Below are 253,129 nucleotides of genomic sequence, written 5' to 3' on the forward strand. Positions count from 1 at the left end.
GAAAAAAAAATTCATATAAAAATCTAGAGAGGAATAAAACTACTCTCGCTAGTAGGAAGAATTATTTATCTTTTATAAAAGAATTTAGAACGATCAGTTCTTCGATTTAACCTACTCTAATCTATCAACTTCGATGTGTTTGAAGAAGCATGATATCGTTATCAATGAGTTCATTCTTTGTCGTATTGGAATCTAATCCATGGCGTGTTCTTATCTATTGCTATCTCAAATTTAAGTATCACACAAATAAAATTTGTAAGAAAGAAACGATTATAATAGAAAGATTGTTAAAACGAACGTTGCTAGTTAGACATACGACGACGGTAATATTTTCTTAAGAAAAATTCAACTTCCGTAGTTAAAGTCACAGATGGTAGGGGAACGGAACGATTATGGGGTTTTGAAAACATCGAAACAAGGCCAGACTCGTATTCGCGGGAACGGGAAGAGAACGTCAGTCCTACGGGATTTGACGAAGGATGCTAAGGGATACGAAGGGCTAGGATAGTAGCAGTACCGCCTATCCAGAAGGTCGACCAGGTCCTGGATCTAGAAAATACGGGCCGTCGATCTTCCGGCGCCGTGGCAAAGCCCACGAGCTTAACATCGTAAGCTGCTCTCACCAACGAACACCTAACTCCCACTGGCCAGTTCGCTAGTGGTTGGTTGGTTGGTTGGTTGCTTGCTTCCCTCGTCTTCTCGTTCTAACGTCCGACAAGGATTTCGCCAAAATCTCTGGACCACAGCTGCGTTTCTCATATTCTCATCTGTCTTTGTATTCCTACGTGTATACCAGATAGAAATATATTTTTTCACGTATACGTCTACTCTTATATTATACGGAAACCCAACGATCCGCTCCAATAAGCGTGCTCGTGCGTTTGAAAAGTAAAGAGAGAAGAAGGGAACAAAAAAGAGGAAGAAGCAGAGAGACAGAGAGAGGGGAAGAGAAAAGAGCGAATATGAAAGGACGCGTTCGCTGGACAAACAGGGACCACGTTTCTGCGTGAGTACTCATTCGCTGCGTGAATATGTATACCGGGTGAGTCCCCCCAGGTGATAACGAATCTACCCGAATCGTTTGTCGGTTCGATAATACCAACAGACTTTACTTTTATTTTACAGTTTTACGATTTTATGTATACGATCGGACAAAGATATCGATTCAATTTGAAACTACGATTCGTTGTTACGACGATAACGATTAGAAAACTATCATATCTTGTATCTATAGAGACCATAAATAAGTTCACCGGGTATAATAACTCGTGGAAAATATTCTTCGTGCCTTAACGCATACGACTCTTAGCCAAAGGAAAAAAGAGAGACTCATTTTTGAAAGCTCTCGTATTTCCATAGCCTGGAACTTTTTCCACGCGCAATATTTGCTCCTCTTATTCGTAATTTAATGCTTATTCATTGATGCGTGTCGTAGAATTTTTTTTTTCTTTTATTTTTTTTTTCTTTCAATTGACCAATTTCCATCGCGAATACAAATATCTACCCGTCTCATATTCGTTTCTATATTCGCTCCTGTTTTCAAAATCGTGACGTTACGCGCTATTCCCCTAACATTTTCCTCTCCATATTTCATATTTTATTTTAATTTTTTTCTTTTTTTTTGTTCTTTATTTTTTGAATCTCAACTTTTTCATTATGCCTCACACAAAAGGTGAATAAGAGTTCTCGTCGAACTTAAAATTACACTTTGTTATCGGGCTATTTATCGTAGGCCGGTTATGAGTCACGCAAGAAACAGAAAGATTAAAAGTGAAGAATAAGAATAAGAGGAGAAAAGAAAAAAAAGAAGAGGAGAGAAGAAAGAGAGGGAAAGAGAGATGTTTCGTAGAGCCGTTTATTTTCGAAAAATGTTTTCTCAAGTATGCATGGCGCTTTCCACGATAAGATATTTCAATATTGACACCCTGACAGTATTTGCCGGGCGGCACCGTGAGATTAGACGAGGAGGAGAGAGAGCAGTCTGTACATATTTGTACGAATTTCACTTTAGGCGATTCCACTTTCCGATAATCGTCTATGAGCGACAAAGAGACGCACGAACAAGTTGCGTCAACTTCGGTAAACACGATCCCCGACGAGAATCTTCTCGTTCTCACTCTTTCTTTCACGTTTTCTTTTTCTTTATGTCGACGTTAGTGCGAGACTAACTAGAGAAATTATCTACGATGATTATTGTCGAGGGGAGGTCAACGTTCGATGGAATTTCGGTCATTGTTTCTTTTCTTTTTTTCTTCTAATCTAATCAGGAAACAAGAAAAACGTCGTTGAGATTAAAAAAAAAAAATATTCGTCAAATATCCAATTAGTTTACGTTCAGACAAAAATCATTAACCAACATTTATGCTTATTCCATTTTCTTTCTCATTCTCTCGTAGCTAATGCAATCTACGTTTCCACGTTTACTTTTTTCGACGATGCAAGCTAGGCAATGTTTTCTGTTGACGCGTGCACGTTCCAAAGTTCAAATGGTTGGAGTCGGTGACGATCCGTGGGTTAACTTGACCTCTAAACAGAGGACTAGGAAAAGGTAAGATTATACAATTGGAAATTTTTCGATAGGTTGCAGTAATCCTATGAATTCTCGTGATCTTGTTGACTATTAGACTATCCAGACAACCGTTTGATTAACATTTCAGTATAGTATATACATATATATATATATATACGTAGTATATACCTGGAATCGAATCATTTTCGTGTTAGAGAAGAGAAGAGTAGAAAAGGAAAGAAAACGAGGAGAGATTAAACGATAGAGAATAAGAGAGATAGAGAGAATGAGAATGAACAAAGAGGAATGTTGTAGTAAGTAAGAAGACCTCTTCGTGAGAGGTCGTCTCTCGAAGAACGAAAGATGCAACGATCTCGGTAGCGTACCGTGGAAGACGATGCAATATGTATGCCCGCATTATCTATCCTAGACTACGGGAGTCTCCAAAGACGACCATCTCTCTCTCTCTTTCTCTCTGACTCTACCTTGTCACGGGTCAAAGGTCGTAACCCCTCAGAGAGTTAAACTTTGATTATAGTTTCAGATTTCTACGGGGAAAATCGTCAAGTGGAATAAAACATAGTTCGCGAAACTTCGTTACTTCGTTGAACCTTGGCAATATCCAGATAGTTATCGTCAAGTTTATCATGGAAATATACCGGAGAAGAAGCAGACGGAAAATTGCTTGAGTGAAGATAAAATGTTGTTGTCGCGGAGGCGTCAACATGAACAAAGAACGGAAGTCGCTCGTGCGTTTCTTCCTGATCGTACGGTACGTACGGTTAACGTACGTTAGAGAACGTCGTACGCGCACACAAATCGTTCCTATATTCGCGCCTGCGTTGATGTCACTATCACGTGCCGTGCTTTCTGACGCGCGCGAAACACGAAACGGAAATCCTTGTGCGACTGCACAAACATCCCATGCTTATTTATTATGATAAACGAAGAAGATCTGTCGTTTGCTTCGATTCTTTTTCTTTCCTTTTTTCTAAACGTTTAAAAAGTTAACAAACGATATAATATCACATAGTTAAAATAATTTTTATAATTATAAATAATTATGAATGTACGTAAGGATTTATCTATTCTATTGTAAAACGAATATTGCATTACATGGTTATTAATTATGAAAATTCGTAAAGTAAGAACAATGACACGTTTCATGAAAGTTAGTATCCACAGTCTGCTCAAATATTCGATTACATAAAATTGTTTGTAGACCGTTCTTGAGATTCGTTCGATATATACCGTTAAATATTAAATTCGTAGTGACGTAAGATGAGTGAGGAAGAGACGGGTGGTAGAAAAGCGGTAAGTTCTGGAACCCCGACCGCTACGGCTTGTTCCAAATTAGTTGCAGACATTTCATTTATAATGCTGCCACTATTATGCCAGCCGGCAGCTACAATGGCATTGTCGAGGGCACGCCTGCTAGTAGCACGCGCGTACCTTGTGCTCGCATACCGAGGAAGAACAATCGGAAATGCCGACGTGTCCCAACCCGAGAAGAGAAGAGAAGAGAAGAGAAGAGAAGAGAAGAGCGAGTGAGTCAAATAGAATGGGCTTTTGGGAAGGAAGAAGAGAACAAGAAGGAGAAGGTGGAGCACGAGGAGGAGGAGGAGGAGGGTAACATTGGACGCACGAAAGGGCTCCTATGTATTACAACTTGCACGAATATTGGCAATGAAAATTTCCTGCCTCGTGGTCTCCTTTAATCGTCACACCCTGTACAATTATTGCTGATCCGTTGGACGCTTCATGAGTAGCGATTTTACGAGAATGAATCATGCTTTATATTATTCTGGGAAAAGACCGAGCTAGGTTTCATTCTCGACCACCACGACCACCATTATTAACTTTCAAACCGTGTCGAATGAACCCTCCCCCCTAGAATTTTTCTACCATTAGGTTATCCAAGCTTTTTCTACAAATTTATCATTCGGTTTCTTTTTATTACAATACTCGTATATAAGAAAGTAAGATACTAACTTAAGATGGGAATTTGTGGCAAGCTTGTGTGGTGGGCCATATCTAATTTAAGATGATTCAATCCTATTATTGTATATTTGCGATACGTCGCACATAGTACACAACAAGGAACTTCTTTCAATTGGTCTCAACCGGTCGACAATTAAAATGCTCGAGATACCGAAAAACTCGAATAACTCGGCACACGTTCAATCACTCTCTCATTCCTTCTCACTTTCTTTCTTTCTTTCTTTCTCTCGCAAAGGCGTTGATAAATTTCGTCCGGTCCATGACAGATTTCCGCAAAAAAATGCGCGAGCACGTGTTCGTGTTAGTTCGTGCCGCATCATCGTCCCTAACCGTGCAAACTCTCAGTTTTCTTTGCCCTTTTATTTGGGGGAAGAAGGGGAGGGGGCTTTTTGCTTTTTATTTTATTCCCCCCTCCTGATAGAAGGACCCAGACCAACCAACCCGGATAATAATCAAACGCGGAGAACGAAAAAAGCATTCTTCTTCTTCTTCTTCTTCTTTTTCTTTTTCTATTTCTTCTATTTTTTCCTTTCCTTTACTACCTTTTCTTTTTTGTTTTTTTGTTAACCTCTCTTACGAGCAGAAAACGCTTTGGAAAAAAGCGAGAGCGTGTGCGAGTGGGGTAACGTTCATCCGCGAGTTTACGCGATTCGACTGTGAACGAAATTGTTTTTCCACCCTCTCTAGTCTCGCCGCGAAGAAGGCGAAAAGCGTAGGGAGAAAGATTGAGAGAGAAAAAGAAGAAAAAAAAAGTAAGTTACAGAGCAAAAGAGAGAGAGAGGAGAGAAGAGGAAAGAGAGAGAGTAGCAGTAAGAACGACGTTTATTTTCCGCGTTCGTCGTGATGCAGTGCTTACCGCGGATTCGTACTCGTGGATTTAGAATCTCGCTGGAAAAAAGCAGCCACGCATAGTTGGGGAGGAAAGGAGTTGAAGACAAGAAGAGAAAAAAAGTCGGATAGAAAGAAAGAGAGAGAGAGAGAAAGAGAGAAAGGGAATAAATATAGTAGAAAGGAAGAAAAGTGGAAGGGAAAAGGTAGCAGAGCGACAGAAGTGGACTCGCGAAGAAATGGTGGTTGTTGTGGGGGGCTGGGGGGTTGGGAAGGAAGGAAGGAAGGAAGGAAGGAAAAAGATTTTACGGGGGGTTGGAACGAGGTAAAAGGACTCGGCGTTTCGCTGAGAGTTACGAGGTTCAGGTGTGCGAGTGTACATTATTACAAGAAAAGAATAAAAAATATAGAAAAGACTTCTTCATCGTTTTTCCGAACTTCTTTTCTTTTTGTCTCTCTCTCTCTCTCTCTCTTTTTCCCTTTCCACTTGTTTTTCATCCCTATTGATTTCCTTCTTACATTAAGTTGTTTATATTTCTCGCACTTTCCTTTTCCCAATATCGTTGATTCTCCAATAGACTATTTGTTTGATCTATTTAAATAAAATATAATTCAATTCGATACCATTAAAGTATTTCAAAGTATCAATTATAAAAAGACAGGCTTATCGGTATTTATTAAATTATTCTGTAAAAGGATTAAATATGATGACTATGGTACTCGCGACGATAGATCCCGTTCCTTTGATTATTATCAATGGGCTTACACGGTCGATGAGTACTTGAAAAGAGTGAAAAAGAGACAGGAAGAGAGTTAAGGGGTTACGCCGGCAGGTCGAAGTACAGAGAAAGGCTGGCAGGCAGCGTGTTTAAAAAATAGCTGATCACAAAGAATTTTAAGTCTCGTCGCGTGTTGCATCCTCGAGTATTACCGGGGACAAACGAAAGATGTGGGATGCTGAACAATATCGCTAATGAGGAAAAATACGGTGTCTGCGGTAGGCCGAGAGAGTCTTTTTCAATGGATCCTGTAGATCCCGAAAAAGAGAGAGAGAGAGAGAGATACTCATCATACAAGCTCGTCGCGACGAATTCCTCAGAAAGATGGGGGGGGGGGGAGATTCGTACTTTCATGCGGAAAACGATACACGAAAAATCTCGTTAAGAGGAATCGCACCACCACGACGAGGAAGAAAAAGAAAAAGAGATGGTTGTAAGGCACTGGTCGTGGTTAAGAGGGAGAGAGAGAGAGAAGAAGGGGAAATTTCGCGTTCTGATCTGCTTTTAAAATACCGTGGTTGTCTGAAGAAGAAAGAAAAAGGATACCCGGGTTATATTTTGTTGGGCTTACGGGATCTCGTCTGGTTATATGGGGAAAAGAGAAAAAAGTATGCATCTACTTTTGCTAGGAGTACTACTCTGTTTTCTCTCTCTTTCTTTCTTACTTCGAACAGTTCAGCCGTTTTCTTTCAAAATGGTTCCCACAGCAGTCAGACCGATCGTTCAATGGTGAAGTGAAGAAAAATCTGATTTCAATGATCGACAAATTCTATCTACTTTGTATGATCTTCTTTTTATACTAGAGACGATTTTCTTCTAAAAGAATTATATGTATATATAAATGTTTCCATTTCGTATCTCTCAAGAGGAAGATAGAAATTTGTATTGTTCGATGAATAGTAGATAAATTTTCTATCAATGATATGATACAAGCCAGTTTTTCTTCGTCGATTTTCGAGACTCCACATAGAAGAGGAAGCAGAAACAGAAGAAGAAGAAGAAGAAGAAGAAGAAGATGAAGATGAAGATGAAGAGGAGGAGAAGGAGGAAAGAGAATAAGGTAGAGTGGTAATAAGGGCCAGTCGCACCCTAAGTGACCGGAATGGCGCAATAATTCGTGGCTCTCGTGACGTTAAGAGGTCTGCCCTTTGCGCCCATAGGCCTTACCACCGAGGTGGTGGTACCTTAAGCGTACGGCCTCCCATACGGTTTTGCGGGCGTTCTCCTAAATATAGACCCCCTCACAACCTGACGTCCAATTATAGCGCTTTGATGCCTCGCGAGTGCTCCCATCGCGGTCTCCTTCGTCTCTTTATCCTTACGCGAGAGAGACCCTTTCGGACGATAATTTTATCGTCCGTGCCGGCCACTTTCTTCCCCTCTACCCTTCACCCTTCGCACTCCTTTCGCTCTCCCTTTCTCAATTTTAACCTACGACCATGTCCCGTCACGTTTTCTTTCCTTTCAAGACCATCGGGTGAGAATCTTTCGATAGAAAACCCGTTTAACTAGTTCAAATGTTAACATTTGAGTGTTTTAACTTTTGTAAGAAAAATTATCTAATAATTGTATGTCAAGAATTTTGGATCGTGTTGGAAATACAAATCTTCTTCTTTTTTTGAAAATATCTAATCAACTTGATCGATCCTATCACGATAAAACGAAATGGTCGATGATAGTTCCCTTTAGGCTACTACTACCTAGCTATCTGGATTACGTTGGTCCGACGAGATCGTTTTCTTCGATCTTCGACGAAAGAGAACAAAAGTAAAAAAAGAAAAAGAAAAAAACAGCTTTACTCTCGTCTACCTGGCGCTAAGCGACGACAGAATGTCCCTTGAGTTTCTCTAGCATGCGTATCTCCTTCTCGAGATCGCGGAAGAATGGTGTGGAACGACAACGTGACACCTGCTACCTGTTATGTTACCTCGTCGAACCTTATGTTCAGTTCACACTGATATTCAACAACGAAATTTTTCTCTGTAACAATACCAAACAGATATTTTCAAACAAAATTGTCAAAAATCATTGTTCGACATTATCATTCTACGTACATTTAAGTTAATTTTAATTAATATAACGTAGAGAGAAATAAAATGAATTAATTTTGTTTTTCTCGATCCTAATATTTTTGTAATAAGTTAAAAAACTAATACCAAGATAAAAAGAATATGTATGAAAAAAGAGATAACGGCGATGAGATGGCGAATAATTTAGCAACCGCCTGCCGTATCATGTTCGCGAACTGTTAACTAACTTCTTAATTAGTGCATCCACGAATAACTTATAAACTATTCTCAAACAATTTTCGGTAATGTGGATAAGGCATAAGCTTCGTACGTTAAACAGGCTCGCGTTCATGATGCCTGAGAGTATTCGCGTCACGCCTACGTTCTTACTACCTGCTACTTTCTCTCTTATAGAGGAAAAAGTGGGGTGGGGTGGGGGTGGGGGGAGGGGCAGAGGGGGTAGAAGACTTCCGACGATCAGATAAAGTATCCGATGGATATTCGCCTTTACCAAAGAGACGTTGGGATATCTATGAAAGAATATCGTTGTCGGCCTGTCAAAGCTCACGGTACGTTCTAAGTCGATGGGATATTAATTTTATATAACCACGAGAAAACCATTACTTTTTTGATATGATTAAATTCCAATGAAACAGAACAAAAAAACCGATACCTTATTCTTTCCGTGTTTTTTTTTTCGTTTTCTTTTTTTATTCTTAGTAAAATATTGAAATTATCTAAAACTATTAGCATGACATTTAGTCCAATCAGATACAACGGGATCATGAATAAACATGGAGTAGAGGCGTTTTTTTACTACGAACCACAAAGATACGAAGAAATAAAACAGCATCGTGTCTCCAGCGAATTCCATTTCGTTCTACGTATCATAGATATCTAAAAGAACATGACATATTCAGATGGAGTCTATATTCCACGTCTTACGTTACACGAGAAATGTAACCGAACACAGTAAAACCTCAATAAACATTCGAGCAAAAGAGGGAATAAAAATGGTAATATTCAATGTAAAAAAATACAGTTCTTAGGGATATTATGGCTCTAAACTCTTCTCTCTTTATTAGGTACGCATATTGAGAAATAAAGACAAAAAAAAAAAAGAAGGATATTTATTTTTTCTTTTTTTCCCATCTATAGAAATATAAAATGAAGAAGATACAATCCAAAGGCAGGATCAAATTTAAAATAGGTAGATGTAGACAAAAGAGGAGTGGGTGGTGGTAGGGAGTTAGAGTCGGCCTCTAACGCACCTGAGCCCCCCTTTCTTTCGAGCATACTAATTCCCGCAGACGGGACTCTCTTTAAACCCAAGTATACCTTAGCGAAATAGCAGAAGCGCTTACAGTGGGACGGAAATACAAGAACTGTTAGAGGTGGATGTAAAAAGGTGAAAAAGGCGGAAAGTCCTTTTTTCTTTTTTCCATCTCTTTCTTTCTCTCTCATTCTCTCTCTTTCTCTTTCTCTTTTTCCTTTTCTATCTTCCCCCTTTTTCTCTTCCTTACAATCTTCCTCTTTTTCATTCTTCCGGATATCGAGAAAATTCCAGCCGTGATAAGCGATTATGATGGAGTGTTCCTCGGCTGATGCTTGAATCCCAAGGTCATATTGCTGAAGAAATCAAAGTTAGAGATTTTTTCATGGCTTGAAGGAAAAAGTATTGTCATAAATGTACGATTATAATAATTATTTTGTAATTAATTGATTATAAGAATGTGAAATTAATCAAATGAAAAAAAGGTAACAGGTACTGTTGAAATAATTGAAATAATTGATAAATTAAATATTGAATAAATGTTGTTCATTTTTCGATTATATTGATCCTTTGGAAAAGTGAAAATTAGATAGAATTAAGTAGAAGAAATATATTCATACGATAATCGGTGAGAGTTTAGCATGAATATCCTGAGGTGGCTGGAACGATCGAAGTTAACCAACAGTTCCCCCCACGTTTATTTTTCTGCCCTTATAATCTTCGATTTTATAAAATTTTCTAGAAACTCTAGGAGAGGTGGGGTACACGCTGGAGTCAGGATTAATCACTTATTACGGTCTTCGGTGGCAAGACGTTGTTTTTTTTCCGAAAGCCCCAAGAGAACTTATCGTAGACTTTTAACAAGATTTCATCTTGTTAAACTTGTTCAAACTTCTACGACATCGCCAAAATGGACTTCCTCATTCTTTATTTTCTTTTTTTTTATTTACAAGAATCACTTTTTAAACGAACATCAGCATACTCTCGTAAAATATGAAAAGTCGAATAGACAAAAATGATTCAGAAGATTTAAGCAACAATTACTTTTATCGTTTAAAGCACTAAACGTTTTCCATGATCCAGCGAGTAGGAACAAACAAGTAAAAAAAGAAGAAGAAGAAAAAAAGAAGAGGAATTGTTTCGTTCCTTCTTTACCGAAATAAGCACCTATTTAAATCGTGCTTCTTAAAAAATGAGAAAGGAACTGTCTCTTTCCCTGAAGACAAAGACTTCGCCAAATTCATAATCTTAAAAGAGACTTCTTAAATACACGGCTCGTTAACCCGGAAGCTTATGATTCACGATCGGCTTTGCTATCTGTGTATTCATTTTAGTCGAAAAAGAAAAGAAAGAAAGAAATACCGCAGGGGTTCGATTCGTCGACGAGGGAAGATAGAAAAATTGTTGAAGGTGGTTGGTTAGCCCCCTTTAAAGTATTCTTTCCGACTAGAATAATTAAAGGTTTCCACGAGATCGATATTAAAAGTTCGAACGAACGAAGGAGAGAAAAGAAAAGAAAAAGAAAAAGAAAAAGAACATAAAGAAATATTCTTTGGCTGATAATACCGGGTATACGAAATATAATTAAGGGGACGACTTTTCAATTTAACTCCGATATTTTAAGGGATATAATTAAGGTTCAACCTACCTCTCAACAAGGAGCCCACTAATTACGCAATGGAGGGGAGAGATTCCCTTTGGGAGAGGCACGCTTTCCTTTATTGATGTATACATAGGTGTGGATGGTTGCAGTACCGGTATAGTATCGGTGGTTATGTGGGAGGGCATTTTGCGTCATTGCTAACGCGTACGCGAAACTGCGTTTATCCTCTAGCCCCCCTCTTGCCTACAAGCACTTGCCAATACATGGATATGCATGTAGGTACATAATGCATGTAGTGGCGGCATTCGTATAACCGTGTGCATAGTACGACGTGGAACACACTATGGACACGTCCTGCGGCACGCCGTAGTACACGTCTATTATCCTGGACGCCCCATGGGACCATTTCATTCTCCACCTCTAACACCCCGTATAACCTCATCCCCCATTCCCTGCGTCTCTAACTCTTACTTTCCACGGCTATTTTCATATTATTTTTTCCCCATTTCCCTTTATTTTCCCTACTCGTTTGTTCTACTACTTATTACGTTTTCTTTTTTAATGGTACTTTCTATTTTCCTATTACGATTATCATCTTATAAGAATATATCAACTGATTAAATATTATACGATTTTAATATCGTCCAAAAATATTTATAATAACGATATTACACTATGACGTATGCATCATTATCGCGTTAACTTTTTATATTGTATGTTATATATCGGTGATATAGTAGTCATGTATTGTGAACGCGGCTTGAGGCGACAAAGTCACGACGCGTCTGGGCCTCTCCTTCGCACAATGTCGTAATCAAAGCCACCACTGTCTTCCCTCGAGTCGACACAATAGAAGCGTCGTCGTCGTCGCCGTCGAAGGGGGACGGATCGAGCTTCGTCGTTGTTGGCACTCAAACCTAAAACGACACTAATCTTCAAGCTCAAGCAGCGAAACGACTTGGACGGATCGATGATGCGTGTCTTTGCTGTTTTCTAAAACTACATTGGGAAATAGTTGGAGATACAAAAATATCAACATTATTTCAAATAAATAATTCATTAATCATTCATAATTATTTCAAATAGATAATTAATTTCTATAAGAAATATAAGAAATAAACATTATTTGTTTAACAATTTGTTAAATCCTTTTATGTTACAACAAAGATAGGATACTGAAGTCATTGTCAAAGGTTTGACGGTAAAAATTGAAATAAATTATTGACCGTTGCGAGAGTAACGTTAGGTGCTAGGTGAATCGACCTTTTGGAAGATCAAAGAAACGTTTGTAGGATCGATCGAGCTAAACGTACTATTCGATTTATCCTATAGCGATTTTATCGTCATAGACGACACCCCCAACCTGGGGATCTTAAAGACCTTCTCTTCTTCTTCTTCCCTTTGCTTCCTTTCTCAGCTGCTTGAGAATCTTGCATTATCGAGGATCGTCATGGAAGAGAAACTCCTTCGAAGAGTCAAAGCGACAATTATCCCCGGGAAAGCAGCAAAACCAAGATTAGATCCTTCTTCCTTGGCTATCTCTCGAAATAGGGTGGATGGGTGCTAGAAGAGATTTCCTAAAGTGAACGAGACGAGGATGGTGCAAATTTCTCGAGCCGCCAAATACGTCTGGTGATTTCATTGGCGAACAAAACGAAGGGGTTGGCCGGATAGTATAAATCTCTTTGAGAATCTAACTGAGACGGCTGATCGACGATCGAAATGTTCTCGTATAAACTCACTCACCCCCCACCACCACCACCAACCTACCAACCACAGCTATTATCATTCGCAAAAGTTTACGCCGAAGTTTTGCGTTGGAAGAAAGAAAGAGGCGTGTCCCACAGCGGTTTTCCAGCCGGTTTATGAAATTCAACTGACTGGAGTCTTGGAAGAAATAAATTGTGGAATAATGCCTAGACTCTTGGGATCGGCTAAGAAAACCAGCCATAAATTCGAATGTTTGAACTTTGCCAGGATGAATATTTAATAACGGGATATACTGTTCTTTCGATATAACATCTGAAGTCAATAACGTCATATCGATGCTGCTACCAGCCAGCCAACGTGGAAAAATAAACAATTCAAGATACATCACTCTTGTTTCTCAGCAATAAACCTGATACGTCAAAGATTTGTCCTCTCTTTATCGTATCACTTATCGTAATGTTTTTCCAACACTGTGTGACATTTTTAAGAACTATCATACGAAGGTAAAATATAAAAAATAAAGAAACAGAAAATGAAAGCAATAAAATATCATCCTCCAAGGAGAAACGTCACGATATAATTTCATGCGATAGGATGGGGTTGGGGGAGTTGGAGAGGTTAGGATACGAACGACGCGAGAAACCTCGAGAGACGATCGTGCCCGATCGAGAGGGAAGCTTACAGAGTGAGAGGAGGGAATTGGTTCGAAGTGAAGATAGGGTGATGCCGTTGGGGGAACAGAGAGAGGTCACAAAGGAGCTCAGAGTAGAGCGATTAGCACGGCCCATTGCCCGATGGCAGTGGCACACAACGACAACGACGACTACGACGACGACGACCCTGTTCAACTTGGACCATTTCCAAGTGTCCACGGCCATCCTTTATACCTTGGCTCGAATCGTCCTACGGTACTCGCTGACACGAAATTAGGATGAAAGTATTTCTCTTCGATGTATACCACCAGTTCGTAACCGTAGCAATTGCATTATTCCAAATGTTGGATCAGGAAAACTTCCTAGTACGAGGCATGTACGTGCCGTGCTTGGCACGAAAGGTGTTTTTTCCTTTTCCTATCTTTATTCCTTGCCAAAGAATATGTCCTTTTAAGTATTATAGTTACTTCCAGGAATGTTATTCAATTCTTTGATAACATTGTCCCTTTTGTACTGGTATGGAGAAATGACAATATAAATAGACATAATCGATTGCGATGAATTTATGTTTGACACGTTAACGTTATTTAATTGATTATTGCACGTGTAACCAACTGCGATATACATTTTTTTCTTCACTCAATTATTCTTAGAAAATATATAATAGTTTCTTTAAGGAATGTCACGAAATTTTCTCCGACTCCGAGTTCTTTTACAAACGGGAGAAAAGAAAACGCGAAGGTAAAGTGAGTAGTCGATAATCGTGAAAGAGGAAAAGAAAAACCGTAAAGGCGAACTTTTATTTTTGATCGGGATGGTAGGAGAAAAAAGGGTCCGTTCGTGGATAGAATTTCTCATCGAGGGTGCAGCAAGTCTTCCGTTGCTACCACTTTCTAAAGGGAGCCCAGTTGAAAACAAGATGCATTTAGCACGAACCAACGAAGGAGAAAGAGATCTAGAAAGAATAGTAGAAAGTTTCAAGTAGTATAGAACAATTTAGAAATAATACGGTAAAAGAGAGAGAGAGAGAGAGTAATAACGACATTATCGTTCAATGAAAGATATTCTATATAATACGTAAAAAAAAGAAAAAACAATTTTCCTATTTTATTTTAATATAAACGTATTATTAAACGTCAATTAGTTAATAATATCAAATTTCATTTAATGAAAACACCGTCCTTTTTACAGCGACAAATGTTCGAGCTATTCAACGGTTGAACATAACCGCATCGTGTTTCATGCATCAGCAATGCATAGTTGATTGCATGATGCACAGTCCGTACTAATTGGGGTCATAAAACGCGTAAAAATTAACGATCCTTGATTCATCATCAAGTACAATCATTTTAAAAGAAACGAATACGTTTGGGGGAATTGTCCATTAGAACAAAAAAAAAAAAAAGAACAAAAATTCCATCCTTCCTTTCCTCAATCATCGTCCGTAGGGGGGAAGAAAATGAGTTTGTACGGAATGACTTTAGGATATTTTTCGTTGTCGGTCTCTCACCACCCTACTCGTTTTTTTAAAATGCACGTGGCACTTTTCGCGGCTCGCGGGGGGCTCTTGAAAAAAGAACCTCTCAGGTTGCTGCTCCTTCGATCCTTACCACCTTCTTCTCGGCACGCCAAAGGAATTAATATCGGTTGCTATTGGCCCGCGAGGCTCTTGCCCTCAGTGCACTCGACGTAACGCGCTCGATTACCTCGTATTCGACGGTGATTTATGACGGGAATGTGATATCGCCGTTTCTCCTGCTCACCGGTAATCGATTTGCGAGATTTTTGAACCTACTCTCTCTCTCTCTCTCTTTCTCTTTCTCTCGTTCCCCTTCTGTAGATCGAACTACGTCGCTACAACGCGTGTTATAAATCGCGCTCGAGCCATGAGATTTCTGGTCGAGTCGTTCGGGCTTTGCGGTCTTCTCCCTCCCCCCTATTCCCGTCGTGTTTTTTGTTCTTTTTTATTTCTGTTCTTTTTTTTTCTGGTGTTTTTTTTATTTCAAACCTTTCGGCAAAACTCGTTCGCATTTATTCCTCGTTGTAAGGGATTATTTCGTGGGATGACTCGACGAGTCGGTTTTAATCGAGAAATATGGTTTATCCCCCTCCCCCACTATTTGTTTATCAATAATATTATATACGAGGAAAACGAGAACGGGTAATATAATAATCGGAAAACAATTCTATCATTTTGTAGCTTAATGTGTGCTGATATTAATATCGATTGAATAGACTTAATTCGTGAAATTGAATTAACAATTTAGATTATAAAAAGATAAATGTAAATGTTTAGAAAATATTAATAAATAAGTAAGTTGGGTATGCAAGTATTAAAGCTAAAAAAGAATAGGATAAGCGTGAAGATAAGCACGCAATGGATATTTCAGTGCTGCGTGTTATCTGTCCGATATAATCCTACCTAATAACGAGCTCACATATTCAACAGAATGGTCAGTAACCATAAATGAATGTAATTACGTCTGGTAAAATACCAACGGGACTACGTCTCCTGCATGATTTATAATCCCTCCGCAAAACTCCCCGTTCCCTTTAAAAAATACCCTTTTTTTACGATCGCGCATGGCAATATATTTTTGCATTATACCTAGCGGTCTATCAGGACAATGGAATACCCGTGAGCATATGAATTTGGAAGTATATGTATTCAGTATTGCCCAGACAAGAGAACTTTTCGTTCGGCGAGCGAAAAATTCTCCAATGATGGAACTTCGTTATATTCCTAGCGTCATAACGAAGCCTTTTGTCAGCACTTTTAATGGTTCGAACTCATCCCTACTCCACCAAACTCTCTCTCTCGTTCTTTTTGCTTTCCTTTCTTTTTTTTTATTTTTTCTTCTTTCTTTCGTATCTTCTAAACCCCACCGAAACCCAACCCCATTCCTTTCTCGCGACAAGAGATGCCCATTAATAATCGTAGCCACTTCTGTGATTTGCAGTACCTACACAAATGCGCATCGCGTCGTCGAGCACATTTCCGTAATTGGTGAAGTGGTTGGCGGGTCAGTGGAACTTGGAAATTAATTAAGATCTGAGAGAGAATGGGAGAAAGATGAGGGAAAAGGAGAAATAGAATGAGAGGGAGAGAGAGAGAGAGAGAGGGATAGAGAAAGAGTCAGAGGATGAGCGATACAATCTGCTAATGGCACAAGGACAAGTTCGATCGACGTGAATTCGAATTCGTAGTCGTAGTCAGAGTCGTGGTCGTCGTTGATGATGACGACGGGACCCCCTTGAATGTTCTTGCATGTTACGACATATTTACAGCTGGCTGAATCGAGTCTTTCGATGAACCACGTTGCCTCCTCTTCTCTGACTTACTCCCTACTCGCTATCTCGTTTTCCATTTCAAAAGGAATGGAAGAGGAATCGGTAGGGTCTCGGATGATCGCTGTTGTACGAATGGCCAAAATGTTCTACTACTCGACAACCCCTTGCGAAACCCATAGAAGTACCTACTTTCATCGACGTCTTTTTAGAGTACAGATAGATTTACCATGACGACACTGTGTTCACGAAACAAAAAAGAGAACTATAATCTTTTTTGGAAGAGAATTTTGTATGATTTAATGATTAATCAGGTTTCGTGTTCGTTCGGTACTGATTAGTAACTTTTACTCTTGTTATCTCTTTGTTTTTTTTTTCTTGATTGGTATAAACTATTCCACGGAAGTCTAATTTGATGAACATAGAAACGAGTATGTCCCATTTTATCGGTAGATATTGTAAAATAATGAGTTCTACTTTCACGTGTCTCATTAGAATTTTCCTAAAAAGAAAATATATATTCATGTGTGTGTGTGTGTGTGCGTGTGCATTAAAACTTTTTAATGATAAACGAACAAATATCGAAAAGAAGAAGCACTTGAAAGTCTACGTTACGAGAACGAACTGTGTTTGAAGAGAGAGAGAAAGAGAGTGAGTCGAGTAGTAACGAGTTCTCGCTCGTCTAATACGAATTTGCGTTATGGAGGACACTGATTTGAGAGACGTACACGCGAAAGCAATTTAAAATTTCGCTCGTCGTAAAACTAACGTTGATGAGGAAAACATCCAAGTTGGATTTTCCAACCAGAAATTGGATTACTTTCATCAGCTGAAACAGCAATTAAGATTACTTCGCAGAATGGTCATGTTTAATCTAACGCAATTCTCTGCGAATGACAAAGTAACTTATGAAAATGATTACAATAATTTTGTTACATTTATTTTTTTGTTTTTCCCTAGTAGAAACAACTCAAAGACCTAACGCGAATAGAAACATTATTACATCTTACAATAATAATCCTAAAACCAAAATTAAATAAGATCGTTAAATAAAATGCAATTAAGATTGAATAAGCAGATGGATAAAAGATAGAAACGACTTCTGTATAGATGTCTCAATCATTCCCACCCGTTATAGATACATTAACCCGACTTTATTTTTACAACCCCTAAAAGAAGGATCCATGTTCGGGAGAAGCAAAAAAAAAGGGTTGGAAGAGATATCGTCTTGTCATAATTCTTTTGGACAGGGTGGTTCTTTGACGGAGGAATTGCGACAAAGTGTCAAGAACTGGAAATGATGGATTGACTTTTGATCGGTATCAAAAACAAGGAGACGTGAAAAACTTTCTTATTTTACTGATAAAATATAACCCCCGACGTCGCTAACAAAACGTAGGATTTCTTATCATGATCATCATCAACCTATCTCTCTCACTCTTTCTCCCCCCCTCTAGGTCCTTCTCTATCTAACAACCCTTATCGCGAACATAGAGACTCTGTTCGCATTATTACGGTATCAAGGACGAAATGTAATTTCCGGTGTTTGGTAGGAGGGCAGTCCTGAACAGGGCGTTGTTGGCAGGGAGGTCCTATTCGCGGGTCAGCATTGGCGGATGTGCGGTCGTCCTCGTCCTCCGCGATGTTCACCGCGTCCAACGTGCATTGCGCCTCGAGGGACGATGAAGCACGACCGAGAGATACCTATTAATCACTCCTTGTTTATTAAGCCGCGTACACACCTGCTTCCGTAATTTCCTGAATCCGCCGTCCGGTAGAGAAGCTAACGTTCTCAGAGCTGTTCTATGGACCCCCTTCTGAACGGATGGTCCAGGTGTTATGGAGATAAACTTGAGAGTTATGCGCTTGGATTAAGCCTACAATGGGTAAATTTTTCATTTCTCCCTTAACTGAGATAGTAACAGTTACGGAAATATCCACGTTTGTCGATTTATTGATCAGGTAGAATAACGTTTTAATGTATGCCTTTTAAATTTAGAGACAGGATAAGCCGATCAATCTTATAATGAATATTTAATGAATACTCTCACAATGTTCATTTGGATAATCAAAAATTTATTATCTAGAGATATAGTTTCTATTTATTGAGCCTATCATCCCTTTTTATAAAAATATATTTCAAATAGATATAACGTAACTTAGTCAATCTTATAATGTACAAGTTTTCACTTTTATCAGTTATATTAGCAAAGGATAAGTACTAAAAACAGTTAATTCGATTGTACACCACATGACGTGGTCCATTGATCTAACGCAAGGATGACTTCATAAAAGCCGTGTCATTCCCAGGCTTCTCCTTTCACTTTCCTTCATTATAATCCCTTACCCTTTTCGTTGCGTTTTAGGCCATTAAAACTATTCAGACGTGGCAATAATTAATTATCCCAAATTATATGTAACCCTTTTACCCTTCTCTCCCTTCTAGACTAATTTTAACTTAAATGCTCGGAACTAAAGGTTTTTTATTTTCTAGAAAGGAAGACGTTCTCCTTTGGTGTATCTTTTGACATTGCTCGAACGGAAACTCTTTTTCCACAAAAGAAACCAAGCGATCCGAAGATAATCCAAAGACGAGCTATCTTCGTGTCGCCTTTGATACGTGGACAATGCTCGCGGAAGATCGCGATTGCGGAAGAAAAACCAAGAGATCCGTTTGCTTTGCTTCGATTTTATCAGAATCGGATGGTTTACTCACGTGGAAGTAAACTCTGGTCAGGATCAATCTTACGTCTAGACTTTTTTATCATCCCGGAACCGTTTCGTTGATCTCTACCAGAAACAATAACCTTATCTTCTTTTTCATGAAAGAACGATCTTCATCGAATGCAATCAACATTAACTTTAAGAAATCTTTCGAGAAAAGAGAAATATAAAATTAAAAAAGTGAAATAATATATATGTTTAATAATTATTTACGAAATTTTTCAATTGCATTTCTTTTAGATTAACAATCAAATAATTAAACAAACATGACCCATCGCAAAAAAAGAAATAGAAATTTAAAAAGAAGACCATAATAGGTTATGTCATTTGATGGAAGAAAAAATCTTCAAAAAAATTTAGTTGAACTCGTCTGTAAGAGATCTCATTTATTTGCACTTGTCTTTGTTGTTAGCAAAGCTAGGTATATACCCGGTGACAGTTCAGGTCCAAAATCTTTCGAAGGACTCAAGAAAAATCTCTTTCTCTTCGAGTCCCCTATTCAGTCCCTTTTTACGATTAGGTGGACATGAGGTGCTCAAACATACACATATACAAATAAGGGTGTCCAAAGAGAGAGAAAGAGATTTATAAAAAAAGAAAAAACAGGTCGTATTGAATTCGATTCTGTACGTTTGTCTCTGAATGGCATATTGTTCCTTGAGCTTTGTACGTTTGCGATCGCGATTCTCGATTTGGTTCACCGAATTTTCGAGTAGATCTCACCGGGTGCACACGTTGCGATCTGGTTCTTCGAGTGCACCGCTTTTGTGTCAACGTACGCCTTACCTTTTCTTCTCACTTTTCTTTGCTCTCTCTTAGGAGTACGTTCGCATTGTTTAGACTTCACGGGATCATCCGGCTGTGGATGATTCGCCGAAGGGCCTATTTCAAATGCATGTCGAGTGATTTATTAGAATGGTACGCATTTCATTTTCAACGGTCGTGAGAATCGTTCTTTTTAATGTTCCACCTTATCTGCAATTCTTGGCTCAACAGAACACATTGCGTAAGGTACATCAACGTGTAGAGAAAAGAAACAACATCTAAATATAGAAGTGATCGGTAGCATTAGAAGTATAAACTTAATCTATGCTAGCAGTTAATATACATTTAACATCATTTGATTACATCTGTAACTGTTCACACCTAAACATTACCATATCCCTGTCGACAGATAACAATTCTATGGTCTAGTTCTCCCAATGTGACTACACTAGTGCACGTACACCTTAGACGATCCAACATCAGCAAAAGGGACTTGCTCTGTTAGAAAAACATGCTGACGTTAGTCCTGACGCTCTCAGTTCTTACGATTATTTCGAATCGCAGGCTGGCAGTTACATGCACCGTGCTTCAATTGCAATGCATCTCCTGTCGGTGGAGCATACGATAGTGCGGAGTTAGGTGCCTTCGGAGAGAAGCACTAGGGGGTGGAGACAAGAAGAGAAACAGGGAGAAAGAGAAAGAGAGAGAGAGAGAGAGACGAAGAGGGACTGGAGAGTAGTGAACAGAAGGGCGGGGAAGGAGGGGAAGGGGAGGAATCGTACGTGATAGTGTATGGAGCCTGGATCGGTGAACAGATGCGCAGCACGATCGCGAAGCCCGATGTATTGCGTTTGCTAATCCCCGACATGGCTGACAGTATAATACACCGCTTTGCAAACAGCAGCAGCAACATCGGTGCTCCCGGCGCTGGTGCTGCTGATGTTGCTTCCCTCTCGCTGCACTCTCTCTCTCTCTCTCTCTCGCCCTCTTCTTCTCGTTTACTCCCAAGCCTACCACCTATACCGCTAGGTAAGTATGCAAGCTTGTACGCGAACTTGCCCGACACGCATGTACGTGGCTCTGTACGGGTCGCGTCGTGCCATCGGGGAAACCAACGAGACGATGTTTAACCTCCCATCGACGACCTCCAACGAGAGTTCCTTTTCTCTTACTCTCCATACCCCTTTCTCTTCATTCCTCTTCCTCTCCATCTCACTCTTTGTTCTTTCGAGTCGATATCGTGCTACGATCTCGAGACCGATTGTCTACCAGCACTATGTTCAATGTAAAAGGTTTCCGCTGGTTAGATTTTTGTTTTCTCATTTTTATCTTTTCTTTTAGCTTCTTTTTTCCCCTTTCCGTCCCCCGCCCCTCTCTTCCCAACCCACCTCGTCAATTCGGAGCCTCGTATCTGCCAATGATTATCTGTTTTTTTTCCCCCAGAGTCGAGGTTTCTTGAGTTAACTGACAAATAATGCAGGTGCATCGCAATCCCCGCGGTGGGACCTATTTGTTCAACGTTTGAAAATACTCCGTAGAAAATCGAGAGAAGCTTTTTATTGTTTCGTGTTTTCAACAACGCGAACATTTTTTCCAATATTATTATTATTCCTAAAATCAGGATAGAAATAAATAACACGTAATCGAACAAACAATAATAATTGCTACGACTTGCATTATTTTATTTGATTATTAAATCGGCATTTATAGTTGGTAAGGAAATATTATATATTAAATAACCGGCAATATTTAAAACAAAGTGGAGCTTTGAAAATGTTAGGAACATAAGGGGCGGCAAACAATTAACACCGCTATTGCGAAGGCATAACAGCCTGGTAGGAGTTTATTTAACAGGAATTCTATCGTAAATAATGGGGAAGTTCGTGACACTTTTCCCTTCTCTACTAGGTATATATAAGCTGCACGCTTGCGCACATTCGTATACATAGGTACATCTACAAAGAAAAACAAGCACGCATACACTTAAAGTTCGTGACAGGCGGTGCGAAAGTTGCAAACTTCCCAAGCGAATATCGCCGATTAACTCCTTCCGCGCTTGTAGCACTCGCTACCACGCTAGCTTTCAATGGAATCATAACGCAGAGGCACACTCAAGGGCCCCCCCCCAGGAGCAAATGACGAGACCCTCGCCCTTTCTCGATATCTTACAAAATAACATTTTTATCCTACCATTTTCAAATACCTTAAGCTTCCATGAATGTTCCTTTAACTGCCATACTTTTTAATTTTAACAATCTAATTTACATTTTCGCAATCTTGATCGCCGACTTATTTTCCGCAAGATGGCGCGCTTTCCCTTTCTTTTTTTTTTCCTATTCTCTTTCTTTTTCTCTCTGTTTTCAACTCGATCCAGCTCCGATATTTCAAGAGGCAGGAACCTTCGTTTTGCTGTGCACGACGCGACCGTTTTATAAGGCTCGAAAAGAATCGAGAGAGCAAAAAAAGGGGTAAGAAGGTAAAAGAACTCGGGCTCGATCACGTTCGCGAAGTCGTCGACGCGTTGTCGACAGGAAAAAGAGTACTTTTAATGGAAAGACGAATGTTCTAGTAAGTAATAAGGCTGTGTCATCGACCCCACGTAATTCTACATAGACGTTCATCCAATCGCTTGCTATACAGCTTGCTAATATCGATCGATTAAAACCCCGTTTGAAAATTTCAACCCCGACGTTGATAAGTGTTTAGCAACAATTTCCTATCGAATCCATTTTTTTTTTTTTTACTTTTTAATGTAAACTCGACACGAAGAATCTTGGCTTTATTTTGTTTTTTTCTGTGTTTCACCTGATGATTACAAGTAAAAGGGCCAGGATTTTGTTCACACTACGTTAATATCTCGACTTTCGTTGATGTACGTGTTCGAGTTTCAGTAACATATCGCGACATGTGTCATCCGCGCTTTTTCGCAATACGTCAGTGACAAAGTATCGCGGCCATGTGCGATTCACGGTTTGTACGAGCTAAAATGCGACGGCAAAAAGGGGTTTATCGTTTAAGTCCCTTCCATATGCACCGCTGGTATTGATCCTTTTGTATGGCGTAACGTAAAAGATGGATGGACAGATGGACAGTTAGATAAATATATTTCAATTGTATCGGTAATAATTTTTACCGAGGAAATATGCTTCCAAAATGAAACTAGATACGAAGATTACTTTTTCTATTTCTTTTTTGTTTGATCAGTGCATAGGCGTTTTGCAACATTTTCCCTATAGACAATGATCCCGCAATTCAGAATGTATTTTTCCTATAATAAAATTCGACGTTTACCGTCTATGGAATTATCGATGTCTAATAATAAAAAAGAAAAAAAAAAAAGAAATAAATTAAAACAGTAAAGGACGAACGAAAATCGGAGATACGTCGAGACTTGCCAGTGACGCCTTCATTTTAGATGTCTTGTTAAATCGCCAGACGTTTTGGCATTTTTTCCTCCTGTTACCCCAATGGTCAGTAGCACCCCTTTCCTCCGTACCACTAATAAAAGCGTCGACGGGATTTTCATATTGGTCTGACGACGCCTAAATAAACTTCTGAACGGTGTGGTGTCGCTGAACGGTATACGTGAGCGGACTTTTTTTTTCCTCCGTCCTTCTGTACACACGCACGCGCTTTCACAGGACGGTTGTTGGGAGATAAAATGACGTGCGTTTGCATCGTCATTCGTGATAATGGCGACAGCGTGTGTAAATGTTGATGGCCAAGGGGTTAGAAAAGATCGTGGCTCATTTTTCATCGAGCATTACCAACGTTATTCATTTTTTTTCGAAATATGTTACAATTTTAACTATTTTCCCGTGATCTATAAAGTTTCTTTCAAACTTATTAATCGACACGTATTAAATCTTTTTAGATATTTAGCGTTGACACGTAGATCAGGTATACTTGATTTCTTGGTTCTTACAGTTTACCCTAATCCTATAAGTTTCTATACCTGCAGAACAATCAATACCCTGTAGCAGGTCACGTAGCGCTTTGCAACGACCTCCTTTTTAAAAATTTACCTTGGTCATTCCCGAGTGAACTGGAGAACTCTTGGCAAAAATCACGCAAAAGCCAAGAGAACTTGCTCGAGATCAACCGCGGAAGCTTTTATTTCGGCTAGCTGAATAAAGTTCTGCTTTTGTGGAGCAAACCAAGGGTTTCTTCTATTGTTAATTCTTTTCTTAAGAAGAAAGAAGACGAGATTGAAGGATATTTCGAATTTTATTCTACCTTTTTTCAACGATTATGTTATATTCCCTATGTTTATTGCCAGATGTTTTACTTCTCCCCCTTTTATTCGTATAAATGTTCTAACAAGGCAATAAACAATTTTCAAAATAAATTATATACATGTAATTTGTAATTGTGTAAATATCTTCAACAATTTTTGTTTATATCTTAAACCAATAATAAAAATCGTATGTTTTGATCGTTAAAAAGAACATTCGGAATACAATTGTATGTGACGTTAGTTTCAAATTACCAGTTACATGGGATCCTAAATCGAATCAACGAATCGAATATTCGTTCTTGTCTTCGTCAAACTGGTATCGAGAGAACCCTGTCCAGTCTCTGAACAAGACCGAAAGGTTTCTCTAGTCCCTTCGAGTATTCACGTTTCCAGTATCTATGTTTGCAGTTTAAAGTGCATGCTGGTTGTGGCGAGGTAATAGGGTTTCGAAGACGGGTCAGAGGGACGATTGAAAGGGGTAGAGACAAGCGAGGAGCAACCCCTTGCATGGAGATAAGTAGGATACAATATTGATTGCGTCTGACTCTAGTGTTGTGCTTGACTATTTAAAAGTGAAGAAGTAAGTACTTGGACTTGTGAGTAGGACAAAGAGAAATAGAGGATGGATAAAACAAAAAGAAAAATAAGGAAGGAGAAGAAAGAAAGAACAGAAGAACTCGCCACAAGGTGTAGGAGGTAGGAAAAAGAAAATAAGAGGGTAAAGAAAGGAAAGGAATAAAAAATAGAAGGTAGGCCTTAGCAGTGGGGAGATAGGTCGGCTGGAACGAGCCAGGTTGAAGGTGGAAGGAACGTTGGAGAAAAGAGGCAAAGCTAGCCGCGAGAATTACCGGATCGATATTAACTTGCAATAGTTCCCGTTTCAACTGCAGGGCGCTCGCGTTTGCGCCCTTCGTAGAATACCCTCGGTTTCTGTGTACCTGCACCTCCACCTGGCGACGACCTGATCCCACGACCCGTGACCTCTGATCCCTTAGCCGACCTCGCTCGTCGCTTGCCCGTTACCTACCAGATTTACCTGTGAGCATTCAGCCTACTCTTCTGAATCTTCGCGAACATTCAGAATAAACGTTCCACGATAGAGATTGTTGTAACGTTAAAACACAATGATTAATCTTAAATTTTGGGCCAACCCATTTGCAAATCCTGATTCATATCCTAAACTTATCAAATGATATGTTTAACTCAGATTAAAGGGAAGCAGTAATGCCGAGGTAAGCTATAGAACTACCGAGGGTAAAATGCTTGCAATTGCCACTTTATTACGATCTTGCATTAAAACGAGCTTTTACTTTTCGTAATTTCCCGAGTAAAACGTCGCATAGTTATATTTTCTGGAATAAGAGCACCCATCGAATCGATATTATAGCTGGTGGAGGAATAACAAGCGGTGCGTTTATGTGTAATATTATCGTTTTACAACGCTACCCTCTTTACCTTGTGACAGCGATATAATAGGCTCTCCGATTGCCTCTATCGCGTACGGTTATACCACTTTCAGGCTATCCACCCACGTTTCCTTTGGCGGGAAATACTTCATCGTTTCGAACTCAGCTACCACCAATGCGTTTCAACCTGCTATCGATTCTCGACTAGTTAATACGTGAAAAGAATTCTGACCTTCTATTCGAATCAATGTATTTCTATACACAATTATTTCCACCATATGAAAGATTAAAAAAAAAACAAATTTTTAAAAATTTATATCACCAAATATTCACTTCTCAAAACGAATATTAATAGTACGGCTATGATCAAATGGTTTATTTGATATAATGGTAAAAAAAAAAAAAGAAAAAGAAAAAAGTTGTATAAAAGTGAGTTCAAGGAACGAGAAGAGTAGGAAAGCCAGTTGGTATACATTTTTCGCACGATGCTGCTGCGGTTCGTAAAAATTTCCTTTGACGCTGTGTAAACTCTGTCGCGGGATACACTAACACACCAAAAGAGATCACGAGGAACGAAAGAGGACAGCTTTGCTGTTTCTATGAAAACGAGCGAGGAAAAGAAGCACTCTTCTCCATCTTCCTAAACAGCAAACTTTACGAAATTCTTGGATCGCTAAAGACGAAGACATGAGCGACGGTGTGCTGTTGGTTGACCGCAGCAAAAGGAAGAAGAGAAAGATAGAAATATAGAAGAAGAAGAAGAAGAAGAAGAAAAAGAAGTGGAAGAAACAGAGAGAGAGAGAGAAAAAGAAGATACAATACGAGTTTAGTCTGAGACGACGTACGAACACCATGTGTCCTCCGTCAGAAAACACGGAGCAGAAGCTTGCTGACACGTTGTCAGCGCAATGTGTCCACGTTTGAGTACCCTATAGAAGAGAAAGAGAGAAGGAAAAGAGGGAGATAAAAGATGTTGGGTTGGTACAGTGTAAACACAGGAAGCGATGACGAGGTAGAAGCAAATGCAGTCCTTCAGGAAGCACTGACCTCCTTCTCTTTTCATCTTTCTCTTTCTATCTTTTTCTTTTTCAAGATCAGGTTTTATAATCGTTCGTTGACACACTGCGTCGTAAAACCTTTCTGAAGTTGTTGAATGTCACACGATTCCCCTCCTAGTACTTTCGATGTTATGAATTTCTTAGTAATTTTTTAAGTCGGTAGGAGAAGTTTAAAAAAATTTGAAGAGACACAGGCGGGTTGATGAAAAAGAAAAGCGTCGACAGATGCACGTCGGTAGTCGCTAATTGTAGGATACGAGCTGACGATGATGATGGGTGCCGAAAGATGAAGCGTGGTGGAGAGAAGCGTGAGAGTAAGTAAAGCCTGTTATTCAATACCTTGTTTTGGATCGTAATAGCATTTACGAGCGTGACAAGTTGGTCTTGCTCTAAGGAGAACTTGACTGACTTGTAATAATGTTCGGTTTGTGTCTTCGATAATTATCTACAATCAAAAATGAACGCGTCGTCTGGTTCGTTATGCACATTAAATATAATAGTTAATAATTAACTATAATTATAAGTGATCAAATAGAATGTAATCTACTACTATTACACGGTGGTAATTTGACGAATTGTAATTATCTCCGTAAAGATTTTTCCTTCAAAATAATTTTTAACGCCTTATATGATCACTCATTCATTAATCTTTAAATATCCAACCCAAGTCCATAAAAGTATTTTAATAAACATTTGTAATTAGTCTCAGTACGAGATAGGTACACCTTATCTAGGAGTAAAGAAAAAGTAAAAAAGTATGGAACATTCGTTACCCACTACTATACGGACCTTTGATTCACGAGCGTCGTACGTGCAGGCGAACCATTAGAAAGACCCAGAGAGATTTATGACGCGCGACAAAAGCTGTCCGCACCGGTATCCGCGGTAGACGATAATGGGCCACCGTGTGGTGTCCCACTCGAAGGATCTACCCCAGTTACCATGAGTCGGTAGTTGCCCACGGCAACTCAAAATTCTCGTTCCGAGGATGCCCAACTAATTACTGTAATTTTCCTCTCTCGTTCGAAGTGACGTAAACGTTTCATGTAAAGCACAGCAACATGGTTTTGACTCAAAAGCTGTCCCCGATGTATTGTATGCTTCACTCTCTCGTGGACCTTGCAGACTAGAATCGCGAGAGTATTTTGTCTTGTCGTCGTAAAGGCGAGTGAATCCCCGAAGCGAGTTTCTCCTTCCCCTTGGTGTTCTAAATCAGCGGTGTAGCTTTACAAACACAGTCGGCATCCACCAAATGGTCCCAAGTATACGACGTAAACAACGTGTCACGACTGTTTCAAAATGAATTATTTAAGACATGCAAGAGAGAGAGAGAGAGAGAGAGAGAGATGGAAACTAGATCAATTACGTCTCTTCTAATTAGACTAATTAGAGTCCAAAACATATTGATTAAGATATTTATTATAAACTAAAGAATTTATGATTATTTTTCTTCATACACGAAAGAATAATAAATGAAATTTAAGCGGTCCCTATTGATAAAAATAATAATTTCTTCAAATGCTAAATGACTGGATAATTCATGATCATGATAATTTATCTTGTGCATTATCTTGTCCATCCAAATTAATATATCCGACGTATATAAGTGCTAATCGAATAAAATTGGTCCCAAAGTGACATCAGTGTCCCCTGAAAAGGATTAACCAGGGTGGAAACCCTCAGTTCGTTGCAGTCACGAGGGAGAAATATGTCGGGAAGGTTTTGAATGCTACTGCTACGGTTTGTGGATTACACTGTGCATCTGTCAATTTCTAGTACATGTCATGTGAAATCTAAAAGTGTATATTTGTATTAACAGCCAATAATAACAAGCGTTCAATTAATTTCTGACGTACCCTATAGAATAAAAAACGAATAACATTTCGAATACAATTTTATTAAAAAGAAATATAATCAAATTTCTGCTGTCCAAGGGTAAGAAAAAAGAACAGAAGGATAGCTTTGAACTATAATCATTTATCAAATACGAATCAATTGCTTTCATCTTCTTTGTCTTGTCTTTGTTTCAAAGCTGGACTATACGAAATCGATTGAAAAATTTCTAAAAGACACTTAAACGACAACAAGATAACGCGTTTCGACGTGCTACCAGGAAGCTTCTATTCTCTCTTTCTCTTCAGCCAGGTGGAAAGATCAGTTCGTTTTGCGCCATTGGCCATTGTATGGGAGCTGACAGTCAGGCCGCGGCGTGTTGCAGTGATTAATGCTAACTGCGAGTCATCCCTCCTACGGACTATTGCCATCCACCCCCTCGTTCACCGGTAACAGATGTACCCCCTATTAATCAATCCTATACCTCCGTTCTCTTCTACGGCACCCTACCAGTATCGTTGAACCGGCTAGTCTCTCATATCCTCGCCTAACCCTTTCTCTTCTCCTCTTGCATCGTAAACGATGTGGTCTACGCGTTTCTACTAGCCTATTCAATTTCTACACCTTCTAAAATATTTTATGACTTTTTTCTTCGAACTGGGTCAATCGATATTTAATTCCATCGAGTGTGTTGTTTACGATACGCGTGAAATTAATTTGAAAATAAAAACTATGAGAAACAATTCCAATTCGATATATAGTATATCAAATTTTGGTCTATCCTTTATCAAATATATTGCTCATAAATATGAATGAAGGTAGGAGATTAACACGGATTAGGAAAAAGGGAATAAAGAAAGTAAGAGATACCTGCTAAGTTCTACTCTTGACCGCACTTGAACCAACCCCGATGAGTGAACGGCGCGTGACCCTTCGTGACGGCTCATTACGTCTTTTCCGTTATTTGATTAATCACCTGCATTTATTATCGTTGAAGAGTAGAAACGTGAGACGAATCGATGAATCCAAAAGAATGTCTATCTAACTGTTAAAGACTACAACATTAATATTGATATTCTAATTGATATTATCAACGATAATGACTATAATGATAAAATTTGCAATGACGATTGTCTAACAACTTATATTTCTTAAGTGCATAAAATTGCTCGGCAATGGTTTTCCTTGGGACCACTTTTCAATTTTATTGCTTACAATCGTGTCATTTCTTGAGGACCTTTTTATTAATTAATATAATGGAAATGCTCTCTTAAAGAAGATACTTTTGAAGGAACGAGAAGGGCATGGGGTAAAAAGAAAAAAGAAAGAACGGGACAAAAAGTATATGAAAGAGAAAGAGAAAGAGAAAGAGAGAGAGGTTTGAAATAAATTTCGCAACGTAGCTCAGGCACATTTCGTGTCTCGTCTGTTGGTAGTTGGAGACTCGAGCTTACGACTCTGCCTATTTCAGCTCACAGTAATATCTCGTCTCATCCAAGACTACACGGAATTATGCATCATGGGACGCGAATGAATATTTGGAACGTTTCTCCTTTTACCGTCTCCTCGGACGCAACAGGATAAACAGAATTCCAGGAGGATAGATAAATAGACGTTAGAAGATAAACGCATTTCATCCAGACTCGGCTGACAACGTCGGTTCTTTTGAAAAATATAGGTAGTACATTTTCCATGAGAAATATTTTAGTTATAAAGTATGACTTTAACATTAAAAGTTTTTTATTAAAATTTATATCAAACTATGCATATATGAAAATACTGTGTACTACTGCTATTAGCGGTTATGATTATTACATGATACCGTCATCGTTGACAATAGTCAACAACAAGTTTAAAATAGGAATACAACCGGACAAAAGCATTAACATGGTCGATATTAACTTGAAGAAAAAGACGTGTCTTCTACTCGCTATTCGGTAGAATGTATCGTCAACGAGCCAGCGAAACTATTTCGTAACTGGAAAAGTTTATTCGAGATAATCCCGTCACCGTTCTTGCGGGTAGATAATTAATTGGAAATTAGCCGGAAGTAGCACGAATTTAATCCGATATATAAGCCAGTCAGTGAAACCTTGAGGGGTGGTGATAGGTGGGGGAAATAAGAGGAGGACCTCACACCACCGACTGGTAATGCCAACGAAGGAGGAACGAAATGGTAGAGAAAGAGGGAGAGAAGGAAGGACCGAAAAGTTTTGAAATTCCGGGCGTGAGAGAGTAGTGGAGGAATTGATTACGCAGCGGCGGTCTCGCGATAAATGGTAGTTAGCGGGGCACCCTGCTTGGGGTAGATAGTGCCTACCCAACCGCGTACCGTCCTTCCCAGAAATTCTTTACAACTGTTTGCTGCTGCTAGAGTTGCGCCTTGTGCATCCTCCTGTCGAGATAGAACACGCAGGGTGTTCTCCCGTAACTGTTAACCGTTGCTCTTGCTGCTACGAAAACATTTTTTTTTTTTACCGATTTAATGAAATATTGGATGGACACTTTTCCCACCTTCTAATTATCCTTCAACTATTATCGTTAGGTTTTTTTATAGACCGAAATGTATATTAAACACGTCTCTCACTTTCTCTCTCTCTCTCTTAATCTCTTGTACACTTTGATGTCTAAAAACGAAAATATATGTAAGAGCAAAATAAAGAGAAAATTTCATTTTGTTTCAATTTTGTCGTGATGTCATTACGATCGTTTGTTAAGATGATTTTGATGTAAATCTAACAATAAGTTTATTTAACTCTAACGCATCAAAGAAACAAAGGGACATCCTAGACGTGGAAAAACAACGACTTCAAAGCCGATCCCTCTAGTTAATATTTCCTTCTCACGAAAATGTTTCTTCCTCGAAATGAAGGTAACCATCAAAGCAGGATAACAGTCAACGAGGTGGCTCGTCACGAAACAACGTCTGTCTCTACCTTTAATCGTTGAATCAAAATCGATGGAGAGTAGACTGCGAAAGGAAAAGAAAGAAAGAAAAAAAGAAAAAAAAAAAGAAAAATCAGTATAGTATAGGTAAATGGTATAACCGTAGAAAGGAAGTCGAGGTAAGGCGACCGTGATACGTTTGCGTGGGGCGCGCCGGTAATGGCCCTAATCCCAACGTAATTACTCCCGTAATTGCACAAATTCAATTTGTATGAAGCCCCCGCTTCCGGGTAACCCATATATTTCCCCGTCGCGACAACCAACCTACCTACCTGTTCGCGTCTACCGTGGATTTCCAAATCATAGGTTCGCCTGACTAGGAGGCTTAATGGAAAAGAGGAAAAGAGAAGGATGCTCGGCACCAGATGGATGCTGCCAGACGAGGATAGCTGAAGAATGAGTGGGAGAGAGAACAGGTGATATATAGGGCGAGAGAATGGTAGAGAAGGGTGTAGAAAGAGAAATGGAGAACGGGTCTGCCACAGTAAAACAGAAAGAGGAAGAGCAAGAGAGAAAGGAGAAAGGGTAGGAGGGGTATTAATGGCCACGAAGAATGCGGTTTCAATTATTGTCGACAGGAGCTGGGCTAGCCGTTTCCATTTTACCATGCTCGTTCGAACGAGAATTATTTCTGTAGTTCATTGCCGATCAGTTCGATCGTATAGCAACTTCGTTCATTTCAATCCTCTCTCTCTCTTTCTCTCCTCTCTTACCTCAAAATTACGTTATACCCGTTAAACTTTGCACCGATTTTGATGGATCGCTAATTCATCGCTTTGATTAAACTGTTTGACCTGAAAGAGTTTGAGCTCTTAAATAATTCCACGAGGACATTAGGAAAGGATCGTTCAAACGAAGTAAGGATTATAACAACGACCGGCAACGTAAAGCTGCTAGTAGCTGGAAGCAAAAACAATTTAAAAAAAATCTAACGTCCAGGAAGGAAACTTGCTGTGGCACGTCCACGCCATTGTCCGACTTTGGCCAGATTCCAGAAAAGTCGTCTCGAAAGCTAGCAAGCAAAAGCAGTCGTATCCGGTTCTTAGTTAGACGCTTTCTCCACTCGAAACAAAATAATTGGCGAGTACAAAAAAAAGTCGATAAATGGTAGCTCACACTTTTTGTATTTACGTGTGTGTGTGTGCATGTACGTGTTCGACTGTATATTCGTGGATAGCGGTAGATTTATTAGAAGGTCGATTCGAGAACGATCCATCAGTTGGGTAATCGAGCATGGAACGTCTCGGATGCTTTTGTCGTGTTCCAACGACGTTTCGTCTTCTACGAATGACATATCACTGTTTTTTTTTCCTTATTCTCGCTTAAACTCTGCATTCAATAAGTAGCATTTAAAAAGGCTGTTAAGATAATATTTAAAATGTTCACGTGAAAAACTATGTCGTATTTATGCTATCGGTTAATTTCAAATTACATCCTACAAAATGAAACTATCAATTTTGTTATTATCGAACTTGTTTTCTAAAGAATACCTAAAAAGTATTTCTAATATTTTTATCTTGGATTTTTAATTAATTATTAACAATTTAATATTCGTTTTTTAATATTAAAGTTATTCAAATAAATTCATTTGCTTTTCGTATCGTATTTTTGCCACTAACGATGCCGTAATATTTCATTGTATTATTGAAATAAAAAAAAAAATAAAATAGCAATGTCCTAATTAAAAAAAAAAAAATCTATTCGTGTATTTAAATTCGAAGGATAGTGACATCGTCACACTCAAATTTCATTGAACGCGTACGAGTTAGAAGAGACAGGAGGCACGCGCATCTGCAGGAGATCGGTGAGGCGTATTCGTTCGGTCGGATGATGGATGGCCCTTCGTAACTTGCTGGCTTCCCTATATAATGCACAATATTAATCCGGTAATTAATGAGGACGATTAGCTCGCCACGGATCGAGCTATATGGACGAGGAAAAGTAAAGTTAAGCTTGGCCCATCTGCGTTGCGATTTTGGGACTAAGGATGGGATTGAGTATGATGATCCAATCTTACCAACTGTATGCATTATTATCATTATTTATATATTTCATTACTAAACTTTAAAAGTTATTTCAAAGTAATGAAAATATAAAACGATAGAATAGTTCCGATCAACGAAATAAAATTGCATCTCCCGTAATTCAACTAAACGAAGCAAGAAAACTATTCGTTGTTACTTTAACAGAGACTAGCATGACGTCCGCAAAAACTTCTATTTCATTATTGCAGTTACGACAAATGACTGACAAATGGGTACAACGTTTCAAATGGATTTACCGAGAAAACATATATGCGAAGCTCAGTAACGCAATCTACATTTAGTCAGTCGACAATCTACCTTCCCTTAGGATTCATCCCATTCAAGCATATCTATTGAACAGGCAAAGCGTATGTTCGACAGACCTAAGCTCAAAGCGACGCTTACAAGCGTTCGAATATCGAGCGAGGGCTATTACTCGCTTGGATTCGATCGAAAACGGCAATATCAATTCGTTAAGTAGCACCCATAAAGCACGCGAAGGGTGCCATTCTTCACAGGCAAACTGTAAGGGATGGTACGTACTATAGTGGTGCTAGTTGTGCCCGTGGCCGTTTTCGATCGAAATTCGAAATATTCTACCAGCCCTTCGATCGTCTCCTCGTTGCTCGACGCAATCACGTAATCGACCTTTGGCCCATTCCAATCCATTAACCTAAGAGAGAAAGAGAAGATACTGATACAAGAAAAGGAAACGTTACAGTTTCAAATGTTCAACCTGGATCGATCCTTTGATTTTTCATCATTCTCCTGTTACTATTGAAACTAGGTCATGCAAATGATTACATTGAGAATAAATCATATTATATTCGGTTTCCATTTCAATTTACATACATCGATACGATAATTAACAAAATAATAATAAGAATAGTATATAAATAAAATAAATTCTATATAAATATATATTTACCATACATTTTCTCATTGGAATAATTGTATGTAAGAAACTTTCTTTCTTCTTTTTTTTTTTTTTTTTTTTTCTTTTTTTTTTTTTCTTTTAAATTTGACGTTAGAGTAAATGTCGATTTAATATAAATGATCGAAGAAGATTGCAAAAAGGTTCAATCTTTATAAGGGGCGGGGGTATTGTTTTTTGGTTTGTTGGGGGTTTGGGGTGGACAGGTGTTGTGGGGTGTTTGTGGGTTTGGGTGTGGTTTAGTGATGGTGTGTGGTCTTCAAGTTGTTTTTGGGTGTTTTGGGTGGGGGTGTTGTGGTTCGTGGGTTGACTTTGTTTTGGTGGTGTGGGGTGTTTGGTTGTGGTTTTTTGTGTGACGACGAACCAAATGAGGTGAGGAGGCTCATGGAAAAAACTATTTCTCATGGCCATCGACTACGACTCCCATTTACACTCTCTCATTCTCCATCTCCATCCCTTTCTCTTTCTCTTCCCCCTTTTGCTACGTTACATAACCCCTCGACGTAGTGCATAATCGATTCGATATTAATAAACCACGATTAGCATGTGTGAAAAATCGTTCGTTCACCGATCAACCGTATGATTAATGATCGAAAATTTCTCCCTCTGAATCGTTAATCGTACACAACTGAGGCTCGTATTCCCGCGATACGATATATTCCAGCGTTTGATCAAATCAACCAACGAATACGATCTAACTTGGTAGTCAACGTTAATTGTGTACCTAAGTCATGTGTATCATAGAAATATTGATCTTTCTCCATTGAAAAAAAGCAAAGTACATTTAGTTACATTTCGTTTAAATATTTTCATACGTTACACGATATCTCTTAATCTTCCTATTAACTTCAGTACACTTGTTATAAAACCATTAACAAATCACAACATTTCAAGCTTTCACAATATTCATATATACGATTGCAATCAAACTTTTGCATAATCCCCATGGATGATAATCAGCTGATCGAAGAAAGGGATAGGAGGATCGAGAGACCGATTCAAAATGATTCATCCAAGGTAATCAATTATTAGGATAGATCGGAGGGTCCAAGGGAAATATCCTTAATCCTGGATTCGTGCGTCGATGCAATATTAATAACCGGTGATTAGTCTGTCCACCTAAATATACGTGGCTCCTATTATTCGTCACGTAGAGGGGTGTAAATGATTTCCTCTGTCCATTTATCCATTCTCCTCTTCCACCATCGTTTCCTCTATAACCGTTTCTACTGCCCTCCTTCAACATTTTCCCGAAGATGTTCGGAATTTTGTCAGATATATGAGAATGAATATCTCGATAATAAAAAGGGATTCAGTTCTTTTATTTCTTCCCGAGTAAGAAGAAAAGAATTCAAGCTGGGTACTCAAACTCTTCATCAAAAATGAACCAGAGTGATCTTCGATTGGTTTTTCATCTTCGATAAAGCTTTTCGTACGTTTCATTCGTTTTAAAGTAGAGAGATGGAAAAAGAAAAGAAAAGAAAAGAAAAAAGAAAAAGGGACAAAAAGAAAGTGAAAAGAAGGAAAAAGAAAGAGAGAGCGAGAGAGAGAGAGAGAACTCGATCTTCAGCTCGTAAATAAAAATGCACGAAAAAGTTGGAATTTTTGCGAACGCCCCGGTCAGAGACTCATCCATCGTTTTCCGCTCGCCGACCAATGCCGTTTGCAGTAAATTGCGCTCCATGTTGCAGCGTCATGCCAGACGGTCTTATAGAGCGACCGTCCCCCACCTCTTTACTTGTCCAATCGATCCCGCGGAAATTGATCGTCCAAGCGGAGGCATATCGTGTACGCGGCCTCGATATAGCAATCGATGAAATTGCAAGAAAGTGCAAATCAAAGAAGACTTTTTCACAGTTGTTTGGGAAATAAAACAAAAAACAAGAAAAAGTTTATAGCTTCTACTGTAAGTAAAAGAAAATATATAACCATCGATTGGACGGGTAATTAGACGAGTTTTTTATTGGGCAATTAATTAGCAAAGACAAATAATATCGTCTAAATATTGAAACGTCAAATATTTAAGAAGAAGAAGAAAAAATATCACAAATCTGAATTATTATTATTAACGACTAATATAATAATTTCCACGGAAATAAAGATATAAAACTTTTGTTTATATTGTCATATTGTATCGCGTGAAACTAAGGGAGACCCCCAAAAAATGAAAACGGAATCGATCACGTTGAGAGTGTAACCCCAAAAAAGTTTAAACTTCGAGGTCGCTTTTGGAGCCACTAATTTCAAACATATACACGCATACACACGTTAATACGTACACATCGGCGACGTTCGATAGACGTATCGCACAGAGTTATTTCATTTTCGAACGAGTCGTGTGTAAAATATCAAATAAAACACGCGGGATGTTTATTTAAGTGGCCATTCGTAGCGCGCAGGGGTTGGTTGGTCGATTGGTGGAGTACTGTTGATGAGAGGAGGAGGTTATAGTCGAGGGTAGTAGGAGAAACGTTAATATCGTGCCGTGGCATGGTTTGCCTGAGCCAGTGCGCGTTCACAAAGTGAGAGAGTGTTGACACTAGCCTCTCGTTCCACAACCGAACAACCCTCATGCTCTTCCGCTATGCTGGCCCGGCTGTCCGAATCGCTAACCCCACTCCTACTGTCCTTCACCCTTCTTTTCACTCTTTTCCTTTATCCCAAACCATCCACTCGGTCCAGTCTGCCATCACGAGAACTCAGTCAGCTTGCTTGCCTGCCTGCCTGCCTGCTGTCTTTATATCTCTCTTTTTCTCACTCTCTCTCTTTCTTTTTTTCTCTTCTACCTCGCGAACGCGACTGTCAACTTTTCTCTCGAGTCAGCTACCGGTACTTATCGTTTTTCTTCTTGACTTTGAAGTACTCATGCGAAACAACCGTAGTCGCGAACTTGGACCAGTTGAATGTGGAATTAAAAACTACTTCTACTTATTTATTTAATTTTCATTTTATCTCAAACATTTTTTTCTGTTTTTTTCTCTATTTTCTTTTTCATTTCTATCCACGACATATTTGATTGCGATAAAATCTTTTTTTCTTATTAATATTAATAATAATTCTCCCCAATGTTTTCGGAACAATGTGTTCCTATACTACATAATAGTATCAGTATCCATTATCATCGATCCAATTACCAACCGAATACATTACCTTCGTGACATCCACAAGATGATACATGGTGATCGATAAGTTCACAAACGCTATCTCCTTGACCTTGTTCAACATCCTATGGAAATAGACATATGTACTCCCACGCGTACACGTATACGATGTCAAAGAACGGTTTCGTTCTCAATACATGAACAGAAGCAATGTGAGAGAGAGAGAGAGAGAAGGGAGGAAAGGTTCGGCCGACACGGTCAAAGAAGACGAAATTAAATTAATATAATTCTCTTATACACAGGCACAGCCGCCGTCCGTGCATTTGAGTTTCGCCACCGGCAGAGGCAACAAATTATAATGCCATAATTGAAAATGTTCTGTAGTGCTTGAGAGTAAAAGAGAGAGAGAGAGAGGAGAACCACCACCCGTGGTGGTGGTGGTGGTGGCCGCCTGGCGTGGCACGAAAATTTCAATTTCCAGCTCCTCGTAAATCTGAGGTGAAGTAATTATTGTATTCCGCCGACGCTTTCTTAGACCATTCGCAGAAGGAAAGCATTTTGTGCGTCAGCTCGTAATTTCTCTCTCTCTCTCTTTCTTCTCCATACATATACACTTACTTTCTCACTTTCTCACTCTCACTCCTTTCTCGTCTCGTAACATAAAGTAAAATCGCATACCAGCTGGAAATCCAGAGCAAGAATGATGGAGAACGATGGATTTGAGAAAATACGTTTCTTACTTAACTCCCAAGATTGTGCTGTACTTGAACTCAAAATTTGATATACATTAACTGTATCATTTTTGTTCTATGTTCTTTTTACTGATTGAAAAATTTAATAAGATGATCAATCATTATTAAAATATCTATATCGTAATTTGATACACGTATGTGTACATATTACGTTAAGAAGAAATTTTATACTGACAAACGATCAAAACAAAAACATCTCTATGGACACGTTTACGAAAGACTTTTTGATGATTATCGATTTAGATTTATTTTTATACAGGTCGACGAGTAAACATCTCTGTAAACTCTTCGTTCAAACTCGTAATTCATACTTTTAATTATTTTACATTTATTTCTATTTATTTTTTTATATATACTCAATTCTGTAATATAATTAATTAATATTTGAACGATATCAAATTTGTTTAAACATTACTTAACTATCGATAAACTTGAAAAATGAAATGGATCAAATCTGATATTTAGTTTGGTGCAGTTCAAAATTGTTGCAAGTTAGTCATGTAAACAACAAACACTTGGATAACTTTAATACCTAGCTAGCAAGTTTTGTTGGGTTTTAGCCAACAATGTTTGCTGTAATCGATATGTGAAATATTATACAAACATATATTTAAAAAAATTAAGTTTCCTGAAGCAACAATCTTGACGTAGTTAAACACAGAGAGAATTGATTTTATTTTCAATGCATAATATATATTTTATAATATACATTCCACTCTCGGAATGAAATCAAAGTAATAGGTTACTTTTATATCTTTTTAAGATATAGGACTACTTGTAATTTTGAAGAACCCTAAGGACATTATGAACCTGAAATAACACTAGAATGACGTGTGTCAGGATTTTCTTAAAATAGATTTGTTTTTAGCCTAAAGGATTACAGAATTCAGAACATCAGTTCTGTAACCTAATAGAGTGACAATTTCTCTTTTTCTATTATCGTACAATATGTACGATGTATGTGTGTATTCGTGTATGTTCAAGCGTATGTGACACCTATTTTCCTAGAATAAACACAATGGGATAACGAATGACTGATCTAAAAGGAGATTCGTATCCATGAGAAAAGGATATCCTCTTAACGAGGAATTAATGATGCCGCAGATGCATTTATGGTTTTCAAGTTCGTTTCTCAGCTTTTAATTATCGCATATAATTACATGAATAAACTTTCTATATTATCATGTTTTAATATATACGTATACATACGTTATTTTATATCATTTATAAACGAAAGAGAAGAGGAAAAAGCAGGAGAAACAGGTAAACGTCGCTTAAGTGGCCACATCGGAGAGCTCTGCGTCAATTTGCTGAATTCATCCGTCTGTGCATTTAAAATATATTAATTTGTTCTTTTTTTTTATGCTCTACCTCCTTCCCTAAAAAGCACGACCCTTCCATATCCCTGTCTTCTTCGGACCTTCGTTAAGCGCTTCGACGGTTTTAACGGTTTTTCATCCTATCTCGTAGTCATTTAATTTCATAATACGTTTTCACGACAACGTTGAATAGCATTGAAATCTTACGGATCGACAATAATGATAAAAAAAAAGAAAAAAGGAAAAGCTCTTTTATGGCTAACGAATTGATGGACACCCGATATTTATTTCAAATCGATATACATTATCACCTGACGTTTGTAATAACGATTATTCGATTTTCTATCTATCTTTCTTTCTTTTTTTTTTGTCCTTTGGTCGGGAGTAACTTAAAAGCTTTGACGACGAATCGAACGATACAAGTTGTATATAAGGCACGGCATTACGGCAATGAATTTCCACCAACTCCCCAGCCGCTCTTTTTGAGAAGGCTCCTCATAGCAACTCTCGAGAAAGTTTGCCACGGCAACCCGTGCCGCCGATTAAGCAAATTAAATTTCTCCGAGGTAAGGGAACGAAGAAATCGCAGAGTTTTCGAACGTTCCACCACCGTCGTTACTTTCAACCCCCACGATTCCTACACACCTACCCTCCCCTATCCCTTCCATATCCTATTACTCGACGTCGTTACGCAGCACGAGCACTTAATACCGGCGTATTATGCGAACTCTCGTATTGTAGCATTGAGAATCGAGCTGTATCGTCCGAACTTTCCCAGACGAACTTTTCAAAAGACCCTACGACAAATTTACTTCTTTATTCCTAATAAAACATATTTTTTTTTTCCAAATCATTTCGTCAATCTCTCCCCTTATAAAGATAGTTTTTATTTTATATTGAAGAAATGAAAAAAAAAATATAATTCCAATCGATTAAATTTCTACTATAGCATAATTGGGTTTATTACAATTTCAGATTTTACAACGCTTACTACTTCCGCGTACGATTTACTATAATATAGCGTGTCTATCTACAGTAGCGCGTGCTTGAACATTTCTTTTATATATATATATATATACGAACGCCGATACTTAATTACGATAATCCGACTTATTTCGATCGACAGAGACAGAAGAAAAAGTGGATGGTGTAATGTTACAGAAGGGTTCGACGTACTTCGATGCGCTCGTTCGCGCTTGCGGACTCCAACGAAATTGATTTATCGATCGTACAACCACCACACCGTGCCTCTGCTCGGTTATATAGCGAAAACATTCCTATTTCGAACGCGAAAGGCAATGTAGGTCGATGCATTCTCCCGATTACGGGTTAGATCTAAATGGCTTGCATCAAGGATAACCTATGAATTAAGTATTTTCATCTTTATTTGTTTGTTTGCTCGTTCGTTCGTTCGTTCGTTCGTTCGTTTATCAGTTCCTTTCGATTTAATCGAATTTCCTAAAAAGGGGTTCATCTTTCATTAGCAAATGAAAATATTCGATGGTCATAAATTCGAACGATCGATTCAACCTCGTGTTGTTGGTTCAACAACAAAAGTTCGCGACTTTTCTCAATCTGTAAAATGAATATACATTGTACACAAACGGTCGTTGCTTTGTCGTCAAAGGTAACGGAGGTACACAAAGAACCGGTAAAAAGAGAGAAAAGAGAGAGATTAGATTCTTGCTGGTCCAGACGACTTCACGGATAGAGAGAAGAGGCACGTGCGAGTATGGAAAGGTGCGACGACAAATTCAATTTCGCGAAATTAGCCGGCGGTACATGCAAATTGGCACGAAATGAACTCCGTTATATTGTATTAGGCGTCCACCTGGAATTTCGAAGGGAAAACAGAATAACGTTTCGCAGTGTGGAGAGAACGGAGTGAGAATGTGTGAATAAACGAGATGAAAAGAGAGATAGAGAGAACGAGAGAGAGAAATAGAAAGAAACAGAATAGTTAAGTATGAAAGAAGATCCTGAAACAAAAGAACCTTTCTCGTGTGTATGTGTATGTGTATGTGTATGTGTATGTGTATGTGTTACTATACCTATCCTTTCTTCTATCCTTTTTATTTTTCATTTCTTCTCACCCCCACTCTCTCACTTTTCTACATTCGCAAACCTTTTTTTTATTATTTTTATTCTTCATTCCTTCTTGTCCTTCTTTTACGATTTATCCTATCTCGTTGTCTTCGACACTTTTATACAGAGTATATGTGTCGAGAGTTAGCTACGAACGAACGGATTGGATTCACCATCCAGAAGCGATTGTTCTTCGTTAGACATTTAAATTTCATGGGAATACTTCCCATCGGCCGTTCATTGCCAACTGAAACTCTCTGTCTAGTTTCTATACTTTTCTCTTTCTCTCTCTCTCTCTCTCTTGTTTTACGCTTTTATCCCCCTTCCTTTTCTTTTCGATCCTGAACTCTCTCGTTTGAATTTGTTCCAATCGCGGGAATAGAGAAAGTGGCTATCTTTTTCTAAAGAATTACGACCAATCTTCGATTCGAACTAGAGGTATCTCATAAATCGTGCGTGAGTTTCGTGTTAGACTACCTGAACTGTTCGCTCGTGTGAGGTTTATTAAACAAAAATTCTAAAACGAGAAAAAAAGAGAAAAACCTGTTAATATAAGATAAACAAAGTTCCCAACTATCCAGCGTATTTTTCCTTTCAATTGTCCCCTACCGATTGCTTAATTCTTTGTAAAATATCTATCGATTTATCATTGGCTCGTTTTCTATGTACAATGGAGCTCTAAAAATAGTATCTATAAAGTAGCTACTTGTAATGTACCGAGATAGGACATACTGATAACATAGTATTAAAAGCTTCAATTAATTAGCAACCGTATACGAGAAACACGAATGGAGTAATGTATTGGTATATTTAGAACTTGTAATTACACGCTACACAGAGCTAATACAAGTTGGTAGATATTTTGCGTGCATTTGCTAATAGCTATCATTATTTTATTTGAAAACAGTATTAATCGACTAAATGATACGCAGATATTTGTATAATTTTATGGTTACCGCCAGAATCTCTAACAAAAAAAAAAAAGAAACAAAAAAATAGATAAAATAATCTAGTAAAGAAATAACATGCTACAACTGACGATAAAACATACATGAAAAAAATCCTAATAATTATTTATATTGTACCATTTAATTATTTCAAATATTATACAATTAAGTTATCTACGAAGAAGACTCGTCATAATATCATAATACCATTATCTCAACATTTATTGCTACTTTTAATCCGTAATACCTACATTCGACTAATCACTTAATCAAGGAAAATTAATCGTGAATTTGCAGGTTTCGATGCCTGATTAGTAATACATACCCCGAGGAATAACCATCGTATCGGTGAACCTGGCAATGCTATGCGGTCGTACGAGAAAGTTTCGCATAAACGCACATGAACATTCGAATAGGTATGTTGTACACATCGGAATTACTCGAACGCTCGAACATTCATTAACACGAAACGAGCTTTTGAATCAACTCGAACACGTAGAATCTTGGCACGATAAACGTTTATGAACATTGCTCGCTCCCGATTCTTTCTCTCTTTCTCTTATTTTTGTACCCTCGTTGTCTCTCTCTCTTTCTCATGTAAAAAGAAGCGATAATCTGAAATTCCAGATTGGTCGGGGTCGATCTCATCGCATTAGTCTTGCTGCTAATTAAAACAGGTAATACCAAATCCGGTTGGTTTACGAGCTGCGTATTACGCGATATCTTGAGAAGCGCCGCTAACTCATTCAACGTGACTCGAAACGCGAGCTCTCTCTCTCTCTCTTTCTCTCTCTTTCTCTCTCTCTCTTTCTCTCTCTTTCTATATCTCTCTTTCTCTTTCTCTTTCTGTGACAGCGTACGTTAATTAGCGACCACCGTTGCGCGTTTATTTCGAGCGTGCTAATGAGTATTTGAGTAATGTCTCCTGTTTCATCCCTCCAACTGGCACACCCTCTCTCGGTACGCGCAATTCTTTTCCCTGATGCAAATTAACATAATTGTTAATAGAGGACGGCGAGCGAGTTGAATACGGACGTGAAAGTACTGCCTGGACCAGAGGAAGAAAAAGAACAAGGAAAGATGAGAAGGAAGAAAAAGTGACTTTTATTATTTTTTACGAACGTCCGAATAGGAAATCACGGTTCCTCTACAATGCGAAATAATTACGCCTTTTTTTTTTGGAGGAGGAAGGAGGCGTTTGTTTTTTTTTCCTTTTTCTCTTTTCTTTTTTTTCCTTTTTTTGAATAATTTATTATTACGAGAGTCTACGTTAATAATGAAAGGAAGAGAATAATAGGTTGAGTAATTTCGAGGAGAAGAAATTTGACGATAGAAGTGTTCGAAGAGAGAGAAAGGGGGGGGGTGGAAAAAGTTATAGAGCAAGCAAAGTGGATCCCTTTCATCGAAAAGTTGAAACATTTTTATTTAACTTAAAAAAGGCGTTTAAAGTAGTGAGTCTTGCTTGGGTTGGTATAAGTTATGCCAAATAATTTTCTAACTCGATGGTAGTGGTGTCGGTGGTAATGTTTGTAGTAGATGGTAGCATCAAAAATTCTCGAATAAGTAGAAACTTTCGTTCTCGGCGACGTTTCTTAGAGTCGAAAGGGATTTCTTCGGTAAAGTCTACCGGTTAGGATGCTTCCCGGTGATTTGTCGAGAAAGTATTTGAGAAAAAGGGCCACGTGAAAAGGCGGACGCAGTTTCCCGGAAGATTAATTCGCCAGAGGCCAAGGAATAAGCCGAAAGTAGGCCGTTCTAACTTTCCATCGAGAAACTCTAGGTTCTTTGCTCCTCTCTTTCTCTCATATTCTCTCTTCCATTCAAATTTTCTTTCTTCTTATTGTTTATAGAACAATCCCTTTTTTTTTTCATTATGTATATTCTTTAGGGGCCTACGGGTACTCGAAATTAAGGGACCAGGGCTGGGTCGAAAAGTTTTTTGATTTCGGGTCGGAATTCCGAAAATTCTTCGAAACAAAAAAATATTAAGATTAAACTGCAAAATCACAATTTATGAAAAAATAATGTTCAGAAATCACGTTAACGATCACCAAAATTTCTGCTAAGAATAAGGTCGAGCGTGACAGGATAGGAAAAGAGACGTTCGTCGTCATTGCCAGAACTGGTTTCTCGGGTAGAGATCCTCTTCTCCCAATTTCCTCCAAGACGTAGCTTCGTTTCTTCCCAATTACTGAGAAGCAACGCGACTTTATAGAGACTGGGATCTATTATCGTGCCGGCGGATAAATAACGAGCCGCTATTCCAGGATCGAATGAGTTTGCACTGCGCCAGTCTTTCTACTCCTCTTTCTCCTTTCCTATTCTTTTCTTTTCTTTTCCTATTACCCCTTGTCTTTCTTTCTTTCTTTCTTTTTTTTTCTTTCCTATTTCTATTTCCTTTTCTTTTACCTCATCTGCCATCGATAAATGAAACGAAAAAGTCTTTGGTTCGTTTTCGAACGAACGAAGGAATGAACGAACCAACCAACGAACCAACCAACCAACCAACGAACGAATGAACGAACGAACGAACGAAGAGGAAGAAACTTGGCGATGGGCATAGCTCAACGTTGTATCGGCTCATGGTATCTCTCTGCAAACGTTTCGTCCTACTCGTTCGTCGTCGTTTTCCCTTCTTCGTCGTCTCTTTCACTCTGATCCCGCGTTAACGAGGTACACCGAGCTTACTCTGGTTCTCCAAGACTACAGACTCGTGCATTTCACCAATCTCAAATTGGTAACCGTATATTTGTTAGGAAGAAAATTACGATATAAACGTAGGATGCCAACCTACGCTGCAGTTCATAATAATTCCATTTCTAATGATGCTAAATCCAACGATGATTATTTCAATATTTTTCAAAAGTATAAGTGGATTTTAAAAAAAAATGTTCGAATCAATTTAATCATTGCTGTAATTTAAAGTCTTTACTGAGATTTCATAACTGAAAAGATTTATTTTTTAATGCGAAACAAAAATTATGAGCACATTTCGCATTAACTATTAAGGATCGGACGACACTAAAATACGTAAATGAGATTTTCATATAATTATCCTAGACATAAATAGCTGTAACATAAAATTTGAAACATCTGAATAATCACATTTAAATGCGATCGAGGAATTGAATAAATTTCTCTAAATTTGTCTTAAAAAATATGATTTATTTTTAAAATGGTACATGTTTCTTATTCTAACGCAATGAGATTAAAATGAATTCAGCGAAATTCATTTTTTGGTCCCATGCAAAATTTGACTCGAAACGTCAATCTGTTAACTCTTTTTGATGATTCGATTGAAACATCGTTTCTGTTTGTTTGAAGACTTTAGATTCACTTCGAAGAAGCGAACAAGAATACAAACGGAACAGAACAGAGTTAAAACAGTAAAGGAAGGTGAAGGTGGTTAACGAGGTGCGTCGGAGCAAGACTTTGGTTGATTGTCCGAGCAAAGCATTTCGTAGCTTATCTTTTCGCGTGAAACATTCTTTTCGCGTTTATTTCTCTCGGTGTTCTCTTCGAAGCTCGTCCTTTTCGCCTCGTTATACAAACTACAATTGACACGTTCGAATGTAGTTTGCTACGAGCTTCCTTCGGAAACTGTTTATCACTTTAAACGAGCAGGACCATACTTTTTCCTAAAAAAACATACATGTGTTCGGACATCGATATATCGATGTTTCCGAAGCTTCATATCGAAGCTTATTAAACGATCGTACTTTGACGATCGCTTTGAATGGATTCAGTAAAGAAAATGCAACGTTTATATTAATAATAAAAATAATAATTTATTAACATAGATTTTATGGTTTTACGGTTGAAACTATGCTGGAATTGGATACATGAACAAAATTTTGCATCTAACGAGAATTCTCGTTACGTTTTTACAATATTCGTGTATATTCATGAGTCACCCTACGTGTCATCCTCCGAACTGCATAACTCCATCTACATGCAATTTTACGCATAGCGTAAATGTCATTTCATTGGACAATGACAATTGAAAAATCGATGAATATAAAAGTAACGTTGTTAGTTAATGTTATTTTTAATTACGAACTCATGAGTCTCACGGAGCGCGTCCAACGGTGTTTTTGCTTTTGGTTTTTTTTTTGTCTTTCGGTAGAAGGGACGATAGTATTGAGGTGAAAGGGAGCGTTTCGATAGGAGAGGTGAGATAAGTCGAGCTCAAATTTATGGCGCTTAGGTAGGTGTAGGTACGAGCCACGCATACGATGCGTCATGGCGTGCTGCATGCCATGCTTGCTTTCGTTGTAGGGCCCTGATGACAGTGCAGATTGTGCGACAGTCAACCAGTACAATTCACCTCTTGCGTTTCCCTTTTACATTTATGTAGCATTCAAAGTCTTTACCAAATTATTATAAGTTAAGTAATCGATATTTACAAAAAAATCAATTATACAAATATTCAATAACAATGAAATATGATGAAGACTATCTGAGCTTAAATAATACTTAAAAGTAATATCTTAAAAATACATTAAATTTAGATACCACTTATGATAAATGTTCATCAATGATTCAAAGATATCCTAATTGCTTTCGACACAGTTATGAAAAATCTAAACCCATTAATTCAAACGTCTAAAAATCATTTCGCTAGCTATTTAAAAAAGACGATCGAAATGTGTCTAACCCGTCCCATTTGAGGTGGGACGAAGATAGAAACGAAAATCATCGCTAGCCTATCTCGTTACACTCGGTGAATACATAAATATAAATTACTTAATTTCATAACTTGTCTTAAGTTTGGCGCCTACCGTCAACGCGAAGAAAGACGTGATCTTGAATTCATTATCTCATCGCGACGCGCCTTGTTGCCGATCTTAACGGTAAACGAAGCTGATACATTTACGCGAGTACGCAACAGCCATAACGGCGTACGCGTGCACACAGATAAACACAAATATACGTGTACTTAAATACAGTTAAATTTACGCTCTATTAAGTGTGCGTTCATTGTCTGGAATATTATGCACCGAAGAAAGTGCTTCCTGGGGTGAAAGTATTATAGATACCTGGTATAATCGAGAAAATTGAAAATAGAGAGAGAGAGAGAGAGAGAGAAAAGAAAGAGTAAAGTTGATATTTCCTTAACGTTGACAATCCCTTTTCATGAGTTACTAGACGGTATAAGGGAAACGGGGAGAAAGAAGATTGCACAAGATGCGAAAAAAATAAAAGATGCCTTGGGATGTTTCAACCTCCCTTCAAATAGGAAACGCGTAGCACGTTTTTAGGAGGACGATGCCGCTGCTACTTGTTTTCGTTCATTTCTTTCCTCAAGGAAAAAGGCGTGGAAAGTAGCGCGAAAGAAAATCCGTCATGCGTCGAATTTTCAAAATGTAAGATTACACGAACGTCATGACTTCGTTGGAAATAAACGATAGGAGAATTTTAAACATTTCATTTCGCGAATATGAAAATGATAGGAGAAAAAAGGGATCGTTCGTAAGGAAATTGAATGATTAACCCCAAAGATTTGTAAGATAATATAAATCTTCAAATATCAGGCGTCTGATTAATTTTATTATGCGAATCCCAACACACGCGAGTAATAATTACCTATTTTTTCTTTTTTGCAACAAATTATTATTTTTAATTAAATATTATACTTTCAATAATTATCTCTCTCTCTCTCTCTCTCTCTCTCTCTCTCTATTGTTGATCCCAGTTTCTGGCATTGTCACACGCGTCGTTCTTGTACGATATTTTTGCAACGATCATAATAAAGTAGACACGATTGTAGGGCGAGGCGAGATTTATTTATGGAATGTTGTTACTCTTTAGGAGAGAGGAAATAAGGCAATTCTCATCTGGTTGCTTATCATGAGCCACGTGAAGGAACTCGATACGAATGAAATATATCGTCGGATACGCGAGTACTCGAGATGCGTAGAAACGCACGTACTGCGAGGCATCTTGATGGAAACTTCAGATACGGCACGTTAAACGTTCTTATCTACATATTTTATAGCACCTCGAGCATCGATAATGACCTCGCTTCGAAGAGTGTTTTTTATCGATAGAAGAAATCGTCGAAGGGCTGAAAGTAAGGGCAGGAAGGGAGGATGTCAAACGAAACAAACCCAATTTCACTATATCACGGTCTACAACCCGGCGACCTTTTTTTTTCTTCTTAAACCATGATTTACATACGTCAATTAATTAACAAAGTTTCGTTAAAACACCGCAGAACGGTACACCGGTGTTTAATATATTCGACTCCGATCTCTTCGATTTATCGATCGAGATTAAACTCATTTTCTCGCGCTAGTCGATTCGAGCCAGCGAATGTTTTCCAATCGTACGTTTCTAATCGTATTTCATACGATTTTTTACATTTAAAAAATAAATCTTTTCAGTTAGATCTCGTATTTATATACTTTATAAATTGTTTTTCTATTTCTTTTTTTTTTTTCTATTAAATGTACAGCAGATTGATTTTAATTTACCTTAATGTTTCCATTCAGATGTCTTACCTTATATAAGATACCCGTAGCTATCACATAACATTCTTGGTCATCATAGATAACATCGAATAGTCGATCGGTTCGGAATGTTATAGAAATCATGCCGGTCTTCGAGTCTCCCGATCGATGTTACAGATATGGCTAGGTTTAATCGATGGAAAGAGACTCTCCATGAAAGAATATACAGAAAAGGGTGCAAAGAGAGAGGTATTCAAGGATAGAAGAAGGAACGTACTTCAAGAGGAAAATCTATCGTCCTCGTGGAAGGTGCGATGCTCGTTCAAGCGAAGCTATCTTGAACGCAATCGTAAAAGAAGACTGCACTTTTTCTCTCTCTTTCTTTCTCTATCTATTTCTTTTACTCGTTCATATAAAAAAAAAAAAAAAAGTCTTTGATATTATTTGATCAAAGTCGATATTTGCCTAAATTGTCTCAGTCGGCGTTCTCGTGGCTCGCTAAGGAAAATTGGAAAAATGTCTACTCGCCGATGAAAAAAAGAAATGACCGTCGACCGATAGAAGAAACTTTTTATCGATCTTTTCAGAACAAAGTAGAGAAAGAGAGTTAGAGAATGTTAAAAAGAACAATAAAAAAAAAAGTAGTAATTGGATAAAAAAGTATCGAGTGAATCATCTTGCGTCTCTGCATTTTCTAACGCGAGCGTTACGTGACCTGCGAATATCTAAGCTACTTTTCCTGGACGAATTTTCAATACGTAGAAACTCTTAGAATGAAAAGTCAGTGCGAGCCTTAGCATTGTTTTTTCGCTGGGATATTCTTTTTCCTGGGATATACGCGAAGGTTGGCTTAATTTTTCTCGGTCCAGCGAATACATAAATTCAACTTTTCCCCATTACCGATGTATATTTATATATTATTCATATGAGTATCAATAATTTATTTAAATAGTTACAACGAGTTACTCGTGCCAATTAGGACCTTTCATCCTCGGCATGATTGAGCACCGGAAGTATTTTCAATTTTTGTACTCACAGTTTAAGAAGTTCTACGATGGCTCCAAAACACTCCTACCTCGCAGCAAGTATTGTAGAATGCAAGTATCGAAGATCCACCAAAAATCTATCGAAGATCCATCGAAGATCCATCGAAGAATTCATTCCACATCTTTGATTGATCCACCCTCGTATCTGTAACATAAAATATAACAAAACGATAAGTTATCTACAATATAATCATATATAAAATAATAAATGTAAATATATATATATATAAATGAATATTTACAATGCATTCCAATGACATGAAGCTCAACTGCACCATGATGATGCATCTCGCGTGAATCTAATAACGCGGTATAAACGAAAATAAGAAACTATAGACGAGTTTCTTATCGCGAAACCGAAATTTTATTATACGACGAACAACACTGATTCTAATTCGCGTATGATTTTAATTTATTATGCGCCCGATCACTGATTCTAAAACTGTTTCCAAAGACTGCTTTGCACTCAGTCAATGAAAGTGCAAAAATCTTCATTGATGCACTGATTCTAATACGCGAACAGTCTGTGCAACTGTTTAAAGATAAAAATACAACTTTGATCGAACAAAATCTAATACAATTACTGCTTTGCTCGCAGTTAATTAAATATATAAATTTCCAAAATTGTTCGCGAAACGCGATCGAATTGAAATCAACGAACGAACGTGCTTCTAATCCGTGACTTTAATTATATTTCAACGAAACAACACTCCCGTATATTGCTTAGCGCACGATTGCAATCTGAAACAGAAATAAAAAAACAATACTATTAATATCATTACTATTATTAAAAATCATTAAAATTTTTATGGAATTATTTAATATAAAAATATACTTACTTCGAATCTTCATTGATGAATGCACGATGGGTCTCCTACCCTTAGGATGACGATGAAAATGCACAAATACTTGCAACACTATTCACAAACACTATTCAGAAACACTATTCACAAACACTTCCAACTCCCATGATGATCTGAAACAGAAATAAAAAAGAGATTATATACATCACTGTTATACAAAAATTACTATAATTATTGAGAAAATGTTTAATATAAAAAATTACTTACGTTTATTCTTCAGTGATGAATGCAGGATGGGTCTCCTACCCTTAGGATGACGATGAATAAAACATTTAAAACAAAAAAAAAGAAACTTGCGTGTTTCTTTACCCGAAAAAACGAAAACGTTACGGCGAACAACGCTGACTCTAATTTATGATTTTTAAATATTTTTTTATCAATGCAACATAGGAATACTTCATTCCCTACGTGCACGAATGCAATGGTGTTCTGAAACAGAAAAAGAAAAAGAACAATTAATGTCATCGTTATAATAAAAATCCATTGAAGTTATCATAGAAATGTTTGATAGAAAAATATACTTATCTTTAATCTTTAATGATGATTGCAGGATGGATATTCTAATCCTAGAGTGACGAAGAATAAAAAAAAAAACACTGTCTTTAAAAAATAAGATCTGGAAAGCTGCAACATACTGAAGATTATAAAACAATATTTCCTGTAAATCATTAATGAAGTTAAAATACACATACATTAAAAGATATTATGTTATAGAGATTCAATGTTAAATATACAAAAAAGATGTAACAATCTATGAGAATTGAAGTTATTAAAAGTAAAAGTTAACAATTATTTGTGTAATGTATTAAAATATGTAACTATTGTTTTTATAATGCTTGCTTTGTATTTTAATGTGCAAACTCAATCAATATCAATTGTTAAAAGACTAGCAGCTTGTATAAAATTACATATAAAGTATGCAATGTTAATAAAAATTGTAAATAAAAGTCTTTAAAATTGTCTAAGCAAGATAATAACTGTATCAATAAACTCAATGAAGAATAATCTAACAAGTATATCAATTTTTACAGTATCCAATACAGTAATGAACTTTCTAAAAAGATTAAATTAATAATGATGAGGTTAGAAATAAAATTATTAGATAATTTATATATATATATACTACCTTATATAAGACAATGTTAATGCGTGGAAGAACGAGGAAAGACTGAGCTCTGTTTATCCTTGAAAGAGTCAAACGTTTCAATGTATTGTTTCTAACTCGCCCGGACCATTGTCTAGAAGTAAACATACATATATAAACACACACTTTTATTATCTTTGTTTTTCTTTTTTCTCTCTTTCTCTCTCTCTTTTCTTCTATTATGTTTAAATACGTTATAATACAAAGGAGTATATACATATACCTGTGTACGCTCGTTAGAAAAAGTTATACTTTGCATGATTGAAAGATTAAGAATTAATATAACATACATAATAAAAATTCATACTAATAGAATAGAAAAGAGTAATAAAGAAAGATTGTAAGTACAATTAAAAGTATTTTAATTAAATAAAATAAAATATTTATCAAACTTTCTATTTGATTTAATATAAATACATAAGCTTTAAATTGATACTTACATAAAAAAGTAACCTCACATATTTTTAAACGCTTATCAAAATATGATATAACTTAATTATAATATAATAAACAATATATTGTCACACATAAAATATTTCACAGAAAAACGTATATTGTAACAAGAATATCTGTCAAGAAAAACACCTCAACGTTACACAGTTAAATTACTTAAAATGATATAGAAATTACTAACGTATACATACGTCAACGTTGTTTTATGTAGTGCCTTGTTTGTAGCCCCTAGATAATACAATCACGGCGACCGACGATTATGAGTGACTATCCCAAATAAACTAGGAAGTGGGAGAACGCTTTTCGTCAAGTATGGAAAGAATTGTACTGGCAACGTCGACACTGTTTCCAAAAAATGAACCACTTCCTAGAGGATAAAGAAAGCATTTGCAACGTTCAGTAAGACATCTAGTAACTCGATATAGTAAAAAATAATTACCTTATTTATTTTATTATTCGATTTTTTACCGAATTTATTTATATTTTCTGATATTCTTATTTGTAATATCCTTGGATTTGATTTTATTAGTTTATTATTTCTTTTCTTTTGTAAAATTACATACATTTAATTTGGACAACTTTTACTTTCTCTTTATTGTAATATGTATTGTTAAAGAAAATTCTTTTAGTCTTTAAGAAGAAAAATAACTCTGTTTCAATATGTATATATAGTTATACAATTAATTACAAATTTACAATTAATTCCAGTTATATATTAAATACATAGATGTACATTTTTGATGCTTATATCTCGTTAAAAGAAAACATATTTAAAATAATGTCTTTCCCTTGGGGAAGGTTTCAATCTTGAAAGTGCTTTTATAAATGATTCGTAGAGATGAATGTGTACGATGACTTCTGAACGATTCGGTATTCAAGCATCGATTACTAAAGAACTCTTAACCATAAGTGAAAACGATAGGCAGAGGAGAATAGGCGTTTTCTTTGGTTCGACTCCGTTGGGAGGGCGGATCATGGTATTTATCCTCGAGGTTTTAGTTCCGAGCAAGCTTTCCATCTTTTTCAGCATCCTTTCTCCACCTACCAAAACGGTGTTGGGGACCCGAGATTCTCATTCTTATTGTACCATTACAATAGCCACGAGAAAGAGAGAGGGAGAGCGGGAGAGGGAGAGAGAGAGAGAAAGAAAGAAACAGAGAAAGAACAAGAAGCAGCTGTCGCGGAAACAAATTCCTAATGTTGCATTAAACAAACCATTTACAATGCAGTCTGCTTACGGCACGTTCGACGACACAATTACATTATTGCCCCGAGGGGATATAAAGCCATGATCCAAATGAAAAAAGGGAAATGGTGGGATGAAACGATATAGGGAGAAAGATTTCTGCTACTTCTCACTATAGATACAATAAAATAACGTACAATACATACATGCGACACCGACAGGCAGAATGCTTGATACTCTAACGGCACCGTCACTACGAGGATTTGTCGGATTAGCTTTGATGATTTATGAGCTATACTCGATTAGCGGTATGATTGAGGAACCTTTTCATATTGGATAGGTCACGAAGAGAAAGCAGCTGGTTCTTTACTTTCATTTGTAGAAATACACGATTGTAGAAAAGTTGTTACCTTAATAATCCCCGATACAATATTCGCGACACGATAGAACATGTTATATCTAAAAGGTTACAGGATTTTTACGACGTTTCATATTTAACGATACTTTTATATATATATTTCCTTTTTGGCATCCTTTCCACCATACCATTTTATCCCTTATACTTAACTTTTATAAACGTTTTCATCTGTGTATGTGCATATATGTAAGGCCTTCGTATAAGGTGTAGATTCTATAAAGATAAGATAGAAGGTTCGATGGAGGTCCCCGTCTTGGTAGGATAATCCATCGCGAATTACGTGCCCCGCTGGCACTTTGTCGTCGAAGGTAATCCTGAAGGGTCGACGGCGATTGGCAGTGTCGATCGTCCAAAGGAAGAAGCGAAGAAGCTAGCATCGCGAGTATGGAGAGAGTAATTTGTATTCACGTTAGGCGTTGTCTCGCCACCTGGCAACCTTACTCTCCCTCTCTCTCTCTCTTTCTCTTGTTACCCCATTCCCTAGGTTCCTTTCCCCACGCCATCAACCTTTCCTTCCGACGTGCTCGTCCTTCTCATCTCGTCTCGTGCACGGCGGCTTCCTCGACAGCGTCGACGTCCTGTCCGTTCTGCTCCGTTGACGTATGTCCTCATCGATCACTTCGTTCGCACCCCTGCTACTCCCAGCCCATCTACCTTGCACCAACGCTCTTCTCAGTTCCTCTTCACCCATTGAAATTCCGACCGAGTATAATAAGGTTTTATTGCGTTTGCCAGCGGTCTCTAGCATCGTCCCGAAAACAAAGAGACCAAAAAGAGAGAGAGACAATTGCTTGGACAAGATGGACGAAGGATAGACCTCTCTATCTATCTGTCTCACCTTTTTCTATCTCTATCTATATTTTTTTCTCTTTCCTTCTTTCTCTCGTTCTTTATTTCCTTGCTTTTTTCCGTATTTAGTTCGAAAGATAAAATAACACCGAACTCTGAGCTTCGTATCCTCGAAAGATTATGACGATACCCCCCCTTGAACGTACTAAAAATCTTGTCCTTCCGAAACGCTAGCCGGCTTTTATGGTTAATTTTATGGGTAGACAGGCACACCCCTGTGATAACGAGCATCTCCTCGCAACCGAAGAAGAAGATCGTAAACGGAATCGCGAACATTTTCCAGAATTCCTCGTCTCTTCTGTCAAAAGTTATAGGATATCTATGAGAGAGTTTAACGGACACACCGTCAAAAGCAGAGATTATTTTTATTCTAGGAAGCGACGTTTCTCGACTTTAATTCCATGATGGAGAATGTGAAATATACCTACTTGGTTAAATGATACACGTGTATTGATTTAAAAATAAGTTCCTTTTTCCGTGAAAGTTTGAATGATTAAATATTTGATATTTTTTTTCCCTCCATTTACCTTCAACTAGGATTAATTATCTATGTTTCATTGGACTACGTGTATATAATTTTTCTTAAAATGAATTCTATTTTATTTCAAATATATCTACACGTAGTATTTATACACGGATAAAAGTTTCTTTTTACGAGAGTTACGTTGAGCTACTGGTAAAAGAAATTTACATTATTTCTTGATCCTTACGGTACGCTTTCAAAATACCCTTTAAAAGCCTTGGATGTTTTTTTCTTTTGTGTGAACCCTCCTACAAACGTATCTGGAAAAAACGGGAGCCGCGTTAACGGTCATCTTATACGCCAGATACGCGTCATGTGGACTCGTTAGTCGAAACAAATACGATCTGGGGTAGGCACTAAGGTATACATCCGTGTATATCTACATATATATACACGTGGATTATAGGTATGTATGTGTATATATATATAAACCAAGTCCCCTTGTCCGTCCACATCGTCAACGCCCATGGGATTATCCTTACCATCTCGTTTCCGCAGCATCCCTGTCAACCACAATCCGGTCGTATCTTTGACGATTTATTCGTATTACTTCTTTTGCGAAAAAGTTCAGAGAAACGAACCAAAAGGAATCGGCCCGCGTTCATCGCATTCCGTAAACGTGAAATAAAAACGTTGACGTGCACGATCTATAATGAGAAAAGTTATTTATATTTAAAAAAAAATATTAAAAAAAAAAACACATCTGACTAAAAAATAAAAACCTGAATTACATAAATTTATTGAAATTTCGTCGAGTTCCATCGGTATTTTCGTCGTACCTTTTTACTTCGTCTCAAAATATTGGACAGATTTAATAATGTTGGTAGACAAAAAATTGATTAGACTCGAAACTTTCTCTCTTTTTTCACGTAACATTACTAAAATAGAAAAATATCCTTTGATCATCCTGCGGTGTAAAAGATTTGGTAAAGTATAGGTTTCTTGATGTTGGCAGACCACTGCATCAGTATAACCTTGCGCCATCTCTGGGAAACACGGCTTTGCCTTATTTCTACTAGTTCTCTTACACCAAAGTAAGCTCTCCTCGTAGCCACGGCCGTTTGGGAATACGTACCATTATCCTCTCGACGTATAGATGAAAGCGAAACCAACCCGCAGAATGGATTTATCCAGGAAACGCGACAAAGGGAAAGGCAAAGTTTTTCGCTAATGCAACAGAGACAAAAAGAGAGAGAGAGAAAGAGAGAGAAAGAGATCGTCGCATTCGCGAGACAACCACAAGCCGTTTTGCACGCGCTTCTTTTTTAAGTCGCCTGTCCTTTTTAGAAACCGTCCTTCAACTCATAATCCTCTCTTTGGTGCTACCCAGGTTTCTTTAATGCAGTTATTATTGCTGTAAAGCATGTTCGTTAATTTTTCGTTTCTGTATCTCTATCTATCTATCTATCTATCGAAGTTTTTTTAATATATTGGATAATTATCATTTTTTATAGTCTAATTATATAATGATCAGAATTTAGGTATCACGAAATATCGTCATGTTTGTATCAACGAATTTTTAAAATACACCGTACTTAATGTTTTCCCATGGCGCCTTGGAGTCTACCAAGATTTCTTCGGTTTTCAAGCACATGCAAATGAACGTATAAACTGCAAACCGTAACCTTGACAATTTTGACGTAAATCGCATTTCTCCGGTGCGACGAAACTTTCACGTTTGCTATATTGTTCTGACACACAGCAGGCAAACACACAACGAACGTAGCGCAATTCCGGCTGTAACCAAGGCTATGAATTATGCAATCTCTATTGGTTGGTGCCGGCACCCTCCTGCGGACTGGCACAATCCTCATATTCCTCTCTCCCTCTGTACCTATTCCTCTTTTTCCTCATCTATTCTCTCATTCTCTTCTCTTCCTCTTTTCCAATGTTTCCCTTTCTCTTATGGCAACCCCCATCGAGTTGACATTACACTATCGAAACTATACGGGATTGTATCTTTTGTGTACGGGGAAAACTTTTATTTCTCGTTGGAATAATGTTTTATCATATGTTAGTGCATTACACGAAATATCTTTTAACCTAAATCAATGAGAACAATACGCCGTCTAATAGGACGATAATAAAAATTGAATTATAGTCTAACTGTTAATCATTCTAATTTATTTAATAACCAAAATTCTTCTTCGAGTAAACCAAATTTCGTTCTATTTCTCGAAATTAAAACTGGCAAAAGGAGAGATATTTACGATACGCGATAGCCTTTATCGAGGAAAGCTTCAAAGCAACGAATAGTCTGGTCCATTTGGTATTTACTTCTGTCTATATCAAACGTAGTAATTACTCGTTAAGAGCACCCGACTCACAAAGGGTAGAAATGCAGCCTTGAATTCTGCAATGCGTCATTTCGTCCGTGCCATTAAAGCCACCGAGTTGTTCGAGTCTAAAAGAAGAGAAGAGACAGAAACAGAGGGACCAGAGGATAGAAGAAGGGAAAGACTGAGCAAAATAAAAGGAAAGAAACGTTTCGCGACTGCAACGTTCAGCTCGGCGTTTGAAACGCTTAAAAAGAACGTGTCGTCAAGAGAGAGAGAGAGAGAGAACCGGTATATCTACCTAGCCACACACACACTGAACATTTTATTTCAGAACCGATAGGGTGCTGGATGCTAAGATACGAAAAAGAATCTTCTATCTTTTCCCCTTGGTTCCATTTTTCGATTCTAAAAGAGTTGTACTTTCCCCACGCATGCATATGTCATTTGTGATTCCATTGTTAACAAAAACTACCCCTTTATCAGTAGTACCTTAATGATTTTTCAAAAAAGATCTAACAATATATTTGATATTACAATATTGCATATTTCCGAACGTCAATGTCTAAGCTTTGATTTGTATAAGTCAACTCTAACTGTCTATTGTCCAGTATCTAGCTCATAAACCTTAGAACGTGTGTTTCGCTTGTAATGATTAATGGGTTTGCTCTGGTGATTCTGCGTTGGACTCTAGCATCGATCTATGACCTATGAACGCGTCCATTGGAACATTACGCTCGAACGAAGCATAGCTACCGAAAGATGCCATTAGTTTTGCCATTTCCCAGAAATGCTGTTCAGCTTCCTTCACTTCCCCCAAAATCGTTTTCTTGATTCTCCTTTTCTTTTCTTTCCTTTCCTTTTTCTTCTTCTTCTTCTTCTTCTTCTTTTTTCCTTCCACCTGTGTGTATGTATCTATCATTTTCGGCAGATTTCTCTTTTGCTCCTTCCTACCTTTGGCAGGTCCGGCGAGAGTGTTCGATCGGTTTTCTCGCGCGCAAATGAACCGTGAAATTGCTGTGGGTTGCTGAAAGGAGGCTGTTTCTGACGATAAAAATTCGAAAGCGAAGGGTGCACGTAGTATTGGATGAGATGAATCTTGGGATTATCACTTAAGGGTTAAATCGTAGATAAGATTATCGGAATCGTAAGTAAATGGTTCGTAGGTTTTTATCGTTCGGTATGAAAAATTTTATCGTCCTATACGAAATTATTTCAAATCTTAATTATGTGTAAATTATTCTTTAACATTCGTTATCTTTCGTTAAAAGGTATTTAGAGATGTACTCGTTGTTCATTTAAAAAAAGAAAAAAAGAAAAAAAAAGAACAGAAAACAAAAAAGGAAAAATCGCAAAGAATCAGATTAAACAAGGTTTCTTGAGAAACCACAAAAAGGTTCGATCAGCCACGTCGATCGGACATTTATCTCCGCGCTAATGAAAACGGTCGGCGATATATTCTACTGTCGCGTCTTCTCTCTCACGTTCTTCTTCTTCTTCCTAATATTAAGGGACCACCTTGGGCTCTGCTACTTTAATTAGTAAACTCGACGGCTCCTCGCTCGGTTCGAGCTTGCTAATGAGAATTTGAGTAATGACACTCCTTTCGTGAGACCCATCCTCCCCTCATCCTGCAGCACCGCCTTCCTCTCTTTCGTCCAATAGCAAATTAGCCGATGTACTTTTGGACGTCAACGATGGTAAAATAGATAAAGAGAGAAAGGTGCTATGTTAGAAACACCGAGACGAATCGCTTTGACGAAACTTTTCAACAAAACAAATACATCTTTCCAAAGTGTTAACAATTTATTCCGTAAAGACAGGTACCTAATAATGAATTTTTTCTCGAGTTAAAACTTAATCCCAATTTTCTATTGCTTGCACTTTGCTCGAGTACGAAATGTTGACAATTATTTTTAAACTGAAAGATACATTATGGATGAGATCGAGGTTGTGATACTTCCTTGGTCGTCCGGAAAAACTAGCATGAGAAGAAAATTTTGGTTTAAGCAACTTTTAAGTAGCATCAGCCTCCCTCAGGTCAACTACATGTCCCACATACCAAGAATATGCCCCGTGGGACAAACGTACATATTCACGAGAACATTGGATTTGAATCCCCGAATGTAGTATTCCAATGTTCAAGTGGACATATCCCAATGTTCAATCCCAATATCAACGGAAACATTGAATTTAAACGTCCCCGATGGCACAAGTATATACCCCCGAGACCAGCTTATGTTCCACAGGCCAAGTGTACCCCTAAAAATAGAAAGTACGGTACTTGAAATTTTTATCTAATGAAAAAGAATCTTTTCCTATTAGTTTTTCCAAGTGTCAAGCAGGTATAATCCCTTAATGTCCTGGATTAGGATTATTGTTTCGTGCTGCAATCTCGTAAATCGTTGTAGAGTCACGAAAACATTCTTGCGCTGCTTTACCGACGTTGCTCGGTCGATACGATGTCTAAAATGGTACGTATGGTCATGCGTTTTTCGTTGCATCTACGTGCATAGTCGGACATTTAGATACCTGCATCAAAACTAAAGAGATATTTTGCTATTTCGTAGCATCGTCGTATTAGTTATCAACATTACGCTTTTACTATTATTCTCCGACACTATTTTTCCTTATCGATAAAGTCCAAACTCATTTTATCAATTAACACAAATGTTCATTTGTAGAAATAAACTTGTTAAAAAATACGTGCTGCTGTATAGATCGTATCTTTTTTTTTTTTCTTTTTTTTTTTTTTTTCTTTTGGGACCATTCGTTTTACGTTTTCAACTACTCTATCATACCTCTTTATTGCCATCTTTATCATCTCTGTCAGACACTAATACCAGCCATATCTCTTAATGAAAAGTGAAACGAGCTTCCAAAAAGAAAGTAAACCATTGAAAAGGAGGAGAGCCCCCAAGTTAAAAGTCCTCGAAACGATTCTTCCCTTTTTATTTTGTTCGTTTCGGATCTTTCTCTCTTTCTTTATCTATCTATCATTCTTTTTCGAGGATGATTTCAACCGAGAAGGAAAGTCGAACGGGAAATTATTTTACGGCTTATTCATCCCGGCCTTTTCGGCAAGAATAAGAAGAAGAATAAGATGGGAGGATCTTACACGTTAAAAGTTCGCGCAATATATTGCCTGAGCCCTTATTGTCTATGCAAATCCTAACCTGAACTCGGTTAAAAATACCCCTTGTATCAGAAACTCCCAACCTTCCTTCTATCCCTTCTCGTCTTACTCTTTTTCTTTTTCTTTTTCTTTTTATTCTTAAGCAGCTCGCCCTCGTGCTCGTTCATTTCACTGGCGCTAGAAAAAAGAAAAAAAAGAAAGAATGCGGTTTAAAAGGTTGAACGATAGAAAATGAGTAAGAATAAGAGTGGAAGTGACTATGCGTACGCGTGTTTGTATGCGTAAGTGCATACGTGCGTACGTACGTTCGTGTCTGTGTGTATATGTTCCTGAAGAAAACTGTTTCATACCAAAACGCCTACCATACCATCTAGGTAGCTTCAATTTTATTTTTCCAAGACTAGTCTCCCTTAATTTACCTGAATTTAAATTTAACAAGAGCATTTCCACTCCCTCCCCCACTCTATTTCCCAGCATGTTAGCTATATATCGGGAAATCGTTGGGTTTGTGCCTATCTTTCCAACCTTTCTTCAAGAAGAAATTTCTTCGAAACATCTGCGACCTAGGAATTTGCAAACTCCTTTCTTACGTTTCTTCTCCTTTTCTTTTTTTTCTTCATTTTTTTCTTTCTTTCTTTTTTTTTTTTTTTTACTCTTTTTACCTTCTCTGCCGAGATTTCGCATTGAGAGTTCGGAATCATCGGGTATCGAAAGTTCGCTCGTGCATTCAAGATCGAATTTTCTACATTTCCTTTGTCGATCAACATTTTAAGAATGACCTGAAAACAATTTACACGCTCGAACTCGCAATGATCATTTTAATCTATCAATTATAATATAAGTAATGATTATTTTTCGAATAAATTAGAATTAGAGTTTTTTTTCTTTTTTCTTTTTTTTTTTGAAATTGACGTAACGTTATCTGACCGAACGGTAACAACAGGAAACTTCCATAATCTTGACTGCACCGGATGAACAGTGGGGTTTTTCTTCGTTAAAACCATGAAGAATCGTAGAAAAAGAATACTTCCTTCCCACTCAGCTTCTTCAGTTACTATCCTACGATCGACGAAAGTGCAAGAAAGATATACGAGCATTGCGGCTTTCTCACCAGCAAAGCCGGCATTAATTTTGAGCTGGCTTCCGAAGCATAAAATACGTTTACATCAGACCCGTCTCGAAGATAGAAGACGTAGTACACCATAGGCTTCCGAAAGACCTTCGTGAGCGGTATACTTGGAAGGTATTTTACGGATTTTATACTCGGTCTTCATCCTATCTCTCTCTCTCTCTCTCTCTCTCTCTTTCTTTCTCTTCCTCTCTTTCATTATTTCTGAAACAACAAAAAACCTGAGAGGATGTAACTTGTTTAGTGCACAAACGATCAACATTTTACCTCGAAGGTACAAGCTATAACAAACAATGTTAGTATTTTCTTATACTAATTAAAATCGATAAATTTCCATTTAATAGTTAATCGATTAATATATAACAAACACGGAATATCATAATATTTAATAATAAACCAATTATTTTGAGGAAGAAAAAAGTAATACGTTAGCCTTTTGCGTGCTTACAAACAACAACAATTTGAGCTAAAAAATTGTAAAGGTATAAAAGGATAAAAGAAAAATCCTTCATGCACATGATTTCACAAATTAATCCGAAACGTATGTATTTAATCAAAAAGAAAAAAGGAAGAAAAGAAAACGAAACAAGAATGTGCGTGGCCTTCGAACACGGGAGGAAGTTAAATTTTTTATACGACATTTGGAGAGAAGTTTTTATATATCTAAATGAATAATAATCGTGATAAATAGAATTTTCTTATTTGGGAATTATACTCCTGCGCAGTGATGGCTTCGAGGAGGTGGAGTAAAATTTTTATCTAATAAAATGTTAGATTTAAATTATTTAGTGTTCAAAGTATGTCAATAGTTATTTAATATGTATGCAAATGTATATACTACTAAACAATCTGAAATAAAAAAAGAATTAATTAGAATATTAAAATAATTGTAAAATAATCGATAGAAGTGTCTATTGTTGTTTAAAAACACCGAGTATGTGATCTATGTACCGTCCGCTTCGAAATCCACCGTTGAAATGAGACGTTGTCCTCTACGAAATTACTTTTATTAAAAGTTGTTTATATGACTTTCCTAACGTTGCGCATGTGTATAAAGGGAATAATATTCCTTATCAATAGAATTTAAGATTAAAACGTTAAGATTTTCGTATTTCTTTACTTTTTATGTAATTATTTTAGTGCTCCTGCGCAGTGATGACTGCGGGGGTAAAATACTAAAAAAGTGCACCTAATTAATAAAATTAAAAATTATAACGTTCAAATTTTAGTATTTTACCCTCGAATTCATCACTGCGCATGAGCGTTTAAATAATTAACTAAAAATGATAAAAATGCTAAAATCTAAACGTTACAATCTTAAATCTTATGTATTAGGTGTATTATTCCCTTTGTACACATGCGCAACGTTCGGAAAGTCATATAAACAACTTTCAATAAAAGTAATTTTCTAGAGGACATTGACTCAGTCTAACAGGAGACTTCGAAGGGGACGGTACGTATATCTCATATTCGGTGTTTCTAAACAACAATAGACGCTCGTATCGATTAGTTAACAATTATTTAGGATAGATCGACCACTCTTAAGATAATTAAACACATCTCGTAATAATTATCCATCAATATATTTCACAGATGTATTCATAGATTTATTTCATAGTCTCCTCTTAAAAAAAAAGAATAAACGAAAAAAAAATAGAGTATCTCAAAAAGGGCATCCATTTTTTGTTTACAGGAATGGCAATTTTTGTCGAATAAACAGTGACTCTAATTAAATACGAGCGTCCCTTTTTAAAGGAAAAAATGTTCTCTTCGTTTTCGACTCTTATCTCTCTTATCTTTTCCCAATCCATCACTCGCTCCTTTTCTCGTTCGTTTCCACACGCGACTTTTATGAAACGAGCTCGACCTTATGCATAAATATACATACTAAAGTTGTGTACACGAAATTTTGTCGTTTTATGAAAACGAACTAAACGAATCTTTTTTCCTTTTCGTTTCTTACCCCCTGTTTTTTCCCTTTTCTACCCTTCCTTTTTTACTACTTCTTTCCAGCCCCCCCTCCCCCTTTCATTCTCTCCTCTTCTTTTCTGAGGTCTTGTAAGAATGTACGTAGGTAAACGAATACCAGAATGAGTCCATTTGAAAGCAGGTCATATGCCATATTGTCCAGCTACAGGAATGCTGCATTCTTATGTTTACCCAACGAATTTCCTCGACCTCGTTATTATACTTTTTGTTAAAGAAAGAAAGTCAATGGAAAGACAAGGAATTATTTTCCAAGAGAAAGATCAAGAGTTTAAAGAAGAAAAAAAAAAAGAAACGACGAATATAATTTTTAACTGGTGATAATAAACGACGTTTTACTGGGTGAACTTTTTCGTTTAAGTTTTTTGCATTTTAATCGTTAATTGGGCTCGTCAAAGGGTAAATATATGTTGTGTTACTTGAATAATAAGTAAATTATTTGTTTAAAACACGAAATTATAACGTATTCGCGATAAATAATATTTCATGGTTAATTATTATAATTATTTTCTTTTGTACGCGAAAGGATATAATAAACAATAATCGTCACTTTATTTTCTTGCGTATACGCGTTATAATATAATAATAACAACGTTGTTGATAAATTATTTCCAACGTATCTTCATACGACAAAATTGGAATATTCAATTCGATTAACAAGTTGTTTAAAACAATTAGAAGTAGTTCGTAAGTTTCCTTGTAAAAAAGAAGTGTGTTAGATTTGAAAAAATTGTAGTAAATGTTTGTTTCATGGCAACGCATGCTCGTAGTGGTGGTAGTGGTGGTGGTGTTGGTGGTACGTGTGCTCTCGTGACGATCGTTGAGACGTAAAAACAAACAAAAAGAAAGAACGGCTGTAGGTATATTGCTCCATTTTCAAGAGAAGGATTTTATTTTGCAAAGCGTCCTGCAGTTAGTGTTTTGAGAGTCTCTGTCGCGTCGAGTCGAGGAGGACCGAGTATCCCAAGATAAAATATTTAACGTTTCCCGTCTTTCCTTTTAGGTTCATGTTAATATTTCATATTTTTTCTCCTCCTCCATTATAAACAAACTTATAATATTTTATTTTTATTTAAACAAACTATATCCATATGTATCTCGCGATATTTTTTATTTACATTAGTTTTCATGAACGACCCAAACCGATCTATGGAATGAAAGATACGTTTCAACTGAAATTATCATTCACCTAGTGAAAATTCGAACTAACATATATATCTCGAAAAAATTAAGTTAAATTATTCCAATCCATTTTCGCGTATGATAATTTCTTCCCATAAGAATAATTGTAAATGGAATTAAATATACAAATGTAATGCTATCTATCTCTTTAAAAGTGCACAAATTTTTAATCGAATTTATCGAAACAATATGTTTTTCATTAATAAAAATAAACGAACGAATGTGAACGAACGAACGAATGTGAACGAACGAACGAATGCGTGAGTAATAAAAATCAACGATTATTATTTATTTAAAAATATAAAACAATAATAATTTGTAATTCCAGTAAACGTTACATCAGCAACGTTACCTTGCAAACATAATGTATAGATCCTCATAAAAATTAATATTTTTATTCAAACTATTATCTCTCTTATTTATCTCTATAATACATTTAAATTCAATTATAAATATTAAATCTATTTCTCTCTCTCTTCCTCTTGTTCTCATGTTCGTTCCTTCTAAACGGTGTAGAAAAAATCGCTAAAAAGCTCGCTTAACCTCTAGCCTACTCCATTTCTCCTCATCCCATTGCTACCCCTCCCATCCCCTCCCCTTTCCCCGAATACTGCTGTTCATTCGCAGAAAAGTTGGTGCTGTATTACAGCGCATATTATTCATCGCGAAACTACGATTCCCATTGCCGAGTTGTAATTTCGTCTAGCGAATACTACTACCATACTATATACGACGAGTCAACGAGCATCGTACAAGCATGGGCGTGAACTCACTCGCGCGCATACTAGAAGTGAGTAAAGAGGGATGAAGAAGGTAACTCGAGTGCTTTAAGCTTTAGAGAAAGAGATAGAGATAGAGAGAGAGAGAGAGAGAACTACGACTACGTGAATATATAAATAGATGAATAAATAGAGATAGATAGATAGAGAGAGATAGAGAGAGAGAGATAAGGAAATAGTAAAGTAGTATGCTCTGTACATAAGTGTTTATTGTACTATACGTGTACATTCCTTTTTAAAAGTATATGTTCGGTTTTTATATGTAATAGTAGATGTATGAAAGAAAATATACGATTTTCGCATATCGTTTGAAAGGCACGCATGACTTCGTATAGTTGTACGGTTCTCTTTCATAAATAATACGTAAAAAGGATGAAAAAAAAGATATATATATATATAAAAAAATCGTGAAGGAGAAAAGGGGTAGAAGAAGAGGGAGAGGGGAGTAAAGGGGTGGGAGTGAAAGGTAAAGTAATGTGTGTTCGAGAAATACCTTAGTCGAAGAGATGCGATCGTTCTTTTCGATTTCACGTCGATCCGATCCATTGAAAAGACTGTGTGTTCTCTCTCTCTCTCTCTTTCTCTCTCATTTCTTGCCTTTTTGTAGTTTCAGATTTCTTCTCGTGTTCTTTGATATTCGTTCGAAAGAATACGTGTCTCCAATGGGGGAGAAAAGGAGTGAAGAAGAAAAAAAAAGAAAAAGTAACAAGAAAAATACCATGTATAGCTAGTAGCGCAGTCTAAACCATCGATTTGAAACCCTCGAAGAAGAAGAAGAAGAAGAAGAAGAAAAAAACAGATGCAAGAACGAGAATCATGTCAAGATGTTTTGTACAAGTTTTTGTAGAATTAGCTTATGTTAGTTGAAAAAACATAAGGTAGAAAAAAATAAAGAAAAATAATATATATATATATATATCCGTCGATTTAACCAGGTTGCATTACGTAGAACAAATCAATGAGATAATTAGTCTAATAGTTTTAGGAAGACAATGAACAGAGTACACGTGGAAAAACGCTATCGGGAAAATGCCGGGAAGTATTGTGTGTGTATATATATATGTACGTGTGTGTGTATATATATATGTACGTGTGTGTGTATAGGGGGTGGGTGGAAGGTAGTAAATGTGTGCGTTTGCGCGCGCGCGCGCGCTTGACATTTCGAGTCGGAGCAGCTAATTGGTAATTAGACGACGAGCAATTAATCATGGCTCTTGACCCCCCACCCAGTCCTTCGTGGCATTGCTTCTTCTACTTCTCTCTCCTCTTACTCCTCCCCCTCCCCTGCCCCTGCCCCTGCCCCTGCCCCTGCTCTTTCCACCCCCGTTTCCTACCTCCTCCCTTTTACCCTCGCATATAATCCAAGCGGGAATCCCAGAGAGTCGAGGAGGTCGGATGTTTAGGTCTATTCATCGCGTCCATTCGTTAATGAAGTCGCGTGTCGGGGGTGCCAAGTTCATTTCCCTCTGAATGCGATACGTCCGAGAATCATAATTACTGTATTCTGACTCGCGCGCGTATTCCCGTACTAATGCAAAACGTGCCCGCATCCGGGAATCTCGTTGATGATACACCTTCTTCCATGTTACTTGGGCAATATCAAAAATCCCTACCGATTCATCATTTGGAATCTCTAAATTTGAATATGTTTGATTTAAGAGATTACCCTTCTCCTCCTCCTCCTCGGCTACGCTTTTAATTAAAGCTTCTCGTAAATATTTCAATCGATTATTATCGAAAGTTGTAATAATCGTGTATCTTATTACTCGAGATAAGTTTTTAATATTTAAACGTTATTTTTTGTATAAGGAAAAAGTTAATTATATTTATTCTTGAAAATATTATTTATCTTCGTGTAATCGTGACAAATTTTCTAACGCGAAAAATCTAACCACAATCGACTTCTCGTTTAATCGATTGAAATCATATCGTATTAGATATTTTATAACGAGTACAATTTAAACGCGATTATTACAATAATGCACATTTTAAATATTTACAATTTGATTACAATTTCATTCGTTACGATATTTAACCAATGAAACTAACAACCTTGTCAATTATTTCCATAGCAAATTTACAGATTTATTATATATATATATAAAAAAGAAAAAAGGGAATCTTTAAATAGATGAATCACTTTGAACAGTTTTCCCCGTTCATCCTTTCGTTGTAGAGTTTTCAATTGTAAGACTGTGACCTAGTTTTAACGTTTAAATCCGCACTAAACACTCGAAGGGAAAGAAACTACGGGAGTTACTACTAACGCAAACTCTGTCAAAGTGAGAGATACTACTTGGTACAAGGAAGGAATTGCTGCTAGTTGTTGAGTGTCGTGTACAAATACGTATTCGTCATATTTACGTTAGTAGCGCGTACCGTATTCGCGCTACTCGCAATGCATACGTACACGCAGGTTCAACTAGGAGGAGAAATCGGCGACACAGTGAATACACAATTGTATACATATATATATATGTATACGTGTGTACGTGTGTGTGTATGTGTGTTGTGTGTCTGTGCTGGAGAGAGAGAGAGAGAATACCTCTCATTGATTAGCTGCTCGTTCGAACGCCAAATAAGCTTCGGCTTGCATTCAATCCAGATTTGATATACACAAATCGATTGCACGTTCAATTCGACTTCCCCCCACCCCATCTCTCGAGTGTAATCACGAACATGATCAAATATTTCATCTTTTCCTTTTTATTATTCTTACAATAGTACTAAATATTTGTCTCGAAAACAATCGTTTAGTAATATATTTAATTAATATTATATTATTTTAAGAATATATATACACGTTGATTAAATTACGACAAATATTACGACAACTCGTGTTTTATAAGCACGATTCGAGTAATTTACAACAACTAATGAAATTTGTGGTATACTCAAGAGTTTCCGTCTAAACTTTGATAACTAAGTAAGGGATAGAATATTAATTAACAAGCAAATCGTAATGCTTAACGATATCTTAATATCATTTACGTAAGCTTAATCGACGTTGACGCAGATCGATTTATCGTGTTTTCGATCACAATAGTCAAAATATTTCCTAGTAATCTCTTAATCTGGTTTACTTTGGTTAAATATATGTATATATATTTGATATATAAAACTAATCAATTTAATTATAAAAATGGATTATAGTTTAATTTAAATAATAATGTTAATTAATTCATCTCGTATGATACTCTAAAGTATATATCTTGATATCGTTTAGATAAGTTCGACCAGACATATTACAATTTTGATTGGTTCCAGACGATTCGATTCCATCTATTACAAAGATGAAAGGAAACCGCAGTCAAATCCTGAGATGATCGTTCCACTGGAATCGTATGTCTCACGCATAATTCGTAATTAAAAGGTTCTCGAGAGTCTGCTAGAGTATTAGTTCATCGTCTGTAACGTTAAGAGGATGTCTCGGTAATGCAGGGTGCCTCGTTTAATTGGATCTTCACAAGTATCAAATCTCATCGACTATCGTACATTTTTTTTCTTCCCTTTTCTTTTTTGTCTTTATTTTTCTTTTCATTAAATCAACTCGATTTTAATTAGAGAATACGAAAGTGATAAGATATTTTTTTCTGTTCTTTTTTTTTTTTTTTTCTTTTGTTTTTCCACGAGAGATTCGCAATTCTATTACTTTCAAAGCCATCGATTTCTTCTATTAAAAAACAAAAAAAACAAAAAGAAAGGGGGGGAAAAATAAAGAGTATATTTTAATAGTAATTTTAACAAGAAAATTAACTTTGATGATGTAAAGTTAATGATATCAGGTAATAGGGTTTATTATGAGATATTCCAAATAGACGTGTCAAATGAAACACCCTGTACGTGTTAGAAGGAAGATAGATTTGTCTTAAGACGAGTACGCGCTTACCTACGCTGGTTCTAATTGCAAATACGGAAGTAGAACCGTAGTAATGGAATTCTCACGGATTTCTTGGCAGGATATTACGAGTATGAGGAGTGGGAGGGAGGGAGGGAGAGAAGACTTTGGATGGGAAACGAGAAGCCTCGTCAAAAGGAACATCCTATCTTTCCAAAGGTATGAAACTAACCTTTTCGACGAATAAAGGAAGTTCATTGAATGCGAATAGAAGATGGGAGAAAGTGAGAGAGAGAGAGAGAAGGTGAGAGACAGAACATTACTCGAATAAGAAGAAGAAGGAGAAGAAGAAGAAGAAGAAGAAGCGTTGAGATAGCTCTCGTATCGGTATTCCGTACGTCGACTGTATCGAGATTGATTCCCCGAAAGGTCAAAGTAGATTCTTAAGAAGTACGTGAATCGCATTCTGATATTATTACATTTACCACTTCCGTTAATCGAGACAGTTTCTTAACGATCAATTGACGACGTGTCTCAAATATCTCCTCTAGTGAGAATAAAATTACATTTATCACACGTCCATTCGTTTCAATTCCCATTTGACATTTCAAGCATAATCCTTTCGACCTTAAAAATATCACGACATTCGTGTTTTTTTTTTTTTTTTTTTTTTTTTCAATCTTTTTAGTCCGATCGAAATCACATTCACGATCAATCATACTGTAGAACATTATCAAATTATTTATCCATTTTTTTCCCTTACTAAGATTTCAAAAGAAAAATTGTGTGTATTATAATAAAATATTATTTCTTCCATCACATGTTCCGTAATTTTCTATTTTCTTTTTTTCTTGTTTTTCGTTTCAATTGTTTATCGGATTAGATTATTAAAACAAAATAAATGACTTCTCAAATCTCGAATACGGAAGGAGACTCGTGTTTACGTGCGCGGCAAACGGAAGAGGATTTTATTCTTGAGAAAGTATATCCCCCTCCCACCCCATCATTCGTCCCTTTCCATCCCACCCCATTGGGTACGTTTCTATGAGCTTTAAGCGAACCTACTACTTCGCGGTTTCATTCTCCCGACGCAAATAAGAACGGCATTAGATTTATCCACATAACATGGGGGAAGGGGGTGGTGTTTTGGTAGGGAGAGGAAGTAAGGGAAAGAATCTACTGATGCAGAAGAGGAGGAATATGGGATAGAAAGAGAGAAATACAGATAAAGAAAGAAAGAGAGAGAGAGGAAACGGAGGAAAGCCTTTTTCACGCATCTTCCTTCAACGTTGGCAGAAAACGCGCGAGTGAAAAGCGATAAACGACACGTCACAACACGTCGTGCGATATCAATTCGATCATCCTACGTTGTGCAACGAGATGCATGCGAAAATACATTTCTCGAGAATGTATTATCGGTCTCGTGTGCAACTACATACGTGTGAAAAGTGAAGACGACACGTTCTACTTCTTCTTCTTCTTCTTCTTCTTCTTCTACTTTTTCTTTTATATTTTTTTATATTTTTTTCTTTTTTTTACGTTGGAAAAAGTGTGTAACGTAAAATCATCCTAAGTAGTTAGATCAAGTAGGATGAACGAACAGTATATTTCACGGGGGTTTTTAATTTTTTTATTTTTTTTATTACGTATCCCCTACCCATTAAAGTAACACAAAAGAAGAGAAAAAAAAAGTATGGGCGCATTAGTAATATTAATCTCGAGAGACTTTTTCTAAAGATCTAATTGACCTACCACCGGTTATCGATCTTGCTTTCTTTAGCTATTCTTTTTGTGTATTATATATATATATTTTTTTCTTTCTCTTCTTTTCTTTTTTTTTCTCTTTCTTTCTTTCTTTCATTTCCCTAATAGAAAATTTTCATCTTCGAGTTATTCGAAAAGTTAACACGAACGCCTAGGCGTCAATCCCTTTTGCTTGTCACGTATCTTGACGACACGATGTATATCACTAATGGAAAATTTCCACTTTCTTCTGAAGCGTACTTTTCATTGTTCCCGTCGTAACGTTCTTCTCCATTCTACTTTTCCTTCTGTTCTCCTATTCCACAGTCGTATATATATATATACATATTTAAATATATACATATAGGTATACATATTACATGTATAGAACATGTATATGCATCTACCTCCTTTTCACGAATTTCATCTGAGCCAACTACAGTAGATGAGGGGTGGGATGGGATGGGGGTGGGGGTGGGTATGGGGGCTGGTGTTATCTTTGCCGATTTTGCAGGTAGACTAGGTTCGTTTGTATGAGAGGTGTATTGGTAGTGTATAGCAACAGTCATAGATGTGTGTAAGTAAGTCGATGAGATTCTACATCGCGGTATCGCTTCCTCTTTGGAATCTAAAAATCCCCCTGATTCTTTTCGCCGGTGCACATTGCCGTCCATCAGACCGTCGTAAAATTCCTTATCTAGTTGGCCATTTGGGGGTTTAAGGAATCGGAAGCAGCGGTACGGGTTATCTATAAAACTACCCCGATATCATTTTACTTCAATCAATGTGCCATTTTTTGTGCATAAAAGTATGAAAGAATTGGTAAAAGTTAAATCAAAATTGTACAAATCGTTTATTACTTTACCGAAACAATATGGCTTATCGTAGATTCTAATGAAACGTACGATCGAATACGCACTGAGTATTTTTAATTAATTTGCTAACGAATTAACGAGAATTCGAAGATATTCCAAAAACTTACGCAATTATGATAAAATCATACGATCTAATGAAACGATGATTTAATTAAACATCTATCTGCAACGCGTATGAATAATAATAATAATAATAATATCTCGATGATAAAAAAAAAGTAAAATAACAAATCAATAATATTACGAAACAAATGGATATACGCGTTTCAACTCAACAACAACAAAAAAAAGTAAAGTATAATAGAAAAAAGGTATAAAAAGTAAAATGTAACGAATAAAGTATAATAGAAAAGTATAATAGAAAAAAGAAAAAGAAAAGAAAGCATCGATGACAAAAAGTGGCGCACGTGGGAAGGCGTGGGGGGGGGAGGGAGTCAAAGTCAAAGAAGGAAGAAAGGGGTAAGATTAAGAGAGTGGGAAAAAAAATAACAAAAACAGAGAACAACAACAACAAGAATAAAAAAAAGAAAGGAATGTAATAAGAAGAGGGAGTTTGTGGTCAGGTAGAGTCTTTAGAGATAGACGTAGTTGTGTGTAGAGGGGTAAAGGGGGGTTGGGGGTAAGAATAAGAAGAGGGAAGGAGACTTGGAAGGTAGAAAGTAGGAGGTGGATGAGGTGGATGAGGATGACGGGGAAGGAGAAAGGGAAGAAAGGGGGGTGCGAGAGAGGGATCGGCGGCAGCCGACGCCGTTTGTGGCTTTCGGCCGAGTCTGCTCGGCTCTGCTCGCTCAGTCGCACTCGAACCGCGCATCGGTCAGGGTCGTGCGCGTCACCCTCCTTACCCTCGCAAAGAGTGTTTTACCCCTTTTCGTGTCATCGCCGCGTGTACGCGTATCGTTCTATACTATACTGCAATCTATCTCTATCTCTCTCACTCACCCTTTATCCATCTTTCTCCGGATCTACCAACAACCCGCACGATACCACACAACACTATGGAACATGCGTTGTTTACCGACGACTCTTCCCGTTAAACACGCCCCGGTGAATAAACCAATAAGTCCTCGTCGTCAGAACTTTGCTTGATTGAAATTGAAATTCTCTCTCTCCCTCTCTCTATCTATCTCTCTCTATTTCTATCTCTTTCTCTATCTCTATCTCTCTCTCTCTCTCAAGCGCGTAAGAAGAAAGAAGAAGAAATAAATCAAAAAGAAAAAGTATATCGTTCTCCTGTGTCCGCGGCTTCGATCGGATCGTTAAGTTTGTTTTTTTTTTCCCCTTCTTTGTTTGTTTTTATATATAAATTTTATCCTTATCTCCGGATGGAAGAATAATAATGACAGTGTGAGGATGTTCAAGTGAGACGATCGTTTCTTTATAGTGGTCGGTGTATACTTTTTACTGCTTTTTTTTTTTTATTTTATTTTTTTACTCTGAATACTTCTCTATTTTCAACGTGTATAACATATATATATATGTATATATTTATTTAATCTCTTGAGAAAGAAAAAAATTCCGGAAGAAAAGGAGGATAGTAATCAGTGACACCTAGTTGGAAACTTCTTGTCATCATTTCTGATACTCTTGAAGAAATAGTCAGCTTCAACTGGACCGAACCGTTCTCTTTCACAAATAACTTTGGATTATCTGGTGAGTACGAAACTTACCTAGAAAGAGATGGATTGCCCTCGGCGTAATCTACCGGTGACACGACCTAACCTTCATAAGGGATGGTCGTCCCGCGCTGCTATCTTTCTCTCTCTCCCTCTTTCTCTTTCGTTCTTTCATCCCCCTCTCTTTCTTTCTCTCCCTCTCTCTCTCTCTCTATATATATATATATATCGTGCTATTTGCAACTCTTTTCAACCCTTTACTCTTGACAAACATTTTTCCTACTTCGTAATAAGTTTTTTCTTTTTCTTTTTTTTTTTTTACCGACCAATGTATACCCTATCTGTTTGACGATACGTGTGACGGATGATGTTTAATCTTATTTGATGACAAGATAGTGAATCCATCGAGCTTATCTACACCTAAACAACCCCTTTCCTGAAATTGATGATACTCGACGTACCATCGTGGTAAGAACAAGTGTTTACGATATCGTTCTGAAGTAAAGTATCATCCAAAACTCTTACGTTCTGAAGACGTTCTTGACAGAAATCTGACACATACGTGATCGTCCGCAAATTTCCTGTTTCCCTTCCTTTTTTTCTTTTTTTTTTCTTTTTTTTTTTTCGATATCATTTCAACACGATCGAGAAAATACTCTCGTTAATCATTTTTCTTGATTTCAATTTGATAAACGTTCCAGAAAAATTTAGTATCATTTATACGAATACATTTTTATTCGCAAAGATTTGTCCCGTCCTTCTTTTGATAATTTTCCCGAGAAATTTCTTTCTCTTTTTTCAACGTTACTCGAAAGTTTCTTCTATAATACTTCTATTCACTTTGAAAAGAAAAAAAAAGAAAAAAGAAAAAGAAAGAAAGGAAAAACGGAGACTCGATAATTTTATGTATGAAGCGAAGTGGGAGATGTTAAAGATTACAGAAGGCTTCATCGGTGAGTAGAAGGTGACCTATAAATATTCACCGTCTTTTCGTACTCCATTGTCGTAAAATATACGAAAAGTTTTCGATCTAAAGAACGGACCGCGGGGTGCGGGGGGGGGTTGAAGGATTGGAGGGTGAAGTGTGATGTTGTCCTGTATACCGAATGAATAAATGCATCGTTCGGTGTTCTTCTTCCCAAGGTTTACTCGTCCTTCAACTTTTCGAATATTCGCATATGTTTTTTTTTCCACCCCTCCTAGTGTGACGTTTTTTTCTTACGCTTAGAACGCTGAAGTTAAGAGAGACGCTGTTTAAAAATCTCGCGAATCGTATAGTAAGAAGGAAATATTTTACAAAATGTAATATTCAAGAAAATAAAATAAAAATATAAAAACGTGTAATATAAATCTTTAGAAAAATGTATAAAACGATTCGTGCACTTTTTTTTCTATTTTTATTTTATTTTATTTTTTTTATATAGTCCAGTTCGAAAGAAAACGTATATATCCGTAATATTACGATAAATAAATAAAAAAGAAATGTAAAGAACGCGTAAATGGAAAAAAGAAAGAATGAAAGAAGGAAGAGTAAATCCTGTCGCTAATTGGTTAATGTTCTTCATTAAGGACGGACGCTTTAGAAAGCAAAAGAAGATTAAAAACGGCTGTCGCTTAGTTGAAAGGATAAAGAAGTGGAGAACTCGGAAAGAATTCTTTTATCGGATTCCCTATGGCTCGAGTTAAATCGATCGTCGGTAATCACGATTCGTGTTTTTGACGTTTAAACATTGTATCTAGGTACGATGATTTATACCCCTTGCGGCAGTGAAAATGTTAAAGCGTCGATCGTCTAGAGAAGAAAATAATAAAATGTACGACATATTGTTTTCTTATATTTTAGTACTGTTACCATGGAAACGAAGTGGGGAAGGGGGGTGGGGTTTAGATTCATGCTCGAATTGGTACCGTGGGGTGATTTGTTATACTTCATAGGGTTGTAACTTCTCCGTCGTTCTTAAGAATGACCTTAAAGTTCTACCCATACACCCGTGTGACCTACGTTACACGTGATCTGGCAATTAGGTATGGTGGTCAAGCATTTACTTCGGTGGTCAAAGGAACGATATTTTTGTTCTTGTAATGTCTCTACCGTCTAGGAAAGAAATGAGAAAGAAAAATGTTTGACGAATCTATTTGTTTGATTTCGGAATTTTTCTTTCATTCCTTTTTATCATTTTTTTTTCTTTTTTTTTTGTTGAAGTATATAGATACTAGTGCGTTTGCAATTTTTTGATTCGATTTCGAGCAAATTGACAGAATCAATCGACGGTAACGTTGTTCGTTGGTTTCCAGTATAATATAATGTATAACTGTAGTTGAAAAATAATCAATGAGAGATCATATCGCTGTTGAATCGAATTTTGACATTTTACATTCGATACGTTAGCGTTGCAATTTAATTTCGTCGGTTCGTGAATTTTCATTTGCAGTGTCCACATTTATCGTTACCTTCTACCTATTTACCTTTACCCAATGAGCTCACTTTTATTGCAAATGTATAATAATATATAATGAAATTGATGATCCGCTTATGTCATCTGAAATTAAATATTACACAAATTTTATATTTTTTTTCCATAATATCTTTCTCTGGTAATTCATGTATCGTTTAATCGATGATAAAATGTCGACTTATTCAAATATTAATAATCTTTCAAATCAAATACTAACGGAAGATTGTTAATAATTTTTAAATAAACACATTCACACAACCCCAACATAATTAAATTATCTCACGTAGAAATAACTTTTGTAAATAATATTGCAAATATATTTAACATAAATCGCGTTTCTCGTAAAAAATATATTCATACGTATTTTTAATTAAATAAAAATAAAATGACACACACACACACAAAAAGTTAGGTCGATACGAAATAATTTGCCATGTAAGTATTAAGTATTAACCGTAACGATCATAAGTGCAACACACTGTTCTACAAGAATGGCAAAGGTCGAAGTGGTCTCGTACGACGTTTCGATTTCTGCACGGTGCAAGAAAGTATGAGAAATTGAAAGATTCGAGATAGGTGAGGTCGAGGCAGGTCTCTTATAAAGAAAGAAAGAAAGAAAGAGAGGGAAAAATAAAGAAAGAAAGAGACGTGTAAGGTCTCAGCACAGAGTCGCGTGAGACCGAGTGACTTATACCCACGTCTTTACTACACGAGAATACACTTATGCGCCAAGGCATTCATTTTCCGCTATCGTGAACTATACTCTCTTTCTCTTTCTCTTTTTCTCCCTCTTTATTTCCTTCTCCCTCTTTCTTTCTTATCCTCACTTGGCCGAGCAAGCAAAGAGATTGAAAAATTCTAGATAAGATGTTAAACTATCGTACCAACTTACCACAATCGAACTTCCCTTTTCGCGCGTGTCTCTTCAATACTTTTCCCATCAAATCGCAAAAATGACGAAATAACGAGTACAAACGTTTTAATACTTTTCAAATTGTCACGGCCGAGATAAAATATTCAAATATTTTTTCATTAAAAAAGGTAAAACTCTTGTTCATATTTGTTTTTCGTTTCTCTCGCGATAAATTGAAAATTGCTTAGGAAGGTATGATTTAAGCTTCTCAAATAATATATGTGTATACGTACGTAGATACGTATTTGGTGAATGTACAGGAAACAGGCCGTTAAAATAAAGAATCGTTCCTATCTACCGGCACCTGTCCCCCTGCTCCACCCTCCCTCCTATGTTTCACAGATCGAGGAAAAAATATGTTTTACCAAGAGAGACCTTACTCGTGAATTATTGTTCGGTAGGGATCGTATAAACGAGTTTCTCCAATCGCGAGAGAACCGGGCTTTACGTTTGACGATACACTAGCATAAAATCCAAAACTCATCGTATTTGCTGAAATTAATCGTCGCCGGACTCACTGTTGCCAGCTGAAATGCACGAAGTTACGAATTCCTTCCACTCGTTCTCATACCCCGACGACCCCCTTTAGTCCCCCTGTTCTGCCTTTCCCTTCTCTTCCCCTCTGCTCCTCTTCCCTGAAGTCCCAACGAACTAGCTTCACTTCGGTCCGTGCATATTTCGAATGACAACACGAAATTATTTACCGCGCGTTTGCACACGAGTCTCGTATTAATGTCTTTCAGCTAGGTACCCTACCTTCCATGTATATATATATATGTAATACTCGTACATATCTATCTGCATTTTATAAAACTATACTTCGTTGGACTCGGGGAACGTCGACGTTGGCGCACGTGCGTGCTAATTATACGCTTAATTACGAAATGATTACCTGTAAAATGCCTTCTAATTAACGATCATGTACGGTGCAATGCTCTTTCATTAGAGAGCTAGCCTTGTATACGAATCAGGCGTGGAATAAATTATAAATATGATTTATAATCGTATTCGGTGAAACACCCGCGGCATGTATTCGGAAAATTGTTACCATCGATGAATTTACCTCTTTCTCTCTCTGTCTCTCTGTCTCTCTTTCTCCCCTTTCACCCTTTCTCATTTCTCTCTGTTTTTGCATGGAAATAATCGTTTCAACTGTGCGTCTGAAAAATCAGAGATTTAATGGTAACGTCAAACAATGTCTAAAACAGATATATATGCATATGTATATTATAATTTAATGAATTCGTGTTAATGCGGTGGAAAACATGCCCGGGGAGTTAGCATGATTCATAAAAGGTTTCTGCAGAGAAACGAAACGAATACCTACACTTTCTTTCCTAGTTGTATCGTTAATGCATACACACCGGCGTATCGTAGGTGGTAGCCCGTTTACGAGCTGTCATATACGGTATAATGCGAAAACCAGTGTACTTTTCAATGGAGAGATAGACCAAAAAAAAATGGAAAGTATGAAAGAAATAAAAAGAAAAAGAGCATTTAAAATTTCCATTTGTTCGTAATACGCAGTCATTCCTATCACGAACCTCACAATCGGACAAAAAAGAACACAATGCGGGGGTTGGTAACCGAAGCGAAAGCTCGTCTCGGCTAGCGCTGTTTCGAGTGGATGAAAAGGTGTGCATGAAAATGTTTTGAAGTATAATGGTGGTGCTTGACCGAAATAGCAAGCCACGGTGGAGTCGAGAAAGTGTTCTCAAAGGCTGTGATACTTGCAACGTGACTACTGTACTCTCGTGTTCGCATCGTCTGTCGGAGATAGGCATGGAAGTGGTAATGGTACCTTTGAGGAGTAGAAAAGAATACACTGAGAAAGAGATAGAGAATGCTTTCTCAAGAGTTTCATACGTTTTTAAGGATTTCGATTCGTGTTAGACGTGTTTTAGATACATATACTATATATATATTTTTGTTTAAGTGACAAGAACTCGTTCCTTCAAATGAATTCTTCAAAAGCGTTTGTGTACCATGTGTCCTTATCTTCTGCATGATATTACTATAAAGGAGTACGTGCTCTCTTTGCCGGTACTAATTAAAATGCAAATTTTCTTGTAACGTTTGTCGCGTCAGACATTTTCGGATGAATTAGATTCGGTATTTGCGAAGGAAGCATTTCAAATCATCGGTAATTGCGTTAATTTGTTAGTACGTACAATAATATTAACACTTAACCAATCGAAAGAAGAAATCTCCCACTTTTATCTTTACCTGTATTTTGTCTTATTTTTTCGTAATTCATTGAATACTTTTATGCATTCTTTTTTTTATAAATTGGTACATTAAAATAATTTCCAAACGATCTTTGTATTTTAAGTTCACGTTACGTGCGAAAAATGCACCATGTGCAGCATATGGTTGACTCTGATGCGTGCAGTTGGATAAGTGTTAACGTAAAAGTAATTAAAAGACTTAACATTGAATCGGATTGACTTGATTGGGTGTTAAATTATATCAACCAGGTGTATAAAATCGGTTGAAATGAAATGGTTTATTCAAACCAGGTCAAGATGAAGTAAATTCTAAATATCAAACAAAACATCAAACATTTCGACGTAACAGTCAGAAATCGTAAAGGATTAAGTAACAATTGAAGGATGCGCATTCGAGGTCTATTTTAGCTTGGAATAATCCTATTTACAAACTAATTTGTGAAATTGAAATGTGCATATGCATCGGCAGAAATAGAGATAAATTTCAGCATGAACTATATTTCGATTTTAATTATAAATCTGTTAATCTCTTTCATCGAACTCGATCTTATAAGATACTTATGTTTCCTTCATGTATCTGGCAAACCTTTCATCCGTAGCTGAAACTCAAAATGTACTTTATACGGTTGAAAATCCACTTTTATCCATGTAAGAGCTAGTGCCATGCTGAGCTTAAAGAGAAAGAGAGAGAGAGAGAGAGAGAGACTTACTGTCAATTTAACTTTTGAGATTGACTCGCTACGAAATTTAATTTTCTTAGAAAGTTAAACCTTTGCGAGATCAACAGCACGAACTCGAGTTGCTGTGATAAGAGGAATCTTTATTTTTTTTTTTTTTCTTATATATGTATATATATTTTTTTTTCCTGTAATCATAAGATGCATAACGGCATCAAAATGCGATCTGAAAGAAAACAAAGAGACTTTCAAAATTTCTGAATGGTTCTTCAATATAATAGGTAACTTGTTTCAATCTCATGCACGTTTCGTAATATCTACTCCTTTGATTATTATCAATACGAAAATCTTTTGAAGAAAATTCCTATAACAAGCTCTCGAACCGTTAACTCAAATTTTCCGACAAAAAAATAATTGATCCAATAATATCCTCATCTCTTTGAAGTAGAAATCCCTTTTATAACTAAAAGAGGACTAATTAATATCCACAGTTGTAAAGAAGAAAAAAAGAAAAAGAAAAAAAAACAAAGGATGAGATAAACAGAGTACGATACGCAACGTATCGGAAACACGATGAACGTTTCCAGGACACGTTCGTTGTAGGAGGAAGGATAAGGGTCTCATTGAAGATATCTGCCTAACATTATTGAAAATCCGTATGCGTCTGAGCAAGGTGGTGATAGCAGGTTGGGATGAGAAGAAAGTTTCTTTGGAGAAGGGAATAAGGAAGCCAAAGATACTTTGGTTCCCTTTTAGGTATTCGTGCATAAACGGCACTATGCCTGTAGCAATGTGGCAACGCGTTCGGTACTGAAGACACTAAAGGTGGGGAGGGGGGAATAAAGAGGGGAATAAAGAGAGGGGGTGGGAAGAGAGAGAGATAGAGAGAGAGAGTAGATTTCAGCAAGCGAGTGAACGCTCTCGTCTAGTTCGAGTCTATGTTGGTAGAGTAGGAAGAGACAAAGACCGGTAGCTTTAGAGAAACCACCTTCGTCTAACAGCGTTGGATAGAGAACACCCTAAGATTCCGGATATGCAACTTCGATGGGATAGTTTGCCGATGGAATTTCCTCGTGAATGCTCTGGCACGTCGCCCGTCTTTCGACTATCATCGACGCTGCGCGTAATCCCGTGGGAAAGATGGCTGCTTTCAGAAATAAGGGATGCTTCATAACTGTCGGATGAGTGCTTGCTTGACCGTACCGCAGGGGAATTTTGAAATTGCTGCGGTCATGGACAAACGCTTCTCTCCTCTTCTCGTATCTGTTAGTTTTAAGAGAGAGAGAGATAGAGAAAGTCCAGACTCTCCAAGGAACTATCTCTCATGAGATTAACAATGAATGAAAATTATACATGAAAGATTATAGATAAATTGTTAACTTGATGATTCGGTCTTAATAGAGACTGAGTTTATCTAATATATTTATAGTTGTACGTCTGATTCGTGTTGATTAATAATTATTTCTCTTTTTGGATACCTTGAATTATTGCAATTCGGTAAATAAAAGGAACAATGTGATGGAAGAAGCAGTTTGACAGATATTGTTGTACGATAAACTATTTTTCTTTCTCTTCTAAAGTGATAGCAAACTTTTAAAGATGATGACATTTTGTCAGTAGGAATAATATAATATTGAAATAACGTCTCTCTCTCTCTCTCGATAGAACAATTTTTATAGGCACAATCAAGTTTGATGTGAATTTGATTAGACCGGTAAAGTCTGGTACAAAAGTTGGGATAATTTTTTCGTCAACGATACGAAATACTTAAGTTCTCAATCTTTTGTTTTCTTTTTCTGGAAGTTATTTTCTTATATTCTTCGTTCTTTATCGTAACTCCTCATTATCAAATTCATTTAACGGGAGTCTTAACGGATGACTCGTTTTTTTTTTTCTTTTTTCTTTCTTTCGATACGATAAACATCGGAATAACAAACAACTCTTTGATTTAAAATTCCGTTGAAACGATTGTAAGTAGATTTGATGTAACAGGGACGTGCCGGGGAGGGGAGGGAAGGGGGGCGGTAGTTTAAGGGAAAAAAAAGTCAAATAAGAACTTTTAATATTCCGATATTGTTCAGAAAACTTTTGACAAGCAGTTATTTATTTTGATTACTACTTGACTCGCCCGTATAACGAGGCACGTTGATTTCTTTCAGAAGCGTGCTTTATACTTTTCTTTTGAGCGACGTTATTTAAGTATCCTTACAACATAAATTATTCTTAACAATAAGAGAATAATGGGGACTGGGGCGGGGGCGGGGGGACTGAGGGAAAAGATCAAGTGATTTTTAATTCTGTTATATACATCGAAGATAACGAATAGGATTCGTCTAAAAAAGAAGAAAAGAAATATGGACAGAAATATTTATTATCATCATGTGTGGGGGAATTGATATACAAATGAGAATACTTAAACGACAAATGATATTTAAATGACTCCTTTTAAAAACTTAATTCACAATATATATGTTCGTATAATAAATTTGATGGGTTTCTATTTTTCCTATGGTAAATGCAACCAGATAGTAGAAAATAAAAACGTTTGGAATTTATTGACAAGGAAAATAAGAGATTCGTATTCCGCGTAGCATAACATCGAAGGAGGAAATTTAAAAAGAAAAATTTTCTAGAAATAGACAGTAAGAGAAAAAGAATGAAAGAGAGAGAGAGAGAGAGAGAGAGAAAGAGAGAGAGAGAGGAAAAGAGAAATCGATTCTTCCCCGGTGTTGCGTAGATGCAACAAAATATTATTAGGTCGGAAAGCTTGTTTTCCCTCTTTCTACTCGTTTTAAATTCATTTGGTTACGCGAAGCGAAAAATTACGCGAATGCCATGCTTCGTTTTGGACTTTATCGGCTTTAATGTCACCGTACGGGCCAATATTAAACACGATATAAACGGCTGGTCGCGCCCAATTTGGTAGGAACCCGTAACTGGGGAGTAAAAAATGTGTGACTGCTCGAATAAGAGAGAGAGAGACAGAGTGAGGGGGAAAAAGAAGGAAAGAGAAAGAGGAGGAGGAGGAGGAGGAAAAGGAGGAGAAAGGTATATAATTCCAGAATATGTGTACATGTGAGTCTCGCTAGTGCAAAAGTACCTCTATGGGATACGTTTTATTCTACACGACGGACATGCCGTATCAGCGAGTTGAAACTGGAGCATGCTGCTTTTGCGTACGACAAAGGGAAAGAAAGAGTCTATAGGGTAACCATTTTCTCACCCTTGCGACGCGCTACTGCAACGAGTTTTTTCTAAGCTAGTTCATGACTAGGAAAGAGAGAGAGAGACGAGCAAATATTTTAAAACGGCTGATAACTGCTATCGCGCGTGAAAAACCTACTACCCCTTTCTCCATTCGTTTTTCTTTTATCTTTTGTGATTTTTTTGTTTCTTTCTTTCTTTATAAAAGAGAAACTTATACGTATAATAATATATATATGTATATCGTTTATATTAAACCAAAAGTCACCGAGTAAAATTCGTACGTTAATCTTTTAATAATTGCTCGCGTCAGATTTATTTGTTTTTTTTTTTTAATGAGAAAAATCGTATGGATTTTATCAATAACGTAAATTATTATTGACGTTTTTTAAAGAATAATATATAAATGGACAAATTGTTGATGAAATTCTATAGAATAATGTAATAATATCTACAGAATTTATTATCAACGAAAAGAGTATGGTGTAGTTACTTTCGCTCGAACGTGGACGATTAAATGCTAACAATTTGATGAATAGAATAAAGAGAAAGAAAATAGGAATAGAGTACAAAGTAAAAAAAACTACGAGTGGAAGGTAAAATTTTGTTTGGAAGAGCATTCTTTCATGAAAATCACAAAGTAAGCTTTGTTCTTCAGTAAGTAAGATCACGTACTCGTCATTAAATTAAACAGAATGTTCCGTTTCTGCAAACAAATCGGTATACTAGGGTAGGTAGTGTGTGAGTAACAAAAAGAAAGAGAGTTAAAGTGTTTGTGTATGTATACGTGTGTATGTGTTGATACTAGCAGGGCCGATTGCCTCTTTTCTTTGGGCCAGCCTTTCAGAGTTTCTCGATAGTAGAAAAATCGAAGGTCTGTCTTTCTTATTCACTCACTCTCTCTCACTCTCTCTCTCTTTTTCTCTCTTGCTCTCGATCGAAGCAGTGTACGCTTCTCATCCTTTTCGTTTACTCCTAACTTTCGATTCAATATAATCCTCCTCCAGCTACTTTTTTTTTTTCACTTCTTCTTTCACGTGTCGGCAATATCTCCTCCTACCCGTTGGCAGGATTTCTTAAGAACTTTTTTCTTCTCCTTTTTTTTTTTATATCCATCGATCGAGCAGGATATATCATTTATTTTTTTTTTTTCTTTTTTGTTTTCCCTTAACAAGTTTGACGATTATGTAAAATCCACGATAGATATACGAACCCCCAGCGAACGAGTTTGGTTACAAACGAACAGCGTTAACGTTAAATTTCGATTGAATTTCTCTAACATATTCTGGGCCAAACTATTCGAAAGAATTAAGAATCGATAATTGAAATTCCTAAAAGAAGTTCACTTGGAAAAATGTTAAAAGCATTGAAATAGAAGGGATTTACCTGTTTTGAACCCTTTTATATCGCATACTCTCTCTCTCTCTCTCTCTCTCTACGTCTGTAAAGATCTTGAAGCAAAGAACGTTGAAAGTTTCAAGCTACTTGCATTTACTTGAGTTATCGTATTCTCTCTCTCTCTCTTAGTTTTTCTTTATTTCCATCTTTCTATATCTCTTTTTCCGGTATGTTTATCTCTCTTTCTACCTTTTTGCGGACAGTAAAGCGAGGTCGTAGGTCAACAAAGTAAATTTACGCCGATGAGAAAATTCCACGCGTATTTGCTTGCCCGGAATAGAACGCGAAATGAAATTTTCGTAAACTCGTTCTAGGATAAAATCGAATTTGTTATTGCCTAAGCGAACTATTACTATACTATGGTTCATCCATGTACCGAATTGTTACAGACATATTCACTGTAAACGTTCATTTCATACCTTCCTAACTACGTTTCTATTTAAGAAGGCGTCAAAGAAGGCGGCAAATAAAAAACAAACGAAAGAAAAATGAAAAATTCAAAGGGAAACATCTTAACGTATTACCTAAACGAACGAACCTTACTTTTAAACGAAAACAAAAGTAAACTTTTTTAATTTTCCCCAATTTCCTCCTCGAAGTATTTTATTTTTTTTCTTTTACAAATAAAAATCGACGAATTTTAGAGAGGGAAAAAAAAATCGAAGCGTTCGACTGAGCCGTCGTTGAAAAGATAAAATAATAAACTTTCTCGGAAAATTTTCGAACGGAAAATAAAAAAGAAACTAAGGGAAATAGAGAATAAAGTGCAACGTCGAAACGTCAAAGTTAAATTTCGTTCTTTCGATCGAAGTACTAATCTTTAACGCACACACACACACACACACACACAAACACACACAAACTATATATATATATAAAAGAAACCTTACTTTACTGTAATTCGAAATTGTTTTTCGATACTCGAAACGTTATCGAAAGATATGCAAATTTTAATGCAACAGCCTTAAAGAGGACATTTCAGGATACAGAGTATGCCAGTACAGTTGAAATGGCCAGGGAGAGGAGGTGATGGGGGTAAGGGGGTGGTCAATAAAATTTGCAGCAAATTTTTTCCACGCGAGTGTTGTTTTCTATTTTTCTTTTTTTTCTTTTTTTTCTTTTCAATCCAGGATTAAGCGATCCGCGTTAGTCTTTATTCAACCTTTTTTTCCGTGGTGGTGAGATAGATAGACAGATAGATAGATAGATAGATAGATAGAATGTCTGGCTATTAAGCAAGATATTGATTCGCGGTTAGCCAAATTAAATGACTGTATACCTGGGACGATTTTGGCATATTAACTCGGAGCATTGACCGAACTATCAACGAGAACGCTATAGAAGTTTCTCTCTCTTTACAACTGCCCCCTTCCCCCTTCCTTCCTCTCTCCTCTCTCCTCTTTCTCACCATTTAACATATCCTCAATAGTCGATAATAATTTGAACGTACTAACGAAGTTGTTTTTTTTTTTCTATGATATCTCAACAAAGCTTCGATTCGAACCAACTGCCACCCGACTGCATATAAAAAGAAAAAAAAAAGAGGAAAAAAAATATCGATAATGGTCACGTTTATTCGACGATAATAGTTAATATAAAATCGACCACCACTTATACTCGCGACTGGATTGGAAGTTTGTCGAGGTGGGTTATTATTGCTAAAGATTTGCCAGAATGACGGAGGAGAATTAATGAAAATACCGGGGAGGCCGAGCATTGCTGCTGGTTTAAAAAGGGAACTTCGCTTGGAGTATTAAAAAAAAAAAAAGAAAAAAAAAGAGAAAAGAGGAAAAAATCTTTTCTATAGGTATTCGCGTGCATGCATACGTACGTAGCTGTTTTAAACGTAGACGAAATTATTAATTTAAAGATTAAAAAAAAAAAAAGGAAAAAATAGAGAAGAAAGAAAAAAAGAAGATATAAATTTATCATCGTATATTATTTGCCTTCCCCCACGTCCCCGTATTTTTTCGTTAAATTGTTACAAATTGTAAATTATTTTATCTACTTCTCTTTTTTCTTTCTTTTTTTTTTTTTGTTAACATATTTAATGAATTTTTCCTATGGTAATAGCTAGAGCTTTTTTCGTATCTTCGTATAACTGTCTTTCAAACGTTAAATTCGTGTGTTCGAATGTTTTTTTTATTTTTTATTAAAATACTCGAGCAATTTTTTGTAAAAATAGCATTGACAATTATTGTAATATTCGAGCATAAAAGTGGGGACGAAATATGTCCCGTTTTAATTTTGTTTACATCGACGAAAAGTCGAACGCGAGATTATTTTGAATTTTCAACGATCGTTCGTTTTTATGATTATTTCTTCTCAAGGTGTATAAATATATCGTTTCTCGTAAAAGCGTTCAATTTGATACGTACCGTTACAGTGTAAACTTCTCAGTTAATTATTATAACAGATAAAAATTTATTTTTTATCATTATTTAACGAATCGCAAAGGTAATTAAAATAACAATAAAGTAGTCTAAGATTATTTTTAATTATTAATAATCGTGTAAATTAATCTTTTGTATTTTTATTTTATTTTTTACTTTATCTTTGCATATTTTTAACTAGTTCAGTTCAATCGATTCATTTTGTTGGATAAAAATTCTTTCGAAATCAGATGGAAAGTAAAAGAGAGAGAGAGATGTTTCTCGTAGGAAGTACGATAAGTGTTTTTCGAAACTCGGTTCTGGTCTCATAACGTTCAAGTAGTTATAGTGTATAGGTATTAGGATTTGAAGAGTACTTAATACCAATTAACAATAGTTAACTGTAATGAGTTCATGAGTTGGTACCGATGATAGGTAGTAAGTGAAGGTATCTTCATGTTTCTGCCAAGGCTAAAGTATACCAACCACTCTTTTCTCATTCCTTTTGACTAATTTCACGGTATAACCATTTCCGAATGCACTCGGTCGTGATTCGAAAAGTTTTACTCGTCGAAAGTTTCGAGAATTTTCGGATGAGAGGAGAAAGATTTTCTCTCTTACAGGAAAGAGTGAAATAGAAAGACAAAAATAGAGATATAGAAAGATGGAAAAAGAAATAGAGAGAGAGAGAGAGAGAGAGAGAGAGAGAGAAAATCGGTAAGCATTTTCTCGAAACAGAATTCTTTCTTATTTTTTCCTATTTCTTTTTATTTTCTTCCTTCTTTCTTTCTCTCTCTCTCTCTCTCTCTTTCTATTCTATTTTCCTTCTCTTCGTTTTCTCCTTTCCTGTCTTTCTGTATCTCCCTTGCGTGGTTTTTAACCAGGATATTCGTGCGAACTTAATACCACGTCCATCGTATCGGCTTAACGTTTCTCTCGCGTAGTAACAGCAAAGCTTTCTTATTCCTCGATTTCGTCTTTAACAGACGACGTAGGCAGCTTATTTCGTAGCACGACTTTAGTAATCCTCTAGATTTTACCACGGCAAAAGATGGAGGAACGTTTTCTCTCTTTCTTTTTCATTGGTCCTCCTCGTTCGCGTCACTCAAGGTAAAAGAAATAAAATACAGTAGAAACAAAAATCGATACAGAGGGATGGATGATAATATTATCTGTGTTTTTCCTTGCAACAATTATTTATTATTTTTCTCTCTTTGTAATATATTTTTTATTATTATTATTATTATTACTTTTTATTAAATAATTCATTAAATAATTTCATTTTGTTTCAATTAATTATAATAATAATAATAATAATAATAATAATAATAATAATATGACATTTTATATTATATCGCATCAATATATTATTTAATAAGTAAGATATAATTATATTTTCTGTTGTTTGTAAATCAATATAAAACCGCATATATATATATATTACATTCGTGATACTCTTCAATACATGTTCAAACGATTGACAATTTTCTTTTCCCAAGGCGAACTAAACTGAGTGCACTAGTTCCTAGGTATTTTAGATTGATGGCTAGACCAAAGTAGATCCTATGTTGCTGGCAGAAACAGATGGGACCCAACACAACGCAAAAGAGAGACACGGAGAGAGAGAAAGAGAGATAGATAAGAGGTTCAATTGAAAATCTCGAGGGTTACTAAGTAGTATTTAATTGTACGTTACGTTCGAGTTGATCAGCGCAGTCGCATTACTGCATCGTATGAAAACAATTCCTAGACTCAATCCTACCTCCACACCCCCTTCCTGTCAACCACCACTACTATTCTATTTTACGATACTCATATATCTAACTTTTCAAACGTATTTAATTATCAACGTAAGTTTCACATTCGTATAAGTAAAGATTGAATTTTATTTATTATCCTTTGCATTGTTATAATGGATAAAAATATATAATAATTCAATACTTTATATAAGTAACCATATAAAATACTACAAATCATTATTAAAAATAATCCGATAACTGAGATAAAATACTTTTTTAAAAGATCGAACTCAAGCTTATACAATGTCCAATGGTAGTTTTTTTTTTTTATACGTGCAATATGCCTCTTTGAAACTTCGAAACACGAGCATGAAGATAAAAATATATATCAAAAAAAAAAGAGAAAAAAAGAAGAAAGAAGGGGGAATGTTTCAGTTCCATCCATAACTCCTCCTCCTCCTCCTCCTCTTCCTCTTCTACTCCCCTCTTTACCTTTCCTACATACATCTATCTCTCTTACTCACTCTTTGATAATCGAGAACGCTTTGCAGTCTGAAACCCGTGATATCCTCGGCTCTCTTTATCGCAAAAGCTTAAGAACGGCTTCATGTCATAAACGTTCCATTTCGTGGGCGATATGAAGGAAGAAAAATAAAGTGACTTTAAATCTAACGAAGGGAGGAAGAAGTAAATCAACGAGATACTACATACATACATACATACACACATACACATATATATATACATATACATGAGCTCTTTTGTACTTCCTATCTATCTTTTTCTCACTCATTTTCCTTCTTTTCTTTTCTTTTCTTTTCTTTTCTTTTCTTTTGACTTTCTTATTCTGCGTTTTAGCTTCCTCCGCTCAAGGTGAATCTTCCGATTCCGCGACTTTGCTATTTTTAGTTGGAACGTGTAAAGTCAGTGAAGTGCACCCCCTTTCCCCTTTTTACCTCGCTTCAAGAACGTTAAGCCCCTTTCGAGTGTCTTCTTTTCTTTGATATCGTAAGATTTACAACGTGTCATATTCGATCTAAGGAACTATGCAAGGGTCTAATTCTCATAACTGTTAGTGATTTTTGTGCAAGGGATATACTGAATCTTCTTTTAACGTGGTATTATAAAATCATGAATTTTGATTAAAAATTGGAACAATACTTTTACAATATTTTGATATATATATTGTTAAATTAAAAAATAGAAATTAATTTCATTTTGATATAGTATTGTATGCAGAAGATATACGAAAACATCTCGAAAAATTGAACATTGATCTAAATTGAGAAAGTATACCTATTGGCAATGAAGTAGTTTGTCAATGTTTGAACGCTTGTCAACGTTTCGAATGGATTCGAAAAAATAGAACAGAAGAAGAATCGAAAAAGCATGTTTTTTCTGGTTCCTTTTGTGAGTCCCCCCCCCATATCCTTTTTATTCGTACATTTTGTTCGGCGAACATCGGGAGGATCCAAGTGGTTTTAATAAAATCAAAGATAGGAAAAACACAGAAGTGAAAACATTTATACAAATACTTCGAGCAGAGGCTCTTTATGTAACGTTCCCAAAATTTAACTGGTTCGTTTAAATTTAGTAAGTACCTTTGGTTAGCGGTCTGTCGTGTATTAGCCATGATCCAAATTATCGACTTGGTCAAATAAATTAGAAACCTCGAGCGTTAATGGTTCGACGAATTTTTCGAAGCATAAATGGATAGTCGCCGAGGGATTTGGGTAATTAGGACGATTTCGTAATTACGATTAAAACGTGCTAATTGGCAGGACTAAAGTGTATTTAGATATTTATCCTTTGGTAAAAGGATAGAAAAATTTCTCATACGCGTTTCGTAATATTAAACGTAAAACTTATAAAACGTTAACGATTCTCTAGCAATAAGTCAAATAATTTGAACGATATAAATGTGATTTGGGTGATTCGAAAAGATGCGAATAAACGTTACTAATAAACTATGGTTATATTCGAATGAGGAAAATGGGTGTCGATCACAACTTCAGTCGGAATAATTCAAACGTCGAATTTCTCTCTCTGTTTCTCCTGTCTTTTCCTTTATACAGTTGCGCCTGTATGTCGGCTATTATCGATTTTCGGAACGTTTCGACGTGAAATCTCGACGTCGTTGGGAGACCTCGCGCTAACCACCATTCGCCACCCGTCGAGTTGACGTATTATCGATTATGTGCCTCCAACTATGAATAATCGCGGTGAACTTGTATGCCTGGGCTCTGCTGAAACTTTTGACGGAAAGGCGAGGTGGTTAACCGCAGGACAGATACGGAAGCAGACCAGAATCGAATCGTCTACTATCGTTATTAAGAACTTGATTGGAAGAACCTTCGACTGGCATAAATATGCAAATCATTCTATGGAAGAAAATTCCATTATCTTGGGGCTGGTTTCGTCGATCGATCCGATTCCCGATCGACAAATTTTATAATGAACCATCCGAACGGACATTAGTCCTGATTATAATAAGGATTGATCGTTCTGACGATGCAATTTCAAATACATATATATATACATAATTCGATGATAGATGTTTTGCATATACAGATAATTCATAGTCATATAATTATATTAATGTCCAATTTGAACTAGTATACGTGGTGTATACTGGATAGATGTCACGCGGCAACAAACAGTAGGTTCTTTTACGATCTAATCGTTTTTAGTTTCAACGTTCCACAGTTACCAGGATTCGTCTGGAATAACCTGAAATTCGATACTATATTCTATATAAAAAAAAAAAAGGAGGAAAAACCTACGGGGTGGGAGGAGAAAAAAAAATATTATCGTCTCACGTTACATGATCCCATTGGAGACTGCTGCTGCTGCTGCTGCTGCTGCCTATAACTCCTCCCCCCTCCCCATCGATAGCTGTTTCGCATTTCTCGTGGATATTTTTTTCGCGTATCGAAAATTTTTCTCCCGTACATTCTTTTATATACTCTTTTTTTTTTATTTATATCAAAAGATCGCGGAATGAGCTTTAACCACGCTAGGAATCATCGACGAATACGACTACGACGACTACGGAAAGATCAAATGCGATCGATCTTGCAGAAAATATACGGAGTCATGTTATTTAGTACGTTACCACGCGAAAGGAACAAACCCGACGGGGAGAGAGTATTGATTTTCCCGAAAATTTATATACCTACGTCAGATAGAAAGAGAAAGAGAGATAGAGATAGAGACAGAGATAGAGATAGAGAGAGAGAGAGAGAGAGAGAGAGAACTGTTTGTGACCAGCGTGAAATCGACGGGTGCGCGTGGTTTCGCGTTGTAATTTAATGCGGACAACGACAATTACGTTATGGACTTCGACGAGGCGTATGACACTTACATTTAAATTTACTTCTATGCGATACAATATATATAATATATATATATATACACTCCCTCCTACCACCCAAATATATCCCAGTCATACTAATCAAAATTATAAACGAATTCGTTTATCTACTTAAATGTTATCCCCTATTTTTTTCTTTTCTTTTTTTTTGTAGCATCGATACGCATCACTTCTTTGTCATCATCAAAAGAACAATAAAAAACACCAAACGAAAATAATATAAGAAAAAATCGTTGTCGTCGTTCTTGTAGCGTTGATTGTTTGGAATCTTAACCGAGCAAGAGAAAAGACATCGGTTTTCACGATAAACTTATCTCACCGTTATCAAACTAAAATGTGTAAGGAATTTCTTGGCACCTTGCGAAATCATCCATATTTCTCCTACAACTTTGCATTATCCAGAGAAAATAGGAATTCGATGCTTTTTAAAGAATGTCTTTCCCCTAACAATCGTTCGAATATTTTCGTGTATAAAGACTATATATACAACGTCATGAAAATGGTATTCGAGTTATTCCAATATTCAGAAATAGACGTAGACATAAGGTATAACTTGCATTTCTCTATCATTCTCTCCCCTCGTCTTTCCCCCCTCCCCCTCACCCCCACCACCACCACCACCTCTTTTCATCACTATCTTTATCTTCATAGCAGTCTACTTCTTCTTCTTCTTCTTCTTCTTCTTCTTGTCTCTTCTGTTGCATCTTCTTCTTCTTCTTCCACCATCGAAATGGTCTTCCGCGTTTCCAACCCCTTTCTCACACCCACCCCCCCTTACTTTCAGTCCTCACCGATCTTTTGTCTAGTTTCCCCTCTTTTCCCCATTCCATATCTTTCGGTGCACTCCTTTTGCACAAGAAGACGCTTTCCTGCCTTCTGTCTTTTGGTAAAAGTCTCCCAAGGCGTTTCCATTGTAGCCAACTCTCCGGTAGGAAAGTGGAATAACGCTTTCCTACGTTTCTTTCGGGATTCATATACGTAGATCTAAGTAGCCGGATGATATTTCCCTACCTACCTACGTCACTTCCACCATACACTTTTTACCTTTTTATTATGAAATATCTTTCTTTCTGTTATATATATATATATATGTATATTATTTTTCTTCTTATTTTATCTCATTTCTTTTCTCCTTTACTTATTTATTCTTTCCGTATTATTTCAATAACTACTTCCTTTCTGATACGATTTATTGGAATTCTCGTAATTGTATACAATTGCTAGTTCAATCTTATCAAAGATAAGGAAACTTATTCTTGGCAAGAATATCTTTTATTTATTTTATACGGTATAATCAAAAAATTGGAAATATTATTTCAGATATTATCCGTATATATGATATATATGCATAGTTAAACCATTTGTTTCGAAAAATATTATATATTATTATGCAATAACCATAGGATCAAATTTATGATAGAATTTTGTCACGAGAATTCGCAATATTAGAGATATAGTAGTTAATCAACGTAACGGCAAAAAAATATTTCTACATTTTTCATTTGATTTTCTTCGATTATTACATCGTATATTCGTGATATATATATATATATTATTTTCCTTTATTTTATTTTTCTTATTTCTCTAAAAAAAGATTAGCGATTATATGAAATTTGGATAACGACATTCCCAATAAACGGAAAATGCAGTTTAGATCGTGTAAGGTATATCGTTGATCGATCGATCGATGGATGGATGATGCACGCTTTTACTACAAGTCCACCATTCTATCTTCAATCTTCCGATAAACGATAAACGAAGACAGTTACGCCTTTTAAATCGATATTGGTTTTAGATTCCAGTTATGTATCGTATTATCCCGAAGTTTCTTTTTAAATCGACATTCTTTTCCTACCTACTACCTACCTACCGACCAACCGTTAAATTCACTTTTAACTAAGAAGAGAGAGAAAGAGAAAGAAAGACAGAGTCACTCTGTACATATCCTATGACTATGCATCGATGAACGTAAAGCTAGAAAGCCATTACGTGAGAGAATTTTCGGTGGTAACCGCGGCATAAGCTCGACCCCTTCCCCTTCTCCCGCACCCTATGCACAGAATAATTTAAAAGCTCATTAGCTCTGCCATTTCTTAAGTTCGGGGGATAATGTTGGCCCGAGGGTCGTTAGAGCTAAGGTCGCACACCCTTTTCTTTTCTACTACCCTTCCTCTTACTCTTTCTTCACCCCTTTGACTCTCTTTCTTTCTTTCTTTCTTGCTTTCTTTCTTTCTTTCTCTCTCTCTCCCACCCCTGTGTTCTTCATCTCCCTCTCTCTCTTTCCGTTGGTCCATGAATCGGAAGGAAAAGGGGTTTCTTCCTTTAAACGTTGGTGGTGGTCGTGTCGGCGCTGATGGCAGTGGGAGTGGCTCCCACACGTTCAACCACCAACTCCCTGTGCTTCATGGGGACTACTACGGGTATATAGTCTTCCTAGCCTTCTACCACATTGGTTTGTCGAACCATTAATCGGAACAGCTTTATACCCGGAGATTTATATTGGATTAGCTTGCGGAACTGCCGATGGTATAGTTTGAAGGCTCTGACCCAACGGGTAACTATCCTGCATCCCTTTCCATTTAATGAACGACGCCGATCGTGGAACGATGCTCAGCCGGTAAGATTTTCCTTCCTTCCTTCCTTCCTTCCTTATTTTCTTTCCTCTTCTTCTTTTTTTTCTTTTTTTTTTTATTTTTATCATAGAATTACGAGAGTTCTCTCTTTTCTACTATCTGGCAAGGGTTATTTTTATCTCTCTATCTTCGAAACTAAAAACTAGGATATTACTTTGAACCATCTCGAAAAGTTTTTTAATTGTTAAGAAAATACGCTCGAGTAGACAGTTATCCTGAAAATCTAATCATTTAATTTTATCCTTTTCTCTTAACGTTCGTTTTCTTAAATCAACCTCGTCAATGTTTTTTTTCTTTTTCTTTTCTTTTTCTTTTTGTTTGTGTTTTTTAGTCGAAGTACTATTCAACTAATGTTTACACGATTAAAATTATAAATTATATTTTTAATCGTGTTTATTATTATTATTTTCTTCTTCCTCCCTCCTATCTACCTCCTCTCTCTCTCTCTCTCTCTCCTTACTTCCTACTTTTTACTTAGAATTTCTATTTTTTCTTTGTTATTTCGTTCAATTTAGTTTTATTCCTTCGTCGTTTCTTTACTCGTTCGTAGATTCAACGCGATTTACTTAAAGTGGGACGTAACGCGCAGCTGGTGCCTCCTATTGTTTCCTTGAGTCTTGTAGGATTGACTTCGTTCCAAGGACCAAGTTAGGGTTCCTTTATCGATCCTTACGTCTATTTTTGAGCTTTCCCCGTTATCTTCTTCCTTCCTTCCTTCCTTCCTTCCTCCCTCCCTTTCTCCTTTTCCTTGTAGTCAAAGATCGCGTGCATCTGTTTTCCGTCGAATTCGTCTAATAGATCACTAATTATGATACTAAATCATCAAATCTCTCTTTCTCTCTCGTGTCAGTTGGAAATTCGTTTTTGATTTGTTGTCTATAAACTACCTCTCACATTGGTTGTTATTCATATTTATTGGCATCATTAGTTTCAAGTTATTTTAGTGCTGACCTATTCGCATTTAATATTCCCTCTGTTATCGGAATATTATTATTTCTTATTAAACGTTCGTAAATTTTAGAATCGTTAATTATAATATAAACGAATAATATTTGTCTTTCATCGGCGATCGACGATATTACCGTCGTTACAATAAAATTGATCTTACAAAATCTAATTATCATTAATTACGATCCAAAGAGATTTATATTTATAGATTTAAAAAGAATCACGTCAAAGTGAAATAATGGAAATATTCCTTGCTCCGAGATAAATTTGTCGCTTAAATTACGGAAGAAATGAAATCCGTTTTGTTGTAAATTTAATGCAATTTCAGATATTACATCTTCAATATTAATAGAGTTCTAGAGTAAAGATAGTGTGCATTGGATAATTGTAATAATAATAAGCATCGAGATAAAAGTATATTTTTTCTCGACGAACTCGAGAAAAAAAAAAAGAAAATTTTCACTTTTATACAATCTTACACGTCATTGAATATACTCGCTAATATTTTCGTATTAATTTAAAGATTTTTGATGAAAAAAAGAAAAAAATAAAAAGAAAAAAGAATCTATACGTAACTATTCTATTCTATCGTATCAAATTGGTATTGTAATAAGTGCTGTCTACATGCTTCGGCAAAGTTCTATCTATTATGTAATAATCGCCTTTGAAAAGTTATCGAGGGTCCCTCGACACCGAAAGATAAGAAACGATCGTGCTTTCACGTATGGAATATTAAGCTACGAGTCTGTAACGGACGTAACGTATTAACGTTTCGTCTTATATGTATATGTGTAACACTATATATATATATATAATATATATATATATATACTTATATAAGTTCGGTATTACACTTACCACTTATCGCGTAGCCCGATTCCTATTTTGAATAATGTTACGCGCTAGATACTCAGAATGCATATTCGACCAAGGTTAGATCTCATCTCGTCTTGAATTATGGAAGCCGGGGCACGTAGTAGCGTGCGACTTTACGACGGATTAATTAACCCTTAACCGACGACGAACGGCGTACTTCAATGAAAACGTTCTCTTTATTAAAGATCCCACGAATTATTTCAATATATTTTATCCCTATTTTTGTTTCTTATTTTTTTATTCGTAAAACAGCTTACATAGATTTAAGAAAAAGTATGCATATACCTGTAAAATGTAACTTTCTTAGATATCTTGAGGGAAGGAACGAGATAAGTCACGATAGATATTTGTCGGGTGTCCTCAATTTTTTTAAATCATGGAACCTTTAAGATTCTATATTTAAACTATTACCGGTTTAGTTTCAAATATATCTCAATTAAAACTCTTTTATTTTCAGATGATTTGAACCCCCAAAAATAAATATATTATTTCTTAAAAAAAAAAAAAAGAAACAAACAATAATTATTGATCAATATTCCTAAACTTTTACATGCAAGAAAACATGAGATAAAATATGATTTTGGCATCAGGGAAGGATTCCTTGAGACTTTTACCAAGTAAATCACCAGTTAAAGATTAATCCAAATGAATTATAATGTAAGTTAAACAATACGATATTTATTACGATAATAAAATAGCAAATTTATTGGAACTATTAAAAAGTATCTGTACGAATGAAAATCTCTGTCAGTAAAAAAGTAAAAGTTGTTGACAAGAACGTTGAGGAGAACGTTGACGTGGTTTATTACGCCTCCAATTCTCCTAGCAGGAAACGCGAGGCTGAAAATTTAGTTGGCGTTAAGTACTAAGGTAAAAGTGCACGTATTTCTTCACGCCTGGCATGCCAGTCGGCGCATTTTCCTACTTTGCAAGCATGGCAAAACGAATACGTACGTCCATACACGAGTAATGTGGAAAGAGCAAGCAAGGGTTGCAGTTGGTAGAAGAGAAAATATTCTCTCTCTGTACGTTGATGTCTCTGGACGATTCCGAGTTTCCCCCGTTGTCATAAATACTCTAATTTCTTGTCTCTTTCTATCTCTCCTCTCATTCCCCCAGGTTTTCCTATTTTTCTCTAAAGGAGACTGATGTGCTGCTAGTTGACTACATAATTGGTTCCTTTTATGAAATACCATACAATGAACTCTAACGAGGGTGAGTACCATTTTTCGTGATTCCCTCTCAAGCCCCGTATATAACATTTTGTATTTTGTTATTTTTTCTTTTTTCCTTTTATAATAAATTTAATATTTCATCATTTCTTCTACACGACGATCTCATTTGAAGTTGAACGAACGTATTGTATTTATAATATGTTATCTTATTTTCAGCAGAGTAATGGCATATCGTTCCGTTTATATATTCACAATAAGCAATTCAAAAACGTCGTCGTCGTAGTCGTCGTTGTCGTTTTCGCGTAATTTATATTACCTGACATTTAATTATAAATCTTTGTATGTAATATTCCTTTCAATCAAGTACCACCAACTTTTTATCGATTTAAAAACAAAAAAAACGACGGATGTATATATATTTCCTTTTAACGATATACCATTATTAATTATCATTAACGAAATCTAAATTAAAAAGACAAAAATTGCGACCCTTTTCAATTCTCATTTATAAACTCGCGTTTCTCTTAGACATTATAAATTTTGTCGTCGTTGTTTAAATAAAAGCTCGTGCGCAACCAACGGCAGCTGCAGCAGCATGGATGCGGGGGTGGAGTGGGGGAGGGAGGCGCGTGCCAGCATCGTAAAAACAACAATAAACGCAAATAATTGCATTCTCCGTTGGGTGGGTGAACGTGAGCTGACGGTAAAGTTTATCGAAAGAATGGTCGAGCCCTGGTAAGAGATCCAATGGGTATGGGGGATGGAATAGGATAGAAAAGATAAAGGAATAAAGGGAAAAAAGAGAAAGAAAGTGAGATGAAGGAAGAAAAAGAAGAAAAATAAGAAGAAGAAGAAGAAGAAGAAGAAGCGTATAACGCTTCGAACTATTCCGGCCATCGATCACGTGGCCGTCCTCGGGACAGTCCATTGATTTCACGATGTTGATTATGCGGTGCCGTAAATGGCTTTAAATTTCACACTTCGCTAGCCGAAGCTCGTGGGTTCTGAGATAAGGTTACCTACCCCTCTTGGTGGTACATTGTAGAAAGGAAGGAAGGAAGAAAAGCACCAAGGAACCTTAAGCTAGTATTGAGTACATGAGGTTTAGCGGTTTCCCCCTTTCTCCCCACCCCGTCTCTTTCTCTCTCTCTCTCTCTCTCTCTCTCGACGAACAAGAAATTCCGCTTTCTCGTTGGTCCGTGAATATTAGCCCTGGCTATTTGTGTCGTTGTAGGTAGCAGAACGTTCAACGTTAATCGTTAACCCAAACCCGGCACCGGGTTATTATAACACCCACGTGGGGCAATATCCATCGCGGTCACCGATCGCGTTGTTAAAACGTCTACGTTCGCAAAACTTTCCGATAAATGTAGTTTAACGAACATACCTAAACTATAACGCAACAACGATACTACGTATCCCATAACCTATCTATATATAACCCTACCTACTGTTCCTCGGGTTTTTTTTTTTTTTTTGGTAACTTTTTTTCTTTTTTTTTTTTCCTCCACCCCTACGATAGACGATGGCGAAGCTCTACGGGGGATTGGTGAACGGGAATGGGGGAATGCAGGAAAAATGAATAAAAGCATAGAAACCGGTGGCGGGGGAGGGGCCCCGGTGTTCTGGCGCTACTCGCGAGTTTATCCTCCACGATTCCCAGGAGTGACATCGCAATCGATACCTACGCCAACCAGCAACGTAGCTTTTTTAGTCCACCAGCTCGACTGACTCTAAACCTTCCCCAAACCCTTTCCCCAACCCCTATCCCCTATCCCCCCCACTCCACTCCGTCTCTTTCTATCTTTCTCTTTCTCATCCCAGACTGACTCCGTATCATGAAGCTACCTACGCTTTTACCATTTTCTCTTTTACCCGATACCTGCCTGCCTGCTGCCATTGTCTCTCTTGAAACCTACGTTACGTACGATTCGAATACGAGAAAATCGCACTGCATATTAACGTTGATCGTAATACGGGGAGAACGCGTTGTTATTTTTGATTATTATTATTTTTCTCGCATAGAAAGTCACGCGACATTATTTATACTACGATTATGTATTGGTGATAATACGAAAAATAAATGATACGTGGAATAATATCATAATTTATTTCGACTCGAATTAAAATATCGTTTAACTAAAGTGTATTGCTCGAATAAAAAATAACAAGGCGAATTATATTGAAAATCTAAACAATTCAAATGGTATATATATATATATATATATAATATTCAGCAAGCAAACATTCGCAAATAATACAAAGACCGTAAATAGGTATACGGATAAATGCACACATTTGAATAAGCAAACGTCTAACATTCTATAAACGTCATTTTAACAATACAACACAGACAATACCTTTCATTGCTCTAAGTAGACAACCCTAACGTCACATAGAGAAACAGAGAGAAAGAGAGAGGGAGAAATGCATAAAGTCTATCGTTTGTGAATTATTCCGACGTAGCGTAAGATTATAAGCTCCGCTCAGTCGTTGGTAGAATGATGGTCTACGTAATATTCGAAGCTTTTGTCCGCAAGATTCTTGATGTGAAAGCTAGCTAAGTGAGCAAGAGAAAGAGATAATATTACGTTAGGAATAAAATAGAAACTATTTTGCATTATTATGATCAGTTATCTTACCGTGATACTGAAAAGAAAAACTTTGGGCAAGTGCATGTAAAGCAAACATTTGTTATGGATAGTAGTAACCGTCTGACGAATATTATGATCCTCTTTCTTCCGGTTTTCTTATTTCCTTTTTCTCTCTACCACGTCGTCGTCCTTGACGGCTGACTTAGAGATTCAAGAGAAGAAGAAGAAGAAGAAGAAGAAGAAGAAGGAACTCGGTTAAGAAAGATCATAAAAGAGTAAAGAAAGTGAGGAAGAGGCTGGGGGTGGCGGGGTTGGTTGGAAAACCTGGCGTCTAAATTTCCGGTCTCATGGACACATCTCACGCAGAAAGTTTGGATTTAACAGGCAAGCTACTACTCCTCTACCTCTACCTCTCTTCATTCTCCCTCACGAAATTCGAACAAAGTAACTAGATTTTCGAAATGGTTTTGTCCTAACAAGTAGGTACTGACAACGATCCATTGTTTCTCGAGAAACAATGATCTCTTTCTCTTGCTTTCCATTTTCTACCATGCTCTGTCCTTCTTCATTTCTCTTTAACTCGCAAGCTCATGTATACTCTATCTCTTTCTTCTGAGATTGCAGAAAGAGTGAGAGAGACAGAGAGAAAGAGTAGATCGAGTCTTGCTACGAAATCGAGCGTCACCGTTCCTCTTCTCTTCTCTTCTCTTCTCTTCTGTTCTGTTCAGTTCTGTTCACGTGAAATGAACCTGTTACGTTTAAACCACATTCGTAACTATAGTACCACCTGGTATATATAGCAAATTCTCGTTATACGTACTAGGACAGATGAAGTTCGATGGTCGTACTGATTATTGAGAGTGAACTTTACCGATGATCCGTAACTTTATCAACGTATCGTGATTGGTCTATCAATTCTACGTCTCGAAAAGGCTAGCTCAATCAAGCGTGATATAACTCGCAACGTTTAGGAAATAACTTTGCTCTTAATTCTTGACGTGACATCTACGAATTAACGGAAATTTGACTAACTATGGGGAATAAAAAAAAAGAAAACAAAAAAGAAAAAATGTATGGGAGGGAGAGGGGTGTGTCGGGGGGTTGGTTTCAACTCGGCAAAATAAACTCTTCAAAATCTGCAGACAGTTTAATTAAATCTTTCCTTCGTGCAAGTCTTCACTTCGTTCAGAACCCACGAAAAACTAATTAGCCTCGCGAAACCGGAATACCGTGAAAACGGATGTACAAACGTTATACTACTAGGTGGTGCAACTGGCGTATTTGTCGATGTGCTAGCTGGAAGGTCATTTCTATACAATTTAACTATAACTCGCGAGTTAAAAGTTAAGGGTTAGCTTGAGAATATCTACGAGAAGAGAACACGAGTACAAAAGGGGATAGAGAATGGTGAGAAAGTAGGGATGTGTTTCCTCTTCCCTCGTACTTTGGTTAGTTCATATTATAAACTAGAAATTTAGCGCTACCTAGGGATCAACCATTCTCGAGAAACGGACCACTTCCTAGCAACGGCCCTAATAACAGCATTAGATACATCGTAAGACCCTAATCTGAGGGGTAGGAGTTTTAGAAACTTGCATAATTCTCATCTGATGTCTTGCTTCAGTATATCATTTTCTAACTGTAACAATGAGAGAGAAAGAGACAGCACGATTGTGTTCAAGAATTACTATCGTTCTTCCGTGTGTTATAAAATAATGAAAATTTATTATATTATTTTCCTTACGAGAATTACTTGTCGTTTATTTAAATCGCTAAAACTTATGTTACGTGCACTTTACGTGTATTCTCGATTTGTTTTTTATTTTTTTTATTTTTTTTTTTAGCAGTTACCCAGAACGAATAATAGTTTTGACATCGGGTGTCGTTTGAAATCAAAGCTCTTTTAAAATAGTAAAGCAACTTTGGCATCTTAACCAATAATAAAAGTTCAGGCTGTTGGTAATTACTTTATCGATAGATAAGATAGGATAGCCAGTGATTTATCTCAATTTCTTTCTTTATATCCCCCGAGGTAAGTCTTCCCACACTCGTTTCCCGTTTCCTCTTCACCTCTGCCAGTTACTTCTTTCGAGCTGTCTTGGGAGTTTAGGTATTTATAAAGATGTTATAAGAAAAAGACACGAGTTCGAGCTCTCGTGATCGTGCACGATAATTATCTCACCTTGGACAAAAATAATAAAAGAAGTTTAATTCGAAATAGTCATTCTCATTTGAAATTGTTATAATATTAACGATTACTATTATCGGCAAGAGGAGAAATAATTTTTTTAATTTATCGTTATTAGATTTACGTCGATAAAATGGATATCCAAACTTCGAACGAAATCTCGTTAACAAAGTTACGATACAGTTCGATGAACTTTAAAAGAAATGCACGATGTTATTGCATAAAAGTCGATGGAAGCCTATTTTGAGTTTTACGAAGTGACAGGAGGAGGTGGATGATACGAAAGCATGAAAATACGAAGAAGAAGAAGAAGAAGAGGAAGAAAGTATCGGTTATTACCTTAGGTTGGGTGGAAACTCTCCACTCGATGTCCTCCCTGTCTTGGTTGGACGGTGTAATAACTTATCAGATCAATTACAGTTATTACTTTATTCCGGCTCGACGCTTTGGAACTTTATACCGTGCTGACTGAGCTCGTTATTCTTGCAATTTTGCGGCACGAGCGAAAAGCGTCGGTGCGTACAACCGAGACTTGCTTTACCTTGCCCGAGATTGCTTGAAAAAAAAATTCGAAGAAAAAGTAACTATCCTCGAGAATGAAAAGAGAGTAGATGGAACAAAATATATCGAGTGTATTGACGAATACGATGTTTTTCTAATCGTTATCTTTTTTCTTTTTTCCGTCAAGAAATTCGATAGTTTCTTGAAAAATGGATCAGAATAATTAAAATTAATGAAAACCATATATAAAAGTAACGTATGCATGATTACTTTATAATTGATTATTAAATTTCTTTAATAGTAATCGAATTAAATGTTACATCCGATAAATAAATATTTTTTTGAATTTATATCGATAAAAAAAGAAATATCAAATTAAGTTACAATTAGACACCTGTTAATTCATTTGCATTCGAGCTCGAAATAGGTTGAATAAGTTAACGTTACATTTTCTCTGAGTATTCAGCTCTAGAATGCAAATGGATTAAAATGAAAGAAGTATAAAAAAATCGGAGAAATTTGTCAAAATGATTAAACGATAAATGAAAATTGCGAAGATCATTAGTTAACCATAAAATACTTTGCTGTGTTTTCATTAAAATGAAAATAAGTACTTGACAAAAACGATCCACTTTTTGTTCCCTTTGGGATAATTTTTGGTGAACAAATGCATTTTCTATTACTTACTATTATTTATTCGATGGAAGAAAAAAAATATTGTTTTTACAATCCTAAAATATTACAAGGATTATATGTAAAGGAACGAAACGTTTATATACTGTGTGTATACTTAGTTTTTATTTATACAAACATATCTGCAGACCTTGACGAATATGTTTCACAGAGATGCAAGTAAAAGCATTTTAGATCAACGTTTCCTATATTTGGAATGTTTTAAACTCATTTAAACTCGAAGCTAACGTAGATCAACAGAGTCGGTATACACGTTAATTGCAAAGTTTCTAATTAGCTTTGAGCCGTCAAAATCCATGCGACCATGTACTGAATTTCGAAGGCAATCTCTTGAAGAATGCAACAACGAATAGGTACACGTTTTGTTCTCGCGAATTCAATGTTACAAGATTTTCCTAAAGTCCAATTGATTTTATTCGCTTTATATCTTTTTTTCTTCTCATTAACACTGAAATAATCAGTCTGATAATTAGTACTAGAAAATGATACCACTGCCCGACACACGTACACACACAACGAGTGATTATAATTACAAGAAAAATATATTATGAAACTTTTTTTCAAATTAATTTCAAGAGAACATTTTATTTCGAAAAAAAAATAATTACCTTACGCCATTCTGGCGTTCGATAAAATTAATATAAAAAGAACATTTTTTTTTTTTTTTGACACTATTTTCAATTAATTATGCATATAATATACGAGGAGGATAATACATCCGTTTGTCACAAAGTACGATTAAACGTGGCACGATTCCCCTTGGCTTAAGATCGTTTAATTTGCTAACTGATGCATTTAATTCGACACTAATCTGTGGTTAAACGTGACTCAGACAAGGAGGGAAATCCTTTGGTAATCGGAGTCAAATCAATAAACGGTAAATTGTTATTGGATCGAAGAGGTGTTGAAGCAACGTTACATGAGCATAACGTAAAAAGTAAACGAGCCAAAATGCTACTCCTGGGGTAAGTCGAGATGAGCTTAATCTCAAAGATGTCTGGCACGATTCCCGGAATAGAGGTTTATTGCATCGTAAGATAGTGATACGGTTTGCGTGACTAGAAGCTAACCCCATCCCGTTATACTCTTCCTCTGGAATGAGTTTTCGTAGGGTCGACACTCACAAATTTCTCGACACCGTTATTGTAGTTGATATTAAATTAGTATATTATCGTATTTTGAATAAATGCTAAAGGATGATTATTCGATGATTCAAATGCATTACGATAAATCTTCAATTTTACGTTTAATATATATATTTTTGTTTATTCGCGAATATAATATAAGAATATGATATATATATGAATAATATAACGTCAATTATTTTTGTTCGTATTAAATAAAATATGACCGTCATGTATGACTCACTACTCGTTGGTCCTCTTGCAGATTTGCGGATGTTGCAATTACGTCTTAATACAATAATGGCTTTTTAAGAGAGCACAATACGACCCCGGCACCGTAATGTATCGTCTTAATAATAATTCTTGGTCAATTTCAGTGTACACTTGTGTAGAAAGAAATCCCAACGTTGGTTCAACGATCTCGCAAACTTTCCACCAACCTCCTTTGTCTTAAATATTATTATGAATTAGCGAAGCGTTTCTTCGTTAATAAAACTCGACTCAAAGCGTTTAGTATACCCAGTGGAGAAAGAAAGAGAGAGAGAGAGAGAGATAGATAGAAAGTTGTTTAAGTGAATAGTTCCAGATCACGCTCAATGGATCTTATCCAGAAGCCTCTTGAGTATAGTTTTGAGAATAGACCACCATATGGTACTTGGATATCATCGGAAAATAAGCATCGCTGATTTATGTACTTTCCGTGAAAAATCTTAAAAAACGAAACTAAACTAAACTAAACGAAACGATTTCTTTTACGACACTCGAATATATAAAACTTGGATATTACGAATTTCCATTTCTAAATCTTGATATCAATTTTCCGTTGAATTATTTTTCGTGTTATTTTCATTTTCCATTTGCAATGATAGAAAATACGGATTACCATTTGTACATTTACAATTTCGTTGTTACGTTTAGTGTGGAAACTATTTGGATGATCATATATCTCTATCGGCCGAAGCAATGTCGCTTTACAGATCCGGATGATGCCGAGAACGAGGGTGCTACTATGGATTACGGCTAACCAGGAGGGGGATAGGGAGTAGAGAGAAAGGGTTGCTCGAGGGTAGGAGAACGAACATTCTGCTGGTGCACGGTGTCAGATTTAGCATACAATCCGGCATTATCGGGCATGGTCAGGCAGTAATTAATGATTGTTCGTGGCCGAGCGGTAATCGGTCATCGATGGTCGCTCATAATCAGGTTGCTACCCGTGCGATGTGCTACATCGTCGTATCTTCGTCATATTTAAGATTTATGGAATCTTTGACACCTGCTATTCAATTTCATTGAAAATGATGTATCATAATCCGTTACCGGTTATATTTAATTATTAATAAAAGTTATAACAATTATATATAATGTAAGTGTGTGTGTGGGTGTGTTTTATTATTTTGCAATAAGACATTATATTTTTTTTTCTTATTCTCGGTAGCTTATAAAAACATTTACAAATGGTAATAAGGATTCTTTTGTCGTCTCAACGGAAAGAAAAGTAACGTCAAAGAAGGTCATCCGGATTTGTGCATTCACAAGTAAAATCTGTTTCTCCGATAGTATTCGCATTTTAATCCGGACTCGAAGCATTCCTTTTTCTATCTCTCTCTCTCTCTCTCTCTCACTCACTCACTCAGCGAATGTCTTTTTCCTATTGCCTAGAAACTTAAGACAGAAAGAGAAGACACGAGCACACAGTGGTGTAGTAGCATCTCAGCAACATTGGCGGCGAAGTCGCGTAGAAGCTATTACCCCCGGTGAAAACTTACTTTTCTCGAGGAAATTACTTTCACGAAGTATCTTATTTCGACGGAAGCGCGAAAGGATCTGAGCAACGCCGCAGTTTTCGGATGAACGACGGGTGTTCTCGTCAAAAAGCGAACACCTCATTTTATATACCTACGAGAGATAGAAATTGTACAAAATACATATATACTTATAATATTATGAACCGTTATCCACTTTATACTAAACTGTCTTAATAATTATTTTTACAATAACAACGAATTGTATTACCTTATAGATAATTAACAAAAAAAAATATAAATATAATCTAAATAATTAACCCAATCTAATTAGATTATAACAAATATTAGATGAGTGAGATTTATTAAATAATTTAAATAACATAAAACACGTAACACTTTTCGAATTAATTCGAATTTTTTTTTTTTTTACGTTAGAAAAGTTAACACGAAACATAGCCCCCCGATTGTTGATCTCAACCAGATATACTTTTCTTTTTTTGAAAGCTTATCAAAGAATCGTAGAAGTAGGAAAAGGAAGAAGCAGAAGAGGAACTAGAAGAAGAAGAAGAAGAAGAAGAAGAAGAAGAAGAAGCTTAAAAACTATACCGACAGGTAGAAAGTTCTTGTCGAACAAGTTGGTTAAAGCAAGTCGTGTACTACGTTCGTACAATATCGACCGAACGACGAGCCAACTTGGTGAGAAGCTAAGACGTTGGCTGCCGACAACAGAAAAGGCAAGAGTAAGCGAAAAGGGAAGAAAGAAGAGAGTCACTTAGTGTGAGGAGGGCAAAGGGAGAATGAGAGTGAGAGAAAGAGAGAAGAGACGCGTGTCTTGAGATCGCAAAGAGACAAGAACAGGGCCACTTCCGTGAAGTCGTGCCACGCGACATCCTATCTCTTCTCTCTCTCTCTCTCTCTTTCTATCTCTATTTTTTCTTCTTTTTTCTTTTCTTCCCTCTTTTCGTTCAGAGATAGAAAGCGCGTTTCTTTTTTCGGTTCGCTTTAGCTCGCGTTAATTCGTTCTTCTCTCACACTCTTTCTCTCTCTCTCTCTCTCGTCTTCACACGCGAACTGTTTTTCCTTTTTATCTTTCCTCTTAACTTTAAGACGTACGAACTTTGACACAAACACGCACACACATACACACATAAAGAACCAGTCACACACGGGGAAACACGTACACGTGTTTACTCGTCTACACAAAGTTTTATTATTTCTATTTTAAACTTTTATTTGTCCTCCCACCCCCCTCCCCTTTCTCCTCTTCCTCCTCCTCCTCGTGCCCCTCCTGGATAGAGATGAAAGTAAATTTAGCTTTGAAGCAATCCACGTCTGATGGAATACGGACTATCCAATAATCCAATGCCTTTGTCGGACAACTCGACTGTCTTTCTGCTATTCCTTTTTTATCATCCTTTCCCCTCCCCCATTTTTTTTAGATGAAATTGAATTTTTCATGCGTTAAAGTGATGATACTATACGTATTTCTCTCTCTCTCTCTCTATACATAGATATTAAATATGCTTTAAGAACATATATTACGAGAGAGATCATTATACCGGGTCTTCTGATAAATTGATAAAAGAATATCACTGAAAAAGAAATTCCTATTACATTAATACTATACTATACTATATATATATATATCATTACTTTTCGTTCATACTTTTTGTTCTCGAATTTCCTTTGTGTCTCATTTTATAGCAAACCCTGTCGCGTGACACGAAACTCGAGAAAACGATCTATCCAGTCAAGTCTCATCCCTCTTGTTTCCCTCTTACCTTCTTCCTCTCTCTCTCTCTCTCTCTCTCAGTCTCTCTTGTCTCGTCTTCCACAACGTTTCCACCCTTTCAGCTCGCTACAACTGCGTCGTTTTTCCTGAAGCATCTCGTGCGGTCGCACCTCGGACTCGACGTTAAATCACTGGGCTGCTGGTAATCTTTATAGCTCGACGTGTAAGAGGGCAAATGACCTCTCTTACCTTCTCGCTATTCCAACATTCTTACTCCCTCTCTCTCTCTTTCTTTCTTTCTTTCTTTCGGATGGAAATAAATAGAAAAGCTAGAGAGAGAGAGAGAGAGACGTTGAAAAGATGGAATAGAAGGTGGTGCGCGAAGTCAGCCGAAGGGAAACGTCAGCCAACAACGCTGGAAATAAAGCATTTCTCTGTGTGTGTATGTGTGCAAGGGGACGATGAGGTAGGGTAGGAGGGGAAAGGGGGAGGAGTGGGTATAATTTTCGCTCCTTCTGCACCCGTATTTCGTAGAAACAATGCACCCTGGGAACCGCAATCCTGGGTGCAACCGACCCAGAAAACACGACTGGGATTGTTGTACCACGATAGCTTTTGCTTGCCGTCGTTCCCCTCCCCCTCCCCCTACTGCTCCACCTCACCACCACCACCACCTGAACAATTCTCTTTCTCCCTCGGTATTCGTCCGTTCGACCGACCAACCGACAATTTCTATGTCCTTTCTATGTCTGTCCATAGTCTGACTGTCTGTCTACCTATCTTTCTATCTTTGTCTATACCACCAACTATTATGTATACTTTCTACGTGTCTGCCTATGATTACGTGCAGCAAATCCCGCAGGGTGTAAAAGAAGAAGTGTAGAGACTCGGGAGTAACTTCAGGGATAGGGATTGGGGTGGGGTTTGCGAGGGGAAAATTATTCAGACGTTTGCGACTATTTCTCTACTAAAATTTCTAACGTTCTTTCGACGATGAACGAGAAGTATCTTTGAATTTAATTTTATATTATTGTTTTATGTGCTATAAGCTATGACATTTCGTATTACAAGGAAACGCGAATGACATCCAAATTTTGACGATACTTCGACGAATTTACGAATTTTTATTCGTAACGTTTAGAATCTTTCGTATATTCTCGAATCTTTTTTTCTTTCGTCTATACGTCGTATATAATTTATTGGATGTGCGCAAAAAATATCGTATCGCTATTCGCTTTTCGCTTTGTATAATCTGAAAAGGGGTATTGGGTATGGGTAGGATGAAAAGTAACGCAACGGAAAACGAAACGCATTTCCGCGTTTTCCTACGCGACTACTATTATTGCTACTAGTAGTAGTAGTAGTAGTAGTAGTAGTAGTAGTAGTAGTATGTGCTTTAGACGCGTTCAAAGGGTCGACATTTATTGCTTCCGCCTTACGTTTCTACATTGCCTTTAAGTAAATTGACAAGCCTGTCTAGCCTTGGAAATGCATACTACACCTGCACGCGCGTTGTGTAGTCACGGTATTCTTTAACCAACGTCTCTCTCTTTTTCTCTCACCCCCCTCCCACCCTCTTCCTTTACCCTCTCTCCTCCTCTCCACCCCCACCATTTTTTCTATTATCGACTATCCCTTCGTTGAATTTTTTTCCTTTTCATTTTTTCCCCTTTTTCTTTTTCTTTGTTTTTTCTTTTTTCTTTTTTTCTTTTTTTTTTTTTATACATACCTCTAGCGTACGTATCGAGGATCAGACAGGGGCTTTGTCGAACGTGAAACTCATTCTCGATGCGTAACGGCTTAAATAAATAACGGTAGTCTGACTAACGGAGAGTAGCAAATTCAGTGTAGAACGTCTTGTTGATTGTTATGTCGCTTGCCATGTCGGATGAAACGTTACGGAATTGAGGAAAATTTCATTGGTACAGTACTACCTACCCTGGTAGGAAAATCAATATTTGCCAGCTTATTTTTATCATGAATATTTATGTATAATATATATATACGGGAATGTCATAAACTAGAACCCATTCTTCTCGAGATTCCTTTAAATTAGTCATTCCTTTTTCCTTCTATCGTAATACCTTACAATAATAATAATAATAATAATAATAATAATAATAATAATAATAATAATAATAATAATAATAATAATGGACTGAAAGAAAAATATCCAACATCTTAAATTGATTATTTGCATTTGCAACGGTGACATTCCATTAGTATCGATTTATTTTAATCGTTTAATTTATCGCGATTTTTCGAACTTCAATAAATCTTCCTTTTTCCTTTTATCATTATTATTATTATTTTATTTATTCTATTTGTTATAAATCGGGACGGACCAGCTAGCGGAGTCCCCCCCTTCCGCGTTATTCTATATGCCCGTACTAAATCAATAAGTCCTTTTTTTTTTCTTTTTTTCATTTTTATCAATACCTTTCGCTTTTATTTTCTTTTATATACCTTTTCGCAATTCGATTGTCCTCTTCCTTATCCCTCCCGTCCATTTTTCATAAACTTCGGCTGATTTCAATATATCCACACTCTCTCTTTCTAGTCTCTCTCTCTCTCTCTCTCTCCCTCCCTCTTTCATTTTTTTCCATTCTCTTCTATTTGTTTAAGTTCCATACAAAAATAACCGAACATAAAAGAGACGACGAAAGCTTTTCACGTTCACCCCGGGTGGTAGTTGTTCCAAACTTAAAGACGAAATGACAAACGGTTATGACAAATAACCGGGTAATTTTCTAAGGACGAAACGAAGGGAATAGGGTTGAAAGGTACGTAGGGAGGATGAATACAACATCAACCATCGCAGTTGTTAGAAGCCGCATTTTGGGTATGCTAATGTCGCAATGGTGGTAGTTATGTTAGTGGTAGTCGTGGTGATGATGGTGGTGGTGGTGGTTCTGGTTTAGGTGATGGTGGGGGGCATCGAATTTGCAACAAAAGGCAATTTCCACGGACTTCCAGTAGCTTTTGTCTTACGCTCGGATAGATATGCCTTTATGCTGAAGCGTATATACCTCTCTTTCTCTTTCTTTATTCCCACTCCAATTGCCAAAGTTCCAGTTCCCAGCTTTAGACCGAACTACCCCTAACCATTCCCCCCTCCCTCCCCCACCCCTGCCCCACACACCGCTTCCCCACTTATTCACTCACTCACCATGCAACCACTTTCTATTCTTGTTTTCTCACCGAAAGACGCGGACAAATTTCCATGCTGGGATATATAACCGCGGAAAAAGCGTATACTTACGTAGACAAAAAAGAAATAGGGTAAGGAGAGTGAAAGATAGAGAGAGAGAGAGAGAGAGAGAGAGAAGGAAAGGAGAAAAAAGACCATGTCAGACAGACGAGCGTGGGTTGTGTTTTATTGCCGTTTGCATAGAATAATATATGCGGAACCCCCCCCCCCATACTCGGAGAGTCATCTGCTTAGCCATAAAAAACGATAAATAAGCGTTATTGGTTGATCGATCTGTGTCAAGATGTACACATAATTCATATGGATTCGTGATCACGCAAATGTTTCCGATAATTTTTTCGTAGTCAACGAACATAAGCCGTACACGTTCGTCTCTCAATATTTTTCTCCCATACTTTTTCTTTTCTTTTATATGTTATATCTTTCTTTTCAATTTCTCTCTCTATTTTTTTTTTCTTTTTATTTTCAATATTTCTTTGGTTTTAATGGAGGCAACGTTATATATTATCTTTAAGTTTTCATAGGATCGTTGCAAAAGAGAAAATTATGTTGAACTTCTAATTTCATAGGACTAATTGGAAAGCCATAAGAGTAACAATAGAATACCATATTACAACTTTACGATTGTTAAATCTACAAATCTAATTAAACGATCGTTTGCTTTCAGGTCGAAAGCATTCGTTAAGGATAATGTCGCTATAAAATTGGATAAGGTTGAAACGCGTTGGCTGTTGGCTGTAAGTAAAGAATCTATGTTAATCGTTTATCCTCTGTTAGTTCGTTAAATTATCTTCCATTATTATTATTATTATTATTATTATTATTATTATTATTTCTTCTTTGTTTTATATTTTATCGCAATTTCTTTCGAACAAAATTCTATCATTTATAAGACAGTCCCTTTCTTTTTTTGTTTTGTTTCTATTCCCTTCCCTTTCCGGAAAATTTGTTTCCTTGTATTCAACATACAAATCTCTCGATTATACTACGAGTCAGTTCCCACCCCCTGAGCGTGTATCATTGAATTCGTTGTTTGCTTTAGAAACATCCTTATTTTGATCCTACCATCTTTCTCTCTCTCTCTCACATACACACACACACACATGTTATATATTTTTCTTGCCTTCGTATTTCTTGGCAAACCAATTCAACGCTACCCTTTTTCCACGCATCACTTTCTTTCCATCCGTGCTTCGTATTCCACGGAAAAAAAAAATTTATTTTCTCCCCCCCTCTCTCTCTCTTTCCCTTTCCTTCCTTCCTTCCTTTCTTCCTTCCTTCCTTCTACGGTATTTCTCTCGGGCTTTGGGATTAAAAAAAAAAATCAACCACCCTCGTCACTCTCGACGGTTCTATGTGATGGTAGAGATGGACGGCCGAATAGTGGACGATAGAATAGCTTAGCATAAAAATCTATAAATCGGGGAGGGGGTAGGGTAGCAGGGGAAGGGGAGGATCTATAGGGGCGAAAAGGAAAAATCCATCCGTCCATCCGTCGTTTATAGAAAAATCCGTGGAAAAGTTTCCGGTGTCGCGTCCATTTTCCCGTGAAAATATACGCGTCCGTCGGCCCGCTTCTTTGGACGTGAAGAGGGGGGAGGAGTATGGGTGAAGGGGGAAGAGGGAACGGGGTAACGGGGGTGAGAGCGAGATAACATGGTCTCGCGCGCGCGCGCGCACGTAGCAACTCTCACGAACGCAGGAACAAGGTCCTCTCATGAATTTCATAAAGTTTCATCCGTCCTGTACATTGGAAATTTCATGAGAGAGAGAGAGAGAGAGAGAGAGAGAGAGTCTCGCGTTAAAATTGGTGCCATTGGCCGTTCGCATAAGCGCCCCGTATCCGAACGAAATCTCATCTATTATACTGATCCATCTATGTGTGTGTGTGTGTGTATACCGTATTTTTTTGTATAAATTATGTACATGTAAATATAATATACGGTTATGACATCCTTTAACCGTAATACTCTTAAGGTATTTTCTATTTTTAGATACCTCTTTTTCTTTTTTTTTTTTTTGGAACTATAAATCTTTTCAAGCTACTCGCATTTTTTCCCAATTGAGCCCCCCCATGTCCGTAAGGCAATGTCCTATTCTTGAAAAATAAAACGGGGTTGTATTCGGATAATCGATCCAATCAACTCACCTTGAGAGACTTATAATAGAAATTTTTGTTCGAAACGAGAATGACGAGGGCTTCCCCCCCATCCCCCTCTTCCTTCTACTTCGTTTTTTCTTTTTCTTCTTCTTCTTCTTCTTCTTCTTCTTTGGATGGGAATAACGTCCCGCAAAGATTCCCCATGGGCTAAAATTTTGTTCCTCTTGAAATGATCGAAATACTGGATCTTTCTTTTTCTTTATTTCTCTTTCATCTTTCTTTTTTTTCTTTTCCTTTTTCTTTTTTTTCTTCCCTCGAATCATAACGATAACGTGAACCAAAGTAACCCCCTTAACGTTCTTTCTTCCTCTACAAAGATATAGAAAACATCGTAGGAAGATCCCAATAAAATCAAACGAAGCTGAAACATCGTTGGTTTGCACGATACCTCGTGATTCACAATAACGAGTTCGGTAAAATTGAGCGAGAGAGAAAGAAAGAGAGATTTAAAGATCGTTTACGATCATTCTTATCGATTGTATAGGATTAGGTACTTATTTTTGCTTTAGCAATTTATTTAAGAACTCTTTACGGAACATAGTTACCAATATCTTTACCGTTTATCCAAGGTGAGAATAGAAATATTTTCTAATCCGTTCTACGAACTTTATGATGTTATTTATTTTTTTTCATCTTAAATTTTTTTACTATGTGCACACACGATACATTGGGGTACGTGTAATTTAATAAAAAAAATGGTATCTAAAAAGTTGACGAAAGGACAAAATAAGTTTGAAAATTGTTTTGAAATGAATTAGAACAGAACTCGGTGGATATAATTATTTCAAGATAGTTGAATAGTATAACGAAATATCAAATCTCGTCGTTGGTAACCCTGTAACCTCTCATAGAAAATTCATACCTTCCCGTTACAACAATAATGACCCGTCAGCCAGAGTCCGCTTACTGAATCATTCATGATGCTGACAGGGGTCAAGTCCGGCAAGTGTTCGTCAGCTGCAGTACGATTACAGTGCATTAGCCTTTCCTTCATCTTCCATTAGATTCTGTATTGCCTCTTGTTACCTTCGAATGATGTTCATATCTTAGTAATTCGTCTAAACTAATTAGAATTTAATATCAATTTGTACGAGTAAACAATCGTATCGATTTGATTTATTTTTCCAAATAGAAATAGAAAAAATAATACGAAGTTGGAGAGAGAGGGAGGGGGGTAAGAAGAGGTAGAAAAAAAGAACGATCGATTTTTTATTATTAAACTTTCAATCGGACCACTAGAATTATTCTATCAATAAAGTAAATTTTAATTGGTTCCCAAAATCTAGAAGAGTAAATATATATTTTGTAATAGCTCATCGTGTTCTATTATTCGCGATGAAAAAAATGTAAAAATAGTTACCGGAATAAAAATATGACATATTCGAGGTAGGAAATCCTAATGGAATTCGTTTGGTCGTTAGCTTTGATGACGGTTTTCTGTGGTGACCGCAAATATAGATATCCTGGGAATACTTGACCGACTTTCCTGATCGGGCCTGTTGAACTTATCCGATCTGACGGATGAATGGATGATCTCTCTTCGACTTGATGTGGTCCGGTCAACCAATAATATCTTGCGAACCCTCTCGGACATGAGGAATCACCCTGAGGGAATCTTTGGAGATGACCGACCAAGTGGAAACGATGAAAGAGAGAGAGAGAAGTCAAGGAGTGGATGAATATAATGAGTTCAAATGAACGTTGCACAAAGAAAATATTACGTTTCAATAACTCCAACTTTTTACATTAAAAATTTGTACTTAACTTGAGAAAAATAAAACACAATATTAATGTAATTTATTTATATCGCGGATAATAATTCGTTGACCGAAAAATTTCGTTTATTAAATCAAACCTCAAGTTGCTTTTGCAATACAATTTTTGTATTTATTTTTGCTAAGAAACTAAATGGATTTTTTTCTCGCTGAACTAAGAGATCCAGGTCGTTAAATTAATTATATTTAATTTTTCTTTTTTTTTTCTTCTTTTTTTTTGAGCAGAGAATACTCTCTCAACGTCTTGTTGAACGATCTATTAAGAAAAATAATTTCAAGAATAATCAAAAAGTAGATGATATTAAATTATTTATGAAATTTTCACTTACGTTCAGTCTCGTTAACGTTACTAACTCTCTCTCTCTCTTCCTCTCTCTCTCACTCTCCGTTCGTTTTCGTATGCTCAGCATGATTACGTCTTCAGATTATACCTACATATTTTATCTAGATCATAAATGATTGATGTATCTACAGACTCGAGATTTGCAGGTGTGTGGGTATCGTTGTAAAGTTTGACGTGTTAAGAAAGGATATAGCAGGAGGCAAAGATGGAAGGATCGTCCCGTAAGGATTTAAGTGTTGAAGGTGCTAAGCTAACTCGTAATCGTCTTATTCCGTGTTAAATCTCTTTTTACCACACCTTTCCACCATCTTGGAGAAATAGAGAAGAAGACGTTATACACACACACATACACACACTATATATATATATATATATACACAGTATTGTATAATATAACGAAAATACCGGCATGAGAATATGAGATGCAAGAACTATTGTTTCAAAGCTTTACCACTACCCCTTCGTTTTCATGATTATGAGCTGTCAGTTTTAAGCGGCTTAAAATTCACATATTAAAAGCTATTTCAGCATCTTCGAGTCGACCACTAGCTTTCAACTCAACAACCAATTTTCCAAACTCCCCCCCTTCCCCCCCGTTTTACGAAAAGAATCGTTTATACTTTTTTCGCGTAGTTAAAAATAAGCTCGTACCAGTCGTTTTCGTGTATTATCTTGAATTATTAAATTGTCATGATAGAAATTAGGTCGATTGTCAAAGTTTTACGGGAAATCGAAATGTAGTAATTACGAAAACGGGATTAAATTTGTTACGGTTCTACTTTTGAATTGAAAATGTACGAATACGTGTTTCATTTTGCTATGTGACATGTTGGGTTATTGACTAACGGGGAGAATCGTGATCAAATCGGAGCAAACCTTAGCAACCTTGATAGTTTCGTATTCAGGGCACAATCCAAAACCGCAGCCGATCGACGAGAGGGATATGAATTCATTCGGATCGAAGAAGTCAAGGAGGATTCCAAATCGCCGATGGCAGGATTAAGTTTCAACATAACCCAAAATTGCAACGCAGCTTTCACCGTGGTACAACTGTTAGTATGATATTTGCTTGAGCCTATTATAGAGAGGCTCGTTTACCACGATCGTGACGATCCTTTTAGAATGATATTCGCCCCAGGGGAACAATCCTAACTTTGTTTAAACGATCTTTCTGATTGACCACAAAGGACAATCGTCCTTTGGAATTATCATCATTAAATTATCTACAATGATTATCTTACTAAATTGTAATCTGAAAATTAAATTTTATCATCTTAATATTTGTACATATTTAAAATAATATTACAGATGATATGGATATTAATGAAAAAATTGACTATAGTCACATGTTTACTAGTTTGGATCGCTTTAATAACAACAAGCACATGCATATTTGAATATCTACAACGTTCCCGACTGCTAGACTAAATCACTTCACTTGGATAAGCAATCAATTTTGGTTGAGCGCTGATTCAAATCCCTTCTGTATTGGGAATGCTTGAATTAAACGTGCCTACCACCTGCTGATCGTCACTTGGCACTTAACCATACAAGACAGGACCGTTATCATTTGAACAAAAACATATTTTCCAATTCTAGTCGTAAAATTGGAACAAGTTAATCAATATATCGATGTGAACGTCGATTCGTTATGGATTCAGGAAAAAAAAAAGGAAAAAAAACACAATACGGAGAAGAGAGAAAAAGATGAAATCCCATACTGAAAAATAAAATAAAAAAAGGAATCAACAAACGAAAAGCGAAAAAATAAAAGCAATAATCTGGAATAGAAAAAACTGTGGAGAGTGATAAGCCGTTTCGATTACGATTCGGCAGCTGGGGGGGGGCTTGGTTGTTCGGTAGTTCTAGCTTTCGTAGATCCGTTAAAGCCTTAAATCCAGAAAATATGTCGTGCCTTGATAGCTACAAAACGGGTTGGGAGTCTCGTTAATAGCGTCGGTCAAACATTACACAGTGGGAGGAGGGGAGGGCGGGATGCTTTTGGCAACATGAGCTTTCGCCACGAAACAATCACCCTCTCGGATAGGTTAGCCCAGATTCTCTTGCAGGAAGCCCACTATCTCACCGAGGCCGGTACTTGCCTCGTTGTGGTGAGATAAATTTTACAAATCGCCCGCGGCACGTTGTTATAACGTGCCGCGTTTTGCCACATTGTATAGAACCGAGCAAGATATCTCGTCTACGACGAAACGTACGATACGTAAACGTTCCAAGCTAACTTAGCTTCAATTAGTATAGCTACATCTATTTCTTTCTTTATCATACTTGATTTTACACGAATTCCAAGTGATGTTGATCTTGAATACGTGTCTACAAAATTCAAGGATACATTGTGGATACTACTATCTATCCACGTGTGGGGATCCTTCATAATGATTGTTAGCATACAGTTTCCTCTTCAACGAGCTTTCAAAGATTATTCTATCTTTTCTCATTAATTTTACGTTAAAGTATTTGATTATAGTTATAGCGTACTATTCGTATCGTTTCTTTAAAAATTTTATGCAATTCTCGTTAAAAGTGCTCGAATTTATTTTCGGGGGTAGAAAATATGAAAAACTTCGTACCGTTCTTTCAAACTAAGAGACAAAAAGAAAAGCTAGCGTTAAGGTTTTAAACATTCGTTGCTATACGATTAACAACAGACAGGTTACCGAATCATCAGACAAGATTCGCTCAGGGCTCGAGGCTTGTTAGTCTAATTACTTGTAAGTGGAGTTGCGGCTCCGTAACGAAGCAGCAGGCTGCTCCAAAAGTTCTCACCGAGTAAACACCAACCCGCCCGCAACTCTATTCGCAACTCTCTTCTTTTTCTTTTTTTCTTTTTTTTTCCTTTTTTTACCTTTTCTTTGCCTTACGATCTTCTTCGTGAAACCAGCAATGTAGATAGTACTACTACTATTACTCTCCTAACTTCTAAGCACCAACAACTAGCAGACTAAGTCTTTCCTTGATAAGTTTTCATAAAGAGTTATTTTTATCTTTTTTTTTCATTTCAACTATGAGTCGAATGAATATATCTACTTTATAAAGTTTCGGTTAAATTCTATCTTGCTAGTATCAAAAGAAACGAAACCTTTATACCACTATTTTTTCTATCTTTCATTTCTTTTCTCTCTATTTCTCGGAATTTTAATTAATTCCGAATATTTTTCGTTTATATCGTTTTATGATAACCAAAAGAAACGATCTTAACAACATATCGTAGAAAAATCATACGCTTCGTTAAAATATTTCACTATTATGCTTTGATTTGAAAGATACGTGTGTAACGCGGTATGTTAAATTTGATAAGTAAAATAAACCGAGAAATGACGAATGAAGAAATATTATATAAATACGTTATTAATGTTTTTCTTAAGAGCAAGTATAATAGAATCGTATAATGTTTGCTAAACGTTTTTCATTTTGTCGCTTTCCTTCTTTCTCTATCTCTCTCTCTCTCTATCTATCTTTTTTTCTTCTTTTTAAATTTGACCAAATTACATCGTATCTCCTTTAAAAATCACCGAATCGCGTGGCTCGTATGATTACACTCATACAATGGAACGTTTCTCAATCAAATTTATATCAATTTAAAAGTTTAATAAACCTCTAATATGCTTCTGCGTATAGTAATTGAAAAAATATTGTATCATTAAGTCATGAAGTATGAAATGTTGAATTTCAAATGAAATTTAATTGAAACAATCGAACGTTTAATATTCAATGAACCAATATTAAGAAGAATATTGATCATTTTAAATTGACAATGAGAATAAGAATACTTTTTTGATTCATCATAGGTATGTTAAATTTGATATGTAAAATAGACTAGGAAGTGACGGATAAAGAAAGATTATATAAATGCATTTCTAATGTTTTTCTCTGCCAGTATAATAGCCACGTAACGCTTGCAGAGAGCTTCATTTTGTCTTTTTCTCTCTCTCTCTCTCTCTCTCTTTTAGGTTTTCCAAGCTACATCGTATCTCGTATAAAAATCACCGAAGCGTGCTCGTTTGGTTGTCTCCGTACAGTGGTACGTTAAGAAGAATGATGTTCGTCGTTACCGCGACTCGTAACACGATTACGTTGGATGCGAGAGAACGTTGGTTGCAACTACTGTTGGTGCATTCCTTACGTTATTTGCTTCTAGCGAATCCACACGAATGGTATAGACCCGTTCGCTTTTCTCCGTCCTGAAAGAATTACCACCCGGCCGTTATGTCTCGCTTTTACTGTCGCACTGAATTCTTAACGTCCGTAAACAACTGCCTGCGAATTAACGAAGAGCTTCACTTTTCGCAACATTCGGCAAAATTTATCGTATTCGTTTATTATTAAATCGTCGATCGGAATTTGGATCTATCGTCAAAAATGTGATTTTGTCATCAAATACCTTTTGACAAATTTATTTTCCCTTTGCTAGCTCGTCGTTCACATTTATTTTACAAATGCATAGAAATGAGTGATCAAAAATTCATTAGAAGCAAATCAATTAATGATTCATATCGAACTAGTAATATCGTTGAAGTAATATGTAATCGATGTAACATTCTGAGAAATAATTTTTCAAACATCCTACGAAAAAAAACATGCGAGTTTGAAAGGTACCCCGCCTATTTCAAAAGGGTAGCCGCAACGATACCATACAATTATCCTTGCGATTACGGTCAACGTTAGCAAATAACCCACACTTTGTACCCCTTCCCTTTTAGAGTGCAGAGGTTGGAGTTAAACTCGTGTTCAGTTAGAAGCGAGCAAGATTCATCAAAGTACTTTCAAGCAAACGAAACGAAACGAAACGCAACGCAACGGAACGCCCCGAACGTTTCGCGGTTGACTCGTAACAGAGGTGTAAAAGGTTATTTTCGATAGGAGAATAGTCCTGTTAGAAGCTTATCTCGCTTATGTTAAAGTTCTTTTTTTTTTTTTCGAAGTATTTTAACGGCGAAACTAATTACGGGGGAAAGTAGAGGCCTCGTCGCGTATAACTTTTCCTTTGGATTGGCGTGACGGTGTGTTCCGTGTCCCCTTCTGGTATCGCGGTTAACACGCGGCAAACCTAGTATGATAACCAACCGACACCCATCCCACTTCCCACTTCGTTCTTTCTACCACTTTCCACGTAGGTAGGTACTTTCTAAACTTGAAAATTGAAAACTTGTCGTAATACCTAAGGAAAAAGTATTCCCCGACCCCGACCCCGACCCCGACTCCGACTCCGACCCCACCACCGCCTCCTTCCCCCCATTTTCGAGCGTGAACAGTTTCTCGTGACGAAAACAGCACAACTTCGGTTAGTTTTAGAAAGAACGGTTTGAATGTGCATTCGTTGGATCGTCAAACTCCTAGACAATATTTGCCTTAAGAATAACGTTTTATTGATTTTCTATTGTTCGGCTGGGTAGAACGAAACAACATCAAAGAAAATGGAAAAGCAAATTTGTTTTCCCTAGTTTAACGGAGAATGGTAGAGGTAGCCAAGAACAAGTTTAATCGAAAATAAAAAAACAAAACAAAACGGAAGAGTCAATCTTATTTTTTTCCAAAACGGCCGATGGTTAAAACGGCAGATAATTTCTGCAGCTTCAGCCACGCGAGCTTTTAGTAGAATTAACCTAATTACTTTTGAACGTGAAAGCCGTTAAACTGCGACGGGTTCGTGCGAGTAATCCTAATGTTTCGAGAAACGGCGCTGTTAAAATCACTGTTCTGGAATGCGACTGCGTTTCCGCTGAGAACGAAACACCTTCTCTATCCTACCGCTATTCGGCTCAACGTTTCAACAGAGAAAATAGTGGGGGAAGCGTAACCTGAGGCCGGGGATGGGGCTGGGGCTTGGGGCTGGGACTGGGACTGGGGTTGGGGTTGGGGTTGGGGGCGCGAGAAGAAGAGATGAACATACCCCGCGATTCAATTTATTCCGCTCTCGCATCTCGTGATTAAAAAAGCTCGATTCATCAGGAGTGTCGCGGTCTCAGAACGTAATTGCTTCCCTCGTGAAATCCATTTGCCGTCTAGCAATGTTCCATCGTTACGGCTCATCTCGATGAAGAACTTTTCAAGTTCGTTCGTTCGTTCGTTCGTTCGATTCACCAACGAAATAATCTTCGCGACCGTCTTACTAAACTTTCGCCATCCTTTCCTTCTTTCTCCAAACTTTTTCCCTCCTTGGATCATCGAATAAAGAGGATTTTATACTTGAGGGGAAGGAAAAAACAAAAAAAGAAAACTCTCGTAAACTTTAACTACTAAATTAACGTAGTTCTAAACAGACGAAACGTTCGTTTTCCAATTGAAATATGCTATGTTATTGATTTATCAAACGTTCGATAATATTCTAATTAGAATCTAATAGAGATACTACTCTCAAACTCATTTATTCTTAATTTTTGTTAGATTTATCTTGTATTATTAAATAATTGAGAACCAAGTGAGGAGGATACATTTGAAAGGGAAAACAGAAATGTTTTAAATCGCAACGTACGAACTTAATACTCTGTGTATTGTGTGTGTATGTGTATGTATGTGTTGATTTTCATAATACGTGAAAGAAGTTGAACGTGAAACGAAAGGAAAATTTGTGAAAAGTCATGATTACTTCTTTGTTAGTCAGACTGATGTCCTGGCCTCGGAGAATAGATGGGAAGTTGGATGGTTGCGTCTGGTTGGCAGACACGAATCGCCTAATTGAGGTGGTACGACGCGACGTGGCACTAGAGAAAGACAGGTAACTCGGATTTACCGATATGAGTTTGCGTTCTGCCTCGCGTAAATCGAGTTAGGCTAGTTCTAGCAGCAGAAGCAGCCTGAATTCAGCTTCCTCAAAGATGGAACAAACGAGAGAAAGCGTGGCACCGTGCCGTTGGGAAAAGCGAGCCGTCGTTTCTACCTTGGCGTTAGTCAAGAATGAGAGTTCCATCGCGTTCGCACGAGCGAGCATTCCAGTGCTAGATTCCGCCTCGTTTTCTTCCATTTTTACTATCTTCTCGATCCTTTCTATCATTCCTTACCCTAACCCTAACTTCGTTTCTCTCGAATAATATACCTATTTTCTTTCCGTGATCCTCTTTCGTAATATTTTAATATGAAACGAGGACAAAAGTTAGTTCTATGATCAAACGAAACGTGAATTAGACTCGTTGGAAAAAAAACGCGTTCCGAATTGAGATTAAACATTTAACTTCTCTCGAGGAGTCAATATTTTCCAACTATCCTACTCTTTTCTTTTGAGTCGATTATCAAACGTCCCGTCAATTGTTACCATCCTATTCTGATATTTATTTAGTTTCTCTTGTAAAAAAAAAAAAAGGAAAAAGATATAAAGATGCAATAATTGCAAGATGTTGAAATGCATTCGTCCAACATATCGTGATTTTGTGTTTTACGCGGTTACATGATTTAGGAGTGCCCCAACAAAGGTAATATCGGCCGCCCGGCAGTTGGTCTGGCACAGCTTGCTAACTCTCCTTTATGCGTTTCGACGTTTCGAGCAAGCTTTATTGCCCGTTGCGTCTTTAATATCATACGACGGTTACGATTTATATCATGCGTTATTGTATATACTCTTTCACAAAATATAGTTTATACAATACAACATTATAATATCTCGAGCGTTAATGCATACAATTCAGTTACCATAAATATATCTCAAAAATACCTGAACAATGATCGATATTTTAAATGTAAAATGAATTCATAATTATACGGAAAGAAAAATCATCTAAATTATATCCAACAGTAAACAGAATTTCCGGATTTGTAGTTAGGGATGAAATGGTACACATTAAGGGTTCGCGAGTAATCCAAAATTATCGAGAAATTTTTATATGGATTTGTGCACATTAACATTTCAAACAATTCCAAATTATTTTACATCCAAATTCTGACATGCTGATTGCACTGTTGAATCTTATTTACAATCTACTGGCTTAAATACAGAAACAATGCGGTCTAAATCGAGTTTTGGATCGCGTGTCGAGAATCAGATCCTGGATCGCAAATCGGGTCTCAGAATATCAGTTACCGAATATGTTTATGCAACGATAAAGTTTCGAGATTGCAACTTGATCCGACCCCGATCACAACCCGATCCAATTGGATGGCTTAATGGTTAAAATAAATGTCCGAAAAACGAGGAAATTCGGGAAACTTCAATTCTTGGGCCATTTTTTCGAGCCATAATTTTTAAAATCACGAATAAATTAGTTTGCTTATTTACCGTTTCGTTTTTTTTTCTCACAAACTAATAAAGAAAAAGTTGTATTAATAAGTAGAACGTTTAAAATGAAGTTAAATAATTTTAACAAAAACTTTTAATAATCCTTATACGAACTTGATATTCTCGGACGTTCCTTCCTCCTCCTCCCCCTCACCCTGTATTTCCAAAAGCATTTACATCGTGTTTACGTAAATGTTTAAAACGCAAAACGCACACACCTTCTGTAGTCGCCTCAGAGAATCTTTCATGCTTTTAAACTTCACAGTCAACTATTTTTCTTTGATAAGTCATTATAGATGTAATCATCAACAGGAGACTAAATAAAATAGCAACTTTTTAATGAGTAATGTTTGAAAGTGCATAATCGTGATTACAGTATTTTTTAGTTTCCTTTTTATTAAATACATCAAATATAAATATTTGAAATTTCACGATTCATTTAACTCTCGAATCAGAAACCAGAAATCGATAAAATGCAATATTCTTTTTCATTGACATTAAGTTTTATATAAACACGAATACGTTACGTACGAATAGATAAAAAGAAAAAGAAAATATATGTATATATCTATATATTTACAATGATAGTCGTGAAACAACTCGTACCATCAAGATTCTCGATGTTGGATGAAAATTCTGCACTTTACTTTCGCGAGAGACATAAAAATTTGATAGCACGTAGATCGCTCTAGTTTTATTGTCCTTGTTCCATTTAATACCCCGTGGATCGTAGGATTCGCATAAAAACAATATCGATTCTACAAGCAACCAAATCGAACGATCGTTCACGCGAAATGTACCCGGTACGCTCGGTATAATAACTACCGATCGATTGAAAAAATTAACATTGGAAAAAAAAAATACTATTCGAATTCAATTAGAACACGGTAAAATTAATTGAACCTATAGGATCCTTTCGAATGTAACGAAACAAAAAAAAAATATCAATCGGATCTTATTGTTGATAGTTAAATAAAATTCATTGTCTGTGTATATCGTATCGAAATTTAAATTCTATTACATTTATTCGCATTAAAAAGTTTATTGCTTTGTTGACCACCTTTGAAAAATTTTATGACATTTTTTTCGAATGAATAATAAAGAATAAACGCTAGGGGGGGGGGGTAAGGGAATGGGGGAACAGAAAAGAGACGACGATTAAGCGAAGTGATCTTTTGTTTATCCAACGCAAACACGTTTCTAATTTAATTCGTCCGTGTACAAGGCTTGAAGATGCACTCGTTATTAAACTTGCAATTGATCCACTTAACGTTCAAGCATCGATACTCGATCGTTAGAAGAATTTTACTCGGTTTCTTCGTCATATACGTTTCACTCTTAATTACTGAAAAGCAATTACCGTTATATACCTAATTTAACTTTGAAACTCATTATATGATTTCACTTCGTTCTCCAACCCTCCATACTATTCTCTTTCTCATTCTCACTCATTTTATTTCTCTCGTTCTCTCTCTCTCTCTCTCTCTCTCATACATACCTTTTCTCTTTCCTGCGAATTCGAATGTACTTACTGTAATTTTCAAAATGAAGTCTCACTAAGAAATGTTCCTCGAACGTTTCCAGTTTCTCTTCCTCTATCTATCTTTCTTTCTTTTTTCTTTCCTTCTTTATTTCAATCGTACAAACGATCGTAACTGAGAAGAAAAGAATGCTCGTTCACCTTTATCAGCGGCTTACTATTCCTTCAACATTCATTTATTCATATAAATTATTCAGAATGGTATTTAAAAAATACTGATCCTCGTTTTTCCTTTTTCAAAATTAATCGTTACGATTGAATATGCAGGAAAATAAATATTACCACAGTTAAAAGTTTAACTTATTTATAGGTATCTTTCTTTTATTATTATCAACGATATTAGAGTTTATATTCGTAAGTATTCACGTGTGTATGTGTGTGTGTGAGTGTATGTAAATTCGACGAAAATGAAAACAATTTCATCGCGAACATCCACATTTGATCTTCAAATTAGCCAATTTGGTTGAACGAAGATTACCATCTGGGTAACGATTCTTTCGCAAATGTAAATTTATTTAAGGTCATTTTCTGTACGAGTTTTTCCACTATTTTCTCGCCAAAAGAAACTATTTCACGTAGTAATGACGCATTCCTAAACAGAACATTTCCATTTTATATTTGTCTTTTTTCTTTTTCGTTCGTTCGTTCGTTCGTTTGTTTGTTCGTTTGTTTGTTCGTTCATTTGTTTTTATTTTTTTGTTGTTTTATTTTAAGGAGCCTTAAAACGATCGTAACTAAGAAAAATGTTGGTCCACTGCTCGGCGGTACTACTTTTCCACTTGCAAATGAGTCCGACCCAAATCCAAGAGAACTTTTAAAATATCGATTACCGTACCAGAATTAGTTAAACTACTTTTAACAGAAAAGGGAATAAAAACCAATGACGATGAATATAACGAGAGGAAATTAGCGTTACTCAATTATCAATGATCATAAGATCAATGTTCTTATTCCTATTATGATATTTTTTAAAACAATCCTAATTTAAACTTCTGTAACAATTACAATGAAAACATGTTAACCAAAGGTTTCATGAGAACTAATCAACTCAACATTTTATGCATTTTAGATATTATCGAAATTTTTCGGATCGAAGATATCAGCCAATCGTGGGGTGGTTGCTGAGTTTTAGGGAAAACCTAAGTAATTTCGATAAAGCTATCTTTCCTACTACGTTTTTTTTTTCTTCCTTCTCTCCTTTCCTTTTCTATTTCTAAGAAGAAATTTGCCGATCGAGCTGAAAACGGTAACAGGAAAGTAAAGAACATCGGTTGCACTTTCGTAAAATGGTATTTTGTTGGTGCGCGTGCGCGTTCGTTCGTTTCGAACGTCTTCCCACCGAACGAACGAACGAACGAACGAACGAATCGATAGCCAATACCATTAAACCATGAAAGAGAATGCACGTTATATCAGGAGGAGGGGAGGGGGTGCTCGTTCACGATCGAAGAGAGAGAATGAGCTTGCTCCGTAGATCGCATGAACGTTTTTCATGTATGCGTGTAAGTTTCATGTACGGATGTATGTATACGTGTATGTGTTTATATAAATATATATATGTGCGTAGATCACGGATGAATGCACTTCGTATACATAGAAATACGTTGGTTCAGGGAAAGCAAGCAAGCAACCATCGTCGTCGTCCGTCGACGTTCGTCGTGTCGACGAACTGTGAAGAATTCGATTCGAGGGTGATAATCGATTATCACTAGTTAGCCCGTCACGGCGCGCCGGCGGGTAACCGATGTGCGATAAACACATCACCTAATTACTTGCGGTGAATCGCCCTACGCCCTCAACACGCAAACTGGACACACGACTACTATGCGTTTGTGTATATGCGTGCTTGCATGCATGCGTGCATGCGTGCGTGCGTGCACAGTACGAGTGTGCACTGTCATTTACTAGAAAATTCGTAACATCTAAACGTACATTCGGGTTGTTAGATTTTCTTTCGTTCTTGTTTTTCCTTTTTTTTTTCATTTTTATTACCATTATTCGATACGATAGTATATTATACGGTGTGTGTTATTAATTGTAATTATTTAATTAATATAATATTGTACGGGAGGAGAGAAGGATATTTTTGATGATTATTATTAAAGTATTTTATTAGGTTTTTGTTATGAGGTGCGATTTTGTAAGATATATAATTTAATACAAGAATTTTAACCGATTTTTCTTAGAGGACAATTAACCAATATACTTGTATGGGAGTATCGTATATAACACGAAATACATCCAACGGTTTAATTAAAAAAGAGAATATAAAAAACATTGTATTTATGTGAAGATAAATAAAGTGGACAAATTTGTAATACCTTTGTCAGCAGTTTGAAAAGATAACGAGATAAGAGGGAAGAGAGAGAGGAACGGTTAAACTAATCAAAAAAACGTTGAATGTTTTATTTATATATACCTCTCTCTCTCTCTCTCTCCTTCTCTTTCCAACTCGTTATCCGTTGTCTTCAAGGATTATTTCAAATGTTATTACTTTCGTTATATACTCTTTGTCGAATACGCAAACACTTCGATCTTCGTGTACTTTCGGTGTTTTTCGAGTTTACTGCGCAGTTTTATTAGTCAGTCTTCTTCCAACGTCGAAAGATCTAACAACAATTTATTTCGCGTCGCGTATACGTGTATGATGCGTTTTCTTCATATGCAAGTGATATGCATTTGTACGCAAGTGTGTGTAGTGTTTAATAGTGACATATACATACATAAATACGGATATGTATATGTACGCGAGTGTGTGTAGTTCTGGATAGTAATACATACATATATGGATACGGATATGGATACGGATACATGCAGCATTGGATATAAGGATAGAATGCGTGTTAAGGTAGTCTAACCATAATTATTATCTTTATACGCTATTTTTACCGAAGGTGTCAGAAACATCTTGTAAGATTTTCGGTTTAAAATTATGATCGTTACTTTAATCGTTTTTCCTCAACCTATAATTTTTATAATCTTATAATTCTTATAATCCTATCAACCCAATTACGAATTTTATCATTCGTCATTTTTAGTAATCAAATTGTTACGTTAAAATTTAGAAGAAAATAGATCGTTCAAATTTATAGATTAAATCGTTCATTTTCTCTTTCCTTTCGTTCTTCAACATTTCCTCTAGACAATGTTTTATTCCTACGTGTCATATGTAATATTACAACGTTCATTCGTAGTCACTTTATAAGTTTTGGTAAGGATAGCAATTTATTGGAGGTAGCATGAATCGACTGACTTTACTGTACGTTACCTGACACATTGTGACAAGGCATAAAGGGAAAGTATGAAAGAAGAGCAAAGTCATGATGCACGTCCCTTTTCCCTATCCCCCTCCTTCTCCCCCCTCGACCTATCATCTACTTACCTGTCTAACCATCTAACCAAGGGAGACACGTCCCTATGTTCAAAGCACGCACGCACGCGTGCACGTACGCACGCAGGTAGATGGTTACGCACAAATACATTGATAGAGAGAAAAGTTAACAGGCACGCAGTCTCTTGTACAACGAGGAAACCCGCTTATCGCGACTTTACCATGTGTGTACGCTTAGCCAGCCATATTCGCATTGTCGTGCGTCATACACTCTCTCACCCCCTACCCCCAACCCCCTATCCTCTACCCCCTAAACCCCATTCCCTTTTTGTCTCTCCCTTTTTCTCTCTCATTCTCTCTGACGTGCACGCACATGTATAAAAGACAGTAGAGTTAGGTTGCCAGTAGAGTGCGTGCGACATGAAAATTGAATTTCACTCGGCGCCGAGGTGGAAAAAAAAGAGGGACGTGTTAAAGCAACGTGTTAGAGCAACGTGTACTACATAGGGGTAGCCGAAGAGGGGGTTAAGTAATGGGAGGAGAAGTAGGAGGAGGAAGAGGTGGTGGTTGTTACAATGCTAGCAAGGATAGATCGATTTTATGCGAAGAGAACAATTTTTGAGAATCGATGAACCGTACGATTATAACGCTTGATCTAAGCTTACGTTAAGGTATGAAAAAAAGGGCCTTCCTCCTATAAACTGTAACGATACTGCTGAAATAGGATAGGTAATATCCTTAAAATAAAACACTGTCAATACTAACGATCTCTTATGTCTATGATACACGAGACTCGGAATAGAAAATGTTTATGGAAGTGATCGAAGTTAAGGGGAATGTATCGTTAGATTATTTAAAAAAAAAAGAAAAAGAAAAAAAAAATAAGAAAAGAAATAAAATCATAAAAAGTTAGATCGAGGTTAGGGCAAGCCGTAAAACTATTTTTCACGTGGCTCGATCGACTTCCAGCGGGTTAAGTGGTCTCTCGATCGAAGATAAGGGATCCTAAAAGGGATAAGAGTGAGAGTGAGAGAGAGAGAAAGGTAGTAGGTGCCGTTTCGCTCTCTTTCTTTCTCTCTCTCTCTCTTTCATGTCAGTTAGAGAAGGACTATGGCGACGACGCGAACGTGGTCACGCGATCCTGTACTTTTCATAAAATTTCCTAAATACGACCGACGTCGCACCCTATCCCGATCATTAGACACGAAACTACGTTCGCTATTTTCCCTCTTACTACAGGACGACGCCCTTATAGACGACGAAAAATACCCTGCCAACTCTCTCTCTCTCTCTCTCTCTCTCTCTCTCTCTCTCTCTCTCTCTCTCTCTCTTACTTTCTCATCCTTTAGGTCTTTCTCTTTTACTCCTCTAAAGGTATCGGGACCACTCGTTGCAACTTTTAGCCTGCAGGTATCACGCGAGCCAACTTACCTTCCAGGTATAATGCGCGAGAACATTGATTTAAAAGCAACGCCCATATAATTTTGCACGTGCCCGTTTTCCTTTCCATATTCTTCTTTTTTTTCTTTTTTTCTTTTTTCCATCCTATCCCTCCCCCCCTCATGCCGCTCGCCCGCTCGTTTCATTTGTATTTATTTTTCGTTTTCTTTTTTTCTTTTTTTCGTTTTTGTTTTAAAATTTTTTTTTCTCCTCTCTTCAATGAGAAAGTGAAATAAATAGGGACGGAGAAAAAGAAGGGGGAAACGGGGGGAATTTCGTTTACGCATTGGAGAGCTTGCAAGCTATTATTCGTAAGCGCATTGAAGGACGGCCGCGTTGTGTTGTTGGGTTGTGTTTTCCACACAGATATATATGTGTGTACTTGCCTACCTTGGACTTGTCGAGGGGTTGAAAGGGGGGGGAAAGCTTTTCGAGTAATGCCCGCTCATTTGTCTTTTACTCTTTCTCGTTTCTCGTTTCTCCCTCTTTCTAAACTCTCTTTCAACTTACCTCTTTCCTTCATTTACCACCGGCTTTCCTTCCATTTCTCGTATCGTTGAATTCCAAAAAGGAAGAGTAAACTTTCTTGGTGCATCGTCATGATGGTGGTGGTATGGTTTTCTAGAAGGATGCAAATGAGGATCAAAGGATCAACTTTTCTAATAAGAAACCAGATAGTATGAGTAAAATTTCATCTGTCGGTTTATACGTAGAGTACCTGTTATCTTACGTTCTTTGAAAAAATAAACAAAACACGAATTAACTATCGTTAGAAATAATTTATAAATAAAATAATACGGGTTGTAATAATAATTTTTTAAATGCGAATAAATGATTAAGAATTAATTCTATTCACCTGTATCTAATGTACGTTCAAACGAATAATACAATTTGATCAAAATTATATGTACAAAGATTAATCAAATTTACTATAATAATATCCGACTTGTTTAGTCATTTCTTTTTTTCTTCTTAGATGGGATGAATCGTGTTAAAGAAAATGAGACAGATAGATAAAGATGAAGAGAGAGAGAGAAAAGCACAAAGAGGCTAACGTATACTCTAATGATGGTGTTTGTATGTGCGTACCAGGCGTTGTACTTTACGATATAATAGAAGCACCAGTGGCCGTTTAGAGCTGACATTAACAAACTACTGCAAACTGCGGCAATAACGAAAACAGCCGCGATGGGGGGATGGGATTTCGGTAGAATGGGCATACTCATGGGGTTAGGGCTTGAAGTAGTATACATTAATAATCGAGAACAGAGACCGACGAAGCTCATTATCGTGCTGTTAGGGCGGAGAGTGCTAGGTTATTTGACTCGTCGTTCTAACGGCGATAATTAACGAACAGTACCTCAAATTTAAATCGTTCGACCATATTCCTCACCACCATACCACCGATACTTGGTCGGGGATTCCCACGTTAAACGTATCAAAGATACGTTTTCTTCCAACGTTACTAATTTTCATACTCTACTTCGCTCCTCGTTATTGAGCTTAACTATATAGATTATACTCTTTATTCAAACTGATGCTAGCTAATATTCGAAGATTTCTTAAATGAATGTGTACTCTTTAAAGAGATAGATAAATCCTTTATTATTATATGACATAAGGAACAAATTATACATACCAAACCTTCAAGAGTCATTATTTTAACTAATTATTTTATATAAATATATACGTACGTGATTATAACAGCATTTTAATTAAAACAATCCTATTTATTTCAACTTCAATTCTTTATAATAATATTATATAACACAATATCACCATGCGTTTGTTCTTCATTTTCTAATTTAAACTTAACGATATTCTTTGAATGTCCTTTCATATAAAGTAGGAAAATGTGAAAGACCGAAAAGATTGGTACACGTTTTAATCCGGCTCTTTCTAACAGGCTACTCGGTAGTAGTACTCGCTTTTCTTGAAACACGGAATCTCGAAGTAAAGTTGCAAACACAGAGAGAGAGAGAAACAGAATGAAAGAAAGAAAGAAAGAAAAAAATAAAAGGCTAAAGTGAAACGCACGTAATCTCAAAGGACAAGAAGAGCTTCTTCTTTTTCTCCTCTCTCTCTCTCTCTCTCTCTCCTTTTGAAACTCGTCGGCTAAGTAGTAGTCGCCTTCTTCTTCCGAAATCAGACGTTCCGTGTCTCACAGTGTCTCGCAGCGTAACGACTTTCGGCTCGCGCAATGACGGTTCCAACCCTGTTTCGAATGAGATTGCTTTCCGCTCAAAGTACGCTCAAGCAGATTCTTCCTTTATTTTTTTTCTATCCTTCCTTACTATCTTTTGCACTCATCCAATCCCTGTTGACTTTACTCAGACCTTTTTCAATTCGATCGTTCGAGCAGCTTTCTTTCTCTCTCTCTCGCACTCGCTCAGTCTGTTTTTTACTTTCCATGTTTTAAGAAGTACGTTTTATTTAACAACGTCTTCCGCTTGTTTGTTTAAGAAAAATCTCTTGATCGTATTTGTCGAGAATGATTTGAAATTGACCATTCTATGGTAAAACAAAAGCTTTGTCAAAAGTTTTCCATCTTATCTTGGTATAACGATCGAATATCCATAGGTGTTGGTTTGGGGTACTAGCTACGTCGAAAGCTGGAAATCTGAAAATACGTTAGCTGCAGTAGTGATAAATGGAACCATTCCGAGGTGCTACGTTATTGTAAATTTTGCAGGTCGTTTCCAATGTGGCTATGACTAGAGCAAAAAGTTATATTTCCAGCGAGAAAAAGCGGGGGAGGTGGGGGGGAAGTAAAATAGAAGGATTTAATAATAAATGACAGACGGACTAGCAATGAATTGATTTGATCGATGTTAACTCTTCCAACATTCGACTATTATATAATATATATATATATATATTAAATATTGATATTCTTAGTTAAAATATCAATTTGATGTGAAATAATTTGGAATGAAATTAAATGGAATAATAAACGTGTGGTTAAAGCTTTGACAATTCGTTCGGGTTTAACAGAGAACAGATATCAGATGATACGTGGCTTTTCTGAATTCCATTTCCTCGAGACTTCAATTGCACGTTACAATTTGCGAATTGTGTATTGCATTGTATTTGTTACAAATCAGTAGGGGGACAACAGTCGTTTTCGTCGTTCTCATCGATTCCGTTTCGATCATACCCATCAATGTTGTCCTCATAATACGTATCCTGTGTTGGCTGACACACTGGCTTCAAGCGAAACGTTCCGAGCTCGTAAAATCGACTACGATAGATCTGAACGATAAGCAATGTTTTCCAATTTCCGACGCATCAAACGACTGCCCGTGGTGTCCTGTCTCATCCCCCTCCTCCCACATTGCAGACGTGCCGATGATATCCATTCTGGTTAAATCCACTCACTCGTTTTACCAACGACAACGGTTTCACAAGCCCTTTGGGATATGGCAAACGACAGAACCGTAAAAGAAGAAAAGAAAAGAAAAGAAACTAAATCAATATTCCAAATTTTTACTTACCTATCATGCATATCATTTCAAATATATTTTTTATATTTAATAATTGTAATTAATATATATTTATATGCGTATTTTTTTTTCTTCTTTGTAAACTTATCATTCGATTGTCATTTTTACTAAAAATTCGTTTAAACTTTTTCGAGGTATTTTTAATGGATTTTAAAAAGAAAATCCAATATGAAAGACTAAATTCTATATAAGAGTCGAATGAATTCTCAAAATGTATGCTTCGTTTGAGCCAAAACATCGACCGTAATAATCCAAGTCGGTACAGTAGATTAACCCTTTTAAAAGGCATACTTCTTCAATTCATATACCTAAACCTTTGTCCCCGTATATCTCTCTGTCTTCCATCGACCACGTTTTCTCGATAGAGAATTCAGAACTAGGAGCAAACAATGCGGCACGCCAACGGGAAACGAGGGAAAAGAAGAACGATACAAACAAACAAGGAGAAAAAGAAAAAGAAAAAGAGACAAAGAAAGAACGAGAAAGAGAGAGAGAGAGAGAAAATAGAAGAAAAAGAGAAAGGTACCTACGAAGGGTGGAGAAACGAGCGTAAAGTCGACCCAATTCAACGTGTAACCCGGGGTGCTGACAACGGGGACAAGTCATGCAGAAAATGTACGACCCTAAAGCCAGATCACTTCTCTAAATTCCAGCTTGAAGAGTAGTCCGACGACCCGTTGTTGGAACATCCTCTATAGTTTTAAACGTCGAAATCGTATGAATTATGCTAGCACGCCACTTGAATTTCTCATAAGTTATGGATAAAGTATGGAATGAAATAAAATAAAAGTAGTTGGATCGTGAAAAGTAAAAATGGGTCAAAATAGTTGGATCCGAATAGTTTTATCGGAATCATCAGAGAGGCCTATGTATGAAAATAGTGTCGATAATAGGAGAAAGCTAAAGAAGAAATGGTACAAGAATGATGATAATGATGATGATGATGATGATGATGATGGGTAGACGACCGAAGAAGCACTTGAACCGCTGACCTACGAATCGGCCCAGTCGTTGAGGAGGATGAAGCAATCGATAGAGCCCAAGTTCTTCGTCGGGTAATCCCCGAATCGACTCTTGCATGGACGGGAAGTCAGCCCAATTACGGCCGATTCCATTGGCTTAGGTACATTATCAGATGGTGAAAGCGAAGTTAGCTTTTCATCTCTTCGAATCGAGTATACGATCGGCCTTTCATTGCTAGACGCGTTGATCGACTAGCTCTTCGTATACCACCCCATTCGCTTGTCTATCTATCCATCTATCTATCTATCTATCTGTCTGTCTGTCTGTCTGTCTATCTATCTATCTGTGTTTGTCCATCCGTCTGCACGATTGTCTGTCTCCTCTACTTTCTATCCAATCATATATACTACACAAGTACGTAACACATACCCATTGACTCGCTTTTCAATACTATCTCAACGATGGAAAGTTCGAAAGGATTGAGAAGATAGTGTGTTGGTGTTGGTGTTGCTGGTAGTGGTAGCGGTAGCTTGATTATATCAAGATTGTGAGTAAAGAAGTAGGGATATATATATTAGGAAAACTTGTCCAACTTGTAGACGGCGAATCTAATCGTCGAAGCCGCGAGAAGCCTTCGTCGTTTTACCTATTACCTCTCTCTCTCTCTCTCTCTCTCGCTCTCAGCTAAACTAGAGAACTTCCCCTGATTTATGACGTTAAAGGGCGAGGAAAAGGCCACCACCTATCGTCTAGATTTTCGTCCGATCGATATTTGACGAGCATCGGTTTTCGCCTTTTAGTTTTTTGTCTGTTACTACCACTATTACTATTACTGCTACTACTACTACTACTACTATTGCTGCTACTGCTGGTGCTGCTGCTGTTACTATTACTGATACTCTGATGCTTCTGCTGGTCATTGGGTTTGAATCTTGCGAACGTTTTACTCCGTTTCTTTCATGGATTTCGTTGCTCGATTACTCCTTAAATCTTCTGTTTTTTGTTTGCTTTTTTTTTTCTTCTTTTCCCGTTCCTTTGAAATCATCGCTGTTTTATCCTCGTTTCGTCTCAACAGTTTCAATTCGTGATAAAAGAAATAAAAGTTACACTTTTTCGACATTTTCATTAGCTCAAATAATATTTCATCTATTTTCCGTATCAACATTTTAATCGTATTTCTTATCAAATTACCTTACACTTTTATCAATTAATAATATCAGTAGTTTTATGAGATCGTGTCGAATTAATTGTACATTCATTTAATTGCGCACGAAATACTTGTACTTACAAGCAACCCCGATATTCGTGAGAATCGAGATTACAGTCAACCAGTCTCTCTCTCTCTTTCTCTTTGCAATAGGTTATTAAATCAAGTTAACATTTTTTTCGATAAATCATAATTAAACAATTTTGATCGATTCTAACTTTCTTTGCTTTCATAAAATCTTAACAATTTTTTATTTATCACAATAGTTAACCAATCATTAAAGGTGTCCAAGATAACTCAGAGGAACTGGGAACATTGAAAATAAGTCACAACATTTGACCAATCGTGTTACTTTAGAACAATTTCGTGTCATTCCTTTAATCTAGCTAATCTCGCTTATGCGAATACGATGCCCAAGAAGGTTTCCCAGTTTGAGTGTGTGCATCGCATAGCAAAGGGATACCCTCGGACGAAAGGGCGGGCCGGCCACTTTGTCATGGCGAGAATATGGCGGAAGGAGAAGATTGAGAAAGAGGAAGAGGTAAAGTGAGAGATAGAGATGAAACCCTTGGAGTTAGGTGTCCCACATTATCCTTCAAGCGGAGTAGCGTTCGGTCTATGTCCGACACTATCCCCTAACTCATATCATCGTGTGTCACCGGCTTAATCTAATTCACGATCGTTGTGTCCGGCGTATCTCATATGAGAATAATTGTTCGATCAATATTTCGTACTTGCGGAATACTATTCGTCATTACTGTCGCCTAGAAATGTTCGACTTTATCCTTATCTTTAAGATCTACGACACGGTTCATTAATATTAATGGAAAATATTAAAATAGGTATGACAGGAAATTTGGACGTGTTATAAATTCTTCTCGAACGTTATTTTTATTGCTCCAATAAAGGGACGAAACGTCCAACTTGTTCAAAAATAACGTTCATAAAGAATTTATAACACGTCCAAATTTCCCGTGATACCTATTTTAATAATTTAATTTCCGAACAAGATAAAATATCAAATAAATTAATAGAAAATATTTCTACGATATCATCGGATTAATATCGTTAGTTGAACTTGTTTATCATTGTATTTATTATTATACCATCTATCAGGTAAAACTTACAAAATATTTTATCGTTTAACATATATTCGCTTAAAAAACGCACCGTTCGCACGATTATTTTTTTCACGATACATATATTATATATTACATATATCTATCATATTCCCTGTTTATACTTAAAGACAGTTAACTTGTTATCCAACTATATTATAACTATTATATCGAAATGGTTTGAAAACTTTTTCATCGGTAAACCCCGAAGACGTATCAACATCATCTTCAGACTTTTCTGAATAATGATTCCCACTGACGTACAACGAACTATTCGCTAACAATAAGTTGAAGTCTTCAAAGATTCGTTTAACCAAACTTAGGTTCTTCTTCCCTCCTCCTCCTCCTCCTCCTCCTCCTCCTCCTTCGTCTAGGCTGTCTATCTTTAAAGGAAAAACGTCTTAGGCAAGAACGAAATTCATATTTCATTTGCATGTACCTACCTACCAACCTTAATACGTTGCTGAAAGAAATTGATTTTCCCGAAAAAGAAAAGCTAGAAAATACTATATAATAATACACCTTTCATCGTCGATCTCTGTCATAACGCTTAACGCTTTCCTTCAACTTCAACGTTTTTATTTTTCCTTTCTTCAATCCTATTCTTTCTCTTTTTCTTCTCATTCGTTCCTCGACCGATATGATCCCAGACGTTTCATTTCGTTGCCGTTGATAGCTTAGAAAGAACATCCAACTACTACGCGTTTTCTAGAGATAGGTACTTTACTTTTTTTTTCTATCTCTCTTCCTCTTCTCCTCTTCCTCCTCCAAACCTTTTTCCCTTCTTCTCTCTTTTTTCAACCACTGACAACCCTTCCGAGCTGATTGAGTGTGACGGATAGTCGACTAGCTAGCTGATGGTGTACCTCGACTCGCTTTTCCACACGAGTTACTGTATTTACATTCGAAATACTTCGACTGGGCGCACCAATTTAATCGGTCGTACGTCCCCTCACTGGTTTTTCCGTTAACATGAGTGTAGATAGGATACTGGTGGGGGCAAGGGGGAAAGGGAAAGGGAAAAGGATAGTACGGATGTTCAGGGAAACTGCTTTTCTATCCTTTCTAGTAGTTCTGTTGCTGCTACTACTACTATTACTGCTGCTGCTGCTGCTGGTGGTGCTGTTGCTGGTTTCCATTCTACTATGATTCGTTGCTCCATCGCTCCATTTGACGTGAAGATATTTTCTTTTTTTTTACTTTTTTCTATCTTCTTTCTTTCGTTTCTTTTTTTTCCCTTCATTTTCTCTTCTCTCTCTCTCTCTCTCTTTCTATTTTTGTTACAAAAGAGTCGCGTAAACGAACGGCAAAACGATCTTTCCGCATCGTGAAAGCTTATTGTTGCGTGCGATTCGCTTAAAATCCTCGTTTTGTTTGCCTTTTACCTGTAACTAAAGTAAATTGGTGAATATCGTAATATCCGATGGTAGAAAAGGAATAATAGTTTGCAACGTTTATTATTTTTTTTTGTTTTTGTTAGCAACAAACGGTATCCGGATTTTTCTTTAGATTTAATTCAACGACTGTTTCGTTTAATTCGAGAGTTAATTATATTTAAAAAATAAGAATTACTTTTTTAATTATAATCAAATAAAATACTGGTCTACTGTATAAAATATGAAAACAAAAGTACAAGGATACAAAAGTACAAGAAAGTAGTAGCAATAGTCGAACTTTTCGAGTAAGAGTTTTAAGTATCTAAATACTCGAAAAGTTCGAGCTCATGTTAGTGTGTGTATGCGAACTTCATTTTATCCTTCCTACCCCCACCACCACCACAAACGCCCACTTTATCTGGGTGAACGCCAAGCAGATTTTTGCAATTAGTACAGATAACATCGCTTCAATTATAGGACAGGCAACATTTACCGGTCATTAAAAACCGAAGGTTACGTTAGTTACTCTTTAACTGGTCCTCTTGTACCATACTTTTTACCCCCCTCGCTTTCCTATCTCCCTTTTTCCATTCTTTCATTTTCTTTTACGTCAGTCGAACAAGATCATTTCATCATTGTATGTAACCTTATTACTCGTATATATTATAATAGGATACGGTCAAATAAGTTGTCTCTTAATAAAAGTTAAAAAGAAAACTTTGTTGAAACACGGTGGTAGCTGTTCCATGGTGAAGCTCTTTTCTTGAATTAAAACGCGTTACTCTGATCAGTTTGGGCACCACTCTTGAGAACCTTTCTACGGGGGTACTTGGCTACCAGCCAAATTTCTCGATCGTAACTCTTTCATCACGAACCGGTAATAACGCGTCTAGTCTTCGACCCTATTACATTATCGCATTATTCAAACGTTCCAAGGAAAATACTAATTTTCTACAATTTTCGTGATTCAACATTTCTTTTTTCTTTTTTGTCCAAATTCTTTTTCTTTTCATTCTTCGAGCCACGGACAAGATTAAAGATTTTTTTTTCTCGCAAATTTTATTCGTACCTCGTTGTTATTCCACTTGAATTTTCTCATCGATGAAACATTTACGTAACGTAATAATTGTTGAAGAATATCGTTTGATTGAAGTAATTCATTTATTAACGACGAAATTATAGAAAGGAGGATTGAAATTCGTATAAGACGACTTCGTAGAAGAGATAAAATTGACGTCATTAACGTGCTTTTACAGTACCATCATCACCATCATCATGATCATCATCATCATCATATAGAAACGTGCCTAGAGTATCCTATTAGGAATACATCGATCTATGTACATCGATGAAATATGCGAAATGCTAATACCGATAATACAACGCTTATATTGAGGCGAAATAATTACCTAATGGTAAACCTAGCTTGTAAAAGGTATAATTAGTAATACGCTAGTGGAACTAGCGTTCTTCGACAACCCTGGTAGGTGGTAAATTAAAGTTAAACGAAATCTAATACTCGCTTTTGCAAACGGTCTCTTTCTCTCTCCTTCTCTCTTTCTCTCTCTCAGTGAATATTTTAGAATATCAACGAATAGAGAATTTTCCTATTCGTTAGTTCAATAACGTTCGTTAGTCGGATAGACTATCGAATAACTTTTCTTCATTTCTCGAGGCCAATTTAACGAGTTCGATTATTATGAAAATTCAAAATTATGAAAATGATATTAATTATTCAATGATAATAAATTATTCAATACCTTATATTATTGTACATATATATATATGTATATGTATTTTGAATATTATACAAAACATAATACGATGCTTTAAATTAAGCTGATAATTAATATATACATATATATATATATATTTTTTTTTTAATTGATTATTTTAAAAAGAATTCAATCGTGCTGAAGTATTCAAACACTCATAAAACTGATCCTCGCGAATTATCTTTATGTAATCCCCGATATTTTTATTTAACATATTAAATTTAAAGCTTGTAATACGTCCGTTAGTTTCCTTATTCGTTAATAGTTTACTCGCTCATGTTCGCGAATGCAGAAATCAAGTATATGTACATATATAATATGATATAGTGTATACTTACCGGTGGTACACGGCCACAAATATGAGGGAAGTTTTAATCCTCATATACGCCTAGAGTAAGTAGTAAGCTAGAAAGGATTTTGGCGTTCGTAGGAATTATTTATTATCGGGGATTAAGATTTCTCTCGTTGATTATTAAAAGCGAACTACTCCGTTAGTATAATAAAACATGGCATAGTCGATTTCGTTGGTATCGTGATTAACTATACGGAAAATGTTTTTTAAATTGTCTACGTTTTAAAATTGATTTTATATAATTAAAACGATAAACGATCCGATCAATCATCTATTCATTTATTAACGTAACAAACAAATTTCTTCTAAACGTAATAATGTGGGATACGAGCGCCTCCAAGCAAAACTTAAATAGGCATTCGTGAGGAGATTGGACGGTGGGCTCTGGATAGCTCAATGGTTAAAGTGCAGTCGCCCGGAAAGCGGAAGATCCGGGTTCGAGTCCCGGTCCGGTCAGTTCCAACGGCCAAATTTTTTTCACGAATCCTACAATAATATCGAAATAAATCCTAATACATAATGTTTTTCCTTATTGGGGGTTGCTTCTTAACGACTGAAAATCACAAATCAAAAAGAAAAAAACCTAAGAGGAAAAACGGATATGAAAGAAGAAAAATAAAAGAGAGAGACAAGGAAAAATACTCTAATATGGAAGGATTTAAATTGAAGGGGCGACGAACGAACGCTAAACGCATCCGATGATAGGATTGAGTATTTAATTAGGACGGCCTCGAAGAGAAAGATAATTGAATTCTATAGTTCTCGTGTGTCCTCGGAACAGTCGGTGAATCCTATTCATTTTCTTTCTCGCTTACACTCGCTTGCTTATACACACGCACCCAGACAAACACGAACGAACATAGACACAAACACAAATATAAACTTAAACTCACACAGAGATACACGTGGCAGAGCTAATCTCTTAATTTTCCGGCTTGCCGGGCAATATGCGAACGCATCCATTCGCGAGTTGTATATACCGCTCGGTTAACTCTTTCTATTTCTTTCTTTTTCATCCCCCTATACCAAACCGGCCGACTTTTTTTCTCAAGGCCATTCGTTCTATCATCATTTTCACCTAGAGATTTTCTTTCTCTCTCTTTCTCTGTTCGTACATCCAAGCACGTCTGGATCTTTTTTCTACCATCTTAATAGCACCCACCACCATCAGGGGTGAGGTATTAAGGGAAGGGAAAGGGTATGGGAGAGAGGGAGTGGTTTATACTTGGAATAAAATAGACGGGGGGCGGGGGAATGTGAAATCACTGCTGAACAGTAATATATATATATGTGTGTGTATATATATATATGTATATCCATAAGTCCTACGTATTGGAAAACGATTCAAGATTCAAGATGAAAACCATCTTGCTAGCGTTCTCTTCGTCGAAGTCACCTGCAGGTCGTGGAAAAGACCGATGGAGAAATATCATCGGAACCGAACCGATGATATTCGGTAGTATAAGTCATAGGAAAAAAAAAAAAGAAAAAGAAAACCTTCCTGCAAAAACCGATCGGTCCTTACCGATTTTTATACTTTTCCCTTTTTCTTTTCCGTCCGTTCTTCTTTTTTTTTTTCTTCTTCTCTTCGCCCCGTTTCTACCATTCTCCTCTGTCTTTTCATCCCTTTTTTTTCTCTTGTTATTTTTTGTCTTTTATTTTTTTATTTTAATACATTTTTACGGTAAGCTCCTTTCATAGAAAATATAGAGTAGAAAATAGAGATCCGTACAATAGGGTAATATGATTTTTTTCTAATTTTATTTTCCTCGTCAATTCTTTCTTTTCAACTTTAACAAACGAAGAAAAGAAAAAAAAAATAATATACGTTCGATAAGTAGATTTATGTTACTTTCATAATCATATCACGTCTCTCTTGTTCCCATCGGACGTTATAAGAATTATATTTTACGGATTTTTATGGGAGGAAGCGGGAGGGGGATGGGGCAGGGGAGAGAACCAGAACGCGTGTACGTGGTTCTCTGTTACGTTATACCAAAGGAAAGACATAATAAGAGATTGGCCATATGCCGGAACGTAAGTACGAACAAAGCGATACTTTTCATTTCATTTTTATTCAATTTTCTGCAAGCTCTCGCGATGGAAAGAGACAGATAAAGAAAGAGAGAAAGAGATAGAAATATAAAGAGAGAGAAAGCAAGTTCTGTGTCACTGCATATCAAAGGAGCTAATTATCCATTCTTCGCTAAAAAGCATCTGACCGTGTTATGTTTGGGGGGAAAAGATTGGTCGGAGGTTATTTCATCAGCGTAACTGTGAAATAGTCGAGTGGTGAAAGAGGAGAAAGAGAGAGGAAGGGGGGTTGATTCGGACGGCAGGAGGGGGTGGGGGATTTGTACCAAGGGTAAATGACATACAGATGAAAACTATGTGCCTGTAGTATGTTGAATGTTGCGCGAATGACTGCTTCGATAGATTTCATTTCACGCTTTTGAAAATAATTTATGGCCATTGACTTCTACGTTGTTTTTGTTCATAACACGTACTACGCTTTTGAATTTATTTGCCGACGTGTACACGTAGCGTATGTACGTACGTACGTACGTACGTACGAGTGCAACGACGATGAGATGAATTTTGAAAAAAAGAAAAAAAAGGAAAAAGTAACGAGAGAAAGAGAGAGAGAGAGAGAAGAAAAAAGTAAACTTATTGTTAGACAATAAAACACAAACGTGCTCTACATTTCATGGTCAAAACAACCAACGGAAAGCTGAGTTTATTTGTCAGAAACATAACGAGTGGACGAAGGCTCCCTACAGACTTCGGGTGTTTAAATTTACGTGCCGATCGATTGTTTTGCGTTACTCTCTATACCGTTCTTTTCGAAAACATCGGAAGCAAAACGAAATACGGAAAGAGGGAAAAAGACTCAAATAGTAATAGTCGTAGTATTTAATTCCCAAGTGAATCGTACAGGCGGTACGTACGACTGATACCACCGCGAACGAAGTAATTGCCTCGGTTGAACGAAAACAATAATGGAATAGTTTCCCCACAGTTATCTCACGGACGATTGCATTAAATAGTCATTATATATATTTCTTTTTCTTTCTCTATTCGTTTTCTTTTTTTCATTTTGTATTATTTTATTTTTTTTTTAACAGTCAAAGTAATCTCTCATCGAGTGCATTCTCGTATTAAACGTAAATGAAGCATCGTTCGTCTTCGTTAAATCTTCGTCCACGTAGATAAACCCCACCCCTACCGTCACTTCGGTTTCATAAACTCCCACATAAACTTCGGAGAAAGCTTTTTGATGTTTACTGAAAACTAAGTTAAAAACCGGGAGAGGACGAAACGTGGACACAGAAATAGCTGGCGAAAAAAAAAAGTCTTACCCCGTCGTATTCGAAATGGCCAAGCCGTATTTCTGATACGTACATACATACATACATACACATATATATATATATGTAGGTAGGTTTATGTAAAACAAAACGTGCGAGACGACCGGGGTAAGGTAAGTTGCCTTCCCAGAAAACGAAACCGACGCACATCGGATTCTCCTGCTGCATATTTATGACGTTTTTATAAGACCGCGACCGTCTACGGGAAAACTAAAACGTTTCTAAGTGTTCGACCACGTAGCCACACCTTCTTATTTTATGGAAACGATCCTTTCACGCCATTTTAACCGTCCATCGAGAGTCACGCTATAAACTTAAACTGCCAGTATTATCGATACGATAACTTCCCTATGCATATATGAGTTACACTCGCTTGAAAACAAAACAAACAAAACAAAAAAAAATCAACAAAATTGTAATTTAGAACTTATTTGTGTCAATGGGGAGAAAAAAAAAGAAAAAAAAGAAAGAGAGATAGAAGAATATTATTCTGATTAATTTACACCAACATATTTGAGAAATGAATTATAATCGTTTATTAAGACAACTATCACATTTACCTAAAGAGAATTTGATTGTTAATTTCTTAAAATGAATTACCGAAAGCACAGGTATATAAGATCTGCTCAGGTGATCTCTTCCTAAATCGTTTCTAAAATGGCAACGCGGTTCTCTCTCGTTTACTCGATTGCTCTACGGTTCCCTTGATCGACCATAGACATACATACCACTGGTTCGCTTTAACTTGGAAACTTCGGAGCTGAGAACCTTGCGGGTTGGTTCCTTTTGTCCTAGAAACTCACGAAGAGAAGTTTAGACGGTACAAGAGGTATGTTAGAGACGTGGTATCCAGATGCAACCAAAAGGACCTGAACGAAAGAGTAAGAGAGAGAGAGAGAGAGAGAAATAGGGACAGATAAATAAAATATGAATTAATATCACATGCGTGGATTTTTAATTAGAAATATCTCACTTTCAAAAATTTCTGAACGTTTATTGCAAATAAAATAATAATAATAATAATTATTATTATTATTATTATCATCAAAAAGCAGATATTTTATGCACACTACGATACAATTCTCGAATACTTTACCATAACAAAAAAAAAAATATAAAAGATCAAACGAATAAGAAAAAATAAGGAAGAAATCACGGTAAAACGATAAATTCAAGTTAACGCTTAAATTGTTCACAATTCTTTTTTATTGTTGTCCATGTTGTTTTATTATGTTCCCCTCGTATGTAACTTTTTTTTCGTTCCTATTATTATTATCCCACGTATTGTCAGAAATAAGAAAAGAAAAATAAGATCGTTTCTTTGAAGAACGAATGCCTGTCCTCGAGAAGGAGCAACCCCGATAAGGATCGGCCTCGACTAAGGTCGACGATACGAAAGAAGGGATAGAGAAGTGGCGCTTGTTATCCCTGGAAAAGTCAATCATCCCCTAGCTAGCGTTCGAACGGAGGATACGTGACCGGTTTTTCGTGTTACTCGACTAGGAGGAGGTCATCGACTTTTCTATCAAACTTGTCCTCGAGACCGAAAAGGATCAAATATAAATAGAAAAATATATACACTAGGTTATACGTACTACTACTACTACTACTACTACTATTACTATCCCAATAGAACATATTTCTTGGTTTTGTGTATGTGTGAGAGAAGAAAAATGTCAAAGAGAAATTATAGTAATAAATAGGATATTATAAAAAAAATAAAAGCAGATCGTAAAAATTAAATCGAATGATGACAAGAGTTACGTGAAAAAAGATTAAACGCAAACCAATGGGAAAAAAAGTATTATGAAATTTGTTAACTTTGTTCATAGGTACTAACCCCAAATATTAGCCGGAAGGCACGCGAATGCGAGTCACGTTGATACAAGAGTGCAATTCGTCTCTCTCTCTCTCTCTTTCTAACTCGAACCCTGTCACCCAAATAAACCTTGTGTACATATATACATATATGCGAGAAATGTCAAGGAAAAGGGTGATGACGGGGTGGGGGAGGTGGAGGGGGTGCAAGAGGAATATGCGAAGAAAAGAAAAGCAAGATACGAGAAGAAGAGTTGGTGGAAAAAGCTAAAAAGATGAAGAAAAAGAATAAGAAGAAGGGAAAAAGGAAATAGGATGAGTAGAAGAAGGTTAGCAACGGGCCCGTGAAACGTCCTAGCCATTCCTGGCCCGAGGGAAAGAGAAGGAGAGAAAGAGAGAAAGAGAGAGAGATCTCTCCGTATTCCCGGCAGGAACCCGAACACTCGATAGTGTGCTTTAGAAAAATTCGTGACAGAACTGCTAAAGCAAGCCGCGCACAATTTACGTTATTAAATCGGCGGAACGGCTCGAAGCACCGGACGAGCGCCGCCTATTCGACTCTATTCCGCGTTTAAGTTCTCCTTTTGAGTTTCTATCCCTAACTGTTATATAGATATAGATATATATAAAGAAAGAAAGAAAGAAAGAGAAAGAGAGAGAGATAGTGATAAAGATAGAGATAGAAATAGGTACATATACGTATGTATGTATGTGTATGGAGTATATCCTCTACCATTTTCTCACACTTTCAGAAAATAGGGAAAGAGAGAGAATGAGAAAAAGAATGAAAGAAAGAGAGTCCTCGTCTTCTTTTATGGACCGACGAACCACTCACGCCTTTCACGTACCACTCCGATAGGATTCTACCGAATTCAAACTCGTACGTGTACCCGATGTAATCGCGCGTACTGACCGTAGTCCGGTAAGAATTTCAAATTATTTCTCTCTCTTTCTCTCTCTCTCTCTTTCTGCTATCACGAATCTAGAAGAACCTCTACGATTGTTATTACGATACCGAACGACTGCCGCTGCTTCTTCTTCTTCTGCTGCTGCTGCTGCTGCTGCTGCTGTAACCCCAAACCTTTTTTCTATCTCTTTCATACTTGTCAAACTTCCAACAAAATCAGTTGATTTCTATCCCGATATATTGTTATCGTTTTATCTAAACCCACTTATCGTTTCTTTTCTTTTTTTTTTACTCATAGTAAAATCCTCGAAATACGGAACGTCGTTTGTTTTCTTTATATGGAAACGTTGGATTGATTTTTTTCGTAAACAAAGTAACCTTTTTTAGATGAATATTATTTTTGACTAACTGTTGGAAGATTGAGAGTATGTTTACTTAAGAACACAGAATACGTAAGAAGTAAAATCTTCTTCTTCTTCTTCTTCTTCTTCTTCTTCTTTACTTTCCAACAAAATCAGCTTTACGGGTTAAGAGTTACGTACGTTTCACTAACGTTACCAAAGTTTCTAGACTGTCGTCATAAAAGACCATTTTCCTTGCTCACAAATATCTAATAGAATTGCTGGGTACCTACTTGAAGAAACATTAGGATCTAGAAACGTAAACCTACTTTCTTTCTTTCTTTCTTCCTTTTTTTTCCTTCCTTCCTTCCTTCCTCCCGCCTTTCGACATTACGTTCGAGCTCCGAGAACTATCATAGAAGAGACCATAAAAGACGATTAACAAAACTTCGCATAATACTGATACTTTTTTAAACTTGACTTTTCGCATTCTTCGGTATTGCTTTTTTTTTCTCTCCTCTTTGAAAAATTAACATTTAACGAAAATAAATTTGTCAAAAAGTGATTTCTTTCCATTCGATAAAATCTGTCCGTGCGCGAGTATTTTTTCTATAAAATAAAACTTAGATCATCGTTGAAAATATTTTTGTTCGTTTCGAACAATTTGAAATGTCCTGAATGGGGCGCGGGGGAGGCGGGGGCGGGATGAGGGTACGATTGTTGGATGGATTATTTGACACAATTGATGAGCTAAACACGTTCCATGAATTCCTCTAATTGCTGCCACAATTGGCGAAAATCCAACTGTGTATAGCCTACCTACCCAAGCGTGAATACAGATCATTAACGTATTCGAAACTCTTTTGGATCACGCAGCACGGTTGATAACAGATTGGCCACGATCAAAAGGTACAATTGCTGGCACACGTGTTCACGCTTATTCGCCGTGCTTATCTCTTCGATAGCTTCTTTACCAAAAACACAATTGACACGATAAGCGTTTGGGTGGACGCTTAATTAATTACCAGAGGCCGCACGTGTATTCTTCCGCGTGAACGCGAAAGCTGATGCTTTCGTTTCAAGCCTTTCAATTAATTCAAAATTGTCTCATTGTTGTTGTTGTTGTTGTTGTTGTTGTTATTTTTAATCGATTTAAATCTAAAATAAATTCTATTCTATTTAAAAGAAATACCAAAATATAAGTACTACCATTAATAATTATTAATTATTAATAATAAACATCAAGGTTTATACGTTTAATAGTAATTATATTATATTTAATTGAATATTTTATCTACTCTCTCTCTCTCTCTCTCTCTTTCGTTTAATATTATTTTCCAATCGAAATAAATCTCTTTTCGATATTCGATTTAAAAATGTTATTACAGGGTAAATTAGTGTATAGGTCAGAAACGTTTTACGAAATTGGTTACCACTGTGTGTGGTATATTATTATTATACCCGTTAGGATTTCATTTTATTATCATCATCGAATAATACTTAACGAATAAACAAAAGAGTAAACCGTGAGAACAAACCAACTGTAATAGAACGATTCTATCTAGATTCTAATCTTTCTCTTATCACATATTTGCTATTAAACTCTCTCTCTCTCTCTCTCTCTCGAATACTCTTAAGAAACTTTAAACTTCTCTATGATTAGAATAAGATATGCGTTTCTTACTTTGCTACGATCTGACTTTAGATTTGATTGGAAAGATAAATATAATATCTTTATATTACATTAGTGAAAAATGTTTAGATTAGGGATACAAAGAGATAGATAGAAAAAATACAGAAGAATCGATTTGAAGAGGAAAAGTTGGACTACAACAAAGGTTACTTAATCTCATGTAAAATTCACCAAAAACATCCCTTTTCGATGTTAGTTTCTCGAATCACGGGGAAAATCTTCTTCTTTGGATTCGAAACGAGAGTTTTTCGTATCAGGGTGACGAAGTCACGCTTTCCGATCGGATAATCGTGTTCTCTCTCTCTCTCTCTTTATCTTCAAATTCCTGGAAGAAATTGCAATCGTTCGCAAAAGAAAAGAGAAATAAAAAGAAAGTGATAGAAGACAGAAAGAAATAAATAAAATCCTTGTGTCGTGGCTAGAAAACAAGACAGACTAAAGATTGCCACAAACCGAATAATTCATCACGAGATTCTCACTGAATCCCTTTTTCTGTATCTAACTTTTAAGAAAAGGACTTTCGTCCTATCAAACGTGTCTTTGGAATCAAGTCTCGTCTCGATTTGTTGCTTGGTGCGTATTTTATAACCACTTTTTCTAAAGTGCACCATCTTATTGTGTTATTCTTTTAAAGGATGGTACTTGACTGGTATACTGTAAATAATAAATTAGTATAAATTATACAAGACATTGGAAAGAGACGATAACTTTTCTTGTTATTCATTTAAAGAATGCAATACTGTTGCTAATATATTAATTATTATTATGAATTTTGGTATTAAATATGTATGTCAAATTACAATTAATATTTCTTAGTGGTGTACAGCAATCCCAATTTCTTTAAATATAATATTTAACTGTTATTACATTTTTTATATTAATCAGATTAATTTTAATAATTTTTAAAATTATTTTCCAATCAGTAATAATAATACTACTATCTCTAAAGTTGAAAATATTACGGACGATTGAAAAATGATTTTACTTTACGGATAAGGGATCGATCAAAGATTAAAAACAAGTAAAGTAGTTTTTCCTATCGGAATGGTTTTATTCTACGATTCAACGTAGCGAAGTAAGTGAAAACTTTTGAGAACGTCCACACAGACGATGACGACAACGACGACGACGACGACGACGACCAGAATTAGGTAACTAGCAAACTTACAATTAGACAATTCTATTCAAGCTGAAACTTCAACCGTTAGCGGTGCCATTTCAATGAAAAGATTTCCATCGATTTGGTATTCCACCGATTCATCCTACAAAGCTCGATTCAATTCCGCCAGCTAGATATCACGATTTCAAACAGTTCTTACTCATCTTCTCGTCGTTCTCGATAAATCAAAAAGAAAAAAAAAGAAAAAAGGGAAAAAAGATAAAATAAAAAAGAAAAAAAAATTATTCAACATTTTAACGGATAGCCGATACGAACGTTCGGTTTCATCCCCTATACTCCCCCTCCTCCTCCCCCCCATGAACGTAAGTATTTGTCGAAACGGATCTTTCCAAACTTTTATCCATAATCCATAAAGTCCACTCGCAGTAGTTCAAGGATCCACCCACGTTGAAATCCTTCAAACTTTCATCTCACGAGAGATCCTTTTAATAAGAAATATTCTCGAACGCGCTGCTTTTAATTATTTTCTTCGATTATCATTCGCGTTCCTACTCTCCCTGGTCCCCTACCCCTCCCACTCGTAGACACGAAAAATCGAACTGTACTAAGTGAGTCTGAAATTAAGAAGAAGAAAAAAGGATAAAAAGAAAAAAAAGAAAGAGAAAGGGGAGGAGGAGGAGGAGGAAGAGAGGTAGAGGTCCTTGAAGGGATCCTTCGAAGGACGAAAATGAGTCAGCTTTTCCACTATGGGAAGATTCTCAAGAGAGTACGAAAGAAGAGGCTTCCTCGTCTCCTAATTAATTCCATCACCGTTCTCCCTCTTACTTTTCTTTCTTTTCTCTCTCTCTCTCTCTCTCTCTCTTTCTTTTCCTTCCATCTCTTTCACTTTCCCTCTGTTTCTTTCTCGTTTTCATCCTTCCACGATCTACTTACCCTACTGTTCTCTCTTACCTCCTTTCAAGATTGCGAACAAGTTCGTTTCCTGTAGAGAAACGGTAGGACAATGGTAGAAAGGATTGGCCCTTTTTCTTTTCTTTTCTTTTCTTTTCTTTTTTCTTTTTTCTCTATTCCTTTTTTTCTTCATCTTCTCGTAAAAATCAGTGCTAACCACGAAAATGCATGTCCGTCCAAGCGAGGGCGTCGAGATAACTTTGAAAAGTGCTCGGCAACACCTAACACATAGACAAAGACAGAACGGAAGAAAGAAAGAAAGAAATGAAAAAAAGGGGCAAAAAAGACATGGTGAGGGAGGGGGGAGAAGGGAAAAACCTCGACGGTTTCTTTCAAAATAAAAGAAGAAAAAAAGAGAAAAAAAGAAAGAAAAAGAAAACGCGAGATAAAGATACGACGTGGGTGGGGGACGGGGGACGGGGGGTGGGTGGTGGGGTAACGTAGACGACGTAAAAAATAAGGGTGGCATGGGGTGAAAGATAAAGAAAAAGAATCGACTTAAAGAGACTAGTAACTGGGTGGGAAGAGGGTGGGAAAACGGGAATGAAAAAAAAAAAAAAAGAAAGAGAGAGAGAAAGGGAAAAGAAAAAGGTAGATATACGTTCGAGAGAAACGGAATGAAATTTGCATCGCAAAATCGTTCTGTTTACATCTCCTTTCTTCCCTTTGCCCCACCCTCCCTCCCTCCCGCCCTTCCTCCCACCGCGTCTACTTTTCATTCTCTCTCTTTCTATCTTTCTCGTGCCGTTCATGCAGGGTAATGACAGTACTCTGGCATGTGGAATGAAGAAAAGAAAGAGAAGAACCTACCCTACGTTCGTTCGTTGAACAGGAGAGTCCGCTTTTTAGTTCTCTCTTTTTCTTTTTCTTTCTTTCTTTCTTTCTTTCTTTCTTTCTTTCTTCTTCTTTTGTGTCTCGTAGGCTTGTTTGTTCTGCACGGGTTATCGAGTGCATACAAAAGCATCGACGAAGTCGCATCTCGTCTAGCCTCGTCCCCCCCTCGTCGTCCCCCTCGTTGTCCCCCTCGTTGTCCCCCTCCTAGCAAGATCCCATGTTCCCTTTCCATCATCGATTCACTTCAATTGGTACGTAGTAGGTTCGTTCGTTCGTTCGTTCGTTCGTTCGTTCGATCTAGCAAACGGGCAGACCAGATTTTTCCATAACCAAGCCAGAGAGTAGCTCCTCCGCTTTGACAAATCGATGAATGAGATAAAAAGATAAAGTAGGATCACTTTCAACGTTATAACATACATATAAGGGGGCTCCTTTGTGTAAGTGCATATATTATATTACTCTCATAAAACGAGGTGGGTAAGATTAAAAAAGGTTTCATAAGGTTGCTTTAAAAAGAATTTTCATTAAAAGTGAAAAATAATAAATGTGCTTTTTATCGATTTGACAGTGTTACACACATGTGTATATTTATATATTATTAATATTATATCATAAAGGGACGCGATCTGTTTACGATTAAAATCATTGAATATTTATCTTGTAATATTTTTTGAAAGAGAAAACAAAAAGGAAAGTAATAATAATAATAATAATCTATCTACGTCGTATACTCCAATGATCATTCTTCTATTATCTTTTTTCTTTTTTTTTTTTTTTTCTTTTTTTGATACGCGTTGTCGTTGTCCTAGTTTTCAAGTAGAAAAGACAGGCACCACCAATCTCTCTATGTTCTCTCTTCTCTATCTATGGGGATAGAAGGTGAACGACATTCGCGTCTTTCTACCTGCGTAGTTACGTACATTCGAGGAAACTTTCAATGTGGGTCGACGCGGTTGGAATATCTTGCAGTTTCCAAGCTAAGTCCGGACTCGCGAGATACGAGGGGATTGCTTCACTAGAGGATGGTGTGTAGTACCAAGGACGATGATGATGGTGCGCGTGTCTCTCTACGTTTGCCTTATGTAAGCGCACCCGTTTCTATGTAGGTACCTGTACAACATTTCTCTGACTACGTGTGAGCCGAGTATAAATGGGACCCCGGGATAGGAGGAGGAGGATCTAACGGGCGTTGCTGCGACCTCGCATTCATCGAATAAAATAGTTTTCACTCCCTCTCTTCTTCCCAAGGTGTAGACATATATCCTTTCTCTCTCTCTCTCTCTCTCTTTCGCTCTTTTTGTGTGTGTTCGAATGAAAGAATAATAAAATATATCTTATCGATACTATACTGATTTTTAAGCTTCCATATAAAACACGTTTTCTTTTTATTTTTATTTTTCTCTCAACCCTGTCATAAATAATAATATAATATGTTAAAATATATATGTGGGATGCGAGCGCCTCCAAGCCAAACTTAAATAGGCATTCGTGAGGAGATTGGACGGTGGGCCCTGGATAGCGTAATGGTTAAAAAGCAGTCGCCCGAAAAGCGGAAGATTCCGGGTTCGAGTCCCGGTCCGGGTCAGTTCCAACGGTCCAGTTTTTTTCACGAATCCTATATATATAAGAAATTTATATGTTATACCTTATATATATTTTTATTCGAGTATTTTTCTGATAAAGTGTTATTTAATTAAAATTATATGAAATAATCAAAGAAAAGTTTTGCGAAGATTTTAATCAATAGAAATTATAAACCATACGCAAACCTAGAGAAACGACAGCGAAACTTTCTTATTAACTTAATATTTGCGGTATCTAGATAAGGGAATATGGTTCGGAGTTTTAAACTAGCAAAGGATTCGTATCAGTCTAGGTCTCTTTTGTTTAAACTTTATGATCTAATAATATAGTTGTACTTTAGATAACGTGTAATGTTTATTTTCTGTACAGGTTATTGGCGGACAATTAACAGTTCGTCAGAGTTAAAAGTATGCCAGGGACATGCTCGATGGCCGAACCGGTTCAGGATCGGCAATAGTCAGTGATGAGGAACGTCTCGTTTGGAACGGTGCGTCCAGGTCGATGGCCCAGGTCGTCGGTGACATGTCGGTTTTTGCTCTAGTTTCGAATTTATCTTCGAACCATCGAAGACTACTACTCCTTGCCATCTTTATTCTGTCATCGATACCGTGCTATCGATGCTTGGATTTGGGTAAGTTCGAGAAAATTACCTTTAAATAATTTTTATTTTAACAAACAAACAAACAAAAGAACAAACATCTTCTTGTATTACATTTTCAACGTTGAGAACAAATTATTACTCTGCATGATGTTTATTTTTTTCTTGCTCCTTCTATTCTAGTACATTTTAAAAATCACGTTGCATACACATATAGAAGGAACAATGAATTGAGAAATGTGCACAGAAATGTACACACGTAGTACACTCGTAGGATAAGTATGCCATGCATCGTCCCTGAGGTACTTTCCGTTTGTAGGAAGAAAGTTATAACCGTACACTGAAATACAATTCATTCCTTGGAATTTTCTTTGGTTTCTTTAAGCACACGTTTTATATACGTGGTTAGTATTCAATACTGTTAATGGATCGATATGCAAGATTCTACAAGTTTCAAATTAAATGATGTTTTAATATATAATTCAATTATTATCAATCTATTTCATACAAATTTTTAGTATAAATTGTTTGATCATATTTATTATTGAATTAACATCTAACTATTGAAAATGTTTAAGTATAATAAATTTAGATTAAAATAACACGCGTTTGCTAATTTAACGAGATAAAATATTTTGTTATTTGGTTAGTTGAATTTTCATCATGAGTAAAAACAAATAGAACAGCGTTTATTTTACGCTACATTTACGATTATTATACATAGTTATACTTTTTTCGCTGCTGCCCCCTTCCCCCAAATTAAAAAGCAAAGTGAACGTTTCTCGTAAAACGAACGCACGAGTCCCTCTCTCTCTCTCTCTCTCTCTTTCTCACGCATCTGCCAGCTTGGAGTGCTATTGTACCCACGCAAATGAAATGTCAGCCGCACGATGAATTAACAATACTATCTAATAGCTGCTCAGACGCAGACGAACGGCCGAGTGTCATTGTGCTAAATCGTTCTCACGTGGCATTGCCTATGTATGCGAGTGAGCTTGCTTGCTTCCATCCCCCTCCTTGCATTATTTTTCTTTCCTTTTATTTCTACCTTATTTCTTTCATCCACTTTAAGGTGAATTAATCAATTGAATAAAATATATATATAAAAGAAAAAAAAATAAGTATAGTACAATTAACGTGGAATCAATACTTCCCTTCGAAATAATAAATGAATCAATTCTTTTTCTTTTTTTTTCTGTTTCTTTCCCCATTTTATTATCAACGTGATTTTTATCCGCGTGAGAAAAAGAAAAGTAGGAAAAGTTGAAAGGAACGCGCTTGGTCGTATAGAATGAGTGTATACAATGGAACATAATAGGTATTAATAAAATCGATTAACTTGAAAATCGATAATATCCCAAGAGAGAGAGAGAATGAGAAAAAAATTCAGAAGAATTCCATATCTGGGTTTGAGTATTTTCTAAGGCACACGACAATCCATTGTCGTAGGACGGGAAAAGCGTTTCGTTCTAAAATATCATACCGGTGGACCGCCTATCGATCTCGTTCAATGACGTGTAGCACACGTATACACACAGTAGTTCTGTGTGATGGGAACATATCGATCGTGTCGCGATTCGTTCGGACCATTTGTTATGCACGCGACGTGTTAAAACGCGTTGCGTCTAGAACGTCGCGACACGTCAAAGTGACTTATTGCTTTGGGACATGAGACCCAGCCGCGTTGCTTCGTAATGGTTATCAATCCGTACCACGAACTAAACTTTCTTCGTTTATGCTCGATATAAAACGAGTAAACTAGCTAGCTAGCTAGCTAGCTTACTATTCGAAACGTATCTACTGTATTAAAGAGATTACGCGTACAATCTTTGATTTCATCACCCAACGAACGGTTGGATGGATGGATGGATGGATGGATGGATGGATGAATGGATTAGAGTTTCAATGACGTCATCCAAAAATCACATGTTGAATTATACGAGAAATTTCGAGTTTACTCAGAATTATTCTAAGCTCTACATAATACATAAGCTTTTGGTAGAATATAACTAGCGAGAGACTAGTTGAGTATGTTATAAGTACTTCTATTTGTAGAGAAACTTCGGTATTCGTTGGAGTTTAACGAAAGGCTTGCATATCACAACAGCTAGTTTAGTCACTCAAGAAACAATGGGGGCGCTTCAGGAACGATTTCTGATCTAGTTCCACCTAACCGAAACCTTTACCATTGAAGTTACTGTGTTGTAATCAGGCTAGTGCTTAATGGAAACATTGGAAGTCGAACGGATAGACTAGAATGCAAGTATGTAGATCCATGCATCTATGGTATATCCACTAGGTTCTGCGTAAAGGTTAGGTAAAACAACGTAAAGCATTGTTACAAATACTCACAAAGTTGTATTCCGATGGTGTAGTATGGGAAACGATATGAGAGGAGATAGCAACAGGGGTAGAAAAGAGAACGAGGGGGGGGGACTGAGGGGAAAGTGTACGAAGGTAACCCAGCAGGATAGGTCGCGCGAAGAGCCGTCCGGCTAATCCCACGTCCGCTGCATTCTGCAATTTTGAAACTTTGCCACGTAACTGCAGAACCGTAGCTTAAGTGCAACGGCGTATCGCAACTTGCTGTTGCTAACCCTCCCCTATCCCTCGAACCTCCTCTCCCTCCCCGCCCTACTCTTTATCTTTCCCTCTCTCCCTCTCTCTCTCTCTTTCTCTCTCTGGTTGTACATGACTTCCCTGCAAACTCGACGATTTATCATGGACTTGCCTACCTGTGTGTTACCAACGTTTTCATCGTCACAACCTCTTGTCCTGCCTCTTCTACTATCATCCTCTCATCCACGGAAACGTTAGCTCATATAGAATGGAACAAAGCTAGGCGCGATAGTATTATCTGTATTTGTAATTCGTTATCTCGTTTGAACTTGATTACTATCGCGTAACTTGAGTATACACGGTTAACTAAAAGCATTTACGTAATTAATTTGCATAGATGCTCTCTCTCTCATCCTAGTCCTATATACTTGTGTCATAGACTCCGCACAATCAGTTAGAAGTTAACGACGTACAGATTGACATTGATCTCTGCTTTAATACAGGTCCTCCAATTGTTTCAGGACAATGCACCAACGCTCTGGGCATGGAGAGCGGTGAAATCCCCAATGAAGACATCACGGCAAGCTCCATGTATGATCCCAGTCTTGGGCCGAAGCATGCTAGGTAAGGGAAGAACAATGGTATCACGTATAATCCAATGTTTGTGTCGAACGCCCAACACAAAGTGGTCATTTTGTTATAACCCATAGAGAAAACGAATTCCATTCTCCTTTATCTTTCTCTCTCTCTCTCTCTCTCTCTCCCCTATCCTTTATCTCTTACACGGTAACGTTAATAAATGGGTACGTTTTTAGTTGGACTCGTAATTGTTTCCATACGAATTCGTATCGGTCCTGGAATACTTTTGTTGCTAGAGAATTCAACAATTCATGTTACCCATTGCATCGCGTCGGTGTTTATCCTACTTTTTATTACTTTATAACTTTTAAAGCCATTCCATCCGATAAATAAATTATCTTTCTCTCTCTCTCTCTCTGTCTCTCTGTCTCTCTGTCTCTTTCTCTATTTTATTATTTCTCTCGATTTCTCCATACGTATGTATATTATATCTACCACAAACAAAAAGGCATCGATCGAACGGTATAACGAAAGTTAATGAATAAAACGATTATTCGGAAAATCAGACGGATATTCTAAATCAGTTTGACATCGATCGGTCTAGACGCAAGACAATTTGTTGCGGTCTCGGGGACGAGAATATGCGATAAAATATTGACTTTAATAACCGGGAATAAATTTGATCCTTGATGAATCGCGTTAATACGTCGAGCCAACCTCAGACCAAAAGTAAACCTTCAATAATTAATTTCGTAACTCCTCTTCGATACGGCCAACGGTAAACGGGGTGTACGGTTGATATGCTGGGTCAATCGAACAAAAAAAAAAGGAAAAAAATCTTCTTCTTCTCCTTCGGATTGGGATGGAGGGAGGGACGAAAATAAATCTTTTATTTGTTGCTATATAAGTTCGACGCGAGTGGTCATATTTTAATTAACGGCAGGGACCATAAATTAGGAAGCGTATGTGGTACGTTACCTATAGAGCAGGTGCATTCAATTAGATAGCCTTTGCTGGAGTTACATATCGTGAGGACGGGTTGGTTGCTGCTGGAGCCGTAGGCAAACGGGCACAGGAGGCAGCCACAGTGCTGCACGAATCCCCAAGCGAGCGAGCAAGAGAGAGAGAGAGAGAGCACGTAATAGAAGATAGGGTGAGGAGGATACGCGTTCGTGTATACCTGTATAGATGTATTTGTGTGGGTGTGTGTGTATATGTGTACTCGAGAGAGAAAGGAAGACGGTTGTAAGCATAGACACAGAGTGGGGAGGTGGATGGGGGTGAACAGAGGGTGGAACGAGCTCGACTCCTACAAATTACCTCCAATTTCGTGTAAATTCCTGGTGCCTGCGTCAGCGTAATACCTGTATTAGGACGCCCAGCTCCGGCTCTTAGACGGCAATAAATCTGTATTAGGGCGAGTCGCAGCTTCTATTCGCAAAAGGGCAAACCCTACGGGGGGTAGGACGTGACTGGTTAATTTTTCAGAGATGCCATTTGTCCGATACGAACCAACCAACCAACCAACCAACCAACCAACCAACCGATTGGAAAAAAAGAATCCTTCTCTCGAATTACCCCTCGTTATCTTTCATCAACGAACTCGTACACTAGCTATTCTCAAAGTACGTATTCGATTATGATAAAAAAGGAAGATGATTCGATCAATAAAAGGTCAAAGTGCTAACGGTTGGTATTACCCTGTACTTGACACTTTAAGTTTATTTTTCTTCTTTTTTTTCTTTCTTCGCGTGTGTAACTGTAACGACTCCGGCAAACGGAGTACTTTTTACAAAAGTTTTCGTGTCGATGTAGAAGAGTATATATGTGTATGTGTGTGTGTGTGTATGCGGGTGGATGAGAGAGAGAAAGAAGAGAAATATGAGTAAGGTATGTAACTACTCTGGTTGAGAAACATCGAAGAAAAGAAGATAAAAAGAATTCTTAGAACCAATAATCGAAAGAAAATAAAAAAGAAAAGGATAAATCTGCGAGAAGTAAGTAAGAAAAAAAAAAAAAAAGAAAGAAGAAGAAAAAAATATTGAACGCGCGAAGAATGCCATAAGAAGAGAAAGGAAGTATAATATAATAGTAGCGTGACGAGTCGGATTCTTCAACAAGTCGTGAAAGTGATAGACAAGTGTAGGATGACGGTATCGGTAAGCATCAGACAAACATAAAAGCGTCCTATAAACATAATATCGTCGTTTTTTCACTGTTCAAGAATATCTGAACAAGAAAAATGGATATGGGCGTATTCTTTTATTCTGAAGTTTGTATCGACACCAACCACCCAGTACCATCCTACTTTGTTACCATTTCCAAAATTCATTTTTCGTTCCGATGATTTATGAAAAAAAAAAAAGTATAGCCAGCATTTTGTTTTCTTTTTAACCCTTATGATTAAAAAAAATAAAAAAATACAAAAAATAAATAAAAAAAATGGGGAAAATAAAATGCCCCACGCCATTAGTCAGAAGGCCACGGTGATATATGTTACACGAGGTTGATAACGCGTGAAAAATAAATGTGTCAGTTTTTATTAACTGTGGACATACGAAACAGAATGATCACATATGTTAACTAACGGAATTCGCACTTTATATACGAAAAATCTACTCAACCGTATAAACTCATATCGTGGATTTTATTTTAATTTCCTCTACAAGATAATAAAAAGAGAAAGATATATATATCGCTAATAAAATATAATTATTTATTCTAATATAAAATACACACACACACATATATATATATATATTTATGTTGTAATATATTATATAGAGAAGGGTATTATATAATATATTATCAAGCTCAATATCAGTACTTTCATTTTCTTTGTTGGTGTGTGTATATATGTGTATGTGTGTGTGTGTGTCTATCGAGTACCACAGTATAGTAGCTATCGATCTCCTATATTTCTCCCTTCATAACATCACGAGCAGCGACGTTTATCTTGGACGTTCTACACAGTTCACCCTAACCCACCCCCTTCCCCCATCCCCCCTCACCGGTCTCCTTTTTTGTACACCGGCACTGAATTCACATACATTTCATTGACATAGCACGCGCCGCTTTGTAACCGTAGGAGGGCCCACTTTACATAGAATGTTTCACTTGAAAAGATAGAGAGAAAGAGAGAGAGAGAGAAAGAAATTGAGAAAAAAAAGGGGGTTGGGGAGAGTTACCCCCGTTGCGATAAGAGGCTGCCCGCGCATTTTGCCTTCGTTAAATTAACATAGGAGGAGAGTAGTTAAGGTGTAACTAGGTCAGTACTTGACTACCGAGTGCCGAGTATTTATACTTATATCGCGTCTAGTCTAACTATTTTCTATTTTTTTTTTCTTTTTCTTCTCTTCTCTTCTTCTTCTTCTTCTTTTCCTTTCTTTTCTTTTGTTCCTACAAAATACACTACTACGGTCTATCATAAAGATGTATTTTCATTTCTTTTCTTTTCTTTTCTTTTTTATTTATATATTTTTCTCTTTTTTTTTCTTTTTTTTTCTTTGATCGACACACGCTGCTAACGCAGTGAAACGCGTTACGGGGGTAGAAAATGCGTGACTGAAACACAGCGTTGTTAGTTTGTTAAAAGCGCGTTTACCAAACGATTGATTGACTTTCGCTATGAATGCACTTACGAACTTAGTCCAATTCCATTTGACTCGGTTGATTGAATCCACCGTGGTTCGGATTAATCTATTTCGGTCATCTCTTTTGTAAACTTGTAAACATGGAACAGAAAGTAGCGGGGCGTGAGTTTCGATGCGATTCTTCGAACAAAATTTCTTTGGGGGAGATATGATAATTTTATATTTATGAAAACGTTATACGATGATATTTTCAATATAATAATGGAGAAATATAAGAAATGGGAATTTAAAAAAGAAGATTGATCTTTTGGAATACTCGGGAATCCGTTTGTTTGTATGGGGGGAGAAACAAGTCAAGAAATTACGATTCATTGTCGTGGGATTTACTTTTGACGTTGGAACGAGAAAGAGAATAAACGGGCTTTAAAATGACGTTTCCCATTTTACGATCTGTATAACATGGCTAGGATCGATCGGACTTCTTCTCACACGAGTTTCAAATTGAAAGTCAAGCGAAACGCATTCGACAGTCGAATGGAATGAAAGAACAGAGAAGAAGAACGTGAGTGAGTGAGTGAGTGAATGAGTGAGCGAGTGAGATCGTTGAAACGTTTCGTCGAAATTTCAAATGGAAGGAGTTAGTGCGAAACTTATATCGCCCACGGGGGTTACCGAGTTTACGATCGGTTGCTATATAAAGTTCATGAAAGTACACCGCCCACGTACTTCGACCCTTATTTTACTCTCCTGTCATCTATTGAGGACTGACCATTATTGGGGGCTATCAATACGTTTCTAGAAATTGTGTTTCTTATTTTGCCAATAGTTCAACTGGTTTTTTCCCCTTTGTTTTTTTCGCTTATCCCCTTTTGTTTTTACTTTCCAACACGTTGCACCGTAATATACGCGTATTCTCTCTATAAAAGGAAGAAGAAAATAATCTAACGGGATAGAAAATGTTGTTCGTAAGAAACTTTTATTAATATTTTAATAACCACTAAATTATTGATTATTTGGATTAAACTTGAAAGAATGTGCGCGCCCGGGTACGAGTAAGAGAACGAAAACAGGCTAGTCTAATCTTACTTGAGTTTAAATTACATTCTATTTTATAAGAAGAATATCCTTTTAGAAATTTCCTTGTTAAAATGTGCTTAAATTACGTTACGCAAAGAAGAAGCGTCCTTGTCAACTTATAGAGCTTAACAAAAAAAAAAGAAAACAAGGAAAAAAAGGATACCGAAGGAATCTAACTATCACAAGATTGAGTTTCCTATTAGGAGTAACAAAGAAAAGCTTTTTTGCAGGTTAATCATTTAATTTCATATTTTTTTTTTTCTTCTTCTTCTTCTTCTTCTTCATTTTCTTCTTCTTCTTGTTTCTTCGGTAGCACAGGAGAAGGAGACTCTTACTTTATCGTCCCCAACGACCCGAGGCGTTCCATTATACTTTTCTATGTTCCTTTATTTCAACGTAAAATTTCTTAAAGTATAATGCATCTCCGTGTAGCCTACGTGAAGTAACAAGACGTCTCCAAGGTTTTAAATGAGGAAAATGACGAATAATTAATAAGATACCGTGAATTAAATTATTTGTATAACCTCGTAGTGTTTACGTTGATGGAACAATTTTAGACGAGATTTTTGATTAACGAATATACTTATGAGTAATAAATTTTATGCTTTATAGATTTTTTCAAAAGAAAAAAACAACACCTCGTACTGGAATATTCAAAATCTTTCCCTCCTTCCCTCCCCCCATACCTCGATTCTCGATACCAGGTAGAAAAACCATTTGGAAATATTGAATTTCCGTGAAGAAATCGACCACTGGTTCCACTTTGAAGCTTATATTATTGGCTCGCACGAAGGAAGTGGCGATAACGAAAATCTATTTCCCCGTACCGACTCGTTTCCGCGTTTCGTGTCAAGCGTATGAACGTTATCCTCTTTTCACCAAACTTATATTACGCTTCTATATCTATTTAGATATATTCGCGAAACTATGTATTATGCACCGTGCATGATTTGAAAATATTCACTCGAATACTAGATCGATATTGGCCTTAGATATCAATTTTATTTAACGAATTTTAGATCATTCCGTCAAATTGATCTAACTGGTCTTACAGAATAAATTTTGCGAAACGTCATTTAGAATTTTTATTTATATATATATAAAATAGATTTGAACTATCAAGGATTCAAAGAAGCGTAGATTCAATAACCAATATAACTATGTGAAATCATAACCAATATAAAATCAAAATATAAATATATAATATATATATGTAGATGTCAAAGTAATATTTCAGTATTTTCTTTTCGACTCTTCAATCCAAAGAAACTTCTTCCTTAGTTCGTATATTTCATTCGTACTCTCTCTCTCTCTCTCTTTCTTTATATATATATATTTTTTCCTTTAAACAGGGCGGGCAAAAGAGGAAGAAAGATATCATCACTCCTTTTGCACAGATTTTCCTCGAACGTATTCATAATTTACTACCAACGAGAGAGATTGGCTTTGATAAGAAATATCGATCTAGGTTTTTCCTTTTCTGTTTCTCCCACTTCTAACTCACGTCATTTCCTCCTCACGATTTACAACAGAACAGAAGCAACACCACCACCACCACCAACTGCAATAGTAACCGGCAACGGAAACATCAGGTATTTCATTGCGCAAACCTGTACAAGATAAACTGCGTATGAAACGCATCAGCATAAACGAGGATTCCTCGTGAACGTAAAAAGAATCTTTGGGCAGAAACAACGATAAGGCTAGCAGCAGTATCAGCAGTATCACGGTTGCAGTTGCAGTTGCAATAGCCAGTTGCAGTAACTAGCGGAAGCTTAGCACTTTTATCGAGGCTCATCCACACTATGTTTCTCGTACTTTCAACCATGAGACCTTCTGATTATTTTGCTGCACTTTCAAGGCGTTAATACGACGACGCGTAACGCCCACTTCCATTACGTTCCACAAGGAACGTTTCAACGCTATGACCCAAGTGTTAGCTAGTTGTGTTTCTCATCCCGTTTCAACTCACAATCCTGAGCTCGATTTACACTGCGATAAGTTGCATTGAAATTGCATTCATATGAAGAAGCATCTCAAATAAGTGAATTATTTCAATCACTATACATCAATGATAACTTAAACATCGTTTTTTTCTTTGTCATTTTCTATTTTTATTTCAATAGTTTCGATTAATTAATTTATAAATTTAAATTTGTATTTACCGTAACAACAATGTCGAGTTACTAAAACAATGAAAACAATGAATTAATCATAGATGTTAGTTTCTTTAAGACGAAACACATAGAAACTGTTTACAAATCAAGTTTCTCTATCTCTCTCTCTCTCGAAAGTTGAACTCCAGGGAGACAAGGAGACACTTTGGAATCCCGGTTGAATATACAGACGTGTTTCCGGCAGCACGTAACTCTCGTTAGGGTTAGCACCAAAAGCCAAGATAAGGCAATACAGTATTATAAATGTATATACCGATCCACCACTTTATCCTCTGTTATCGTCCTTCAACGTTTAACTTTCGGAAAAGGGCTGTATCCTATAACCACCGAGCTTTCATGAACTTACAAGCATTATCTTTACATTCAACCCAACACCGTTTGTCGATACGCTTTCAAATTGAAAGACACACCCTGTGTCTGATTCTGATAATTGATAATTATAATATTATATCTTTATACGAAACGTATAAAGATATTCATTGTAAATACTATCTCGTAAAATCTTAACACACATAAATGATTTGAAAAGAATTTCGTATAAAATTGACGAAATCTATGAAAATACATTTTTCATAGCGGCTCCAAGCCAAACACTTAAATAGGCATTCGTGAGGAGATTGGACGGTGGGCCTTGGATAGCTCAATGGTTAAAGAGCAGTCGCCCGGAAAGCGGAAGATCCGGGTTCGAATCCCGGTTGTCCAGTCAGTTTAACGGCCCAATTTTTTTCACGAATCCTACATAAATGAACTATTGTTTCATTGAAGCAGGTACTAGAAATATCTAAAATATCTCGATACCGTAATGATATTCGTTCTGATACGAATCGGAAAAAGTATTGTTAGATGCTAGGGTTATTTCGAACGATAGGTTTTAATACTATTCTTCGAACGAGCACGATTCGTTCGAAGATAATGCAGATTATTTTCCATATTCCTTTTTCCCTTGCTGTACTTTTAAGCTTCTCTCGTTTCTCGTTACTACCATTTCCCTAAATGGTCGATGGGTTAAGATAAGAGAGAAAGAGAGAGGAAGAAAGAGAACAAAAGAAAGAGAAAAAAGCAAAAAGGGAGGAAAGGAGGATTCGAAGCTGCGTAAAATTGGTAGGGTCGGCAAGAATTTTCACGAGTCATTTAATCGATACCACATTCGACATTCGAATTCCTGACACGTTCGATAACACTCAACGGAAAGGGAACCAGTACTGGAAATGATCTACTGATAAAAGTAAAGATATAAATCTATGATTACTATAGTTACCTAATTCGAAGTAATATAATATTTTTTTCATTCAATAAACGACAGAGGAAAATTAATACGATTTAAGATTAAAAGATTATATATAATTATATTATATTATATTATTCAAATTTATTGATTGTAAATTAAAAATAGACGGAAAACTGAAAATTATGGATATTCAAATATTAGGTCGAGACGAGTCAAGCAGGGAGGAGACCCGAAAATTTGTCAAAGCTCAAACATATTTGAGTGGCCTATATTTGCAACTCCGGTATCCAGCTTGAATCGATCCGATCAATTGGGTGTCCCCAATTTCAAGTATACACACACACATATACACACATAACTCTAATAAGCGTGATTAACAAAAGAATGAGTGTGGGATAAGTACTACATTTATATAAAAATTTTAGAATCTACGAAATATCGTATTTATAATTAAGAATATTTGTTAGAGTTTGAAAAATAATTATAAAAATAATTGTGCTCGAAGGAACGAATGAATTAATCATTGAACGGAAAAGAAAAAAAGAAACGAAACTAACAAACCAACGGCGCGTGTTTATACGCACAACGTTTTTGTTACAACGAACGAAGTCATGCGTGTAAATTCAATTGACGAAGGAAGGAAAGGAAAAAAAGAAAAAAAAGAGGAAAAAGAAGGTTAGGCGGGCGGCGAAGAAAGCGTCCGCGCGTTCGGTAAATTTTTGAACCATCGCAATCGCTTTCCGCTTTCCGCTTTCACGATTCGGACAGCCAGGATAGAGCATTCCTCTTGCACGTTTTTTCCTCTACTACTTTTTTTTTTCTCTCTCTCTCTCTCTTTTCTTTTTCCTTTTTTTTTTCTCTCTTCTTTTTTTACGAATGGTTCCGTTCTCTTCTGCTTTCCCTCCACGAACCAATCTCCTCTCTGCTTTCAGAGTCACTGCATAACACATTCGCTTGGGATTTCCCACAGAGATCAGACACCGTTAAAACGCTCGTATAGACCGTAAATTCGTCTTTCTTTTCATGATTTTTCTCTCATTCTCTATATTATCTATCTCTTTCTTTCTTTTTTTCTATCCTTCCTTCCTTCCTTCCTTCTATTTATTTCCATTCACCTATCTCTATCTCTTCCCATTGTATCGCATTATTTTCTTCTGAAAAATTCTTATTAGAAATCTCTTAGATTAGTGGGGTACGTTGCAATCGGGAAAATTATTTTCTAAAAAAGTTAATACGGTGAGAGGAGAAAATCAATTTGCCCAGTTCCCTTGAAAAATAGAAAGAAAAAAAAAGAAAAAAAAGGAATATAACATTAACAATTGCGTTAACTCTGGTCGACAGTTAAGTACGTGCCGGAACGGTTTCGAACTTTATTTTAGTGTCCACATGTCTGACCAGTACGAGTCTGCAGTCACTGACATCTGGTGCTACTCTACTTTTCCGGAGTTTTCTACTGTTCCCCTTCCCCATTCCTCCTCACCCACCCCCCTATTTTCCCGATCGATATTACGTGAAAACTAATCTACGGTTTCAGAATTTAAATGCATTTTGTTCTCACTCTCTCTCTCCCTCTCGCTTTTTCTCTCACGCGCAATTTCGATTCATATTTTTCCATGTAAATTGTCAATCAATTTCGATAATGTACGATAAGTAATTGAAAATAATTTTTTCACATATTAACGTTATAAAACTGATTTGATTAATTATTTGCAAACAAACAAAAAAGAAAAACACGATAGAAAAATAAAAATAAATAGCTTTAACGTAGGTATTTCCATAAATATTAATTTATTATAGAAATGTATATATATATATATGGTGTTCACGCATTTTTCTCAGTTGAAAAGTTATGAAGTGAACGTCAAAATGGAAATTTTCTCTCTCAACGCTAGAAACGAGTATATAAATTATCGATAAAATTCAAAAAATACGCGGTAGCTCAGAGAGTAAAATGATTTATTCTCGTTAAATTGATAGATAAAAATGTAAAATAATGGATACGGCTGGTAAACTGGCAATGTATTCCATCCTGTTACGTGCATCAGCTTCGAGTAAAAAAAAGATACAAGAGACAAGGCGTGGGGTTTATTATATATATATATATATATTTTTTTTTTTTTATCACGAATGGCAAGAGGAAAATTTTATTAACAATTTATTGACATATAGCAGGTAACGCGAACAATTCAGTAAATATATTTTCATTTTGTATTAATTCAACCGAGAAACAAAAAGAGATATACTTATTGTACAAATGCGTTTAATCATTTCGACGCGTAATTAAAAAACGAAAAAAAAAAAAGAAAAATAAGAATAAAACTAAGCAAGTTATTTCAATAGAAACTTAAACAGTATTTTAGAAGGGTTGGTTGGTTGGTTGGTTGGTTATCGATCAAACGAATCCAACCCGAGAAAATAAAGTAATGTTAATAACGGAGACAAAGTCGTAGGTGTGTGTTGAAAAAGCTTTCTGTGTTGAAGATGGAAAGGTTGCTAACAGAAAGAAAGAAAGCTAAAGAGAGAGAGAGATAGAGTATCGATATCTCGTTGGTATTTAGCATCGAGTCTGGGAAAACGCAGGCAAGCCCAACCCCTTGCTGACTTTGCAGGGTTGTTCATAACGAATGTGCTTTGCGGCACGAAGCGTAGCAAAGGTGGTTGCTACCAGCGCGTGTGACGGTAACGACCACGAGTCATTAGCAATGCTAATGCACCTTTCGACCGATGAGGCACCCCTGTAATGCCCTGCCCTACCTTTCTCCATCCAAACCCGTCCTCCTGTCTCCTCTACAAACCCCTTTCAAGCTTGAAATCTCTCAGTCTCTCAGTCTCTCTTTCTCTCTCTTTCTCTCTCATTCTCACGAGCAGCCAAAGCATAGTGCATTTCTCAGCTCGGCTACTTTTAATCACCCATTCTATTCCAACACCATCCCTAACGGCAAAATACCTGTCTCTTCTACTTTCATAAATTTCATTCCAAAGACTATTTTGCTTTTCCTAATTCGATCAAATCTTCTCTCTCACGATATAAGTTAGAAAGTTTTATGAAGTATTATTAATTGTATTGTAGATAAATTAATTGGATTTTTATCAAATATTATTATATAGAAATGATTTCGTTTTTATCGAATATAAATTTGATAATGAAAGATATTTTTCAGTAATATATGTGTATGTATCGTGTAATCGTATGGTAAATGTCCGTAACGATCAATATAATTTATATGTCGTAATAATATACATCAATCTGATACTTTGTTAATTGATTATTTAATATTTTTTAATTCAAATATTAAATTTATATATAAAATTTAATTCCATACAAATCCTGTATATTATAATAATATAATAATTGTAATATATTTATGAAAGATCACGTATCTCAAATTTAAATTTATTCCATTTAATTTACCAATACATATTTTGACATTTTCTTTATTTAGAGATTACAAATATTCAAAGAGCTAAGAGAAAAAAGAACACGACGAGAGAGAGAGAGAGAGAAAGAGAGAGAGATAAAGAGAAAACCAAAATTACAAGAAGGTTTAGACAAGGTTGGGCGGAAGCTATGACATTGTTAACGGCATTGCTGCCTAATTAACCGCAAACGTTTTCAGTGGGTTTCGCCTAGTCTATTGTTTACATGCGGGTATGACGTCTCTCTATGATAGTACTTCTCGTCCAAGTCAGCTAAAATATTTCCATGTAGATTCTCTCTCTCTCCCTCTCTTTATCTTTCTAGTATCTCAGTGAACCCTCTACGTACACGTTATCCGCTAAATTTGCCAGCACGCAACAAAAGTGATATAACTCCGACATTAAGTTTGCAACCACGTTGTGCGTTGCCCCGGAAAACAATAGTAATTCTTTAACTATGATATATATACATATACATATACATATACATAGAAACAAAAACAAGTTTAGCATCGTTTAATATTTATGAAACATTTTTTAACGCAACTTAAAGAATCTTACCACGAGTAAGATTTGATTTTTATTTGATTCGTTTAAACCTTTCTATTGATTCCAATTGATTGAAATTATCAATGTTACAATATTCGTATATTCTCAAACTAATATAAATTATAGAAGTATACCAAATGCGTATATTTCTTTGTTACAGATTACGACAGGACAAAGGTGGTGGTGCATGGTGTCCTAAAAACATGGTAACGAAGGAAGGCAAAGAGTATCTCGAAGTTAATCTTCATAGTCCTCGCATTCTTACTTCGGTGAGGACGCAAGGTAGATTCGGAAACGGTCACGGTGTCGAGTACACGGAGGAATACTTCGTCGAGTATTGGCGTCCTGGGTTCAACAAGTGGGTGCGATGGAGAAATCGACGTGGCACTGAGGTTCGTTCGTTTCTATACGTGTATATATAATACACTAACACTTTTCGATCACTTCCTTTAATCATTTTTCTCTATCGATTTTATTTCATTAAGAATAAAACTACAACCTCTGTGTCCGAACTATGATATGAACCTTTCATCATCTCCGGATATTAAAGTGAAACAAAAAACGTAACATAAAAAAACCAAACCAAACCGACCAAGTTCTTTCGCTGTCCCCTTTTGTTCTTAACGATTCTCGTTTTCGTTCTTTTCATTCCTAAAAAAGGGATTGATACCGAATGACCGCTTTTTAAAAGAAAAAGAACGAGATAGACAGGTAGATAGAAAACAAGAAAAAAGGAAAGAGAAAGAGAGAGACTTGTCTTAAATAGCCGAAATGAATTACAGTTAACTTGTATAATTGCTCTTGCCAACGAAATCCGATTACGTTTGCCTCCGTTTCACAAGAAACCAAAAGGTAACGCGACGAGTGTAATTCTACTCTTTTGAGTGTAGAAAATCCACTCGTTTCTCCTTCGAAAACGGAAGGTTGAAAGAGAGAGAAAGAGACGGAGAGAGAGAGAGAAAGCAGAATAGAGAAGAGAAGAGAAGAACGATAACCCCGAGGCAGAACGCCATTTGTATTTCCTCTCTCTCTCCCTCTCTCTTTCAGCTTTGTCTCTATCTCTCAAGTTAGATGCAACGGGTCGACGGAAATCTATGGTTTACAAATGAGAAGCACTGTCCACTGTTAAGTGGCCATTACGGGATGTGATGTGTTAATTAGCGTCTCTTCAATATGATAATGCTAGATAGGATATTCATTAGGGGTTGGGGAATACATTGCATTGCTGTAGCAATACTGTCATCGACGTTCAACTAAATCATCATAGTCTTTTCTCGACGGTTGTACATCTATTTGCGTTAGACAATAATACTATATTCGCAAACGCATAAATTTGATTGTTGTCCGAACGTTTCGTCTATGTAACATTAACGACAACGATCGTTGTTTACTAAAATTCAAAGCAATTAGATGAAAGCTTAATAAACAACGATATCTATCTATATATCTATTTATCTATATGGGATTTAGTTTGAGATAGTAAAATTGCTTAAATCTATGATATAATAGTATAGAATAATTTCACGTTATCTTTCGTACTCGAAATCCATCGGGGAAAACACGCAACGTAAAAATAATTTATCGATAATACATTTGGTGTGTATTTTACTAAAAACACGTACAGATACATTAATATACACCCTCGTGGAATTACAAGATCGGTGAGTACGCGTTAAACTTTCCCTTTAAACTGGGAAACGGTGGAAGATGAAGAAACGGTAGCAATGGGGGGGGGGGCAGTGGCGTCAGCGTGTACGAGACATTAGGAAATAGAAAAATGTAAGAAAATAAAGTTCATTTGCATAGACAACGCGACGGCAATGCTTGGAACGTGTGCACGATATACCCTACTACTACTAGCTAGCTAGCTAGCTAGCTAGCTAGGTACCAACCTAGTCGGAAACACGGCTCGGCTAATGAATTCATGGAAGTTCGTAGGACCAGATAGATCCTCCAAACCCCTACTTCCAACTCCCCTTGCACCACTCGTTCCCCTCTCCTTCTTTCCCAAATGTATCCTAGTATATACGAATGAATGTCGGGTAATATGGTAGCACCCGGGGCATCGTGAATTTTCGAATAAACCGAATCGGTTGTTATTAGCGAAACACGCGCAAACGGAAAAGGTCGGAATTGTAGTTAACTAATTTGACGAATCGATTGGGAATATTTATTATTTCTACGTCACAAAATTTAACTATGAAAAATAATTCATCTGTTATATATATAAATATATCGATTCGAGAGAGAAAGGAAGAAAGAAAAAGAAAGAAAAACGGGAAAAGGGATGAGAGAGAGAATACAAGAACCTTTTGTTCGTAGCCAATCGCCGGGCCAACATTTTGTAAATGGAACTTTAATGGAAACACAATGAAGGCAGAAGGGATGCGCGTGTGCATTTATTCCCGTTGAAAAAAATTCTATAGGGATATGGATATAATCAATCGTAACAACGGGGAATGGAGGGGGGTCCATTTTTCATATATCCTCCTATCATTAGAAAATCTATACACAAAATTCACATTTTGTATTTATATTATATTATTATATTATTATATTATCATCCACACACACTATCATATATTTATTACCATTATCGTGCTTCGTTTGCCTCGAAATTCAATTAAGCTTCCCTCGAGAGTGGAATACTAATACGTTGAACATTCTCACGAAATTCCGTTACCGTTTCTTGCATTGTAATCTAAAGATAAAAACTTCATTTAGATACAGAATTTATTGTGTAACTTATTCAAACTCGGCAATTAATCGTTTTAATCGTATTCCAGTCAAACGAAATTCCTAATAATTTCGTTATATTAAAAAGAAAAAAAAACAACTCGCCATTCGATAAAATAATAATATAAAATTTAAATAAAATTTCTTACTTTCTTTTTTTTCTTTTTCCCTTTTTTATTTTTTCTTAACATAGATACGAGAAAAGTACGTTTGATGACGTAACGGAATACTCAAAAGGAACGATTTTATGGAAACGAAGCTTTACTGGTAAAAATAGATCGCGATATGTTTCCATCAATCGCGAATCGTTGTCATCGAAAATCTTCTGATATTTCCTACGTACGACTGATGATTTCCTTGCATACGTATCATCCTATCTATGTATATTATATCGAACCTAACCGAACGTATACGTGTATACAGACGTAGATATACAGAATACGTCTTTCAACGTAAGCGTGTACTATTCCTACACGAAGAAAGATAGAAAGATAGAAACCTTTTAAAGTAGACATAGAGAGAAAGCAACGACGAACGCACAGCACAGCACGGAACAGAACAGGCTTGGCTTGGTATCTCGTTTATTCCTGGAACGAGAAACCCCCGTGTGCCAGGCCCCTCTCCTTCCCACCCCCACCTATACGCCCCCCAGACTTTCTTCACATTTTCACGCAGATCTGCTCAAAGCGAAAGACCGACGAAGATATCCGGGAGTCGGTGAGAGGGGAGGAGGGGCCTCTGAGAACGACGATGGCAGATGGAAGGTGGTAGATGGTTGAGTAAAGTGAACAGAGGGGTAGTAGTAGTAGTAGTAGTGGTAGTAGTGGTAGTAGTAGTAGGGTGGGAACACGAACGTTTACCCTGCAGCCTCAATCTGGGCGGCATGTGATCTTTGTGCACGCGCTCTTTCCTTTTACTCTACTTGTGCTTTGAATACTGGGTTGGGAGAATAAACGAGCGAGAGAAGAGTTAGGAATGACGAGGAGGAGAAGAAGGAGGATGAAGTGGGGGAACGGTGGGTTTGGACTGTAGGGGGTTTTCGCTTGTGGGATATATCGTTCTAGTTGGTAGTAGTAGTAGTAGACGTGTGTACTTACACACATATACATACATACATACACACACCCATCTTTCCTATTCCACATTCGCATTTCTTTACGTCCGAGTATAGGAAGACTACGTTATCACCTTTTCGTCGTCGTCGTACGTGACCCGAACCTTCCGCAAGCATTTTTCTCAATGCTAAACTCACATCACCAGTCCAACGTTTTCAACAGTTGGAAAAGAAACGTCAAGGCGACCGACTCTTTGCTTTTCTTTTCTTTTCTTTTCTCTTTCTGTGTATGTGTGTGTGTATTTTTTTTGGAGGGAGGGGGGAGGGGGTTGAAAAAGGACATCTTCTTCTTTTCTTTTTCTTTTTCTTTCTCTTCTTCTTCTTTTCTATTTCCATCATTCCCTCACCTAACGTTTCCCTCTCATTCCTTCATCACGACCCCTTTGTTTTTTTTTTACATTACTTTAGAACCATTCCTTTCGAAAGTTGCCTCAACAGAGTTTCCGTTCCAAACGTCTGGCCCGCGTCTGGAATTTCTCAACAACAATGCTCATATACGTGTCGAGTTTGAAAATTAATAAATACGAAGTTCGGAGTGTTGTTGTTAAAATAGTTCGGCAATACCCCGTTGCCTTCTGTTTTCTAATTAAATTCGTTAAGTTTGTTTGTTTGTTTGCTTCTTTTCGTTGTTTTTTTGTTTTTCCTCTAGATTCTTTCGTTTCTGGGGTTGTTCATTCCCCTTAATGCGAAATATTACTCGGGTTATTCTCACGTAATATCTATGAATTATTTTTCAAGTGATATGAATTTAAACGAACGATCATTTTTCAATCTGAATTGTATAAGTAGATATACGGGAACAGTAAACAACATGAAAATCAACTCGGTGATTCTATGAATATTAAATGATTATAACTCAATCTTGCTGATGCAAATGATAAAATAACAATTCACTGTTTCAGAGAGAATATCACGTTTGGTTTGTTTATTACATGCAGATGAACGTATTTTATTTGGTTTTACGTTAACACGAGTTACAATAAAGTCAACAGTTTTCTTTTCGAATTAGTTATATCATTATTAATTTATGATACATTATGATTAATATGTATGATGTAAAAATTAACACGCGAATATTAAAAATATCATTTGATCTTCGTATTAATGGTTAAAATGCAAGTTGGCGGTAACATTCGTTATCCCACAAATTATTATGATCGAATGAAAAATACGTTCCGCAATCGTGCTTCATTTTCATTTATATATCACGATTGTAATTGATACGGAATCGATTTCAAATTACATTTGATATCGGAGTTGTTCAATTACCTCTGCTATAAATAATTGATACGCGCTAGATCATATAATACGTATGGAGATTTCCATAGTATCAATATTGCTATCAAATATGCTGTTATACATCGAAGTCGGTAAATCTATCAAAGGTTTACAAATTTTACCTTTAATCCATATTCCCCGTTGAATTAATTTTAAACGAGAACCTTATGCTCTACTTTCAACACCTTCAACGTATAAATATTTTCAACATTTGTTAGTTTTTTGTTTCCGTCTTGAATGGAAAAAGGCTGTATCCACCAGAACCTCGAGGTCCTGTTCCCAAGTCCCACCCAAATTTCTCCCCAATCAAGTATTTGCTACGTTTCACGTTTACCAAAAATAATATACAATATATATATATATATCGAAATTAATGATGATTAATTAAACTATCGAATTCCAAATCACGTTGATTAAATTCGTTCAACGTTTGTAACTCGATGCGTTTGAAAATTTTAACTTGTTTCTTTTTTCGTGTTTTCATTTTATGATTTGAAAAAAAAAAAAAAAGCAGAGAAATAATTCTATTTGAATAATTGTATATCCACATTTGTGGAAGGTAGGGAAGAGCATATGAGAGATAGAAGTAGTAGGAAAATTAGGACGGACGGTTTCGTGTAAAATTGAAGTATTCGTTAAAGTTCCGGTAATTGGCGGAGGACGATAGAATGAAATAGTAAAAAGAGAGAGAGAGAGAGAGAGGAAATGAGAAAGAGAGAAAGAGGCGTGTGGAGTAGTTGGCGCGAAGGAAAGCTCGTTAATTTTCACGCTTTCGGATTTATCATTTCCACGCCAACAAAGTCATAACGCAAGGTAGAAGCTTCGTGTTGCTGCTTATGGAAAACAAGACATGCTTTTCCTCCTCCTCCCTTCACTCCCCCAGTGATAACATTCCCAAAGGCTCGAGACACGTTAAATCCCATAGGTAAAAGTTCCCATTGTATTAAAATTTCACATAACGTAAACTATAGAGAGAGAGAGAGAGAGAAAGAGAGAGAGAGAGAAGAGTATTCGAGCATCTATCAAATGTACCTGTTGTGCGTATCTGTTTTAACTGCTTAAAGACTTAACGTTAAATAAAACTATTATAAATCTTGCATATTCATATAAATATAATATATTCATATTTTCCGATGAATAACAATAATAATAATATTAATGTATGTATAATAATAACGATTTATCATATAATATGATTTAATAACTCTCGTGGTAAATATTGATAAATAAGTAGTGAAAAAATCAGAAATATGGTCAGACATTGCAATAAAACCAATAATAATTACAGTAAAACGTTTCAAAAAGTGACACCGAATGAAGTAGCAAGTGTAAAAATATCGATACGATCATAGTCGTATCGATGAAAATAGGAAACATTAAGTTACGAAGTAGAACGATTAAAAGTTCAAGAAGAGATCGGAGTTAGTATAACCAAAAATATACGAAAAAAAAAACAAAAATTAAAATAATACAACAAGTACGAAATAATCGTAAGAAAGTAAAACCGATTAGAGATCTTTTCGTTTGCCCAGATTTATAATAAATATCTGAAAAATATAATTCATAATTAATAATTACGTCCAATAGAATTAATTTAATTTTCAAAAGAAAAGAAACACGTATCTAATATATCGTAATGAATAAATTAGTACCGATAGCTAAACAACAAACCGCATACACACCAAAACCGAACGAATATCATTCATTAATCAACGTTCAATGACTAGGAAGATAACTGCAATAGCTAGCATATGCTGACGCTTTCGATACGCTTGTTTTGGGTTTACGATCGGCACAAGTAGAAACGTCGGAATTCTATCGGATTTTCGTGTCGATAAACAGCATTTAGAGAGAGCGAGAGAGAGAGAGAGAGAAAGATAGCTAAACAGGTAGAGAAAGAGATACGGGTGTTATTTCACGGGCCATAGGTAACGAGCGTGCTTCTCATTGAATATCGATACGGCACTTTAACCCACGTCGTTATTCCGAGGATCGTTAACATCGCGAATACCGTGACGCCACGCAAGGAATAACGTGGTGATAGTGGTAGTATTGGTGGTGATGGTGGTGATGGTGGTGATGGTGGTGGTGGTGGTGGTGGTGGTGCTTAATCGACGAGTCCTCGTTCCCTGTTTGACTTGGCGACAGTTCGTCTAAGTCCACAGGTATCACCGGTAATTTCCATCGAAATTTCAATCTCGTTTATCTACAAAGTAACTTCCGCGAGTGGCACCGTTGAAACGGAGGAGGATGGAGGGAGGGGTAAGATAGAGGGGCGGTTCGAAAGAGGGAAAGGAAAGGGAAGTAAAAGGAAGGAAGGAAGGAAGGAACGAACGAAGGGTGAAAGGGTAGAACGGTGAGGAGAGAAACGACTGTCTCTCCTATCCTCTCCCCACCTTTCCCCTACCTTAAAACCATTCCCTCAACCCTCACACACCTACCTCCCCTCCCCAACCCCTACTCAACTCCATCACGCTTGGCCTTAACGGAAGCACAGGACGTATCGAATTTTAATCAATCACCTGATAGGGACAGCCAATTCCAGAGCCAATTAACATATTCATTTCCCGGTCTGGCAGCCTTTTTCCGACGATTTCAGCGAAATTCAAATTGCAATATGGCGATAGTTGCTGCTGCCAGGAGGAGGAAACCCGTGAAAAGATGTTCCGGTTATTACGAGATAGCACTGCTTACAGAGACCATACTCAAAATGGTCATTACGTCTGACGGTCATTATCGCGAACGTTTACTGCTATTATGTGAAAAAATTAAAAATTAAAACAAAAATAGAAAAGAAGAAGAAGAATAAGAGAGAGAGAGAGAGAAAGAGAGAGAGATAGAAACAAACAAGATTATACCACGGTTTAATTATTCCACGTTGGTTGCGCACAAAGTGGATATTAAAACGATTTTTTTTCACGATCGGCAAACGATTACCGTGAGTGTTGTTTCATCTAATTACGTTTAGATCTGAAAATAAAATACATACGTTAATAAACAATAGGTATTATTGAAGTTATACTTCTTTTGGCGCGTTGGGGAAAATGTAATGGGGAGTGATTTTGTTCCGAGCGTCTGGAAAAGCGACACCATGAAGTTTGTCAGTATTTACGACGCGCGGCAAAGCGATTTCAAGTATACGGCATGAAGTTGTCTTCTCTTCTTCTTCCCCCCTTTTTTTCTCAAGCGGGTCACCCATCCAAGTACTAATCGTACTCAGCGCTGCTTTACTTAAATGATCGAAGCGAGAACTAATGCTGTAACCGCGCCATGGCTGTTGACGCGTCAAGTAATTCGTAATGACGTAATAAAGTAAATAGTGTGGACTAAGTAATTCGATATATCTCTCTTATATTTAGTGTGGACTGATATCTATATTTTCATATTTTCTTTTTCTTTTTTTTATTCTTTCTTATATATATATAATATATTATTATTTTTTGTAAGTTATTTTTTTTCTTTGAATTTTTTTTTGAAGTTATTTTTGAGGTTATTGAGGTTATGTTCGTTTTGGTACGGCAAAGAAGTATAACTTCTTACGTGCGTACATAAGTACACACACCAGTTTTTTTTTAAATGTTTGTTTGTTTGTTTTATTTTTTAAATGATCGAACGAATTTTTATTTATATATCTTTCAATTTTGATTCGAAATAAATGTACTCGATTGAGAGAATTGTTTACGAATGAACTCCTTATTGTGTTGCTTTCAAGAAAGTTTATAAAACCGATCTGAAACACATCTTTCCATTCCGTAACTTTATTTTCTCTCTCTCTCTCTCTCCTTTTTTTCTTTTTTTTTCTTTCTTTTCATTATATATTTGATATACTTTGATATGAAATCAAGGAGAATAAAAAAAAGCTGATAGTTGGTGGAAGTAGAAAACGAATGAAGAAATAAGTACCATTTGATTCGAAAAGGAATTTAGAGAGAGAAGGAACGGGGACTACGTTCCGTAGTTCATCCTGTCTTTTTTCCTACTACTACTACTACTTCTTTTTCTTCTTTTCTTTTTCTTCTTCTTATTCTTCTTCTTCAAAAATCGCTCGTTAGAACGAGCTTCGAGTAACGTGCCGCGAAAGAGGAATTAACTTTGAAGACCTTTTTTTTCCTTTTTTTTCCTTTTCTTTTTCAAGTTGAAACGTCCGATGAGAGGAGAAAAGATAAAAGAAAAAGTAATAATAACAATAATAATAATAATAATAATAATAAAAAGAAATAGAAATAAATAGACTACAGTATCATCGTTTATTTTTTAACATCTATCTAAACGTAAAAAACAAAACAAAAAAAAACAAAAAGAAACAATCGTAGAAACATCGAGGGTGGAACAAAAATTCGTTTCTCGTTGATTATTATCGGAGTATCTTGAGAAAAGAAATATTATGGGATAACGTTTCGATTTGTAACACGTTTAGAAAAATCATTGATATATTTGTTAAAAAACGAAGATAAAACTTGCTTCGCCAACACGTGTTTTCCTACAACTTGGATAATATCCGCTTGGGGAAGAAAGTAAAGCCGTTCGTGACCGAGTTAGTTTATCCTTTATCGATTTTCATTTATCGATATTATGTGTATGGGATAATAATGATAAAGAATGTTACGATTTTTCTCCAACTATTCTATATATATATGTTCCTATATTAAATCTCTTATACGTATATGGTATCACATTAACATGTTTCAATAAAAAGTAAATAAGTAAATAAGAAAGTAAGAAAAAAATTATTAAAGGTAATATAGGTGTAAAAGTTAAATCTTAATTAATAATTAATATATATAATATTAATAATATTAAAGGTAATATTAAAGTATTATATATTAATAGTATTAAAGGTAATATTAAAGGTATAAAGTTAAATAATTTTGATAGTATTGGTAATAGTCTAAGTAATAAAACAAAAGAAAACAATATTTAAAAAAACATATAACGATTAATCTCTAATATCATATTTGTATTCTCATATATAATTCCCATTAATTCTTAAGGTGTATCGCGTTAACTTGTTCAAATATTTCAAAGTATAAGGACGGAAATTAACGAAAGGAATAAAAACAAAATGAAAAAGTAAGTTGGAAAGGAAAGTAAAGGAAAGTAAGGGAAAGGAGCTTTCTCAGCATGGAGTACTAAAGGTGTTAAAATTAAATAATTCTGACCACTTTCGATAGTATTTGTAATAGTCTAAGTAATAAAAAAAAACTGGTGTGTGTACTTATATACGCACGTAAGAAGTTATACTTCTTTGTCGTACCAAACGAAATAACCTCAATAACCTCAAAAATAACTTCAAAAAAAACTTCAAAGAAAAGAAATAACTTAAAAAAAAATAATTATTATTATTATATATAAGAAAGAATAAAAAAAAGAAAAAGAAAATATCAAAATATAGACATCAGTCCACACTAAATATAAGAGAGATATATCGAATTATTTCACGCATCAACAGCCATGGCGCGGTTACAGCATTAGTTTTTGCTCGATCATTTAAGAAAAGCAGCGCTGAGTACGATTAGTATTTGGATGGGTGACCCGCTTGAGAAAAAAGGGGGGAAGAAGAAGAGAAAAGACAACTTCATGCCGTATACTTGAAATCGCTATGCCGCGCCTCGTAAATACCGACAAACTTCATGGTGTCGTTTTTCAGACGCTCGGAACAAAATCACTCCCCATTACATTTCCCCCAACGCGCCAAAAGAAGTATAACTTCAAAAGAAAACAATATTTAAAAAAACATATAACGATTAATCTCTAATATCATATTTGTATTCTCATATATAATTCCCATTAATTCTTAAGGTGTATCGCGTTAACTTGTTCAAATATTTCAAAAGTATAAGGACGGAAATTAACGAAAGGAATAAAAACAAAATGAAAAAGTAAGTTGGAAAGGAAAGTAAAGGAAAGTAAGGGAAAGGAGCTTTCTCAGCATGGAGTACTAAAGGTGTTAAAATTAAATGGTTCTTCATTAGCGAAACGCGCGAACGTGATTTCGACCACAAACAGATTAGAGGCGAGTGGCTTTCCGCTACTTCGTTCCTCCGACCAAGTAATTGCCTACACAGTGCCCGGTATGGACGCTGCTGTACCGGAAATGGGACGGTTCGTGGCACCGCGTAAGCTCGTTCCTGCTACTCTGCTGTTTCTAAAAGTATTAAAGAGGGAAAGAGACAGAGAGAGAGAGAGAGAGAGAAACCATATGAGAATAAAATCAGAGAGAGAGAGAGAGATGGAAAACAGAAAAAAAATAACCCCCTTAAACTTGCATTAAAAACTCTTCTCACTTATTTCCCTACCCCTTCCGGGCTACCTTCCGGGCAAAATTACCAATCGTTTAATCGATACTATCTAACATAAATCCTCGAGAAAGAACCCTATATCTTAACGACGAAAAACTCCCGTTTACGATCTTAGTTTTATCGTACGGGAAAACTACTTGCCATAATACGCTACTTTCTTGTAATTTCTTTCTTCTTTTTTTCTTTTTCTTTTTTTTTTTTTTTCTATCTTTCACTCTAAGGAACAAACTTTATCGTTCCAATTTAATTCGAAGATTATACCCTACAATATAGAAATTTTCTCCTCGTTTGCACAATTATAATTGTTCTCCGTATACTCAATTATAAATGTAATTGTTAATAATGTTTCGTATGTTTTTCTTTTTTTTCTTTTCTATCTACCGTGTTTGTTTTAATTGGTCGAATTTAATATTACAATTTTTATTTTTCCCCCATACTAATTATAATAATAATGATAATATTGTAGATTTGCAATATTAGAAAAAAGTTTGTAGTACACACACACACACACACACACACACACAGAGGCACAGAAACGTCGTGAAGATCTTAAGCGAGTTTGCGAAAGCTTGATGGTAAAAAAGTATGAAAGAGAAGAGTATAAACTTTTTCTCCTAAGATGTCAAACCCTCGAACGAAAATACGTTCGATCGTGCCTCCTAACCTTCTTGGGATCTCTCGCGAGAACTATTTTTCAGTCATTCTAAGTTAAAGTATAGTACGGATATAAGAAAGGTTTCTTTATAGACGGAACCAACTTGAGTTATCCTTGTGTTAAACTATTATTTTTTCTTTCACCCTCTTCTATCTGTTAAATCCACAAATTCGTTTCTACTTTTATATCTTTTTTTCTTTCTTTTTCTGTTCATTCAATTCATTCTTATATAATATAATAACAAATCAAATTTATTCTTCGTTCGTACAAAAAAAATTTATTATCCCCATCTTTAGAAAAAAAATTCACATATTAGAAAATAAATAAAATATAATTCGTATAATAAAATATAAAAATGTGTGTCATATATATAATTATAGGTAATATATATTTTTTCCGTTAACGTTTCGTTTTATATTTTATTGCGTGTATACGAAACGTAACAACAATGAAAACACGCAAAGCAGTATCCTATAACAACAGCACGTAATAGAATACTATATAACTATTAATTACATTAGCCGATGAATTCCATTGTCTTCCGATAATAGTACGCACGGTCGTTCCATTCGTTTAAATTTCAACAATGACGTAAATATCATTCATCAACGACAAGAAAGAGACCAAAATGGACCATTAAAATTGATCACGATGTCGGTGCGATTAAATGTCGATCTTAATCATTGCTTAAATCACTCGAATGGTACATTAAACGTAACGCATTGGCGATTTATATTAGGAAGCAAGAATATCTCTCTCTTATTTTGGAGAGATTCCAATGAAAATGAATTATTTTAAATGTAACATACTTCGCAAGAAATAATTCGACAGAGAAATTTTTCTATAAAACTAACTAAATTAAAATGAAACGAATTGCAATTAGATCAACAATATTACGACTCGAATAAAAAGTGTTCCTAGAGAAAAGAATAATCTATTTTTAAATAGCAAAAAAAGAACTTTTGACCTATTTAATAATTATCGACCCATTACATTCCCGTATAATTTGACTATCATAGAAAACGATTATAATGAAACAATGTTTAACAAAATTGTTCATTCTTGTAGTAACCGAACTCTATCAAAAAGTTTCATCGAAGATCGATCACGTGTAGGTTTCTAAAGCGATGAATTACTTACTCTATTGTTCCCGATACCCGATCTAAAACATATGATAGTCATCTATCAAGTCTCTACGATCTAGGGAAGGAAGGTATGAGTATAAGCAAAGTATATTTCGAGTATACACTGTGCATAGGGTTCGGGATATCAATTTTATGTCTAGGCAGAACGATATCGGAGCACGCTCTTTCTCTCTTCCCTCTTTCTCTCGCTCTCTCTCGTAGAGCAAAACCGAAGGCGAGCCTTGTTTATGACTATATTAATTATTCCTATCGCGTATATTCCATGCCGGGCTCGTATTCCAGCACGTTGTACCACAGGATAGTCATACTCGCGGTCGCAGTTGCCACTCGCACTTGTAATACATCCCTGGTTTGGCTCGTTTCGTGCCAGCTCGACCGATATACATATAAACGTATACACATAGATACACATAGACAATTTCTATGACCCTTTTTTAACCGGAAATCGCTAACATTTTCATCTATCTTCTACAAATAAATTATCCGAAACGAAATGGTTTTCCAATCGCATTTCTCCATCCAACTACTACTTTTATTTTTTAACCGGTTTTTCGATAAATACGGTAGAAACGTTATAAAGCGTATCCAAATTACTGGATTGTGGCTACGGTCAGAAATTCTGTTTCTTTTTTTTCTTGTTTTTCTTTTTCCAGACTTGCTTCACCGATTCTCCGGATGTTTGATAATACGGTAAACGTTATTCGATGCAAACGATATTTCCACTCGAGGAAAAATACTTTTACAGATCCGATCGCGATCTTGAAAAATTGTAACGATCGTTATTAAGTACGGAGAATCCTGATTTCTAAGCCGCGATACCGATTTTCTATTCGAGAATCGACATCATTTTTTTTCCCTCTGTCTAATATTTAAATATTAAAGTTCTTTCATTTATGTGGGATGCGAGCGTCTCCAAGCCAAACACTTAAATAGGCATTCTTAAAAAGATTGGACGGTAGACCCTGGATAGCTCAATGGTTAAAGAGCAGTCGCCCGAAAAGCGGAAGATCCGGGTTCGAATCCCGGTTGTCCAGTCAGTCCTAACGGCCCAATTTTTTTCACGAATCCTACATTTATTTTCATAACTTAATCAGATGTAAGAACTTCTTGTATACTCGATATAATCTTTTATTTAATATATATATATATAAATTAAAACGAGAATATGATCACACACAATTTGAATAAACTACTCATGCGTATTGTCGGATAACGTCGAATAAGTCAAGTTAAAGTACGATCTTTATCCTTCGAATAATCCTATCGTATCCTATCGTATCCTGTGTTGGCATTCGCTTACATATATGTATTTCTAGAATATCTCGAGGAACACGGTTAGTGCATCGTCATCGATAGCCAAGCACGATACGCATCCGTGAACCGATAAATTGCCGCTGAGCGTTCACTCTTTCTCGCCTCGTAAACGAGAAAAACGGCGAGCGTCGAGTCTCATGGAAACGGCACGAATCCATTTAATATATCGTCAGACATCGCGAATGCCAGAAAAAGAGAGAGAGAGAGAGAGAGTTGGAGGAAACCAGGATCGGTCGTTCGATCGATCGATCGTTAAAAAAAACTTAGACCAGGATCGGTCATTTCCATTTCCTCCCTCTTGATATTCCCTCGTTGCATCTCGTAGCCGGAGATAAAAATTTTCCTGCCCAGCCCTCCGCCACCTGATGTAAGTGGGGGAAGAAAAAAAGAAGCAAATACAATACTCTTCGTTTTTTGTTTAATTTTAGAATTATATTTCACGTGTCTAGACGTTAACCCTTGTTCTACCATTTCCAAAATTATCCTATCGTTTAAATAATTTTCTTTTTTTTTTCTTTTTATTTTCATATAAATTTTCAATAAATTTTTAAAATGATTTAATTCGTTCATATTTTAATATATATAAATATATATAATATATAAATAAATATTTAACAAATTGATCATCTCGTTTATACATATCGAATTAAATTAAAATACGAATAATGAAAATAAATAAAAGTATAATTATTACATCCGATCGAACGAATTGATTTTTATTTCATGGCTTTTACACAATTTTGTTTTTCTTTTTCAACTTTCTTTTTATTTTATTTGCCTTCCCCATTCTTTTTACCCTTTTCTCTCTCACTCTCTCTCTCTCTCTGTTTTTGTTCTCTTCCTTGCGGACGATTAACGTGACAGAATGGGTTATTAAAAATAATCTCTCGTGATTTAAACGTACCTAGGAGTTTACGTCCTTCAGGATCGTTAGATATTATTTACGTGAGGGGACAAAATTTCATAGGATTTAATTGATCCTCCTTGGGTCCTACTCGGTATAAAAAAAAGGAAAAAAAAAAGAAAGAAAACTAAAACAGTTCCATTTAAGACATAAATAAACCGTGAGTTTAAAAAAAAATTCTAATAATCTTAAAAAATAGTTATAAACTGTCCCACGTTATCTTCTAAATATTTCATATCGTAATCGCAAACACGTCGGTTAAACTTCGAAACAACGCGATTAACTAACTCATTTTCCTACACACCAATTTTTAAATTTCATTAAATTAAAAAACAAAAAATAACAAATACATCCAATTAAAAATCCAATTAAAGAAAAAAATGTTCGATAATGCAACGTAAAAATATGTAAAGAAATTACATAATACTATATAATATAAAATTGATATATAATGGAAAGACCCAATTGGCTGAAAGGTTGGTTATTGTTATCCGTCGTTAATGTTAAATCGTGAACAATTCGTGAAATATTCATGGACGTTTTATAGCAACGTATACTATCTATCCGTACAAACACGCGTGTAAACGTGTGTGTGTACTCCTATATACTACTCGTGTATGTGTCATATACATCACAATGTATTCGCGAAACAAACGTGTCCGGATTATCCGCCATCGTATCGCCAAATTCGGTTTGAGATGTGAATGCGGAAGTAGAGTACAAGAGTGGGCATGCTGCTTCCTGGAAAATTTAACGCACTTGCATTTACATTTAGAGGAGTTTCTCCTACGGGCCACTGTGTGTTCACTTCTCCTCCACCCCCCATCCCACTCCCACCCCCAAACCCTTTTCCCTTTAGCCTTTCCTCTCTCTCTTACTCTCTTCTTACTAATCGGATTTGGAAAATGGTACTCGAAACCCGAGAGATTCGTTCTTAACGTTGTAAACATGCACTATCGAGCAAGCTACCAACTCGCGTACGCGCATCAGTTTAACATTAGTACAACCTAAAACGTAGGTTTCTCTTGCTACCGTTCGTAACATTGTTCTATTGTTAATAATATTGTTTCGTTAAAACCATATTCAACGATTTTCGATTGTTAAATGAAATTAATAAGCCTCGCGAATTGACGATGAACTTTTTTCGGTCGAGATTATTTTTTAGTAAAACACACACACACACAAACGTCCAACGAGTAGAGATAATTTATCAAAGTAAAAATAAGACAGATTCGATCATTTGTTCTCTAACAATTGATTATCTAATTAAATGAATACTTTTTACGTAATATTTCGACGTGATAAAAAATAATTACCATCCAATTGATTTGATTATTTAATTATGTGCATTTTTTTTTTATTTTTCTAGCTCCTAGCAGGCAACAATAATCCGTACACGGAGAAAGAACAAATCTTCGATCCCGCCATCGTAGCTACGAAAATTCGTTTCATACCCTACACGTCGCATATGCGCATGGTGTGCATGCGCGTCGAGCTTTACGGTTGCCCATGGATCGGTGAGTAATATTTATGCGATCACCCTAAGCCAGTAGAAAAAAAAAATAAATAAATAAATAATCTTTATTCGAGTTACTCCCCTTTTTCCCGGTTTCAAAGCGAAAACAAAAAAAAAAAGAAACAAGAAAATATAATCCTATCGTAAAACAAGCAAGCAGGGAGGATGAGGTTAGGGATGAGCGAGGAGGGGTGGTTTTTAAAAGAAATGTGATAAATGTTCGTTCTTACATTTAAAGTAACGTAACACGATGATCAACGCTAAAATATACGCGGGGTGGAGGGGGTGGTTGCGGGAAGGGGGTTTCACTTTCCTTTCCTTTCTTTTCCTTTTTTATTTTGATTTTCTTCTAGAGGGTCTGGTCTCGTATTCAATGCCTCAAGGAATAAAAAGGGGCTCGGAAGTTGACCTTTCTGATAGAACTTACGACGGTAGCGAGGAAGGGGGTTACCTCTCCGGAGGACTTGGTCAACTTGTCGACGGTCAGAAAGGTCCTGACAACTTCAGATTGGACATCAGTGGTAACGGTAAAGGTAAGACCTCAAGCCGATCCTTTCGTGCTTGATAAGATTACGGTTCCCGTTAGATTGTGTCCAGATTATTACGATAGAGACGTCTTACAATTAGTATGATTCAAGAGTTACTATTTCTATTCCTCTCTCTCTCTTTCTCTCTCTATCTATCTTTTACTCTCTCACTCATCATTCATCCATCTCCTAACTGATCTCAAGCTTACTTTGAGTGTATAAGATAAGTCGAGTGAAAGAGAATGTTTGAATATACTTGCTACTTGCTTTTAAGGGGGCTATACAGGGTGGACACTGATTTTATCATGTCGCGTAAGACACCTATCCAAGTATAAATGTGTATGTTCTCGTGATTAATAATCATAGTTTTTAATGAAATTTTCTAAAATATGTTATATAGTGAAATAATAAACTTATTCGTATTGAAACTCTCTCTCTCTCTCTCTCTCTCTCTCTCTATCGAAGTTAGATCAAAAGAGTCTTTAACATTATTATTATTATTGTTATTATTATATACCGCATAGACGAATAATAGAAAATTATATTGGGTATGATAATCCATCATTATCATTATTAATCTAATAATAATAATCCTTTATACGTGGGTATAGAAATTTCCTTCATTTTCATCATCGAATTTTGCATCACATTCCTTCTCTGTAATATTTGATCTCCATTTAAAGTTTCTCTACTTCTCTTTCTCAACTTCAGCGTATATTATATTCGGGATAAGATAGATAGATAGATAGATAGATACTACTACTACTACTACTACTACTACTACTACTTCCGATCATCTAGAATTTATTCAAAACTAGAAAACGTGGTTAGAGATATTTTCTTACCATTTTTTTTTGTTTCTTACATTACTTTCTTTCTTTCTCAATTATCAAACGTACATTTGGATAATATAACAAAAAATATTTTGCAACTCGAAACCAATGATTATCGAGATATACGATGATGATGATGATGATAATTAAAAAAATATACAAAAAGGTGGTAAAATTATGAACAAAACTATTTTAACGTCTTTCGTTAAATATCGTAAGTAAGAAAAATGAAGAAAATTTTGGAACCGATCGATAACAGGTGCGTTTGAGGAGATTCGAGAACGGCAAATATTCTATGCTAGGGAAAATAGTCTTCGCATCGCAACGAAAAAGGAAGAAAGGAAGGAAGGAAGGAAGGAAAAGCTTGGACCCTCGAATCCAAACGTGTTCCGCGGGTGGTGGCACACTCGAATCTGTTCCCCAATTTACATTTATATTGAAGCACCAGCTAGTCTGCAAGCCGCATTGCCTGTTTATCCGCTCTCTGGATACATTTGTGTCTTTCCATTTACGCCAAGGGACATCTCGCAGTTGCAGTAACAGTACTACCAGAACCCCCCACCCCCACCCCCTCCCCCTCCCCGCCCTACTACCTCCTACTGTCTGCATCTACTTCACTTTTCTTCCCCCATATCCTAAACTTTTAAACCCATGGCAATGCCACGTGTAAGATACTCGAGTCCCTCAGAAACACAACCTGTAAGAAACCCAAGAAGATTACTTCCCTATTCTATTTGAAATCGAAATAAAACATTATATTTCTTACGTTTCATTCCAACATTCTTATTACTATTACTATTATAATTGTACGTAGTTATATGTGTATAGGTAAAGTACACTCCTTTAATCCCAAAGATTTCAAATCCCCCATTAAACCAACTCTCATAACCGAACAGTTCGATAATGAATAAGATTACTTTGATCAGACTTAATCGTCTAACAGAATATATTCGTAATTATGAATAAAATATAAATAATCGTTAGCTTATATAACACACGATTCGTTAATTTTCTTTACGAAATTTTTTATTTTTTGTTTTTGTCCTCGTAATTTATCTTTGATCATCGTATTTGATGAGTTCTTGAATTTGACGAGAATTTTCTTTAGAAAAATATAAATAGTAAAGAGAGAGAAAGAGACAGAGAGGTGGAGAATCATCGTGAAGTAAGCATTAGACACACCTAAACATTGTTGCTTATCTTACGACCCTCGTGAAGCTTTAGAATTGATGGTAGATAGGGAACGAAGGCAGCGACGACAGGAAACTGGAAACTATTTACTCGTGGGACAATATTAAGGATGGTTGCCGTAGTAATAGTAGGTACTAGTAGTGGTAGTAGCAATAGTAGTAGTAGTAGTAGTAGTAGTAGTAAAGACTCTATGGAGGTTTATATGAAAGACGGATAAGTCAAAGCGATATAACACACAGGAGAAGAACCAAGGACTTGGTATATTCTCAACGAAGGGTGGAAGGAACTGAAGGATGAGCTCTTGTCGAAGAACGATCCGAATTGTCTGAGGGATTCGAGCACATGCATCACGTAAACTACGACACCATTGAAATTTCTCAAAACATTTAATAAACTTTCTAACGTAAATAAATAAATAAATAAATAAAAAATATATATAATAAAAGAAAAAAAAAGAAAGAAAGTATAACGAAGATGAGTAACGCAAGACAGAGTAAAAGGTCTAATGGTATTTTTCCTTCCTATAATAACTCGAAGTTATAACAAAGAGCCAAGATATTGCTTTATTCGTCGTCTAGGATCGTAAATTAAAAGCTTCATTTTGTCTTGTATCATTTGCAGTATATTAAGCTCATTATTAATTAAACTCATTAGCCCCGTTGCACCGTACGGGTACAAAACCTGATAATGAAAATATTAACACCGATAAGGTAAACATTTTGCAAGCAAATTAAACTCGGGGAAAAAAAACTCGGGACTCGGTAATTCTGTTCTCTCTTGATTTCTCTTTTTTTTTTTTATTAACAAATTAAAATATGTATTCTTATTAATTAATGCTATTTACGTATCTCGCGATAAAATTACAGCAATTCTAAATGAATAACGTATCACATTGACGTTACATTTAATACGAAGGGAAAAAATTGAATATCGAAATGAAAATCAAGGTCTCGAGATTAAATATAAATAAAAAAAAGAATATATTTGTTAAATATAAATATTTATATTTATATCATCTCTCTCTCTCTCTCTTTCAAGTGAAAATAATGAGAGAGAATCTACTTTTATCTTTCAACGTTGAGTTTTGTCGAGTCGTTTGCAAGTTCATTTTCAATCCCCGTGTATTTCTGTAGGTCGGAAAAACGTGTTTTTTTCCCTCTTATGCGTACGCAACTGGTACAAGGAATCTAATGGCAAAAGAGCAAGCGCAATAACGGCTTTTGTGGTTGTTCCGTGCCACGAAAACTCTTGCATTCAAAGTTACGTTGTTTTTACAACAAAGAGAGCTAGTATCTGGTAGATGTCACGTGAGAGTGAACTAACTCGGCAACGATAATGATGAAAATGTACTAAATTAGAAAGAACGGGGAGAAAACCCCAGAAACGAAATCGCGTCTAGTACTACTTTCCAACATTTTGTGTTCAATTTTTGTTAGAAAATCTAGGACGTCATTTAACACGGAACGATTTTATTACTACGACTTATCAAATTTAAATGAGATCCATCGTTTAATTAGAATGAAAGTGTACCGATATGACGTTAAATAAATTCGTTATAATTTGATATTACAGTTATATATATATATATATAATATGTATATATATAATATATATATAATATATATATAATATATATAATATATTATATATATATATATATATATACGGTAAATACGGTAATTCTGGACACATAAGTTTTCAGAGTTAGTTGAATCACTGAACCGTTTATTTTGAAAGTGGCCTAACTCCATTTATACTTACGAAGAAGAAGAAAGAAAGAATATATTTGAGAAGTTTTGGAATTTGGGAGATTTTAATAAACAAAATATATTGCATTACGAAGCTATCGTGCGCAAAATTGTGAAACGAAGACGTCAAAAGAACGGAAAAGGCTCGCCAAGAAATTGGAGTTTTAGATAGTTGTTAAATACTAAAAACGGAAAAGTTACCGTTTGTAAAAAGTTCTTTTTCGATACATTTAAATATGTTGGATGCGTTTTGTCAAAAATGAACCGTATAAAATTTTCTATAAGACATCGATGAATGAGAACGAAAATTTGAAAGTCCTGAATTTAATACCACGTCGGGGTAGACAAGAAAGTTCGAAAATATTGTATTGACTGTATAAAACTATAAGACAAATTACAACCGCAAAATTCAAGGACATAATTGACTTATTACGATATATACCACCGGAACATCATGATTTCTTTAAACCCCTTTCACATAAACAAAATGAAAAAAAATAAAAAATTGTTTTGTAATTTATGTTTGTAAAAAATGTTTTTAATCGCATAATTTATGTTTTTGAAGTGTTATAAAGATATGTAAAATAAAATAAGTATTGTTTTTTCGCAATTTGAAGCATCTTAAATTATGTTGAATGGACTTCGGTTCCTTCAAATTTTATAACGAATCTGGTTGTTAATTTTGAAAGTGGCCTAACTCTATTCTTGGTAAGAAAACGCATATTATTTACTTAATAATTGCCATTATTTTAATAGGAACTGTAAATTGAACACCTTTAGATACACTTAAGCAACATAACTCATTGTTATTCTTTACGTATATTTTTAATTGCATTGAAACGCAAACCTTTAAATATCTCAATTTAAGGTTAAATGGAGTTAGACCACTTTCAAAATAAACGGCTCATATATATATATAGATCGAAGGATGCTTAATGAACACCTCGAGAAAATTTATTTTTAAAACTAATTCGATTTTATATGGCTGTTAAATTTGAAGAGTAAATGTTTTAAATGATAGCTCTTCCGCGAACGAATGCGCGTCGATGTGTATGAATCTACGAATATATATACAACTATTATATATATATATATGTATTATTGTGTGTATGTGTATGCGAAAAAGAGAGAGAAATTTTTATACGCGTCATCCGATACCGCTAAATCTTCAATCGAGATGAAAACTCGCATTGGCCTGGCGTACAGAGAGAGAGAGAAAGAGAGAGAGAGAGAGAGAGAGAGAACGTAGTTTCATAATTAAATCAACAATATAATGAAAACGCGGTTATCCATTTGCGATCAAATTCGCGTCACGTAGGAGCCGTCACTTCGCTACGATCACGCGAGACGTTTCATTTTTCGTTGGTACGTGCACCGATAAAATTATCGGATATAATACTTTTCAGGGAACGCTATACCCGGGACGAAACTGTAGTGGAAGGTAAATCGGGAAGGGATGCGTTGGGTTGCTTCAATAAATTTACTTTTTTTTATTCCCCTCCCTTTTCCCCTTTCTCTCTCTCTCTCTCTCACTTTTCTTTTCATCCTACATTTTTCTTTTTTTCTTTTTTTTTTTACTAACTTCATAGAGACGGCTAAATTGACAGTTCCGTTCCTGTCTCGCATCGAAAAAAAAATAAAAAACGAGTACTTTTTTAAAAGTATTCTAAATTGATAATAAATGTGTATGTATTGTATATATATATATATTTATTTTCTATATTTTTCGAATATAAAATCGGAATAAAAAAAAGTAAATAAAATTAACGACTGTTAGTCGACGATAGTCGTCGTTCGGTTTGATATCAAATAGACTTTATTATTCATTTCCTCTGATATTTTATTATCTCTTTTTCTTTTTCATTCGGTTTTTTATTTTTCAGGATACGAATGGGTAGGATGGAAAAACGACACGCCAAACATGTTGGGCAAACCAGTCGAGATAACGTTCGAATTCGATTATTCAAGAAACTTCACTGCCATTCACCTGCATATGAACAATTATTTTACCAAAGACGTGCAGGTAAATCTATTTATTTTATTTTCTGTCTGCCAAAAAAACAAAAAATAAATAACAAAATCTGTTCGTTCAATTATTATTATTATTATTATTATTATTATATTATTATTATCACTTCATATCTGTGTGCGTTGTAATATACAAGATTAATTTAAAATACGAGTTAGAAACTCTCTGTTTAAACGAAGACGTTGGTGCTTTAACGCGTCAAGCCAAACAAAGTCTTCTTTGTCTTCTAACACGGCTGGCATTTCACGCTTGAAACCTTCGTAGGTATTCTCATACGCTAAGGTATATCTCGGCGTTGGTGGAAACCAGTTTAACGGGGAACCTGTCCATTTCTCTTACATACCAGACCTGGTGTTGGAACAAGCTCGCGAAGTTACAATAAAGCTTCACTCGCGTGCCGCTCGTTTTCTAAAGCTTCAACTATATTTCGCGGCAAGGTGGATCATGCTCAGCGAAGTAATCTTTGAATCAGGTAAGACAACACCTTAAACGAATTCGATATACATATTATAATCATTTTCAAATATCAAAAACAATCAGCAATATTCGGTAATTGAATTTATTCATTATCAATGGTCGAGAAAATCTGTATAACGAATAGTTGACATTGTAAGAACAAGTTTACAAAGTATGCTAAAAAAGTTGAGATCATGTAGCCCATTTTTTAAGGGGTATATGGGTGCCCGAAACTGCACCGATCAACAATTTGTTTGAATTAGAACCAAGTCCTAAAAATTGGTTAATCGCAAATAGTTGTTTTTATTCTATGTCAAAAATTCTAGGAGTAATATATCTTTTGTATAATTAATTACTCCCGTATATAGTTTAACGTTTGTGGATTAAACTTTTTTACAATAATAATTCTTTTTTTTTTTTTTTTTTTATAAGTAACCCTTTGTATAACAGCGATGCTAGAAAATATCTACTAGAAACATTTTATCGCTTGGACGAATATCATTAATTGTAATCTTGTTGATGTGTGCAGTTATCTCAGAATGGAACAACACTGACGACGAGGAAGCCAAGAACAAAAGTTCCATTGTACTGGCGACTGGCAGCCCCTATCAGAATAACGAGGGTCCGTTGCAAAGGGACGAAGTGAAGGCCACTTTTAATAAGGAGGAAAACAACGATAACGCCTGTGAGTTTTTTTCCCGGTATCAAGCATTGTTTCTTTGAATACACTCTTATGCTTTTTCGCGAACGTTTAACAAGCAAAATATTACTAGGTTTTGCGCTATGATAACGTATGCAGTTAGATAAAAATAAGTAATATACAATTTGTAGGGAAAATGTCCAGCCGATAATTATCAAGAAAATATATTAAAGAAATCTTTAAATTAATTAAAAGAAAACAAAAAACAAATGATTAATTTGAAATTCGTAATACAAGTAATTTCGTATAACAAGTTAATTATTAAGAAAATACCGCGTTACATGTTACGAGTCTTATTCGATTGAAATAAAAAAAAAAAGAAAGAAAAAGATAAATCAATTGCTAAATTTACAAGGAAATCGTTTGGAAATTAGGAAAAAACACGCTAGAGGAGAATCATTCCCTGGTTGTTTCCCTCTTTATTATAAGGTCGACTGACGATGGAAACTATACAGCCAATTAGCACGATTAATTTCTTTCTCGACTTTCTTCCTTGACAGTCTCTTCAGCCGTTAGTATCGGTGTCCTTCGAACTTTTTTAAAAGGATAGCTAGGGAAAGAGAAAAAGATCAAAGTTTTCCATTAATATCTTCCATCGCGAGTTTTTCTTCTCGAAAAAAAAAGAAGAAAAAAAAAACAAAAAAAAAAAAGAAAAGAGAAAAGAAAAAAGGGAAGAAAAATAAAGACAAGATCTTTATCATTTTCCTATCCTTCTTTATCAATTTCCCATCCTTGGTATCTTTGTAATAGAACCGAAAAGAAAAATAATAAAAAAGAAATCTCTAAAGTGAATTTAATAAGTAGGAGTTTTCTTATTTAAAAATGAAAAGAAAATGTGGAAGACAGAGAGAGAGAGAGAGAGAGAGAAAGAAAGAAAGAAAGAAATAATGAACGAAGAGAATGAAAAATCAAAGTGGACCTTTTTTCTATGTCTTCTTCTCTTTCTATTGTTTCATTTTAAGTATGACATGTCTAATGTTTCATTACACGTTGCTCCATATTTGCACCCGGGGTAAAAGTATTCATCCGTTCGTGTAATAATACGCGAGTAAAAAGCGGAAAAGTACGAGGGAAGGAAAGGAAAGGAAAGGAAGGGAAAGGAAGGGCAGGGAAAGGGGGGTAAACGAGAGAAAGAAAATAGGAGAAAGAGGTAAACTAGAAAAGGAGAAAAGTAACGACACGCTTTTCTCGGAACCGAGCCACGTTTCGCGCTGGCTGTAACGTTAACAAACGACGCACTGCAAAAGCTTCAAAAGAGGCTTCGTTTCACCTACCTCCGGAGTAGTAATAACTTAAAGGGAAATGAAGTTACCAATCGCGAAAGTTCTCCTTTCTCGAAAATGCGGGCTCATTTCATTTTTCCCCCTCCTCCTTTCTTTTTCTTTCTCTTTATTTTTTTTTTTTAATTTCCTTCCTTTTCTTCCTATTTTCTTTTTATTTCGACACTTGGCAGCAAGGCGAAAAGGTACGAATTTAAGTTAAATTTCAATTCGTTTTAATCATTTCGCTATAATTTCCCCCTTTTACGTTTTATTTTTCTTTTCTTTTTCTAACGCTAATACTAAATTGCACAATAAATCTTAATCCTACTTAACGTACGGACAAAATGTATCCGCTTACGAAAAAAATCATCATTCATTGTAACTTTTTATTTTTATTATTGTTTCTGTTTCGTATCATCGGACATTAAGTATCGTTTAAAAAAATATCAAAATTACGGGAAGAAAGAGAAAGATAAAAATACTATATACGACGTGTTCATTTATCTAAAACGGTGGTGTGACGTTTGTGAGAAAAATTCAAGTTAACCTGAGCCAAGTTTTTATGAGGGAGGTTAAACAACAAAAAATTCAATAAAGGTACGACATGAAATATGTTGAAATAGAGTACTTACTCTCGTCATACGTACATACATACATACATACATACATACATACGTATATATATATATATATATAAGTACATACATAGATAGAACCGGGGATGAAATCAGTTGGATCGACAGTACATAGGATAGGCCGAACATTTTGTAATCAGATCGATCGATCGACAAGGTGCCGCTCAACCGGAGTATAGGTTGTGAGCTTCGCGTCCAGCACAATCATCATTATCGTCCTATCGTGCATTATGCGGGTCTGCTTGTAACGATGCTTCCCACCGTAATAGGACGCGTAGCCTTATGCGTTAGGTGACCACTTTGTGTGATGTGACGGCTTTATAAGTACGTATGTACCGTTCGTATACGTATTGCACATAAATTTATGTGCCTTAGCATAAACGAGCATCATCCTAGATATATCTATTCCATATATATATATAATACGTTTGAACTTTCCTATCCCATGGTCATAAGGAAAATTACCGATATTATGTGTTTCTCTTTGATATTTATTTAAAAATATTCTTATCTATTTTTTTTTTCTTTTCTATTTCTATATAATTTTTCTATGAATACATCGATCAACTCGCGTGGTTTTATTTATAACTCTTCGTATGGTTTTATCGTCAATTAAAATTATATTCGATAAAAATAATAATAATTTATTATTCGAGTAATCGAATATGACAATAAGATAACGTCTAGTTTATAAGATTATTATTTTATTTGACGGTTATATTTATTCTTAGATATTCTAAAATTGTAAAAAGAAAGAATACCTGGCAGGTAGAAATTCTATTCTTTACTAAACACACGTAGGCGTAGGATGTCCCATTATTGAGTATCGATGCATCTAGAAATATAACATACTTGTCCGTGTTTATTTACGTTTATTTGCGTAACCATAGCCTACGTTGCAGTACGTATCTCATGTTTATGAACAGAAACGTTATCAAGAATTATTGAAGAACGTCGGACTAGAAAACGAAATGTGTTTTCAACAGCCTTGAGAAATACATTGCATAAACGAAACAACGTCATATATTATTTTATTCATTTTTATTTTTATTCCCCCAGTCGAAGTATTAATTTATTATAAAAATAAAAATGTATTTAAATAATAGATTATTATTATTATTATTATTGTTATACGATTAAAATAATGGTATAAAATGTTTAATTAACAATATTATACTATTACGTTACGAAAGATAAATCGTTAGTGCAACAAGTATGACTAAATATCGACTCGTACTACTTAAACTTACAATATACTTATTTCAGTTCCAGATAAAAAACAAGAGCCAGAGACTAAACAATTCGTTGGATTAGTCATCGGAATCTTAACAACGGTGATCATAATGCTTTTGGCAGCTATCATGTTTATATTCTATCGGAACCGTAGACTCAAAGCTGCATTAGCACCTTCAACATTTTACGATCAACAGGCCGATCTAAAGGTAAACTTATTTTAACGAACAAACAATTTTCTAACTTAGATAATATGATAATTACTCGAAATGATCTCTTTATTAAAAAATACGATAAAGAACAAAGTAATTCTTTCGCGTTATTATTATTAATATTATTATTATTATTATCGTCATCGTAATTATCATCTTGTTGCGAGATAACGACAAAAGTGAATATCTACTTTGATAACTTTGTCGGAGTAAATGCGTTTGCTTGTGTCTTTGGGAATCGAGAATAGGAACCTTAGAAAGTTTGTTCAGGATGTGCACACAAATAGAGAATGGCGACTGGGAATATTACTCTCGAAATACTTTTCCTGAACGGCCGTTATCACGTTCCAATATCTTGCAATGAACAAACGGTAAACTAAAGTTCTATACCGAACCGATATCGTTTTGATCTGGTAAAGAGTAAATGAATGAATGAAAACTACCTCAACTATCTATATTTTATCGATGAAAGCTGCTAAAGAAATAAATTTCTCTTGCTTTTTGCAACAACAACGCGATTGAAAAAAAATATAACAAAAATAAAATCATCTATAACAACAACAAAAATAAACCAGATGAGATGAAATTTGAACTTAAGGGAAAAGTGTAGAAAATTCTTCTAACGTCAATAAAATAATTACGAACGAAATTACATATACCTGTTCGTGTAATTATTGTGATCTGTATAAAAAAAAAAACAAAAAAAACATATTATAAAACTTGTTTTATACAATCAACGTATTTAAATTATATAATTCATATTTTACATATTAAGAGTAGATATTAAAATACCAATGAATATAATCAAACTACATTTGAATATTATTAATAATTGTATAATATATAATTAACGAAGAATATTTATAAATGAATATTTCATATTTATTATATTTCGTTAGAATTTGTTTCCCTTTTTTTTATGAACGATAAAGGAGAGTCCCATTCTTTCTTTGTTGAAAAAGTTTTCGATCGTTGTTGTTCGAGTTAACGCGTTGATCGAGCCATCAAGGACGAAATGATCGGCCATAAGAGGTCAGGAAGTCAGAACAGGACTTTAGATAGCTTTAACGGGAAAAGAGGAACGTGTAGATAAGTACATAAGGGACCAACCAACCAACCAACCAACCAACCACCAACCAAGAGTTGCTTCTATGCGAGTGTAAGCATACTGGTATACGAGTACAAAGAGGAAGAAGAAAAATCGACGTTGAGGTTGGGGTTGTAGGGTGGCAGGGGTGGGGGTAGGGGGGGAAAGGGTGATTGTAGAGATGTTCGAACGAAAACGAAGAGAAAGAGAGAGAGAGAGAAAAAAGAAAATGAAAATGTACGAGCTAGGAGGAGAAACACAAAAATGGGTAGTGTGAGAGAGAAAGAGAAAGAAAGAGAGAGAGAGAGAGAGACTCGCATAGAATCCCAATGGCTAAGTGGTTATCTTATCTTAACGGTGTGCTGTGGCATCTCACACTGGCTGATTCCTTCGACGCTCCTCCTAAAACGGAAATTAACAACCCCGTAGACTCTTCTACCCTTCGGCAAGGCTGCTGCTGCTTCTGACGGTCCTTGCCTGAGGCCTAACTTTAAAGTACCATTTCAAGATCAATGGATATTACCTTGCGAATATCATGAACACGCTAATAGGTAACAACACTTTAAACGTTAGACCAAAATTTAGATCTCGCTTATATTCAAGAGAGAGAGAGAGAGAGGAAGTGAGAGAGATATTATTTCATTATTTTTGTTAAAATATAAATAATCTATCTTTCACGTATAAAACACATCGTGTGTATAGCATGTATATTTAATCTAATTTATTTATTCATAAAGAAATATCGTATTATCAAAGAAACATCAACCCGACTGATAATTATAAAAAATATCGAAAGCCGCATATTGTCAAGGATCATTAAAGTATTGAAATATCTTTTGACATTTCGTCGTCAATGGCAACTCGAGCGAAAAGAAAATATTAGAAAAAAAAGAGAGAGAAAAAAAAATGAAAAGAAGTGAAAAAAAAAGCAAGCAAATAACTAGAACTCGAGATACGAGGAAACTAATTAGCCGTACATCCACCTCTCGTCATCCACCCTTGGAGATCATTCGTTGTAATAAAACAGCTAATTTCCTGAATCCTCTTTTTCTTCTTCCTTCTTGTTTTTTATTTTGTTGCTGTTACCGTTGTTGTTGATGTTGTTGTTGTTGTTGTTGCGTGTTCTCGTTCTTTTTTTTTTTTTCGAGCTCGTACGATCGTCGAAAGACAAGGAGATAGGAGGATAAGGAAAAAGTGACGCGAGATAAGGGAGGCTTTATGGTTGGATCGTTCGTACGTACGTTCGTTCATTCGACTTTTGTTTTACGTTCGCGTTTAGAACACACGGGGCTGCTGCTGCATGCATCGACATGACGAATCTCGCTAATGGAAAGAGAATTCTTTGAAGTATATAATCTCTTCTTGATAACGCAATAGTTAAAGTGCCTTTGTATGTTAAAGTACCTACCTACCTACCTACCTACCTACCTGCCTCGTCGAGAGGTTGAAGGATAAACGAAAACTCCAAAAGAAAAAAATAAAAGAAAAGAAAAAAGAAAAGAAACGCATAGAAAGAAGATAGAAGATAGAAGAAGAAGAAGGGCAATGAAAAGTTTATCTAACGACTCCTTTCCTTTTCCTCTTTTTCTTCTTTTCCCATCCCTCTTCCGACTTTCAACGGTTAATCGTTCTTGATTATATTCCTCCCACCCCACCCACCCCCATTTCGCGCGCGTGTCTCTTTTAAACATTTTTTTTCCCGCTTCCTTCATTCTATTTTCTCTTTATGATGTTTCTTTTTTGCTTTTCTTTTCTTTTTTTTTTTTTATTTCGTTCGCGTGGTAATAAAGGTCGCACGGTATGAAAAAAGAAGAAAAAGAAGAAGAAGAAGGAAGAAAAAAAAGAGGAACAAGAAAAGAGGAGGGTGGGGGAGAGAGAGAGAAAAAAAATGAAAATAACCGGTTTAAATTAATACGGCCGCGGAAGCAGCAACGGGGGCTCGTCGCTTTATCGGTCGTTCATTTATTATAAGCGCGAAAAACGAAGAGACCCCCGACCCACCCCCTCTTGATCATCGGTTACCGATATTTCTGCAAAGTAATATCGCGTGTTTGTATCCTTTTTCTGTACGCCGATATAATTCGTTCGCCTCCTGTTTAAAGGGAAAGAAAAAAAAATTCGCGATCGGTTATATATTTTATATATAATATTTATACAGTAGAATCTTCTCCCTCCACCCCTCCGAGACGTAATACGAGATATACGAATCCAAAAGTGCACAAAACAAAAATCATATTTTCAAGAACTTTTCGAATCACTTCAAACGATAGCAACGAAACAATTTTCTAATCCTCGTTAAAAAAGAAGATCCTACTGTATACACATTTCCCCCTCTCCTCAACCCCCCTTTCTCTTCAGGGATGTATCTTTTTTTTGTTTTGTTGATTGCGTTGTACCCTTTACTTTCTCCGTCTTTTTTTTTCCTGTCGTTGTTTGCTTTATTTCTTTTTTTTTGCAAAAGATATATATATATATATATATGCACGAAATAAAACCGTTTGTCGGGTGACACGCGATATAACGCGACGCGACCTACATCAGCCACAAATGGAAACGTTTTTATTATAAATGGGCCAGTGAAGTGAGCTGGAGTAGGGAATAGCGGAGATTAGCGGAGAGTTTTACGTTCGAATACATGACACGCAGCTGTAGTATTCATCTCTCTCTCTCTCTCTCTCGCATGAACTCATATGAACGTACAAGCGCAAACTATATCTCTCTCTCTCTCTCTCTCACTCTTTCTCTCTTCTCCTGTCTCTTTTTCTGTTCGTTCTTTCTCTTCGATTGACCCAATAAATACGCGCGGATGGATTTGTACGAAACGACACGAACGATTCGTAAAGCGTATGAACGGATAAATCTTACCTTGAGATTTTCTTTTTTTTTTTTTTACGGCCATTATATTCCAACCAAAATTTCGTTCGAAATATATTCGTTGCAATAGAAAAATAATATATGTAATAACGATAAAATAAAATAAAAAAGAAAGAAACGTTCGTTTCGTCTACTCAACAAAATATCTGACAACGAATTTTATTTTCTGTTTTTTTTTGTTCTTTTCTTCGAGATATTCTCAAACATTGACACATCTAATGAACGTGTAATGAAGATTATTCGTTCTCGTTTTTTCCTCCTATTCTTTTTCTTCCAAAATTAGTGCTATCTTATATACGTGGGTCGTGAATCTATACACGTTTTACGTGTGTACGAATCTTGCATAAAACATTATGTCTCTTATTCTGGCATGCATAAATGTAAAATCATAACAAGCCGTAAAAAGAAATTCAAAGGTAGAAAAAAGTATTATATTATGTATATATATATGGGAATGAGGTCGGTAACGTGGTTGTACGTTGAACTCGGTATATTTCTAACGACGTTTAAACGAAAATTTGACGAAAGGTAAACGTAAACGTAACCACCACCACCGATGGTACGATACAATTCGTATACGTTATTCCGCGTACGTCGATAATAAATGTTTGAAAAAAATTATTAAGGATCGTTAAGGATAATAATTGTTTAAACGTATCGATTTTATTTGAAAATTTCGACATAGATTTCCACGTTTAATCGGTCTTATCGAAATGAAAAGCTTAAATATTCGACAACACCGACAGGGGAGGGGGGGAAGGGACTATTCACGCGATTTTAGTGAATGATTACCAGTACCGGACAGACAGCAGGAACACTTAATCCAAAACGCTAATCAGTCAGACGGTTTTGGCGTTAAGTAATTACAGATACTCGTGACAAATACCAACGATAAATTCAATCTCATTTATCGAAACTAATTGAAATTCATTTTGCATTCCTCCGATCATCCCTTTTTATCCAATTTAATTAATATATTTATTTCTCAATTATATAATTTCCCCCTACCCCCCATTCACACACACGTACGCATTGATTCATTTTTGTTTCGTTGAACTCGTACACGAACACATTTTTCTTTCTTATTTCGATATTACATAAAATAATATCACTCGTATACACGAGTCACGATTACTTAATGTTTCATAGAACGTTATTTCAAATTTAATATTCAAATATTATTTTCGTGCACACAAACGAGTGGGCACATAGAAAATAACCATGCTTTGTGACAACGCATACGTTCATTAAGTTGCACATATAATTATAATTATATTTCTATCTTCTGAAATAAAAAGTAGAAAAAAAGAAGAAAATAAAAAAAAAGAAAACAGATAGATTCGAAAAAGATGAATGAATGAATGAATAAAGATTACGTTACGGTAAGTAACCACAAAGTGATTCGATCTAATCGGACAACAATTTAATCAACACCATAGTTGAAATTATCTCGAATGAACGACAGAAAAAGAGAGACAAACAAAGTGTGCAACGAAAAGGTAATCTTAACGAATACGTTCTTTAACAATATACGTATACATACACACATATATATATATTATATATAACAATATATATAGATATATATCGATTATCGAAACGAATATCGATAAATAATCATACCGTAGTCGATGCCAGGAAATATTGCTCTCTTCCTTCCACCAGCTCCCCCCTCTCCCACTTTCTCTCTTCGTCGTGATGAATTTAATCCGGAGATGAATCGATAACGCAGCTACGAACCCGCAGAGTGAGAGGAACGAAACGTCGTTCGATGTACAATATCCATGGGTCGATATAACGGCGTGTGAGTTGGACCTCGAATCGTCTCTCTGTTTCCGTTTCATCGGCTATGAATATTCTGCGAGAAAGAGAAAGAGAGAGAGAGAGAGAGATCGAACGAATATGCGAGTGAGCGAATGAGTGAGAATGAATATGAGTACCTACGACTATATGAGTACTATGATAGTATGAGTAAGAGTATGAATACGAGGAATAGTTTCTGGCAGCGTATCGCTTTTAACCCTAGCTCTCTCTCAAATATACTACATGCTCGATGTGTGTGCATAAATGTCAGATGCATTAACGATAACGCTTGATATTCGACCACAGGTTTCGGTACAGGAAGAGAGCGAGGACAAGGGACCAATTTGCCCCCCTCTACCAGCCCAATACCATCCTTCTACCTATAACACGACTACACAGCTTCACGAGACCATCGCCAATTATACAGGTTAGTGTCAAAGTTCACTATGCTCAAACCTTTCGATACACTATCCCAACAAAGGTGTCTCTATATTTGAAGTAATGTTCTTTAGAGTGCAATCCCATGTCATTTTAATCATCCATAAGAGTATTTCGTATTGGTTTCAAATGTTCCTTTTACTTATCTAAATGTTAGAGGTATATTCGAATATTCTGTTAAAAGGGAAGATTATATTGTAGGATGAAATGTTATTTAATTAATAATGGTATATGGTAAACGTGTGTGTTCGTCTGTGTATTATTTAAGAAATATTTTTAGGATCATCTAATAATTTAAAATCGTATAAATGATTATCGTTTTGAATCGTTAGGAAATTTATTATTTACAAAATTTTTAATTAAAAAATATAGTAGATACACGCGCTGTGAGACAATTCGAATAGAAAAATATTAGGATAGACAATTTCTCGTTTCGTCAGGATAAAATGAGAGAAAGAAATTCTTCGAAAACTGCTTTTGATTTTCCCCCCTACTCCCCGGTCCCTAGCCATCTCGACTCTTCCTCGCCCCCGGTTCGATTCATCCCGACAATATTCGATAGTTTCGTCCTACTATATTTCCAAAACTCAACGAGAGAGAGAGAGAGAGAGAGAGAAATTCCGTGGTGAATTGCTGGGCCACTGTATTCGAATGACACAATTTCGATCATCCTCCTAACTATTTCGTTTCGTACGAAATGGCGTTTCCCTTTTTCTGTACATTTCGCAACGTACAAGAGTTAGGTGGGTTCCACTCTCTTCACCTTACTCGAAAACAACATTTTTATATTTCATATACGAGAGAATATACGAAAGAAGAAATATTCTTAAGTTGGAAACTTTGAAAATTTACTTTCCAAACTGTTCGTGATTTCATCTCCTTCTACCATTTTCCTCTATATAACCTCGTTTTTTTTCTTTTTTGATAAATAGATTTCGATTTAAAGTATAACGGAAAGGTTCCAAAGTCGGATATAAAGAATGAGTTTGTCGTACCATATTCGCAAGTATATATTTCTATCAAATTCGATAAATAGGGAAATAACATAAGTACCTATTCTACATGTATATATATATACATGCACACATACACTTATAGAATATTTTATAATATTTCTAAGAAATATGAACAAAAAATCCATTCGATAAGCCACATTACAATCACAATTGTTCAACTTAATATTTAATAATAATACACCATAAAATACACAGGGCAGAATCTTGTTCGCAAATTTTTGAAAACCATTTATTATTCTTATTCGCGAATAAATGTCTACTAGGATTTGAATGTCCTACTATTATCGTCAAATTATTGTCCAGGTGTTAGCGAGGTGCAACCAGTGTTACTGAACACGCCGATCGAGCTTGCCAGGCCAATCCCAACGGTTCAAGAATATCCAACCAATAATCCACCACCTATACCACCCCCACCGGAAAAATATTATGCCAGTACAGAGATCTGTAAGGTGAGCCTTAAGAAAAGAAAAGAAAAGAAGAAAAAAAGAAAAATATACTAACGTCAGACACGCGATCGAAACGATCCTACTAGTATTACTTTAGGTGCATTAATACGATCACTCGAGTAGAGTAAGAAGCAAAGCCTGCCTACTTGCTTCAAGTTAGAATACAAGAGAGGTTGTTGAGTTTCGTGCAAAGCTACGCTTTTGAGAAGTTTGCGATATCGGAGCGTAAGGATCGTTCTCACGACGTTAATCTCGCTACGCTTTTATTCCTTATTTTGATCAGTTAGAATTTCTCTGTCGTACCTCCTCCTCCTCCTCCTCCTCTTACTCCTCCTACTCCTATCTTTTACTTTACCGCGCAGCATAAAACGAAAAAGGAATGAAATTCTCTTACCGGATATAGGTAAGTAAATAATATTAGGTTATCCAATAAGTATTTTCCTTTTTTCTTTTTATGCGAAATCAATAAACGATATTTATTGTTTAAAGTTGATTTAGTGTTTTATATACGAACCGTTCTGCTCTATATTACCTTCTTCTATCTCTCAGAATACCTCATTATGTCTTCTTATGGGACAACCTAATATATACGTAACTATATCAATTTAAAAACTTTCTCATTCCTTATTTTTTGTCTTTTTTTTTTGAAGTTATACTTCTTTTGGCGCGTTGGGGAAAATGTAATGGGGAGTGATTTTGTTCCGAGCGTCTGGAAAAACGACACCATGAAGTTTGTCGGTATTTACGACGCGCGGCAAAGCGATTTCAAGTATACGGCATGAAGTTGTCTTTTCTCTTCTTCTTCCCCTTTTTTCTCAAGCGGGTCACCCATCCAAATACTAATCGTACTCAGCGCTGCTTTACTTAAATGATCGAGCGAGAACTAATGCTGTAACCGCGCCATGGCTGTTGACGCGTGAAGTAATTCGATATATCTCTCTTATATTTAGTGTGGACTGATGTCTATATTTTGATATTTTCTTTTTCTTTTTTTTATTCTTTCTTATATATATATAATAATAATTTAATAATTTAATAATAATAATTTAATAATTATTTTTTTTTTTTAAGTTATTTCTTTTCTTTGAAGTTTTTTTTGAAGTTATTTTTGAGGTTATTGAGGTTATATTCGTTTTGGTACGACAAAGAAGTATAACTTCTTACGTGCGTACATAAGTACACACACCAGTTTTTTTTTAAGTTATTTTTTTCTTTGAAGTTTTTTTTGAAGTTATTTTTGAGGTTATTGAGGTTATATTCGTTTTGGTACGGCAAAGAAGTATAACTTCTTACGTGCGTACATAAGTACACACACCAGTTTTTTTTTGTAAAAAGAAACAAGGTACGATATTTGAACGAATTGATATTTTATCATTTAATTTTTGAGTTCGTGACGATTACGACACTCCACCAATTTTCATCCCACCAGCGATATATAAATATATATCTCGTTGATCAAATAAAACCAAATCTGTATCCGTACGTAGATTTATTTCATTCTCTTTTTTTTTTTCGTTGGAAAAGTTTGATACATCAAATTGGAGGGAAGCAAAAATAAAAAAAAAAAGAAAAAGAAAATATTTACTTAGAAAAATGACAAACAGGTTGAAAATGTGTATAACATTACGTATATATAATACAATTGAATCTAATTCAACGAGAAGAACACATTTATGTTTGTTGGTTGTTCGAATCATTTCGGTTCATTGGTGATCCGATTTTCATTGATATTGCAGAGTCCTTTACCACCTTTACCACCTTCCCCGACACCAAGCACAACAGCAGCTATGAGTGCAAAAGCGTCAAGTAGCCTGACGAGTTACAGTGCTGAGGACACGCTTACCGAGGAAGAGGATGATACGGCTGAGTGCATCCTGGACTTCCCACGGGAAAAGCTCAACATCGTTGAGAATCTCGGATGTGGATATTTCGGTGACGTACATCTTTGCGAGGTCGACAGGTTTCCTGGATACGATGACGTCTTCAGGAACACAGACAGCGATCAAGTCGTCGTTAAATCTTTGAAGCCAGGATCCTCGAATGCTCTTAAGTAAGTCGACGTATATATATTTGTGTGTGTATGTGTATATATATGTCATAGTAGTAGGATTTCTTTCAAACAACCATCTCTAAGATTTTCTACCTTCTTATCTTTCTATCATCAATTTTATATTCCTTTATTTAAAATTTAAATGATTTCACGTGATTTTTACATTAGCGTTGTATGCAAGATTGTTGGTAAAAATGGATGATGTAAAAATGAGTCTTAATTTTATTCGTATCTCTTTTAATCGATAAATAATGTGATATTCTCTTCAGAATAATTCAAAATAATAATTAATAATCATTATCTCATTCGAATGGATAATTAAGTCGGTTTAATTTGTAAAAAATAATCAATATCAATGAGTTAATAAAATAAATGTCCATATAAAATTTATAATGAAAACGTATATAAACCTTTATTTGGAAATGATCATTATTATTATTATTATTATTATTATTATTATTATTCAATTCTAAATATCGTTATAACAAATTTCATTAACGAATTGAAATCCTATTGACTATACTAGGTTCGTACACTATGACCAGATCGGAAACGAAGCGGAAAGTACATTTCGTTGGAAAATCAACGACGCGTTATCGACGATGTAGAAAGGATCAGGAATCGAGTAGTCGTACGTCGAAGCGAGCTTTTATCAGCCACGAAACGTTTTATCGTTCACAGAGCAAGGGTACAAGACTAGCTAGTAGCACAGGGTTAGGGGTGGTTAGGGGTTGAACGGTTAGACTGAACGCGACGTTCGTTCGTTGGTTCGTTCGTTGGTTCGTTCGTTCATTCGTTCGTTGGTTCGTTCGTTCGTTCGTTCGTTGGTTCATTTTATTTTTTCGCACGACATAGTTTCATCCGGGAAACGATTCGATGAAAGGAAAAAGAAACAGACAGAACTGGCAGAGAAAAGTAAAGGGGAATGAGAAAGGAAGATAGGAAAGAATAGAAAGTAAAGATAAAAACGCAAATGAATGTTCGACCCTGACCAAAAAAAAGAAGAAAAAAAAGAAAGAAACAAAAAATACGACTAGAGATAGGTATACTTTTCTTTTATTTTTTTTTTTTTCTTTATTTTTTTTTTCAACTATCCAACCACCCACCAAGACTGACCATAATCATCATCGTCATCGTTATACTAGTCGTAACCGTTCAACAAATTTTCCTATATTACGATCCAATGCATTCTCGATTCGGTTTATTATATTCCATCGTTCGACTGTACGATTGTGAGAAAGGAATAGAAAAAATAAAAAACTATAGGAGTGGGGTGGGTGGGGGCTGAGGGGAACAGGAGCCGGAGACATCTGGGGTTGGGGTAAAATTCTTTTAACTCCGAACGCTTTCGATGAAATTTTCTATAATCATTTTTGACGATCTATTACCCCTTCTCTCTCTCTCTCTCTCTCTTTTTCTCTTTTTCTTTTTTCTTTTACTCGTCCAAATTAAAGGGAAAAAGTTAACGGGGGGATGATAATAAAATCATTCGTATGGGAAATGATCGATATCGTTCGATCGATTCCAATTTAATTCGGTAGCGCGCGATAATTATGCATTTTAGTTGATTAACTACGCACCTAGATGGAATTTCATGGATGCTTCTCGTCTGGGAGCGTAGAACGTTTGAACGGTATGTCATAAACTACAAGAGCACCACGATTATTGTACCTATGCACGGATGCGTAGTATAACTCGACGCCATTCCACGTATTCCTCGTATAACCACGAAACAGCTTATGCTCGTCTTCCCATCCCTTTCCCCTTGGTTCGTCTTAAACTCTAAACGCAACCCTTATCTAATTCCATCATTTATTATATAACGATATCTTATTATAGAAACGTTTTAAATCATTATTTTCTTTCTTCTTTTTTTTTCCATCATTTTTCTCATGCAGCTACATATTTTATTTAATAGTTTTAATTACGTTGAAATATTATTTAGTTTTTGTTGGATTATTAAAAAGTCGAGCAATGATGGGCACGGTTAGTAAATACGATGGGTGACCCATTCGAAAAAAAATATTATCAAAATTGTATGCTATCGCTACATATTTTATTGTATAATCTTAATTACGTTGAAATATTATTTACGTTTTGTTGGATTATTAAAAAGTCGAGCAATGATGGGCACGGTTAGTAAATACGATGGGTGACCCATTCGAAAAAAAATATTATCAAAATTGTATGCAATCGCTACTATCCAGGCAATACATTTAGATACATATAGAAATATATATGTATTATTTATAATAAGATTATATTTTATATTTTAATATATTTCTTTTCATATTATATAATTTATATATTTTATATATATATTTCTACACGAGAAAAATGTGACCTCTTTAAAAATGTGGAATAAGTGTGATAAAGTGTACGTAAAAAAAAAAATTACTGGGACTCGTAAAAAGACATAATAAAAAGACAATATTTTATTTTATGATTAGAACGTAATATCATTCTTGTAATATTTTTTGTCTTTCAATCGAAATACTAGACAACGTGATCACGTTAGTATTTTGTCGCATGTATCGATTGAACATTCGCAATACTTTCGATATAAGTTTTTCTTTCCTATATTCAATAACTAAAAACCTGATACGAAAAGAAAAAAAAAAGAAAAAAAAACAAGAGAGACACCATGAAGAAATTACTCGTAAATGTAACGGTGTATTTTTATAGGATAGAATTTCAACAAGAGGCAAAAAGATTGGCACGTCTCACAGATCGGAATGTTGGTCGACTGCTTGGTGCCAGTCTTGAGAACGATCCTATGTGTATCGTATTGGAAAATGGCGCTTATGGGGATTTGAATCAGTACCTACAAAATCACATAGCCGAAACTTCAACCGTGCACACTGCCAAGACACTGAGGTAAATATCTTTTTAACGAACAAAATTTCATTCATTATTTGAACCCTAATTATATATTTAATGTTCATTAAAATCATCGTTGCGTTAACAATTCGAGTAGAGAAATAAAGAAAAAAAACAATAAAGAAAAGAAAAGAAAAGAAAAGAAATAATATCAGCGTAGAAATGAAATATTAAATTACGTTGATGGAATAGGAAAATATATTTTCAACAAAAGGTACGTAATTAGATTTTTGTAAAGAGCACGTTTTATTTATTTTTCTTGTTGTTGTTGTGTTGTTGTTGTTTTTGTTTTTATTTTCCATGTCGGTAAAAAAGATAATTCCGAAAAATAAAATTTATTTTATTTTAATTTTATCTTTTCTTTTCTTAATTATATTACAAAAGAGATAGAAAACAAGAAATATAATGGAAATGCAATCGATTTCAATGTAAATAGAACGATCTTAAATAACTATCTCGTTAATGATCGCAAAAGGTTTAGAATTATTACTCAGAAAAAAGTTGCTGGTGGGACATTCGATTGTACAACAATTGTGGGAGGTATAGTAGTTTCTTCCAGGAATATATATACCCATGGCGAGTTTGCCCATTATCGAACAATTAGCATCGTTTAATGGACAAGTCGTTATTGTGTTTGCGAGATAGCACCGATTTCGGTGCATCGATAGCATTGAAAATCATTAGACGTTATATTCTCAACGTTACAACGTGTTGTGCAACGCGTTCACAACTTTGGCCGATTTACTAAAACGATTTTGATCAATTAGTTTTCAGTTACCATCGTCAGAGAGTTTTCTCTACGAATAATAAATTCAAACATTTATAGAATTATATATAATATGTATAAAACCCACGCACACACGCACGCATACACACGCATACATATATATATAGATAAAAACATGGTTTTAACAAAATTTAATGCTGTACTCGTTGCCGCTCTATATATTTTCTCGAAATCAGCTTAACTCTCACATCCTGCGTATTATAATTCACGAAGTGTATATTGACGCGAACAATATTAAAAAAAATAACACGTAGTCTGGATAATCCCTCTACCCCCATCCCTTTTTTTTATCTTTTTCTCTGTTTTATCCTTCCGACTGAGCAGAACGTAAAATGACAAAATAAAAAAAGGATTAACAAAAAAAAAAATAAAAAGGAAGAAGAAGAAGAAGAATTCATAGACCAAATCCGTAAAAAACTAGTATCCCTTCCTTCTTTTAATTATTTTTATTTTTTATTTCTATTTTTCAACACCACACGAGATAGGAAATAATATCGATGGGGACAAATTTGGTGACATCGGTCGAGTATACTTCATCAAATGTTGATACCCATGGGGAAGGAAAGAGGAGTGGAGGGGGGGAGTGGCGAGGTGGTGAACGATGATTGTCAAACCTCTCTTATGATAAAGCGACATTATTTTCAATTATCGTTTGAAAGGTAAATGGAACAATGGAGAACTACGGGAGAGAAAAAATAAACCAAAAACAAAAACAAAAAAAGAAGAGTACAAAATACAGGTGGCGAGGTTGGGATGAGGTGTGGTGAGGTGAGAGGTGGAGTTGAAAAAAGAGTTGGGGGGCAAAAAAAAGCGTGAAGTGCAACGGGAGTCGAATTCGGTAGCACTCGAAAGATACGCGAAATCGGCTGAAAATGAGAGGTGAGCGATAGAGAGGATCCCCCTGCCCCCCCCTGCCACCCACGCCCCCACGCACCCAGTTGTTGGTGCACGTGACAGTTGTCGACGAGGAGACAACACGCATTTTCGTAACTCCTGTTCACGGATTTGCTGAACAAGTTTCCGTCTCTCGTCATTCGACATATGTACGTATGTCCCATTTCCTCCCCCTCCTCCTCCCCCTCACCTCTCCCCACCCCCTACTCATCCCCATCAGAACATACATATCCACCTAACTATAAAGTATTACAAATTATTTATATTGCAACGTAAATAATACGTCGTCGTATTAACAACGAACAAATTGAATCCAATTAAAACCTGACAATTGATATATTCATTGAAAAGAGAAAAAAAAAAAAGAGAAAAAAAAAAAGATAAAATTGTTGAAAAATAGGAAGTAGAAAAATACAATAACGGATTAGCTTAAAAATATGTACGCATTGAACTAATCAAAATTATCTGTAAAAATGTCCTAGTTAATTAAATGAAATCAAATGTCACGCGAAGATATGGAAGATGTTATTATCCGTCAAGTGAACACTATAGTTAATCCACGTGATGTTTCCACACCGAACAAGTTCGGTAGTTATAACTGTTACTGAACTTGTTGTTAGTTTGGTAACAGGAAAGCGCAATAAGAAAGACAATTAATTTAACTATTAGAATGTTACAAGATTATATATATATATATATATATATATATATATATATATATACATGTATATATGTATAATAGTAAAATATGGATGATGTTCATAATAATGTAGAAGAGAAAGACAAAGATCTATTTATCTATCTATCTATTTATCTATCTATCTACCTATCTACCTATCTATCTCACGGTATTCGTTGAACAGCCCACCAACACCTGTCTATGTATTATATCGTTAGCGTATATCCGCAATATAACCGATGCAAACGACTTAACCTTATACATAGTTTCTCGTGGCAAATTCAATGACGGCAACAACCGCTTGTTCTTCGTGTTCTAGTTTCGGCACGTTGGTTTACATGGCCACGCAAATAGCATCTGGCATGAAGTACTTGGAGGAAATGGACTTCGTGCATCGGGATCTAGCCACAAGGTAACGACACCATACCTACCTACCTACCTACCTACCTACCTACCTACCTCTCGCGAGATAGTTCGAACAAGCCCTACAAACACGCCCCTCATTTGTCTTTTCCTTCGTCTTTTAATTCTATTCTCGAAATGACCTACCCTTCTACCATTCTACCCCCTACCCTCTCCCCCCCTACTCCCTGTATCCAACTCCCAACACCCAGCAGCACCCGACAAATGGATCAAATGGAAGATCAACTAACGAGAAGGTAACGTTTTAAACGTTAAACGAAATTAGTTCGGTCCTATGTTTCCTTCCAACCCTTCTTCTTCTTCTTCTTACTATATTTTCAAGCTTTCGGTCTTTAAGGTCGCATCAAGGGTTTAACCAAGCTGGCACAAAGTCATTAAATTCGAGAAGGGTTTGCGCGACACAAGGCGGCGACGCACTACGTCACGTGTTGGAATTATTAACTCTGATCATAAACCTTGATCATAACGCCCCTTTGTCGGGAAACTTGGCTCGATATTAAGACGTACTCTCACAGAACCCAAACCTTTAACTCAAAGTATCCGGAATATAAAGTTCCATTAATCTAGAATTTATTGAAACAAATTCTTGCCGAAATTATCGGATAAGATATCAAATAACAGAGAAGGGAACTCCATTGTTATTATAATTATTGTTGTTGTTGTTGTTGTTTCATTATTCTTTACTCTCTTGAAAATGAATCTCAAAGATTTTGAAAACTTTTTCCCTTCTCACTCGTGAAATTCAGTATCGTTGTTTTAATTATTGTAGAGCATAAGTAAAATAGAAATTTATTCCAACTAATACGTATATATAAAGTTGAAATAAATAAATAATATGTTAAATAATATACACGCTAAAGTAAGTACCATTTTATGTGAGAACGAGAGATTTACGTTATTTTAAATTACTTTAAATTCCGTATAACTCTGAGATGTTAAGTAGGTGTCAATAAAGGATTTATCTAGAGTACTTCGCGAAAATCTGACAATGAGTGAAAGGAAAGAAAGGAAAGGAAGGAAAAATTCAGAAATTCGTCTGATTTTTATATTTTCACGAATAGAAAAAGTTAAGAGCAAAACTGGTAGAAGGTAGAGTGAGAAAGAGAAAGAAAGAGAGAAAGAGAGAGAGAGAGAGAGAGAAAAAATGGTAGTGTACTGAGAATGTATTATGTTCGTGAAACTATGAAATAAAAACATGGAACAGTGGAATGACTGGGAGATGGGAGTACCCACTAAATCTCTCTCTCTCTTTTTCTCTTTTTCTCTTTTGCTATCTTCTTTCTTTCCTTCCTTCCTTCCTTCCTTCCTTCCGAAATAGGCGAGACGATAAACGACCTGGATTTTACGTTGCAAATCAGGAAAGAAACTTTTGAACGACGACGTAAAGGCTGTCTCGAGAGTTCGTTTCATCGAGTTCTCCAAATCCTGGAAAAAAGAATTATTGGAAGAAAAATCCCCGTCCTCCCTTTCTTTCTTTCTTTCTTTATTTTTCTTTATTTCTTTCCAGATAAGTTTCGTAAACGTTTCTTATGGAGATTTTTCTTTCCTTATCCCCGTTATTTTCCTTTCGCAAAATCGAAAATAAAAGTAAATGTAAAATAAGATGAGGAAAGATTTTTTTTCTTCCCCCAAACACCACCACCACCACCCCCAACCTCCACCCACCGTAAAAATAATATGTTCTTAACGTATTTTCTTTTTATTTTCTTTTTCTTTTTTTTTTTTCTTTTGGTTTCTTCTTCTTTATTTTACAGAAATTGTTTGGTCTGTCAAAATTATACCATCAAGATATCAGACTTGGGTTCTGGAAGGAACGCATACGCGGCCGATTATTTCCGAATCGAAGGCCGACCACCGTTACCCATAAGATGGATGGCTTGGGAATCCATGCTGATGGTAAGATTTTCCAAAATATTACGAAAATAAGTCATTAGATTATTTCTTTCTTTTTTTGTTTTTTTTTTTTTTCTTTTTATATTGTACGCTAATAGTAAAGAACGTTTAATCGAAAATAATTCAACTAATATTCGCATCAATTTTTTTACCCAACGATAACAAAATATACGTGGGATTCACTCGTTAGAAGAAACCAAAAGTATTTAACGAAGAGAGAGAGAGAGAGAAAGAGAGATAGAAGGAGAGAGAATAGGAAAAAAAAAAAAGAAGATAAAAAACAAAATAGAAAGAGCCGATCGGGCGAGAACGACTTTATATATCCCGTGATGCGAAAGGTGGAAAAAGAGTAGCAGTAAGAGTAGTAGTAGTAATAGTAATAGTAGTAGTCGTAGTTGTAGTAGTAGTCCAGTTATATAAAACGGGTTGAGAGCAGTTTTGATTTCATTCCAGCGTTACGGAGGTGTGCTTTCGGCGAATTGTGAATATATACATACATATACATATATATATATATATATATAGGTAGTATATATAGTATATATATATATATATATATACCTACGTACCTACCTATCTATCTATTCTCGTATTCCCGATGAAATTCGGTTTACTTTGAATATTTTTTTCACTCAATATTATTTTCCTCAAAGTGGAGACAAAACTTTTGAAAAAGTTAAACGCAAGTCCCATAAGCAAACGCAAAACTATTGCTTAGACGATCGTTTTGTCGATATCTCGATTTCGATGGTTATTATATCAGACGATCGTGACGATTAAAAATAACGACGTAGAGCAAAACCGGAGTTGAACTATAGATTCGATTTTTCTACGTCGCGTATCTTCCTTTTTTTTATCTTTCTTTTTATCTTTTTTTTTTTTTTCTTTCTCCCCAAAGTCCACCAATCCCGTTTCGTTAATCGCCCGAACGAAATACGTGCGACAAATCGAACGTTATTTTTTAACATATATCGACAAATGCGAATACGAAAGGTTCTGCAAAATATGACGTTGGAACGCGTTAACGAATGTTCGATGACGATTACAAAAGCGTAGCATTTCAAAAAAATGCTTCAAAACGCGACGGATTATTTAACACGGTTACGTATAATTGTTGATTGATTAAAAAGTAACATATCTCTTTTGATAATAATGATCGAATAATTTACAATAAAAAAGGGGAATCGAAAGAATTCAAAAGGGAACGCGTGTCAATATTTTGCAAAAAGAAATATATTGGTTGTACATTTATTAATGTGAATTTGTATAAGGTAATAATTATTAAAAAAAAAAAAAAGAAAAAGAAAGAAGAACACAATTTCGATCTACGATAAATTTTCCCCTTTTAATCAGTTCGATTATTTAATAAAATTCATTTTCTTCAGCGTGGATAATAAATCTTGTCAAACGTTACGACGTAAGATCGATAAATTTTTGAAACGGGGATTTTCATTTCAAGATTTTACCGTCAAAACTATCGGACTACCCACCCCCTTACCGTCGGACATATTTTACGCGAAAGAAAAAAAGTAAGTCGATTAAAAAAATTTCGAACAATTCTATCGAAAATTTTGAAGGGAGGGAAAGGAAAAAAAAAATCGTTCGTTTCCAAAGTATCTCGATCGAATTTCAAATCACATATTTGTATTATAAACCGCTGATATGTTGATTTTAAAAAAGGATAATACTATTTTTTCAACAAATAAATCGATCCAATAATATTTTTAATACAACGCATCATCATTAATCGTTAGAAATTCTTTCTATATAATTTTATCACCACTCTTACTCTCTCTCCCCCTATCGTATCATCATTTCTTTTTTTTTTTCATTTCATAACGTTTTATATAAAACATCCACTCATCCGTTCGCCGACTTATTTTAGTCTGAACAAAAAAAAAGAGAGAGAAAAATAAATAAAAATTCAAATAAAACGAATAAGATAAAAATAGAAATAGGAAAAAGATAAAGAAAAATAGCGTCGTCGATCGACCAACCGAATTCGAAATTCGGAGTGATTTATTATAATTTAGAAAAAAAAATATATATATATAAAATATTATATATATAAAATTAATATAAATTAAATAATAAAAAAAATAAAAAAAAATTAAATAATAAAAAATATAGATTAAATTAATATATATATAAAATATTTGCGTATAGTATTATAATAATAAACAAAAAAGATATAAAATAAAAATAAGAACGGATATAATAATCTGAAAATAGAAAAGGAGAAAAAACCGTAGGTATATCGGAGGTTATATTTAATACTTGACCGACGAACGCTTGAGTTCGCAATTCCCTCTTTCCCTCCCTCCCCCAGTCCCCTCCCCATAGTCGTTTAAAATTGACTGCATCATTAATGCTTCATTATTGCTCATCGTTTATCCGAGGCTGCCTATTGTACTGGCGCTAATGAAACGCGTCCGCTTAATACGCTCGAAATACCGCTTCAAGAATTATCTAAAATTAGCGTCGTTTTGATGATTGAACGTTGACTTTATCGCATCCGATACTTTGCTAGAGTAGACGAACGTCCAACGATATGACTTCATAAAGTTTATTAATCCTTTGACAAAAGAACGGAACGTTCTCTCACTCTTTCCTCAACCCCCCCTTTAGTCCCTAACCCCTTAACCCATTCCCATGGAAAGCTGAAATATTGCACCCCGCGCAATATCTCGACTTAACGGTGCCTGGCAAACTCGAAAAATCCTCGTCGTCCATGATTTTTCCTCCTGTTTTCTATTAAATCTTTTTTCTCTCTGTGCAACTCCCGATAAAAAGAAAGAAAGAAAGAAAAATAAAAAAAAGAAACAGAAATAATGTGTAGGCTCTTATCCCATGCACGATAGAAATATAATTCGTATTATCGTATGAAAAAAATTATAAATTAAATCATATATATTTATATGTACAATATTGAAATATTAGAATAAATTTTTAACTGTAAATCATCATTGGCAAGTATCGTTAAAACAATTATAAATATTAATAAAATACATTAGAAAATGTAATATAGTTCAAATGATTGTTAACTAATCGATACGAGTGTCTATTGTTGTTTAGAAACACCGAGTATGAGATATACGTACCGTCCCCTTCGAAGTCTCCTGTTAGACTGAGTCATTGCCCTCTAGAGAATTACTTTTATTGAAAGTTGTTTATATGACTTTCCGAACGTCGCGCATGTGTACAAAGGGAATAATATTCCTAATACATAAAATTTAAGATTGTAACGTTTAGATTGTAACATTTTTATCATTTTCAGTTAATTATTTAAACGCTCATGCGCAGTGATGAATTCGAGGGTAAAATACTAAAATCGGAACGTTATAATTTTTAATTTTATTAATTAGGTGCACTTTTTTAGTATTTTACCCTCGAATTCATTACTGCGCATGAGCGTTTAAATAATTAAGTAAAAATGATAAAAATGATAAAATTAAGACGCTATTATCTTTAAATCTCTTAACTAGGAATATTATTCGCTTTGTACACATGCGCAACGTTCGGAAAGTCATATAAACAACTTTCAATAAAAGTACTTTAATAGAGGACAACGTCTCATTTCAACGGTGGATTTCGAAGGGGAAGATACATAGATCATATACTCGGTGCTTTTAAACAACAATAGACACTTCTATCGATTATTTTACAATTATTTTAATATTTTCATTAACTCTTCTTTTATTTAAGACTGTTTAGTAGTATATACATTTGCATACATATTAAATAATTATTAACATACTTAGAATATTAAATAATTTCTATTTGATATTTTATTATAGATAAAAATTTTACCCCACCTTCTCGAAGCCAACACTGCGCAGGAACATTAAAACAATTATACTTTTGTTAAAACAATTATATAAATTATATATATCCCCACTTATCTTCTCACGACAAACACATCTCGTAATAACTATCCATCGATGTATTTCATAGATACATACACACATACATAACATAACTAACACTAGAATTTACCATAATCTCGTTCAAGTATCGATCGACTACGAATTCTATTTCTTTCCCTCTCTCTTTTTTTTTCACGTAGTTTCATAAAATTTGATTTTTAGAGAGAACGTTTGATTTTCCAAAAAAAAGATTTTAAAAATTAATCGATTAAATCTCATCTTCGAACATTTTCTTTTTCCCCTCTAACGAATAATTACGTATATTTTTATATTAATTATAAGAACGTTTATATCGGTAATAAAAAAAGAGAAAAAAGAAAATTATAATCGACTATATAAAAAGTGGTATTGATTTTTATATTAAATAGGAAGGATCTCGTAAAATGTGACATGCAATAGTCTACGACACTACAAAGCCAATGGCACTAATACGTAAACCATTTTACGAGTTACCCCTTCCTATACTCAAGCTCTTTGCTTAAACTCCAAGACACTCACGGAGACTTCAAGTTTGTCGAACTAGGAACGCAAGAGGGTGAATACAGTTTCCATAATTAACTATGAAGGGTGTTAGATTTCACGCTACCTTTTAGACACGCGTATTAACATTTTTTGTTTCTTTTCTTTCAAATTATTTTAAATAATTAACATTTATTTTTGTATAAATTTGATTGAATTTTTCTAACGTTTTTTATATTAATAATCGAATAATATATCTTATGTTATTATTATTATTATCGATACGAGTGTTAACGATGAAAATGTTTGAAACAAGAAAAAGTAAAGAAATTAGTTGGCACGTTAACTTTAAGATAGAAAATATCTTTGGATAATTTTCTAAGCGAGAAAGTGTATATATACAAAGAAAACGATTTGAAGTGGCTAAACACAGGTCGTTTGTGTCTTATGTTTCACGCTAATTAGGGAAGGCACACGTCGAAGAGCGACGTCTGGGCTTTCGCTGTCACGCTCTGGGAAATTTTAACCTTTGCCAGGGAGCAACCCTTTGAAGAACTTCCGGATCATCGCGTGGTCGAGAACGCGACGTATTTTTACCAGGAGGACGACAGACGAGTAAGTAAAGGAAAACCATCGTAACATATCAAATAATTCTCTATTTCTATCTTTATCTTTACCTTTCTTATTTTTTTTTCTTTTTTCTTTGATCAAAAGACACTTTGCTACTCGAACGAATTTGTCATATTTTTTCACGATTAAGTCCTAACTTAACTCGTATCTAGTTTTATCTATTTTATCACGAACAAACAGATCAAAATATTTATCGAAAAAGAAGATGAATATTTTTAGAGATAAACAGATTACCCGATGTAATTATTACGATGTAACTTCAAATTTGATTACCCGCACAGATTCCTAATTAACATTAATAATCAAATAAACAAATAAATCGATATAATCTCGTTAACAATCAATTGTGCCCGTAATTATGAAAGTGATCTAAGTCATATATATTTTTTGTTTCGATATATTTAAAGGATTACATTTGAACATTCAATGAATTCTATATAACATTGAAATAACAAACACTATTTAACGGTTCATTTTTCACAATATCGTGAAAATTACATTGAATTTATTTCATTTCAAATAATGTGGTGTGAAATAACTGATAAATTAATTTTTTTGTAATTTTGACTTAGACCACTTTCATAATTATGGGCACGATTATCAAAATATGACTTTTTCTATGTAAAATAATAATTAATTAAAGTATATTACGTCAGTTCGTTAGCATATTAACGTTAATCGATCTTAAATATATATATAAACCTATAGGAGAGTAGATTTAGCAAAAGACGTTCGACAAACGAGTCACATAGGTCTCCCTTTCGACACTTAACGACAGTTTAGCCAAAGTTTTAGCCAAGCTTTGGGCCACCCTCGTCTTATCTTTTACAGATGATACTACCACTGCCGAAGAACTGTCCTAAGGAGATCTACGAGCTGATGCGCGAGTGTTGGCAACGTAACGACGTAGATCGTCCAAACTTCCGTGAAATACATCTATTCCTGCAAAGAAAGAATCTTGGTTACAAGCCGAACACCTCTAACGACACTTGATATCGAGAATTGGAAGGCTGGAACCTGATCCGGCTTTCTATGATCGGCGAATTGAACGGAAATTGGTGGAACTGTCCCTCATCGACCAACTTAGAACAAATCGGTCCGAGTTAGTAGCCGAATTAGGGAGAAAGGGGAAACTTCAAATGAAAGGAAAGAAAAAAAAGGGGGGGGATGAATGAGAAACGAAAAGAAAAGCACAAACAAAAATAGTGATTGGTGAAAATAAGGATGCTTTAGGTTTAACGACCCGTGTGAATCGGACCTTTTTATCCCCGAGTAAAACGGCCTTCTAATTGCGAAAACTTGTAGGCTTTCACGGTCTAAGGGCTAATCGCGCGTGAGGAGAAACAAAAAAAAAAAGAAAAGGGAAATATGAGAGAGAAGGTGTTGGGGGGGCAGGACGGGGGTGGGGGGGGTGCGAGGTGGTAGAAACGTAACGTCGTTACGACTCTAGTCGTTTTCTTTCTTGAATTATTGCCAATTGGAAGTAACAAATCCGTGATATCCCTGCGATCTCTTCATGAAACGTCGAAAGGATGAGATGGAAAAACAAAAAGAGAAAAAAAAACAAAAAGAAAAAAGATAAAAGAAGAAGAGGAAGAAGAAAAAGAAAAAGAAGAAGAAGTCTCGTGAAAAAAGTTCAAGCCGAGGGAAAAGAATATCGAGCGGATAAGATTTCGGCCTTCTACCCCCCCTCCCTGCCCAGCCCTCTTGGCCCTCACTTCTTCTCGTCGGGGTCGAGAAACGCGAACAGCTTCGGTGTTTTTGATTTTCCTCTTTTTTATTTTATTTTTGTTGCTGTTGTTGTATTTTTTTCTCTCTCGTGTGTTTGCTCTCCTTTCCAGTTAGCCGTTCTTATAAAACTAAATTGAGAAAATGCATCTCGGAAGAGGGAGAGAGAGAGAGAGAGAGAGGGAAAGAGAGAGAGAAAAAAGTTGAACATTTAGGGAATTGCTTATCGAGGTCATAGCAGAAAGATGCAATATACAAAATTTGGACCGAAGGTATTTTGGACGAAAGGTACTCTGCTCCGTTCTTGAAATATTTATTTGAAAAGAACGCTAAGACAACAAGATATTACGGCTTTTTATAGAAGATATTACGATTTTGCGCTTTTTATTATGTTTTTCTTTTTTCCTTTCTATTTTTCCTTATTTCATTTATCCTCAATTCGACGGTTACTTTTTCTTTTCGTCGTTCGTATTATTCCGTGACCGTAATATTCGGGAGGAAAATTTATAACTTTACCACTCATTGATTTGTCATAGCACGAAACGTAAAGAAAAATCAAGTATGTGTGATACGTGTATACGTGTAGCAAACTGAACGTAACCGTTTCTGCGTGTGGCAGTTCGAACGGTATTTTATTTATTCTTTTCTGTTATATAGAAGCACCATATATATATACATATATATCACGTGTATCATTTATCATAGAAAAACTTTCAGATTTGGAGAAATATAATATTATATAGGATGGAGTAAAACGGTAAGCAGAGAGTCGTATAATACGCATACAGTTATACACATACATACATACATACATTTGGTGTTATACGTATGCATACACACAAAATACACACATGTAACATACGTACACGTATGTAAGAGTATATCTCTCCGGTAAGATGGATGGATAACGATTCTGATCCATAGTGTATCCCCCTCATACAAAATGAAATCGGCGGTTTCCAGGTGCAAACGATAGGTGGATACACTCGCGTATGTATACACTGTTCGTCCCGAAATTGATACTGTCAGCAAATAAGCTTACGACGACTGCCACCAACGCGATTCTCGTGTCACGTTCGGAATATACGCGAATCGGTCTACGAAATCAGTATAGCATATATATCTATAAGGATACATAAGGATTTTCTAACCAAACGAGTTTATCAACTACGAATCGATAGACAATACTTTGAACTTTTAATAATAAACTAAGATAAATGAAATATATCTTTTTACGTTAAATACTATCGTCATTCTAATTTTTTTTTTTTTGGAGTCACGATTATTCAAACGCAATTGAAATTATTTGACAGAAAAATAAGTATCGTAAAAAAATATCTAACGCTATTCGAAGCTGATGTAAATAGATATAAAGAACAAAATAACGTGATAGAATTGTCAAATATATTTCATTCTATTAAACAAACGATTATATGCACGTGTAGTAGTGGAAAATAATATTTGCTTCACGTTTTTGTTAGAATATTTTCGTTTTATATTATTCAAGGCTCAAAACTCTAAAATAAGTATTATACGAATCGAAGGGTATCATTTCGTTATCCGTTCCTTTTTTTTTTTTTTTTTTCTTTTTTTTTCATTGCCTGCAATGATTTGTGTTTTTAGTTAATTCGCACGAACACCGACAGTAGAGATACTTTTTTGATATACACGGTAGATACAAAAAAACATGGCAGGCAGGCAGAGAAAGGCCAAGAGCATTTCTATCTCTCTCTCTCTCTCTCTCTCTCTCTCCTTTTATCTGTATGTAGGCTTGAAATAACACGGAATTATTCCTTTTCTGACAACGGAAAAAGTCAATCAACGGTGACATTCAGCGACGAGTGAGAACAGTGAACGTGGGAAACGCTCTATCCCGTGAGATTTATTGCAAAAACGAACTATGTTCTCTATTCGTTTGTTGTCGAACACATACCGTATGATTTTTCGGATTGTCCGTTTCTTCTCTTTCGCAAAAGACCCCTAGAAAAACGTTTATCACTTGTTTTTTCCTTTTTTTTTTGTTATTTTTTGATACGGTGTTTCTTTTTTTCTATGTTGTTTGCTTTTTTGATTTTCTATTTTCTTTTTTTTACATGAAAAAAAAAGGATAAATCTAATTGTAAAATCGTTGAATACAACGAATATCGAGGAACATATCACGTAGAATGATGATCCTTGCTTAAGCATGTGAAACATGTTTCTGTTCTTGCTTTTTTTGTTTTTTTTGTTTTGTTTTTTTATAACAGTTATTCGTTCTTTTCTTTATTTTTCGTTATTTTAGAAATAAAATTATTTCAGCTTAAATTCTTAACCGAACGTTATAAAAAACTTGATCGGTAATTATATTTTCTGCTATTAATATTGTTTCGGTTTTTGGGGTCAAGTGTTTGTTTGTTTTAAACGAGACAAAAATAAATATCCTAATTGTAAAATAAAGGAAATAGTCAAATTTGTTGATAAATTTAACTCTAAAAGGATATTGTTTGAACTTTACGTCGAGAACGGAGAAGCACTTGTCGAGTATGATTCCCAAAGAGCTTTCCGATGTACAAAAGATAATTCAATTTTAAGGACATTCAAATCTTTTTGCAAAACAAATTAAACAAATGCAATATTTAAATCGTTGATACGTATAAGAAAAACAGATGGAAATGTATGAGATAAATGATAAGTATAACGATGATGATGATGATGATGATGATGATAATGATGATGATGAACTATTAAATAAACTTAGGATGCGCTTAGCCAAAGTGCATAAATGTTTGACAATACTATTAGAGATTGCAGTATATAAAAAAGAAATTCGTAGGATATAGAGCGTAAGGAAGTGTTAAAGGGTTTTAATCGATTAAACAAAACACACACACACACACACTCACACACATACATAGATACACTTGTGTTAATGGCGTCCTTTCTAAGAGAATTAATTATTATTATTCGCAAAAATATGAACAAATATTTATCGTTTCTCACCTTTCCTTAAGTTTCCTCGATTTAAAAATGAAATGAAAAAATTAAATTTTCAAATCTGTCAAACAGCAGGTAATAAGATTATAAAGCGTACCACAAATTTATTTAACATTTTTATTTAATTTACGAATTTATTTGTTAATATTGCGAATAATAATGAACGAATCGAAAAGAGGGGAAGAAAAACGATGATTGGGCGGACGCGAGGGACCTGAAATTTTAGTTTAAATAATTCAATGCGTGACAAATTTATCGTGACAAATACTTTTCCACCTCGTAATAAAACAATCGTTATGATTTATCATAATTCTATCTTGAATTTATTCAAATCTCCTATTAGTATTACTCATCGAAAATTAAACAAACAAAAAATGTTTATTTCAAAAAATATGATCTTGTTACTAACGCATCTAAGATAAGAGCCAAACACACTCTAACTATAATTAAAAAAAAAAAATAAAAAAATTGTAGAAAAGTATTTGCCGGAATAAATGAATGACTGTTAACCTAATTTCAAAAAGAGGCTACTATAATCCTGTTCACGAAGACGACAACAAATAATTAAAATCTATCTAAGAAAAAATGTGTGAAAATTGAAAATGTTAGTAGTCATACATGATACATATGTGTCAATCTGTATGTCGGTATGCGTGCAATAATGTGTGTGTGTGTGAATTTCCGTGTGAATGAACATCGGTGGAGCCTGGCGAGAGGATAGACATGAACCCATTAGACGTGTATAATTATAGTATAATAATATAATATTATAATAAACGTTCAATATAGGTTAAGCCCGATGACATGTCGTGACACGTTAAACTGAACATAAAAATTCATTAATCGAGTGGTGATAGGCGTTGATCATTTGATATATATATATTCATTACTACCCCCCCTCCTCTCCCATTGGCTCCTAACGATAATGCTTTGGCTATGATTGCGAGCTTTATTGTCGAAATTGAGATTAATTAAATGAACAAAAATTCTATCGAAAAGTATCGAGGTATATGATATTATTATTATTATTATTATTATTATTATTATTATTACTATTACTATTAATATTATTAATATTATTATAGATATATATATATAATATATATACATACTATTATTATAAAATTATATATGTATATATTATATATGTGTATAGTGTTTTATAATATAAATATATATAGTGTTAATGATCTCGACACAACTATTAACACGTAAGTAATTTAATGAAACGATTAGACATTAAGTGTTAACGTATACTGCTATATATAATACTTGTTGAGAAAAAGAAAAAGAAGAAGAAGAAGAAGTTTGAGAGAATTCGTTCTAATTAACACGTTGACTGGTTGCGCTAATTTTCCATAGAAAAAAAAAACATAATTCTATTAATTAGAAAGAAAAAGATAGCCTTGCCCCTTCCCCCTCATTGACGGAATAAACGTCGGACTCGAGTGACCCACATGGCAGTCAACGTGTTAAAAAAAAAACAACGATAAAAAGGAAAAAAGAAAAAAAAAAAAGAAGTAAAGAAAAAAACTAGACGATTAGCCACGACGACGACCAGGACGACGATTACGACGATGACCTACGACGTTATACGCACACATATTTCTTCCTAACGAATAAAAATCATTCAATGTGTTTTGTCATTGAATTCTCGATTTAATATAACGTGTGTATATAATAATTACATATGTAATGTATGGTATATGTAATTAAGCAGATTCCGCAGATGATACTACGTATGTATTTAAATAATTGCGAGAGAAAACACCCAAGTTGTGGATAAATAAGTATAGCATGTACGCTTAATTATAGAAAATAAAATGGAGGAATCCATTATATCAAGGAAAAACCTATGAGAATAGAGCGTAAGGAAGAAAAAATCAATTGTCCGGGTGGGACGTTTTCAAACTAAATGAATACGCGAATTAAAAGAAATAATAAAAAAAAGGAAAAAAAAGATCCAAAAAATAAGCCGTACGCGTAATGCCAACTATCTCTATCTCTCTCTCTCTCTCTCTCTCTTCCTATTTTCTATCTCTTTTTATCTATCTATCTATCTATCTATCTATCTATCACTCTTTCTCTTTTTCTATCTCCGTTTCTCTTCCTATCTCTCTGTTTCTCTCGTAGAGAAAGACTTTATACGATTTGTAATAAACGAAATAACGTTCGCGTCGTGTGCGCGAGATTTCATACGAAGTTATAATTTGGTCAGTTTGGTATGTAGCTTTATATAGTTATATATATATATATATATATATACGTATACACACATAGGACACGCTCGCGTTATATAAGAGGAAAATATATCTATGTATATGTATATCCTACGTAAATATATTTTCCGCAACGACTGGACGAGTTACATATAAAATCGCTCAACGATGTTACTTAATTAATGACTATTTCATCAGAAACGTTCGAAATATCATTTTTTTCTTTTTTTTTTTTCATAATCTTTTTCATTCAACCACTCGGCTTATTATTTTATTTTTGTATTTTTTAACGAACGAACGAACGAACGAACGGAAGAAAGAAATCCTAATTATCTTATCTCGTTTATTTTTACTAATTTTTTTATTTCCACGGAACAGTTTTTCGTCGATTAAGATAAAGTCTGGATGAGTTTAAAACAACAACAAAAATAAAGTTGATTCTGTTTAAACAATTCTAAACTATTATATGAGTATTCATCATTGTGTAAACGTGATATGAATATATATTAATTTCTATCTGCATTTGTTCGTTTGTGAATCGTTCACATTTTGGTACTCGAATACTTAAATCTAATCTTTTAATTGACACAATCAAACTGTTCAAATTTTCGAGCGACGGTTCTATCAATTGTTTTGTCAATCTTGATATGTATCTCGTGTTATTCCTCTTTTTGAGATTGATTTTTCGAACAATTTTAAATGCCACACGCACAATAATAACTGACAAAGAAAAATATTTAACAACAATACCGTTGTTTTCCCCGATAGTATGCAACGTCGTGCAGTTTGACATTTTTTCAGGTACAATTTTTTTCCCTTGTGTATTTTTTTTTTTTTTATTCCGTTTAATTTCAATGCTTCGTATAAAACGAAATTTAATATGCGTCCCACGGAGCTGCGTTTTTTGTTACCAAACAACCCCCCACCTCCCACACCCCTTCACCCTAAGACAAGAGACGAGCGGGACAAAAAATTTAATTTCTTTTTTTTTCTCCCCGACGAATCTTTTTCGTGCTCGAATTGGTCGGGTCTTTCCTGATTGGTTGGTCGATCGGATAAACGCGTACCCAATAAGGCCTTATTTTTGAAAATACGTCGAGATTGGAATTTTATAATTTACCCGTCTCTCTCCCTCCACCTCCCCCTCTCTCTCTCTCTCTCTCTCATTGAGAATGTGCGGAATCGCGCAACGAGCGTTGAAATTCACATCAATTCTAACCATAGTAGTAGCTCCGTCAATCAATTTATTATGACCTGCTTTTGTTTCATTTTCTCTTTTTTTTTTTTTTTTAATCTTTTTATTTTTCAACATAAAATTCCGAAATTTTTCGCATATCTCGCTATAATAATTATCAATTATAACGAGAGAAAGGAAGGGCGGAGGGGGGTGAAGGAAAAAACGAAAAAGTATAAAATTCCTTGCCACGATATTACGCAGAGAAAATTTCGATGTAAATATTAGAGAAAGAACCCAAACGATTATGAGATAACAAAAACTGAAAAGAGAATAAAAAAAAAAAACAAGAAAAAAAGGAATAAAAAAAATCATCCTCCCTCAAGGCCCCCATCCACCATCCCCCATCCCCCCGTCCCCCATTCTACCGCATTCCTAAAAACGCTAATAATCTTATTTGTTTTAATTTTCGCAATTAAAGTCAATCTTTTACGTTAGTTTGGATAATCAAACGGGGCGTATTTGCTCGTGCGAAACTTTGAACGCGGTAGAGTACGTTAACTGCAAATAATGGAAGAAGGAAAAAGATAGAATGGGGGGGAAAAATAAAAAAATTAAAAAAGAAAATAAAAGAAAATAAAGAAGAACGAAAAGAACGTAAGCGCGGCAAATCAAGCAAGAAGGTTCTCCTTGCATGTGTGTGTGAGACAAGCAAGCAAGCAAGCAAGCAAGCATTATTACACGAATAGTTTAAAAACGTCTGATCCAACCCGAGTTAGAGAATTTTCAGTTGTTCGAGGAGAGATTGGTGGTCTAGGTATTATTATTATTATTATTATTATTATTATTATTATTATACCCATAGTTAGATATACAATATTAGAAAGGCAGAAAGCACGTGTTACAGCACAACACACGTGTGTAATCTCTACGTGCAAATATGAACGACGAGATGGGTTGTAAATATAAGCCGGACACGTTACCCAAGAACCACAGGGTTAACCCTGGTGTTGTCTATTGTTATCATATCGGCTGCATATCGATTATTGTATGCGATAAACAGAACCTCCTGTAAATGTCACGCTATCGTGTATTTAATACGTTTGTACATAGCGATTCGTTTTCAATAAATACTCAACGCTTTGACTTTTGTCGAGCAATTTATGGTCTTGCCCGTACAACGATCTATCTATCTATCTTTCTATCTATCTATCTATCTATCTATGTATGTATTTATGTGTACCATCCTCAAACGATGACTTGTAAATTCGCTAAACGAATTCATTCGATCGCAGAACTACTGCTACTGCTATGGGAATACGCAACGAAGAAATCAACGATCAGGTTAGTAAGTATTTCATTTAATTATAATATGTATATGTATATTATTAATTATATCGAAAAAAATATTATCGAAATATTATAAAAATTTGCATAAATTAATGCCACCGAATTAATACGATATAATAATTTAATCTTAATTATACCTCAAACCGTTACACCCTTTTATTCACCATTTTTCCTTCTTTATATCTCTCCAAGGTTCTTTTATCCCTTTCTAAAGTTAATGATAAATAATCTGTACTCGACGTATCATTCTTATTTTTTGCAATCTCTCCATCCCTTTCAACTTCTTCATCTTTTTTTTTCTTCCCTCCTTTTCTTTCCTTTTCTTTTCTTTCTTTTTTTTTTTCTTTCTTTCTCCACAACTCATTCTTCATTCTCACTCCTTTCTATCTCACCCCGCGGCTGTCTGGACCCTTTAAAGTAACCTCATTTCTACTTTTGTCGTACCTTCTTTCACATACCCACGTATAAATAATATACACGTATACGTATATGTAAAATATACAAAATCCTCCGCGTATAATTTAATATTATATTTAATATTTCATTTATACAACGAAAACTTCGAATATTACGATCGCAACTTTACCTAAATCAAATGTTGAAAAAGAAAAAAAAATTAAATACTTTATAAAATAAAAATAAATCGCATTAAAGATTAATTTAAAAGTGATGAACAAAATAGAGAAGAATAAAATAAATCTGTAAAAAAATGATCGCAATTTCTCGGTATACTCGTAAATAAATATAATTAGACGATATATCGAGAGTTTAGTGTGGTAATACCTACTCGTAGTGTGGTCAATCTAGGATCTGCTTTTTTTTTTTTATTTCCTAGCACCTCTTCTATTATTCCACGTCTTTAATTTAAACGAGCTACATGCCTTACCCAGTTTCTTCTATCTATCTTACCTTTAACAACACCCACTCGATTTCTGCTATTTCTTTTTTCGCCATTTGAAACACCCTTTAATTAAGTCGCCCCAATTCGTTACCGTGAGGCACAAACGTGAGTTGCTTCCAGCAATGTTGCAAAACTCTTCTGTGATTCTCTTTTGTAACATCTCTCTCTCTCTCTCTCTCTCTCTCTTTCTCTTTTCGTCTTTATCTATTCTCTCTCTCGGTCTCTGATTTTTATTTCAAAATAATACTCATTACAATACCTTCAACGAAAAACAAAAAAAAATAAAAAAAGAAATTCCCCCCGAATATAATACGTTCTCGTAAAAGAAGATATCTACAATATTTTTCTTCATTTTTTTTTTACCGCAAACAAGACTGCATTCGAATTTCGTATCGTGCATGCATGCATTCCGCAAAATAGAAAGAAATATAGAAAAAGAAAAAAAAACAAAACAAAACCACGAGACACGGTTATTTTCTTTTCAAATCACCCCCGTTCACCTATCTCGAATGCTAATATTATACGCGAGAGAATCGATGAAATATTTTTATTTAAGATAAATAACATTTGCCATTTAGACGGTGCCATAAAAGATATAAGCAAAGAAAAAAAAACACACACACAATTTTTCTACGTAGATGGTTTAACGTGGGAGTAGTACCGACAAAGATAATATATAATCGATCGTTTACAGCACTTGTTTTCTAGGAACATGTGAGAACCAACGAGGAAATAAAACAAAGAGAAAGAGAGGGAGAGAGAGAGAGAGAGAGAAAATATCACCCGAGGCAATAACCAATTCGTTGTAATGCTGCAAAATTTCATTTCCACCTGTCGCCAGAAAGAGCCAGCATGGTGGTGGTGGTTCCTCCGTTAAATATATCTCTGTCTCTATCTCTTTTTCATTCCTTCTCTCTTTCTCTTTCTCTTTTCTCCTCGTGCAGTTCTCTCTTTTAGTCGTTTAACACCGAGAAAATCCGGAAAATTTAGTTTATCTCTTTTGCTTCTTCCCTTTAGCAAACGATATAACGTATACACCATGTTATTATTTATTAAACGTAATACCAATATAAATAATACAAGAATATATGTTTAAGTGAGAACTACCATTTCAAATAAATAAATTCTCATGGTGGAGATTGATCGAAGAGCCCTGAATGGTCAATGGGTTAGAACAATTTCACGAAAATTGGAAGAACATGGTATTCGTGTTCTAATATAATAGTCAACCCCCAACTACACAATTTCTTGAAGAATATTACAAATTTAAAGCTAATCTGTAAGATAGGGTTTACTTTAATAATTGTATTACAATATAAGATGTGAATTAATTATAGAAAACAAAAAATTGATTATATTAAATATTAAAAAATAAAATGACAAAAAATATACATTAAATTTTTGAATAGTGTTATCAATTATTTAAAGAATTTTGTTCGCAAATCGTTCGTATTTAATTTTTATAATGTTAAATAAATCTGAATAATATATTAATCATTTATTTCTAGCAAAAGTATTTTGAATGTGCGTTGAAAAAAAATGTGAATATCATCGTACTAAATTCGATGTTATCGGTATACGTATCTGTATAATATATATATATATATATACCTTACATATCTACATATAAAATCAATAGCAGATACCAGAACTGACAGCAAACGAAAGGATAACTAGCCATCAATTACTTCGCACTACGATAATATTGATTTCGTAATTAGCTCGTTGATCCGAATAAGTAAATAAAATAAAAAGAGCAGGTATTAGTTCCTGGTTCACACGATCAGTTGCAACATTAATTATTAAACACGTTTCTCTCTTTTTAATGACCGATAGATTTCTAATTATTGTCTTTATGAAAATTTCATTCTATTAGATATCGGAAAACGAGAACACGTGTTACGTAAAATCAATTTACAATTGGTGGAAAATCAACGAAACGTCGGATATTTAAATCGAAACTATTAATTCTCCAACGAGAATGGAATAAAAAGTAAATAAATTTAAAAAAAACAAAACAAAATACAGAAATAAAAGGAAATATAATATATTCCCAAGAGATAATTTCCCATTGTTATAGCGATGGAAAATATTTTTGAAAGATTTTACCTGATCTTACCTGAAATATCGTTGTCCGTGCTTCCGCAACAACGAATTTTGTTTGACAGTAACTGTGCTTCACTGCAACGACCGACACCTGCTACCCTTTGCTGCACTCAAAGAAAAAATAAAATAGGTAGTATGAGGGTTTTGGTAGGAAGAAGAAGAAGAAGAAGAAGAAGGGGTGGCAGGTGATGGGAGGAAACTACAGAAAGTAAATAAAATTATAACCAGCACAAGGTTTATAAGCAAATATGTCAACCAATATCATGAAAATTGTTCCCCTCGTTAAATGAAAAATCTACATTATTATAGAAAAGAAAATATATATTATCTTACATTCTTTTTTGATTTTTTATTTGATTTTATTTTATTTCCATCAAGACATATCGATCCTTTAAACGATAGTCAGAGCAACCTCGACTCGTGATCTTCTTTTTTCAATAACATTTAAAAAATTTATTTGTTTTCTTTTTATCTTTTTCTCCATCGATAAAAGTTGTTTTTTTTGTTCCTTTCTCGTGCTTTTTCTTTTTCTTTTTTTATAGTAATATTTTCCTTCGTCAGAAATCTCTTCATTTTCAAATACACTCGAAACATCTCTCGGCTGAGGAATGAAATTTGAAAAAGAACAAAAATGTTTTTGATAGTCCAAATGCGCGATCCATTTTCGGATAGAAAATTTGGTTCTTTCATAGAAACGAAATAAAAATGACAAAATAGTGTAAAAAGGCAAAACAAACGTTATATAATAAATATAATAAATATAATAACAATCACACAAAATAAATCACACACACATTCTTATCGTTCTTACGTACTCATCAAATTCCCATATACTATCATAGAAAAGAAACAAAAAAAAAAAAAGAAGAAAAAATCATTTCGTTTCTCGTGATCTCTTTTCTGTAAACCCGATCCTCTCAGGATGACTTTAAAAAGGACAAGAAATGAGATTTCCTTACCTTGGTAGCTACATTTCTCAATCGATCAATAGAAAATTTCTTACTTCTCCTCCTCCTCCTCCTCTTTCTCCTCCTGCATTTCTTTTTCTTAAGAGAAGAAGAAGGAGAAGAAGAAAGGGGAAGAAAAAGAGAAAGAAGAGGGGATGGAAAAGGAAGGTTGTAAAGAAAGGGGGATGGTAAAGTAACGCTTGTCCTACGGAAAGAAGCACGAACAGAATTATTGGATGTTTACTCTTCGAGGAAGTAGCTTAACGGATAAGGACGTGAGCGGACTTTTCGCGTGGAAAAATAAGCAAAAGGAAGGAAACGAAAGGAAAGGAAAGGAAAGGAAAGGAAAGGAAAGGAAAGGAAAGGAAAAGAAAAGAAGGAAATATGGAAGGGTAGACAGAGAAGAGAAGAAAAAGAAGAAAAAAAAAAGGAAGAGAATTGAAAGAGAAAGAGAGTAAAAGAGAGTTCTCATAGCGTGCGACGAGACAATCTATATTTTTGCCCGTTTCCAAAGTTTAAAGAGCCACGAGATTGTCGTAGCATGATCAACGACTCGTGGATAACTGCATCATCGTCCCAACCTTTCGCTTCCTCTCTTTTTCTATCTTTACCGACGATATGAAATTTTTATTTTCACGTACTCTCGAAAACAACTACTTCCCGTTTATTGCAAACTTTCTTATTTTAAACCGCTGATAAATATTACTCCTATTATTTTTATTAAAAATTATAAAATTATTATATATATATATAATTATTATTTTTATAAAAATTTACTCGTATTATTATATCACATTACATTCTAATATTTATTTTATTTATATTTAAATGATAATATTAATATATACATATTTGTTATTTGAATTATTTATTAAAAATATATGCGGGTAACCCCACCCACCCCCCGAAATTACGGGCTCGAATTAGGTCGAATAATTTTCGTCCAATTCGGATTTGGCGATTCTGTCCACGTGAATCATATTCGATTATGAGATTTACTTAACTCGAAATTTCATTCCCTTGGCCAGCAGGACCTAATTTTCGATTCAAGATTTTTGTCTATACAATTTCTAACATCCGATTGCACTGCGATTAAATAAATAATCATGGTGTGTCACGGATAGTAAATCAAGTATCGAGTCTAAAATTGGATATCCAAATTTCGCATGATTGGATATATTTATGTATCGACAGAATTTCGAGTCCCAAATTCGATACCCAAACCAAAACCGATTCGATACTCCCCGGTACACGTAATTTCGGGAGGGTCAGGTTGGGAATTTCTTTTTTTTTTTTTTTTCGATTACAGAAAGGAACCCTACAGTTTTTCCACCACATAAATTTATTCCGGTATCCTTAATTTTCGATATATATATATATATATAAGGTGATTCAAAGAAACGAGTATTAGAGAATTTCTTTTCGTCGCAGAGAAGATCGATGAGACAAGTAAAATATAGCGAAGTACATTAAAGCCCGAGTAATATGTTTGAAAAAAGGGGGTGGAGGGGGGACTTTGATCAATTACCAAACCGAACAACGATAACGGTGTATCTATAATATTATTTTTCTAAATAACACAATGTATCAAGACACATTTCTTCTCGACTACTTAAAACAAGTTACCGAGTAATAATTGAACGTACTATGTTTTTTTTCCAACTATTACATCTTCGTTATTATAATAATACATAATCAAATGTAATCAAAAAAAAAAAAAAAGAGAATCTAATCGACTAATCCTAAACGTACGAAATAATTTCCGACAAAATTTTATCAAAACTAATCAAGAAAGACGAGAACAGATGTAAAATCCTTGCAGCAGCATGACAGTTACATGTACAAAAGAATCAATTAACTTTGACAGATATGAACAAAGAAAATAAACAAAATATATCCGTCCCGTTAAAGTTAACAATTCGCATGTTGTTAGGTGTACTCTTTATCAAAAATTTCCTACTAACATTCGATCTCGGAGTTTTTCAATCTATCGTTAACGTTAACAAGCACGTTACATCGGACGTATGATTTTTTGCAAAAGGTTTTTCGTAAAACTTTAATTAACTACGTTGGTACCCGCGTAGGTATCTACGTCTAATGCGAAATTTGACCTCATATTTCGCTAAAGTTCCGTCACATTCTGGCAAGGGGTGAAGGGGGAGGGGGAGGGGGCCAGGAGCCAGGGGCCAGGGGGGGACCTATTTTTCTGACAATATAATACATAACGCGTCAGACAAGCGGACAGACGGACAGACAGTTCGCGTATCCGTCTGAACGATTTTATCGAAAACGATGTATAGGTAAAAGGTATGTATGTATGTGTGTATATGTATGTGTATATCTACCCCTACCTGTATACTATTTTCCACGGCTCGTGTAAATTCCAATTAAAACGAGAACGTAACTGATAAATACCATACGAACGGTTTATTCCGCCGATACGAAAACTGGATACACCCTGCACAATGTTTTCCATAGACCTCGTCGTTATTTTTACTGCAAATTAAATTGCTTTTTTTGTAAAACGAACAAACGAACGTACGAACGAAGCGTGCCCCCACCCCTTCAACCCCCCATTGCCCCACCCCACCCCCCTCCGTCACCTCAACGACGACTCCTTGTTACGAAAGTCGAAAGAAGTGTAACCTTTAACGATTTTTTTTGTTTCCTCCCAAAGCGCGAAACAAATTTAGAACGTTTTCTTTTCTTTCGAATTGTTACCAATGATGTTTGTATATATTCTTTTTGAAATTGTATTCATACCTTTTTCTTTAGTTTATTTCTTTATTTCTTTTCAATTTGCTGACTTTAATGAACATGACTCGGTTTGGTATCAACCGAGTCACTAAATTAATCCCAGTTTTAGGATTTTACCAGTACGCACTAATTGTAACCTAGTTTTTCGAAAAGCAAATGTATTCCACGATGTCGTCAATTCTTTTTTAGATTTTGTTTTTATTAATGAAATGCACACGCAGGTTATATATATAAGGACTCGTTTATTTTCTTACTTTGAGAAAGTTCATGCACGTTCGGGCATTGATGTTTCTTAATACAAATATGATTGGGCGTACTAGTTGAACAGCTAACGAAAAGCTCGATCATGGAAAATACGTTTGCATGCATTTCGCGGTAAAGCACAGTTACTTCCATTAAAAGCTTGTGGGTTAAACATCATTTAAGATCACGAATCGCTTACTTGCTGATAACTAACAAGTAAACCTCGTAAAACAACTATTATAGAACGATAAACTCAAAGTGGTAATTTTCTCTGTACGATCTAACTTCTAAATTCCTCTTCAATCCTTGATACTTTGATAAATATTTCATATAATACTGTAATATAATCCTAAACATATAAAAACAGAATTAAATAAGAAATAATAATAATAATAATAATAAATAAAAAAAAGTTTCAAAAATAAAAAGTGAATAAAAGGAAAGAAAAAAGAAACACGCGTGCCATTTCTATGACCGCGGAGCCCTGTTTACTTTAAAACCCTTAGGGAAATTATTTCGAATATCCCTTTTCTTGCGTTTGCCGTTTGAAAGGAACAACCACCCCCCTCCCATTTGCTCCTCCCGCGTCAAGAACTGCTGGAACGTTGACGTTTCTACGTCGAATAGAAAAGTTCGCGTCCGAGTTTTCGCGGTAACTCTTACCTGCGTGTTTTTTAAAGTTAAACCTCGATGACTAAAGTGGCCCGCGGCTAAATTCTACCTAGAGAGAGAGAAAGAGAGAGAATAAGAAAACCAGAAGGGAATAAAAAGATCGAGGCTGAACGTTACGACTGGGTAGATGAAATAAAAAGTAAAAGGAAGAAATGTGTACCAGTAGAGAAAAAAAAATAAAAACAAAAAGAAAGAAAGAAAGTAAGAAATGCGAGGTAGATAGTAGAGAAATAGGAAGATTATAAGAAGAAAATAAAAATGGGAAGAAAATGATGTGTGTGGGAAAGAAGAGGGGGGAGAGGTGAAGAAAACAAAACAAGGTAAAAAAAACACGAGGAGAGAGAGATAGAGCTAGTGAAAAAGAATGAAAGGTTTAAACGGTTTCCGTTTTTTCCTATACTTCGATACTCTCTCTCTCTCTCTCTCTCTCTCTCTCTCTCTTTCTCTCTCTTTTTCTTTTTCTCGATTAGAACACAATTTTCTTTTCCTTGTATTACACTTGCACAGCTTCCAACCTGCTATCTTTTTTTTTTATTTTACTCGACGGATATTTTAATTTGCATCATTGATCCTTGATGTAAAATATATTAAGAATTTTCTGATTATAAGTGTGTGTATAATAGAACATTATTAAATTAAAAGAAATTAAAAAGTTCTTTCAATATTTGCGGGAGGAGGGGGGAAAGAAGAAAATATTTATCGTATAAATAATAATATATTCCATATAAAAAAAAATCAGGATTAATCAGATGACTTTTAATTTCCATTATAAAAAATAAAAACGAATTCAATTGCGATATCCCTTCTTCAAAAAAAAAATAAAATTGATCTGGTCAACGTAAACGATCTACCCTTCTCTCTCCAACCCCTTTCCCAATACTGTCAGATGTTTTATAGTATACGATGCAGCAAAGTGTTACCTTTTACGTGACACACACACACACATCCACCAACCCTTATCACGAGACTCATCCTGTTTGAATATACTTAACACGTCTTTCCCTAAGGTAGTAAAATTTCGCAAAAGAAAAAAAAAAAAAAAAAAGAAATGTGTCGTGTGGTGATCGACGCATCCGCGAGTCCTTGCAAGTAAACTTGTGAGAACCGATCGATGGCTCGAACGCGAACGTGACTAAACCTTAAACCTTTTCTTTCTTTTTCCTTACTTGTCCTATTTTTTGTTTTTTTTCTTTTTTTTTTTTTACTTTTATTATTTTCTTTTTATTTCCCAGACCCATAGACCGGTCGGATCGGGAAAGGGAATGGGAGAGGGGTAAAGAGGGGGAGGGGGAGGGGGTAGAAAAGAAGGGAAAATCGAGACAACACGGTGGTCTTAACGCACCCTTCTGGAAAATACTTTGCAGGTGTGAAAATTCCATTAGCTCTTTCTTTCTTTCTCTCTGTTGTGCGCATTCGTTTTTCACTGTGTTCGCATGGAAACGTGAAAAAAGAAAAGAAAAAAAAACAAAGTTAAAGAAAATTTTTACACACGTTGGTCGAAGAAGTATGGAAATACCGTTGCGAATAGAAAAGAAAAGAAAAAAAAAGAAAGAAGAAGAAAAATGTGTTCTTAATTTTTCGAGAAGGATTTAGTAGTTGAAAAACTATTTCGTTCCACCGTTCCACCGTAATAAGAAAGAAACAAAAATACAAAAGAAAATTAATAACAATAATAAGAAGAAGAAGAAGAAGAATAGAAAATAAAAATAAAAAGGAGGAAAAAATTAAAACGCAAAAATAAAACGGTCAACAATTTTACTTTGATATTTTTTAAACAATAAAATACGTTAAAGGATAAATATAGAATAAAAATGTATTTCCGATCGTATCTTTTCGAATCTACTTTAGAAAAACGTAGAAGTAAACTACTCTCATCTGTCTTTCTCCACCATCACCATCACCATCATCACCATAACCACCATCACCACTACAACACCATCCTTCTTCGCAACCATCACCACCACCACCACCACCACCTAGCCCGACCACTTTCGATTCGCAAAATATGTTTCGAAAAGCGTTAGATGGAAATGATTTTCTACGAAACGTTCGACGAAAAGTCTTACCGACGTATACTGGAAAAGTACTTTGTGGTCCAAAGAGCCTTTCGACGATTGGAAAGTCTATTTGAAAGTCGTTGAAAGAGGGCTCCAAAGAGAGAGAAAGAGAGAGAAAGAGAGAGAGAGAGAGAATGAGTTAAAAAGAGAGAGTAGGATAGAAATAGTGGCTATGGTAATTGCACGCTTGGTGAAAAATCCAGCGAGTCGAATATTTACGTAAAGAGAGAAGAAGAAGAAGAAGAAGAAGAAAGAAAGAGAGAGAGAAAACGAAAAAAAAAAAGAGAGAGAGAGAGAGAGAGAGAGAACATGTTTGTGAGCGTTCAACTCGAATTCAAAGAAACTTCAACCACGAGGGGTTAAAGCGTCTTAAATTCCCTTCGGCAGTCGGCACCAGAATCCAAAAGTACTTACTTTTCTGTCTTTATCTTCGACCCACCCACCGATGCGTCATACGAATATTCCGCACGCGTTTTTCGCGTTCCTTTGACCGTCCCTATACCCCCCTCCCTCCCTCCCACCTGGTTCGCAACGTGCCATGAGTCAAAAAGTGATCGACAATATTTTATCTTATGAACGGTTCAATGAACGTTAGTTATTTTTCACGTTTGCTGATAAATATATATACGAGGTTTTAACGTTAATAATGTAATCAATATTTTTTTGTAATATATATATAAAATAATAATATAATAAATAAATATAAATATATAAATAATAATAAAAATAAATGTATAAATAATAAATATATAAATATATATAAATATATAAATATAATAGAATAAATATAAAAAGGAAAAATTATAAAAAAAAAGGGGAATTATATAAAATAATTATATAAGAAAAAAAAAGAGATGAAACGATACAATATGTTGTCGTATACTAGCGTGTGTTTGTTTATTTCGAAGAAATAAATAATAAAAAAATAATCTGCGTTAATTAATATTTAACAGATACGGCTGATGATATTATCATTTTATATAAATAAATATGAAAGTTCGTATATATAAGCTACATTTTTCTCAAATGTACTCCATATCTTTATCTCATTTCGATTGAAAGAATAAGTTGAACGAAATAACGAAAGTAATTAACGTAAGGTATAGGGACCGCGTATATAAACCGTTCTGAATCGTGCATTTCATTAAATACTACTGGCTACAGTGGAAAATCATTAAAAGAGATTCACGAGCCATAATCCTGGTAATACGATAAAAAGAAAAGTACGCCATTAAAGCGACTCGGAGGATTAACCTTTCGACCGGGACTCTTTTTCTTCGTAAAGGCAAAATTCTATTATTTGCAAAAATTCTATTTAAGGTTTTTTATTAAATTGTAACCGAAATTGGCCACGTCTGGATATAACGAGAAATGAATCAATTATCATCTGTCTCTATTTAAGGAAAAAAAATAATTCAACCGATCCAAATATTATTTCTTTTTCATCGTTTAATATATACACAAAAATTTATATTATATTATATTATATTTAGTATTGTGTATATATATATCCAATTTAATTTAATTTTAATTTTTAATTATTAAATTTAATTTTTAATAAAATTAAATTTATTAAAGTAAATAATTATTTAATTTTTATTTTTATTTTTAATATTAATATATATATATACAAAAGTTTATATTATATTAAAGTTTAAAAAAAATAAAAAATAATATAATCAATCTCTATTTTCTCCAATAGACTCATCCTCTCCAATTTGTTTACACCGAAGAAATAATAACCATAGTAAAGTGAGAAAAAATATAGAATAAAGAGAGTGTGAGAGAAGTCGATATCCTAAATGATATTACATATTATAATGTCTCTTGGAAACTATCCAAGGATTGTATAAGTATTCGTATCCCGTACTCGATACGCTGCCAATAAGAAATATAGAAGCATCTAAATATTCCATGCATGCATTCGATACCTTTGATATCGTCCAAAAAAAAAAAGAAACTTTCTGTTTAAATATATCGATCGAATTTCCCCGAAGTTTAAGAATGAATATCGACTCGATTATTAACGATTAAATATCACTTTTACAACGAGTTTAACTATAAATACATACAAGAAACATTAAATTATTAAAACGCAACTTCTATATGCACAATTCGTTGAGTTAATATTTTGTAATCATCCACCAATCCAATTAATCCCACAGTTATGAATTCTTAAAACACACACGTTGATATTAAATTCATTGCATCGAAATCATAATTATTCTTTTCGTCAAGTAATTCGTCAGTTACCTAAAAGATGGACTATAGTAATGAAAAATAATGGAACGTACGATTACCTTATAAGTAAATACATACTAACATTTGTTTTAAAAATTAATTATTAGTACGTCTAATATTTGGACGAAATCGTGAATATTTTTTAAACAGACGACAAGGATATTATCGTCTGGAGATATTTTAAAAAAAAAAAAAGAGAGAAAAAATATCACTACGATAGAATATAAAACAATAGTCTATCTTAAACGGAAAGCTTGATAGCTTCGACCAGGTCTAGAGTATAATGAGGAAAACAGTCTAGGAATTGTTTTGTTCGACTTGAAAAGAGGTTACGGTTCTCATAACGGTGAGAAAGTATATATATATATATATATATGTAAATATTCTTTTACATACTCAGAGATATACCTGGTCATATGGAAGTATATGTACATACACGAATATATACACGTGTATAATGCCGCGAAAAACAAAGGAAGCATCAGGACAACTTTCCCCATGTGTTTCCAACGTTCTTCGAACGACAGAAGTGCATCGCGAACGCTCGATGCAATAGCTACAACACTTGTTTCCGTTGCTGGCAGCATGTTGCACGATATCAAGGTACACCAATACGACAAGCTTGAATTTCCCGTTAGGTGTGTATGCCCAACTTGTCCCTATACCTATAACCCCCCACCCAAAACCTCATCACAACTCGTTCAACTATTTACTCTTTTCCATTTTTCTTCTTTGTGTTTTTTTTCTTTATTTTTCTTTTCTATAATACTTATCTATGTAATACACATGCAAACTATTTTTTTTTCCATTCGATAGAGAAGAATTACTATCATTCATTATCGTATAATTGTTAATAGAATATTATCATTGAAGGACAATAAAATAAAAAAATAATAATAAAAAATTAGTATTTCTCGCGTTGATGCAAATGGCGATGATACTTTTTTCCCATTGGTGAATTATCGTGTAGAAGTTTGTCGAAAGGATAACGGACGTTTCGAATGTGCATCGTAGTAGAACCGCATAGCCTAAGGCTTTCGCGAAATCAAATCAAAATTCTGAACGCGTTGGAAAGACTCTCCGATGTCTTATGTAAAATGCAAGATCTTCATTGAAGAGAGAGAATAAGGAAGGAAGAAGAAGAAGAAGAAGAAAAACAAAAAAAAATCTAAGAGTAAACGTTGACATAGGAACGATGACGATGACGATGACGATGATGGGTAATGCAACGACATCGATCTTTTCAATTCCAATGCATTCACTGTTCTCTTATAAATCTGTTAACAATTTGAATTTTCATTCTCATACATTGTTCTTTATTTTCATGATATAATTCTGTTAATATGACACGATTATTATTATCACGTGAAATAAATAGTGTTAAAGTTGTTGAAAAACTTTTACCAATATATCCAATTGTTATATGTCCATTAACAAGTACGTATAATAATTGTTATAACGCAAAACAGTTGTTATAGACTCCATGAAATTACATATGCAGGAGATAGAAGCATTCGCAATGAAATTGTTCTTAATGCCATGTAATCGGAAAAGCAGAGCTTCCAAAGCTCCCGTTACCACGTTGTCCGACTTAAACCAAGAGAGAGAGAGAGAGACAGAGTACAGTTCCTACAGTTGTAGGAACTGTGTTAAACATTGCAGTCACGGTAGAACGCACAAACTCGGTCACTATATTTTTCCATTCTTCCCTATTACGTTATTGAAATCGTTTCCCTTAGTAGGTAGGTAGGTAGGAAGGTAGTTAGGTAGTTAGTTATATCACGAGGACTGTGAAGATTCAGATATCATATGTGGAACGCGTACACGTCATCCTAACATTTATCCTATCTTCCCGTGTAATATTATTTTCAATATTTTATACCTCTAACTAGATATTTTCAATGAATGAAACGACCAGTCAAATACGACCCAGACAACCTCGATTTAATTAGAACGATTAAAACAAACCTAACTTAGTTAAAGTTCACTAGATGATGATCACTTGAACAAAATCCTGATCAAGTAATTCGCCTCCCTTGAAACTTCCTTTAATAGAATGAAATCAAGAGGAAAGTTTAGTCAAGTAACGACCTAAATCATCGATATCATATATATATATATAGATATTCATAGATAAGAAATTCACAAGACTCTCAAACAATTACGAAATAGTTCAGGTATTCTCAGGAAGGGTCCTATTCTAACGTAATAGAAGAGGGTACACATATTCCCATCGTTCCGCGAAGGGTTTCCATTTGGAAACATTGTTACTACTCGGAAGGAGGCTACGTGGAAGACAGGCAGGCCTCAACGAAAGGCACGATATTGGCGTCTAGCATTCTCACGAAAGCATGCATCACCACGTGATAGGGTGTTTGCCTACCTTTATCCTGTATGTGTGTGTGTTTGTGTGTGTTCGGGGGGGTTTCAGCCTCCGTTTCAAACATGACGCGTGTTTCCGTAGACGTTATGCGTGCCTGCACGCTGCTGTTGCTGCTGCTGCTGCTTACTCCTATGGAACAATAAAGGGTTCCTCTACCCGTGAGCAGCCCATTTCCCTCTCTCATCGTGTCAGCACAGGGGACATTTCCATTTTATTGGACGGCAGAAACGAGTATCGCGTGGTACTACGATTCGCCTTGCGAAATATATAGGAATCCGAATTGGGTGACGTGCGGGCAGGCACTCCCTTCGTTTTTCCTTCAGAAAAACATCCCTGGATTGCACCGTACATGCTACACTACGATCCCAACCTCTCCGTTTTGTCCAAACGATGTCTCTGCGAATATCACTTTGCCGTTCCCCAGAACCTTTCTTCTTCTTCTTCTTCTTCTTCTTCTTCTTATTTTACTAAATTATACGAATAAGTCGTATACACGTCTCTAGGTGTCTAGGATTTTTTCGACTTTTTTCTTACAAACAATTCTATATTTAACTAAACCTATGTCATTTAATATTTATCAATGTATTTATAGATGATCGATTAAATTATATTTTTCCATAAAAAGGATCTACCTTCGATAAATCCTCGAACAAAATCCCGATCAAATAATTCATCCTAAACTTCTCTAACAACACTATTGTGAAACCTACGCGAAACTTTAGTTAAGCAAACCTTAAAACGTTTACTCGCGTAAATCATTGAAGGGTACCCATGAACGTATCAATTGATAACAATTCAACTAAACTCTAGTGCGATTACGAAACACGCAATTGTTTTAGAGAACAACTAAAAGAGAAGAACGATAGGTAGATAGAGAGAAAGAGAGAGATAGAGAGAGAGATAGAGAGAGAGAAATAAACGGTTAAAGAAAAGAGAATTAACGTTGTATATATCCACCAATAGCAATAGAATGTGGGCTGAATTCTAGTCGTCATTCTACTCCCCCTACGTTTGTATGAATGAGTTTATTCGATTCGTATAACGGTACATCCTCAGTGGTAATCGGTTTACTTCCCAACACTAGAAGTGGAAACACGTCATTCGCGATTATTACGTTCAGAAAATTCAACGTTGGGGTCAGAGACCATGGGATACCAAATTCCAATGGTTACTACATGTATATATATTTCTTTTCTTTCCTCTCTTTATCTCTCATCGTTTAATTTTCCTTTGCCCATCAAGCAAACCTTTCCGTCGTTCACGCGAATAAACTTATCTTATGTATTCATAAATATCTGCACACGTATTCGTTATATCTCGTTTCATTTGATTTTCGTACAAAAATATAATATTAAATAAATATTAAATAATAATATTATTTAAAATATTATATAAATTATATTAATATATTAATATTTAAAATATATTATAAATATTAAATTATTATTATTAAAATATAATATTATACATAATCCAAGTATTTTAGTTGATAGAATTTCTTTAACATTACAAACAATTGTACTTTGTACTAATTGGTATACATGTTTTTTTCTTTTTTTCAAATTTTATTACATCGTGATATTTTTCTGATATCTCAAGAATAAATAAGTCGACTCGCGTGCAATATAAATTAATTAAAATGAATTTTCTTTTTTTTTTGTTTAACGATTAAAATGTATCGTTTTATTTTTTATGACTAAAACACGCGTATACTTATTCTCGAGTCATTTCTTTTCCATTAAAATTCCACCTTATCTCGTGTATATTCTCCGTAACTATTCCTTGTAAAAATTAAATATAGTTGCGTGATGTTTCACCGAGATAATATATTTTCTTTATTTTTTTCCAGAGATGTCGAATCATTTGCCTTAGTAATTAGCAAGTAGGACGATACGACGCAATAATAATTTCAATGCTGTTGGGGCTGCGAGATAATGTTTTATTTGTTCTACGAAATCAAACGTTTTAAAAAATATCAAAGAAAAGGGAAAAAGAAAAAGAAAGAGAGAGAGAGGGAGAGAGAGAGAGACGCAGAAAACAAGAATAAAAGGAAAATGAGTTTACATCGACGTGATGTGCGAAAGTCGACAGAACAAAACCCCAACGAAACGTATGCCAGCTTATTTCTGTTCAAGAAAGCTTTGCTTTTTCGCTGAAAATTTTTTCAAAGCTTTCTCGTTCTCTTATTTTCTCTCTCTCTCTCTCTTGCCTTCTGTTTCCCTATCTCGTTCATAAACTTATACGATTAAAAATACCAAATCTCTTAGTCAAATAAAGTTAATTATAAAATATTAAAAGAAAATATAAAAAAGAAAAGAAAAGAAAAAATAGTTAAAGACCTTTTTTCGTCCGAGTAGGCGAGGGCTCTTTGTAAATATCAAGGATATAGAAAAAAAAAGAAAAAGAAAAAGAAAAAAAAAGCAAACAAACAAAAAGATTACGCACAGGTTACGTAATTTTCATTCCGCATCATTAACATAATTATTTCTAAACAGAAGAAACTTGTTCCTAAACGTTTCCTTTTTGTACCCGGCTACCATAATGAATTGTCGTTTATATTTAATTGTCTCTCATTTTCTTTTTCTTTCTCATTTTTTTCAGACCCTACACCATTCTCTATCTTGCTATACATTTTCCCCATCTAATTTTGCATTCCGTTCTAATTGTCTTTCATCTTCTACAAATTTCTTTTCTTTTACTTCTTTTACTTCCTTAACCAAACTCTCCCCCTCATCCCCCACCCCCACCCCAGAAACATCTTTCTAACAAACTTATCATTTATATTTATTTTCTTTAAATAAATCTCTATGATATCGTTATTATCTAAATTAAATTTCATTTCGATAAACGAGGAAAGAAAGAAAAGAAAAATATTACCCCCACCACCACTACCACCACCACCACCAAAACGTTAGACGATATTACCGATGAAGAATGATTTTTCCATAAACGATTCAAGAAACAAGAACGTTTGACAGGCGTAAAGAGAAAAGTCGAAAACGAGCTTTTGCTTGGATATATCTCGGAGCCAAAATCGAAAGAGGTTCGGTACCGTAACGTTGAAACATCGATAACGTTGCCAAGAGATTCGGGATTATGCTCGGAGCTAGATGGAAACGGTAACGTGCGAAAACCATAAATTGAACTCCAACGGAATCATATATGGTACGAAAGTGGGGGATAAAAGAGGTGGAGCTGGAGGAGGAGGAGGAGGAGGAGGAGGAGGAGGAGGAAGTGGAAGGGTTAGGGTGGGGTAGGAGGGGGGGACAGGTTCTTTTGACGCGAACAGGCAAAAGCATCGACCTGCGAAATCGTTTTTTTTTTCAAAATAAAAATTCTATTTCACGCAATTGGTACCCAGTGTAGAAATAGAAGTATAACACGTGTGTGTATGTGTGTGTGTGTGTGTGTGTGTTTTTGAGAGAGAGAAAGAGAGACAGAATCACGAACACGACTTCATCAATTCATTTATCGCGTTATGCGAATACCTGCAACGTGATGCTCAATGATAAACGATAGAGATTTTCGTTAAAACAGGTTAAACGACTATTACTTGCGAGTTGCGATTGATTTTGAAACATTTTTCATCGAATCACCTCTGCCAATATATTCGACCGTAATTCGTACGATTTTTAATAATGATTATCGATGGAAAATGGTTTTCTATATAATGCAGTTTAAAAGTATTTCATTATAATTAATAGATATTATTTTTTTTTTTTTTTAGTAACTTAGTATTTTTACTTTTCCTATTACTTTATTTTATTTTATGCAAATGTAAAATCTGGCATTTAAATTTAATTTTATTGCAACGATAAATAGTGATTTGATAAAAGTAAATAGAAAATTCAATTGAAAAGTGCATCTGCGAATTGGACGATTTATATGTCAGGCTATTGTATCACTTGAATGTATGATTAATATATTTTTCTTTTTGTTAGATGTGATCATCGTTGGATTTATCATCTACTTGTTTTGATTTTCTTCTATTTGAACTCCTATAATAGCTTCTTTCTAAAATATTTATGTAAAAATTTTGGCATTTCTAAAGGCACACATAAAAACTAAATAAGACATATATCAGTTTTAATTAGAACCAATTAATATTATCAAAATTATTAATATTGAACATTTACAAATATTCAATATTACATGAAGATATAATAAACAATGGTGAGAAGAAAATAAATTGTTGATATTTAAACTAAATAACGTACTATCTAATAAAATAAATAACTACGAACCATATAAGTCTTTCGAACGGTAGTAGAACTCTAACAAAGTTAAATATCTTCTAAGAGAGAGAGAGAGAGAGAGAGAGAGAGGGAGAGAAAAAACACACGTGGGAAAGCGATCATTCGCGTAGCCTATCGTAAATCTTAAGAAGAATCCCAAAAGATCGGTGATCCGGGCTTATGGGTTTACACCTGTAGGCAGTGGGAAAGCTTGGAAAGATCGACGAGTTAGTAGTAGTAATAGTAGTAGGTAGCAAGTAATAGTAGTAACCTTTGTGCTGTCTAACATTGAGAAAAGGGGGAAAATGGGGATGGAGAAAAAGAGAGAGAAAATCGCAGATATTCGTAGAAAGACGAATACAAAAGACACGTTCTACCGGAGTTTCGAGCTACTACTACTCCCAACTTCAATATCTGAAAAGAAGAAGAAGAAGAAGAAGAGGAAGAAGAGGAAGAAGAAGAGAACAAAAAAAATATAAAAGAAAAAAGCACACGTTTCGTAAAATCGTACGAATATAACTCTAGGAAAATCTGCCAGTCTCGAATGAGACTAACGTTTCAAGTATCCACTCTGCACGATCGCTTTCGAGTATCCACTCTGAATGATCGTTTTCGTTATCAAATAAAATATGCCATAATTTACGTGTATAATAGGTTCATGAACGAGAATCGTTCGTTCATTTCTTTTTATTATTTTTCTTTTTTTTCTTTTTTTTTTTCATCGTCGATTGAAATTCATTTCAATTCCATTGTCGAAATTCCAGGCTATTATTTTTATATCATACCGTTCATTTCTCGGAACATTCGTACAAGCAAAGTAATTGTTAAGTTTAAACATTTGACTTGGTCTGTTTGTTTGTTTGTTTGTTTGATTTTTGTTGAAAGATCTCTCTTTAGTTTGACTTTTCCAGTCTATTCTTCTTCAACGACAGATCGATGAATTTGTGAAAACTGAGAGCTGGGGATACCCTGGTGTATTCAATGGCTCGATAAAACTTTTGGAAGTATCATTTCTCTCGTTCTTTTGGGATCTATACCTATACATATACCTAGTGTTATAGGATACACGTATACGTCGTATACACATATACACGCAGAAACATCACGAGTGAAAACCGCACTATGCGGAGAATCGGGTAGATCATTAATACGAATCTCCACCCATCTCTCGGTCAATTCCAGTATTGTGTTCAAAACCTGGAACGAGAAAACGGATTTATAGAAACGAAGATTTAAGAAGAAACCAACCGATGGAGTACCATCCGGTCTAACGCTCTTTCTAATGCCACTGGATTCCGATAGAATTACGATGTTATATTCTACCTAGTTTATCTTTCTACTTTTTTCTCTCTTTTATCTTATTTCTTTCTTTTTTGTTGTTGTTCTTGTTGTTGTTGTATAACTCAACTATATCACATTATTATCATGAAACTTTATATAAGTATAACAAATTGGCAAATAATAGTAATTTATTAATTATAGATAATAATATTTTGTCAAATTGAATTTAATAGTAATTATAAAGATAATATAATATTTGAGTATTGGAAATAGGATAGAACGTTTGTTTCGAAAAGTAATAATCTGTTATCGTTAATTGTTCAACGTACGAAACAACACGTTCTTCCATTATTCAGAATGAAATGCAAATCTATTGGTCAAAATCTCCGTTGTATTGGTGTTCACTCCTTCCAAAGATAAGGTTAAGATAGACAAGAGAGGTTGGACAATCGTCAATGTGGTTGTAAACGGTGGACCACTCGTGGGCAGACAGTAGCACCATGTGCTAACTCAACTGTAGGGATTAGGAGCTTATGTTAGTTAATGGACGCCCGTCCTACGAGCTATCCGGTGTATTACGTCGTTATAGAGAGAAGGGTGACCCTTCCCCGAGGCCCCGATGGATATCGAGAATCTTTCATAATTAATGCAAGCTTAGACAACCGCGATACAAGCTTCGAAAGCTTCCTATATACTCTCGCCACGGAATGTTCCACCATGACAACCTAGTATAACAATGTCAATGAGCCGATACCTAGGAGACATAATTCGTGATTAACGTCCAACAATATTTACTCCCCTCCACCGAGTTCTACCAACCCCTATCCCCCATCCCTCTTCCTCTTAGATTTATCCTGACTTTGAGAATTTAGTTTCAGAGATAGGTTTAATCGTGCACACGTCTCGGCGATTTGACTTTAATCATTAAACCAAGTTTTTAATCTTAACGGGATATTATTATAATCGGATGAACCTCTGCCAAATTGGATTATACGATAAATCGTTCGATTTAAGATATTCATAATTTGCACGAGAGAGAGAGAGAGAATTCAATTTTATTATTCAATTATTCTAATCTATTTCGATCAAGCTTATATGTGAACGAAATATATATTTGTTACTTAGTTATAATTTGTTGTTTTTTCTTTTTTCTTTTTTATAACAATTTATAATTGTTAAATGGCATAGTTGATTCTTACGTTTTTTTGAATATTTCTATACTATCTAATAATATTTTTTTGATTAGGAAAATGGTAAAAGTGTATAATAAACAGTTAGAATTGCGTTATGTTCTCTCGACCAACTGGACTGACTATACCTTTATCTTGAAAGGTCGCGTGCTCATCGGCGATTTATCACGGCACCCTGCCAAGCGAAAAGTAATATCCGAAAACAAGTCACCCTAATTCGCTGAGTACAGAAATAATTAAGGAGCGTTCGCCTTTTCCACGATGACGTCGATACCGTACGGTCGTCACGACGACGAAGCTTAATGAGGATATCGACGAAAATGGGACTTCGCAACTAATGAAACAAGACAAAAATGAAAAAATGTCTATATATATACTGCTCACTGGCATATATTAGATTGTCTCATAAGCACTTTCCACGCCACATTATATATCATTTCGAAACGGTTATATTTGTAATCAAATAATCATCTCAGGCTTATCATTCGTCCGTTTATGGCATCGATTTCACTCGTCTCGCAGCTCTTTAAAAGACGAAAAATTAGAGAAGTAAAAAATAAAATAAATCGTTTATGAAAAAGTATGAAAAATATATATTGTATATATGTATATACATAAAATAAAAGGAGTGTAAGCAGCATCAAAAATGTCTATATATATTGCTCACTGACATATATTAGATTGTCCCATAAGTTCTTTCCACGCCACATTATATACGGTTATATTTGTAATCATATAATCATCTCAGACTTATCTTTCGTCCGTTTATGGCATCGATTTCGCTCGTCTCGCAGCTCTTTAAAAGACGAAAAATTAGAGAAGTAGAAAATAAAATAAATCGTTTATGAAAAAGTATGAAAAATATATATTGTATATATGTATATACATAAAATAAAAGGAGTGTAAGCAGCATCAAAAATGTCTATAGATATTGCTCACTGACATATATTAGATTGTCCCATAAGTTCTTTCCACGCCACATTATATACGGTTATATTTGTAATCATATAATCATCTCAGACTTATCTTTCGTCCGTTTATGGCATCGATTTCACTCGTCTCGCAGCTCTTTAAAAGACGAAAAATTAGAGAAGTAGAAAATAAAATAAATCGTTTATGAAAAAGTATGAAAAATATATATTGTATATATGTATATACATAAAATAAAAGGAGTGTAAGCAGCATCAAAAATGTCTATAGATATTGCTCACTGACATATATTAGATTGTCCCATAAGTACTTTCCACGCCACATTATATATCATTTCGAAACGGTTATATTTGTAATCATATAATCATCTCAGACTTATCTTTCGTCCGTTTATGGCATCGATTTCACTCGTCTCAGAGCTCTTTAAAAGACGAAAAATTAGAGAAGTATGAAAAATAGTAGAAAGTATGAAAAATATATATTGTATATATGTATATACATAAAATAAAAGGAGAGTGTAAGCAGCGTCGACTGAAACGAGTGATGCCAGTCCAAGTTATTCTCTGTAGAGTGTCGTTAACGAGGTATACATTCCTAGTATTAGGTGTGTGACGAATATTTAATATAGCACGTCATACCGGTAGTACCGGGCAGCTTCATCGGGACGCACGCTGCCTGTACAATATTTGTCTAGAGGCGGACCGTCCAGTAAGCTTAATTGGAACTGCCCGACCGCGTCGCTTCTTTTTACGAAAATCTTAACATCCCTGGCTGCCTCGTGCAGCTAGTATCGTATTCCCACGGGTGCTTTTAACGAACTTTACATATACAGAGATAGTGTAATGCGCTGCTATAGAAATAAAGAGAGAGAGAGAGAGAGAGAGAGAAAGAGAACAAAAAAATGAACAAGTTCAGGGGTTTGTAACGAGTACACGCATGCTCAGTATATGTTTTTTTTTTTATGCTTTTTTACCGCGACGAAGCATTACGAAAAACGAAATATTTATACGGTAGAAAGTAGACCATAGGAAATTATATAGCAAGAGAGTTTCTCCTACTAACATTAATAGAAAAAAAAAAAAAAGAAAAATAATGGGCAGATCGGGTGACTCGGCGGTGGTAACGTCGTCATCCAATTGGGATTCTACGAATTTTTCCAAATTGTACACGCACACCACCCAGTTTTACGTGGAACTTTTTTAATGGTTCGATAAACTTGACGTACCTATCTGACAATGTAGGAGGGCGGGGGGAGGGAGGGGGAAGGGGCGGGGGGGCCAATGGATACGAGATACGCGAGATAGTACACGCGTTTGCTTTTACACCGTCTATTCATTCGGCAAAGAACAAACGCGAGAATAATGTAATGGAAACGTATGAAAAATCTCTGGTTTCGTTGTTAAGATATTGTATTGTGTTGGATAGTAGCAACGTATTTTCCTGTTATTTCCGAAATTTTATATCCCACCGTGAGGTATAATAAATCCTTTAATGGTTAATTAATTTAACCTTGCTTAATGATTTATCTCTACTTTGGAGTAATCTACTATTTACACCGTCTAAACATCAAAGGGATCATTTTTCTTCGTCGGATGAAAAAGAAAGTAAAAAGAAAAAAGAAATATATACTTAAATATGATTAACTGTATTATTATTAAATTTCATTTCGTATAACCGAGTCTTTTCATTTTCGAGTTGATAATAAAGCTTTCACCTTTTTGCCATCTAAACCTTACCTTTTCTTCCTCTTAAGAAAGAAACTCGGATAAAGTTAGGGGGACAAAAATATGGTATCTTGATATTTTACTTTCGGTAAAAATGGAAACAATGATTCTCGCGAGACGTTGGCGTATTTAAGCTTCTCCAGACATGACATTTTAGAATACACGCTGAGAAATTTTCATTTTTCCATTCGCGAAAGAAGTCAGAATTAATCGAAATCTTTCTTAAAAAAAAATATTTAAAACAAACTACGATTCTAATCTTATCGGAAAAATTGCAAATGTGATAATATAGAAAAAAAAAAAAAATGACAAATAAATACAGCTAATCAATAAATCATCTATCATCTTAATCAATCGATGACAAATTAGACAAAAACGTATTAAAATTAT

General features: G+C 35.6%; 1 protein-coding gene across 1 annotated transcript; it reads left to right on the forward strand.

Annotated features, from left to right (window-relative positions):
- The first annotated feature begins 73,456 nt into the window (after positions 1 to 73,456).
- LOC122526141 (discoidin domain-containing receptor 2) lies at positions 73,457 to 221,221 on the forward strand. Its single transcript, XM_043649350.1, has 20 exons — positions 73,457 to 73,547; positions 73,839 to 74,312; positions 112,723 to 112,792; positions 154,149 to 154,410; positions 157,458 to 157,560; positions 169,717 to 169,948; positions 186,371 to 186,518; positions 186,871 to 187,050; positions 192,700 to 192,839; positions 193,110 to 193,317; positions 193,831 to 193,986; positions 197,165 to 197,340; positions 203,414 to 203,534; positions 204,865 to 205,010; positions 206,744 to 207,057; positions 209,743 to 209,934; positions 212,617 to 212,709; positions 214,475 to 214,616; positions 219,464 to 219,613; positions 220,460 to 221,221. Exons 4-20 carry the CDS (start codon positions 154,200 to 154,202, stop codon positions 220,619 to 220,621), a joined length of 2,874 nt encoding a protein of 957 aa, XP_043505285.1. The 5' UTR covers positions 73,457 to 73,547; positions 73,839 to 74,312; positions 112,723 to 112,792; positions 154,149 to 154,199; the 3' UTR covers positions 220,622 to 221,221.
- Positions 221,222 to 253,129: the final 31,908 nt, after the last annotated feature.

The sequence above is a fragment of the Polistes fuscatus genome, unplaced genomic scaffold (genome assembly GCF_010416935.1).
Source record: "Polistes fuscatus isolate 324 unplaced genomic scaffold, CU_Pfus_HIC Scaffold10, whole genome shotgun sequence".
In the NCBI taxonomy this organism is placed as follows: domain Eukaryota; kingdom Metazoa; phylum Arthropoda; class Insecta; order Hymenoptera; family Vespidae; genus Polistes; species Polistes fuscatus.

Excerpts from the sequence above, each read along its gene's own strand:
- LOC122526141 (XM_043649350.1), top strand. The coding sequence starts at position 154,200 with ATGCTCGATGGCCGAACCGGTTCAGGATCGGCAATAGTCAGTGATGAG. Across the intron at positions 169,949-186,370 it reads GAAATCGACGTGGCACTGAG|CTCCTAGCAGGCAACAATAA; the intron begins GTTCGTTCGTTT and ends TTATTTTTCTAG. Across the intron at positions 197,341-203,413 it reads ATCAACAGGCCGATCTAAAG|GTTTCGGTACAGGAAGAGAG; the intron begins GTAAACTTATTT and ends ATTCGACCACAG.